This window comes from Kogia breviceps, chromosome 6, assembly GCF_026419965.1.
Source record: "Kogia breviceps isolate mKogBre1 chromosome 6, mKogBre1 haplotype 1, whole genome shotgun sequence".
In the NCBI taxonomy this organism is placed as follows: domain Eukaryota; kingdom Metazoa; phylum Chordata; class Mammalia; order Artiodactyla; family Physeteridae; genus Kogia; species Kogia breviceps.
The window spans coordinates 145,353,350-145,567,104 of record NC_081315.1 but is presented as its reverse complement, the minus strand read 5'-3'; the positions used below and the strand labels follow the sequence as shown (position 1 = coordinate 145,567,104).

Below are 213,755 nucleotides of genomic sequence, written 5' to 3'. Positions count from 1 at the left end.
GCCTAAATCCTCTCCAAGGTCACTGCCCACAAGTCCCTGGGACCACTTGTGCTCCTGCCAGACTGAGCTGCTTTTACTTTTAAGAGTATATACATAGACCTTTCTGGCCCTATGTCCTGCATTCTCCCTTGTGATGGTTCGTTTAGGTCAACATGACTGGGCCTCAGGGTATCCAGACATTTGGTCAAACATAATTCTGGATATGTCTGTTGAGAGTGTTTCTCGATGAGATTAACGTTTGCATTGGTAGACTGAGTAAAGCAGATTGCCCTTCTCAGTGTGGGTGGGGGACTTCCCTGGTGGTCCAGAGGTTAAGATGCCATGCTTCCAACGCAGGGGGCACAGGTTCAAACCCTGGTTGGGGAGCTAAGATCCCACATGCCAGGTGGCCAAAAACACCCACAAAAAACAGCAACAGAAAAAAACTGTGGGGACTTCCCTGGTGGTGCAGTGGTTAAGAATCTGCCTGCCAATGCAGGGGACACGGGTTCAAGCCCTAGTCCGGGAAGATCCCACATGCTGAGGAGCAACAAAGCCCGTGCGCTGCAACTACTGAGCCCACGTGCTGCAGCTACTGAAGGCTGCGCCTGGAGCCTGTGCTCCGCAACAAGAGAAGCCACCGCAAGGAAGAGTAGCCTCCACTCGCTGCAACTAGAGAAAGCCCACGCGCAGCAACGAAGACCCAATGCAGCCAAAAATAAATAAATTTAAAAAAACAAAAACAAACCTGTGGGTGGGACTCATACCATCGGTTGAAGGCCTGGATAGAACAAAAAGACGGCTCCTGTCGCCTGAGTGCCTCTGAGCTGGATCACTTTTTCCCCTACCTTTTGGATTCAAACTGAAACATCCGCTCTTCCTGGGTCTCAAACCCGCTGGGTTTTGGACTAGAACAACTCCATTGGCCCTCCTGGCTCTCAGGCTTTTGGGCTTGGACTACACCATTGGCCCTCCTGGGCTTCCAGCTTGCTGACTGAAGGTCTTGGGACTTGTCAGCCTCCATCACTGTGTGAGCCAATGCCTTATTTTATATATATATACATTTATATATATATGTGTGTGTATATATATATATATCTCCTATTGGTTATCAAGGGGGTGAAAATTGATTTTTTTAACACCTTTATTGGAGTATAACTGCTTTACAGTGGTGTGTTAGTTTCTGCTTTACAACAAAGTGAATCAGTTATACATATACATATGTTCCCATATCTCTTCCCTCTTGCGTCTCCCTCCCTCCCACCCTCCCTATCCCACCCCTCTAGGTGGTCACAGAGTACCGAGCTGGTCTCCCTGTGCCATGCGGCTGCTTCCCACTAGCCATCCACCCTACGTTTGGTAGCGTATATATGTCCCTGCCACTCTCTCACTTCGTCCCAGCTTACCCTTCCCCGTCCCCATGTCCTCAAGGCCATGCTCTAGTAGGTCTGTTTTATTCCCGTACTACCCCTAGGCTCTTCATGACATTTTTTTTCTTAGATTCCATATACATGTGTTAGCATACGGTATTTGTTTTTCTCCTTCTGACTTACTTCACTCTGTATGACAGACTCCAGGTCCATCCACCTCACTACAAATAACTCAGTTTTGTTTCTTTTTATGGCTGAGTAATATTCCATTGTATATGTGCCACATCTTCTTTATCCATTCATCTGTTGATGGACACTTAGGTTGCTTCCATGTCCTGGCTATTGTAAATAGAGCTGCAATGAACATTGTGGTACATGACTCTTTTTGAATTATGGTTTTCTCAGGGTATATGCTCAATAGTGGGATTGCTGGGTCATATGGTCATTCTATTTGTAGTATTTTAAGGAGCCTCCACACTGTTCTCCATAGTGGCTGTATCAGTTTACATTCCCACCAACAGTGCAAGAGGGTTCCTTTTCTCCACACCCTCTCCAGCATTTATTGTTTCTAGATTTTTTGATGATGGCCATTCTGATTGGTGTGAGATGATCTCTCATTGTAGTTTTGATTTGCATTTCTCTAATGATTAATGATGTTGAGCATCCTTTCATGTGTTTGTTGGCAATCTGTATATCTTCTTTGGAGAAATGTCTGTTTAGGTCTTCTGCCCATTTTTGGATTGGGTTGTTTGGGTTTTTGTTATTGAGCTGCATGAGTTGCTTATAAATTTTGGAGATTAATCCTTTGTCAGTTGCTTCATTTGCAAATTATTTCCAGCTTCCAGCTTGCTGACTGAAGGTCTTGGGACTTGTCAGCCTCCATCACTGTGTGAGCCAATTCCTTATTTTTAATATATATATAACACAATTATATATATATATATATAGTGTATATATATGTATGTATATATGTGTATATATATATATATATATCTCCTATTGGTTATCAAGGGGGTGAAAATTGATTCTTAAGAGGAGAAACAAATTGTAGATATTACAGTGGTTTGTGGCCCTCCCAAAGCTCAACTCTACCAGATGAAATCTTATTCCTTAGTATTTTCTCCTTAGTATCTTAATTTTTCCTTAGGGGGGAGATAATGAAAATCAAAGGTTGAGAACCACTGCTTTATGCCTTTGCTTCGTAACTTCTGTCCGCCAGGAGCACCCTCTCCGCCTGCTGCGCCAGCCTCCAATCTTGCTCCCCTGACATCCATTCTCAACATAACAGCCAGAGTTTTCTCAGAAACATACATCCTACCATGACAGTTCCTGCTCAGAACCCTGCATGGCTCTCAGCTGTATTTAGAGTAAAACCCGACCTTGCTTTTGTTGGTTTCTGGGATATGCTGAGCTTCCCCGTGCTTGAGTCTCTCGCTGCTCGAAGTCCTTTGCTCTGACGGGGATTGGCTCTGGTTCAGCTCACTTCCTCAGAGAGGCTGCTCCTGTCCCCAGGCGCCAGAAGGACTCTTCACTGTATCACCCTGTGTGTGCTCTGCTGGAACACAAAAGTCACGCCTGAACCACATCTGAATTGGAAGCTGGGCCCTGCCTCTGACTATCTGGGTGACTTTGGGCAAATCCTTCACCATCTTTGAACTTCAGTTTCTCATCCATAATATAGGGCTAATGGTGCCTATCTCGAGAATGGTTGCGTGCATTAGATGAGATGATATAGCAGGAGGCAGAGTGGCTGGTGCATAACTGCTTGACAGACAATCATTATTCTGCCATTCATTCATCCAGCAAGTACTGGATTGATGTGTGCCCAGCCCTTGCCTGGCAGGAGCTGGGGTTCAAGAGGTGCAGGACGCAGACACTCCCACGCTCCCCCCGGCCCAAGACCTGACTTCTCTGGGGACACCGGTGAGCGCCAAGAACCCCAGTCCAGCGCAACGCGCTCTGACAAGCGACGGCGCGGGGGCTGCGCGAGGGGGGAGTGTCTGACCCGGCCTGGATGGGGAAGGGGGCAGCCCCAAACATTGCCCACCCAGTGGGGTGCTAAGGCAGGCACCCCACCGACCTTCTCAAACTCGACCTTCAGCAGCAGGGTCATTCAAGACACTCCAGGAGGGGTGAGGGGTCTTATTCTACCTACATAACATGGAATCTCTGAAAGGCTTTAAACAGAGGGTTAATTTGATCACATTGGCTCATTCTGTTTGGTACAAAGAATGGGTCAGGGGATTAGAAGGCCGCCGCTGCAGCTGGGGCAAGGGTAACGGCCAGGCAGTGAAACCTGGCAGGCCCAGAGCTAACGGTGGGGGGCCCAGTGCAAATGGAGGCCCTCGTACTATATACATCCTAGCACCAAGCTCCTCTGCATCTCGGTCCTGTAACCAGCCATGGAACCAAAGAGGGGAACACACGTCTTTTGTGTCTCGGTGTTTGTGATGGGTGGGACCCAGACGAGGGACTCCTGTGGTCCAGGTCTAAGAGCAAAACTGTACCTGGGGCTTGCTGATGGTGGGCAAGGGGCCCGGGAAGGAGGAGGGTCCAGACGGAGCGGCCCCACTGGAAGGCCCGGGAGGGTCTGACGGGGTTCGTGGCCTGTGCGGTGGGGTAATTGCGAGGTCGTGAGACACGGCTGGACTGCCCTGGGACCGTGCAGGGTCACAAGGCACCGGGAGGCCGGGCGACGGCTGCACGGGACCTCAGGGAGAGGGCGAGCTCGGAAGGGCGCCTCCGGGCCAGGGCTTCTAAGCTAATGGAAAGATCCGCCGGTTAGCGGCAGCCCCAGCGCCCAGGGCGGTCCCCGACCCGACGGTGGCCCGGGTCAGCGCTTTCCAGGCGCCCTCCGGAACCGCCTAGCCCACGAGGAGGTTCATTCTCGTCCCAATGAATCACCTGGACACGGGCGAGGGGCCCGGCCCAAGGTCACAGAGCCAGCCAGTGGAGGAGGCGGATTCGAACCCGGAGCCAGGCCAAGGTCACCGGGCCTTTCCTGGCGGGCCAGAGCCGAAGCTGCTCGCCCGGAGCGTCCCAGGGACCGGACCGGCCTGCGGACCCGGTGGCGGGGGCGCGGGGCGCTGGGGCGTCCGGGAGCCTGTCAAAGAGGCGGAACTCCTCGCCGCCAGCCTTGTAGTTCCTCCACCGCGGACGACGCGGCCCTGAGCTGGCCGGACCACTCCGCCCAACTACAGGTCCCAGAAGACCGCGCGGCGCGGGTGGGGCCGCGCGGCGCGAGCGCAGGGTGACGTCACCGCCGCATCCAGCTCCCCTGCCGCAGCCCCTCGCGGCGTCCGGGCGCTCGGTCGCGCGCGGCCTGACGGGAGTCGTGGTCCCCGCGCCGGACACCCACAGCGGCAGAGTGGGCGCGCGGACTCCAGCTCCCGGCGTGCCCTGCGTGCCGGCGCAAATTAACGGCGGGCGGGGAGGGCGCGGCAGAGGGGGAGCGGCGCTCGGGAGGGCGGAGTAAGGCGGGGGGGGGGAGGGCGCCCACACCCCTCCCCCTCCCCGCCGCTCCTTCCCCCTCCCCCGACGTAAACTGGGATCCCTTTCCCCTTGTGTCCGCCATATTGGACTCTAACTCTGGTCAGCGGCGGCGCCGGGCCCGGTGGACTCGCCGTTGCTCCCGCCCAGCGGCCGCCCCGCAATTCCCGCCCGCCCGGCCCTCCCCGCCCGGAGGCGACCCCGCGCAGCGCCCCCCGCCCGCGGCCGGCCGGAGCGCCCCGCCGCTGCCTCAGCCTCCCCGCCTTCCCCGCCCTCCGCCGCCGCCCGCGGCCCCGCGCCCGCTCCGCGCCCTCCTCGCCCGCCCGCCCGCCCGCCCGCCATGAGCCCGGCCGACGCCAAGCGCGGGGCCAAGCGCCGGAAGAACAAGCGGGGCGGCGGCGGCGGCGGCTCGGGCGGTGGCAACGGCGGCGCGGGCGGCGGCAAGGCCGGCCCGGCGGCGGCGCTGCGCGGTTCCCAGGCCACGGGCCTGGCAGCTCCGGGCGGCGCGGCGGCGGCCAACGGGCCCCTCGGCGCGGGCGCGGGCGGCGCCGCCCCCGGAGGCTACTTCGAGGTAAGCGGCGGTGGGGCGGGGGCGGGCGCGGGGCGGGGGCCACCGGCGGCTGGCGCCCTGACAGCCTCCTGCGGGGCCGGCGGGGACCGCGGGCCGGGGTGGGAGGCGCCGCCGACCCGTGCCCGGAGCCTAGGGCCGGGCTGCAGCGCGCCAGGTGCCGCATCTCCCGGGAGCGCGGCGCCGCCTGCCCACCTGCACGGCGCTGTCACGGATCCGGACTAGTGCCGTGTCGCCCCGCGCGGAGGTCGTCCTTGAGGTTACTCGGGTGCAATTCCAGAATAATTGTGAGTCAGGTGACGAGCGGGTCTTCCCTCGCGGTGCCCACCTCCTCCACGCCTGGCGAATGATCATCGGGAAGTGCCTCCTAGAAGTTTTCTTGTTCTTCTCCAAAACGGTCATTTGAAAGATACCTGACAGTCTTCGGAGGTGGCGGCCCTGGCTCTTCACCCTTGCTTTTAAAAAGTTTTTAGAGGTAATTGGTGGTCTGGTTACTCAGGTATATATTTAGGGTTTGAACTTAAGGAATTTGAGTAGTAATTTTTTCTGTTTTGCTTTTGAAGGCAGCTAGCATACACTGCCTCTGTCAGTTGTGGATTGCTGCCACTTTTATTCCGCTCTTGGTCACAACACTTTACAAGACACAGTACTGGTACGTGGGTATGCAGTTGGCAGTCATTTCCACTCATTCATTTGTCTCCTGAAAGATAATGGGTTTTTTCAAAAGTTATGTTGTTAGGACTGTTAAATTAAGTTGTTTTAAAGACATTTGCAACAGTAACAACAAAAGCCTCATCAGGAGTATTTATTTGTGTGCCAAATTCCGAGACAGAAATTGTTTTATGCGGGATTCTAAATGTTGTGTTGGAAACGATATGTAGTGAGAGCAGGTAAAAGAAATCATTGCATATGGCATGGCTCTCTGATGCTTATACTATTATACGAATACGCAGTGTTCTCTGCAGTTGGAGCTTCCTTCAGATTATGTTGTCAGATTTGTTTTGGGTGCTGGGTTGTAGCCCTGGAGGTTGCCATTTTCCAGTACACTGGAGAGCGAAAGGGGTGTAGTTCTTGGGATCCAGGGTGAGGCTTATGCATTTGCATCGACGGAGTGTAAATTAAGGGCAGTGCTTGTTGCTGCTGGGGAGGGGAGGCTGGGAGGTCTGCCTAAACAAATGCTTTACAAAAGTGTTTCTAATATTGGCTGTAGTTGGGTATAAAATACACCCATTTTTATTGACTTAATAAAAATTCTTATACTATCCTTTCATACCATTATTTCAGGTTTAATAATTCTCCATCACTTTGCAATGTTTGGCTAAAATAACCGTTCAGTTATTCTTCTTTTTTCTAATTATTTTTTCATAATTCCTTTTATTTATTTAATTTTGGCTGTGTTGGGTCTTCGTTGCTGTGTGCAGGCTTTCTCTGGTTGCTGAGAGCGGGGGCTACTCTTCGTTGCAGTGCGTGGGCTTCTCACTGCGGTGGCTTCTCTCGTTGTGGAGCACGGGCTCTAGGTACGCGGGCTTGAGTAGTTGTGGCACACGGGCTCAGTAGTTGTGGCTCATGGGCTCTAGAGCACAGGTTCAGTAGTTGTGGCACGCAGGCTCTAGAGCGCAGGCTCAGTAGTTGTGGCGCACGGGCTGAGTTGCTCCGCGGCATGTGAGATCTTCCCGGACCAGGGCTCGAACCCGTGTCCCCTGTATTGGCAGGCGGATTCTCAACCACTGCGCCACCAGGGAAGCCCTCAGTTATTATTCTAATCACACTTTTGAACTAACATAACCATACGCCTAGTACTATTTTTGTTTGACAGGACTGTGTTCTGTTAAACTTAGGAATCCAGAGTTTTGACCATGACGCACTATCAGCAATAAAATTTACCACACACACACTCACACAGCAGGTTTTACAAAACAATACTCTGAGACTTTTTGATCTTTTCTCTTCCGTTCAATTTCATTAATAAAATGCTGGTTGTATTTTATTAATGAATTATTAATATTATTTTACTTATGTACTGTTGAGTTGTGACCTGAACTTTTAAAAACACTCTATTTTACTATATTTTAAAGTTTTAAAGCTGTCTTTAGTTTTAAAATTTTTTCACAAGTGTTTTAATAATAGTGCATCAAAGATACTCTTTATGGTAGCGGGGTCATGCCAATCACAAAAATTCTTCATGTAATTCTGAAACCTCTGAATTGTTTCCCTACAGATGGTGAGCTTTGGGGGACACCTCATCTAGGGCAGAACAGGCACCCAAGACAGCGTTTGTCAACAAGTAATGGTGAATGGGTACTGGCCCTGCATTTCCCAGAGAGGGTTATGATTCTTGGGGTGCATGTTTCTATTTCATATTGGGTCACTGGGGCAGAAGGTGTCTAAGGGAAGTAAGAGTGGAAGGACTGTCTTGATTCTCAGGAGGGGTCTTAGGCCCACTGCCCAGTGTGCTGGGCACAGCACTGAGCATTAGACCCAGGACCACCCTCATCAGAGGCGGCTTCTGAGGAAAGAGGGCATTTTTGCATGTAGGTGGCTTCTACAAAGAAATGAGGGCTGTAGGATAAGTAGGAAAACATAGCTTAGCTTATAGAGTCTTCGGCCCACAACAAAACTCTGGTGTACAAAGCTCAGGGGACACAAACTTGATAGGTTCTGTTCCCTCGGGCACAGGCTCACACGCCCCGGTTTTCTAGGTGGTATGGCTTCCGGCTCCTAGGGTTGTTGGAAGAATTAAACCCGTGTGGAGGCTGCACGGTGCTCACACAGTGCCTAGCGGCACACAGTGCTGTGCATGTGCTTGATGGTCGTTTTCAGGAGGCTGGCCTGGCTTGCTTTATAGGGCTCTGCTGCAGGATGTTATTGATGAAGCTTTCCCACTTGTGAAATGATGTAAAAATGATGACATGTGTCTTGGACAAGTCCCGCTCTAACAGCCTAGTGTGCTGGTCTGCTCTTATGTGACAGTAAAGGGTTAGCCCTGAGTAAAAACTTGGTAGGTGAAGGATATCATGAAAATACGTTACTTTTTTGCATTTCTATTTTAAAATGTAATTTTCATAGTGTTCATGATGTGTTAAGAAAGAGAGAAGCTTACAAAATAGAAAACAGTGTTTGTGGGAATTTCCTGGCAGTCCAGTGGTTAGGAATCCACGCTTTCACTGCTGGGGGCCCAGGTTCAATCTCTGGTCCAGGAACTAAATCCTGCAAGCCGCATGGCATGGCCAAAAAAGAAAAAGAAAACTAAATCCTGCAGACAGCATGGCATGGCCATTTTTGTAAAGTGTCTGTGTGTATATATATTTGCATAGGAAAGTCTGATAGGGTATACACATCAAAATATTTCGTGGTGGAAGTCCTGATGGCTTTCTTTTTTCCTTTTTGCACATGCCTCAAGCTTTAAGACTTTTCTACAATGAACATTACTTATGGACAGAAAGGTGAATGATACTTTTACAACCTGATATTACCAACGGTTTTTCTTTTTCAAGTAAAACTGATTTGGGCTTTTCCCACTCTTTAACAGTTAAACATTTAGGTATTTACACAAAATAAAAATATTTATACCATCAGAATTCTGTAGTTGAATCAGTGTACAAAATTAAGTCATACACATATTATTTACCAAAATTTTTGTATTGTGGAAATTGATCCATGTTATTAGCTGTTGGGATATCAAATTACATAAAATTTACACTTTTGGAGAGCTCAAATGGGAATTTAGGGCTATTTTTGTAACGCTGTTAGAGGTTTATAAAAGGAAGCTGTTTGGGGTAGGGATCAAAGTACATTTCAAACAGTGATATTACAGTTTTAAAGTCAGAGAAACATGTAGTGTAGGGAGCATTTGTAATAACGTAAATCCTCTTTCATTGCTGAAAAGGTGGCAAGAAGGAGATAATATTATTAATGTTTAAAGGCCACCACACAGTGTACCCTGTGGTCAGATGGTGTGATTATGTATCTTGGGGTATACTGGATGCTCCCTGTGTTGTAGAAATAGCTGCCGTGACGAAATGAGGTTTAGTCATTACTCTGTCTAGTGCACATTTGCCTTAGTGACCTGAGGAAGTAAAGATCTAGAACCTTACGTGATTTAGCTAAGTTTGACAGTGGGTAAAGCTGCAGAGAGCATCTCTGTGGTGCAGTATTCTATGTATGTGTACACCCATGGGACCGGTATTTCACCATACAGAATATAGATAAAGAATATTCCCAGTACCCTAGAATGTGCCTTGTTCCCTTCCTTGTCACCGCTACCACTGTTCTCATGTGTTTTGCCTGTTTTTGAATTTCACTTAGAAGTACTCTGAGCTGGTGCTGTTTGGCTCAGCCTTATATTTGAGATGCATCCGTGTTGTTGATGTAGCAAGTCATCATTCTTTTCCACGGCGTGCAGTTTTCCATCGCGTGAATATTCCACAATCTATCCATTCTAATGGTGATGGATATTTGGCTTATTTTATTTTATGGCTGATATGAATCAAACTGATATGCACATTCCTGTACATGTTTTTGGTGGATAAGAGTGTTCCTTTTTGTTGAGCATATGCCCTAAGTGGATTTGCTAGGTATACATGTGGTTTGACTCTAGTAGATACTGCCAGAGAGGTTTTCGAAGGGGTTTTCCTGTATGCTAATCAAAAAAATTAACGTGTAGTAAAATATATTTTGTATGTATATATATTGGGCTTGTGGCATGCAGGATCTCAGTTCCCTGACCAGGGATTGAACCTGGGCCACGGTAGTGAAAGCCCGGAATCCTAACCACTAGGCCACCAGGGAACTCCCCTGAATTTATGTTTTTTGATGTACAGTTGTTTGGACTTTAACACACGTGTAGATTCATGTACCACTGTCAGGATACAGAGCAATTTCATTACCCAGAAAGGCTCCCTCCTGCTGTTCCTGTGCAGTCACACTCTTCCCCCACCCCTAAACTCTGGACAGCCACTTACTGTGCTTTTGTCTTCTGGGGAAGTCATATAAATGGAATCATACAGTATGTAACTTTTTTTTTAAACTTTTTATTTTTGATGTGGACCGTTTTTAAAGTCTTTATTGAATTTGTTGCAGTATTGCTTCTGTTTTATATTTGGGTTTTTTGGCTGCAAGTCATGTGGGGTCTTAGCTCCCTGACCAGGGATCAATCCCCACCTGAACTCTTAACCACTGGACCACCAGGGAAGTCCCTAGTATGTAACTCCCTGAGGCTGGTTCCTTTCACTAAGCTTAGTCATTTTGAGATTCATCCAGGTTGATGCAGGTTCCTTTTTACTGCCCGGTAGTGTTCTGTTGTGTGGATGTACCACAGTTATATCCTTTCTCCCATTGGTAGACACTGGGGTTCCTTTAGTTTTTGATGATAATAAATAGAGCTGCTATAAAACATTTGTGTACAGGTTTTTGTGTGACAGTAAATTTTCATTTCTCTAGGGTAGATACCAAGGAGTGGGAGCAGGCTCATGTGGTAACATTATAAGAAACTGCCAGACTATTTTCCAGAGTGGCTGCACCATTTCGACTTCCCACCAGCAATGATGAGAGTTCAGTTGCTCTGCATCCATGCTAGCACTTGTTATTGTCAGTAGATATTATTTTAACCATTAATAAATAGGTGTGTAGTGGTGTTGTGGGTTTTTTTTTTTTTTTTTTTTTTTTTTTTTTTCGGTACGCGGGCCTCTCACTGTTGTGGCCTCTCCTGTTGCGGAGCACAGGCTCCGGTCGCGCAGGCCCAGCGGCCATGGCTCACGGGGGGCCCAGCCGCTCCGCGGCATGTGGGATCCTCCCGGACCAGGGAACGAACCCACATCCCCTGCAGTGGCAGGCGGGCTCTCAACCACTGCGCCACCAGGGAAGCCCGGTGTTGTGGTTTTAATTTATATTTCTCGAGTGCCAATTAAAAAAAAATAATAATTAATTAATTTTTGGCTGCGTTGGGTCTTCGTTGCTTTGCGCAGGCTTTCTCTAGTTGTGGCAAGCGGGGGCTGCTCTTTGTTGCAGTGAGTGAGCTTCTCATTGCAGTGGTTTCTCGTTGCAGAGCACAGGCTCTAGGTGCGCAGGCTCAGTAGTTGTGGCTCTCGTGCTCTAGAGCGCAGGCTCAGTAGTTGTGGCGCATGGGGTTAGTTGCTTCACGGCATGTGGGATTTTCCTGGACCAGGGATCACACTGTGTCCCCTGCATTGGCAGGTGGATTCTTAACCACTGCACCACCAGGGAAGTCCCTCCCTAGTGACTCCTGTTATTGAACACTTTTCATTTGTTTATTTGCCATTCTTGTATACTCTTGGGTGAAGTGTTTATTGAAGACTTTGCTTATTTTTATTTATTATTTATTTATTTATTTTAGGACTTTGCTTATTATTATTATTTTTTTTTGCGGTACGCGGGCCTCTCACTGTTGTGGCCTCTCCCGTTGCGGAGCACAGGCTCTGGACACGCAGGCTCAGCGGCCATGGCTCACGGGGGGCCTAGCCGCTCCGCGGCATGTGGGATCTTCCCGGACCGGGGCACGAACCCACGTCCCCTGCATCGGCAGGCAGACTCTCAACCACTGTGCGACCAGGGAAGCCCCGACTTTGCTTATTTTTAATTGAGTTGTTTTATTTTCTTAGTTTTGAGTTTTGAGAGTTCTTTATAATTCTGGTTATGAGTCCTATGTCAGATTTGTGATTTGCAAACATTTCCTTTCAGTCTGTAGCTAGTCTTTAAAAAAAAAAAAAAAATATATATATATATATATATTTATTTATTTATTTGTTTGTTTGCTTGGCTGCACCAGGTCTTAGTTGCAGCATGCATGTGAGATCTAGTTCCCCGACCAGGGATAGAACCCGGGCCCCCTGCATTGGGAGCACAGAGTCCCAACCACTGGGCCACTAGGGAAGTCTCTGTAGCTAGTTTTTATACTTTATTAACTGTTTTTTGTTTTTTTTTTTCAAAGAAAAAGAATTAAATTTTGATGAAGTTCGGCTTCCTAGTTATTTCATTTTGGGGTCATACTTTTTGGTATCACGTCTAAGAACTCTTTCTTTTATAAAACCTCATGTTATAAAGTTTTTTTCCCTATATTCTAAAAATGCCATAGTTGTACATTTAGGTCTGTGATTTATTTTGAGTTAATTTTGTATAAGGTATCAGATTTGGGTAGGGGCTCTTTCTTTTTCTCCACCCATATAGTTGTCAGGTTTGTTCCAAACCCATTTGTTGAAAGGATACTCTTTGTCCATAGAATTGACTTTTCACTTGTGTCAGAAATAACTTTATTTGTGTGGGTTATTTCTGGACTGTATTCTGTTCCATTGGTTTATCCCATTGCCTATGCCACATTGTCTTAATTACTGTGAGTCTTAAAAAATTAACAAGGTGATTCCTCCAACTTAAAAAAAATTGTTTTTGCTATTTAGTCATTTTGCTTTTCCATGCATTTTAGAATCAGCTTGTCTGGGTCTACAAATAATTCTGCTGGGCTTTGATAGGAGTAGCCTTAAATTTGTAGATCAATTTGATGGAGAATTGACATGTTAACTGTGTTGAATCTTCCAGTCTGTGAACATGGTGTGTGTTTCTATTTATTTGATTGTCTTTTATTTTTTAAAAAATTGAGATAGAATTTACATATAGCACATCTTTGATTTCTTTCATCAGTGTTTCGTAGTTTTCAGCATACATATCCTGTACGTTTTTTAGAGTCATAAATTATTTCATTTTTTTTCAACTTTTGTAAATGGTGTTTTTAAGAATTTCAGTTTCTTTTTATTCATTGCTGATATGTAAAGATGTGATTAATTTTTGTGTTCAACTTCTATCTGTTGATCTTGCTAAAATCACGTATCCTGAGAGTTTTTTTGTGGATTTATTGAGGTTTTCTGTGTAGGTAATCGTGTCTGTGAATAGTGCATTTTTTTGTTTCCTATTCTGTATGCCTTTTATTTCTTTTTCTTTCTTTATTGCACTGGGTAGGGCTTTTAGTACAATTTACTTGTTTCTGACTTTAGGGGGAAAGCATTCAGTCTTTCGCAATAAATTGTGATGTCTATTGTAGATTTTTTTGTAGATGCCCATTATTATGTTGAAGTTTCTATTTCTAGTTTGCTAAGAATTTTCTCAATAGGTGTTAAAATTTGCCAAGTGGTTTTTGAATCTATTGATATAACTGTGTGTTTTTTCTTCTTTAGTCTGTTAATGTGGTAGATCACATTTTTGATTATTGGATATTGAGCCAGCTTTGCATTCCTGGAAAAAACCCTGCTTGATCGTGGCATATTACTCGTTTTAAATTAATTGCTGGATTCACTTTACTAATATTTTGTTGAGCATTGTTGCATCTATTTTTTATAAGATATACATAAGTAGTTTCCTTATATTGTCCTTGTGCCTGGCTTTGGTGTTAGTATAATGCTGGCCTCATAAAGCATATTAAGAATCATTCCCTTCTATTTTAGTACTTTGTGCTTTTCAGAGAACTGGTCCATTTCAACTTAGTTGCTGAGTTTATATGTGCAGAATTGTTGGTAGTGTTCCTTTTATCCTTTTTTTTTTTTTTTTTTGTGGTATGCAGGCCTCTCACTGCTGTGGCCTCTCCCATTGCGGAGCGCAGGCTCCGGACGCACAGGCTCAGCGGCCAGGGCTCACGGGCCCAGCCGCTCTGCGGCATGTGGGATCTTCCCGGACCGGGGCACGAACCCGTGTCCCCTGCATTGGCAGGCGGATTCTCAACCACTGCGCCACCAGGGAAGCCCCCTTTTATCCTTTTAATGTCTGTGGAGGTCTGTGTCCTCTCTTTGATTCCTCATATTGGTAATTTGTCTTCTCTCTTTTCTGCCAGTCTTGTAGAAGTTCCTCAAGTTTTTAATCTTTTTAAAGAACCAGCTTTTAGTTTTGTTGATTTTTTTCTATTATCTTTCTTTTTTTGATTTTATTATTAAAAAAAAATTTATTTTTATTCTATTTTGTATTCTTTACCTTATTTCTTTCTTTGGGTTTATTTTGATTTTTATTTTTTAATTCCTTAAAGTAGAAGCTTAGATTATTGATTTGAGACTATTTTTCTTTCCTAATATACATATTCTCAATATACATATTTCTTTATATATATATGTGTATATATATGTATATATGCACATGCTATAAACTTCCCTCTTAGCCATAATTTAGCTTCATCACATAAATTTTGGTATGTTATACTTTCATTTTCATTCAGTTTAAAACATTTTCTAATTTCCCTTGAATCTTTCTGTTTGTTTCACGGGTTATTTAAAAGTATGTTCTTGAATTTCCTGTTATCATGTTACTGTGTTCTAGTCTAGTTCCAGTATGGTCAGAGAACATGCTTTTATGATTTTAATTATTTGAAGAATTTTAAGGTTTTATGGTCTATCTATTAAAACATGTATACATTAAAACATGTATATTCTGCTATTATTATTTTAAATTATTTATTTATTTATTTTTGGCTACATTGGGTCTTCATTGCTGCACGTGGGCTTTCCGTGGTTGCGGTGAGTGGGGGCTACTCTTCATTGCGGTGCACAGACATCTCATTGTGGTGGTTTCTCTTGTTGCGGAGCACGGGCTTCAGTAGTTGAAGCTTGCAGGCTTAGTAGTTGTGGCACACGGCCTTAGTTGCTCCACGGCATGTGAGATCTTCCTGGACCAGGGCTCAAACCCATGTACCCTGAATTGGAAGGCGAATTCTTAACCACTGCACAGTCAGGGAAGTCCCTATTCTGCTATTATCGAGTGGCGTGATCTCTCAAGTTTCAGCTAGATTTTTTTGTTTAATGCTATATTCCTTCCTTTTAAAAATTTGTATTGGTGTGTAGTTGATTTACAATGTTGTGTTAGTTTCAGGTGTACAGCAAAGTGAATCAGTTATACATTAATTCTATATTCTTGATGATTTTTTTGTTTACTAATTCTGTCAATTGCTGAGAGAGAAGTGTTGAATCTGGCTAAAATTGTGGATTTCTTCATTTCTCCTTACAGTTTGTTTAGTTTTTGCTTCATGTACTTTGAAGATCTGATGTTTGGTGCATATACATTTATGTTTGTTATGTCTTCTTGGTGACTTGACCCTATTTTTCATTTATGTTCCTCTTATCCCTGGTAGTTTTCTTGGCTCTGAAGACTGCTTTGTCTGATACTAGCATAGCCATTCCAGCTTTCTTTTAATTGGTATTTGCATGGTATATGTTCTTGTGTTCTTTTCCTTTTTACCTACCTATATACTTTTATTTGAAGTGGGTTTCTTATAGACAGCTGCTTGATTAATTTTCATTAATCATTCATATTCATGTTTTCACCTTTACTTGTATTTCGTTTACTTAGAATATGCTTATTAACTTGAGGCCTTTTTTCCTGACTTGATTACTAATTGAATATCTATTTGGTGCTAGTGTGGGGTGCTTCTCTGCATTGTATGACTCTCTCTGTTGGACTGTTTTTTGACCCTATAGGCTTTCTGAATACAGATGGAGACACAAGGTGACATTATTTTAGAGACTGTATAACCAGAATGAGCTGAAATTGAATAATTTGTATTTCATGAGCTTACAAGACTTTTTTTTTTTTTTTACAGTTCAAATCAATGTTAGTTTCTAGGTTATCTTAGAGTAATTCCAGTAATATTTGTGGCATTGAATTATTACACCTCCTGTGGAAATTAACTTTTTCTCATTCATAGAACACAAAGAACATTTTTCTCTTGATTTGAGTACATTATTAGTTACATCTTGAAACTGAATGAGAAGTTAAGGAATTTAACTTCCGACGACCCAGGATTTTTTTAACAACCTTTTTGTTTTGGAGTAATTTTAGACTTACAGAAAAGTTTCCAAGTTAGTATAGAGAGTTCTCATAGCCCCTTCAACCAACTTTCCCTAATGTTGACATCTCCCTTAACCTTTGTATGTTTGTCAAAACTAAGAAATTAAAATTGGTACAATATTGTTAACTACAGACTTTATTTGGGTTTCGCTGATTTTTCCACAAATAACCTATTTCTGTTCCTGGATTGAATTCAGGACACCACATTGCATTTAGTGATCTAGAATTTTAATTATTCTTAGCTGCCTTATCTATGAAATGGGAATATTGATTTTTATTTTCCTGAAGAATGTTCTACAAAAGCTAATTAGTACTTATGTTTCAAATATAGTAGTAATATTATATTAACTTTATTTATTTTTAAATTGTATTTATTGGGCTTCCCTGGTGGCACAGTGGTTGAGAGTCCGTCTGCCGATGCAGGGGACACGGGTTCGTGCCCCGGTCCGGGAGGATCCCACATGCCGCGGGGCGGCTGGGCCCATGAGCCATGGCCGCTGAGCCTGCGCGTCCAGAGCCTGTGCTCCGCAACGGGAGAGGCCACAACAGTGAGAGGCCCGCGTACCACAAAAAAAAAAAAAAAAAAAAATTGTATTTATTTTTGGCTCCATTGGGTCTTCGTTGCTGTGCATGGGCTTTCTCTATTTGTGGTGAGCGGGGGCTACTCCTTGTTGTGGCGCGCGGACTTCTCATTGCGGTGGCTTCTTTTTGTTGTGGAGCATGGGCTCTAGGTGCATGGGCTCAGTAGTTGTGGCTCGCGGGCTCTAGAACGCAGGCTCAGTGGTTGTGGTGCACGGGCTTAGTTGCTCCACGCATGTGGGATCTTCCCGGACTAGGGCTGGAACCCCTGTCCCCTGCATTGGCAGGCAGATTCTTAACCACTGCGCCACCAGGGAAGCCCCTGTATTTATTTTAAAATCAGTGAGATCGTTAACTATTTAATAGTTTGCTACAAGCTAATTTTTTCTTTCTCTAGAAGTGCTTGGCTGTTATTCCACTGTGGTGAAAGTAGTCCAGCAAGGGAAACACTCTCTACGAGTTCCTGCTGAGAGCTTAGCCTCCTCTTTAGAGATTACTGAAGGGGGTGACCTGTCAGTACAGGTACATCCCTAGTTGATGCTCAGGACAGCTTAGAGAAGGGAGTTACCAGCCCTATGCCAAAGTTGTTTGGTTGCCTTGGAGAAAGAAATTCCATAAGTGAATTCTTGACTTTCCTTATAATATTGTTGTTGGTTTCTGTTTTTAAAAACATAAAAAGCAGCATCACTCATTAAGTGGCTTAAGTTGTAGTTACTATCAATATTCTCTATTTTAATTTTTTTTCTTTTGGCTGCGCCGGGTGGCTTGCAGGATCTCAGTTCCCCAACCAGGGAATGATCCCAGGCCACAGCAGGGAAAGTGCCGAATCCTAACTGCTAGACCACCAGAGAACTCCCCAGTATACTCTTTTCCTTTAAAAGAACAGTTGTATCTCACTTTTAAAAAGAAAAATAGGAAGGTTATATCTGTCAACCAACCATTCCAGTTACATGCTTCTCTACAAACCATGATTTGATACTCCTTTGTGTGTTTGCACATTTACTGATGCCCGTACCAGTGTTCCAGTTGGAATGCTGGGATTGGCAAATCATAGACTCACAGAACTTTAGAACTGGGCGGGACAACAGCAGAACACACATTTATTGCTGAGACAGTATTTGCTAGCTGAGGACACTGAGGCCCAAAGAGTTGACTTTGAAAAATTCTTTTAATTGTCCTAGTGAGGGTCCTCTCGCACCTTTCAGCTCCTGGTGGCATTTATTACTTATCAGTAGTCACCCAAGATATAAAATCCTCCTGTTATTCTAGTCTTACTTATTCTCATCCCAGTCTGTACATCTTGTCTGTCTCTAAGTCAGGCTTTGCTACTACTTTCTTCACCTTTTCTACACATAAACCTGCCGCTGGCCTGAGTAGCTGGAAGCCTTCACGTTGCTCTGATGACACCTCCACTTGTTCTTCCTACTGCGCCCTGTCTGCCAGACTCCGGCCGACGAGCAGGCTCTCGTCCTTCTTGCTCTCAGCTAGCTTTGTCCTGCCTTGCTCCTCCGCTGCTGCCACCACCTTTGTCTGGCACCATGGTAGCCACGTTGCTCTGCCTGTACGGTGCGGCCTGCATAGCGTGAACAGGCCGTGTCCTCTGCGCCTTTGCTGGTGCTGCTTCTGCGCGATGTTTCTCTCTCTTCGTTGCCCAGTTAGCTGCTGTCTCTCCGGGAGGAGGTCATGCGCCGTCCGTCCGTGTGGGAAGTGTTGCCTTCAGCACCCTCGGCCAAGCTGTTGCCTCCCTCTGGGTTCCCTTGGTACCTGTCTTTAGCTTGGCCACAGCCCTGGGTTAGGCTGGCTTGCACTCCCTGGGTTATTGGAATGTTTTCTGTAAACTGTGCTCTGTGGCTTACTCGGTATATAGTGCATCCTCAGAAAACGCTGCTCTGGCATCCAGGCCAGCTGATGTGAGCTCCTGCAATTTCTTCCTCTCCCTTTTTTCTGAAATGTGTTGTCCTTGTCTTCTAATTTGGAAGAAAGCATTTGTCCTTTTTTTCAAAGTTAATCCTATACTCCAGAGGTTCTTAACTGATAGATTTGAGTGAGTCTGTTAACCCATGGGAACTCAGGGCAAAATTTGTGTGTGAATATATTACCTCAGGGTCTTTTCCAAAGCTCTCTGTCCTTTCTCTCCTGGGTCTTGAATCTTTCCTCCTCTATTGGGTTGTTTTCCATTCAGATTTTGAGTTTACCATTTTCCCTTTCCCCTCAGTCTGTCTCTTGACCGTGCTTAACCATTTTAGGCACACTTTTGTCTAATGCTGTCCTACGCATTGCTGCCAAATCACTTGAAATAATGGATAATAATACTGGTTAATGATACTAGTTGATACTGCTTCTACTTCCTTCATCCTCAACTCCTGTTTTCCTCGCTGATTGAGCTCTTTCATCTACCACTCTCATCAGCCTTCCCAGAGGTCATTAAGTGATCATACTTTAAAAATCCTGTAGTTGTTTTAAAATTCTGATATCCTTTGAGCTTGTTGCATCTGACCTTGATCATACATGCCTTTCTGGAACTCTCTTTTGCCTTTCTTTGTATGGCCATGTCCTGGTTCTTCTACCACCACACTTAACAGCACTCACCTTGTTACAGGTGAGTCTATGTCTAGTTCTTCCTCTCAAGTTCAGACTTAACACTTGATATTTTTACCATGTGTTGGTAGAGATTTCTGATCATAGTTAGAAACTCACAGGGTTGGTTAAGTCTACTATTATGGTTGTGCTTACTAGAATGATGGCGGAGGCCTGTGTTCCCATCATCTGTGTCAAATGAACTCAGCTCGTCCATGTTTAGACTAAACTCTTCTTTCCACATTACAAAGTAGTGCTTAGGTATTACTGGTTTCTTTGCTAGAAAATTTTTCAAGAGAAGCTTTTTTTCTAAAGATCTCAGGCCAGTTGTATGTGGTTGTACATTGGACACATCTCTCAGGTAAGAAGATTGTGCTAGATAATCTTGACGTTCTTTACAACTTTATGATTCTCTGGTTGTCACTCCTTTGGTCACACACTTTGAGAGACCACGCGTTGCCCACTGCAGGGGTCTCTAACGTGTGGTATACGTCATAGGCCTATGTGGAGTAAGTAAGATGCTCCTCGGTGCTGCAGGAAGAGCATATTAGTCCTTATGATTTTAAGTAAGACATTACACTTTACAGGTATTTAGTATGTGGATCGAGACTGACACCCTCGCTTGATCTGTATTTCAGAATCATGAGTCTTGCCGTGATTTCTGAGGTATCTTGAGTCAATAGAGGATGTTTGTTCACGTAAAGGAGTGACGCCTATGGCAGTTAATGAGTGCTCATTAAGTACATTCATGACTTCTGCTGTCTAGTTTTAATTAAACTGGTCCTCACAAAACAGGCAGTCTTAGAAGAAACCCTGGATTGGAGATACTGCCCATAATGGAAGCATATGAAACAACAAGGAAATTGATGGCAGAGCCACCTCCACTACTTCCTGCACAATTAACCATGTAATGAGGTTGAGAAAATGATCTCAGCAGAACTAGTAATTGACTGCCAAAGATTATTTGAACTGTGGAGTTATATCCACTTTTATTAATGACTAATCATGTCGAAAGTGGTTATCTTTTTAAAAATTTTATTTATTTCATTTATTTTATTTTTGGCTGCGTTGAGTCTTCATTGCTGCTGCGCACTGGCTTTCTCTAGTTGCAGTGAGTGGGGGCTACTCTGTCGTGGTGCGTGGCCTTCTCATTGCGGTGGCTTCTCTTGTTGCAGAGCATGGGCTCTAGGTGCACGGGCTTCAGTAGTTGTGGCACATGGGCCCAGCAGTTGTGGCTCGCGGGCTCTAGAGCGCAGGCTCAGTGGTTGTGGCTCACGGGCCCAGCCGCTCCGCCGCACGTGGCATCTTCCCGGACCGGGGCACGAACCCGTGTCCCCTGCATTGGCAGGTGGATTCTTAACCACTGCACCACCAGGGAAGCCCCAAAGTGGTTATCTTGTCTTGAGATTTAGAGAAGGAAAGTGTATATAGCCTTCACAGTCAGCAGAATATTTACAAACTAAGCATCCCGAAGAGAAAAAGCACCTATGCATTTTGCAGCAGTGTTTAAAGTCATATAATGTTCCATCTAGTACTTATAAAATTTCATTAAGCTTAAGGATGAACTTCTTTTGAGGCAACTTACATTTCTATAAGGTTCAGTTGCAGAAGCAACTGCAGCCAGTTTTGCACAGACAGGTATTTAATACAGAGAATCAGGAACATACAACGTTTTGGAAAGGGCTGGTGGAACAGCGTCTCTAGGCTGTGCTGCTGAGAATGATTTGCAGAACAAAAGTACCTTACTCAGCCAGGGAGCTGGTCAAGCTAATCCACAGCATCTTCTGTGCTTGTCTAATACTAACAGACAAAAGGGCCACATGCGGGCCCTGGGAAATCCCTCTCTTCCAGCTGGGAGTGAGGGAGTGGGCAGAAGGGCTAAATAATTCCCGGGAAGCAAAATGGCAACAAAATAAACACATTCCTTTGATAGCAAATACTTTTGGGGTATTCACAGAAGATATTGCAGAAGATTTGCAAGAAGTAAATTATTAGAATAAATGATGTGTGGAGGGTTTGTCCTGGGATGATGCAAACACCGTTGTTTCTTAACAGTTTTCAGCTTACGCTTTTTGGTAGATTCAAGTTGAGTACTTAAAGTGTGTGAGCTGCTGAATAGCTTAGAGCGTATATATTCTGAAACGACTTCTTTAATAAACAGGGTTTTGTGGGAAAACTAGATATAACCAATGATGGAGCAGCCCCTGTAATTAAAAAAAAAATTCTTGGATAGGGTAGGACTGCAGCAAGAACAGCACACGTGAAAGTTAGTTACCACATGATGCATAGAGAAGGTCTTAAAGCAACGGATTGAAGCCAGAAGCACAGAAGGGATCAGCCTGAGACCTTTACAAAGTAGTAAATCTTTACAAAGTTTATGATGAGATGGGGAGTAACTGAAAATACTTGGCAAGACACAGAGCTTTGCTGGTTATGTTGTGGCAAAATTGAAAGCATTGCCTATTCTGAGGTGAACTGAGTGTTTTTCTTTTACTTAAGGACAGGTGGTCTAAATTTGCGGAACTTTTCTGTAATGAGCGGCTGTCAGTAGAAAGCTACCTAGCAAATTTAGTATTTTTGAGAAAATAAAGACTTAATCTTCTTTCTCAAAGTGAAGGTGACATTGTAACACTGAGTAGAAAATTGCTTTTTGAAAGGAACTCTTGCTTTAGGAGCATTTTGAGAATGGATGTGTAGAGTTGTCTCCGTTATTTGTTTTGTTTTTGTTTTGCTAAGAATAACGTAAATAGTCATTTTACTGCACCCTTAAACTTGGAAATGAACTTTTAGCCTGTTTGAAAATTCCCTGTTAACGCTTAATTTTAGCCTTATTTTTTAAAAATACAAGAATGTCATGCTTCCTGATTCTGTGTAAGAACAAAGAACTCCAATGATTAAGATGGAAATTGACTAACATGATTAGTAAATACAGCTAGCAGTGTATTTCTTCCATCTAGATCTGTGGGTCTATAAAGGAGAAGCACCATTTTCAGTGAAGGCTGGCAGTAAAGCTAGCTTTCTAAATAATTGAATTTATAGTGCTCCAGAAATCTGGTTTTAACACAGACATACCAAGATTTAAAAAAATAATAAAGTACATTCAGTCACACTGATTTTCTTAAAATTTTTTCTCATGAGTTTTTGTGATATAAAATGTTTTCGGTATTAATAAGAAAGACAAGTTTGCAAAAATACAATTTTTTATATGTTATTGTATGTGTGTTTTGAGTGTATTTTTTATTGCATGTAAATTACATTCATCAACTGAGTCTGAGTGCCTTCTTTGTTTCTGGTAAGAGATGCAGGATGGGGCTTCCCTGGTGGTGCAGTGGTTGAGAGTCTGCCTGCCGATGCAGGGGACCACAGGTTCGTGTCCCGGTCCGGGAGGATCCCACATGCCGCAGAGAGGCTGGGCCCGTGAGCCATGGCCGCTGAGCCTGCGTGTCCGGAGCCTGTGCTCCGCAACCGGAGAGGCCACAACAGTGAGAGGCCCGCGTACCGCAAAAAAAAAAAAAAAAAAAAAAAGGAGAGAGAGAGATGTAGGATGACCTCAAAGCCATACTCTGAGCCCTTCCTGGACATACAGTCTGTTACGTGGCTGCTCAGGTCTTCCTGACTGGACTCCTTCCACAGGAGTGCCACATGCTGGTGACCAGGCAGGACCTTTCGCCAGCTGGGTCCCTTCTTCCTTTCTCTCGTCATCCTGTGCTTTCTCACACCTCATTTGGATCTTGGCTCCCCACTTTGGCTCTGCAGGAAAGCTTTTCTTTCACTTCCTCTCTTCTCCCACCCTCACCCTTCCTTCCCGTTATGCCTCCGAAGACTCCTACGGTCCTTCAGGGCGAACCTGATGCTTCCTTCTCCATTCTGCGTACCCTGATCCTCTCTCCGCTACAGCTGTTAGCCCTATGACATGTAACACGTTTGTATGTACCTGCACATTTATTGTCTTTTACTAGGTTGGAAGTTTATTAAATGCAGAAAAGTTTTAAGGGCATTGTAACCTTGTTCATAGCCCAATAAGTGTTTTTTTTTTTTTTTTAAACATCTTTATTGGGGGGCTTCCCTGGTGGCGCAGGGGTTGAGAGTCCGCCTGCCAGTGCAGGAGACACGGGTTCGTGCCCGGGTCCGGGAGGATCCCACATGCCGCAGAGCGGCTGGGCCCGTGAGCCATGGCCGCTGAGCCTGCACGTCGGGAGCCTGTGCTCCGCAACGGAAGAGGCCACAACAGTGAGAGGCCCGCGTACCGCAAAAAAACAAACAAACAAACAAAAAAAAGCAAAAAACATCTTTATTGGAGTATAATTGCTTTACAGTGATGGTTAGTTTCTGCTGTATAACAAAGTGAATCAGCTTTATGCATATGTGTATCCCCATATCCCCTCCCTCTTGCGTCTCCCTTCCACCCTCCCTATCCCACCCCCCCATCCCACCCCTCTAGGTGGTTGCAGAGCACCGAGCTGATTTCCCTGTGCTAAGTGGCTGCTTCCCACTAGCTATCTATTTTACATTTGGTAGTGTGTATACATCCATGCCACTCTGTCACTTCATCCCAGCTTATCCTTCCTCCTCCCCGTGTCCTCAAGTCCCTTCTCTACGTCTGCGTCTTATTCCTGTCCTGCCCCTAGGTTCTTCAGAACCTTTTTTTAATTTAAATTCCATATATATGTGTTAGCATACGGTCTTTGTTTTTCTCTTTCTGACTTACTTCACTCTGTATGACAGACTCTAGGTCCATCCACCTTACTACAAATAACTCAATTTCGTTTCTTTTTATGGCTGACTAATATTCCATTGTATATATGTGCCACATCTTCTTTATCCATTCATCTGTCGATGGACATTTAGGTTGCTTCCATGTCCTGGCTATTGTAAATAGTGCTGCAGTGAACACTGTGGTACATTACTCTTTTTGAAGTATTGCTTTCTCGGGGTATATGCCCAGTAGTGGGATTGCTGGGTCATACTAGTTTTTTAAGGAACCTCCATACTGTTCTCCATAGTGGTGGTATCAATTTACATTCTCACCAACAGTGCAAGAGGGTACCCTTTTCTCCACACCCTCTGCAGCATTTATTGTTTGTAGATGTTTTGATGATGGCCATTCTGACTGGTGTGAGATGATCTCTCATTGTAGTTTTGATTTGCATTTTTCTAACGATTAGTGATGTTGAGCATCCTTTCATGTGTTTGTTGGCAATATGTATATCTTCTTTGGAGAAATGTCTATTTAGGTCTTCTCCCCATTTTTGGATTGGGTTGTTTGTTTTTTTGATACTGAGCTGCATGAGCTGTTTATATATTTTGGAGATTAATCCTTTGTCCATTGATTCATTTGCAAATAGTTTCTCCCATTCTGAGGGTTGTCTTTTTGTCTTGTTTGTAGTTTCCTTTGCTTTGCACAAGCTTTTAAGTTTCATTAGGTCTCATTTGTTTATTTTTGTTTTTATTTCCCTTTCTCTAGGAGGTGGATCAAAAAGGATCTTGCTGTGATTTATGTCATAGAGTGTTCTGCCTATGTTTTCCTCTAAGAGTTTTATAGTGTCTGGCCTTACATTTAGGTCTTTAATCCATTTTGAGTTTATTTTTGTGTATGCTGTTAGGAACTGTTCTAATTTCATTCTTTTACATGTAGCTGTCCAGTTTTCCCAGCACCACTTACTGAAGAGACTGTCTTTTCTCCATTGTGTTTCCTTGCCTTCTTTATCAAAGATAAGGTGACTGTATGTGCGTGGGTTTATTTCTGGGCTTTCTATCCTGTTCCATTGATCTATATTTCTGTTTTTGTGCCAGTACTGTACTGTCTTGATTACTGTGGCTTTGTAGTATAGTCTGAAGTCCAGGAGCCTGATTCCTCCAGCTCCGTTTCTCTTTCTCAAGATTGCTTTGGCTCTTCAGGGTCTTTTGTGTTTCCATACAAATTGTGCAATTTTTTGTTCTAGTTCTGTGAAAAATGCCATTGGTAGTTTGATAGGGATTGCACTGAATTCTGTCGATTGCTTTGGTTAGTATAGTCATTTTTACAATGTTGATTCTTGCAATCCAAGAACATAGTGTATCTTTTCATCTGTTTGTATCATCTTTAATTTCTTTCATCAGCGTCTTATAGTTTTTTCTGTACAGGTCTTTTGTTTCCTTAGGTAGGTTTATTCTTAGGTATTTTATTCTTTTTTTTTTTTTTTTTTTTTTCCTGTATGCGGGCCTCTCACTGTTGTGGCCTCTCCCGTTGCGGAGCACAGGCTCCGGACGCGCAGGCTCAGCGGCCACGGCTCACGGGCCCAGCTGCTCTGCGGCATGTGGGATCCTCCCAGACTGGGGCACAAAGCCGCGTCCCCTGCATCGGCAGGTGGACTCTCAACCACCGTGCCACCAGGGAAGCCCAGTATTTTATTCTTTTTGTTACAGTGGTCATTGGGAATGTTTCCTTAATTTCTCTTTCAGATTTTTCATCATTAGTGTATAGGAATGCAAGATATTTCTGTGCATTAATTTTGTATCCTGCTACTTTACCAAATTCATTGATTAGTTCTAGTAGTTTTCTGGTAGCATCTTTAGGATTCTCTATGTATAGTGTCATGTCATCTGCAAACAGTGACAGTTTTACTTTTTCTCTGCTGATTTGGATTCCTTTTCTTTTTCTTCTCTGATTGCTGTGGCTAAAACTTCCAAAACTGTGGAATAATAGTGGTGAGAGTGTGTAGCCTTGTCTTATTCCTGATCTTAGAAGAAATGCTTTCAGTTTTTCACTATTGAGAATGATGTTGACTGTGGGTTTGTCATATATGACCTTTATTATGTTGAAGTAGGTTCCCTCTATGCCTACGTTCTGGAGAGTTTTTTATCATAAATGGGTGTTGAATTTTGTCAAAAGCTTTTTCTGCGTCTGTTGAGATTAACTTATGGTTTTTACCCTTCAATTTGTTAATGTGGTGTATCACATTGATTGTTTTGTGTATATTGAAGAATCCTTGCATTCCTGGGATGAATCCCACTTGATCATGGTGTATCATACTTTTAGCATGCTGTTGGATTCTGTTTGCTAATATTTTGTTGAGGATTTTTGCATCTATGTTCATCAGAAATTTTGGCCTGTGGTTTTGTGTGTCTGTGTGATCTCTTTGTCTGGTTTTGGTACCGGGGTGATGGTGGCCTTGTAGAACGAGTTTGGGAGTGTTCCTTCCTCTGCTATTTTTTGCAAGAGTTTGAGAAGGATGGGTGTTATTAGCTCTTCTCTAAATGTTTGATAGAATTCGCCTATGAATTCTTCTGGTCCTGGGCCTTTCTTTGTTGGAAGATTTTTATTCACAGTTTAAATTTCAGTGCTTGTGATTCGTCTGTTTATATTTTCTGTTTCTTCCTGGTTTGGTCTTGGAAGGTTGTGCTTTTCTAAGAATTTTTCCATTTCTTCCAGGTTGTTCATTTTATCGGCATATAGTTGCATGTAGTAATCTCTCATGATCCTTTGTATTTCTGCAGTGTCAGTTGTTCCTTCTCCTTTTTATTTCTAATTCTGTTGATTTGAGTCTTCTCTTTCTTTCTTGATGAGTCTGGCTAATGGTTTACCAATTTTGTTTATGTTCTGAAAGAACCAGCTTTTAATTTTATTGATCTTTGCTCGTTTCCTAAATTTCTTTTTCATTTATTTCTGATCTTATCTTTATGATTTCTGCTAACTTTGGGGTCTTTTTGTTCCTCTTTTATCTAATTGCTTTAGGTGAGAGGTTAGGTTGTTTATTTGAGAGTTTTCTTGTTTCTTAAGGTAGGATTGTATTGCTATAAATTTCCCTCTTAGAACTGCTTTTGCTGCATCCCATAGGTTTTGGGTCGTCGTGTTTTCATTGTCATTTGTTTCTAGGTATTTTTTGATTTTCTCTTTGATTTCGTCAGTGATCTCTTGGTTATTTAGTAGCGTCTTGTTTAGCCTCCATGTGTTTGTATTTATACAGTTTTTTTTCCTGTAACTGATGTCTAGTCTCAAAGCATTGTGGTCAGAAAAGTTAGTTGATACTATTTCAGTTTTCTTAAATTTACCAAGGCTTGATTTGTGACCCAAGGTATGGTCTATCATGGAGAACGTACCATGAGCACTTGAGAAGAAAGTGTATTCTTTTGTTTTTGGATGGAATGTCCTATGAATATCAATTAAGTCCATCTTGTTTACTGTGTCATTTAAAGCTTATGTTTCCTCATTTATTTTCATTTTGGATGATCTGTCCATTGGTGAAAGTGGGGTGTTAAAGTTCCCTACTATTACTGTGTTACTGTCGATTTCCCCTTTAATGGTTGTTAGCATTTGCCTTATGTATTGAGGTGCTCCTGTGTCGAGTGCATAAATATTTACAATTGTTAGGTCTTCTTCTTGGATTGATCCCTTGATTATTTTATAGTGTCCTTCTTTCTTTCTTTTAATAGTCTTTATTTTAAAGTCTGTTTTGTCTGATATGAGAAATGCTGTGCCAGCTTTGTTTTGATTTACATTTGCACGGAATATCTTTTTCCATTCCCTCACTTTCAGTCTGTATGTGTCCCTAGGTCTGAAGTGGGTCTCTTGTAGACAGCATATATATGGATCTTGTTTTTGTATCCATAAAGCCAGCCTGTGGCTTTTGGTTGGAGCATTTAATCCATTCACATTTAAGGTAATTATTGATATGTATGTTCCTATTACCATTTTCTTAATTGTTTCAGCTTTGTTTTTGTGGGTCTTTTCCTTCTCTTGCGTTTCCTGCCTAGAGAAGTTCCTTTAGCATTTGCTGTAAAGCTGGTTTGGTGGTGCTGAATTATTTTAATTTTTGCTTATCTGTAAAGGTTTTGGTTTCCATCAAATCCGAATGAGATCCTTGCTGGCTACAGTAATCTTGGTTGTAGGTTTTTCCCTTTCATCACTTTAAACATGTCCTGCCAGTGCCTTCTGGCTTGCAGTTTCTGCTGAAAAATAAGCTGTTAACGTTACGGTGATTCCTTTCTATGTTATTTGTTGCTTTCCTTTTCCTTTACAAATATTTTCCCTTTGTATTTAATTTGTTTTGAATTTTTGAAATTTATTTTATTTTTTATACAGCAGATTCTTATTAGTTATCCATTTTATACATATTGTATATATGTCAATCCCAATCTCCCAATTCATGACCCCACCCCACCGCTTTCCCCCCTTGGTGTCCATATGTTTGTTCTCTACATCAGTGTCTCAATTTCTGCCCTTCAAACCAGTTCATCTGCACCATTTTTCTAGGTTCCACATATATATGTTAACATACGATATGTTTTTCTCTTTTTGACTTACTTCACTCTGTATGACAGTCTCTGGATTCATTCACGTCTCTACACATGACCCAATTTCAATCCTATTTATGGTTGAGTAATATTCTATTGTATATATACACCACATCTTCCTTATCCATTCGTCTGTTGATGGGCATTTAGGTTGCTTCCATGACCTGGCTATTGTAAATAGTGCTGCAGTGAACATTGGGGTACATGTGTCTTTTTGAATTATGGCTTTCTCTGGCTGTATGCCCAGTAGCGGGATTGCTGGGTCACATGGTAATTCTATTTGTAGTTTTTTAAGGAACCTCCATACTGTTGTCCATAGTGGCTGTATCAATTTACATTCCCACCAACAGTACAAGAGGGTTCCCTTTTCTCCACACCCTCTTCAGCATTTGTTGTTTGTGATTTTCTGATGATACCCATTCTAACTGGTGTGAGGTGATACCTCACTGTAGTTTTGATTTGCGTTTCTGTAATAATTAGTGATGTTGAGCAGCTTTTCATGTGCTTGTTGGCCATCTGTATGTCTATTTTTTAAAATTTTATTTATTTATTTATTTATTTATTTATTTTGTGGTACGCGGGCGTCTCACTGCTGTGGCCTCTCCCATTGCGGAGCACAGGTTCCGGACGCACAGGCTCAGCGGCCATGGCTCATGGGCCCAGCCGCTCCGCGGCATGTGGGATCTTCCCGGGCCGGGGCACGAACCTGCATCCCCTGCATCGGCAGGCGGATTCTCAACCACTGCGCCACCAGGGAAGCCCCTGTATGTCTTTAGAGAAATGTCTGTTTAGGTCGTCTGCCCATTTTTTGATTGGGTTGTTTGTGTTTTCAATATTGAGCTGCATGAGCTGTTTATATATTTTGGAGATTAATCCTTTGTCCATTGATTCATTTGCAAATAGTTTCTCCCATTCTGAGGGTTGTCTTTTCGTCTTGTTTGTAGTTTCCTTTGCTTTGCACAAGCTTTTAAGTTTCATTAGGTCTCATTTGTTTATTTTTGTTTTTATTTCCCTTTCTCTAGGAGGTGGGTCAAAAAGGATCTTGCTGTGATTTATGTCATAGAGTGTTCTGCCTATGTTTTCCTCTAAGAGTTTTATAGTGTCTGGCCTTACATTTAGGTCTTTAATCCATTTTGAGTTTATTTTTGTGTATGCTGTTAGGAACTGTTCTAATTTCATTCTTTTACATGTAGCTGTCCAGTTTTCCCAGCACCACTTACTGAAGAGACTGTCTTTTCTCCATTGTATATCCTTGCTACCTTTGTCATAGATTAATTGACCATAGGTGCGTGGCTTTTTCCTCTGGGCTTTCTATCCTGTTCCATTGATCTATATTTCTGATTTTTGTTTTTGTGCCAATACCATATTGTCTTGATTACTGTGTCTTTGTGGTATAGTCTGAAATCAGGGAGTCTGATTCCTCCAGCTCCGTTCTTTTCCCTCATGACTGCTTTGGCTATTTGGCGTCTTTTGTGTCTCCATACGAATTTTAAGATTTTTTTGTTCTAGTTCTGTGAAAAAATGCCATTGGTAATTTGATAGGGATTGCATTGAATCTGTAGATTGCTTTGGGTGATATAGTCACTTTCACAATATTGATTCTTCCAATCCAAGAACGTGGTGTATCTCTCTTTGTATCATCTTTAATTTTTCTCATCTGTGTTTTATAGTTTTTTGCATACAGGTCTTCTGTCTCTCTAGGTAGGTTGATTCCTAGGTATTTTATTCTTTTTGTTGCAATGGTAAATGGGAGTGTTTCCTTAATTTCTCTTTCAGATTTTTCAACATTAGTGTTTAGGAATGCAAGAGGTTTCTGTGCATTAATTTTGTATCCTGCAACTTTACCAAATTCATTGATTAGTTCTAGTAGTTTTCTGGTGGCAACTTTAGGATTTTCTATGTATGTAGTATCATGTCATGTGCAAGCAGTGACAGTTTTACTTTTTCTTTTCCAATTTGGATTCCTTTTATTTTTTTTCTTCTCTGATTGCTGTGGCTAGGACTTCCAAAACTATGTTGAGTAATAGTGGCGAGAGTGAACATCCTTGTCTTGTTCCTGATCTTAGAGGAAGCGCTTTCATTTTTTCACCATTGAGAATGATGTTTGCTGTGGGTTTGTAGTATGTGGTCTTTATTATGTTGAGGTAGGTTCCCTCTACGCCCACTTTCTGGAGAGTTTTGTATCATAAATGGATGTTGAGATTTGTCAAAAGCGTTACCTGCATCTATTAAGATGATCATATGGTTTTTATTCTTAAGTTTCTTAGTATGGTGTATCTCATTGATTGATTTGTTTATATTGAAGAATTCTCTCATCCCTGGAATAAATCCCGCTTGACCATGGTGTATGATCCTTTTAATGTTTTGTTGGATTCTGTTCGCTAGTATTTTGTTGAGGGTTTCTGCATCTATATTCATCAGTGGTGTTGGTCTATGATTTTCTTTTCTTCTAGTATCTTTGTCTGGTTTTGGTATCAGGGTGATGGTGGCATCATAGAATGAGTTTGGGAGTGTTCCTCTGCAAGTTTTTGGAATAGTTTGAGAAGGATGGGTGTTAGCTCTTCTCTAAATGTTTGATAGAATTCAGCTGTGAAGCCATCTGGTCCTGGTCTTTTCTTTGTTGGAAGTTTTTAAATCACAGTTTCAATTTTATTACTTGTGATTGGTCTGTTCATATTTTCTGTTTCTTCGTGGTTCAGTCTTGGAAGGTTATACCTTTCTAAGAATTTGTCCATTTCTTCCAGGTTGTCCATTTTATTGGCGTAGAGTTGTTTGTAGGAGTCTCTTAGGATGCTTTGTATTTTTGCAGTGTCTGTTGTAAGGTCCTATTTTTCATTTCTAATTTTATTGATTTGAGTCCTCTTCCTCTTTTTCTTGATGAGTCTGGCTGATAGTTGATCAGTTTTGTTTATCTTCTCATAGAACCAGCTTTTAGTTTTATTGATCGTTGCTATTGTTTTCTTTGTTTCAATTTCATTTATTTTTGCTCTGATCCTTATGATTTCTTTCCTTCTGCTAACTTTGGGTTTTGTTTGTTCTTCTTTCTCTGGTTCCTTTAGGTTTAAGGTTAGATTGTTTATTGGAGATTTTGCTTGTTTCTTGAGGTAGGCTTGTATTGCTATAAACTTCCCTCTTAGAGCTGCTTTTGCAGCATCCCCTAGGTTTGGGATCATCGTGTTTTCATTGTCATTTGTCTCTAGGTATTTTTTGATTTCCCCTTTGATTTCTTCAGTGATCTTTTGTTTATTTAGGAACGTATTGTTTAGCCTCCATGTATGTGTGTTTTTAATGTTTTTTTCCCTGTAATTGATTTCTAATCTCATAGCATTGGGGTCAGAAAAGATGCTTGGTATGATTTCAATTTTCTTAAATTTACTGAGGCTTGATTTGTGACCCAAGATGTGATCTATCCTGGAGAATGTTGCGTGCGAACTTGAGGAGAAAGTGTAATCTGTTTTGGGATGGAATGTCTGGTAAACATCAGTTAAATCTGTCTGGTCTGTTGTGTCATTTAAAGCTTGTGTTTCCTTATTAATTTTCTGTTTGGATGATCTGTCCATTGGTTTAAGTGAGGTGTTAAAGTCCCCCACCGTTTTTGTGTTGCTGTTGATTTCCTGTTTTATAGCTGCCAGTTGCCTTATGTATTGAGGTGCTCCTGTGTTGTGTGAATATATATTTATAATTGTTATATCTTCTTCTTGGATTGATCCCGTGATCATTATGTAGTGTCTTATTTTGTTTCCTGTAATGTCTTTACTTTAAAGTCTATTTTATCTGATATGAGTTTTGTTACTCCAGCTTCATTTTGATTTACATTTGCATGGAATATCTTTTTCCATTCCCTCACTTTCAGTCTGTATTTGTCCCTAGGTCTGAAGTGGGTCTCTTGTAGACAGCATATAGATGGGTCTTGTTTTTGTATCCTTTCAGTGAGCCTTTGTCTTTTGGTTGGAGCATTTAATCCATTCACATTTAAGGTAATTATCGATATGTATATTCCTATAACCATTTTCTTAATTGTATTGCATTTCTTTTTGTAGGTCCTTTCTTTCTTTTGTGTTTCCCAGTTAGAGAAGTTCCTTTAGCATTTGTTGTAGAGCTGGTTTGGTGGTGCTGAAATCTGTTAGCTTTTGCTTGTCTGTAAAACTTTTGATTTCTCCATCAAATCTGAATGAGGTCCTTGCTGGGTAGAGTAATCTTGGTTGTAGGTTCTTCCCTTTCATCACTTTAAATATGTCATGCCCCTCCCTTCTGGCTTATAGAGTTTCTGCTGAGAGATCGGCTCTTAACCTTATGGGTGTTCTCTTGTATGTTATTTGTTGTTTTTCCCTTGCTGCTTTCAATAATTTTTCTTTGTCTTTAATTTTTGCCAATTTGATTATTATGTGTCTTGGCATGTTTCTCCTTGGGTTTATCCTGTATGGGACTCTCTGTGCTTCCTGGATTTGGGTGGCTACTTCCTTTCCCATGTTAGGGAATTTTGCATCTATAATCTCTTGAAGTATTTTCTCGGGTCCTTTCTCTCTCTCATCTCCTTCTGGACCCCTGTAATGCGCATGTTGTTGTGTTTAATGTTGTCCCAGAGGTCTCTTAGGCTGTCTTCATTTGTTTTCATTCTTTTTTCCTTATTCTGTTCCGCAGCAGTGAATTCCACATTCCGTCTTCCAGGTCACTTACCCATTTTTCTGCGTCATTTATTCTGCTGTTGATTCTTTCTAGTGTATTTTTCATTTCAGTTATTGTATTGTTCATCTCTCTGTTTGTTTTCTAAGTCTTCTACGTCTTTGTTAAACATTTCTTGCATCTTTTCGATCTTTGCCTCATTCTTTTTCCAAGGTTCTGGATCATCTTCACTATCATTATCCTGCATTGTTTTTCCAGAAGGTTGTCTATGTCCACTTCATTCAGTTGTTTTTCTGGGGTTTTATCTTGTTCCTTCATGTGGTACATAGTCCTCTGCCTTTTCGTCTGGACTGTCTTTCTTTGAATGTGGTTTTTGTTCCACAGGCTGCAGGGTTGTATTTCTTCTTGCATCTTCTGTCTGCCCTCTGGTGGTTGAGGTTATCTAAGAGGCTTGAGCAAGTTTCCTGATGGGAGGGACTGGTGCTGGGTAGAGCTGGCTATTCCTCTGGTGGGCAGAGCTCCATAAGGGAGGGACTGGTGCTGGGTAGAGCTGGCTGTTCTTCTGGTGGGCAGAGCTCCGTAAAGCTTTAATCCACTTGTTTCCTGATCTGGTGGGGCTGGGTTCCCTCCCTGTTGGTTGTTTGGCCTGTTGTGACCCAACACTGGAGCCTAGCCGGGCTGTTTGGTGGGGCTCTTGGCAGACTCTGGGAAAGCTCACGTCAAGGAGTACTTCCCAGAACTTTTGCTGCCAGTGTCCTTGTCCTCATGGTGAGACACAGCCATCCCCCGCCTCTGCAGGAAACACTCCAACACTAGCAGGTAGGTCTGGTTCAGTCTCCTATGGGGTCACTGCTCCTTCCCTTGGGTCCCGATATGCATACTACTTTGTGTGTGCCCTCCAAGAGTGGAGTCTCTGTTTCCCCCAGTCCTGTTGAAGTCCTGCAATCAAATCCCTCTAGCCTTCAAAGTCTGATTCTCTAGGAATTCCTCCTCCTGTTGCCGGAGACTGAAACCTGACGTGGGGCTCAGAACCTTCACTCCAGTGCGTGGACTTCTGTGTTATAAGTGTTCTCCAGTTTGTGAGTCACCCACCCAGCAGTTATGGGAGTTGATTTTATTGTGATCGTGCCCCTCCTACCGTTTTATTGTGGCTTCTCCTTTGTCTTTGGATGTGGGGTATCTCTTTTGGTGTGTTCCAGTGTCTTCCTGTCGATGATTGTTCAGCAGTGAGTTGTGATTCTGGTGCTGTCACAAGAGGGAGTGAGAGCATGTCCTTCTACTCTGCCATCTTCAGGCAAACTCAGGAAGTGTGTATTTTTTGAGTAAATGTTAATAATCACTCTTTGTATTTAATTTTTGATAGTTTGATTAATATGTGTTTGGGTGTGTTTCTCTTTGAGTTTATGCTATATGGTACTCTCTGTGCTTCCTGGACTTGATTGACTATTTCCTTTCCCTAGAATCTCTTCAGATATTTTCTCAGACCCTTTCTTTTTCTCTTTTTCCTTCGGGACCCCTAGGATTTGAATATTGGTGCATTTAATGTTGTCCCAGAGGTCTCTGAGTCTGTCCTCAATTCTTTTCATTCTTTTTTCTTTATTCTGTTCCTTGGCAGTTATTTCCACCATTTTATCTTCCAGCTCACTTATCTGGTTTTCTGCCTCAGTTATTCTGTTATTGATTTCTTCTGGAGTATTTTTAACTTCAGTTATTGTGTTGTTCTCACTGTTTGTTTGTTCCTTAGTTCTTCTAGATCCTTGTTAAATGTTTATTGTATTTTCTTCATTCTGTTTCTGAGATTTTGGATCATCTTTCTTATCATTACTCTGAATTCTTTTCAGTTAGGTTGCCTATTTCATCTTCGTTTATTTGGTCTTGTAGGTTTTTACCTTGCTCCTTTGTCTGTAACATTTTTTTGTTGTATCTTTTTTTTTTTTCTTTTGCAGTACGCAGGCCTCTCCCGTTGCGGAGCACAGGCTCCGGATGCACAGGCTCAGCGGCCAGGGCTCACGGGCCTAGCCGCTCCGCAGCATGTGGGATCCTCCCGGACCCGGGCACAAACCCGCGTCCCCTGCATCGGCAGGTGGACTCTCAACCACTATGTGCCACCAGGGAAGCCCCCCCCCCTTTTTTTGATGGGTGGTGCTGTATTCTTGTCTTAATGGTTGTTTGTCCTGAGACGTCCAGCACTGGCGTTTGCAGGCAGTTGGATAGAGCTGGGTCTTGGCGCTGAGATGAGGACCTCCGGGAGGTCTCACTCCAATTGATACTCCCTGGGGTCTGAGGTTCTCTGTTAGTCCAGTGGTTTGTACTTGGAGCTCCCACTCAGAGCTCAGGCTTGACCTCCAGCCTGGGAACCATGATCCCACAAGCCTGTCGCTGGGGGTTCCTCCCAGCCCCTTAAGTGTCTGTGGTCCCCCACCAGTGCCTCGTAGGTGCCCTAGTTGTGAGGAGATGCGAACTATGCATCCTCCTAGTACACCATCTTGACTCCACCCCCCCCCAATAAGTGTTTGTTGAAAGGATCAAATGAAATGTAGAATTAGGAATTTTTAAAAAGTTAATCTGAAAACTTTAGTGTCACATTTGAAGTGCAGAAATTTTCCATGATGTGAGTTTAGACAGTATAGCCCGTTTAGTCCAGATTTTCAAAAGTGCTAAACTGAAAGATACAGGAAAGCATTCTAGGCCAGCGTTTCCTGCAGTAAGGAGTGTGTGTTACTACCAGGTATATCAACTACAGGGTAAGGGGCAAAACAGGAGGGGGGGATAAAAATGGGGGAGTGGTTATTTGGAGAATTAGAACTTAGATCTTAGGAGAGAATGCCTTTAATATGTTTTCTTGTATGCAAAGTTGATTCCACATTTAGTTAATTCTGATTCTGGAATATAGGAGAATCTTAAGGTCATTTTCTTACCTTTCCTGTTGCATGGAAACTCATGATTGGGTAGGATTAAGTCTTGAGCTTGTTCAGGAAGTTAAACACAGTTTCTTTCATTACCATCCTAGTTATTTATTGGAACACTCATGGGCTTACTCATCCAGACTCTTGTAAAGAGTCAGGTTGATTAGAAATCCACGTGTGGGCTTGAGAAATTGTAATGGAAATTCTGTTGCTAAGAGTGGTGGAACATAACTTTCCAAAAACTAGGTTTTATTTAACGGTAGGTAAAACAAAAGCAGTCAAGAGGTAGTTTATTCCATCATATTTGAACATAATTGTGCAGGTGTGAGGTTAGTGCTCTTTGTCAGTGTTAATAGTGTGAATTCTGGTGATTACCATCCTGAAATACTCTTGGGAGCTTGAGAGGTACACCTGAGACCTAGCATCATTGAATCACTGGTTCATTCATCGTATATTTATAGCATTTAGTATGTGTCAGGAATTGTTCTTCACACTGAGAATACATTAGTGGATGAAGCATGCCCCTTTGCTTGGGACAGTAAATTAGGTAGGGTGGTGTGGGGTGGTGAGTGATGGGGTGGGGCATGTGCGCATGATGCCTGCAGTGTTAAGTGGTGGGGGGCGGGGTCAGTGAAGGCCTCCCTGAGAAGGTAACAATGAGCAGAGACCCAAAGACAGTGAGACAGCAAAGCTGTGCAGACATCTGGGTAAGAGTATTGTAGGCCAAGGGAACAGCAAATGTCAGTCAAGGCCCTGTGACTCCCAGTTTTTATTTTAGCTAACTCCATTAAAATTAAAATGAATATGTTTTCATAATCAGTTAGACTCAAATTATCTGCTCAGAAAATCACAAATTTTTTTTTTTTTTTTTTGGCTGCACCACATGGCATGTGGGATCTTAGTTCCCCAACCAGGGATCAAACCCAAGCCCACTGCAGTGGAAGTACAGTGTCTTAACCACTGGACCACCAGGGAAGTCCCACGAATTTTTTTTTTTAATTGAAGTGTAGTTGATTTAGAATGTTGTGTTAGTTTCACATGTACAGCAGATTGATTCAGTTACACATACATATATATCTATTTTTTTTTCAGATTTTTTTGCCTTATAGGTTATTACCAAATATTGAGTATTGTTCCCTGTGCTATACAGTAGGTCCTTGTTGGTTATCTGTTTTATATAAATAGTGTATATATGTTAATCCCAAACTTCTAATGTATCTCTCCCCTTCCCCTTTGATAACCATAAGTTTGTTTTCTATGTCTGTGGTTCTATTATGTATATAAAATCATTTGTATCCCTTTTTTTAAGATTCTATATATAAGTGATATCTTGTGATATTTGTGTCTTTCTATGTCTGACTTACTTCATTTAGTATGATAGTCTCTAGGTCCACTCATGTTGCTACAAATGGCATTATTTCATTCTTTTTTATGGCTGAGTAATATTCCATTGCATAAAGATACCACATCTTCTTCATCCATTCATCTGCTGATGGGCATTTAGGTTGCTTCCATATTTTGGCTATTGTAAATAGTGCTGCAGTGAACATAGAGGTGCATGTATTTTTTCAAATTATAGTTTTCTCTGGATAGATGCCCAGGAGTGAGATTGTAGGATCACATAATAGCTCTGTTTTCGTTTTTTAAGGAATCCCCCTACTGCTCTCCATAGTGGCTGTACTAATTCATAGTCCCACCAACAGCGTTTCTGTTTTCTCCAAACCCTCTTCAGCATTTATTATTTATAGATTTTTTGTTTTTATAAATGTATTTATTTATTTTTGGCTTCATTGGGTCTTCATTGCTGTGCACGGGCTTTCTCTAGTTGCGGCGAGCAGGGTTACTCTTCGTTGTGGTGCACAGGCTTCTCATTGCGGTGGCTTCTCATTGTGGGGCAGGGGCTCTAGGCACGTGGGCTTCAGTAGTTGCGGGATGCAGACTCAGTAGTTGTGGCCCACGGGCTCTAGAGTGCAGGCTCAGTAGTTGTGGCGCGTGTGCTTAGTTGCTCCACGGCATGTGGGATATTCCCGGACCAGGGCTTGAACCCATGTCCCCTGCATCGGCAGGCGGATTTTTAACCAGTGTGCCACCAGGGAGGTCCTTGTAGACTTTGGTGATGGCCATTGTGACTGGTGTGAGGTGATACCTCATTGTAGTTTTAATTTGCATTTCTCTATTAATTAGTGATCTTGAGCATCTTTTCATGTGTCTGTTGGCCATCTGTATGTCTTCTTTGGAGAAATGTCTATTTAGATCTTCTGCCCATTTTTTAAATGGGTTGTTTGCTTTTTTGATATTGATCTGTAAGAGCTGTTTGTATATTTTGTAGATCAGTCCCTTGTCGGTCACATCATTTGAAAATATTTTCTCCCATTCTGTAGGTTGCGTTTTCATTTTGTTTATGGTTTCCTTTGCTATGCAAAAGCTTTTCAGTATAATTAAGTCCCTTTTTTTTGTTGTTTTTTTTCCTATTACTGTAGGAGACAGATCCAAAAATATATTGCTGTGATTTATGTCAAAGAGTGTTCTGCCTGTGTTTTCCTCTAGGAGTTTTGTAGTATCTTACACTTAGGTCTTTAATCCATTTTGAATTTATTTTTATGTGTGGTGTTAGAGAATGTTCTAATTCCATTCTTTTACCTGTAGGTGCCCAGTGTTCACAGCACCACTTATTGAAGAGACTGTCTTTTCTCCTTTGTACGTTCTTGTCTCCTTTGTCATAGATTAGGTGACCTTAGGTGCGTGGGTTTATTTCCAGATTTTCTAACCTATTCCATTGATCTATATTTCTGTTCTTGTGCCAGTAGCATACTGTTTTGATTACTGTACCTTTGTAGTATAGTTTTAAGTCAGGGAACCTGATTCCTTCAGCTCCATTTTTCTTTCTCAAGATTGCTTTGGCTATTAGTGTCTTTTGTGTTTCCATAAAAATAGAAGTTTAAAAAATTTTTGTTCTAGTTCTGTGAAAAATGCCATTGGTAAGTTGATAGGGATCACATTGAATCTGTAGACTGCCTTGGGTCAATATTGACAATAATGATTTTTCCAATCCAAGAACATGGTATATCTTTCCATCTGTTTGTGTCATCTTTATTTTCTTTCATCAGCGTCTTATAGTTTTCGGAGTACAGGTCTTTTACATCCTTAGGTAGATTTATTTCTAGGTATCTTACCCATTTATGATAAAAAAAAAAAAATCTCCAGAAAGTGGGCATAGAGGGAATCTACCTCCACATAATAAAGGCCATGTATGACAAACCCACAGCTAACATCATATTCAAGGGTGAAAAGCTGAAAGCATTTTCTCTAAGGTCAGTAACAAGATAAGGATGTCTACTCTTGTCACTTTTATTCAACATAGCTTTGGAAATCCTGGCCACGGCAATCAGAGAAGAAAAAGAAATAAAAGGAATCCAAATCGGAAAAGAAGTAAAACTGTCACTGTTTGCAGATGACATGATGCTATACATAGAAAATCCTAAAGACACTACCAGAAAACTACTAGAGTTCATTAGTGAATTCGGTAAGGTGGCAGGATACAAAGTTTATACACAGGGACTTCCCTGGTGGCGCAGTGGTTAAGAATTCACCTGCCAGTGTAGGGGACATGGGTGTGATCCCTGGTCTGGGAAGATCCCACATGCTGCAGAGCAACTAAGCCCGTGCATCACAAATAACGAGCCTGTACTCTAGAGCCCGTGAGCCACAACTACTGAGCCCACACACTGCAACTACTGAAGCTCACGTGCTCTAGGGCCCACGTGCTGCAACTACTGAGCCCACGTGGGGCAACTGCTGAAGCCCGTGCACCTAGAGCCCATGCTCCGCAACAAGAGGAGCCACCGCAGTGAGAAGCCCATGCACCACAACGAAGAGTAGCCCCTGCTCACCTCAATGAGAGAAAGACGTTGCCCAGCAACAAAGACCCAATGTTGCCCCCCCAAAAAAAATTCCTATTAAAAAAAAAAAGTTAATACACAGAAATCTCTTGCATTTCTATACACTAATAACAAAAGATCAGAAAGAGAAATTAAAGAAACAGTTACATTTATCATCACATCAAAAAGGTATCCTAAAATACCTAGTAATAAACCTACCTAAGGAGGCAAAAGATCTGTACTCCAAAAACTATAAGACACTGATAAAAGAAGTTAAAGATGACAGAAATTTCTGGATGGTCTTGGGATTCATATGTTCATCCTTGAAATTTTAGGATTGGCGTATTGTCATAATTTGATTTCATCTCATTCTGATGCTCTTGAAAGTGGAGCCACACTCTTAAGAGTCAGATGCTGGATAATTCACATACACCTGGAGGTTTTCACAACTAATATTTAAGCAACAGAAACTTAAAGCATGACTTCTAATGTTCACTTTGGAATTTCTTCTGTATTTGTGACCCTCTTCCATGAAATAGCCCAAGAGTTCTTGAGAATTAGTTCTGGGCGTTTAGGCAGCACTGGGTGTTTGGAGTCTCTGGTTGCCATCTGCTCTGCCTGGGACCAGTCTGGGTCTGTGCTCCCTTGGATAAATCGCCTTAGCCTTATTTCTGCCTGCAGGGTTGGATTCAGTGTGTTCAGATCTTCCATTTGTAAGAAGGTAGTACATTCTGGGAGCCGTCGTGGATTCGGTCATCTGGATTTCTTAAGACATCTTATTAAGTTGAGAGGGTCATTCTGAGCAGAAGCAGCATCTCTGTAAATCTCTTTTAAACAGCTTTGATGACATGTTCAGGAGCTATCAGAATAAACGAAATCTCTATGTTTTCTTCTCAGTGTATTTTAAACTTTTCCTAAGTATTTCACGTACTGGGGAAGAACAGTAATACTCTTGCTCACCTCCTGTTATTCCTCCTTGCAGGGGTCACCACGCAGTCTTTTGGTATATCACACAGCACTAAAGGGCCTTCCAGCCTTCTCTCGCGACTGGAGTAATTGAAACTCTTTTCTCCCCTTCACTGCTGAAATACCATGGTGACACAGGAAATAAACCTTCCCACATCTAGATGTAAGGCTGTGTTGCATTTAGAAGAAGGTGTGCAAATTACCCCATGGGTGCAGCACTTGGAGAGCTCCTGCTTAGAGCAGGGCTTGGCTAGAGGAGCCCGGGCTACTTTTCAGCCCTCACTCTGAGGGCTGGGAGCTTTTGTGCTGCCGGTTTAGGAGAATAATTGTTTCTGTTAGGCTTCAGTCTCAGGTGGGCTGCCTTTGGTCGTATTTCCCAGGTGGACGTCGAGTGCTCTGAGTGGTGGGACTACATTAGTGCCTCTCCCTCACCTTGATCCTTCCCTCCTCCCCCCACTCTGTTGTATTTAGCGTTCTTCAGATTGCATGAGACAGAAAGTTGCTCCGCTCAGCTTAATTTAAGATAAGAATTGCCACGCATGGGCACCCCGCCGGGCCTGGAGGTCCTTCTTGCTGTGGGGCAGCTTCCCTGAGCCCCTCCCTCTTCTGGCTGGCCCACCCGACCCATAGAGTCTGCTCTTGGACCACTCTGCTTGCCGTGGCCCCAGCTCCTCCTCCTGGTAGGCTTTGGTGACTGCTGGCTGGTGGTGCTTTGTATTTGCTTCACGTTTCTCAGAAGTGGACCTAGTATTTTTATGCTGGGCTTCATTGTGGTCCCCGACCATGCTGTGATGGGCTGCCTGTTCCCCCGTGGGTTTATTAGCCATTCTGAGGCATGAAGGAGAGGGCAGGGCCTGAAGAACAAGGCAGGGAGACTGTGGGGGCACTTTCCCTGATGAGGGCCACCTTGCGGGCAAGCTTGGAGATGCACATCTATTAGGACAGTGCACTTGTGTTTAGTTATTTGTAAAAAATTCACATGTGCAATATGAGTTTGGAAGTTAGTGGTTTCGAGGCAGAAAACCTAATTTTATTTAAAGGTGTCTTGGCGGAAGAAAGTTTTGAGGTAAACTTTAGTAAAATTTACCTCTAGAAGTAAAAGTCTAGAGCAGAACTGTTTATTTACCACTTTCTAAAATCTTGGTCAGGACAGCAAAACAGAGTATGAAGACTGAGTTTCAGCTAAAAGTTAAACTGAAAGTAACATTTCAAGCTTTCTTTCTAATACGATTTCCCCCTGAATGAGGTCCTGTATGGCACCTACTGGAAACCAGATTGTCTGAGGATGTAGCCTACAAGCACTGGCTGGACCGGGCACCTGAGCATTTTTCTAGCCTTGCTAGGAATTCACGGTGTGATCCAGAGAGTCTCTTGTCCTCCTCTGGTATGTAAAATGAGAGATTTAGGGGGGATTAAAGGTTTCAGGTTGGGCCTCCGGCTGCCTGTGGGTTAAAACTATCACTAGGCCAGGTAGGAGGGAAGCCTTGGGTCATGGCCAACTTCACTCACCATGCCCACCGCCGCCCCCTGCCCCCAGGTGTGCTGGAGCAGGGGCCTGGAGTGGGGGAGACTGGAAAGCTCTGGGTGGGGCCTGCAGGGCTGGGCCAGAGGGTTTTGCTCTTTTGGTTAAGAGCACCTGGACACACTTGGTGGGCTTTGAAAAGCAGAGAAGACCTCTCTGGCTGCAGTGAGGATAATGGTTTGTTTGCTGGGTGACAGTGGCTACAGGGAGACGGGTGGAAGGCACTTCAGTCACCCAAGTGAGAGGTGGGGAATGAGGTGGATTGAATGTGGGAGGGCCAAAGCGAATTCTTAGGAGTCTGACTTCAGAAAGGATTTCTCCTGATAGGAGATACTGCAGAAGGGCTACGTCTCGGGGACAGGTCTTCATTCTCTTGTATGTATTTGTGTGTTTATTACCAAATGGTGTAGGGCGCGGGTCCTACTCTTACATTGACCCGCAGCTTCGTTGGGGGTTCTGATGTTGCCATATGTACATCACACTTGTCCCTCCGTCCCACCAGTGTTGCTGAGTGCCTGCTTGTCGGGCTTTGTTCTGGACAGAGGGTCTTGTCTGTCCCTCTGACAACATCGGCTTTTATCTTGTTCAGATGGGAGTGTGGGAGGGTTTTGAGCAGAAGAGTGAAGTGCTGTGACTTAGGTTCTGAAAGAGTGATTGCAGATGCATCACGGATGTCAGGGCAGAGGCTGAAGCAGGAAGACGAGTTAGTGGCCTGGTGTCAGGCGTGGGCGGGCATTTGACAGGGCATGTGGTGTGCCTGCTTGACTTTTGCTTATGGGATGTGGAAAATGGGGGGATGGATGTGGAGAACGGGCTGTGGGTGTCTCATCAGGGCACAGGACTTCCTTGCGTTGGGCGGGGCTGTCCCTTTGCTCTCTTGCCGTTTTCTTTGCTGTGGACACTGCCAGGGGCTCTGGCTCACCATTGCCACAGAGGCCGAGGCGTGTAAATTTGGGTTTGGACATGTTGAGCTCAAAGTGCCTTGAGACATCCAAGGCGGGGTGGTGCAGATTAGACAGTTGTACCATAAACATTTGAGCCCCCAAACCGACTTCTTTTTCTTTTTTCATAAATAAATTAATTTAGTTTTTGCCTGCATCAGGTCTTAGTTGTGGCACGCGGGATCTTTTGTTGCAGCACGTGGGCTCTTTGTTGTGGTGCGTGGGCTTCTCTCTAGTTGTGGCACTCGGGCTCCAGAGCGCGTGAGCTCTGTAGTTGTGTTACACAGGCTCTCTAGATGTGGTGCGCGGGCTTGGTAGTTGCACTGCCTGGGCTTAGTTGCCCCACGGCATGTGGATTTTAGTTCCTTGACCGGGGATCGAACTGACATCCCCTGCATTTAAGCTGGATTCTTTTTTCTTTTTTTTTTTTTTTTTGCGGTACGCGGGCCTCTCACTGTTGTGGCCTCTCCCGTTGCGGAGCACAGGCTCCAGACGCGCAGGCTCAGCGGCCATGGCTCATGGGCCCAGGTGCTACGTGGCATGTGGGATCCTCCCGGACCGGGGTACAAACCCGTGTCCCCTGCATCGGCAGGCGGATTCTCAACCACTGCGCCACCAGGGAAGCCCTAAGCTGGATTCTTAAACAGTGGACCACCAGGGAAGTCCCCCCCAAACCAACTTTTGGGAATTGTGTGTGTATTGATGGTAGTGGATGTGGCTGGCGGAGGGACAGCATAGAGTGAACAGAGGCCAAGACCAGGGCCTCAGGGTTATCTAACGTTCAGAAGCTGCAACCTCTTTCCTAGTATTAATGCTTACATCTAAGCTGCCATAATAAATTTGAACACAGGAGTTTTCAATATTACATGCACAGGGACTTCCCTGGTGGTGCAGTGGTTAAGACTCTGCCTGCCAATGCAGGGGACATGGGTTCGAGCCCTGGTCCGGGAAGATCCCACATGCTGCAGAGCAACTAAGCCCGTGCACCACAACTACTGAGCCTGTGCTCTAGAGGCTGCGAGCCACAACTACTGAGCCCACGAGCCACAACTACTGAAGCCCGTGTGCCTAGAGCCTGTGCTCCACAACAAGAGAAGCCACTGCAATGAGTAGCCCACGCACCACAAAGAAGAGTAACCCCCGTTCGCCACAACTAGAGAAAGCCCGCGCGCAGCAACGAAGACCCAACGGAGCCATAAATAAATGAATAAATAAAATTTATATTAAAAAAATACTACTTGCACGGCATCTTTTATTATATGAATTATTTTGCACTAATTTAGAAACAAACATTAAAATCAGAAGCAACATTAACTCATCATTTAAGTCTGGCTACTGAACAGTTAGTTATTTGGGTAGGAAGTAGGCCTTTTGCCCTATTGGAAGCATTGAGAAGCTGAACTAAATTTTTTTTTAAATATGGGGAATAAAAGCTTTCTAGCCTTTTGGGTTCATGACCCACCCCCTCCGTCTGCTGGTTCATGCTTCTCTAGCCCCACCCCCCAAACACTTGCATTGCCTCTTGCTGGGGCCCTGGGTTAGAGACGGCTGACCTAACGGGAGGGGAGGGAGCAAGGACAGCGCATCCGTGTGGGGGCAGAGAGCCACAGCAACCACCTGGGAGCCAGCTCTGGGGTGAGTGTACCGAGTGAGCAGAGTCAGCGTGGAGGCCCAGCAGACGAGTAGAATCTGGTCAGTGGCAACAAGGGCCAGACTCGCCGAGTCAGGAGCTTGGGCTGCAAGTTGGCGTGGTTTAAAGAATACACATTTACTCACTGAGCAAACATCTCTTGAGGCTTTTTGATGTGTTGGGTGCATGCTGGATACTGGGATTGTAACATGGAGGAACATAATATAAATCTTGGGTGTTGCTGGGCATGGTGAGGCTGCAAGCAAGCGTCATGTGGAGCGGTTTCTGCTCTCAGGACGATTTTTTTTTTTGGCTCTGCCGTGTGGCTTGCGGGATTTTAGTTCCTGACCGGGGATTGAACCCGGGCCCTCAGTAGTGAAATGGTGAGTCCTAACCACTGGACCGCCAGGGAACTCCCAGGAGGCTTATGTTTTAGCTGAGTTGGGACAGCAATGAGAGATAGAAGTAGCAGCTGTCCAGGATTATAATGGAAGACAGATCAGAAATTAGTTGATATGGTCTGTTGGCATTAATTTACAGTGTATCTAGTAATCGCTGAGTAGCTCTGCCACAGACCCAATTATTAGTATATATTAACATTAGCTGGCATTTAGGAACTCCCCTGGCAGTCCAGTGGTTAAGACTCTGAGCTTCCACTGCAGAGAGGGCATGGGTTTGATCCCTGGTCAAGTAGTTAAGGTCCGGCATGCTGTGTGGCGCAGCCAAAAACAAAACAACAACAAAAACATGAGCTGGCATTTATATAGCACCTACTCTGTGTTAGGCAAAGTTCTAACCATTTAGGTTGTGTGTTTTTTTGCCCTCAGTAATCTGAAGTGAAGGTGCTGTTATCCCCATTTTATGTGGACAAAACAGGCATGGAAAGCCTAAGGGTTTGTTCAAGGCCAGCTGCACAGCTAGGAGTGAGGGGCCAGAGCCAGGCGGTACCTGAGCTTTGGGAGCTGACTCTGTACCTGTACCTGTACAGTACCTGGGGGAGGCACTGTAATAGGGGTGGGCACCCTAGGATGGAGATGCACTGTTCTCTGACCAATCTTTGTAGTTTGGAGGGTAATTTCCGTACATGTACACACAGCTTTCTTGATGTGGTCGCTTGAGTTTTATTAGACTTCTTTGTGTAGGGATTGATCTCACTGTTACATTACCTAAGGTTTTTAGTTAATGTGAAGACTAACATACCTCAAAATACTGAGGATATAAGGAGTCCATGTAATATTTCCTAGAGATGTTCATTATTTTGGGTGTAACTAATTGGTACCATTCTGTTATTAATTTTACAAAGGCATGAATTTGAATGGAGAAGACCTTGAAGTTCCTAGGTTTTCCTGGAAGTCACTTATCTGGGGACTGCTCATCCCCCCACACCTATTTCATTTAAGCTTTTTTGTGATCTTTCCGCCCTGTGAACAGTGACCATCTTATGAGATTAATACAGTAAAGTCAAAAAGAACAGTGCGTGGTTTAATCTTGCATATTTCTTAAAGGTCTGATGAGGTCATTTAAATGTTTTAGTTATTTGTTATATCATGTGTTCTTGAAGGTCCTGATTGTGTCCAATGAGAATGTCAGGAGTCTGTTGTACAAGGTAAACTGACTTCAGAACATCCATAAATAGTGGAACAGTGGTAGAAATTTATTTAAAACCATGGCTTTGGTAGTTTGAGGTAGATGAGAGAGTGATAATCTTAGAAGGACTCAGTAAATGTTAATTATCTTGTGCCATTCATAACTTGAAGATGTTTTTAAGAGTATTTAATCTTTAACTCCATTAAGTAAGCATGTTGTTTGTGCTCAGGAATATTGTTTCATTTATTTATTTATTTGGCTGCATTGGGTCTTAGTTGCGGCACGCAGGATCTTTCGTTGGGCGTGCGGGCTTCTCTGTAGTTGTGGCGCAGAGTCTAGAGCGTACGGGCTCAGTAGTTGTGGCATTCTGGCTTAGTTGCTCTGCAGCATGTGGGATCTGAGTTCCCCAACCTGGAATTGAACCTGCGTCCCCTGCATTGGAAGGCAGATTCTTAACCACTGGACACCAGGGAAGTCCCCAGGAATATTCTGTTTCTTAAAGGATAATCACTTGTTAAACTTTCTAGGTCTGGAACTTTTAAAGGAGGTGATTCTCTGCAAATTTTTCAGTTTCTTCATGGTCATTGGTCTAGGTTTAATGTTTTCTGGCTGAGTCAATTTTGATCATTCATTTAATTAAAATTTAAAAATGTTTATTCCTTTCATTTTTCTTTTAAATATATTGACTTGATATACTGGGACTTATTTCTGGAGTTGGTGCTTAGTTAATGTTTGTGCTCTTTGCTTTTTAATATTATTTTATTTTCAATAACCTCCCCCTCGTACGCAGGCCTCTCACTGTTGTGGCCTCTCCCGTTGCGGAGCACAGGCTCCGGACGCACAGGCTCAGCGGCCATGGCTCACAAGCCCAGCCGCTCTGAGGCATGTGGGATCCTCCCGGACCGGGGCACGATCTCATGTCCCCTGCATCGGCAGATGGACTCTCAACCACTGTGCCACCAGGGAAGCCCAGATTTGCCCTTTTTTAAAAAATTATTTTTTTATTTTATTTATATTTTTTCATTTTATCATGAGATTTTTATTTTTATTTTTTCATTTTTTGGCCACACTGCACTTGCAGGATCTTGGTTCGCCCAACAGGGATTGAACCCATGCCCTTGGGAGTGAGAGCACAGAGTCCTAACCACTGGACAGCAAGGGAATTCCCTCTTTTTTAATTAAAAAAATTTTTTTTGGCTTTGCTACATGGCATGTGGGATCTTAGCTCCCCGACCAGGGATTGAACCCACACCCTTTGCATTGGAAGTGCAGAGTCCTAACCACTGGCCTGCCAGGGAAGTCCTTATTTTTAAATTTTATTGAAATATAGTTGATTTACAATGTTGTGTTAGTTTCAGGTATAAAAATTATTTTTTAAATTGTGGTAAAATATATATGTAACATAAACTTTGCCTTTTTAACCATTTTTAAGCATAGAATTCAGTGAGAACTGCCAAGTTTTAACTACCCTTTACGGTTTAACAGTTCTCTTTTATATGTCATTAACTTTTCATATTTTAAAGTAACTTGTTCTTGTTTTCTTTTGGGCCTTTCTGAATTGGTTCTAATCTTTAGCCTAAGTTTTTTTTTTTTCTTACCCTTCCTTCAAAATAATACTGGTGGTTAAAGCCGTGAACTTAATTTTAAATACAGCTTTGGCCAGACACCTAAAGTTTTGAGATACACTGTTCTCAGTTTTGTTGTCATTCTAAATCTGTTCACTCAGCAAATGTTCATTTAGTACATACTATTTGCTAGTTAATGCAGTTGTTACTGAGAATTCAGTGATGATCTCTGTCTTCTAGTATTAATTATTTGTGGGACTGTAATTACAGATTTTATTACTTTTTTGTTACAGTATTTATCTGAGAGAGCTTTGTATATTGAAGTGAATTGGATTTTAAAGTATATGATTTCAACTTTTATGAATTTTATATTTCATCTTTTTTTTGTTTTTAAGTGAATATGGCCTCTACAACTTGTGCCTTTTGAAATGTAGGTTTTTGTTTGTTTGTTTGTTTGGTAGAATATTGTTTGATTGGTTTGTATTTCTGGAGCTTAACAAAAGAAGTAGTGAGTGGAGTTTAAATCTTGACATAAATCCAACAGTTAAGCCTTATTTAAATTTGTCATTTATGTTTTTGTTTACTTGGTTTGTTACAGATTGATAGGTACCCTGTATGACTGTTGGTAAATTCTGTTAATTTTTATCTGGAGACTTTAATGGTTTTTGCATTATGTATTTCAACATGTTTATTTTCATACAGAAAATAAACATGTCTTCATTAAAACTTCACCTCCTATTAACAGAGTAATCTTCGTTACTTATATTTTTTCTGATTTTAATATTGCTACCCATGCATTTATTTTATTTGCAGTTACCTGCTTTATTTTGCCCATTTAAAATTTTGTCATTTTATGATAACACGTAGGCTGCTATTTGACTTAATGATTACTATGTGCTAGATTCTCTATTAAGTACTTTACTGGTAATATCTCATTTGATTCTATGGCAAGCCTCTGAGTGGATTTTTTTTTTTTAATCCTCCAGTTACAGATAAGGAGACTGAGGCTTGGAGGCCTTAATGACTTGGTTAAGGGTAAACAGTGAGCAGTCTTCAGCCACTGTTGTACTATATTTTATTCTGCGTGTATATTTTCTAAGCAGCTATAGGGTTCATTGTTGTTTTAAAAAATAAACTTAGGGCTTCCCTGGTGGCGCAGTGGTTGGGAATCCGCCTGCCAGTGCAGGGGACACGGGTTCGTGCCCCGGTCCGGGAAGATCCCACGTGCCATGGAGCAGCTGGGCCCGTGAGCCGTGGCCGCTGAGCCTGCGCGTCCGGAGCCTGTGCTCCACAACGGGAGAGGCCGCAGCAGTGAGAGGCCCGCGTATCGCAAAAAAAATAAAATAAAATAAAAATAAACTTAATATTTTTTAACACCTATGGGGTGTCATTTTCTCAGGAGAATAAAAATGAGTTCTACAGAGGTTGAGTGACTTCTCAAACTTATGTAGCTTGTTAGGAGATAGAGTTGGGATTCAAATCCAGGCATTCTGACTCCAGAGTCCCAGGCTCTTCACATCAAAATACTGTGTTTCTGCAATTTCTTGTCTAGTTACCACTGATGCTCCATCGTTTTGTGCTAGTCGGCCCTTGACAGTGAATGGTGCTGAGGGAGACATGGAAGGCATTCTGTTAGTCTGCCCCCATTGATTTATTCCATTACATTCTTCATAGGTTTTTAGGTATATTTTATTTAGAAGCATGTGTATGTAGAAAAACAAAACCATAGCTGACTGAATTTGGGGGGGGGAGGGAATATGGTTCTGGGGGTGATGATTTATTAATTTTTCTTCATTCTGTTTCATGACATGAATTCAGAGGGTTAGAAACAATTTATCAGCATTAATGTTGCTATTCTTGGAAGACATGTTAACATTTTAGAAGGAAGCTTAGTTTAGAAATACATATATCTTTTAAAGACATACTTTTGGGGATTCACTGCCTGTTTCATGTTCTCTTTATCCTTGACCATCACTTTATTTAGTCACTGTTTTTTGTTTGTTTCATTTTTTTTTTTTAGTCTGTTGGTTCAAAGGCATTAGGAGTCCAGCTGGTCAGGCAGGCTTCTGGTATCCTGAAACTGTGTCACACTGGGCAAGTATTCAGCTTCTGGGTACTAAGACTTCTAACCTTTCAGAACCGGAGTTGAGTGGGCGGGAAGGAAAACTTCCTGGATTGGTCATTACGTGTCAGTGAGATGCTACTCTCATTAGGACCCCTCTCTCCTGGACAGTAGGAGATGTGGCAGTGTCTGTTGGCCATCTGTGCAGAGTGTGTACAGCTGCAGCTTGTGGGGCAGCTCTTTAACCCCAAGGTCCCCTATTTGGTGCAGTGAGTTCCCAGGAGGCCATTCCACCGTACTCTAGACCCAGTTGCTTCTGAATGATGCGGTATGTGATAGATGACCAAATCCAGCGGTCGTGGGCTCATCGCCTCACCTTTACCCTGAAACAGACTCCTTGGTCATCGTGGTGTCCTAACAGTGAATACGGCAGTGAGTCCGTAGATGGTGACGCTGGGGAGCAGGCGCGGCGTGTCAGTCCGAGTCCGACGAGGAGACATTTAAACAAGGCAGAGTTAATCTATTAAGGAGTTACTAAGCTGTGATAGGAGAGTAACTGTAAATTTATTGATTTATTTACTTATGGCCGCGTGGGGTTTTCATTGCTGCGTGCAGGCTTTCTCTAGTTGCGGTGAGCGGGGGGCTACTCTTTGTTGCGGTGTGCGGGCTTTTCTTGTTGAGGAGCACAGGCTATAGGTGTGTGGGCTTCAGTAGTTGTGGCGCGTGGGCTTCAGTAGCTGTGGCTCATGGGCTCTAGAGCGCAGGCTCAGGATTTGTGGCGCACGGGCTTAGTTGCTCTGTGGCGTGTGGAATCTTCCCAGACCAGGGCTCGAACCCGTGTCCCCTGCATTGGCAGGCGGATTCTTAACCACTGCACCACCAGGGAAGTCCCAGAATAACTGTAAACTGGAAAGAGAACTCGATACTCTCGGGCTCAGGGATAGTACCTCAAGAAGGACACATTTGGAAGGGGACTACTTCCCAGGGTTGGAGTTCATACCTTGTTGGAGCAGGTATGGTTGCATCTGGATGGCCTGGGCCAGGGCTAGTTCACAGTTACTGGGCACACAGAAGCAATCTGGGGCTCAGGTGAGCTGAGGCTGGTGGGTGGGCCTACAGAGGCAGCTAGGGTACCCTTTTAATGAGTCCTCGGGTGTGTGTTTTCTGTGTTGGATGGGCCACAGGAAATGCACCTCTAGGGCTCACGTGAGCCAAGGTTGGTGGACAGGTGCACGGAAGGAGTCAGGGTACCACTGCTGGAGCTGCTTGCTGGTGCAGTCGTCCCCTTCTACAGGAACTCCTACACTTCCGTATGCCACTTGGGCCAGGGCAGCTGCAGGGCATTGTGTGGGAGCAAGGTTGGGTAGCGGGCTCACTAGACTGCCAGCCCCGGAGGACCCCTGGTGTGTGGAGGCATGGCACCGAGGAGAGGGTACAGAAAGCAGTAGCTGGGGCTGGGGCACAGGTCCCAGCTCTCCGGGGCTCCCAGCTGCGTTGCTGCTTCCCAGGTCCAGAGCTGGAGAAAGCACGTACTGCTAAATACCCGAGAAGCTGTGCCCTGCAGATAGGTACCTAACGTGGGGAAACCCAGAGCATCCTTGGCGCAGGTTCATGTTACTGACTGAGCAGGTTCATCCGTCCGGTCCCTACTGCCGTGTCCCTCTGTTCATGAGCTCACTGAGAGGTGCTGAAAGAGGGTGAGAGAGGCACACAGGGCAGGTCCTCTTGTCCACCTGCTTCTGCTGCGGCTGTCACTGTGGGCACTCGTGTAGGACACAGCCGTCCTTGCACTCCGTGCCCATTCTCAGACCCTTCTCTAGATCTCTTTGTCACCGATCATCCCTCCTTGTTCTTTCCAGATTCCTGACCCTCCAGCCAAACATTAACTGCTCTCAGTGAGTCGGTGTGGATTTGCCTCTCTGGCCATTTCTCCTTCCTGACCAGGGGTACAACCATGCATACTACTTGAATGTCTGCTCACTGGTTGGATTTCACCTCCTCTTCGGAGCCTTCAGGACCATCTCTGAGTGCAGTATCTTGCTGCAGCCATCCACTGCTGACTAGTGCCAAGATATCATTTACCACTATCTGTACACGGACTTAAAGTTTTCTTTCCTCGTTACTGGTCATAAGGAACTCACCAAAAGGCCATAGGTGTAGTTTGTTTGTTTGTTTTAATTAGTTTATTTATTTATTTATTTTTGGCTGCATTGGATCTTCATTGCTGCACACAGGCTTTTTCTGTAGTTGCGGCGGGCGGGGGCTACTCTTCATTGTGGTGTGCGGGCTTCTCATTGCACTGGCTTCTCTTGTTGCGGAGCTTGGGCTCTAGGTGCATGGGCTTCAGTAGTTGTGGCACGCGGGCTCAGTAGTTGTGGCTTGCGGCCTCTAGAGTGCAGGCTCAGTAGTTGTGGCACACGGGCTTAGTTGCTCTGCGGCATGTGGGATCTTCCTGGACCAGGGCTCAAGCCCATGTCTCCTGCACTGGCAGGCGGATTCTTAACCACTGCGCCACCAGGGAAGCCCTAGGTGTAGTTTTTTTTTCTTAAACATCTTTATTGGAGTATAACTGTTTTACAATAGTGTGTTAGTTTTTCCTTTACAACAAAGTGAATCAGTTATACATATGTTCCCATATCTCTTCCCTCTTGCATCACCCCTAGGTGTAGTTTTTAAAGAAGTGGCAGTGTAGCAACTTGATTGTGCAATATACATGTGATTTCAGGATCTTCTTGCATGAGTTATCGTGATGGGAAGCTCAGGTACCTCTCATGTCAGGCAGTCAGGCTTTTCCTATCTGCTGCCATCACTTTGAAAACCATTGGGTGTGATGGATCATAAGCCCAAGAAGACTGAAGGGTCTTCCTCTGCTTGTTCATTCCATGGACATTGCCTGCCCTATGAGTGATATTATGGAAGGTGTTAGTAGAAGGAACGTGATTGGGACAGAGTCTCTGGTCTCAAGGAGTGTGCCGTCAATTCACTGGGGGAGAGAGAGGCACACCTAGTCAGAAAGTTGTGTGAGCAGAAAGAGGATATTACTAATTGCTAAGACTGGGAGAGAATGGGAGTCAAATGAGTCAGGTTTTAAAGAGAAGATGATGCATGAATTATATTGAAAGATGAGAGCCATTTTCCAGGTGAGTCATGAGAGGAGGAAGCGCTTCCTGACCCTCCCAGGAAGTAGACCAGCAGAGGCAGTTAATCACAGTGTTGTGAATTCAGGTCCTGGATTCAGACTGCCTGGATTTTTTTTTTTTAAGCAGATATTCATTTTTAATTTAATTAATTATTTTTGGCTGTGTTGGGTCTTCATTTCTGTGCAAGGGCTTTCTCCAGTTGCAGCAAGTGGGGGCCACTCCTCATCGCGGTGCGCGAGCCTCTCACTATCGCGGGCTCTCTTGTTGCAGAGCGCAGGCTCAGCAGTTGTGGCTCACGGGCCCATCCGCTCCGAGGCATGTGGGATCCTCCTGGACCAGGGCCCGAACCCGTGTCCCCTGCATCGGCAGGCAGATTCTCAACCACTGCGCCACCAGGGAACCCCCTGGACTGCCTGGATTTGAATCCTAGCTCTGTGATGTTAGGTGCGGTTACTTAATGGTCCTGTTCCTAAGCTTTAAGGACTTGAGAGTGAGATAATAGTGCCTACCTTTGGAGTCCTTGTAACAGTTAGGGGAGGAAGTAGCTGAGTGCGTTTAGCACAGTGCCGGGCACTTAGCTGTGTGGCCTGACGAGTCACCTCTTCTTCTGGCTTTCATTTTCCTGGAACCGTTCATTCCCATGCCATTTTCCCAAGGGCCAGAGGATAGCTTGGTCTTTGGAGCCACATCTCCAGCACCTCGTGCGTCTTCAGGAAATCCTGCCTGTACTGCACAGAAGAAGTAGGAGTGTCGGAGAAAGGGATTGTTTTCTAACCGTGAGGTTTATTCCTGTCAGCATATTTCTGGTGATGTGTTCTGTTTGCATTTACCTTTCCTTACATTCACCATAGACCGTCAGGTGACAACAGACACCGGATGATTGCTTGGCAGCCCGTTTCGCACCATTACGATTGCTCTTCGGCGGGACGTGGCCCAGACCTTTCAGGCACGGGTGGGAGTGGGTAGTGCTCCATCCTAGGGCCCCAGCCCCTTACCACGTGCTTCCAGAAGAGCCGGCCTCTCTGAGGGGGTGCTTCCAGGGCTCTCAGCTTATGATCATCTAGTTTCTTTTCACTTAGAGAAATGTAAACGCAGTGAATATTTTTAAAAGTTAATTGTGTCTTAACTCCCCAAACAGAGTAATTAAAAATATATGTATCTTGAGAGAATATGAATACAGTGCCTACGTGGAATGTTTTTGAGCTCTCTGGTTCACAATGATGTTTTTTTTTTTTAAGTGGCCACACCGTGCGGCTTGTGGCATCTCAGTTCCCTGACCAGGTATTGAACCTAGGCCCTCAGCAGTGACAGCCGTCTCCATCCTGGAGCTGAAGTGACAGGGAGTTCCCTGGTTCACAGTGATATTTCAAAATTCAGTCTGACAGTCTTTGGTCAATGACAGTGACCTCCCCCTTGAGGATCAGACCTCTGTGCTCCCGTGTGACGCTAGCAAACGCGTGGTGTTCCTTCACTATGTGCCAGGCAGGGGCTCTGAGCACCTTACCTGTATTCACTCACTCACTCCTCACGGCAGGCCTGTGAGGCAGGTGTTTGAAGATGAGGAAGCTGAGACAAAAGGTTAAGTAACACCCATGTTGACGTGCTAGTAAGTGAAACTGGGCAGTCTGGCCTTAGAGCGGGAATTCTTTTTTTTTTTAATAAATTTATTTATTTATTTTTATTTTTGGCTGCGTTGGGTCTTCGTTGCTGTGCACAGGCTTTCTCTAGTTGCGGCGAGTGGGGGCTAGTCTTCGTTGTGGTGCGCAGACTTCTCATTGCAGTGGCTTTTCTTGTTGCGGAGCACGGGCTCTAGGCGCACAGGCTTCAGTAGTTGTGGCTCGCGGGCTCTAGAGCACAGGCTCAATAGTTGTGGCGCACGGGCTTAGTTGCTCCGCGGCATGTGGGATCTTCCCGGATCAGGGCTCAAACCCGTGTTCCTTGCGTTGGCAGGCAGATTCTTAACCACTGTATCACCAGGGAAGTCCCACTTGAAGCTTTCTGCAAGTTTTTTGTTTTTTGGGTTTTCTTGGCCATGCCTTGTGGCTCGTGGGATCTTAGTTCCCCGACCAGGGATTGAACCCGTGCCCTTGGCAGTGGAAGTGCAGAGTCCTAACCATTGGACCACCAGGGAACTCCCTACTTGAAGCTTTTGACTTGGACATGTGTGGTAGTGGTGTGGTGCTGGCTCCTTATTCTGAGTAATGCTGAGTCTTAGGTGTGTATGGGGACCCCGAGTCTTGGGGTACAGCCCTCTCAGCTCTCCTGCCCTTCCTTGGTGGTAGTTGTGGGCTCACTGTGTAATCTTGCCCATTCTCCAGTAGTTCTCCCAGTCCCCTTTACCTTTCCCAGCTTGCAGTGAGTGTTCACCAGCGCCTTTCCCTGTGTGATCTGTACAGGGAAGGGCTTTTCCCTTTGTGCATTTAGTGGATATGGAGAAGGGTCGGGGTGGGATTTCTAGCCCTTCACACATGTCTGCTGCTCCCCTCCCCAGTTCTGCAGCACCCTCAGTGCTTCTTAGGGCTCTTGCAGATCTTTCCAGCGACCACCCGGTGGGTTTCATAGGGAGGTTGCAGAAGGGTACAGACTCCCCCAACTTCTGTGACCCCAGACATTGTCCTGCCAGCCTACACTCAGCCTTCACCACCACTATGTCATCTGTTCTCAATGAACTCTTCTTACCAGTGTGGTTGCACCTACCTCGGGTGAGTGTGTGTTTTCTTTTCTTGCAGGCACTTAGATTTTGGGCAGTTTGCTCTGTGACATTAGTTTCCTGATAGGTTCCAAAAAAAGTCATGGATTTGAAGTTGGGCTGGTTGGTTTTTATTGTACAGGTGGGAGCAGTGGTCCTCCCGGCCATCTCCCTCCTGGAGCGGAAGCCAGAAGGAACCATGTCTTGAGAAACAGATGTCTTGAAGTTTGATGAAATCCAGTTTATCAAGTATGGTTAGTGCTTTAGGGGTCCCCCCAAATTTCTCTACCCCAAGGTTGAAATCTTGTCTAATTTAAGTAGGAAAAATTTTTGTCTACTCTGAGATTAGGAAGATTTTATTCTTTGTTTTCTTACTGAAGTTTTATAATTTTAGCTTTCATGTGTAAGTCTGTTATCCATTTCAAGTTAGTTGTTATGTATGGTGTGTGCGGTAAGGTTGGAGGTGTCCCCCCCAGATGAATATCCAGTTGTGTATCAGTTATTGGGAAGCCTCTCCTTTCCCCATGGGATTACCTTGTTTCTTTGTCAAATATTTATTTCTCTTTTTTCAAAACTTTTTTGTTAAATATCATAAAAGTGCATACAAAAATTTACAGCTCTGCAGATCATTTTAGTTTGATCCCTGGTATAAGCACCATTCAGATAAAGAAATAGAACATTTTGGGGACTCCAAAAGCCCATGAAGGCTACATTCTGATTACGGTTCCCTTTCTTTCCTTTCACGGGTAGCCACTAAACATACATTCCTAAGCACTATAGGAATTTTTTGTCTTTGTTTTTGAACTTTATATAAATGGAATCTTACTACATGTAGTCTTTGGTGTATAGCTCCTTTTACTCAGTATTTTTAAGATTTGTTTTGAACAGATCTTTGTTTTGAACAGATCTACAGTTTGTCCATTTTAATTGCTGAATAGTATTTCGTTGTATGAGTAGACCACAATTTATCTGGGTTATTTCCAGTTTGGAGCTCGTATGAATAATCTTGTACATGTATTTTGGCTCATATAAGACTTCATATCAGGAAGAATATATATTTAGAAGAGAAATTACTGGGTCGTAGTATATGCGTGTTTTCAGAGTCTTCATATAATGCTTATTTCCTACCATGGTTATACATATTTCCACTCCATGAGCAGTGTATAAGTTCCCATTGTTTCATAGTTTTGACTAAATATGGTTTTGTCACAGTTTCTCATTTTAGCCACTCTGCTTGGTTTATGGTGGTGTTTCACTGTAAATTTTACCTTTCCATATGTTTAAACAAGGTTTTTGGTTTTTTAAATAAATTTATTTTTGGCTGCGTTGGGTCTTTGTATTGAGCGCGGGCTTTCTCTAGTTGCGGCGAGTGGGGGCTCCTCTTTGCTGTGGTGGCTTCTCTTGTTGTGGAGCACAGTCTCTAGGAGTGCAGGCTTCAGTAGTTGTGGCTCTCAGGCTCAGTAGTTGTGGCTCATGGGCTCTAGAGCACAGGCTCAGTAGTTGTGGCACTCGGGCTTAGTTGTTTCATGGCATGTGGGATCTTCTTGGACAAGGGCTTGAACCCGTGTCCCCTGCACTGGCAGGCGGATTCTTAACCACTGCGCCACCAGGGAAGCCCTACCTTTTCATATGTTAATTGACTACGTGGGTTTCCTTTTTTGTGATGTTTGGGTCTTTTGCCTGCTTTTTTCTATTAGGTTGTATATATTTGTCTTGCTTTTTCACTTTTTAAAAAAATTTATTTTTTAAATTTATTTATTTTTGGCTACGTTGGGTCTTCATTGCTGCGCACAGGCTTTCTATAGTGGTGGCTAGCGGGGGCTACTCTTCGTTGCAGTGCGCGGGCTTCTCATTGTAGTGGCTTCTCTTGTTGTGGAGCACGGGCTCTAGGTGCGCGGGCTTCAGTAGTTGTGGCTCATGGGCTCTAGAGCGCAGGCTCAGTAGTTGTGACACACGGCCTTAGTTGCTCTGTGGCATGTGGGATCTTCCTGGACCAGGGATCGAACCTGTGTCCCCCGTGTTGGCAGGTGGATTCTTAACCACTGCGCCACCAGGGAAGTCTTTCACTTTCTTAATGTTGTCTTTTGAATAGAAGTTTTAATTTTAAGGAGTTGAATCTGTTGATCTTTTCCTTTATGTTTTAGTGTATTTGATATCTTGCTTAAAAATGTTTTTCTTCACCTGAGATCATGAGGATACCAGTATTATCTTTTACATTTAGATCTAGAAATTGAGTTTTATGTATGGTGTGAGATAGGGGTTCGATTTAATTTTTTCCCCCATTTAGATATTTAGTTGTCCCAGCATCATGATTTAAAAAGACTGTTTCCAGTGCTGTGGAATGCCATCTCTGTTATAGTTTTAGAGTCCATATGTACCTTGGTTCTGTATTGTTCCTTCCTCTGTCTGTCCTTGGGCCAGCACCACACTCTCTCAGTTACTGCAGCTTCTGGTGAGTCTCAGTAGCCCTCCTTACACTTCTAGAGTGCTGGCTTACTCTTGGCCCTTTGTATTTCCATATAAATTTTAGACTCTTTCTCAATTACCACATGAAAATTTGTTTGGATTTTGATTCAGATTGCATTGCATATATAGATCATTTTGAGGAATGTTGACTTTATCACCTTGAGTTTTTTTAATCTCTGTATTTTTCTCCATTTGTTTGGGACATTTTTTCTCAATAAAGGTTTATAGTCTTCTCTGTATGTATGGTTTCTCTCTTGCTTTAGATTTATCCTTTGGTGCTTGATAACTTTTTAAATGATTTAACTTAGAAATAATTTCAAATTTATAGAAAAGTACAAAAATAGTACAAAACTTTTATATACCCTTGACCCCAGTTCCCCAGTTTTCTGACACTTTATCACATTTGCTTTATTATTCTGTCTGTTTCTTTTTTTTAATTTTTTTAAAAAATTTTTTATTGACGTACAGTTGAATTACAGTGTTGTGTTAATTACTGTTGTACAGGAAAGTGACTTCGTTATACATTTATAGACATTCTTCTTCATATTCTTTTCCATTATGGTTTATCACAGGATATTGAATATAGTTCCTTGTGCTCTACAGTAGGACCTTTTTGGTTTTTTAAAAATACATCCACTTTAAAAAAAAATAAATGTATATATATATTTTTTATTTTTAGCTGCGTTGGGCCTTCGTTGCTGCACGCAGGCTTTCTCTAGTTGCGGTGTGCGGGCTTCTCATTGTGGTGGCTTCTCTTGTTGCAGAGCATGGGCTCTAGGTGCATGGACTTCAGTAGTTGTGGCATCGAGCTTAGTTGCTCTCTGGCATGTGGGATCTTCCCGGAACAGGGCTCAAACCCGTGTCCCCTGCATTGGCAGGCATATTCTTAACCACTGTGCCACCAGGGAAGTCCCTCTGTCTGTTTCTTTCTCTCCTCTCTCCCCCTTCTTTTCTTTCTCTCCTTCCTCCCCCACATATATCTTTTCATTTTTTTCTGAACCACTTGAAGAAAAATGGCAAACATAATGCCTATTACCCATCAGTATGTATTTCCTAAAAACAAGGACACTCTTTTCCATATATATTGTATACCTATCAAAATCAGAAAATTAGCTTTATTACATTATTAGCATCTCACCCAAAGTTTCTATTCAGATTTTGCCATTTGTCCAAAATATGTTCTTAAAAGCAAAAACAAACAAAAGACCTTTGCTTCTCCCCTTTCCTTTATAGTCCAGAATAAGTTCCAAGGTCACTCATTGCATTTAGTTGCCATATATTTTAGTCTCCTTTGAATCTGGAAGAGTTTTTCTGTCCTTTCTTGTCCTTTATGACCGTGACATTTTTTATGAGAACAGGCCACACACTTTGTAAATGACCCTCAATTTGGGTATATCTGACGTTTCCTCATGACTGGCCTGAAATTTTGCATTTTGATGGGAATTCCACACAAGTCATGCTGTATTCTTTGCAGCACGTCATCTTAGGAGTTTGTGACATTCATTTGTTCCGTTACAGGTTGTGGTAACTCTTATCATGTGGTTAAGGTGGTGTCTGACCAGCTTTTTCACTGTAAAGTTAATTAGTAATATTTTGTACTTACTAGTAATAAGTAATGAATATGTCTTTTGTAGAGAAATACTTTATCATATCATAAATATCCTGTTTCTCATCAAACTTCCTCCCTCTAATTTAGCATCCATTGATAATTCTTGGTTGAATCCATTAGTAAACTCAGCGGTAGCCAAATGGTGATCTTCTAATTCCATTATTCCTTCTACGTTTATTGACATTCTGTAGTGAGCTAGAACTTTCCTTTCTCCCTTGTTATTTGTATATCCCCTGTATAAGTATGGACTTAGGGCTTCCTGTTTGTTTGTTTGCTTTTTGGTGTGGTTTCCTGGTTGATGCAGAGTGTACATCAGGTTTAGTCAGTGGGAGCCCCTTCAGGCTGGCTGCCGAATCCTTTTGACATGTCTTCTTCGTTCTTTGAATATTTCCTTTCTTTATGGTACCAGATGTTCCATTCTCATCTTGAGTTTTCTCTTCCACAGTCCTGAAATCAGCCATCCAATCAAGGAGCCCCGGTTCCTTTTAACGGACAGTAGTATTTACAAGTAAAAATTTGGGTGCTAAATGTTCTCACAGGTATGAGAGCTAGGAAGTAGGGGTGTGTGTGTGTGTGTGTGTGTGTGTGTGTGTGTGTGTGTGTACACCCACACTCCTCATCAGGTTTTTTAATCTGTTGAAACCAGGCGTTCACACTGAATCTCTTCAATTCCAGCCCAACATTTGGAGTTTATTATTAGCCCCCCTCCTTTCTGTACCTGTACCTCTCCTCTCCTACCGTGAGCGCCTGGCTGCATTGTCTTCGGCATGTTTACTTATGTACTCAATCCCGTTGTGTGTGCCCGTCTCAGACGGCCAGCCCCAGCCCCAGCCCTGGCGCGCCGCAGACGGGTGCACCCTACCCAGGACTGTCTTTCCCCTCAGCAGCGCTCACTCACACCGGCTCCGATGGCCAGACTTTCCAGGGGGCGAGGGCAGTGCTTGAGTTTTCTCTCACTTAGGTGTTGTAATTAAGTGGTATCTGAAATTTTTAAAAAGTCAACCTTTGAAAACTATTAATTCTCCTTATTTATCTTTACATCCTTTTGGATTTTCTGTGTGTACAATAGTATCATCTACAAATAATGGCACTTCTTTTCCCCCTTTCTAATCATTAGTCCTTTTATTTTTTTTCTTACCTTACTATACTGGCTGGGATCTCTGTTAGAATGCTGAATAGAAATGACGGTCGTAGGTACCGTCATCCCGTCATCTCATTCCTGATCTCGAGGAAAATTTTCATTTTTTCATCTTTAACTGTGTTTAGTGTTAATAGGTGTTTTTTTTTTTTTTAAGACAGCCTTAATCAGTTTAAGAAAGTTACCTTATATTCCTGATTTCCTACGAATGCTTTTTATTAATGAACGGATGTTCGATATTATCAAAAGCCTTTTTTGCATCTGTTTTAATTACATGATACTTGTCTTTTATTCTGTAATATTACAGAGTAATTAGAAAATCAGCTCAGTGTTAAACTAACTTTGCATTCTTGGGTAAACCCATTTGGTAATAGTAATATCCTTTTCTGCATATTACTAGATTTGGTTTGCTCATAAATTCCTTTAGAATTTTTCATCTATTTTCATGAGTGAGAGTAAGCTGGGATTTTCCTTTCTCTTTGTCAGATTCTGGTATACAGATTATGGTTAATTTTTAGTGTGTACTCTTCTATCATCTGCAATAGTTTGTCTAAAATTAGATTTCTTTCTTACTCAATTTTTGGTGTAAGCCATCTAGGCTTGGAGTTACATATGTTTGAGTTTATTTAATAATTATAGTATCGCTCTAGTTTCTGTTTATCTATTTTAGAAAGTTATATTTTCTAGGAATTCTTTGAGCACTTCATCAAACTCTCACCTAAAGTTTGACCTAAAGATGCTGGAAATATCCTTATTATTATTTTAAGTGATCATTTGGTCTGTAATGATGTCTTTTTCATTTTTGATTTCCGTGTTTTGTACTTTCTCCCTTAATGATTCTTACCAGTATTTGTCCATTTTATTGGTCTTTTCAAAGAAGCAGCTTTTGGCTTTGTTGATCTTCTCTAATGTATGTGTGTTTGACTTTGGTGCCCGCTTAGGCTCAGCCTCCTTTACCTGGTTGGGGTGTCCGTGTCCCAGCTAAGGTGAGCCTTAGGGTTCACAGCTGCATTCTCTCTGGGAAGGTGACCTTCATCCAATAAGCTACCTTGCCCAGGAAGTGACCCCAGCACACTCCCCAGTGGTCTGGAGCCAGTTTGCCTGGGTTTGAATCCTTGCTCTGATACTTCCTAGCTTGAACAAGTCTCATAAACTCCATGCCTTAGTTTCCTTCTCAGTGAAATGAGGGTGCTAATTACACTAACAGTGTAGGGCTGTTGGGGTGATCGGAAGCTGCTGTACATATTTAGGAAATTGGCCCGTTGCCTCTTTGTTGCAGATATTTCGTCTAAGTTTGGTATTTACGAAAAAAACTTTGTTTTACAGAAGTTTTACGGTTCTGTGTTAAAAGAGTTTGGGGTTTAAAACAAATATGGTATATAGAGCTATTGTTGGGGTCCACGCGGGGGTCTTGCAGGCTGAGGTCAGGGCCTACCGGGTGCAGGTGCGATGCTGTCTGCGCAATGCTGTCCTCTGGAGACCTGCCCCTGGCCCCTGTCCACCGTCCCTTCCCGTGCCACGCCGCTCCTCCTCACAGGAGGTGGTGTCTTAATCCTGACTGAACGGGGGAGGAGGTGGCCGCCTCCTGGCAGGAGGGTGTCGAGCTCGAGGACTCCTCATGTCACCAGCTGGCTGGCCCTTTCAGCTTCTAGAACTCCCCCCCCCCTTTTTTTTAACATCTTTATTGGAGTATAACTGCTTTACAGTGGTGTGTTAGTTTCTGCTTTACAACACAGTGAATCAGTTATACATATACATATGTTCCCATATCTCTTCCCTCTTGCGTCTCCCTCCCTATCCCACCCCTCTAGGTGGTCGCAAAGCACCGAGCTGGTCTCCCTGTGCCATGCGGCTGCTTCGCACTAGCCATCCACCCTACGTTTGGTAGTGTATGTATGTCCCTGCCACTCTCTCACTTCGTCACAGCTTACCCTTCCCCCTCCCCATGTCCTCAAGTCCATGCTCTAGTAGGTCTGTGTTTTATTCCCGTCCTACCCCTCGGCTCTTCATGACATTTTTTTTCTTAGATTCCATATACATGTGTTAGCATATGGTATTTGTTTTTCTCCTTCTGACTTACTTCACTCTGTATGACAGACTCCAGGTCCATCCACCTCACTACAAATAACTCAGTTTTGTTTCTTTTTATGGCTGAGTCATATTCCATTGTATATAAGAGTCATGTACCACAGTGTTCATTGCAGCTCTATTTACAATAGCCAGGACATGGAAGCAACCTAAGTGTCCATCAACGGATGAATGGATAAAGAAGATGTGGCACATGTAGAACTCCCCTTTTGAGGAAAGTTTGCTTTTTGTCTGATGCTCATTGAGATGTAGCTGGGACTTGGGCGTTCTGTGGGCCCCCCTCCTGCACCTCCCGATCCAGGGCACCATTTGTAGATCCCCTAGGACTTGAGAGAAAGGCTTCTCTTCTCTCTTTTCCCTTGCAAGTTACCAGGGAGGGAAGGGAAACGAGGCGCAAACTTTGAAGAGAGAGCGAGGAGCTGGGCTGGGACTGACCCTGCGGGTAGGAATCCCATGCGGAGAAGAGCATCTGCCGTCTCTGCCTAGGGACACAGCCTCTGGGGTTGGATTGGGTTCTCAGAAAAACCAGGAGGGTGTGACAGCTGGGAGGCCAGTCGAAGAAAGAATATCACATAGGAGGAGGTGAGCTCGTGTGTCTTATGTTGATGGAGTCCAGTGTGATGCTGGAAGATTGGTGGGGAACGAGAGCCCTACTGGAAGGAGACGGCTGGAGAGAGAGCGTGGGCCCACACCTTTGTCAGCATGGGCGCGCCTGGCCACGTGGGGCCGTCGAGCACTTGACGTGTGCTTTAAGTGCGAATATACCCCACATACTGAAGACCTAGCATGAAGAAAGAATATAAAAGATCTCACTTTGTGTTGGTTACCTTCGATGGGGTAATGTTGTACGTATATTGAGTTAAATAAAATCTTACTAGAATTCACCTGTGGTTTTTTTCGGGGGGCTGTTTAATAGACTTTTTTTTTTTTAGAGAAGTTTCAGGTTCACAGAAAAATTGAGCAGGAAGTACAGAGAGTTCCCATATATCCTCACACATGCACAGCCTCTCAGTGTCAGTGTCCCCGCCATGGTTTGTCACAGTCAGTGAACCTACAGCGGCACATCGTCATCACCGGAAGTCCGGGTTTTCCACGCGTCCGTCTTTAGAGTGTCCCGCAGCGTTGCTGCAGCGCCCTCAGAAACCTCCGTGCTCTGCCTGCGCACCTTCTCTGCCCCGCAGTCCCTGCCGGCCGCTTCTCGTTTCACAGTCTCCGTAGTCTTGACTTTTCCAGCTGTCGTATCGTTGGAATCATACAGTCTGTAGCCTTTTCAGATTGACTTCTTTCACTTAGTGATATGCACTGAAGGTTCCTCCGTGTCTTTTCGTGGCTTGAGAGCTCATTTCTCTTCAGCACTGAGTACTGTTCCGTTATGTGGAGGCAGCACAGTTTATGTATCCATCACCTTCCGAAGGACACCTCGGTGGCTTCCAGGTTCCGGCAGCTGTGAGTAAAACTGTTATCAACATCTGTGTGTAGGTTTTTGTGTGGACGCAAGTTTTCGTTTCATTTGGGTAAATTCTGAGGAGCACGACTGCAGGGTTGTATGGTGAGAGTACGTTCAGTTTTGTGAGAAAGCACCAGCCTGTCCCCAGTGTGGCTGCAGCATGCGGCGTTCCCGCCGGCAGTGACGAGGGTTCCCGCTTCCCCACCTCCCCGCCGGCCAGCACCCGGTGTTGTCAGTGTCCTGGATCCTGGCCGTTCCGACCGGTGTGGAGTGTTGCTGTCTTGTTGTGTTTACCTGTGTGGTTGGTTTTAACTTCTTACATGGCTCATGTTTGTGACTTGCCTTATGTTTCTCTTAGACAGAGCTGGGGTGGAGAGCTCCGAAGGAGTTTTCCTGAAAAGGAAGCAAAAGATAGGCAGTTGTTAGCTGGAGGAGGAAGTGAGGTTAAGAGGAGGGTGTTTTGTTTATCCTAATGGAAACGATGCAGGAAAGAGGGGAAAATGGATGATGTAAAAAAGAGAGGGGACGTCGAGTGGAACAGAGTCCTCGGGCAGCTGGCAGGGTGTGGTGCGTGAGCGAAGGCTTCCCCTGGCTGAGGAGGCCCGTGTAGCCTGGGCCCGCCTGAGGGCACAGGTGCAGGCGGCGGCTGGGAACCTGTGGAGGCACACTGCCCAGTGGGCGTTTCCCGAAAGGTTGTTGCGCCTTCATGCCGCCACCGGCCGTACGGAGCGTACCCATCTTCCTTCTCGCTCTCTAGCGCCAGGAATCCTTGTACTCTTCAGTAAGTGTTTTCAGAGTTTCCCCTGGTTCTGAAACTGGAGGAGACCAAATGTTTTGGCAGGCGCCCACTCACCTGGCTAGGATCCCCTGTTGAAGCAGACACACCCGGTCTGTATGGGGGCCCAGCCCCAGCCCACCTACTCTTGCTGCCCACGTGTGCGCCCTGCCCGTGGTTCACGTGTAAGTCTCTGCTCCACCTTTCCCGAGCTGGGTGTCTGCACCTTTGCTGCCCATTCTCTCCAGCTCCTCCCTGTTCCCTTAACCCTCTTAACCCTCTGATGGCAGTTCCTGTGCCCCTCGCCCTAACTCATCTCCCAGCCTTGTGAATTTTTTGGACCATAGTGGTTTTTTGAATTTATTTATTTATTTGGCTGCCCTGGGTCTTAGTTGTGGCACTCGGGATCTTCGTTGTAGCATGTGGGATCTTTAGTTGCGGCATGTGGGGTCTAGTTCCCTGACCAGGGAGTGAACCCGGGCCCCCTGCCTTGGGGGTGCAGAGTCTGAACCACTGTGCCACCGGGGAAGTCCCTGGACCATAACAATTTTAGTAACAACCCTGGCGGCTGACTCAGCATTATCAATTCCGTATTACGGGAGTAGAGGGTCCTGCAAAAAGCAGGCAGCATCTGTGGCCATCAGTACTTAAGGTCCCTGGCCAGCCTCTGGTTTGCTTGTCCTTGAGCCCGCTGCCTCCCTGTGGCCAAGTGAGTGGTGGTGGGGAGGGGTGGGTGAAGGGGACCGGCCCTGCCTCTCTGCTCATGTCAGCAGGGCCGTGTTGATGGCTGGGCTTCACCAACGTGTGAGTGGCTGCCTTTGGAATTACTCCAGGTCCCTCCGTTTCCAGACATGGCTGACCCATTTAGGGACAGACCAGAAGCCTTCCCCAGTCTCTGTTCTATCTGTGTGTCTTTTTCCCCTCCTTTTCGACGTATTGTTGTCAAGACTGTTAACAGCCTACACAAAATGACTGGCTGCTGTGATTTTTCAGGTAGCTTCAGATTTATAAGGGGATGCAGAGTGCAGTCTGGGAAGTTAGTAGTACTCTGATGATCAATTTTTCATTTGACTGTGGTAGATTAGTCGTATTTTAAAGATTGGTGAAGAGAAATGTAAGAAATACATATTTCCAGAGCTGTAAGTCTTTTAACTGTCTGATTTGCTGCTATTAATAAATTCAAGTTATGTTTCTCTTCTGCCAAGTAGAACTTGAATGCAGCGACCTGAAGTATTTTGTACATATTTGAATGGGTGAATTGCTGAGCCGTCAGATGAAGGAGCAGTGAGTGTTGCTAAACTTGTCCTGGCGTCCTGAGGCTTACTTAGACATTTATTTTCTTCCAGATAAGTAGCATCAAAACATACAGTAGGGACTTCGCTGGTGGTCCAGTGGTTAAAGCTCCGTGCTTCCAATGCAGGGGATGCAGGTCAGGGAACTAAGATCCCACATGCCCCACAGCCAAAAAATAAAATAAAAACGATCCATTCTTTAAAAAAATAATAATAATAACAGTAATTATTCTTTACTAGACTTAAACATAACTACATTTGTAAAGGAAAGCCATGTTAATAACAGTTACATGCATAAAATCATTTTCTATAACCATGGTTCTGGCAGATAGCAAATACCACTTTTCCTCATTAGTTCACCGAACCACCCTATTTACTTCTGTAGACCCACTGGTGGTTAATAGCTGGGCCAATTCAGGAAGTTAACTTGCAGCAGTAAGAAAAAGTGGTTGCAGTTTTCTCCAGGCTTTCTGTATTTTTTTTTTTAACATAAAAACTGAAATGAAAAATCCTAAAGAAAACTCATTTTCACATTAACTATAAGAAGGATGCTATAATAATGTAATAATATGGAATCAATAATTAATGTTTATTGAATTTTATTGATTTAAAGGGAACAACTTTGACATCTATAAATTGCTAAATATTTACTCTGTAACATTGCATAAATTATAAATTACAAAGCATTAAATACTTCAGGGAATTTTGCACCTAACTCATGGTATGATTCTGTTAACAGTTTTTTTGTAACCAGTTAGAAGGGAACTTAAGTATTAATGTTAGTAATTATTTCCCAAGCAGTGCCACTTGCTCAGGGCATTTGCATGTGCTTTGGGGAAGCTGAGTTCAGGAAAGCAGCAGAAAGGATTGACCACACATGGAGTCGTCCCTGGACTTCAGCACAGGCAGCTAATAAAAGATTGTGTGTGAAATAAGGAAAGAAAAGTTGTAGTTGAAATAGGGAAGACAAAATGTGAATTACTGAGTTGGAGTAGTTTCAGTTCCTTCAGTGAGTATGTATTAGATGCCTTCTGTATTCTGGGTGCTTTATGGGACTTAATGTCTAATGAGAAGATGGACATGTGAAAGTATAAGAAAACCTGTGTAAGTATAAAGGTTTACAGGAGTTGGAGTGATTAGCTATGTGGTGGCTTGTATTGGCTGAGGAGGGAGCATGCTGGAGGAGTCTGGGATTCACAGAGAAAGAAGGATACCACAGTGGGGTTCAAAAGGATGCCTAACAGTTGCCTGGTTAAAGGAGGGGGCATTGGTGTTTTGGGGTGGGAAATGGCATGTACTAAAGCCCCGTAGTTGAATGGGGGCAGGGGTGTATTGGGTTGGCCAAAAAGTGACTTTGGTTTTTAAGTAAAAACAAGAGACACATTTTTCATTTTCACCAAGAACTTTATTGAACAACGTATTCACCCTCTTGTTCCACTACCTTCTGCCAGTTTTCAGGCAACTTCATAATTCCGTCTTCCCAAAACTTTTCATCATTTTGAGCAAAGAACTGTTCCAGGTACCTTTTACAGTCTTCCAGGGAATTGAAATTTTTTCCATTAAGAGAATTTTGTAGAGACCAAAATAAATGGAAATCTGAAGGTGCAATGTCTGGTGAATACGGCGGATGAATCCGAACTTCCCAGCCAAGCTGTAACAGTTTTTGCCTGGTCATCAAAGGAACATGCGGTCTTGCATTACCCTGATGAAAGATTATGCGTTTTCTGTTGACTAATTCTGGATGCTTTTCATCGAGTGCTGTTTTCAGCTGGTCTAAGTGGGAGCAGTACTCCTTGGAATTAATCGTTTGGTTTTCCAGAAGCAGCTCATAATAGAGGGCTCCCTTCCAATTCCACCATATACACAACATCACCGTCTTTGGATGCAGACCGGCCTTTGGTGTGGTTGGTGCTGATTCATTTCGCTTGCCCCACGATCTCTTCCATTCCACGTTATTGTACAGTATCCACTTTTCATCACCTGTCACAATTTGTTTTAAAAATGGAACATTTTCATTACGTTTAAGTAGAGAATCGCATGTGGAAATACTGTCAAGAAGGGTTTTTTTTTTGCTTAACTTACGTGGAACCCAAACATCACATCAAAGTGATGAACATAACCAAGCTGGTGCGGATGATTTTCAGCGCTGGATGTGGATATTTTGAGTACGTCGGCTCTCACGCACATGGTGTACTGTTGATTGTTCTCAGTTAATGTCTCGATTTGATCGCTGTCAACTTCAACTGGTCTACCCGACCGTGGAGCATCATCCAGCGAGAAATCTCTAGCACGGAACTTCGCAGACCACTTTTGACACGTTTGTTTGTTTGTTTGTTTTTGCGGTACGCGGGCCTCTCACTGCCGTGGCCTCTCCCGTTGCGGAGCTCAGGCTCAGGACGCGCAGGCTCAGCGGCCATGGCCCACGGGCCCAGCCGCTCCGCGGCACGTGGGATCTTCCCGGACCGGGGCACGAACCCGCGTCCCCTGCATCGGCAGGCGGACTCCCAACCACTGAGCCACCAGGGAAGCCCCTTTTGACACGTTTGGTCAGTCACAGCGCCTTCTCCATACACCGCACAAATCTCTTTTTTTTGCGTTTCAGTTGGCGTTTTTACCTTTCTTGAAATCATAAAGCATAATATGCCAAAAATGTTGCTTTTTTTCTTTCATCTTCAATATTAAAATAGCTACACAAAAATTCACCCGTTTTGATAAGTCTTTTAAAAAAAATGCATGCTGATATGACAGCTGTCACATAGAGTCTAACAACGTTTCGAATGAAGTTGAAGACAACTAAGTGCTACTCGAGCCATCTTATGGAAAAAACTGAAGTAACCTTTTGGCCCACCGGTGGAATTGGAAGAAATTTCATCTGGGTAATGAGGCAGAGACTCAGTGATCATACTTGATCCTTTTCAGCGGTAGGAGCTGCTGGAGGGTTCAAAGCAGAGGAATGTTCTGGTCACGTGTGCAGTGTGTGAGGTGACTCTGCAAGGGGCAAAGGATGTGTGGAAGGCAGACAGGCCTGCAGGCCGGGGACCAGTCAGGAGGAGATAATCATGTTGTGTTCTAGGCAGGAGGTGATAATGCAGTGAAAACAGGCACATTTGTGTGTTGTGTACGGGAGAGTCCTGGCTCCAGCCCTCCCTGGCTGTGTGAGCTGAGATGTGCCATTATCACCTGCGAAGCTGTGGCTTTTTAGTGTCTTTAAATGCCCTAAAATGCCATGTTTTCTTTTTGTCTATAAGAAGTTTACCTGTAAGGTCTTTAAAGAGTAAGTCTGAGTTTTTCATGTTGAATTTGGAATTTCTTTTGGAAATTACTTTCAGAGCTAGAGTATAAGGTTCGTAAGAAAGTGAATACTTGTGATTTGGTACACACAAATGCTGGCCACAAATGATAGCTTTTACCTGAGAGTAGAAAATCAATTTACTCAGAAAAGGTAAAATATTTTACATTGTAGGTGTAGGGACTCAGTTGTAGTGTATTTTCAAGTTTTTTTTAGCAGTATGACCGTTTGAGGAATATGTACATGCTCTTAGGGAAAAATTTCTTGGTTACCTTAGTCCCTTACTTTAATATGTATACATTTTATATATTTGTATAAATACATTTTCTCTGTGTCTGTAGGATTTGGGGGAAAGCACTTGTTTGGTTATGTGCATTCTGGTACATTTTTTAAAATTGATATTTTGATCAGTGTAATTGGATTGGATTTATCCTCCTACCTTAACTAAATGAAGGACATAAACATCCCAGTTTTCCAACATTGGACAATAGACAGTGCAGGACCATGATCCCTGAGTGAAGATAAGCTAGTTGAGCCCTAGGATTGGCCAAACTTACTACCTGGAAAGAGTTTTCAGGCCATGGTTCAAAGAAGAAGGAGGAGTAGCCCAAACAGAGTTGAGGGGGCCGAGTTGAGAATTTGGGGAGGCCAAAGTGAATCTGCAGAGCAGAATACCAGAGGAGAGAGAGAGCTGCAAAGAGAAAAATAGAGCTCTGGAGACACACGGGGTTCCCCTCAAATCTTCATGTGGGTACTGATGAGGACATGCGTATGTGGAAACTCAGCACAGGAAAAGAGCCCTGGGAGTGAGTAGTAGAACAATTCTTGGAGCTCATATAGGGTCCCAGATAGTTAGTGTTCCCAGCAGTCAGTGTGTGCTCCCAATGGTGTTGCCTCAATAGTGGGGAAGATTACAGGTGCTCTGATCCTGCCTCCCAGAGCTTACAGGTGAGCCTTCAAAGAACCAGACTCTTCCCAAATAACCTAACCATGGCCCACAACAAAGCTCAGAAATGTTTGAAGGAATAAAATAATACCTGACACCTCTAACAGGGTAAAAAAACTGTTATCTAGACAAAAACCACGAGGCAAAGAAAGAAGCAAGCAAATATAGCCTAGTCCACAATGAGGAGCAAAATCAATTAAGAGAAACAGACTCAGAAGTGACACATATGATAGAATTACCAGATAAGGACAGTTGTTATGGCTATATTGCTGTTGAATGTTCTCCACATTCAAGCAGATAGAGGAAAGCATGAGTGTGTTAAGAAGAAACATAGAATATAAGAAAACCCAGATGAATATCTTGAGTTGCAAACCACAGTCTGTGATTAAAAAACATTATGTGAAGATTAGCAACAGATTAGACACTATAGAAGAAAAGATTAGTGAATTTGAAGAACTAGCAATAGAAACTACCCAAAAAGAACCATGAGGGAGTTGAAGATTGAAATTTTTTAAAAATTAAAAAGAACAGAGCATCAGTGAGTTGTGAAACAACTTCGAATAACAACATACTGTATGTATGTTGAAAGAAAGAAAGAAAGAAAGAAAGAAAGAAAGAGAGTGGAGATGAGGAATAAAAATTTATATATTTAAAGGAATAATGGCTGAAAAATGTTCAAGTTTGATGAAAACTCTTAAGCCACAAATCCCAGAAGTTCAAAAAGCCTCAGTCAAGCACAAGAAACATGAAGAAAACTGCACCCAGTCACATCATAATTTTATAATGCTGAAAATAGTGATTAAAAGAAAACTTAAATGATAAGACTAATAGCAGACTTCTCATGGGAAATAGTACAAGCCAGAGGATAGAAGGAGGACTGCTTTAACATAGTAAAAGGAAGAAGAACACAACCTAGGATTCTAAACCAGAAAAAATGTTTCCAAAATGAAAATGAAAAAAAAAAAAAGAAAATGAGATCAAGACTTTTCATACATAAATAGCTGAAAGAATTCATGACCAGGTGATCTTCATCACAGGAAATGTTAAAGGAAGGCCTCAGGCAGAAGAAAAATGACACCAGATGGAAATCTGAATCTTTACAAACAAATGGAGAGCACTGGAAATTGTAAATATACGGGTAAATATTTTTTTTAATTACTTTAAAATATAATTTTGTCTGGAGCAAAAATAACAATGAGTTATGGGGCTTTTAGGTAGAGTTAAAGGTATGACAACAATAGCATAAAGAAGACTAGGAGATGGGAAACATAAGGTGATTATACATTTTGTGATAAAGTTTTATTTGATTGTTGATTGTGACAAGGTAAAATGTATACTGTACACACTAAAGCAGCCAATTCAAAAAGAAAAGAGGTATAGCTCACAAGCCAACAAAAGAGATAAAATAGGATCACAAAAAATTATTCAAATTTTTAAGGCTAAAAAAGAAGAAAAAGGAAACAAAAAAATGAATCAATAGGAAAATAAAGAATACGATGGTAGATGTAAAAAACCCAATCATATCAATAACTGTATTTAACATAAATGGTCTAAATATCCCAGTTTTAAAAGATTGTGAGATTGGAGCAAAAACAAGACACAACTGTATGCTTTCTGCAGGTAACTTGCTTTAAATATAAAGACTCAGGTAAGCTAAAAGTTAAGTCATAGATAGACTTCCCTGGCGGTCCAGTGGTTAAGACGCCGAGCTTCCGTTGCAGGGGGCACGGGTTTGATCCCTGGTGGGGGAACTAAGATCCCGCATGCCCTGTGGTGCAGCCAAAAAAAAGGTTATAAAGAAAGATGTGCATTGCTTATGTGAAAAGAAAGCTGGAGTGTCTATACTAGTGCCAGACAAATCAATACAGGAGCAAAGAATAAAGAATGTTACTGGGGTAAAAACAGTCGACGTCATACTGATACCAGGGGTCAGTTCATCAAGAGGACATAACAGTCCTGGACTTTTTTTTTTTTTTTTTTTGGTGGTACACGGGCCTCTCACTGTTGTGGCCTCTCCCGTTGTGGAGCACAGGCTCCAGACGCGCAGGCTCAGCGGCCACGGCTCACGGGCCCAGGTGCTCCGCAGCACGTGGGATCCTCCCAGACCGGGGCATGAACCCGTGTCCCCTGCATCGGCAGGTGGATTCTCAACCACTGCGCCACCAGGGAAGCCCAGTCCTGAACATTTTTGAACCTAATAACGAAGCTTCAAAATATATGGAGGAAAAATTGATAGAACTTCAAGGAAAAATAGACAAATCATAATTGTGTTTGGAGATTTAAATACCTCTTTCCATAATTGATAGGAAAGGTAAATAGAAAATCAGTGAAGTTATAGAAGACTTGAATGACACCATTGGCCAACATGACCAAACAGACATTTATAGTACACTCTACCCAACAACAGCAGCATACATACACATTCTTTTAAGTAAACATTGAACATTTACTAAAATAGACCATATTCTGGGCCATAAAATAGTATTGATAAATTTGGTATAATTAAAATAGTACAAAATATCCTCTCTGACTGCAATGGGATTATATTTGAAAAAATCAGTAACAGAAAGATATTTAGAAAACTACGAATATTTGGAAACTAAACCACTCTTTAAACAACCCATGAGTCAAAGAAGAAATCAAGAGGGAAATTAGAAAGTATTTTGAACTGAATGAGAATGAGAACACAACACATCAGAACTTGTAAAATGCTACCAAAGCAGTGCTTAACTAGGGAAATTTACAGCATTAACCACCTTTTTATACAAGAGAAAGGGCTTGATGACCTATGCTTCCACCTTAAGAAAATAGAAGATGAAGGAGCCACTTATACCCAAAGTAACTCAAAGAAATGAAGTAATAAACATAAAAGCAAAAGTCACTGAAAGAAAAACTTTTAATATGGAAAAATCCGTGAAACCAAAAGCTGATTATTTTAAGAATAATAAAATTGATAAACCTTGAGCCAGGCCAAAAGTTTGAATAGATATTGCATAAGCCTGTGAAAAGATATTTAACGTATTATTAGGGAAACCACATTGAGACAATACTATACACATTACAGTGGCTACAATTTAAAAACTTATTGATGAGGATGTAGGTTAACCGGAACTCTTTAACACTGCTCTTTGGGAGAAGTTTGGCAATTTCGTCTTCTTTTTTTTTTTTTTGGCTGTGCCACATGGCATGTGGGATCTCAGTTCCCCGACCAGGGATTGAACCCAGGCCCTTGGCAGTGAAAGCACGGAGTCCTAACCGCTGCACCGCCAGGAAAGTCCTGGCATTTTCTTAAAAGTTAGACAACCCAGTCATTCTATTCCTTGGTATTTATGCAAGAGAAACAAAAACACGTGTTCACAGCAAGATTTATACATGAACGTTCGTAGCCACTATTATGTGTAATAGCTGAAAACTGGAAATAACCTGAATGCTTCCAAACAGCAGAATGGGCAAGCAAAATAAATAAATAAATGAAAATTAAGCGGGGTGGCGGCGGAGAACGGATGAGCAAGTTGTGGCTCACCCACACAATGGACTAAAAAAGAACAGACTTGTGAATGGAATCATCTCCAGGTAATGATACTCAGTGAAAGAAGCCAGGCAGAAGAGAATGTGTTGTGTGACATCATTTATAAGCAATTCTAGAAGTTGCCCAGTAATCTGCAGAGACAGAACTCAGTCCAGTGGTGGCCTCTGAAGGGTGGGGGGAAGAGGCAGCGGGGAGAAGGAGGGAGCAGAGGGCCTCCTGGAACCTTGGGGGTTAGGACGATGTCTCTTAACTTGGTTGTTGCGTGGTTTCACGCGTGTGTTCACGTGTCCGAACTATTCACATCCCATACTTTAGATCTTTTCAGCTTATCGTTCCTCAGTTATACTTCAGTGCAGCTGTAAAATGTTTTTACGAGAACCAGTGGGACTTCTATCTTCTGTCTACCAGTGTCCCTCACGTTTAATCACGGGAGAGTGACCGCGTGGCAAGCGCTAGTATGTGGTTAGCTCGAGGTGCAGTCAGGCTTTGCTGTTGTGTGAGCGCGTCACTTGCTTCGTCTGAAAGGGGATCGCAGAGTAGAGCGTCTCCTCCCTGAGAGGCCTCGCTTCCTCCCTGAGCATGGTGGTCGAGCATCGAGAAGTTTGACCTCTGTTCAGGACACTGGCTGCTCGCCCTCCGTGGATCACCCCGTCTGGCTCTGGCTTTACAGACCCCAAATTGCATATCCAGCTGCACCCCTCCGGTGGCTACTCTAGCGGGTGTCGTGCTCCACGCTGTCTGGGTGGCTGGTGCACACTTCGACCGCACAGCAGCCAAAGCCAACCCTTGCTCCTTCCGCCGCTGCATCCTGTCCCGCGTTGCTGGTGGGTCCACTGCCCGGGCGGGCGAGCCCCCGAGTCTGACCGCTCTGCTCCTCCAGGGCCGCCTGCACCTGGAACTGCCTCACGTGTGGTCACCTCCCCAGGGTCCATTGTTCACACAACAGGTTTTCCCTGTAAGATGAAAATTGGGTCACGCCATCCCCTTCTGAGCATCTTCAGCCCCTCACAGGGCCCGAGCTTCAGCCTCCGGCCTTCGTCTTGCCCGGGGCAGGCCCGCGTCTGCAGCTGTTCTCCTGCACCAGCGCTCCTCTCCAGGATCTTCGTGCAGCTGTTTCCCGTTTGTTTTTCCCTAGCACTTGGGTCTCAGCTTAGCTTGGCTCTCATTGAAGCCATGCTTTCCTGCTGGGCCCACTCTGCACCCTTGGAGACTTCATTTCTTCATCTTGGTGGAGGAGCGCTTACTGCCATGGGATGTTGGCTGGTTCTGTCTGTGCTTGTCTGGTGTCCCTCTGGGACCAGCAGGACCCACGCATCTGACCTGTAAGGATGCCTGGCATGCGGTCTGTTTCCAATACCTGTGGCCGAGGTCCTCCTCACCTCGGAGCTGTTCCACACACGCAGTCCGCAACGTGTGGACTGTCTGGCCTCTCTCCTCTCCCCCGACGTCGGGCTCCTCGGCCGTCCTGTGGTCTCTGCCTTCACAGTGGCTTCACCCCGGTCTCCCGGGCCCCTTCCTTTCTGCCATCGCTTCTCTTCTCCACGCGCATCCTGTTTCCCCGTTAGGACACGAGCGAGGCCAGGCCATGCCTGGCTCCCTGCCCCCTTCCCCTCCTTCTCTGCCCCGGGGCCCTGTACTTGCTCTCAGGTGTCTGTGCGGCATCCACCAGCCCCACGCTTCAGACGTCTCCTCAAGGAGGCCCTTGATGGCCACGGTGAATGAAGGGTCTCGTCCCCGGCCCCAGACACTTTTTCTTGTACCTTCTCTCCTTCTCAGTTACCCTTGTCTAATGTTCTGAATTACCTCCCTCACGGCAGGGATTTCTGTTTTATTCACCACTGTGTCTCCAGTGCCTGGGCCAGTGCCTTGGCACACGGTGGGCTTCCGGTAAACACTGGATGGATGGACGGATGGACAGACAGACAGATGAGTGGATAATGAACTGGGTGCTCGCAAGACAGTTCTGGCTCTTAACATTATGATTTCTGCTCGGGGACCTTTCTAACCTTGGGGCCCATTATCTCCTGCTCTGGGGAAGCAAGGCAGCCTAGAGAGGTTTGAAGGCTGTGGCTGTTCTGTCAGTGACAGGCTTCTTGGATTTGTTGGGACAGAGAAAGACAGCTACTTCCATGGGACGTAGCACTCAGTTCTCTTCCCTCGCACCCCAGACATTCAGATGGCCGCTGAGCTGGGTTTGGTTAAATCCGGGGAACCCTGTGGATGTGACAGGTGTAAGCAGTTTTGATCACTGGTTTATGAAAGCAGTGCCTTAGTGGTGCTGTCACTCATTCTTTTTTTTTTTTTTTTAATTTATTTATTTTTGGCTGTGTTGGGTCTTTCTTGCTATGCGCGGGCTCTCTCTAGTTGCAGTGAGCGGGGGCCACTCCTCATGGCAGTGTGCGGGCTTCTCATTGCAGTGGCTTCTCTTGTTGCGGAGCACGGGCTCCAGGCTCGCAGGCCTCAGTAGTTGGCAGCACACGCGTTCAGTAGTTGCGGCACATGGGCTCTAGGGCACGCAGGCTCAGTAGTTGTGGCACGCACGGGCTCAGTTGCTCCGTGGCATGTGGGATCTTCCTGGACCAGGGATCGAACTTGTGTCCCCTGCATTGGCGGGTGGATTCCTAAGCACTGCGCCACCAGGGAAGTCCCGTTATTCATTCTTTTAATCACTCATTTATTCATTTATCCATTCAGCCCCCTCGTTTAAGCACCTGATACCTGGTCATTCCAGGCTTTGATAATGGAGCCTGGGGCCCATTTGAGAGCACTCTGTCAGCTGTGGCACCAGTCGTGTACATGCTTCTACGTAGTCCGGTAACAAGCATAGCCAATGGCCTGTGCGAGCCTGGGTACAGGCAGACAGGGAGAGAGCCATGGGCTGAGGGAAGAGCTGGGCTGCTGGCTGGGCAGGGCTGGGGGAGCATCTGGGCAGCGTTCCAGCCAGAACAGGCTTGGCCTGGGTCCTGGTGCACCTTCCCACCTGATGGGTTCACGGTAGGGGTACTCCCGATGGGAGAGAGGCCTGGGGGTCCTGACAGCCCCATCCCGTGGGTACTCTGGCTTCCCTGCTCACCTGTTGCCCAGGTGTCCCTCTCTCGAATCTATCTTCAGGATTTTCAGGATGATTTCTCTACGGTGCAGGCAACCCTTCTTGGGCTCATGTTTTGAAAATACAAATTTTTTTTTTCTGTTCCAGACGCCTTTTAATTTTGGCATGAATCATAGAACAGCACCCTACCCCGCTGGGGATTACTGTCTTCTGTGCAGAAGCGAGCGGAAAGACTCTTCGTTCTTAGAGAGTGGAGTCAAGAGCGCGAGCAAGCCGGCCCTGTCCGTGTCGCCCAAGGGCAGCAGCGTGCTGCGCCTGCCGCTGTGGGTGTGCCCGGACTGCCGGCGCACGGTGGAGAAGGAGGAGCGCCACAGCAGCCTCGACCAGCCGGCGGTGAGTGCCCGGCTCACAGGAGCTAACTGGGTGGTGAGATGACTCCCGTGGGTCTGCCTTCTGGAAGGAGCTCCCTCCCGCGCCATCTCCTCGGCCCTGGCTCCAGCGGCCGGGGTCCCCGCCACCTTGCCTGGTGACACCTGTAGTCAGGAGGAAGGGCCCTGCCCTCCTTGGTCAGACAGCTCCGTCAGCAAGCTTGGGGGGCCCGAAGGGTGGGTTTTGGCTTTTTAAGTCTGCTCTCAGGATGTCTTTGTCAGTGTAGTTTGGTGAAAAGCTAGAGGCGTTCGTGTGCTTATTAGTTCTAGGCAATTCCATGTGCTGCTAACTCGACTGCACTTCTTTCCCAGATGCAATTCTCGAGTTGGACTCCCCCCCCCCGCCCCCTCCCCCCTTTTTCCCTTGATTTCATGCCTCAGCTGAACGAGGCCTTCTTGAGAAACATCAGGATCTTTAGCCCAGATGGTGTCTTCATGGGCCCTGGTTCCGAAAGGGCTTTCAAACCAGCTCTTTGGGTTCTGGAAGGAGTTGGCTTTTGTAGCCATTTGAGGCCCCACATTCTAGGGCTCTTCTGTTCCTTTGATTTCTGCTTGATGATTGTTTCCGGAGCTGTTGTCTTTCTGCTAATGCCACTCTGCACGTGGCCGATGACAGCGGCCCTCAGCTCCACACCCTGTGTCCTGACCTGGGACTGCTTTGCACTCTGGTCTCCAGCAGTCGGCTGCCCCTTCACCTGAGCCTCCTGCTGCCCGCCACCGAGCCAGTGACTTCTGTTTTAGGGTTTCCTTGAAGGCAGCACCTCAGCTCATGTGCCAGTCTCTATAGTAGTGCTTTAGAAGCTAAAACTCAGAATCTGTTGTTTATCAACATAGAAATTTACTTCCCGCTCAGCCTCTTCCCACACACCCCTTTTCCTGCTCTGTTCTCCTCCTTAGCACTTCTTTCCAATATACTGTGTGTTTTACGTATTCATTTTGTTTGTCTTTTTCCTTCATTGGACTATACACTCCAAGAGGGCGGCTCTTCTTGTGTATTTTCTTACCAAGAACAGTGCTAGCCTGGCATATTTTAGGTACCCCAAATATTTGAATTGATGAATAAATAAACGAATGAACACAGAAATGGATAAATGTGGAATTAGGGATTAAAAAGATGGCATAGTCGATCTTAAGTTTTTTCACCCTCAGATCTTTGTGCTTTTATCATTTTATTTTACTTTTGTTTTCTTTCTGTGTCCACGTAAACTATTTGGTCTTTTTCCCCTTTTTTAATGGAAGGCTCTTTAGCTTACTGATGTTCATTTGTTCCCTGTTCACTTCCAGTCAGCATTCCTAAGTCTTCCCCCGGCTAACGCATTGCCTTTGCTTCCTAAATTTTACTGTCTTTTCTTCCTGTGTCCAGTCCTGCTCTTGCGTTTTGGCCTGACTGTGCCTTCGGGAGGAGGGTTGCTGTTGCTCATCCTGGTTTTGGAGGCAAGCGAAAATGCCTGTCATTTCCCATAACTAGTCTTGCCACAAGGGCAGTCTCGTTTCCTGACTCCCACTTTGTCCTGGATAATGGATCGACACACGAGGCTTCCTCTCCTCATCAAAAAAGTGACCCCAGGGACCCCAGAGGTGTAATGTTGACCTGTGTTTGTAGACTTAAACCTTCTGTTGCTTTTGTAGAGTTGGCCTCTTTGCTCAAGCTGCTTAAAATTGCTGAACTTGTTAAAATAATGAGATATAATGTACATCTAGTAAAATTCACTCATTTTAAAGTGTATGTAGTTCACTGGGTTTTGACAGATTTATACAGTTCTGTAAAAACCACTACCACGGTTAAGATACAGAACCCCCAAGTGTTCCCTTGTTTACCTTGGTAGGCAACCCTTCCCCTCCTCCCAAGCCCTCGTAATAACCACGGACGTGATTTTTGTCCCCGTGGATTTGCTTTTTCTGGAGTGTCACATAGACTTCTTTACCTTGGCGTCCTGCTTTGACAGTTGTGCGCCAGCAGTTTGTTCCTTTTTCTTGCCGAATAAACTGTAGAGGTATACATACCACAGTTTGTTTCCCTGTTCGCCGTTGATGGATGTTTCTGTTGTTTCCAGATTTGGACTGTTCTGCGTCAAGCTGTTGTGAACGTTCTTGTACATGTCTTTCCGTGGACGTGCTTTTTACACGTCGCTGGAGCGATTTGCTCACGTTTGGTTGAGAACTTTGCGTCTGTGCTTGTGAAGAGGGTCTGCTCATGGAGGCTCATTAAAGTCTTCTTGTCTTTTATGTCTTTCAGGGCCTCGTAAAGTGAGTTGAGATGTGTTCCTGCTCCTCCTCTTTTCTGGAAGAGTTTGTGTAGTGTTGCTGTTGCTTCTTCCTTCAGTGTTGTTGCTCCTTGCTCTTGCTGGGGGCAGTGCCAGGCAGCACGTGCAGAGGCAGGGGGCCTGCTCGGGCAGTCTGAGGGGCCCCGCGGCTGCTGTGGCTCTGCACTCGTGGCCCACAGACCCGTCCCTCTGGCGGCGGCTGCTCCTCTGCTTGTGCAGGCCGGGGGTGGGGCTCGGGCGGGCCGTCTCTCTGCACATTCTGCCCGCGCTGGGTGCCGGCGGCGAGAGCCTCCTGCCTGGTGCTTCCTCGGTTCCCCTGTCCGGCCCGAACCTCGGGCGGTCCTGTGCCTGGGCTTCGGGGTGCAGCTTTCCTGGTGATCCTGCCCCTGCCGCGTGGCAGCCAGACTCTGCCGGCATCTGAAGGGGCCTCGGGGTGTGGCCCGTGCTTGCGTCCGTGTGGGTCCGGGGCCTGTGTCTCCTGGAGGGCTCGGTCCCCTCTTCCCGGTGGGTCAGCCTGGGCCTCGGGTGGAGGCCGCCCGCCAGCCCGGCAGTGAAGGCTTCTGCTTGCTCCCGGAGAAGGGCCCGGCCAGGCACGTCCCACCGGCCACACCCAGCCTTTGAGAACTTGTCACACGCTGAGCTGTGTCCTCCGACCCACTCGTGGCCGCCTGCCTTCCTCGCCTTGTCCCCAGAGGGCCTGTGACGCTTGTCCAGTTCAGCTGGCCCTTCGTGCTGTCTGGAGGCCCAGAGTTGTAAGCCTGCGTGTTGTCCTGCTGTCTCTGATCGTCGGGGTCAGGGCTCTGCGCACGGACAGCGGAGCTGGAGCTGAGTGGCTCTCTGGCAGATGCGCGTTCTGTTACTGGAAGTCGTGGTGGGGCGCTGACGTTTCTCCCTGCTCTGTGCCTCCCGGCTCCACGTTGCCCGTTTCTCCAGAGGCCTCGTCTTCTGTGCCTAGACCTTGTCCTGCGCGTACACCTAAGAGGACTTTGGTTCGCACATCCGACTGGACCCTGTCTTTCTAGGTCACTTGCCTGAGTGTCCTCCGTTGCCGTAGTTCCTGGACCTCCTCTGTCCCTTTCCCACCGTCAGGTGCCTCTGACCTCACTGTCATTTCTCTCTTGGAAAGCCACCTAACTTGTTTGCCTGGGGCCTGGTTCAGTGCTGCCCCTGCCTGGCAGGACGGGACTGGAGAAAAGGCCCGCTGGGGTACTGCTTCCCCACTGCGAGGTGCCAGGTCACGGAAGGGCGTCCGGCGTGTCGCCCTGGCTTTGTCGCTGTGCCCCCAGATGCAGAGACGGAGCACACCCTTCCTTCTCCGCTCTTCCCAAGCACCCCCCACCCACTTGCCCTGCTTGGCTGGTCTCCCACCCCTGTGGCTGAGGGAAGTCGCCTCCCAGGTGCCCAGCTGTCTCCATCCTCTCCAGGGCCTTGTTGCTTTTGCTGTTCTTTCCCTCTCTTTGCTCCTGTCCGGCTCGTGCCCAGCAGAGTGCAGATGCTCTAGAGTCGTCTGCCTCTGGCCTCGCCCCCCTCCTGCTGTCACTGTCTCCTCCTGCTCCCTTCACAGGCAGGCATGTCTCTGGGTAACTTTTAAACTTCTGGTTCCGTTTCTTTAAGTGATAAGAGGTTTTCCATTTCTATTGGAGTGAGTCGTGGTAAATTATATTCTTAGAAATTGTCGATTTTGGGTGTGAAGTTGTGTGTGGATGGTCTGTTTTCAATTCCTACCATACCTGTAGGTACAGCTCTTTTCATTCCTCATATTTGTGCTTTTTCTTTCTTTTTTTACCCAGTCTTTCTAGAAGTGTGTTGATTTTGTCTTTTCAAAGAACTTTAAAAAAATTTTTTAAATCTCTCTTTCCCTTTGTCTATTTAATTAATTACTGCTGTGTGTGTGCGCGCGCGTGTGTGTGCATGTCTCTGTGTGTGTGTGCGCGTGCGCACGCACGCAGCAGTAGTTGATTGGTTAAGGCTGTGGTGCCTCTGATAGGTGGTGCGGGGTCCATCCCTCTACCTTGTCTCCTCACCGTCCTGTCTGTCTTCCCAGAGGCTCGCTTGCGGGCGGGTTCTTGTTTATCCCTCCGCAGATGTTCTGTTGTGTTCAGTGTGCTGACAGGTGGTGATGGCCGGCACCACAGGGTCCCGGATTACAGACAGACGCTGTCAGTACGTCGAGACACGTGGTTCTCCCAGTTTCTTGTTCTTGGGAGCAGGGTACAGATGCCGTGACAAGGCGGGGTGCGTGTCAGTGAGGGGGGGCTCTCCATTTCCTAGGCCTCTTCTCAGGGCTGCAGACAAGCGTCTGGGGAGCCTGAGCTTGGTGCCGGCTGCTCTGGGAGCTGCATTCCTGTGCTTGTCTCACCCCAGAGACCTGGCGGGAACCTGGCCTTGCTCAGCCCGCCTGCTGGGGGAGGGTGGGAGACCGCCTGGTGCCGCCCACCGATTGCCAGGCCCCCTTCACCGCGCAGCCCTGCCGAGGCCAGCACAAGTCTCGTTCCCTCTTCTTTCTCCGCGGCCACTCTTCGGTCTCCCTGCATGCAGTTCTTCTCGTCGGTTTTTCTGACTCTGCCCTGATGTGTGCTGGAAACCTCTAATTACTGCTCTGGATTTTGAATCGCTAGTTGTATTGGCTCAATTGTAAGTGTTACCCAATTTTGATTATTTCCGTTTTTAACCGTAAATTGTTTTGAAGTATCTGTAAATATCCAAACATATATCTCTCAGATCACCTTTAATCATATTGACTTTTAATTTAATGCTGTTACAGCTGGAGATCATGGCATGTATTACAGTGACTCCTTTTATCAGTCAGTTATACTAATATGTGGTTAGGTTTTTACAGGAAGTTCCATGTGTGCTTGAACATGTTTTCTCAGCGTTTAGGTGGAGGACTCCGTGTGCTCCCATTAGATCAGCCCCTTGTTAACTGTGTTCTTAGATCCTTTTGTGTTCTTAACTAATTTTGTTGCGCTTAATCTGTTGATTTCTGAGTAAGGTCAGTTAACACCTCTCACTGTGCCTGTGTATTTGTCCTTTTTTCTAGTAAATGTTTCCATTTTTGCTCTCTAGGTTTTAAGGCTCTGCTGGATGAATACAGGTTGAATGATTGAATCTCAGTACGTTGTTCCTTGGTTGTGGTGGCCCCTCCTCAGGGCTTTTTGTTTACTGTTTGTACAGGTAGATGCGCCCTCTCCCTCCCTTCCTTCCTCTCGTTTTGGTAGCCTCTTGTTCTCATTTGCTCTGTGTTGCATCTTGTAAGTATCCTTGTGCAGTCAGCATAGAAGTGTACTCAAATTGGTCTCCTTTGAGAAGCTACTCATTTATTTTTTTATGGAGGTAAAGTTGATGCACAGTAAGTTTCAGGTGTACAACATAGTGACTCACAATTCCTAAAGTTTATATACTCCACTTATAGTTAGTATAAAATATTGGCTATATTCCCTGTGCTGTATGGTATATCCTTATATCCTTGTTGCTTATCTGTTTTATACATAGTAGTTTGTATCTTTTAAATCCCTTCCCCTCCCTTGCCCCTCCCCCTTCCCTCTGCTCACGGACAGCTACTAGTTGGCTCTCTCTGTCCCTCTGCTCTGTTACACTCTCAGTAGCTCTGTTACTCTCAGTAGCTCTGTTACTCTCAGTAGCTCTGTTACACTCTGAGTAGTTCTGTTACACTCTCAGTAGCTCTGTTACACTCAGTAGCTCTGTTACACTCTCAGTAGTTCTGTTACTCTCAGTAGCTCTGTTACTCTCAGTAGCTCTGTTACACTCTCAGTAGTTCTGTTACACTCTCAGTAGCTCTGTTACACTATCAGTAGCTCTGTTACTCTCAGTAGCTCTGTTACACTCAGTAGCTCTGTTACACTCTCAGTAGCTCTGTTACACTCTCAGTAGTTCTGTTACACTCAGTAGTTCTGTTACACTCTCAGTAGTTCTGTTACACTCTCAGTAGCTCTGTTACACTCTCAGTAGTTCTGTTACTCTCAGTAGCTCTGTTACTCTCAGTAGCTCTGTTACACTCTCAGTAGTTCTGTTACTCTCAGTAGCTCTGTTACACTCAGTAGCTCTGTTACACTCTCAGTAGTTCTGTTACTCTCAGTAGCTCTGTTACTCTCAGTAGCTCTGTTACACTCTCAGTAGCTCTGTTACTCTCAGTAGCTCTGTTACTCTCAGTAGCTCTGTTACACTCAGTAGCTCTGTTACACTCTCAGTAGTTCTGTTACACTCTCAGTAGCTCTGTTACTCTCAGTAGCTCTGTTACTCTCAGTAGCTCTGTTACTCTCAGTAGCTCTGTTACACTCTCAGTAGCTCTGTTACTCTCAGTAGCTCTGTTACACTCAGTAGCTCTTTTACTCTCAGTAGCTCTGTTACACTCAGTAGCTCTGTTACACTCTCAGTAGCTCTGTTACACTCACTCAGTAGCTCTGTTACTCTCAGTAGCTCTGTTACTCTCAGTAGCTCTGTTACTCTCAGTAGCTCTGTTACACTCAGTAGCTCTTTTACTCTCAGTAGCTCTGTTACACTCAGTAGCTCTGTTACACTCTCAGTAGCTCTGTTACACTCAGTAGCTCTGTTACTCTCAGTAGCTCTGTTACTCTCAGTAGCTCTGTTACACTCTCAGTAGTTCTGTTACTTTCAGTAGCTCTGTTACACTCTCAGTAGTTCTGTTTTTCAGTTCCACGCATAGGTGATAGCAGGCAGTGTTTGTCATTTTCTGACTTATCTCACTCAGCATAGTGCCCTCCAGGTCCATCCATGCTGTTGCAAATGCAAACTTTCTTTTTCTTTAGTGGCTAAGTAGTATTCCATTGTATACACGTATATCTACATACTGCAGGCTCTTTATCCAGTGTCTGTCGATGGACACGGCTTGCTTCCTTGTCTTGGCTGTTGTCAATAGTGCTGCTATAAACATTGGGGTGCACGTGTCTTTCCAAATTAGTGTTTTCACTTTCTTCAGCTACTACCTACCCGGGAGTGGCATTGCTGGATTGTATGGTAGTTCTATTTTTTGTTTTTTGAGGAACCTCCACATTGTTTCCCACAGAGACTGCACCAATTTGCGTTCCCACCAAGTGCACAAGGATTCCCTTTTCTCCACATCCTCACCAGTGGTTGTTATTTGTGGCCTTTTTGAGAAGATCATTCTGACAGGTGTGACGTGATATCTCATTGTGGTTTTGATTTGCATTTGAGAAGCTACTTCTTCTGATTTTTTTTTTTTTTAATTATTTATTTATTTATTTGGCTGCGCTGGATCTTTGTTGCCATGTGTGGTATCTTTAGTTGCGCACGCGAGAAGCTACTTCTTTTTTTTTTTTTTTTTTTTTTTGTGGTACGCGGGCCTCTCACTGCTGTGGCCTCTCCTGTTGCGGAGCACAGGCTCCGGACGCGCAGGCTCAGCGGCCACGGCTCACGGGCCCAGCCGCTCTGCGGCACGTGGGATCCTCCCAGACCGGGGCACGAACCCGCGTCCCCTGCGTCGGCAGGCAGACCCTCAACCACTGCGCCACCAGGGAAGCCCGAGAAGCTACTTCTTAATGGTGAAATTAATCCTTGTTCACTTCCTGTGATTGCTGATCTGTTTGGGTTTATTTTTACTACAGTGCAGGTCACAAGTCAAGCACTGCCCTTCACCTAGATCCCCTCTGTGTCCCTCCCCCCCACACACACCTCTCCACAGTTTGCAGTCTTTCCAGCTCCTCTTTCTTAGTTACAGCAGCCACACCTCCATCCCTAAACAGTGTTGTCCTGTTCTTCTGGTGTTGTGAACTTTATACACGTATCATGCAGTATGCATTATTTTGTGTCTGATTTATTTTGTTCAGCATTATGTTTGAGATTCATAAATGTTGTAGTTTTTTCATTTTCATTACTATATACTATTCACCTTTGTGAACTTATACTACATTTTGGTTGTTTTCCAAATTTTGCTATTACGAATGATGCTCTTGGAGCACACGTTCACACATTCTGTTGTATATACATGTAGGAAAGGAATTGCTGAGTCATGGGGTTAAGATTAATAGCCTTTTTTTTTTTTTTTTTTTTTTTTGCGGTATGCGGGCCTCTGACTGTTGTGGCCTCTCCCGTTGCAGAGCACAGGCTCCGGACGCACAGGCTCAGCGGCCATGGCTCACGGGCCCAGCCGCTCCGCGGCATGTGGGATCTTCCCGGACCCGGGCACAAACCCATGTCCCCTGCATCGGCAGGCGAACTCTCAACCACTGTGCCACTAGGGAAGCCCCATAGCATATTTTTTAATGAAAACTATTTTCCAAAACAAAAATAGTAGGTAGAATAGCACTGTTTTGCAAATCTTCTTAATGTTTGGATAATAGAAGACAGCTGGATTCTCATACCTACTTCTGTGTTCATTGTGTGTGATAGGTTGTTTTGATTGAAGTTATATGAAGAAAATATTTTAATAGCTTTTTCAGATAACTGTGGATATTCTTTGATACCACACCAAACCATGACAGGTAATAGTTTCCTAATGGTTAGCTGTAATGTAGACTCTGAAATGATATCAAAGAATTTTTCCTACACCGTTAAATTGAAATCCGTTGTCTATCTTGCACTCTCAATGACCCTCTTACCCACACGTGATTTTGCAACACCACACGTCGATCATTTGTAAAATAGCAGTCTACTGAGTAAGGGAGGTCTTTGAGATAGTGACACTTTCATTATTCAGGTTGTTTTTTTTTAAAGTCACATTGGTCACTGTCACCACCGATCTCACCAGAAAGGTCTCTAAATGTGGATAAGCGTTCAAGTCCACACTGGTGGATACAAGTTTTCCAAACTTCGTTTTTGCTTGAAAGCTCAGGTTTTATGATTGGCCACAAGTAGCATCAGCTGTTTTCCTTGAAGGGACAGGCTTATCTCAGTCATTTTTGAGAAGATACCTGACAGTATCCAAGTGTGAATAAGCAGAGATTGGTCTGCCAGGCGTTCTTTCAAGTAAAATTGATGTTTCACGGACAGAGTGGCTCATTCAGCTCGCAGCGCACAGTGCTTTTCTCTGGAACGCTGCAGAAGGGCTTTCTGCAGACTTCCCGTTTCATCACATTGAATATTCGAAAGCCATGCGCTTAAAGGTTGAGATTTAATACAGTTAATGATTTTGCCGCATCTAGGACACTCTTAAGTGGCACTGGCCTTTTTTTAACTAAGCACGTGGTGGTGAAGAACACAGTGGCTACTAAGTCTACTTTGCTGTGTATCTTGTCGTAATTACTGTAGCTCTGTAACAGATGTATTCAGAGAGAAACCCCTCTTACCTTGTACTCATCAAAAATGTCTTGGTTATTCTTGGTTCCTTACATTTCTGTATAAATGATAATTATCTTATCAATCCCCCCCCCAACAAAACAAACAACAACCCTGTTGAGACTTGACCAGAATTGCACTGACTATAAGTCAGTAGGAGAAGAATTAACTTCTTTTGAATATTGAGTTTTCTAATCCCATAAGTATGGGGTCTTTCTCCATTTATAAGTGTTTCCTATTTTTCTGTATTATGTCATTGCACCTTTTATTTATTTGTTTATTTGGCTACACCAGGTCTTAGTTGCCACCTGCAGGAGCTTCTTTGTGGCATGTGGGACCTAGTTCCCTGACCAGGGATCGAACCCAGGCCCCCTGCATTGGGAGCGCGGATTCCTAGTTACTGGACCACCAGGGAGGTCCCCCATTGCACCTGTAAAGAAAAAGCATTTACCCATAGATACTTTTATTTATACTATTTATTTATTTATTTAAAATTTATTTATTATTTTATATTTATTATTGGTTGCATTGGGTCTTCATTGCTGTGCGCGGGCTTTCTCTAGCTGCGGTGAGTGGGGGCAACTCTTCGTTGCGGTGCGCAGGCTTCTCATTGCAGTGGCTTCTCGTTGCAGAGCACAAGCTCTAGGCAGGCTTTAGTAGTTGTGGCACGTGGGCTCAGTAGTTGTGGCACACGGGCTCTAGAGTGCAGGCTCAGTAGTTGTGGCACACTGGCTTAGTTGCTCCACGGCATGTGGGATCTTCCCGGACCAGGGCTCAAACCCATGTCTCCTTCATTAGCAGGCGGATTCTTAACCACCACGCCACCAGGGAAGTCCCTTATTTATACTATCTAAAGGATGGATATCTTTTAATTTTTCTTCCTCTAACTTTATTGGTGTAGATGTAATTGACTTCTCTCTCTCTCTCTTTTTTTTTTTTTTTTTTTTGCGGTACACAGGCCTCTCACTGTTGTGGCCTCTCCCATTGCGGAGCACAGGCTCCGGACGCGCAGGCTCAGCAGCCATGGCTCACGGGCCCAGCCGCTCCGTGGCACATGGGATCTTCCTGGACCGGGGCACGAACCCGCGTCCCCTGCATCGGCAGGCGGACTCCCAACCACTGCGCCACCAGGGAAGCCCTGACTTCTCTTTTTAAGTTGTTAATGGGACATTGCTAGATACTCCCCACCTGAATATACGTTAAACAGGTCTTTTGACTTTACTTCTGTCAAGTGGAATCCCAAATTTTTTTCAAGATCTGCAATTTTAGGTTACAGGCTGTCTGTCTCAGATGTGCTTTGCTGGTCATTCATGCGACAGTCATTAAAACAGGCGGCTTTTGGGACCTACTGCACAGGGAACTGTACTCAATATCTTGTTATAACCTATAATGGAAAAGAATCTGAAAAGGAATGTGTGTGTGTGTGTGTGTGTGTGTGTGTGTGTGTGTGTGTGTAACTGAATCACTGTGCTGTACACCTGAAACTAACATAACATTGTAAATCAACTCTATACTTCAATTTAAAAAGCAAACAAACAGATGGCTTTTACTCCTCTTCTCAACACTGGTCCCTGGCACGATACCGAAGTCCGCGGGTGGAGGCAGCAGTGGAGCCCTGAGGAGGAGTTCTCGAGAACGCCTGACGGTGGAGGCAGAGGGGCTGAGCGGCAGGCGGTGGCGGAGTGGGGCGCAAAGCAAGAGTGTGGCAAAGCAGAAGGTCGTCGTCCTTGGGTGGGGGCTTAGAGTTTTTGCACCCTACCTGAAGGTAACAAACTGGCTTGTTCCTGTTCCATGGGTGCTGGCAGAAGGCTCGAGAACCCCGAGTCAGAGACAAAGGACTTTTGTTACTCGGCACAGCAGAAACATCCCGCCCACACGCGAACGTTTGGGTTCTCCCCCCCTCCCCTCCCCAAGGCCCGCATCAGTGCAGGAGGTACAGTGGGTTTGTGTCACAGCCCAGGAGCACCGGCCTGCGGGGACCTGGCCCTTTTATTGTAAGCAGTAAGCAAGCCTGCCTTTTGCCTCACGGCTCTCAGCGGCATAAAACAACCCTGAGGAGTGGCCCACGGGGCGTGGGCGGGGGGGCCGGAGCCTTGTAGCGCGGGTACATCCAGCAGGACAAGGAGCAGCCGGGAGACCCCTGGAGGACACTCGCCCAGCAGTCCTGACAGGCGCTGAAAAGTTAGCTGAGAGAAGACACAAAGTGTTGCTGTGGCGACAGAGAAGTTGTACCTGACCTTTGATGGGCCTGTGCTCAGTTGGAGCACAAGCCCGGCTGAACCGTGTGGAGAATGACTCGGTGCAGAGGAAGCTGAGGACGTCCAGCTAAGGCGCTGACCTCTCAGAGGCTTGACTGTGGGCGGAGGGGAGGACAGACCCAGCTGGAGGAGGGACTTGGAAACGTTGAAATAATGAAGAGAAGAGCTGGTGGTGGGGAGAGGTGTTTTCCTCCCATTTAACTTTTATTTCTTTACTATGTGGTATTCGATATATGAATACGTCCATAGTATACATGTTACGAGGGATGATGAAATGAACACCAGTCAGCATTAAAAGTCAGGCCCCCCCTAACGCCTGTGCGCACTCCCCTTCCCAGGTAAGCGCTGGTCTTTTGCATTGATCATTCCTTTACTTTCTTAAACCCTTAACAAAGAAGTTATTGCCTACATGTGTATCTCTAAGTAATAAATTATTTATTTTTGTTTGTTTTTGACCTTTACGAACGTGATGTGTGCTGTCTTCTCTGTTTATAAGATTCCTCAGGCTGTCTGGGTAGCTGCAGTTTGTTCATTTTCACTAATGCAATTCATTCATTTTTTACACAATGCAATTCACATATAATCCAGTATGTTGCTATGCTGTCATTTATTCATCAGTAATTTTGTTGAATAGTGGAGACAAGACAGTCTTTTCAATAAATTGTTCTGAGATAATTGAATATTCACATGTGAAAGAATGAAACTTGACCCATATCTTAGACCACTCAAAAACATTAACTCAAAATGGATTACAGACTTATATGTAAGACCTGAAACCATGAAACTCGTAGGAATAAAACTCCCTGACGTGGGTCTTAGTAGTGATGTTTTGGACTTGACACCTAAAGCACAAGCAGCAAAATAAAAAAGAAACAACTGGGACTACGTCAGATTAAACAGCTTCTGACAGCAAAAGAAACCATCAACAAAGTGAGAAAGAAAATCTACGGAATGGGAAAAAATATTTGCAAACCATATATCTGATAAGGGGATAATATCCAAAATATTTCAAGAGCTCTATACAGCTCAACAGCAAAAAAACCAAATAAGCCAGGTAAAAAATGGGCAAAGGACGCATAGACATTTCTCTAAATCATCTATATAAAAGGCCAACAGTTACATGAAAAGATGCTCAGCATCACTTGTCATTAGGAAGATGCACATCAGAACCACAGTGAAATATCACCTCAGGCCTGTCAGAAGGGCCGTATCATCAGCAAGACAGGAGATGACAAATGCTGCCATGAATGTGGTGAAAAGCAACCCTTGTGCCCTGCTGGTGGCATCGTAAGATGGTGGAGCCACGGTGGAGAGCAGTATGGAGGATCGTCACAGCGTTAAAAACAGCGTCGTCATTTGCATCAGCACTTCCACTTCGGGGAGTACGTACAAAGGAAATGACATACGAACTGGGAAAGGTACCTGCGACACCGTGTTCATAGCAGCATTATGTACAATAGCCAAGACAGACGTGGAAACAATCGGAGTATTCATTGTTGGATGAATGGATAAAGAAGACGTGGGGGGTGTGTGTGTGTGTGTTTGTATACACACGCATATATAAAAACAATGGAATGTTATTTGGCCATAAAAAATGAAGAAGCCTTCCCATTAGGACAGCATGGGTAGACATGGACTTTGAAGGCATTATGCCTAGTGAAGTAAGTCAGACAGAGAAAGACAAATACTGTATGATCTCACATGTGAAATCTAAAAACACAAAAAGCAAACCCAGAGCCAGACTTGGAGAAAAAGAAATCGGACTTGTGGTTACCAAAGGCAGAGGGTGACAGAACGGAGAATTGAAGAAGGTGGCCACAACAGGCGCAGACTTCCAGTTACAAGGTGAACGTGTCCCCAGGATGTGCTGTACAACACGGTGACCAGCCGGCCGTGCTGTGTGACTCGTAGCAAGGCTGCTGAGAGGGTGAGTGCTCACCGCGCTCCTCACAAGGAACAACCCGTTGTCCTGCATCCGTAGAGAAGATGGCTGTTAGCTGAACCCCTGTGGTAATCATTTCACAATATAGGAAAATCACACCGTCATGCCTCAAACTTTACAGTGATGTGCATCAATTATTTTTTCATAAAACTCGGGGGGAAAATTAAAGCCCAGTATCGAAAACAAAATGCCCATTAAAAAATACTACTTGTACAAATTTTGTTGGAAGATAGAGTTGTTTACTGGTTTTTGCAGTTACTTTAAAAAAAAATGCTGTCGGGCATCGATATATCCGTCTCTTGGTACTCATTTGTAAGAGTTTTGTTAGGATGTGTTTCGGTCGGGATTCTCCAGAGAAACAGAACCAACAGGAGATGGACGGACGGACGGACGGACAGACAGACAGACAGATAGAGATAGATAGGGAAAAGAAAAGAAAAGAAAAGAAGAGGAGGTTTATTATAGGGACTGGCTCAAGTGGTTGTGGAGGCCAGAAGTCTCACTCTGCACATTCTGCAAGCCGGAGAACCGGAAGTGCTGGTGTCTGAGGGCAGAAGATGGACATCTCTCTGCCTTTCCATTCCGTTCAGACCCTCAGGGGAGTGGACGATGCCCATCTTCACCGGGGAGGCCGTCTTCTGTATTCAGTCTGTCCATTCCAGTGCCGATCTCTTCGGGGACACCTCACAAACACCCCCAGAAATGATGTTTTACCAGCTCTCTGGGCATCCCTGAGCCCAGTCAAGTTGACACACAAAATCGGTCATCACAGAGTGTTTATCTGTGGAGTGGAGTTGCTGGGTTACCGGTAATTCAGACACACTCGTACGGCGGTCCCAGCTTCTGCAGTGAGCTCCAGCAGCACCTGAGCCCCGGTCGCCTGTGTTCTCCCCTGGGCTTGGCATCGGGGGCAGAGCTGGAGGCTGGGGTGGGGGAGCGCTAAGGGAGATAGAGGGGGCCCTCGTGAGGTCCCACGAAGACAGGAGAGCCAGTGTCTGTTTCTGGAAGAGACAGATTGCAGGCAAGCCTGTAGAGGATGCCAGTGAGGTCGGGTGAGGAGTGCAGAAGTTGAGAAAACTGCTGCCAGAATTGTTTTATGAACTTGTTTTTGAGAGCAAGAGTGGATTGAGGGGACTGGGAAGGAGCCAGGGAGTGGGTAAGGTTTCAGTGAGAACAGTGAGCTGGCGGGGCGTCCGGGTTGCTGGACGGCCTGAGGTGCTTGTTGAAGGTGGAGACGTCACTGAGCAGTGGCCCCGGGCTGCCCATCGGCCAGGACCTTCCCCCTCAGCAGCGTCCGGTGTTGGAGAGAGCGCGCCAGGTAGGGCGGCTTGGCTGCGCAGGCTCAGCAGAGACCCGGCCCCGCGGTAACTGGGAGCAGAGTCGCTTACCCTTTACCGCCGGCATGCACCTCAGCCCTTCCGACCTGCCCGCACCCCCTAACCCCACCCCGAATTTCTACTGCAACTCCCTTGCCCTGGTGCCTGTCTCACCCATCTCAGGGTGTCTGCACAGGCCTGGCACAGAGCAGGTACCTGGGAATGATTTTTGAATGAAGGAACGAGCCTGCCTTTGATTTGTATCCGCAGATAATGTTTCAGGACTTAAGAATGTTTACAGTATACATCCTGCACAGTAGAGTTCACACCTTGTTGGGGCTGTGGCCGTGTGTTCCTGATATGTGAACTCTCTGATGCTTTGTGTTCTGATAACGGGGGAGGGCACGTTCAGATCGTGTGGAGGGCTTTGCCCCTGACTTCTGTGGGCCTGCGCGCACTGCTTTTCAGGGTTACTGAGGCGGCAGCAGCAGTTGTCTTGATTTTCACATTCTGTGCTGAAGCCAAGCAAAGACCCATCAAAGGCGTGACCCGCTCTGTGCAGGAGAAATTCAGACGGGCAAAGAGGTGGGATGGTTGAGACGTTGTGCAGAGACCCACGGGGTCCAGGCCGGACTCAGGAGAGCCTGCCTGCACTTAGTCGTCAGAAGCGGGCTGTGTTGAATTTAGCAATTTGGTTTCAACGAATCGTGTTTGGTTTTTGTTTGTTTGTTTGTTTTCTTTTTTGGCCCTGCTGCTGTGAGGCTTGTGGGATCTTAATTCCCTGACCAGGGATTGAACCAGCTCTCAGCAGTGAGAGTGCCGAGTCCTAACCATTGGACCACCGCCAGGGAATTCCCCCATCTATGTCTTTAAAATAATGTTAATTTGAATTTTAATGATTTTCAGGGGTTTTTGTATTTAAGTTGTAGACCAGCTTGGTTTTTTATAGTTGTGAAAAGGCCTTAAAAACATAAATTATGTTGCATTTTACATTTGTGTTTGTTTGAGTAACAAAAATAGTTTTAAGTCTGGTGTGGGGGAGTGGGGGATGGTACTCTGGAGAATTATTTTTTCTTTTCTTTATTTATTTGTTTATTTATTTATGGCTGCGTTGGGTCTTTGTTGCTGCGTGCTGGCTTTCTCTAGTTGAGGCAGGCGGGGGCTACTCTTCATTGCGGTGCACTGGCTTCCCATTGGGGTGGCTTCTCTTGTTGTGGAGTGTGGGCTCTAGGTGCACAGGCTTCAGCAGTTGTGGCACGCGGGCTTCAGTAATTGCGGCATGCGGGCTCAGTAGTTGTGGCTCGTGGGCTCTAGAGCGCAGGCTCAGTAGCCGTGATGCACGGGCTTAGCTGCTCCGTGGCATGTGGGATATTCCCAGACCAGGGCTCGAACCCCTGTCCCCTGCATTGGGAGGTGGATTCTTAACCACTGTGCCACCAGGGAAGCCCCTGTTTTTTCTTTAAAGGGGCCTGTGGAGTCCTCTGGCATCCTGCCGCACGGATGACGACTTAGCGAATTAGTGTTCTACTTTTCTGTTTTCAAGGTTGACTGATGTATAAAGGCTCTGTCTTGGCTGTGGACATTAGCATTTGTGTCTGTGTTCACCTGTATATTGTTAAAATGTAAGTCTTGCATTTTACACTAAGGAGCCAGGTTCTCTTAATAGTTACCATGACCACAGTTCTAATCAAAGGCAAATAGTTCCAATTTAAGCCAACCATTTAGGAGTTTGCTAATAGTCCTCCTTATCTCGAATGTTTGCTCTGTTGAGTCTTGGTTCATAATGCAAACATATAAAATTCCTTTGTAATGAACCTCGTGAAAGTGGTTGTGCTAATAAAATGTGTCACTGTTACCATGAATTGTCAGATCGAGGGGGCAGAACTTGAGTCAGCCTCACAGAAAGATAATCTGAATGGTAGTCTTTGGCTTTTTTAGCTTTATATAATGCTTTTAAGTCTTATCCATGTTCTTGCATGTATCAGTAGTTAATTATTTCTGAGTAGTATTCCGCTGTATGGAGGAACCACAGTTTCTCCATTCACCAATAGAGGGGCAGTGGTGTTTCCTCGTTTGGGCTATCATGAATAAAGCTGCTGGTAACATTTGAGTACAAGTCTTTGTTTGGACAGAGTTCATTTCTCTTTGATAAATACCTAGGGGTGGAATTGCTAGGTTGTGGGTAAGTGAATGACTAACATTATAAGGACCTCTCATGCTATTTTCCAAGATGCTTATACTGTTTCCCAGCCGCATATGAGAGTTCTCCTTTGTATCTCCATCCTCACCCAGGTTGGATATTGATAGTCTTTAATTATGGCCATTCTAATAATGGCTTATAGTGTTATCTCATTATGTTTTTAAATTGCATTTTCTTAATGACTTATGAGCATCTTTCCATGTGCTTATTTTCTGTCTCTTTGGTGAAGCGACTGTTCACACATTTTGCATATTTTTAATTGGGTGGTTTATCTTACTACTGAGTTGCCAGAAATCTTTGTATATTCTGAATACAGCAAGCCTTTGATCGGGTATGTTTCTCAGGTATTTTCTCCCAGTGTGGTTTTGCCTTTTCATTACATAACACTGTTGTTGTTGTTGTTTTTAATATTTATTTATTCATTTATTTTGGCTGCGCTGGGTCTTAGTTGTGGCACGCGGGATCTTTGTTGGCGGCACGCGGGCTTCTTAGTTGCTGCATGCATGCGGGATCTAGTTCCCTGACCAGGGATCAAACCCAGACCCTCTGCATTGGGAGCGCGCAGAGTCTTACCCACTGGACCACCAAGGAAGTCCCAATAACACTGTTTTTTTGAACATCAAAAAATTTAATTTTGGTCAAGTCCAGTCATCAGTTTTTAAATGATTTGGGCTTTTTGTGTTCTGTATAAGAAATCTTTGCTACCCAAAGTTTATAAAGATTTTTTTTTACCCTGTGTTTTTTTCTAGATGTCTTAGAGTTTGAGCTTCTACATTTGATTCTTGATCCATTTTGAGTGAAGTTTTGTATCTTTTGTGAAGTAAGGGTTGAGGTTCATCCTTGTATATGGACATCCAGTTGTTTAAGAACTGTTGTTGAAAATGCTATTTTTCCTCATTGAAATAACCTTGGCATCCTTGTCAAAAATCAGTTGATGCTGTATGTGTGGGTCTACTTCTGGACTTCCACTCTACATGTATACCCAAGCTTTTACCAGTACCATACTGTCCTGATTCCTGAAGCTTTTTACAGTAAGTTATGAAATTAGGTAGTAAAGATCCTCAAGCTTTGTTCTTCTTAAAAAGTGTTTGGCTGGGGCTTCCCTGGTGGCGTAGTGGTTGAGAGTCCGCCTGCTGATGCAGGGGATACGGGTTTGTGTTCTGGTCTGGGAAGATCCCACATGCCTGTGTGTCCGGAGCCTGTGCTCCGCAACGGGACAACAGTGAGAGGCCCGCGTACCGGGAAAAAAAAAAAACAAAAACAAAGTGTTTGGCTGTTCTAGGTCCTTTGCATTCCCGTATAAAATTTAGAATCATCTTGCCAGTTTCTACAGAAAAACCCCACTGAGATTTTAACTGGCACTGTGTTGAGTCTATAGACCAATTTAGGGAGAAATGACGTCAAAATAATATTGAGTCTCCCAGTCCATGAACATGATATGACTTTTCATTTATTTAGTTTTTAAGTTTATTCTTAGAATAGTTTTGTAGTCTTCAATATGTAGGCTTTGCACACAGTGTATTGAAACATTTCCAAAGCATTTCATCCTTTTCTTGCTATTTTAAATGGTACTTCTAAAAAAATTTCAGTGTCCAATCATTTATTGCTAGTATATAGAAGTGTAACTGTTTTTTGTATATTGACCTTATATCCTGTGAAGATGCATTTATTTTTAAAATTATTTATTTATTTTTTGACTGCATTGGGTCTTAGTTGCAGCATGTGAGATCTTTTATGTGGCATATGAGCTTCTCTCTAGTTGTGGCACATGGGCTCCAGAGTGCATGGGCTCTGTAGTCGTGGTGCACGGGCTTAGTTGCAGAGTTGTAGTTTGTGGCACGCGGGCTGTCTAGTTGTGGTGTGTGGGCTCAGTAGTTGGTGGTTCCTGGGCTTAGTTGCCCCGCGGCATGTGGGATCTTCGTTCTCCAACCAGGGATTGTGTCCCCTGCGTTGGAAGGCGGATTCTTAACCACTGGACCACCAGGGAAGTCCCAAGATTCACCTATTAATTCTAGTGGTCTTTTGGTAGAGACTCTGTAGGGTTTTCTCCGTAGTTGATCACATCATCTAAAAATAACGTGGCTTTTCATTTCCAATCTGTATGTCTTTTTGTTTCTTCTTCTTTATTCCGTTGGCTGGAGCCATCAGTATGATGTTGAGTGTAAGTGGTGTGAGGAGACATCCTTCCCTGTTACCGGTGTTAAGGGGGAAGCATTTAGTTTTTCACCAGTAAGTATAGGAGTAGAATCTTGTAGATCAGCTTGAAGAGGTTTACTTCTATTTGTAGTTTGCTGAGAGTTATCATGAATGGATATTTAATTTTGACAAATTCTCTTCCTACATCTATTAAGAGGATCATAGAGCTTTTCTTTTTTAGTTTGTTAACAAAATTAATTGTGATTTTTGAAATGTTGAATGAACCTCGCATTCCTGGGATAATCCAGGATAAAGCCTCTACTTTCAAAGAATATTATGTACTTAATATGTAGTGTAAGAACCTCTCAATATTGTACTCAGAGCACCACCATTTTTTGTGCTAGTGTAGTCATATATTTTTTGCGTATCTATTGTAAACTTTACCATAGATTTTTATTATTTTTGCTTTAAATAGTTAACTTTCTTTTTTCATATCTCTGTATACACTCTATACATATTTTAATGGCTCCAGAGTATTCCATCATTCTTATATCATAGTTTGCTTAGTCTCTTATTTTTGAAGTAGAGTTGATTTACAGTGTTGTGTTAGTTTCTGGTGTACAGCAAAGTGAGTCAGTTATACATACATATTCTTTTTTCATATTCTTTTCCATTATGGTTTATTATAGGATATTGAATATAGTTCCCTGTGCTATGTAGTAGGACCTTGTTTTTTATCTATTTTATATATAGTAGTTTGTATCCACTAATCCCAAACTCCTAATTTATCCCTCTCCCCGCCCCCCCCCCCCCCCAGGTTAGTTACCTTTTTAAAAGAGTTTACAAATGAGAGGGGTCTTTGGCCCACATCTTTATCATATGTGGTCCTCTTTGTTCCTTTGTGTAGCCCCACATCTCCACCTGGGGCCATTTAACCGGAACTGCCTTTAACATTTCTTGTCGTTCAGGGAAGCTTCCATTTGTCTGACTGAGAGCTTTTATTTTGCCCTTTTTTTTTTTTTGCGGTACGCGGGCCTCTCACCATTGTGGCCTCTCCCGTTGCGGAGCACAGGCTCCGGACATGCTGGCTCAGTGGCCACGGCTCACGGGTCCAGCCGCTCTGTGGCACGTGGGATCTTCCTGGACCGGGGCATGAACCCGTGTCCCCTGCATCGGCAGGCGGACTCTCAACCACTGCGCCACCCAGGGAAGCCCTTGCCCTCATTTTTGTTCACAATTCTAGGCTGTAGGTCAGGTCTTTGCTGCCCAACCCATTTCTGATGCGAAGTGGCGTTATTGTTCTTCTTTTTGCTCCTGTAGACGGAAGAGGTGGTTTCCTCTGCCTGCTTCTCGGCTGTGTACTTCTCACTGGTGTTTAGCAGTTTTGCTCTGTGTGCCTTGGTTGTTAGCTTTGGTTTATTGTGCTTGGGATTGCTGGAGCTTTTAAGATATGTCAGTTTATGGTTTCATCAAATTGGGGAAATCTTCAACTGTTTGTTCATGTAGCCCCCTTTTTCCTGCGACACAATTACCTGTGTGTTAGACATGTTGATTTTTGTCTTACAATTGCTTTGTTTGTTTTTCTCAATCCTGTTTCTTGCTGTGCTTCATTTTAGATATTTATTTTTATTACTTGTCTTCAGGTTTATTGACATTCTGCTGGGTCTAATCTGCTCTTATGTCTATCTCATGTATTTTTTTCTTTCAAGATGTTATTTTTCGTCTCCAGAAGTTCCATTTGCTTATTTTTACATCTTTGGTCTATCACCTCATCATGTTTGTTTTCCTCTGCCTTTGTGAACATGTGGCGTTTATTCTTAGTCTCCAGTTCCAGATTCTTGTCCGTTGGTTGCATCGTCTCTGTTATTTGGGGGTCTGTTTCTATAGATTGGTTTCCCTCCTGGTTATGTGTTGTATTTTCCTGCCTCTTGGCTTTGTTATTGGATGCTGGACATTGTACATTTCACATTGTTGAAGTGTTGCATTTTGTTTTATTCTTTTAAACTGTGTTGGACTTGGGCAGAACATAGTAACTGAAGTTAAATCTGTCTACGATGCGCACCGTAAGGTGACACGTTTAAGGATTTACCATATGGTCGCCATGCGCCCTATTTTGAAAGGTCTGAAACTTCCTCCCATGTCAGTAGGAAAGGGTACTTTTTCAGGCCCTCGGCTGCTGCTCTGAGTCTGCTGCTCTGAGTCCTGCCCCGGGTACCAGGCCGCATCGTTGGTGCTCGCGTGCAGTGACGGGCCGGTCAGAACGGGCCCTCCTGCTCTCACGGAACTGATCTTGTTGTGGTGAAGACCGGTCAAACCCAGGAAAACCCCAGGAATTCAGGTAGCAGTTTGTGATGTCAGAGATCAGCCAGGGTGACCGAGGTCAGGAGGCGGCAGCGCACCACTGATGTGAACAGGACCACTTGAATGTGGAGAGTGATGAGCTAGTGACAGGAGACCCATGCCCAGACCCGAGAAGGGAGCTGTGAGGACACAGTCGTGGTGCATCCAGGGAGCAGCCACTCTGGGTCAGGGGAGGGCTCAAGGACACACTGGAGCAGAGGGGCTGCTGGGAGGCTGAAGCAGCGGCTGGCGGGCTCGCCGGAGCGGGGCTGCTCCCAGTCCCTCGGCCTCCAAGTCGTAGGAGTGGACCAGGGCAGCCGGGGACCAGGAGGGAGGCCTCTGCTGAAGAGGCCAGATGCCGACCACAGCGGAGGAGCAGTGTCTGCAGGGCAGAAAGTGGTGGGTTTGGAACTGAGACGCGAGAATTGAGAACTGGTTCAACCAGCCCCCCTGAGTAGGTATCTTTTTGCTGAGGCGTGATTGATGGAGAGAATTTTTCTTTTGTCAGAGGCCATTCAAAGGCTTAGTAGATTAGGGCTCTGGGTGAAGGGAGCAAGTGCAGTGAAATAAAAGCAGACGTTGGTCCTGGCCAACCTTGAAGACAGTGGGAAGACATTGAGAGTCTATTCAAGTGGTGTGGGAAGGTCTTTGCAGGGACCTGTATGGTCTCATTCATACACTAAACACCACTCTGGCTGCTGCTTGGACAACGGACCCTCCGTGTGCAGGGTGGCTGTAGCACCGTGGCTTCCAGGCCCGGGGTGGGTGACAGTGGCCTCGGCTGGGCTGGATGCGTGGGTGGAGCGTGGGCGCGTGGGGGGTGGAGGTGGGGCGTGCGGCCTCGCTGCTCTCGGGGAGCAGCCTGCTTCCCCCACCACCGCCTCAGACCCGTCTCGTGTGACCGCCTGCTCCCGCCCCTCGCTGACTTGTCCTTCAGACCCGTGGCCTCTCCGGTCGTAGTTAGAAGCAGCACTGTCTCGTTTCAGGAGTGCGTGTCCCATCTGCAAAAAACGCAAGTGCCTCATCTGGTTCAGAGCTGCTCCCTCAGCTGCCGTGCGTGACATCGGCGTCACCCAGGGGCGTGTTGTGGGGCTGAGGGCCGCGGTGCCTGTCCTGCGCCTTCCCCTTGCCACCCCCGCCCCCGCTCTTCCGCTCCTGCCGGGTCTCCCTGTGGTCCCCTCTGGTGCCCAGGCCCTGCGGTCCTCACACGTGGTCCATGGCGGGTGGCTCTTGCCCATAGGAGGCCCTTGAGGTTTTCCTAGGCCTCAGTCGAGACCTTGCACCGGACTGCCTGCTGGGGACTGCGTGTCACCCCTGTCCCGGCTCCGCCTCTGCTCCCGGTGTAACTCCAGGGTCCGCTCACCCAGCAGGAACGTTTTCGGGCTCGGGGGTGTTCCTTGATGATGGCGCAAGCCCTGCGCTCGGCTTGCGAGTGGCTCCCCTGCTCCCGGCCCCTCCACTGGAGGATTTTCTTGTGCCTCATCCAGCAGTGGATGGGGTGGGGCCGCAGGTGGGGGAGTCGGCACCCGGCTGAGGGCTGAGCTGGGCTTGTCTCAGAGCCTTTACACTTGACCTGACGGTGACGGGAGGAGGAGCGATGCTGTCCTCCCTTCAGGAGCCTCTCCCGTGACTCGGCCCTTCTCTTCAGGCCCTTTGCTGGGGCGCCGGCTGGAGCTGGCTGCCCTGCTCACGAGCCCTGGGAGACGCGCAAGCACCTTCCTGCACTGTGTGGGGGTCCTCGGCCCTAAACCTGGAGCCCACGTCCCCGAGGGACCGTGTTCTGAGGCGGGGGGAGGTGAGGGGTCGTGAGCTCTGTGGCAGCCGCCGGGTGGCAAGGTCTGAGCCCACCTCCTCCTGGATGTTGTGGGGCAGAGGCTCAGGTTTCTGCTGAGCGGTGTCCCCTGGGATGCTGGTTGCAGGTACCAGTTAGGGCACTAGGAGTAGAATTGCTCTTTTTTAATGTATGAAGGCGATTCACGGACCGTCCTCGTGTGGTTATGATGTGGCTGTCAGAAGGGAGACAAAGAGTCGGTTCCAGACAGAATTCTTAGGTGTCAGAGAGAACGTCTCCTGTGTAGTGTCGGTTGAAGTATTTTCTTTTTGATGTGTAGGTTTTACGTTTTCTAAAAGGCACTGTCCTGAGCGGTTAGTGACGGATTGGGGCCGTGAGCATTCCTCATCGTGAGTCTGTTCTCTTTTCTCTAAAGCAGGGTCAAGACTTCCTTCTTCACTCCCCGCTCGGCGGCTCGCAGCCCGAGGCCGGTGGCGGGAGGCTCACCCTGGGCGCTCAGCCGTTGCCCACGGCCGCCCCCTCGGACACCGCGTGCGCCTGCGAGGCCTGCAGCGAGCGCAGGTACGGGCATGGGGGACCCTCCGCCTGCGGGGGGTGGGGCCCTCCTTCGCCGCTGCCCTTGACTACTGGTGGGAGGGGGCGCGTCCTCACGAAGGGCGGAGCCTCCCCGAAGTAGTCAGGGTCTCGGGTCCACGGATGCCTCCGACCTGGAGGCTGGGGGTGCCGTCACTGCCGCTGCCAGAGGACTGGGAAGAGGAGCCGGACGCGCGGGTCCCGACTGGCCTCTGGGCCCGGCTCGGCCGAGGCGGACTCGGGCCCACGGGAGCCTTGACGGCCAAGGGCCCTGGGGGCGGTGCCGGAGCTGATGGCGCCCGTCCTGTGGGCGTTTGTCCCCAGGGAGATTTCGGCAGAGGCGGAACGGGAACCTCAGCAGCTGCAGAACTACTGGTCGGAAGTGCGCTACACAGTCCGCTGCATCTACCGGCAGGCGGGCACCCCGCTGGCGGATGACCAGGACCAGTCTCTGGTGCCCGACAAGGAGGGGGTGAAGGAGCTCGTGGACAGGTGCGTGTTGCCCAGGCGCGGCCCTCCCCCCCCGTCCGCCCACCCGGGCCTCCCCTCTGCGCAGGGGCGCTCCCCTCTCGGGGTTGGGAGGGCTTGTCCCGCGAGCTCAGCCCCGGGCACGTGGCAGGCCTGCAGCAGACGGGCTGGGTGGACTCTCAGCTTCTCGTTCTGATGGAAGGCTTATTACCTGTGTACTGAAAGCCAGTGGACGCACTTCCCCCATTCCTCAGTGCTGAGGCGGCCAGTAGGGCTCCTTCGGGACACCTGCTGTGCCCGGGATGGCGCTGGGCCCTTGCTCAGGCGCTCCTGCTTTATTGCCCCGCGGAGGAGAGGCAGTGGCGCCGCTCAGGGGGCGAGAAGACCGAGGCCCCGTGAGGTCCAGTGGCGCGTGGAGAGCCAGTTGTCACAGGCCTGTTCACACAGGTGCTTCTCACTGGGCAGGGCTCACGGCAGGGCGTGCCTGCGCAGCCGGGGGCCTTGTGCTCGGTGACGGCACAGAGTTTGAAGTGGGTGTGATTTTTATTCTTCCTTAGAGTTTGTACCATTTTTTTCCTCTTTTCAGACACGTTCCAAATAAAAGCAGTAAATTTGAGCGAGACATTCCATGAACCGATTCTCATTTTGGTCTTTTTTTCACATTTTGAATGCAGCCCCTTTGGGGTTCTGTAACCTCTTGTTTGCTGTACTGTAGAGTTCATCCTGGAGATGGGTGTGGTAACTGGCTGTGGGCTGTATTAACTAGTTAGTGATTTGGCCGGTGTGTTTAGGGTTTGACTACGTGAAATGGCTCTAGGTGGTGTGTGCCTTTTTCAGAAGTTAGGTTTCCTAGTGAATATTAGGAAAGTATATATAACCTACATGTCACAGTTGGCAGCTTCACAGCTTGTAAATGCTTAGGAAGAGGCCAGAGTAAAATAAGAGACAATTGAAAGGAAATGCTCCGTAAATAATTGTTCAGATGGGATGTTATGGCAGAGAGGTTTGGGAAACAGCAGTGTTCTAGTAATGAAACATACCGTTAAGAATGGAAAAAGTCCACGCCCCCATTTGAGGTCTGGGGATATGTTTGTCGCATGTTTTTCACGTTTTTTCCTAGTCTCCATGTCGAAGGGCCCTTCTTTTGTTGTCTACATGCCAGCGCACACCAGGAAGGGCTGTCTGTGAAGCCTGTGTCTAGGACCTGTGCAGCTGGCGGCGATGCTCCTTTGCCCCTTTCCGTGGTCCTCGGCACCCTGCTGCTCCCCTCCCCTGCCACCCCCCATTTTCGCACATCATCACTGCGTTCAGCCACACCGGCTCTCATGCCGTCCTCCGCAGACCTGCTGGTTTCTGCTCTTCACTCGGTCTGGAATGTTCTTCCTTGCTCAGGGTTTTTTTCCCTCCCTTCCATCCTTCACTTTAGACTTGAGAGTCACCATCTCAAAGAGACCACCTGACCTAAACTCCAAGGGGCCTCCCCCATCATTCTTTATCAACCCTTCCCTTCTTTTTTATCATGTTACTGCCACTACTTGGAATTATGCTCTGTATGTGCATGTGCTCTGAGCATCCAGCGGCCTGAGAGTTTGTTTTCCTGGCATCTTCCTGCTGTGGCTTTGACACAGCCACCTGGGCCACTGCTTGTTGAACGCACGGCCGGGTGAGCTTCCACAGCATCTTCATCTTCCTGCCCCTTGGCCATAGCACTTTCTAAAAGTCTACTTGCAAAAGTGCCATGTGGTCATGTCGTTAAATTTATAAGATACAGAAAGGGACAAAGAAATAAAATGCAACGCATATCTAATTCCAGCAGGCAAAGAGAACCAAGAAGGACTCTGTCATTTTGAGTCTTCTGTGACTTTCCTTTAAGAGATGAAATACATTCTGTTTCAGAGAACAGTTGCTGTACTAGTAATTAAAATTATGATTGTCGTGCTAAGCTAAAAAATTAATGTATCTATCTGAAGTAGACTCACCACAGTGGGAGTCCCATCAGTTCTTACTGTTTCTCTGGCCACGTTTTTTGTGAGGCCACACAAGTTCCATTTTCACTCGGCTCTAGTCTTTTACAGCCTGGGTAGCGTGGTGACTTAAAAGTGGAATAGGTGACAACTTACAGTCTTCTCTTTTGACCCAGCGTGGTGCCCAGAGGTGAAAGGATCCATTATCCAAATCCAGGAACTACAGCTTAATGTATTTTACAGCTTGTGTGCTGAAGTCACAGTGGTTCCTCCTGGTGATGGGCTCTGACGGATATTGTAGCTGTCACTTCAGCGGTTGTAGGTTTCCATCTGGAGGCTCCTCAGAAGTGCACAGCTGAAACAAGTGGTCACTTTAAACTTACTCATGCCATTTACTATAGAACAAGTTTGTAAAAGTTGGTGATCTCCCAGTTAGGGAAGAAATTCATGAAAATGATCGTTGCTGGGGGGCCTGATTGGGGCATGTATTGATTTGTTGTCTCTGATCTTCAGCTTACACGTTTTATCTTACCACTTTTATTATTTTTTGGTGGGATGATTTAAAAGGAGATATACTGTCTGTAAGTTTCTTCTGATTGTGAAAATAGTAGAAGAAGCCCATTTGGATCAGATACTGAATTCCTAGGAAGAAGAAAGAGCAGCCCGCTCCCGTGCTGCAGCCCAGGTGTCACCTCTGGGGGCTGTGGCTTTTCACCTGTCCGCATATAAGCGTTCAGAGACGAGTGCTGGGGTCTCGCGGGCTTGGCCCCCGCGCGGCTCCGCTGTGCCTGCTCTGTCACCTGCTGGCTGCCTGAGTCCGGGGACTCGCCCAGCCACCTGGATTCGCGTCTGACCCGGCGTCACCTCGGGGGTTGACAGCGAACTCTCAGTGGACGCCGGTCACTGCCGTTTGGCCTGTGACTCTGGGGGCTCCCCCCCTGTCGAGCGGTCTGACTGAGAAGACGGCGGTCCTCGTTAGGTGGGCACCCCCGGGGTCCCAGGGTCCCCCTGTGGGCGAGTGGTGACTCTCCCTCCTGTGCAGGCTCTGCGAGCGGGACCCCTACCAGCTGTACCAGCGGCTGGAGCAGCAGGCCAGAGAGTACGTGCTAGAGATGAAGGTCCGGCTCCTGCGGCAGCTGTCGGCCGCGTCCAGGGTGAAGTCGCCGTCCGCCCTGCAGGGCCCCCCGCAAGCGCACCAGTTCATCTCCCTGCTCCTCGAGGAGTATGGTGCCCTGTGCCAGGCGGCGCGCACCATCAGCACCTTCCTCGGCACCCTGGTGAGTTGGCTACGTCCCCTGCCCGGGGGCGGGGGGTAGGGTGGGTCTGGAGGCCCGTCACGCCCCTTCCCTCCTCCGAGATATGCAGGCGGGGCTGGGGGCCTGATTCCTCTCCTCTTTCTCTCCCCTCTGGACTTGGCTGCTGGATGAAAGCGGAAATACTGCTTGGGGACCTTGGGGCCTGGGGGCGCGGTGTGGGGACCATGTGAGGTGAGGGCCAGTGTGGATGACAGTAGGAAGGAGACAGAGGAGTGGCTGTGCTGTGAATTCTGCAGATGGGGGCTGTGTTCTCAGGTGGAGTGCAGAGCATGGGGATGGCAGGGCACCTGTGTCCAGCCCCCCGGCTCGGGGTCGCTGATCTACTCGCCAGCCCAGCGCCCGACTGAGGATAGGGTTATAGAACCACGTAAGACGCCAACCCCCTGTGGGCGGCCTCTGACCGCCTCAGAAGGGAAGTGACCACAACAGGGTGGAAGGAGGCCTCTGGTAGAAGCTCAGTTCCTGGGCCTGGTCCTCGACAGCCTCAGGCACACCTGCCGGCTGGAAGGAGGGACAAACTGTCTTTGCTTTCTCGACTTACTAATAGTCTGTGGAGTTTCTCGTCATCACTCAAATTTTATTATTAAGTGAGACTTCATTGGGCTTGTTTTCTTAGTGGTAAAACTGCATTTTGAAACAAATGCAGTAACCCGTGGTTCCGACGGTTTTAAGCATAAGGTCTTTATGTGACTCTAAAGTTGATAGACCTCGATAGAAAAATTAACCAATTTTGCAGGTAGTTTCAGGGGTTTCACGGAGCTCCTCAAGCAGCATCATTTCATTAGAGCGTTGCCGTTCCTGCAAGTGAGTCCCGAAAACCTCGAGGGAAGCACCCACCGTGAGAACAGGAGCGGGTGAATGCGTGGGCGGGCAGTTAGCCCATGCAGCACCGAGCCTGAGGGGCTGACCCCCGGGTGTCCCAAGCAGCATCCGCCCTCAGCTCACTGAATGTCTCCCTGTCCTCCAGAAGTCCAGCTCCCCTGCCACTTCCTCTGTGCCAGCACTGGCCTGAGCCTGGTGCACAGAGCGGTACGGAGAGCTGCTGCTGCCCCCCGGCCAGCGGGGGCCGGCTCAGCCTCACCCTCCTCCGCCCGGTAGAGTGCACGCCATCTTACTCAGCTACCAGAAAATAATTTGAACCGTGTTTATTGAGCATAAGCTCTAAGCTCAGAATACAGCCATTTAGTCAGTGATCTATTTCACTTTCTTTGCACGTGGAGATACTCACTTTGGTTTCCAGTGAGACACCATACCAGTAACCTGGACTCTTCCTTCCTCCAGGGGAGACAGCTGAACTCTGGATAACACAGGCTAAAACAAGGTAGAATCTTTTAAAACTCATTGCTGAGTTGGCATGAAAGGCAGGAAGCCTTGGAGGGAAAAACAAATCGAAAGCTGGTAGAATCCTGAGAAAGTCATGTGCTCAGAAGCCAGCATTCCCTCCAAAGATTTCTTCTCGTCCTGGGAGGTAGGAGGTACAGCCTAGGTCCAGCACATAATGCTGGGACCACAGATGATCACAGCCTCTTTGAGGGGGCAGGAGAGACCCTGCCCACAGGAGGGACAGCAAGGGCCTGTGCCTAGGGTGACCTTGCAGGGGTGGGGGCTGATGTGAAATCCCCCAAGCCTAGACGTCAGTGAGGCGGGCAACGTGCAGATCCCCTCTGCGAGCTCACTTCATCCCGTGTAATCACCGTACCGTTGTCACGCCTGAGAAGACTGATGGTGATTTCTGTGCGCTCAGAAAAATGTCCCAGTTATCTCAAAAATCTCTTTTTGTGTTTGGGGTGTTCAAACTGGATTGAGAACAGTTCACAGATTTTTTTTTTTTATAACAGCGTCTTTCCAGGTCTACCCCATGATCTGAGCAGGGTAAGAGTTGACAGAGCCGAGGTGAGATTAACTTCCAAGTCTGTGTCTCAGAGTCTCAGTCAGCATTTTTGGACTTGGACTCCTTTCAGTTTAAAAACTGAGAGCCCCAAATAGCTTTTGTTTGTGCAGATTTTATCTATCAGTATTTACTGTGGTGAAATTAAAACGGAGAAATTTAAAGATATTCATTAAATCACTTTTAAAATAACAGCTCATTGCATAACATAAACAGCGTATCTCTAAATAAAAAAACTGTTTTCCAAAACAAAACATTTAGTAAGAAGAGGGGCACCGTTTACGTGTTTGCACATCTCTTTAGTGTCTGACTTCTCGGAGGACATCTGCTTCTGTGCTCCGTCTGTCTTCGTAGGTTGTTTTGGTTGAAGTTTTTGAAGAACATTGGGCCTCCCACAGATATGTGTTTGGAAGAATAGTCTAATAGACTTTTCAGTTTGTTGTGGATATTCTTCTTTGAGAGAATACACCGGAGTCCCAGTGCTTCGCAATGGTTAGCTGCAGCGTAGAGCCTGAAACCGTGTCACTGAGCTGAGCCGGCTCTGTTTCGTCACAGCCCACTGGTACAGCTCACACTGCAAGTGGTTTTCTAGCATCAGACGTCGGTCGTTTGGAAAACACTGGTTCACTGAGTGAGCTACACAGATCTTCCTGAAGATACTCAGTGTCATGTTAGGCAGCACGATATTCAATATAAAAAATGGCCTTTGTCACCATCCCTGTGATCCTCATCAGAAAGATCTTTAAATGTGGAGAAGCTTCAAGGCCACAGTGGCAGATGTAAGTTTTCCAAAGTTCTGATTTTTGCTTGAGAGCTCAGAGTTCGGGATAGGCCACAAGTGGGGTCACTTGTCCTTGAAGCAGCGAGCTCACTCGCCGCGCACACCTTGCCAGCTCGTGCTGCGCTCACTCCCTTCGCCTCTGCGGAGGACCTCCGACCGACCGCGTGGGGCGTAGAGAGGCGTCTTCAGACACAAGCCTTTCCTGGGAAATGTGCTCGTGCCCCCGGGCGTCAGACCGGCCACAGGTTTTCTAATGATTGCAAACGCTGAAATAAAACTGGGACCAAAGTTAGGCCTCCATTCACCTAGGAAATGCCTTCCCAGGCTGTAAGAATTTTGAAATCTGCATTTCCATTTACAAGACCAGAAGAATCCTGAATCTCCAGCTGTTTCCCAAGCTCTGCTGTAGGACTTGACTGTACACCCTTCCTCTTCCTTCTTCCAACCCCCAGACACCTCCCTGCAGGTGGAGTGAGAAGTGAGAGTGGCTTGGGTGGAGATGCCTAGGCTCAGGTCATCCGGGAGCTTTTTCCTTGGCCTCCGGCTGGGGCAGCACCAAGGCTTTGCCCGCCCCCCGGTCTCGTCTCTCGTAGCAGCTGTGACAGACAGCACCCCCCCCCTGCAGACCCCGTCCCCCCAGGCCCGGGGCACGGCAGCACCAAGTTCAGGGTTCCCGTGGGCTCTGATGAGTTTGCGCGTGGGAAGAAGCACCAGGACCCAGGCCTGACCCACGGGAAGCACTCCTTACCACTAGCGTGTGGTCTTGTCCCAAGTTGATCTGAGGTTGTGAAACGGGTTTGGGGTCTGCTGTTTCTCTTGCATGACTCACCTGGAGGAATAATTTCGGATTTCATAAAAAATGCCAAACATCTTCATAAATCGGTCTTTATCTTTATGACCTTTAGTTAACGTGAGCCCAGATCCAGAGCTGTGGCCCCACCCCTGCAAGTATTGTAACTCTCAGTGCCCAGGGCTGCTCACAGGCTGGCGGGCGGGGACTGTTGACTCTGTCAAAGAGATTGACAGGGGAGGCCGGGCAGGACCTCAGCTCTCCTGGATGCCTTCCCTGGACCCTCTCTCATCTGGCCGAGGCCCTAGTCTGGCTGCTGCCTTAGCTCCTTTGTCGTGGAGACGAATCATAAATCAGACCATGGCCAATCCTCTGTCCCCTGGGGAGTCCCCTGGGGAGTCCCCTGGGGAGTCCCAGCAGTCAGGGACCTGCTGCGCTAGTCTCTGTGTCCTCGCGCTGGCACGGCGCCCGTGCAGAGTCGTCTCTGCTGCAGGGTGTGGCACATGTCCTTTCCTCACTGCCTCGGTGGCTGTGTCATCATTACAAGCACGTTCTTAAAACTATGTGCTTGTAATCAGGCCTCGTTCCAGGCCTTGGGCCCAGGTTTTCGGTTCCCAGGCCCTGGTCTTCTGCCCCGCCCAGCTTTCCTGTATCATAATTGCTCCGAGAGATGCTGCATGCGGAACAAGAATGATAAAATTTAGACCCGGGGGGCACTGGTGTTTCGGTTAAACGTACGGTGAGGACAGGCCCTGGAAACGTTGACAGAGCTGAGGGTTTGAGGCTCCCTGCAGGTGTCATAGATGCCCTGCCGAGTCTCTGTGTGGGTCTCGAGTACAAGCAGAGGGCTGCGTGCGAGGTAGGGCGGGGCCCCGCGTGCTCTGCAGCGTCCTGCAGGTGTGTGCTCAGGCACAGGAGCCGCCCACCCTAAGTTGCTCTCTCAGCCCCTCCATCCACCAGTGATCCGGGCACAGGGCGATGGAATCTCCACGTGCAGATCGTGTCCTGACATCTCCAGGTGTCATGGTTTCAGCTCAGTTGGGCTACCCAGTGAATAGGACCAGACCAGTACCCGGGGTGCCATGAGTCAGCTGCTCAGAGGAGGCTGGAGTGTGATGCCCAGTGGGGCCTCTGCAGCCTGTCGGTCACTCGGGTGAGGAGTGTTTCCCCAGGTGCGAGGTGATGCACCACGAGGAGTGTACGTGTGACTGACAGACGGCCGTGTGGGTTCACACACGCGTGGTTGTGGCCAGACGCTGTCCAGTGTGAGCGCTGCACGTGGGGAGGTCGTGGTGCTGTCTGCCCCGGCCACCCTGTTCTCTCTGGAGGTCACGTGCTGTGACGGCCAGGATGCTTCCAAATGTTCGAGAATTGTTGTCGAAAGTAACTGATGAGGTTGCCCCTGTTTACCAGGGAAAGAAAGAGCCGACCTTCCACACGGTATCCCTAGCAGGGAAGTTACCGTCTCTCAGAACGGGAGACTTCCCAAGACAGGCTCAGAAATGATTGTCCTTCGGCATCAGAGGATTTGTATGCGTTTATTTAAGTTGTTTGAGAGGTAGGGCTTGCAATACACCGGGAGGCATGGTTGTGAGAAGTGGCTGCCGGACGTGTACGCTGCTTTCTCTTTCTTCTGTCCCCTCGTCTGTGTGCATCTCGCCACCCCTTTGTTTTGTGTTGAGTCATTTGGAAGGGAGGCTGCACGCACAGGGCGTAGCAACCCTTGTGAGCAGGATGTTCTGAGCCTGGACACAGGGATGTGGGTTTGGGGGCGGGGGGAGAAACCCTCCTGGGAGTTTTTCAGTCTTTGATTGGGTGTATCTTCTATGTATCTATCTAACTAGGAAAATGAACACTTGAAAAAGTTCCAGGTTACGTGGGAGCTGCACAATAAGCACCTCTTTGAAGATCTGGTCTTTTCGGAGCCGCTTCTCCAGAGCAGCCTGCCAGCACTGGTGTCGCAGATCAGGTACTCACTCGGTCTCCACCTGCGTGTGTCCTGCTGGCGTGACGGCGTGCTCCTGTCCCTGGGGTGCAGCAGGTGTGCACCTGAGTGCCACCGCAGGGGCAGTTCTTGCCAGAGAATGACCGGGCTCAGGGGAAAACACAGTTTGGGTAGAAAGCTCGAAACCCAAAGAGCAGTGCGATTGAGCTTCAACATGATAAAGCCAATACCACTGCTACTAAGGGTTAGCGTCACAGATTTCCCGAGTAAGGAAAAGCCGCGGTGAGCGTAGCAGTTCACTTGACAGGTCCTGGCTTCGCCAGGTGGCTGTGGTGTGGTCTGTGCTGGGGCACTTGGGGGGCTGGAGGAGGGCTGGTGGTGCTAAGGGGCTCCGGGGTGCTAGGGGAGGTATTAGACACGCTGTCAGGTCTCTCTATCATTCGCTCCACATCGCGGCTCACGGCTTGGGTTCTTCTCACTGCTGTAGAGCTTCCGTTGGGGCTCCGTCAGGTGTGCCAAGCCCGGAGTCCCAAGTATAGCCTCGGGTCACGTGCCCTGGTGAGGGGGAAGGGGAAAGTGCAGCCGGGGGTGTTTGCTCCGAGGTGGCTTCACAAGTTGGGCCCCTCCTTGGACCTGCTGTCCCTGTGCTAGGGAGCCAGGCGCGAACGACCTCCGCCCTGCAGCGGGTGATTTTGCTCCTCCTCTGCTTGCCACCTGTGCACGGATTCCCAGGCTGTAGACGCGTTACAGGACAGCACAGACTGTAGTCACCTTGGTTTGAAGGTCCACACCAAAATACGGTTGGGCCAGATTCCCAAAGCAGGGGGATTAGTTTTACGTCAGTGTATTATCGTTGCAGTTAACTTACACGGTAATCACCTTTTTTTTTTCTCTTGGAATCCACGTTTCAATCCAGTCTTTGTTTCCTGTATTCCTATAACTCCCGTTTGAGGGGTCCTAGCTTTTCCCACGACTCACCCTCACCTCCGGAGCCAGGATAACCTTAAAAGCAGCTAGGGAAGGAAGACTAGGCCCCAGGTGGTCAGGACAGAGCGTTGCTGGTGTGGCCCGCGCCCTGCCTCCAGCGTCTCCCGCATCACCGCCTGCTTCCCGCCCGCTCTGACAGCGCCGTGACGTTCCGTGGCGGGTGCACAGAGACATGAGTGTCCTAACCGCGACCCGCATGGAGATTGTGCCCAGTTACGACGCTCAGATCCAGCAAGAGCACTTTTTATACAAAGACACGCATCTTGTGTGTGTGTGGGGTGGGGTCCTTATAGCAGCATTCCAGGGTACTTAGCCTTTTTTTTTTTTTTTTTTCTGGTGAGCCAGGGAGTTTGATGGGCCTCTCATCAAACCGTGGGTGGGTGGCAGAAACCTGAAATGCGTTGTAAAACTCCACTTTTTCCTGTGCCCTGGCCCTGGATTTCTCATCCTGCTCTTTGCGAATGGTGGTCAGTCTCCAAAGATCAGCAGTGTTTTAGGGTCTTCAGTGTTAATCCTGGGGTCAAGCTGCAGAGTTGCTCTCAGGAGCGGGTGAGGGGCAGGGTGCATAGAGATGGGGCTGGAAGCTGGGGAGAAGGCAGGCAGGGTGCTCCCCGGGCGTCTGGGGCACCAGGAGGAGCCATTCCTTTGAGCTCCCTAGGAGACACCTTTGTTGGACCCAAGAACAATTCAGATTTGAGCTTCTAGTTTACAGATAGCTATTTAACAACTCCTAAACATTTTGTGACAACTTATATACAGACAGTACCCCCGAAAGTAATAACTATGTCTGTGGCACACAAAATCCATAGTTGTGAGTATTTTAACACTGACACTTTGTCTCTGGGCCTGCATTTTGTTTAAGTTTATTATAAAGTAAAATACAGATACAGAAAACTACACAAAATAAACGTAAGCTGAGTGGATCGGTAGCAGGTGAACATCCCTTAGCCCCAAGCCAGCGTGCTCACCTAGAAGCAAGTCCGGGGCACGGGAGCCTCGCCCAGAGCTGGCACTCAGTTGGCTTGCCCAGCGATCCCATGACTCCCTTTCTTCATTCTCTCTCTTTTTGTTTTTTTGGCCGCACCGTCCGGCATGCGGGATCTTAGCTTCCCGACCAGGGATCAAACGTGTGCTCCCTGCGGTGGAAGCGTGGAGTCTTAAACGACTGGGCCTCCAGGGAAGTCCCGCTTTCTTTAGTCTCTTATTACGCACGGGCATTTCCACAGTCTTGCCTGCCTTTTTATTTGCTGTAGTTTTCTTTTTTCTTTTTTTAAATACAAATGATCTACCCAAAGGTTGACTTCATGAAAGGAACTGACTTAATTTAGGAAAGTTATGTCTCTCTGTGTTTTAACAGCTTTATTGAGGTAGAATTCACACACCGTACAGTTCACTCGTTTAAAGCGTACGATGCAGTAGCATGAATTACATTTGTAATGTTGGGCACCTGTCACCACTATTTCCAAAGCTCGGATGTCACCCCACACAGAGAGACTCTTGTCACCCTCAAACACTGACCTCCACTCCCGGCCCCTTTTCTCCATGCCTTTTGAGACTCTCTAACGTGCAGGCCCCCGCCCCTATCCACTTTCCCTTACAATTCACCCGTTTGTCGGGTAGCGATGCCAGGGTCTGGGTCCTCCAGCAGGCCGCTGGCCGTGCTGCCTGAGAGTTCGTGTGAGACCAGAAGCTCTGGCGGACGCTGCTTCCATCCCTCTAGCAAGACCGGGAGCCCCACTGTGTCTCCTTATTTGTTGTGGTGGTTTTAGTAGCTATTGCCCTATTTGGTCTTTATTTTAAGTGTATTGATATATTCATTGTTAGGGGAATGTTTAATTAGGCTTGTAAGTAAACGTACCTAGACTGATTTTATCTCATTTTCCTTATCACTTATTGTTTCACATAGACAATATTCATAATAGATATCACCAGCTGTTAACTGTCATGTGTTTGCAGAGTTGAACACTTAGGTAGTGACCTGTCTGCTGACCCGTTGGCGCTGTTGACCCCGAGGACACTTTGTACAGTCCAGCAGCTCCCTGCTTCCTCTCTGGACCCCAGCCCTGCGCCTGCAGCTTGTGCTGAGTGCCCCACCACACGAGCCCCGGGGCCCCCGGCTGCTTTGCCCTCCACTGGCTCTAAGTAGAGTCTGCGGCGTAGGACAGGAGGAGAGCAGCTCTCACCTCGGGCAGGAGCGGGAGGGGAGCACGAGCTCTCTCAGCCTCCATCCCAGCCTTCTGGGTGGCCTTGCGGGGAAGGCGGGGTTTGCTTGAAGAGTGGAAATCAGTTTGTGACAAGCAGGGTCGCAGAGGCAGGGGTTGAGGAGAAGACCGCTGCCTCGTGGGCTGCCGTGCTCTCAGGCCTGGGGGCACCCACGTGCTGTGTGGAGCCGGGGGGGCCTCGGAGAGGCCCTGGGTTCTGGGGCTTGAGGACCGTTGTTTCCTGGGGACAGCCTCGGTGTTTGAGCCAGCCCCATCACCCCGCGGGTCGCGTCGCCCCCTTTCCTGGCTCTGGGCTTTCCCGCACAGCTTTTCAGTGACCCTGTTTTCTGCGTGCTCCCTCCTTGAAGTGACGGAGCCGGTGCAGACGGCGTCGGCAAGCACGAGTCCGTCTGCACGACGTGCGTCTTTACGCGGTGGTCACCGTGGTGGAAAGGGAGGTGTCTGCACCCATGGAAGAGTTCTTGTTTTTAAATTGCTATTGTTTATTTTCATTATAAAATTATTAGATTGTCATTGCAATACAATTCTGAAAGCAGAGGAAACCCTGAAGAGAGGTAGGTACCATAAACAGCTGGGCGCTGCTTCCAGACTTCTTCCCGTGTCCACGCCTCCCACACACGTGCATCTTTACACGTGATGACATAGTCCTTTCTTCACTTAACGTGGGAGCATCTCCGTTTCAGAACATACGTCTGTAAGTGCACATGTGTCTGAGTGTGAACAAGCAGGTGTAAGTTAGTCTGTAATTAGAAGCCTTGTCTGGTGCGGTGTCACTGATCCCAGTGGGTAACTTCCAGTTCGTCCGGGTGAACAGCGGTGACTGTTACGCCTGCACAGCCAGCATCCTTGTGCTCCTGAGCGGTTATAAATGCTGCCTCTGCTTTTGAAATTGTTTGTTATGAGGTCTTTATCGCCGTTGCCTTGGTTCAGATGTTGACACGTTCAGGTATTAGGGAAAGGACCGGTGTCTGAAGATAGCCTGCCTGTGCGCCGGCGCCCCTCCCCGCTCTCCCGCTTCTCCTCTCCCACGCCGCCCTCCTCTTGAGAAGCCCGGCTGTTTACCTCTACTTGGGTCTTTTGTTTTCTGTTTATTTTCTCATCTGCCGTCTTACCATCTTCCTTAACAAGATACACAGAATAAATGAAGCTATGATTATATTTTTTATTGAACTGAATTTCCTGTTTTACTTCATTTGAAAACCAGGTCCAAATTTTGTATTTCTCATTAAATGTTTTGTCCTCTCTGGGTCAGTGAATCTCAGTAGGGAGAAACAGTTTACGACCCCACATCTAGTGAACTGAATCTCTGGGCCTTAGTCTTTGTAGAGCAGCGTTACTCACCACTCCTTTTTTTCTTAGGAGCTGTTGCTTCCTGGAGCTTCTCCTCTAGGCCAGACTCTGTCGTGGGTGCCTGGGCTGTGTGCTTAACTCATCCCGCACAGCAGCCTCGTGGGGTGTGTGGTGGTGCCCCACTTGCCACCTCGGGAGGGGAGATGATGGCCAGAGTGCTGAAAGGCCTCTCTCCCCAGGCTGGGGACCACGACGCATGACACCTGCAACGAGGACACGTACAGCACCCTGCTGCAGCGGTACCAGCGCTCCGAGGAGGAGCTGCGTGGGGTGGCCGAGGAGTGGCTGGAGTGCCAGAAGAGGATCGACGCCTACGTGGGCGAGCAGGTGGGCGTGTGCCGCCGGGACGGCCGCGGGGGGCCGTGTGCCGAGGGCAGGGGTGCGAGCGGGGGCTCCCAGCTGCCGCTGCTGCTCCGGGGGGCGCCCAGACTCGGTGCGGCCGGTGGGGGCCTCTGAGGCCTTTGGAAACAGCTGAGCCTTGTCGTGTCGGGACCCCTTTACTGAACACTGGCCACACGTGAGCTTCAGAGCCCATTCTGCCCCCGTCCCTAAGCATGTGGAGCGGGAGCGCAGACACCAACACACGCGGCCGTGCTGGGCAGGTGGTCTGCGGGGGTGGAGGGCGGACGGCAGGCGCTGCCGTGGGGATGGGGCCCGCGGGCAGGGCTTCCAGCCGGCGTCCCGGCCGGCCGGCCAGCCCGCCCGCCCGCCTTTCTAAGCCCCCAGGAGGGTTGGGCAGGGGAGGCGCTCAGCGTGGATCTTTTCCAGGGTAGCGCAGGGTGTGAGGAGTAATAAGGAAACCATGACAGAGCTCTGTGTCGTGCTTTGGAGGCCGTAGGGAAACAGAACCTTGGTTCTGGCGTCAGGCGGGTGCTGGTGCAGCGTCTGCCTGGGGTCCTGGGTGCCGCCTGGCCGCCGGCTGTGACGCTTCGTCTCAGCGTGGCCGTCCGAGCGTGGCGAGGGACTGGGAAGGAGGAAGGCCCTGGTGCGCCCGTGTCCCTGTGCGTTGCAGCCTCGCTCCGTGCGCTGTGTGGCCGTTCTCCCTCTGCAGCCTCAGGGACCGTGGCTGTAAGTAGTCTCTCGTTCAGAACGTAGGAGACCGTCTCTGACCACATTCTCCCGCCTGATGCTGGCTTTCCCCTCTGTCAGGTGCGCCTCGGTAACGTGGCAGCACTCAGCGCTGTGGAGCTGAGCTTGTCTTGGGCAGGGGGCTCCGCCGGCGCCGTGCGCTTGGTCTCTTCCGCAGTTGCTGCGTGTGTAGCGCGTGGCCTTGGGAGCCACTCTGTGCCTGGCACACGCTCCCCGCTGTCCTGGGGTCCCCGGGGTGCTCGTCTTCTCCAGCTGTGGCTCGTCGCTGACCACTGACGCCTCAGCTTCGGCGGCTGTGGGGGCAGGGCGGGCCCCAGGTTGCTTGACTGGGCTGAGTTTGGCGGGTGTCGGCGCGGGCTCGGGTAGCCGTGATCCCGGCTGCCTTCCAGCTGCCGTCCCTGTGCGTCCTCCGCCTGGACCAGTAACAGCTCGTCCCCTGGGGCCGCGTGCGGCCAGGCAGCCGGCAGCTGGGTCACCCAGAGGCAGAGGAGCAGACAGCTGCCCGCCCGAGCACCAGCCTGTTTTCAGGAGTGTGCTGGCCGGGTAGTAGAGGGAACGGGAGCCCGGAGGGGAGACTGCCGCGTGGGGACAGGGGCTGTTGCCTGTCCCTTGGGGTGTTCTCGACTCAGGTCCTGCGGAGGACCCTGGGGGGCATTGGGCGCCAGGCCCGCCCCAGATGGGTTGTGAGCCTCATTCAAGCCTTTCCCCTCCCTGGGCCTTCGTCTCCCACCTGTGAGATGGCAGAGTCCGATTAGATGACATTTTGGTTTTGTTTGGGCCTTTGTATTACATAATTCTGAATCAGTTTTGTGTGTGTGTGGTTACTACAAAGCAGGACTGCAGTAAACAGTCCCTTGTGTTCTGAATTGAGCTGCACCGAGCCGGTTACTGGGTTACCCTTAGAGGAAACCCCACGTCAGTTAAGTGCGGTGGTTTATCCAGAGTACAGAGGAGGGGGGAGAATTGGGAGCCCTGGTTTCCCGGGGCGTTGGGGCATCAATTCTCTGTGAAGGAGGGACCTTCAGAAAAAAATCAAAGACTAGATGCCAGCCTCTCGCTGGCTAAACTCTTGTCGTCGGGGCCCAAGCTGATGATAGAAGAAATTTGATGAGGCATTCTTGCTTTAAAAGAACGAGTGATGTGTGAAGGCTTCTCAGGGAGAGAGACGTGTGAGAATCAGGAGCTGGTCTGGGCTGCTTTGTGGGAACCCACGAGGTTACGCCACCCGCTGAGTCTGTGTCCTGCCGGCTCGGCTTACAGGAAGGGTGGATTGCGTCAGGTCACGGAACCCCTGTCCCCAACATTAGGCTGAAGAAAATACCCCCGTCCAGCAGACTGAGGATGCGTCTGTCCTCACCAAGGGCTGCTGCTTACACTGCCCTCCGCTGGTCCTCAGCGTCCGTGGGCCAGGAGAGGAGGGAGGCACCGTTTGTATGGACACCCTAGAACCTTGCAAGCCACGTGCATGTGCCGCGTCCCCTGAGAACCCTCTGGGTCCATGTGGACGATAAACTGCTTCAAGGACAACAGCAGACAGTCCGTCCAGACGGCGCCCCCAGCAGTGTTTGCTGTGGGCCTGGACAGCAACATTGGCAGCTCTGCCTCGGGCCCCTCTGCCACCCCGTTAGTATCTACAGTAGTTACTGACATGTAGGGAGAAGCTGGGTCCTGGCGAATCAGCTGGAGGGCGGATCAGATGCTGGTGGACGGGCAGCAGTAAACAGACTGTCACTTGGAAGCCTGTGCTGGGGGGGGTCCTAGACCGAGTTCTGGAGTCCAGATGTGAGGGCTGTGCCGTCTGTCCTCAAGGCATCTCCGAACAGGCCAGAGCCCGACAGCAAATGGCAGTGCAGCCTCAGGAACTTGGGGCAGCCCCTGTCCTCAGTGCTGTGAGGAGGTCTGGAGAGAGAGACCTCCGGCCCAGCGATTGAAGTCTGACCCCAGGGAGAAGCACAGGAAGACAGAGCTGCCCCCTCCCTGTTAGAGGAGATGTGCAGAAGTGAATCGACAGCAGTCTTTTTTTTAAAAATATTTATTTATTTGGCTGTACTGGGTCTTAGTTGCGGCAGGCGGGCTCCTTAGTTGCGGCTCTCCGGCTCCTTCGCTGTGGTATGTGGGCTCCTTAGTTGTGGCATGTGAACTCTTAGTTGCGGCAGGCACGTGGGATCATCTAGTTCCCTGGCCAGGGGTCGAACCCAGGCCCCCTGCATTGGGAGTGTGGAGTCTTAACCACTGCACCACCAGGGGAGTCCCGACATCGGAACCTCAGACGTGGCTGGACTAGGTGACCTGTGAGGTCCCCTGCATCTCTGGCCCTGACAGTGGGACTTGTTGAACTTTGTGTTTGATGCTGAGCGCTACTCGGGGAGTTTGCAGAGTTCCGTAGTGGCAGTGGGGAGACGCTCATTCGTGAGTACAAGTGCAAACGAAGGCCTGCGGGCATGTGAGCAGTGCTAGTCCTCTTGTCGAGCAGGGGGCTCGCCGTCTGTCGCAGAGGAGCCTTCAGTCCGGAGTTGATCTGAAGGGGCTTCCACTGCAGCTGGCGGTTCCTTCTGCAGAGATTGGTGCCATCCACTAGAGTTGGGGGTCTAATTTATCCCTGACTTTTCCATCATGTTTTGTCAGTGTAAGCTTCTGCTGATATCAGTACCTTGTGGTCTTATTTAGATGATTTCAGAAAACCGGTGTAACTCAAATGATACTTCAGCTGAAGAGAAAGAAGATAAATGATGACTTACTGTGCAGTGTGCTAAGCACTAATCCCTTTGCTGCTCTAGGAATATAATATATTAGGGATATAATGCACAGTATTATCACGGCTATTCTGGTACAAATGGGGTGTGTGTAAAAATAACAATATACATGTTTTTTCTAAAAGGAAAACACGGTCTTAAGAAGTAAAACTGGGCTTCTCTGGTGGCGCAGTGGTTGAGAGTCCACCTGCCGATGCAGTGGAACATGGGTTTATGCCGCGGAGCGGCTGGGCCCGTGAGCCATGGCCGCTGAGCCTGCGCGTCCGGAGCCTGTGCTCCGCAACGGGAGAGGCCACGACAGTGAGAGGCCCGCATACCACACACACAAAAAAAGTAAAACTGAAAGTGAATTTATTTCTTTAAAAATACTTGTTCTTATAGCTATAAGTGTTTACATTAAAAAAGAAAGATCTTGAATCAACAACGTAACTTTGCAACTTGTAGAAAGAAAAAAAGATAAACTAAATCCAAAGCTAGCAGAAGGAAGGAAATAATAAAGATTAGAGCAGAGGTAAACAAAGACAGAGAATAGAAAAACAGTAGAGAGAATCAGTGAAACCAGAAGTTGGTTCTTCAAGAAGAACAGCAAAATTGACAGACCTTTTTAGCTTATGGACTAAGAGAAAAAGAAAAAAGACTGAAATTACTAAAATCGGAAATGAAGTAGGGACATTACTACCAGTCCTACAGATATGAAAAGAATTACCAGAGAGTACTGTGAACCATTGTACACCAACAAATTGGATAACCTAGTTGAAATGGACAAATTCCTAAAAACAAAGAACCAACCAAGACTAAATCATGAAGAAATAGAGAATCTGAATAGACTTATAACTAGTAAGGAGATTGAATCAGTAATCAAAAATCTCCCAACAAAGAAAAGTTCAGGACCCAATGGCTTCAAAGGTGAATTCTAGCAAACGTTTAAAGAAGAATTAATACCCATCCTTCTCAGACTTTTCCAGGAAACGGAAGGGGAGGGAACACTTCCTAACTCATTCTGTGAGGCCAGCATAAGTCTGATACCAAAGCCAGACAAAGAAAAGAAAAGAAAAGAAAAGAAAAGAAAAGAAAAGAAAAGAAAACTACGGACCCGTGTCCTTTATGAATATTGATGCAGAAATCCTTAACAAAATACTAGCAAACAGAATTCAGCATATTTAAAGGATTATACACCATGATCAAGTAGGATTTATTCCTGGAATGCAGAGATGTCTCAAGGTATGAAAATTGATTAATATAACATACCACATCAACAAGGAAAAGCCACACGATCATCTCAGTTGATGCAGCAAAAGCATTTAACAAAATTCACCATCGTTCATGATTAAAAACACTCAACAGAATGGGAATAGAAGGAAACTACCTCTGTATAATAAAAGCCACAAATATAAAAAACCTAAAGCAAACATCCTCCTCAATAATGAAGGATTAAAGTCCAAAAGGGAGGGGATATCTGTATATGTATGGCTGATGCATTTTGTTGTGCAGTGGAGGCTAACAACATTGTAAAGCAACCATACTCCAATAAAAATTAATTTTAAAAGAAATGAAAGATTAAAAGAAAGCCTTTAATCCTCTGAGATCAGGAACAAGTCAAGGATGCTTGCTTTCACCACTTCTGTTCAACATAGTACTAGAAAATCTAGCCACAGCAGTCAGGCAAGAAAAAGATATAAAAGCCATTTAAATTGGAAAGGAAGAGTAAAACGATCTCTGCAAATGATGTGATCTTATATATAGAAAATCCTAATGACTCTTCAAAGAAAAAACTGTTAGAATTTAAAAACTGTAAGTGAATTCAGCAAAGTCAGCAAAGGAGCAGGATACACAGTGCACACACAAAAATCAGTTGCATTTGTACATAACAAACAGTGAACAATCTGAAAAGGAAATTATGAAAGGAGTTTTGTTTACAATGGCATTGAAAAGAGTAAAATACTTAGGAATTAACTTAAGGAGGTGGAAGACTTGTACAATGAGAACTACATTGTACAATGTAGTTGTACATTTTTGCTGAAAGAAAATAAAGGGGGCATAAATAAATGGAAACACATTCCTGTGTTCCTGGATTGGACAGCTTAATATTGTGGAAATGTCAGTAGTACCCAAAGTGGTCCACACATTCAGTGCAATCTCTATCAAAATCCCAATGATGTTTTTTGAAGAATAGAAAAACCCATCCTAACATTCATACAGAATCTCGAGGAACTCAGAATAGCCAGAACAATCTTGGGGAAAAAAAGAACAAAACTGGAGGGCTCACACTTTTGATATGAAAACTTTCTACAAAGCCACAGTGATCAAAGTGGCGTGGTATTGGCATAAAGACAGACATATAGACCAGTGGATACAGTAGAAAGCCCAGAAACAAACCCTTGCGTATGTGGTCAGGTGATTTTTGACAAGAGTGCCAAGACCCTTCGATGGGGAGAAGAGAGTCTTTTCAACAAACGGTGCTGGGAAAATTGGGTATCCACCTGCAAAAGAATGAAGTTGTGCCCTTGTCTAATACCATATGGAAAAGGTAACTCAGAGTGAATCAAGGACCTATGTGGAAGACCTAACAGCACGGAAGAACCGTAACAGCACATTTACTCTGCGTGAGATGAGCCAGACACACACACAGACATCCTGTCTGACCCCACTCGCCTGAGGCCCCTGGAGTAGGCAAATCCATGGAGACAGAGAGTAGAAGGGCGGGTGCCGGGGGCCCGGGGAGGCGGGCGGTTATTGTTTAATGGGGACTGCGTTTCACTTTTGCAAGATGAAGAGAGATGGGGATACCACTGAAATGGTTCAGACGGTTTATTTTATGTTACACGTATTTTACAAGAAAAAAAAAAAGCATTCTCTGTCTTTTTACAGTGGAAAACCATCCTCTTTCACTAAAGCAACCCAAAGGTGCATTCTTATTTTCATTCACCTGTCGAGGAACTACAGTGCCATTAATACCAGTTAAGGGAAATCGAGCAATTTTAGTTGCATCCAGAGGGTACCTGTCATTCTAGAATCCTTGGAATGGATACCAGTCTCTTCTAATCAAGTAGCATTTTAGAAACTACCTAGTAATTCAAGATTGCAAAAATGTTGCACATCTGTAAAATAATTAGTATTCACAAATACGTATGGCCATGGGGAGACAGTTGACAGCTTTGAAATCCGTTGTTCTTGTTTGCTTTTGAAGATTTATCCTTTATTTGTTGTGTGACACATATATAAGCCTACAGGTACCCAAATGTTCCACAGAATTAATCCCAGAGGCTGCGAAGAGGTCAAAGAGGAGGTTTCTATTGATTATATTTATCAAACAACTCTGTACTGAGCTGTGTAATAAGATAAAGAAATGATTACTTTTTCTAATGTTTAGCTCATTTTAAATCATTTTTGAAATTTGCAACAGTAATAGTTACTCACTAAAGAAAAATGTTTCTCCTGAAAACTGCAGACCCACGTTACATAAAGGGAGAATTAGCACCAATATTGAATCTTCCCATCCAGAAATATGGCATATATCTCTTTTTTTAGGTTGTCTTTTATAGCCTGTATTATGGTTTTAGAGTTTGTACATTTCTTACTGAATTTATACGTAGGTGTTTTACAGTTTTAGGGACTTTCGTGAGTAGCATCTTAAATGGTGGAATAAATTTTCTAAGGAGTTACTGCTGGTCCTTGTAGGAAAGCTGAGTTCTGCTTTGTGTCCAGTCATCTCACCGTGTTATCATCTCTCAGATAGTTCTGGAATTGATTGCTTTGAGTTTTCTAGGAGACCATGATATCGTTTACAAATAATAATAGTTTTGTCTTATCCTCTTTATTAGCATTTGAACTTTGTGTTTTGTTTTTTCACTTCAGCTAGAATCTTCAAAGCGTCATGAGTAAGAGTTACTAGCAGCAGCATCCTTGTTCAGTTCCTGGTTTTGTGGAACGCTTTGGAGGTTTCACATTAAGTCTGATGCTTGCCATACAAATTTTTGATACTTTTTAGCAAATTAAAGAGCCCTTCCCTGGTGGAGGAGTGGTTAAGTATCCGCCTGCCGATGCATGGGACACAGGTTCGAGCCCCAGTCTGGGATGATCCCACATGCCGCGGAGTAACTAAGCCCGTGCGCCACAACTACTGAGCCTGCACTCTAGAGCCCACGTGCCACAACTGCTGAGCCCGTGTGCCACAACTACTGAAGCCCATGTGCCTAGAGCCCGTGCTCTGCAACAAGAGAAGCCGCCGCAATGAGAAGTCTGCGCACCGCAACGAAGAGTAGCCCCCGCTCTCTGTAACTAGGAAAGCTTGTGTGCAGCAATGAAGACCCAACGCAGCTAAAAATAAATTAATTAAATAAATAAATTTAAAAAAAAGTTTTTAAAGCAGGAATAGACATTAAATTTATATGTTTTTTTCTCTTTTTATGTGTTTTTGTATGAATTAGATTAGGCTTCCTAATTTTGAGACATCTTTGCATTTCTGGACTTAAACCCTACTAGATTATAATATATTATTCTTTAATCCATTATTAGGTATTTTATTTAGGGTTTTTATATCTATATTCTGAGGTATTACTGAGTTTTCATCTTTGAGGTCTTGTTTGTTTTGTATAAAGGATAATTATGCTAATCTCATAGAATGAATTGAGAACTTTCCATGTTTTTCCAGTTTTTAGGAATAGTTCAACTTTCCTGTTCTACAAAGGGTTTACGTAGCCCCCACCATGAAACTTTGGGGCCTGGTTCATTTTTGCAGGGGAAGGAGCAAGGACTCAGCATCTTTTACTGCCTTTTCGGTAAACATTGCGTTCATGAACCTACTTGGGGTTTTCTACTTCTTAAGTGAGTTTTACAAATTGATATTTGCCTGGGAAATTATCCACATCATTCATATAAAGGGGTGGGCTTAAGCTTGTGCTTACAGGGCAGCTGATGAAAATGGGTGCATGATGGCTACCGGAGAATTCCCCTTGCCTCTAACTTCACACTGTAAGGGGAGAGCACTTGTGCCCCTAAAAGGAGGCCGGCCAGCGCTCCTGGTGTCCCAGCGGTGCCCACAGCCTGCCCTCTGAGCTGTCCAGCTGTCGAGAGAGGCCGCAAGTCTAGATTGTTCGGTGAAATCTCGAAAGCTTTTTCATGTTGGCTCAGCTTGTAGAGCACATTGTGCAGGGCCAACAAGGTAGCCGTGAGCCACCTGTTTGCAGCTGTTGTTTAGCTATGAAAGGCGTACATTGTACAGATGTTTTCTCTTGTGGTTTTAGAAGATCTTTGTATGTGTCTGTGTCCTTTCTCACGCCCACTGTTTTTGTTGTTCCTTTTCTTCCCTTGTTCGGCCTGGGGGGGAGCTCAGAGCACCAGCTTTTGGATTTATTGATCACATTTACTTCCTGGTTTTCCAGATTTCAGCTTTTACCTTTAATTCCTTACTAGTTGATTGCTTGTTTCGTTTTGTTTGGGCTCCTTACATTGAACGCGTACTTTTCAGGCGTTTTTTTTTGTTCTATTCTCATAAATGCCACTAGACTATACATTTTCTTCTACATCTTGGGCTCGTCTTATAAAATTTGATTTCCTTGTCAATTATTTCTAAACAGACTGTAATTTCAACTTGAGTGTCTTCTCTAATACTTTTAATAAACTATTAAAAATTTTTAAGTGCATGAATTTGATTTTATTAAGTTACTCTTTTATTTTGGAGGGTTTAACGGGCAGGGGTTTTTTGTTTGTTTGTTTTAATTTGAAGATCTAATAGGCTATTTATTAGGTGGGTCATAAATCGAGCAGCTGGGGGGCGCTCCCGGTTGGCAGTGTTGCCTTCCCTGTAGGGCTGACTATGTGCCCTCTTGCGGGTTTTCTTTTTCTAATAATTTTGAAGATATGTATCCCATATCCTTTCAGTGGTTAATTTACAAGAATACATTTATATAAACACCAAGATTTAATCACTTCATAGCCTCCCCCTTCAAATAAGGCAGCGCCTTGAGCCCATTCTTACTTCCCTATTCCCCTCAATTTCTTCTTAGTTGTGGTAAAATCTACATTACTCAAAGTTTACTACCTTAACCGTTTCTAAGTCTACAGTTCATTCGTACTGAGTGCGTCACAGTGCTGTGACCGTCGCCGCTGTTCAGCTCCAGAACTCTCTCATCTTCACGAGCCGCAGCTCACGCTCCCCCCTCCCCCTCCCGCCGCAGCCCCTGGGGCCTGCTGCGGCACTCAGGGTGACGTCCCCAGGGCTCACACTTCACGTGCAGGGCCCCTCGTGGTTGTTCAGTGAACCGTGACTGTCCACTCACCGTATGGACAGATCCACCTCTGATAGGTTCATTTCTCTTTACAATCTGAACTCCTCGCGGTGTTTTCCACGCAAGAGAAGTATTTGCGATGATTTTGAGCGAGTCATGTGAGGCGCTGAGATCGAGTATCAGGTAGTGTTTCTGTAGTGCTGCAGCTTCTGTCTGCACACGCGGTCTCTCGTATGTACCACTTAAAAAATCTCCCCTTGAAAATGTCGGGGGTGGCTCTTGCTGGTACTAAGCCTGTTTGTGTTTTTACGTGTCCCCCCCCCACCCCCCGTGAATTAGGTGACAATGAAAAGCAAACAGCGCGTGCTAACAGAAGACTGGGAGCTTTTTAAACAGAGGCGGTTCATGGAAGAGCAGGTGAGGCTGTGGGCCCGAGGGGCCGCTCACAGGGGTGGGACTTGCTCCCTGCGGGTGGGCGGCTCCAAAAGGCCGGCGCTCCAGCACCACACTACGTGTTCTGCTCACTGTTCGTGGCAGTGGTGTAAACTGGTTTTCCTTCCCACTTCCTTCTCTCCTGTATCCCTCAGGGGACCACCCACATTTACAGAGCCACCTGCTCAGGCCACAGCCACCCCTGAGTCCCCACGGACTCCTCCTAGGCGGGTGGCATGTCCCCGGTTTACTCGCCAGGGTGCATACAGTGAAGTCCCAGGGCTGGGACTTGGTGCGCTCCCCGTGTGCCAGGGGCCGTGCCTTCGTCGTGGCTGCTGGCGGCCCCAGCGCACCCCTTCCTCCAGCGGCTCTTGCCCCCACCCCTCTGCCTGACCCCCTGGCAGAGCTCCCGGGGGCTGCGGTGTGGTGGTCTCCGGGCCTTGGACTTCGTTGGGAAACTTGCTTCCGGTGCATGTGCCGGCTTCTCTCCCAGTCAGTCTCCCTGGCCGGGCGTGCTCCCTTGGCCTTCCCTAGGTGTCAGTGGCCCCAGCCTCTCCCGCACCCGTGCTCCGCTCGCTTACCTGCGTGGCTTGTGTCCTGCCCCGTGGCTCTCCTGGCCGCCACCCATCCCATCACCCCAGCCGGTCCACAGGCTCCTTCTCTAAAATCCAGAGCCTCGCCTGCTCCCGTGGAAGTTTAGGTGCCGCTTCCCAGGTGGTTCCCGGGTCCACCCTTCTCCGTGCTCCGCCGGCGTCCTCTCCAGCCGGCCTTCCCCGCTGCTGTGTGCTTTCCCACCCGCCCGCTGCCGTCTTTGTGCTGAGTGTCCAGCTTCCGTCGTGCCTCGTAAAGTTTGTCTGTTTAACTCACGGGCTCTGTGTGCACAGGCCTGATGATCTCTACGTTTCTGGTACCTGGCAAGTACCAAGCCCGTGGCAGATTCAGGGTAAAGGCTGGGTGTCTGCTGTGAGGGGTGCCGCAGCAGCGTGTTTGCCGGGGAGGAAGCCTGTTCGGGGTTACTGGTCTCTGGCCTGGGTCAGGGCCTCTCCCAGCCCCACGGCTATGTGCACCACACATCTGCGGCCCCTCTTCCTGGCCTGCCCCACCTTAGGAAGCTGTGGTCATTGGTTCTGAGTGTGACACACGCTACCATAATTACTGGAAAATATAAGCTGTGTCATGGGGCGGTGCGTCTCGCAAAACTAACCCGTTGTCTCGTGGTTTCCTCCAGCTGACGAACAAGAAGGCCGTCACTGGCGAGAACAGCTTCACGGACACCATGAGGCACGTGCTGTCGTCGCGACTGAGCATGCCTGACTGCCCCAACTGCAACTACAGGAGGAGGTGAGCCTGCGTGTGCGCGCCGCGGGCCTGCGGGACCCTCGCTGACCCCGCAGAGGGCCGGCACCGACCTCTGAAGAGCACGGTCCGACCTTCTCTGTTGGCTGTCTCGGTAACTGTCCTTAATTCCCAATCAGATGTGCTTGCGATGACTGCAGCCTCTCACACATCCTCACTTGTGGTATCATGGACCCCCCCGTCACTGGCGACATCCACATTCACCAGCTGCCACTCCAGGTGGACTCTGCTCCCGACTATCTCTCTGAGATGCGCCCTCCTAGCGTGTCATCAGCAAGCTCAGGGTCAGGCTCCAGCTCTCCCATTACAGTTCAGCAGCATCCCAGACTCATCCTCACAGACAATGGCTCTGCACCAGCTTTGTAAGTCGTGACTTTGTCGTAAGGTTTCAGAAATTTAACTAATCCAGTGATGAGAGATAGAGGCAGTAATGTCTACAGAAGTATGGATGGCATCATAGTGCTTTTCAAGAAAAAGGACCCTTCATTCTTTTAAGCAGCTGTTAAAACACGGAATCAGTAAGCCCAGACTTTGACACTGTTTCACGACCTGGCCCGAAAGAGGGTGAATGAGTAAATGCAGTAAGGCAAACACACACACACATGCTGGCCCGCAGGGGGGTGTCTCCCTGCGCCCGCCCGGTCACGGGTGGCCAGCCCGCTGCTTGTTCCGCCTCGTCGTCGGCCCGGCGCCCCTGCTTGTTCCATGTCTTGCTAAGAACTCAGATGGCCACTCTAGCAAGCGACCGAAAGGTTCTGTTCTCCGTGTTCCCACATTACCTAGAAGGATGTCTTGTAAAAGCGGGGTGGCTGTGCAGCTGTCGCCAGTTCACAGGGAGGGGAGCGGGCCCGTGTTTCTTTGGACTTGTGGCCGTGTCTCGTGTTGAGGCCACCTGCTCTAGCTTCTGGACAGGCTGCACGTGGGTGTGTGTTTTTATTTAAGTAATAAAACATGCCTCTGCATGTCACGGTGTGTGTGGGTGCCGGGAGCCCTGCGGAAGTGACCGGCCCCCCCGCCATGGCTCCCAGTGGAGGGATGGTGCCCCGCATTTCTCAGACTTCTCTCTTCCCTCGTCTGGATTTCGCACGGTGACTCCGAGGCTTTCCTTCGGAGTCTTTCAATTCTCAATATGGATTTGGTCTCAAACACAAAATCACTGTAAAGGGATTGGCCTGAACCCCGTGGCTCCTTGCACTGAACTCAAGGTGCTTCGTAGCCGCAGGAACCCTGTGCTCTTGGAGCCGGTGCAGAGTGCTCGGGGCTTCACAGCCAGCCGCCAGCTGGCTCATCACGGGGGCGCCCCGCAGCTCAGCGTGTGTGGTCGCGTAAGAACGTACATGGGAAGAGTTCGCCCTGCTCCTGTGTTTTGGCGGCTGGCACCAGCCGGGGCCACACGCGGCTGCTCTGGGCATCTGGCCGCCAGCACCTTGTGACCCGTGTCTTCCTGGTAGACACTCTATGATCCGAGGACCTCCATGTGGCCGCCGGTTCGTGTTGTCTCTCGTGGTGCCGCTTCTAAGCTGGTGAAATAGAAGTGTGGCGGTTTAGTCGCTGGGCTGCAGTGCTGTCTGGACTTCACGGGTTCTGGGGTCGCCTCCATCGCATGGAGCACGTGGTTTAGTTCCTTCATCTCTGCACCTTGGCTTCCTCCTCTGGATCGTGGCGCTGCTAAGACCTCGGGAGCAGGTGTGGGTGCAGCCCAGGGCAAAGCCTGCCGTTACCTCAGGTGCAGCGGGCCCCCAGGAGGCCTGCCGGGCACTGTCCGTGCTTTTGCTCTGATGAGCTCCGGATGATAGCACGTTGTAGTCCATTGACTCTTGTTTTCCTCAGAGTGGAAAAGAACCTGAGTTTGGGAATTCTGGACACTCTTCCCTAAAGCCAAAAGGTCTCCAGTTCTTAGGATTGTTCCTTCTGGAGGCCATTGAGTGTTGAGGCTCAAGGCGGACGTGGCGGCATGTTTACGTGGACCCCCGGGGTATCCATTTACGGTCATGCCTTGAACCATGCACACTGAGCCAGGAACCGTGCGCCAGCTCTTTTTGTGAACCAGAAAGTCATACGTTTTAAGTGGTCTTCATAGGCTCTAGCCTTGAAGTCTTCGTACCTTTTTTTGGTAGATACTCCATTTGCCCGTTATGACTGGACTTGGCCACAGCTGGCCTTGTAGTGAAAATTCTTGTAGTATTTTGTCACATAAGTGCCTTCAGTGTTTTGTTCAGCCGGCTGTGTCTGAAATTTTGGCGGTTATAAAAAACAAACGCTAAAGACCTACAGTTGTTCTCCGTACCCCTTTAATTAGAATCAAAAATTGTGTCTGCCTGGAAATGGCGGAGAGAACAGTTGTACAGCAGGGCACCTCAGCTTGACTAGATGTGTAACATCAATTAATCTGCGTAACTTTGGTGGTTTCCTTAACGTTTCTCCTTTTGGAGGCTTGGTTTCCGTTCTTCCCGGTAGCACAAACGGTAATCTTCCAGGCGTTTCCTCGTGCGTTCAGGTTGCTGGGAGATGCTGAGGAGCATGCGTGGTACTCGGTGTAACACTCCCGCGAGCGAGAACAGTGTCTGCTTGGCGGGTGGCGCACTCGCGTGTGTCTGCCGCGAGCGGCCTCGTGGTGACGTCTGTGCTTTCTCAGTTGTAGTGACGATGAAGACGTCGCGCCATTGTCAGCCAAATTTGCCGATATTTATCCGCTGAGTAACTACGATGATGCCGAGGTGGTGGCCAGCATGAACGGCATCCACGGCGAACTGAACGGTGGCGGGGAGAACATGGCCCTGAAGGATGAGGTATGGGCGTGCGTCCTCGTAGTGACAGGAAGCGACGTCAGACGGCGTCTGGTGTGTCAGATTCCTCCCGTCCTCTGTTTCGAAGAGTGTGAATTACAAAGGGTTGTTTTTAAAGTCCCCTCAGGTAAGCAGTACCAGCAGTAGTTCTTCCGAGGCTGATGACGAGGAGGCAGACGGCGAAAGTAGTGGGGAGCCCCCGGGAGCCCCGAAGGAAGACACAGCTCTAGGAAACGGGAACCCTGGGAAGGAGGAAAGCAAAGTGGACAGTCCACCCCCATCTTACTCAACTCAGCAGGTATGATTTTATTTTTTTCGAACTTTGTTTCGCCAGAGGTCTCTTTTCTGCCTCTGGTTTCTCTAAACATGAGCGTTATTGAATACAGAATTATTTTATTTCGAAAAACTTGTGAAGATTAGACCTGGAGAGAGTTGAGGTATACTTGCAAAGTAAGCAAACGTGACTCGTACCCTCACTTTAGTCTTGTTCCTCTTTCCTGAATCTGTAATCAACATAATCTTGATTTTGCGGCACCGCCGCAGAGTAGCTCTAGATATTTAAGTGTTGTGGAGGTTTTTTGTCTGGGAAGAAAGGGAAAGGCTTTTTTTTAAAATAAAATGAAAGAGTGGAATGTTAAAATTTCAGAAAAGTTTGGTTTTGTAAGGGAGGTTTTTTTTTCCTGATTGGTATCCGTTTTTCTGTTAACCAAAGGTGCCGGGTACCTTACCAGACTGTTATTTTTTCTTAGAGACTCAGAGTTTTATAATAGACGCTCAAGCGGTTTTTAAATGAAAGGAAGAACAAATGAAGGTCCAGGCTGATTAAAACCATTTTAATAGGTGGTGTAAATCTGTAGGAAAGGACACTAGAAGGTCTTACCCCGAGAAGTCTTGCTCCCACCTCCTTGCCTGCTCACCCCCAGCCCCTAGTCCCAATACACAACCAGTGTTACCTATTTGAAAATAGGTCCTTCCAGTGTTTATTTATGCCAGTACAAATGTCCTTCGCCTTTTCATGAAAAAGGCTTATAGCAATGCACACTCTGTTCTCTTCCCTGCCTAGCAGTGTGTCCTGACCACAGCTGCATCTGTACGGAGCGCACTTCCTCTTGCTCCACTGCTGCTCTCTTCGGATTCCATCGTGTGCACGTGTCATAGTTCTGTTTTGTTTTTCTTTTTAGTCCCTGCTGACGGACACTTGTGTTTGCTTCCGTTTGTTTTCCCATCATAAACTATTCAGTGAGTAACCTTACATATCTGACATTTTATACGTAGGCAGTTCTGTCCCTAGGAGCGGTCACCAGGAGTGGCTTTACCAGGTCAGAGCATGATGCCCTCCCCTACCGCTGGAAGAGTTTTGAACTCTTGCCAGTCTGATAGATGAGAAGTGGTAACCCCGTGAGGTTTCAGTTTTCATTCCATTTTTTATGGGCAAACTTGAGCGTTCTGTCATATATTTAAGGGCCGTTTGGGTTGCATTTCCTTCTCTATCTTGTTTCTGAGTTTAATAATTCTTTGTGGGGACTTCCCTGGTGGTCCGTTGTCTAAGACTCCACACTCCCAATGCAGGGGGCCCAGGTTCGATCCCTGGTCGGGGAACTAGATCCCGCATGCCTCAACTAAGTGTCCACACGCTGCAACTAAAGATCCCGCGTACCGAAACGAAGATCCTGCATGCCACAGCTAAGACCCAGCACCTCTAAATAAATAAAAATTAAAAAAAAAAAAAAAAAAAGAGTTCTTTATATATTGGTATAAGTCCTTTATCAAGTATGTGATCTACAAGTATTTTCTTTTGATCTGTGGTGTGTCATAGTTTCTTTATGGTGTTTTTTGAAAAGCAAAAGTTACTAATTTTGATGCATTCCAGTTTATAAATTTTTTCTTTTATGAATCATGCTTTTGAAGTCATATCCAAGAAAATTTTACCTAATACAAAACTCTCTTTTCCTCTATAATATTTATAATTTTAGCTCTTACTTAGGTCTGTGGTCCATTTGACTCAGTTTTGCTTATGGTCTGAGGTTAGGGTCCAAATTCATCATTTTGCATATTTGGGTATCCAGTTGTCCCAGTACCATTTGTTGAAAGGGCCGTCCTTTCCCCTGTTGAATTGCATTGGCTATTTGTTGCAAATCAATTGACTATAAATGTATGGGTTAATGTCTGTACTCAGTATCTTGTTCATTTGACCTCTGCGTCCTTAAACCCATACTCTACCTGACTACTGCTTTCATTGTAAGTTTGGAAATTGGGTAGGATCTGCCCTGCAGCTTGGTGGGCCTTTTTCAAAATTGTTTAGGCTTTTCAAAGTCCTTTGCATTTCCATATACATTTTATTTTTTATTTTATTTATTATTATTATTATTTTATTATGATTATTTTTTTCTTTTTTGCCATACTGCATGGCTTGTGGGATCTTAGTTCCCCGACCAGGGATTGAACCTGGGCCACCACAGTGAAAGCGCCGAGTCCTAACCACTGAACCACCAGGGAATTCCCCATATACATTTTAGGAACAATTCGTTGCCTTCTACAAAAAGACCTGCTTGGATTTTGATAGAGGTTGCATTGAATTCTTGAATATTTGATAGAATTCATCAGCAAAATCCTCTGGGCCTAATCTTTTATTTGTGGGATGGTAAGGATCAATTTTGGGAAAATACAGTCTTAACAAAACTGAATCTGTCAGTCAGTGACCATGCTGTTTCCATTTATTTAGATCATCTTTAATTTCTCTCAGCAGTTTTTGAAAATTTCTAGTCTGTGGTTCTAGAACATGTCTCTTAAATTTATTCTTAAGTATTAGATGTCTTTTGATTCTATAATAAAGATGTTTTCTGATTTCGATTTTCAGTTGATTGTTGGTAATATATAGAAATACAATAGATTCTTATATATTGATCTTGAATTCTGCAGCTTTGCTAATACACTTGTTTTAGAAGGGTCGCAGTTTTGTGGTTTTGTTTTTGGGTTTGTTTTTGGGTTTTCTTTGGTAGATTACTTTGGACTTTATACATGCAAGGTCATGTTGTCTGTGAATAAACAGTTTTATTTCTTCCTTTCCAATCTGGATTCTTTTAATTCCCTACTCTTGCCTTATTGAGCTAGCTGGACTCTCCAGTGCAGTGTTGAATAGCAGTGGGGCAAGCAGGTGTCTTTGCTTATTCCCAGCCTTAGGGGGAAAGCATTCAGTCTTCGACCAGTAAAGTATGATGCTAGCTGTAGGTTTTTCATAGATGTCCTTTGTCCAGTTGAGGAAATTCTGTTTTACTCCTAGTTTCTTGAGAGTTTTATCATGAACATGTATTGGGGTTTTCAGATGCCTTCTCTGCATCTGTTGAGATGTCTGTGTGGTTTTCATCCTTTGTTCTGTTACCGTGGCGTATCTCATCAAGTGATTTTCATATATTAAACCAACCTTGTGTTCCTGGGATAAATTCCACTTGCTCATGGCATATAGTCCCTTTTTCATATGTTGCTTGATTGGTTATTTTGTTAGGGGTTTTGCATCTGTGCTGATAAAAGATACTGGTCTATAGTTGTCCATCCGTATGATGTCTTTGTCTGGCCTTGGTATCAGGGTGATACCTGCCTCATAAAATGAATTGGGAATTGTTTGTTCTGCCTGTATTTTCTGAAGGAATTTTGTCTAAGATTGAGATTTCTTAAATATTTGATAGAATTCACAAGTGAAATCCCATGAGCCTGGTCTCTTTTTGTGGGAAATTTTGTAATTACTAATTCAGATTTTGTTTACTTACTATAGGTCTGTTCAGATTTTCTGTTTCTTCTTGGGTTGAGCTTGATAACTTGTGTCTTTTTAGGAATTTATCCACTTCATCTGAGTTGTCTAATTTGATATCATATGGTTGTTTATTATACTCTCTTTTAATTCTGTAGAGTCTGTAGTGATGTTAATTCCTGATTTGGGTAATTTTGTTTACTCCTTTTTAACCCCCTCAGTCAGTCTGGCTATAGGTTTGTCCAGTTTTGTAAATAACCAATTTTGGGTTTTGTTGCTTTTCTCCGTTTTTCTCTTTCACTGATTTCTGTTCTGATCTCCATGATTTCTTTCCATATTCTTTGGCTTTGGTTTGTTCTGTTTCTAGCTTGTTGAATCTAAAGCTTAGATTACTGATTTTAGAGCTTCCAAATTTATTGAGACTTGTTTTATGGCCTAACATGTGGTCTATCCTAGAGGTGCACTTGAAAATAATTTGTATTCTGCCCCGATTAGGTGGAGGTCCTGTAAATGAAAGTTGGGTCAAGTTGATTGATAGCTTTAGTCAAGTCTTCTATATCCTTAATGATTTTCTATCTAGTTCTGAAAATTTTTGAGAGAGACATATTGAAGTCTTCAAGTATACCTTTGGGGTTGTCTATTCCTTTTTCAAATCTGCCAGTTTTTGATTCATGCATTTTGGGGCAGTGTTGTTGAATGTGTATCCGTGTAATTATTGTTCTGTCTCCCTAATATATTGGCCCTTTTGTCATTATGAACTGTTCCCCTGCTAATACTTCTTATCTTAGACAACTTTGTCTAATATTAATATTCCACCTGTCTTCGGAGTACTGTTATGTTATATATTTTTTCAGCTCTTAATTTCAGCTTCTTTGTGTCTCTGAGTCTAAAATTTGCCTTCCAGTCTTTTAGTTTGGTCTCGTAGTTTTATCCTGTCCATCAGTCCTTGCCTTTTGTTTGAAATGAGTCATTTACATTTAATGTGATTATTGATAATATTTACATTTACCATCTATATGTCTCATGTTCTTAGTACCTCTGTCCCTCCTTTACTTCCTTTTTTTCATATCGAAGAAAATTTTAGCGTACCATTTTAATTCTGCCCTTGGTCCTTGAGTTACGTTTGTCTGTGTGTGTGTTCGTTTTATAGTTTAGTGTTTTAAGGAGTGCGGGGAGTTGGGAATGGGAAGAGCCCTGGGCAAGAAGGCCGGGCTCCTTCTCTTCTTACCTAGAAGTTCTAGCAGATTTGCATGAATAAACGCTGCTCAATTTGCCTTCTTCCTTTGGTTGATTTCCAGAGCCTCAAAACGATTGCCTTTGACAATGGTGTTCAGTTTTACGCTTGTTTTGAGGGAGAAGAGTCACCGACTGCTTCCTTCCACCTTAGCCGGAAGTCCCATCTCTGGTGCATTTTGAGGAATCTCTGTGTAACCGTCCGTTAGGCGGTGTGAGCCCAGCGGAGCCTGGCACCGGTGGCCTTGCTGTCCTTGGTCCCGGCGCCCTCTCTCCACTCTGCCGTCTTGCCAGCCCCCTCGCCCCTGCTCAGACAGGCGCGGGGTGCAGATGGGTGTGGCTGCTGCCTCGGCAGACGCCCAGCTGGGGGGAGGTGCGCACCCCTTCTCTTTCCAGGTCTCTTCAGTCCCAGTCCTGGGGGCTCTTGTTCACCTCACAAGGAGGGACCCGTCAACCCGGGGTGTCAGGACAGGCCCTGCTTGCTGCCTTTGTATCTGCTGTGTGACTGGCTCTAATTCAGTCCATACAATTCTGTGTTTCCCTAAATACTAAACACTCGTTTACTAAATACTTCTTTTTTCTCTCCCTTTAGGCAGAGCAAGCTCCAAACACTTGTGAATGTCATGTCTGTAAACAAGAGGCGTCGGGATTGACGCCATCGGCAGTGACCGCTGGAGCCCTTCCTCCTGGCCACCAGTTCCTGAGCCCCGAGAAGCCCACACACCCCGCTCTGCATCTTTACCCCCACATCCATGGACACGTGCCCTTGCACGCCGTCCCACACCTGCCTCGCCCTCTCATCCACCCCACCTTGTACACAGCGCCCCCCTTCACACACAGCAAGGTACGTCAGGGCAGAAAGGGCTGGAAAGCTCACCCGTCACTCAGACCTTGAGGGGTACACGTTTAAACAAACGGAAATCCATAAATCGGCAGCTTGTGTAGGACGGCACCCACGCTTGATGGGAGGGTCTGTAAATGTTTCCTTTTACCGTAATCCTTGAAACTCTTAGAATTTTGAACCTTTACACTTGTAAAAACAGTCATGAAAGACCTGGTTTATTCCTCCAGAATTAACTAGTACGTGAAGAGTCTTTCAGATGGTGCCGGCGTGACGGGCTGTGCTTGGGGACCTTCCACGCAGGGCTTCTCCCCACCCGGAGAGCAGGTCGGTCCTCTCCCCGCAGCGTTTCGAGGCCTGGCTCTTTTTCTCAGCATTTGAATGTGACATGAGTCCTCTAACACTGGCTGGGCTCTTCAGAGTCTAAAATGACTGTCCTCTAAGCATGAGACCGAGGGCTTTTATGTAGAAAGGAGCAAGCTTGAAGGAGGGACCCCGGGTGCCATGGGGTGCGGGCCCACGTGCCGGCAGGTGAGTGGGAGGGGCTGGGGGCCGACCGGGGGGCCCGGCCAGGAGAGTAGTGAGGGGCTGGGCAAGTGTGGTTTGCGTGCGTTTCTTCCCCGAGAACCTCAGGTTTACGTTTAGTACCTTAGACTTTGCAGTGAGATTTTTCAGGTTAGTTTCGTTCTCTGTGCCTCTCTAGCTATCTTGAACTTACCTTTATTGGCTCTTATCATGAATTTTTATTTTTTGGTCACTTATTCCGCCTCGTGTGGATTAGTTCTAGTCAGTCAAAAGTAGACTTTTCCCCAGACTCTACGGATAACGTGACTTAAAGCAGTGGTTCTCCACTGGGAGAGAAAGGGAGGACGTGGCCCGGAAGGGGCTTTCTCAAGAAGGCCACACATTGCCATAGCTGGGGAGGGGCACAGGCGAGAGACTGCAATCACCGGTTTATAACAGAGGGTAATCAGCGTGTCATGTTCTCTTACGATACGTGCTTGGTGACCACTCACACTTAGGCTTGCATTTTATTAGATTGAGTTGCTCAGTTTGAACACTTGACGATACCTTTGTTAGTCGGGTGATTTTCAATAGCATCATTCAGGCGTGTCTTCAAGGCCAGGCTGTTTTCATGGTCTGCCCGATCCCCAGCCCTTGCCCTCTGGGTGAACGTGTTGGCTCCCTGTTCTTACCTGAATAAAGCTCCAGTTTCTAGTCCCTAGGGAACCACCCGGAGAAAGGGGTATAGAATGGTCTCTCATACTTTCTTGCTGGTGGAAGCTGTTCAAGAATTAGTTCCTGGGCTTCCCTGGTGGCACAGCGGTTGAGAGTCCGCCTGCCGATGCAGGGGACACGGGTTCGTGCCCCAGTCCGGGAGGATCCCACGTGCCGCGAAGCGGCTGGGCCCGTGAGCCATGGCCGCTGCGCCTGCGCGTCCGGAGCCTGTGCTCCACAATGGGAGACGCCACAGCAGTGAGAGGCCTGCGTACCGAAAAAAAAAAAAAAAAAAAAAGAATTGGTTCCTAAAAATCTTCAAGTAAAGTAGTGAAATTGATTATTCCCAAAGGCTATTGGGACCTCTAGTTAAAACTGATTTTTTCCCCCTGAATTTTGGCCTTTTCTCAGGACGTTATAAGTAGTCTATAGAAGGGTAAAGGGGAAGGAGAACATTTCGGGGGTAGCATCATCTGTATCGAAATCTATTTATTTGATACCCATTAAACTGTAATCCAGTAGATAGATGTGAAAGATTCGTGGCTGGAAAGGCAAATATGGAGGACGAGCTGTTAAGCTGTACTTCGGCCACTTTAGTATTAACGTCAAGATTATTTCAAATACATTTAGAATACACTAGTTGGATGCCATTTTTATTTGGAAAAATAAGATGCATTTGACAGAATACTTCATTTGTACCTGGTATAAAAATGTTTGCTTTTCTGAACAGTCTTATGTTGTCACTTAACCAGGTTTTGCAAAGTTGGTTTGTGTTACTGGAGGTAGTTTGACTTGTGGCTGCGTCTGTACCTAAGTGCATCGTGTGTTCCCAGCCCCGTAGGAGATGGTAGAGAAGAAATGCGCTGTATTAGAAGGACACAGCCTCATCCTGAGCTCCGTCAGAGCGGGTTTCTCAGAGAGGCCAGCACTGTTCAGCGAGATGGTCCGCACACGGTTGGGAGGAGGGGGGGGTGCTGAGTGTGGCGGGCGGCCGTCCCCACTGAGGCTCTTCTGACTGGCCGGTGTTTCTGTGTTGTCAGGGCCTTTAGAACTTTCTGCTCTGGTTAAATGACAGTTGTTGCCTTGAAGACTTTATGTCACTGTAGTTGTAATTCTTTTAATTCATACTTTTGCCATCGTGGGTAAATACACTGAGGCCCTAAAATGCTTTGGAATGAGCGCTGTTAAAATTTTGTTTTCTTGAAATTAGAAAAACTTGAAGACTATTTCTGTTTTCAGATGTCTTCATACCAATGATACATTTCATTTGTGTGTTCAGATGTGTTATTTGAAAGTTAAAAGTACTTGCAGGAGGTAAATATAGTGATGAAATACTAGAGAAAAAATTAAAACTGTGAGTGATAGGGAATTTAATTTCCAAATATTTGGGAATTCTCTAGCTATCTTTCTGTTACTGTTTTCTACTTTAATTACATCCTGGTCTGAGAGCATACACTGTATTTCTGTTCTTTCGAATTTGTTAAAGTGTGCTTTGTGGCCCAGAATGCCGTCTCTCTCGGTGAATGCGCCATGTTCCTTAAGAGGAATGCGTAGTCTGCTGTTTTTGGATGAAGTAACAGTTGATTGATGGCACTGTTGAGTTCAGGTGTGTCCTCACTGATCCCTCCCTGCTGAATTCTCCCCGTTTCTGATGGGGGAAGGTTGAGGTCTGCAGCTATAACAGTGGATACACCTGTTTCTCCTGGCAGCTCTGTCAGGCTTTGCCTCATGCAGTTTGATGCTCTTTCGATAGCTGCTTACATGTTTGGGATTGTCATGTGTTCTTGGAGAGTCGGCCCTTTATCATTAAGTAATGGCCCTCTTTATCCCTGGTAACTTTCCTTGCTCTGCAGTCGGCTCCGCCTGCAGTTAGCGTAGCTCCACCAGCTTTCGATTAGTGTTCCATGGTGTATCCTCTCCCCACCCACCACTTACAGTAGGTTTCTTGTAGACAGGTATCCGTGGATCTTGGGTTTTTTGGGAGGCGGGAAGGTTCTTGTTGTTTAATATATTCTGATAATCTCTGTATTTTCATTGGTGTACTTGGACCATTCACTTTTAAAGTGATTCTTTTATGTGTTTGGATTAACAACAACCATGTCTGTAACTGTTTTCTATCTGTTATCAGAGGCTTCTTTTTCTGGCTTCTCCACTTTTAATTGAGCATTTTCTGATTCCATTTTATCTCTTCTCTTAGCATATTGATTATGCCTTTTTTTCAATTTTAGCAGTTGTATCAGAACATACATTTTAACTAATCTAAATCCCTGTTCAGATACCACTGTTCTGCTTTATATGTAGCATAGGTACTTTTTAACAGATTATTCCCAATTCCTCCCTCCCATCCCTTGTGACATTGCTGTCATTATTTTCATTTATCCATATATTAATCACCTAGTACACTGTTATTATTACTTCAAAGTTATTTTCTAGATCAATTAATAATAAGAAAAATAAGAGATTTTATTTTACTTGTATTTATTCCTTCTCCATTGCTCTCCCTTTCTTTATGTAGATCCAGATTTCTGACTTATATTATTTTCCTTCTGCCTGAAGAGAATCTTCTAACATTTCTTGCAGGGCAGGTCTGCTGGAGATGAGTTCCCTCAGTTTTTCTTTGTCTGAGGAAGTCATTATTTCTCCTTCACTTTTGAAGGACAGTTTCGCTGGAGACAGAATTTTAGGTTGGTGGTTTTTTTTTTGTTTCTTGGAACACTTAAAACACAGTTAACTCCACTCTTCTTGCCGGCATGGTTTTAAATGAGATGTCCCTTGTGACTGCACTCCTCGTTCCGTAGGTGCAGGGGTCTCTCCCCGCTGCCCAACCCCACCCCCTTAGGCTGCTTTCAAGATTTTCTTGTTGTCTTTGGTTTTCTGCAGTTTGAATATGATATGCCCAGGTGTGGAGTTTGCAGGTACCTGTTCTGTTTGGTGTCCTCCGAGCTTCCTGGGTCTGTGGTTTGGTGTCTGTTGTGAGTTTGGGACGTTCTCGGCTGTGACTCCTTCAGACGGTTCTCCTGTTCTGCCTCTCCTTCCAGACTCCAGGCACCATATTGAAATGTCTTCTGAAATCGCTCCACAGCTCTTGGACATTTTGTTGTATTTTTTTTGGTCGTTGTTGGTGGTGGTGTTTTGGGGGTTTTGTTTGTTTAAATTCTCGTTTCTCTTTGCATTTCAGTTTGAAAAGTTTCTCCTGACCTATCTTGAAGCTCATTGATTCTCTTTTTGGCTGTGTCCAGTCTACTGATTCTTAGTTTCTCTTACAGGGTGTTTTATTTCTAGCATTTCTTTTTGGTTCTTTCTTAGAATCTCTCTGCCCATATTACCCATTTGTTCGTGCACGTTGTGTGCCTTTCCCATCAGCGCCCTCAGCGTATGAGCAAGTTTAAATTCCCTGCCTGACGGTTCTCAGCCATTTTATCTTGTTTGTATTCCCTCCTAACCGCTCTGCTCTCTCTCCCTGGACCTCCGGTTAGACCTTCTCATCCTGCACATCATGGCTCATGGTCTCTCCGTACCTGAGATGCATCTCCTTGTCTCTCAGTCTGTTCTGACAACTGTTTTTGGATCAGTCTTCCAGTTAAGTGGTTCTCTATAATTGGCTCTAGCCAGCCCCTTAAGTTTGAGTTTTTAATCCCACCTGTAATTCTTATTTCTAAGCTTTAATTTATTTATTTTTCAAATATGTTAGAAACCTTTTCTTTTTTTTTTTTTTTGCGGTACGCGGGCCTCTCACCGCTGTGGCCCCTCCCGTTGCGGAGCACAGGCTCCGGACGCGCAGGCTCAGCGGCCACGGCTCACGGGCCCAGCCGCTCCGCGGCACGTGGGATCTTCCCGGACCGGGCACGAACCTGTGTCCCCTGCATCGGCGGCAGGCGGACTCTCAACCACTGCGCCACCAGGGAAGCCCTAGAAACCTCTTATGTTCTCTTGTTCCTTGATCACTTTTTTCTTTTCATCTTTCCTCTCTTTAAGCACTTTGCACATAGTTATTCTGTGTTTGAATGAAACCTTGAGGATCTAAATCTGTTTTTATCATGAGATCATGTTTTGTTCAGCAGATGCTGAATGGGGCATGCTTCCTCAAGAGAGGGTTTGCCTTTGCTGGTGCAAAGGTGCCAGCAGGGAGCTGACCCCCTGGGACCCTCTAGCTCCCCTTGTCTCCAGCTCTCCTTCCTCCCATGGGACCACAGACCCATCCCCTCCTCACGGTGACGATGGCGCACACGTCCCCAGGACAGCCATCCCTTCCCGTACCTCCACTGGGTCCTGTTTTTCTTGCCCCGTTCTTGTCGGTTCTTTGTGGACCGTTTCCCTTGCTTTCTCCATAGCTCAGCCCTTTGTTACAAAAGTGTGTGGTGCCGTTTACCTGGGACGTAGAGTGAAGTGTCTCCCCTCACTGGACCAAACCCAAGGAGGGAGAACTTACAGCCTTAGAGATGAGCACGTGGGCCACACCTCCTGCTCCCCCACAGGGCAGGCTCCCCTGCTGCGCGGGGCCTGGGAGCAGTGCTCGAGGCCTCCAGCTTTAAGTCCTGTGTCTTTTCCATCTGGAGAATGTGTTATGAAGCAATTGCCCCATTAGGGAGGGTCTGGAACTGAAGGTGGACACATGTCTTGAAGTCTCCACGGGCGCATAAGGGTTATTTGGAAATGGTCAGTGAGTTCAGTGCATCGAGCGGAGCCTGGTGACGTGACTCCCGCGTGGCTGTGGGCCTGTGAACCTGTCGCCCCCTCGCCGGGTTACTTGTGTACAACCACTGCAGAAGTGTCTCATACAGTTAAACGTGGTACAGGTGTAAGTTCAGTTGGAATTCGAGGGAGAAAAAATGCTGTGTGGAAAATATGGACATAAATAGATGGCCATTTGGGGGGCATGTTGTGACCTGTGATCTGCGTTTTATTTCAGAGGCAGAGTTCAGTTCTTCTGACCCTAAGAAACAGCGAAGCCGAGGTGGGGCTCTTGCCTCTTCTCCTCTGGCAGGAGTATTGAAGAACCTCTGAGAAGAAGTGCAGAGTAGAGGGGTCGCCACTCTCTTGTTCGCTGGGATATAAGTGGACCCTTTTGTCTGCATGCTGGGCGTCAGCGGCCTCTCCCGCCCGTGCTCAGCGGCTCGGCCTGTGCTCTCTCGCCTCCGTGCTCATGGCGTCTGGGATGACATCTGGGTGTGAGACAGGCTGGGTCTGAGGTTCCTGCATAAACGCAGCAGCGTGCGTGGTGAGGGCATCAGTTGGTGTGTGTGTCAGAGCTTCCACTGAAAGCAAAAGTTTGCTTTCCTGTGAGTCAGTTTTGTCTCAAAGAGGAGAACAGTTGAGAACTTCTGTTCGTTGAAGCCATGTGGATTTGTATAAAGATTGAAAGCAGTGTTCCAATTTAATAGCATTATCCGCATGTCGAGAGGCTTATTTTGTGCTTAAATCATTAGTGTTTTTCTGGAGGCGTGGCCCCAAAATGGTCTGGGTGACAGGTGCCTATTTTTTCCGTGAAGGAAACCCACGGCTATAGGAGTTAGTAGGCGTCTTGTGCAGAGGCACGTTCAAACAAATTCGGCCTGCCGGTTACGGACCTGCTCCCTTTGTTCTCTACAGCGGGGCCTCCTCCTGTTTGGAGTAGCCGGGCTTCTGAGGAAGTGTGTGAATCAGATGTGTAGAATCGCTAACTTAGGTCTCCAGTGTAACGGTTCCGTGACTACCTCCCCTCATTCCGCCAAGTTAAATTCTGCCCAGCATTTATTGAACATCCAGTATGTGCCAGGCCCTGTGCTACCTGCTAGAAAGATCAAAACCGGTTGGTCCTAGTCCTTGTTTTCAGAGACCTTGCAGTCCAAAGAGAAGACGAAAGCAGAGTCAAATTTGAAAACTCAAACTACTACGACGTCCCTTAATAGGAGCTGTAGGTGCGGAGTAGGAGAGTGACACCGAAGAAGGAGGACTCCCTGAGCCTGTGGCGTGGCTTTGCAGAGAGGTGATGCTCGGGTATCAAGCGTCCCGCAGGATGAGCGGAAGCTCTCTGGGCAGACGCGGGCGGCGGCTCCCGGTGACCAGCCGGGCTTCCTCCAGCAGGAAGGAGCCAGCACGCTCGGCTGCGCCCGGCGGGTCTCCGGAGTCCTCGGGCAGCTTCCGAGCCCTCAGCGTCTGCTGCCCCGAGCTGCTTCTCAGAGCTGACGTGGCGAGCAGCGGCCGCTTCCCACCCGTCAGCTGTGTCTGCCCTCAGCACAAGGTCTTTAAGACTAAGAAACCTTCTCCCGTTGGATGGCTGGGTTTCGTCCGGCCCTCCTCAGCAGAGCAGCTCTCACTGTGTCACTCCCTTGTGGAAGCTGACGTCCGTCCTCGCCCTCTGCCCCCGGGGCTACTCCGCCTGAACAGCTGGTCCCGGCTTCTGCTTGGGCCCTGGGCGCCCAGTCTAGCCCTGCTTCTTCCCACTTTCAACTCCTGAGTCCGCTCCAGCCTCACCCTCCGCCTTCGTCTCTCTGAGCCCGTTCAGGGTCGGCAGGTGCGCTAAGCTGCTCAGCGGCCCGAGCCGAGGGAGGGAAGCGGGGGCGGGGGTGGGGGGGCGCTGGCTCGTGTCTGGGGAGACGCACCGTAGCACTCGGAAGATGCCTCCTTTGGGCCCGGCCATACGCTGAACCCTTGACACGCACTGTCTGGTGTAATTCTTACCGCGTCCCCTGGCGGTAGGTACTTCTAGGTTACAGATGAGAAAACTAGAGCACAAAAAGATTGAGTGATTTGCCTGAGGTCACACAGCTAGTAAAGGGCGAGCTGGCCCTGGACCCCTCGGACCGGGCAGCCTGCAACGTCCGGCTCCGTCACCGGCCACGCCTCCCAGTGGTGGAGCCCGAGGCAGCAGCTCCGACCTGAGCGCAGCCTCAGCTCAGACGTGGCCGGCCTGGAGCTCCCGAACCCTCCCCTTCCTCCCCACCTGCCCCGCCAGCGCTCCAGCCCTCCCCGGCCCCTTACTAACTGCTCTCCGCCTCATCCTTGCCCCTCTGGCTCCTTCACCGGTTGCCACAGATCCATTTTTCTAATCAGTCGACCAGACCGTCTCACCCTGCTGCGTAGAAACCTCTGTGGCTCCCCAGCCCCTTCAGGACGGAAGTCACACGGAGTTGTCTCTGCTGTGCCCCCTGCAGCCCGTCAGGTTGTGGCACACTTGTCCATGGACATTGGCCATCCCCGTGCTCCGACCCTCCCCTCCGACCCTCTGCCCAGCCAGGCAGGCCCTCAGGGTTCCGCCAGACCATCACCGCCCCTGGGAATCATCCCCAGACCCTCCCACTCGAGCTCCCAGCACTCACTGCTCATTCCTGTGTCCTCAGGGACGTGCCCAGCACAGACCCGTAGTTCCTCTGGGTGGGCCTGGGCACACAGCTGCAGAGGGAAGGCCGTGTGCTCCATCCGCGGGATGCTGGGGGCGGCAGGGCCGGGGTCCGGGCTGCCCCGTCCCCTTGCAGCATACTTAATTTGAGGCGAGGCGGACATTAAACCAATAGGTTAAAGATAAGTCTTGAATTATGACTGTGGTAAGTGCTGAGAGGGAAAATTATGGACTTTAGTGTGTTCGATGGGAAGGCCCCCCCTGGTCTGGGTGCTGGGTGGTGAGAGCAAAGGCAGTGCTGGCTTCTCCGAGGACGTGACATCTAGGCTGTGGCCAGTAGGATAAATGTAAGTCAGCAAGGTCTGAGCTGAGATTAGGACCTCCTAGAAAGTGGACACAGTGTGAGCCAAGTTGTGGGTCGAGAAGTAGCTTGGAGTTTGAGGACCAAGGAAAGACCCGTGTGTCCAGGGGCTTCGTGAGCAGGAAGGACGGGGGAGGCCGGCCACGTTCAGGACTCTGGGTTTTGCGTCAGAGCAGTGGGAGACCCGTGGCACAGCCGAAGTGCAGGAGTGGCGCCCTCCTGCTCATGTGCCATGAGCCCACTCTGGCTGCGGTGGGGAAGGCTGCTGGGGGTATGGGGGGCGGGGGCCAAGGGGAGGGAGGCCCAGGACGTGTGCAGGGAGCAGCGGACGGCCAGTCACCCCATAAATGTGGGGACCCGGCGCCCTCCCTTGGCACCTCAAGACAAAGGTCTTCCCCTCCCCGCCCCAGGGAGGGTGGGTTTAGAGCTCAACGTAGAATCCACCTTTTCTTCACACTTACACTGCACTTTGTCCAAGTGTGAGGGAACAGTGTAAGAGCTGACCGTTTTTACGAGTGATTCCAAAGCTGACTTTGCGGCGAGCGGGGGCTACTCTTCGTTGTGGTGCACAGTGATTTTTAAAATGTCAGATGAGAATAAGCCACAGGAACAGATCTCATGCAAATGGGCCTCATTTAAAATAAGACTAGGGGGCTTCCCTGGTGGCACAGTGGTTAAGTATCCGCCTGCCGATGCAGGGGACACGGGTTCCATCCCTGGCCCGGGAAGATCCCTCGCGCTGCGGAGCAACTGAGCCCGTGCGCCACAACTACTGAGCCTGCGCTCTAGAGCCCGCGCACCACAACTACTGAGCCCGTGCGCCTAGAGCCCGTGCTCCGCAACAAGAGAAGCTACCGCAAATGAGAAGCCCGTGCACCGCAACGAAGAGTAGCCCCTGCTCGCCGCAACTAGAGAAAGCCCGCGCGCAGCAAGGAAGACCCAAGACAGCCAAAAGTAAAAACAAATATATATATAAATTTATTTTAAAAAATAAAATAAAATGTGACTAGGGAGGAATGTTAGAAGTCACTGAGTTGTCTAAAGTTTCCTGATATATTCCTTGAGCATCAGTTGCTTTTAAAATCTACATCTGGTTCAGATTTGCCCTGTCACGTACAGCCTCATAAATAATCGAGTAAGCTTCTGCGAGATGTGCTCCCGGGACACCTGTTCACGGCAGGCGTGTCCCACACGGTTTCAATAATGACTTGTCTGTTTGTAGTTTAACTCCTTAGGTAAATAGAATATTAATTTTGATATTTGATTAGAACATTTTTTTTTGTAGGCTTTACCGCCAGCACCTGTTCAGAATCACACAAATAAGCATCAGGTATTCAATGCATCTCTTCAAGACCATATTTATCCGAGCTGTTTTGGGAATACTCCAGAGTGGAATAGTTCTAAATTTATAAGTCTTTGGGGATCAGAAGTGATGAATGATAAGAACTGGAATCCTGGCACTTTCTTGCCAGATACAATTTCTGGTAAGGAACTCATTAAAACTTTCTTAAAGTTTAAAGTGATCTGTGCTCAGTGGATTGCCCTCCCTGTTGCTGCAGTTCCCCAGTGGGGGCCGGGGCTGCTGCCTCCCCTCGCCTCTACCTCTGGCAGGAGGCCCCTTGGCCCCTTCAGGCTGCTCCACCCACCCGTGTCTCCCGCCAGGAGCGGAGCAGGGCTCTGGGCTTGGCGGCCCGTTGCCGGCACAGGAGCCGGACGGGCCTCGGACACTGGGTCTCTCCCGCCCCAGGGCTGCCTAGCGTCTTGGCTCCAGGGTGCGGTGTTGGGCCTTTGGTTCTCGAGCATTGGTGACCAGCAGACCTCGACCCAGTGCCGCAGGGTGGTGTGGCTTGAATGCTATGACTTAACGTTCCTTGTCTCTCTTTCTGCACTGGCCCTACCTGGGACCTGTCCCCTCTAACAAGCACCTTCCTCCTTGCGGCCTCAACTGCTGAGGTGCAGCTCTTTCTTCAGTGGCAGGGCAGGGCGTGCCTGAAGAGGGGTTGGTACCTCTGCCTCATCTCTGTCTTCACATGGTCAGAGCCCCTGGTGGTCCCACACCCCCGCCCCCGCATGTGCTCAGAACAGCAAGCTAGACTTGACATCTGGTCTGTGCTTAGAAAGGGTTTCTAACTGTGTGACCTTGGGCAAGTTGCTTAGCCTCTCTGAGCCTCAGTTTCTTCATCTTCAGGATAGGCATGGTAGTACTAAGCTCAGAAAGAAGTTTTAAGACATTAAATAACTTTTGGAAAGCACCTAGCACAGGAATTGGCACATAGTAGGTGCTCAATAAATTTTTTTTCAAAGATGAAAACTAGTTGACTAGTGTCACCCCCTTGGGATCCTAACTTCGGTAGCAGCCCCAGTGTTAATAGTTCAGTCAGCAGGTGACCTTTGGGTTTCAGCTAAATGCTTTCTTTTAGAAGCCTTAATTTTCCCATTCTTCTCTGAAGGGAATGACATATTAGGGCCAACACTCTCAGAAACAAGACCTGAAGCTCTTCCACCTCCATCTAGCAATGAAACGCCTGCAGTTCCGGATAGTAAAGAGAAAAAAAATGCTGCGAAAAAGAAATGTTTGTACAATTTCCAAGATGCTTTTATGGAAGCAAACAAAGTTGTGATGGCCACGTCGTCAGCCACCTCCTCCGTGTCCTGCACGGCCACCACGGTGCAGTCAAGCAACAGCCAGTTCAGAGTGTCGTCCAAGAGACCGCCCTCCCTCGGTAAGGCCCACCAGCTCGCAGGGACCCTCGGGGTTGGCGCTGCGTATTCTGTCCTTCTTCCTCGGCGTCTCTGTAATTCCCTTTCATTCGGCCCGGCCAGAGATGTCAGTGTAATTAACAGCTAAGAATGCTCTTGCACAAAGAGCACGTCCTCTAGGACTCTGATGAGAATGTTAACCGTCACACTGACACCCTCCAGGGCTTTGCCACACTGTGTGCTGCCTTTCCTCTCTGCGCTTCTTGTTCTGCGGTGGGAAGAGGTCGTTGCTTCCTGATCGCGTGGAGGAATTTGGGGGCATCTGAAAGTAGGCGCCTCATGGAGAGTCAGTCAGCTGACGGGGCTGCTGCCCAGCCCGAGATGCGGCCCCTGCTGCCACGCACGTCAGTGGTGTGTGCGGGTGGCGTCGCTGTCGCACTCTGATCTGAGCACAGCGAAGAGGGGGCTTGAAAGCGAGGGGGCGGCCAGAGACCAGTGGCAAATGTCAGAGGGACACGGGGGCCGGATCAGAGAGGCCTCACTAGCCAAAGTTAGGACTGTTTGAGCGTCGGAAAGAATAAAGGGACGGGTCGTAGCGCGCAGCTAAAGTCGAGAGTCCTTCGGGGTGCTCGAAAGAGGGAGTCGGGTGGGGAGCTGCCCGGGTAGAAGCTCGCTGCTGACTACGTGTGCAGGACCGATAGCAGACAGAAGGCCTCCCTGCAGCCAGCCGGTGGCAGGGGCCCCAGGCAAGCGGCCTCATGGGTGTTGGCACGTGGGAGCTCAGTTCGGGGAAAGCGGCCGTGCCGGTGTCTGGGAGCAGCACCCACAGGTGCCTGGCAGATTGCAGAGGGAGGGTAAGGTGCCGGCCGCCCCGCCGCGCACACCTCATCAGGTGTAGCCTCACCGACAGGAGCAGACACGCTAGGTGCTTCCTGTGCCGTCAGATGGGAAGCTCCAACAGAACCTTTGCAGGATCCGTGCGTAGAATATTTCAGCTAAATCGGACGTGAGACTGTAAATCCAGGATTGTGGACAGCTGGCCTCAACTCAAAAAATGTCAGTATTGTGGAAGGAAAAAGAAAGTTTAAAAGATGCTGGGTTGGGGGAAAAGCTGCAAAGGACTGTGGGAGAGGCCGGAAGTCTGGTTGGGGTTGTACGTGAGATGGGAATGTCACCTCGAGGTTAAATGTCTGTAGTTGGCGCTGGTGTCGAGGTTTTACGGCAGAGCGTGCATGTTCTCAGGAGTCCGGGCTGGAGTGTTGAGGAGTGAGTGCAGCTTGCTTCCACATGTTAAGCCACCAATAAAGTGTGTGTGTGTGTGTGTGTGTGTGTGTGTGTGTGTGTGTGTGTGTGAGAGAGAGAGAGAGAGAGAGAGAGAGTGTGTAAATAAAATAGTAAATAGTCTTGAATCTAGGTGAAGGGTGTATGGGTATTCTTTGTACTGTTCCTTCAAGTTTTCTATAGATTTGAACATTTTCTGGCCAAAAGGTGGTTTAAAAAAAAAAAAAAAAAAGTTTTACCTTAGAGAAGCCTGAACGTCTGCCTGACTTTGGCCACTGGCAGTGACTCTGGTCTCTCTGAATGCAGGCGATGTCTTTCATGGCATCAACAAAGAGGATCACAGGCACGGGGTGCCGGCGGCCCCGAGGAACAGCCCCACAGGCCTGGTGCCGCTTCCTGCCCTCCCTCCCGCCGCCCTCTCCCCAGCCTCCGCGCCTCACCTTGCCAGTCTCGCAGCCCCGTCCTTCCCCAAAACGGCCGCCACCTCTCCCGGGTTTGTGGATTCACGCAAGAGCTTCTGTCCTGCTCCTGTGGCCCCCGCCACAGACGGCTCCGTCAGCGCTCCTCCCAGCGTCTGCAGGTGAGCCCGGGCCGGTGGGGGAGGCCGGCAAGCTTCAGAATGGGTGCCGTGCGACCTAACCCTGCAGGACCTCCGGAGACACTGCGCGCCTGGGGCCTCGCAGCTCTCCAGCCGGGGACGTCAGCGGGGAGGGGCGGGGGCGGGCTCGGCCTGTTCCGCGGAGCACAGGGCCACTCTGGGTCTGTGCGCAGACGGGCAGCAGCGGCGGGATCCCCCAGGATGAAATGGTGGTGGGAGGGACAGTGGAGGGGCCATGTGTGTGCACCTGAGAAGCCCCTCTGGGCGTGCCCGCCGGCCTGCGCCTGTCCTGCCTGCCGGGCCCCTGGGTCATGCAGGCCCCGCGCCTCGTTGGCGAGGGCAGGCTGGTCGGAAAGAACAGCCTCGGCCACCGCTTGGCATGCTTGCACCCCTTGGGGGGCAGGCTGCTCGCTGACGGGCCCTGTGCGGTTTTGCAGCGACCCCGACTGTGAAGGGCATCGCTGCGAGAACGGCGTCTATGACCCGCAGCAGGACGACGGGGACGAGACCGCGGACGAGGACAGCTGCTCCGAGCACAGCTCCAGCACCTCCACCTCCACCAACCAGAAGGAGGGCAAGTACTGTGACTGCTGCTACTGTGAGTTCTTCGGGCACGGCGGGGTAAGTGCCTTGGCCTCCCCTCGGCCTGGGGGCCTCCTCGGGGGAGGGGGAGGTGTCGGAGAGCCCGCTTAAGTGCGTAAAATTAGTGTTTCGCGATGGACGTTTGTAAATTGCGTGTTTAAATTAGAATTGTAAAATGTGCAAACTCCTTTGCAAGGATAACGTACCAGGTTGAATTCAGGGTATGGTTACACTGTGTGTAAAGCATTATTTGCGAGCATAATTAAAACCAAGATACGTCTGAAACAATGGTTCCACTTCTAGGTTGTAGTTGTCGTAAAGAAATAATGACACGTATTTGCCCAAAGTTAGTTTTGAGTATGTCATCTCTGCATTTTTGCATTCGATTAGATAGGACCTACTAACCACCCAGGCGTGGGAATTGTCGAGTCCACATAATGGACAGCCTGTACAGGAGGCTTCCTCTGGCTCGACTGCACAGTACATTGACACACATCCATACCGTGTGGTGTCCCGGGACAGTCATTTCATCCGTGCAAACAAGTGGCAGCCGTGTGTGTGGGGGCAGGTGGGGGGGGGGGCAGGGGCTGAGTGAGGGCTGCTCTGGTTCTGCTGGCGTCCTCGCCTCCATGTCTCCTCAACTCAGGCAGGTGCTTTAGTAGCCAGAGAGGGGCCTTTGGGGCCCTGGAAAGGAGACCTGCGAGGGGATGAAGAAATACTGTAAACACATCTGTTGACGTGAGAAGATAGTCACACCCTATTATATAAAAAGGAGATCAATTACAGCATGTATAATAGTTTCTTTTTTAGTTTAAAAATAACCATTTTTGTACATAGTTGTGCATCCTCTGCCAGATTTTTTTGTGAACGTGTAAAGCTTGACAGGTCAGTGCCAAAATACTACCTTTGGGTAATTGGTGACGAAAGGTTTTTCTTTTTCTCACCATTTGCTTATTTTATTTAGTTACTTTTCCTGATGAACATGTGTTACTTGAGCAATAAAAATTTCACTTTTAATTCTGTGGTCTGAAATTTGGTATATTCAGAATCATTAAAACTTGCATTTCGTCACGGTTTCGTTTGTCTTAGCCTCCAGCTGCACCAACGAGTAGAAATTATGCAGAAATGAGGGAGAAGCTTCGTTTACGGCTGACCAAGAGGAAAGAAGAGCAGCCTAAGAAAGCAGAGCAGCTCTCGGAAAGGGAGAGCGTGGTGGACCATCGAAGGGTGGAGGACCTGCTGCAGTTCATAAACAGCTCGGAGACCAAACCCGTGAGCAGCACCCGGGCCGCCAAGCGCGCGCGGCATAAGCAGAGAAAGGTAAACAGAAGGTCTCCAGCAGGCGGGCTTCCGAGGTCGGGGCTGGGCGACAGGCTCCCGGTGTTGCTTCAAGAGCCCCTGACCCGCCCCCCCCCCCCCCCCCCGCCAGCCTGAACTGGACGCTGCTTCAAGACCCGTGTTGTATTTTCAGGCTGTGGAGCCCCCTGCTGTGCCAGGGGGTTGTAAACGGCTCGAAAACGGGCCTCCGGTTCTTGTGCTGGCCAGCATCGGGGCGGCAGCAGCCCCTCCACCTCCTGTCTGGCGAAGGAACTTCTTTCCCAGGGAAGCGGAGGCAGCAGCCCTGGCTGTCGAGGGCGGGGCGCTGTGGGCTTCTGGACACGGGGGCTGAAGAAGCGCCTTTGACCCGAGGCTGGCACAGGGCCGCGAGCAGCCCCACCGGCAGAGGAGGATCAGGCGGTACTGCTCCAAGGAGGGCCCGCACGTGGCAGTGACATCGAGAGCGAGGCGGCCACCTCACCGTTAGGGCAGGGGCCGCCGCAAAAGCCAGCAGCTGCCAGGACTGGCCAGGTTGGCCCAGTGGTGAGCTGCGGCCGGGCCTGGGCGCGGTCTCGACGCGTGAGCGAGCCGCGCAGACTGTGCTGCTAGGCTAGAGATTGTGTCCGTCACTTCCTGCGGCGTTAAAAGTGATGGGGACAGCATCTCCCCTAGGCTCTCCTCTCCCCCGCCGCCGCCAGGTCTTCTGGAGCCTCTTCCCGGTTTCAGCCCCCTGAAGGTGTCAGGCTCCACGAGCCCCCTCAGCAGCCAGGTGTGGGCTGTGCCCAGAGGGGACTCGTCAGGACCACAGGGCTCTGACCGCAGGATGGCTTGCTTTGGGAGGGCGTGAGGCCCCTGTGAAGGAGGAGACATGCCCACAGTGGACCCAGGGTCGGGCCACTTGTCGTGTGGTGTTGCTTCCAACTTGGTTGCCGTGATTCTTAAGGAAGCTGTCATTGAACTGAGTGGATTCACTGCCGCTGCTGTACCCACCCCCGGTCCCGAGATAGGTCTGGATTGGCCACAGGTCTAATTTGGGGGCTTGGAGGGAGTGGCCTGCTTCTGCCCCAGACCTAGCGTGGGGAGAAGGTGTGTTCTCCACCCAGGGGCGTTTCAGCGCCCGGGGTCCCAGGTGGTCCGAGGCCCTGGGGACTCGCCACTGGGCTTCGTCGGAAGCCTCTGGACTGGCTCAGGTGCTTTCAGGGCTGCCCCTACCCGGACCCCTATCCTCTGTCCTTGCAGGCGACCTGGGCCCAGAGCCCGCCGCAGGCGCACCCCAGGTCGGCCTCGGCTCCCGCTCACGCCCTTCGCGCTCTCTGCCGAGCACCCTCTTTGCAGAGGGGCCCACAAAGCTGCCTTGTCTCTTGTCGGCCGGCCGGTTGTTGAAATGAAGGCAGCGCACACCGGGGGTGGATTCACTGTAGATTCTGTCCTGTGGCAGGTCGGGCCTGCAGACCGGAGGCCCTGGAGTGCCTGCCTGCGGGGGCCACTGTGGGACACACTGCGGGAGTTTGTCTGTCAGGTGCTGCCTCCAGCAAAGCTTTCCTTTAACAGATGGGGCGAGAATTTTAAATCATCTTTACTTGAGTTGCCAAGTTACATTTTTTTGAAACCTGTCATTGAATTTTTAACCTAATGTGATGTTTAAGTTATTTAGAAAAAGAAGCAAGTTGTCTCTTAAAAATATTACCTTCTGAAACATCATGAAAAATATTTAAATTCGGAAGGACCTTTACAGTTTCCCACGCAAAATGTTTTTTTCAGAGATTCTTACAAGCGTGAGCCTTACCTGGAGCCCAGTGATGGAGGAGCCGTTCTCCTTACTCTTACTGGGTTTTTGTTTGTTTTCTTTTTAAAAAATATTTATTTATTTATTTGGCTGCCCCAGCACGCGGGATCTTCGTTGCTGCGTGCGGGATCTTTCTGTTAGTTGCGGCACGCAGGATCTAGTTCCCTGACCAGGGATCGAACTCCGGCCCCCTGCATGGGGAGCGCGGAGTCTTAACCACTGGACCATCACGGAAGTCCCTCGTTTGTTTTCTCATTGGAAGGAGTCTTTTCCATTTATGCTCCTGGAATGTGTGTCACTAAAAAAATACAATCTTCGCTTGAGTTCAAAACTCATTTCCTACCAGTTGGACAGCAGAAGTAACCATTGTCTATTTGCCACGTCATGTTGAATATTTTAGGAAGTCATTTGCTCTATCACACTAGTGAAAATATATTGGGAATTTTACCTGCTAAGGTGGGAAAAAGAAATTTCGAGCTTTTCAGTACACATTTTCTTGAATGTTGCTTTGACCCACACGAACGTGTCAGCAGCGTCCCCCACCTGGACAGGTTCTGGCGGCACCTGTGTGGCTGTGTAACTGCTGCCGTGTGATCAGTCGTGTTCTTGTCCGGTTTATCCTCCGCCTGCCGCGCACAGACGGGAGAGCCCACGCAGGGCAGGAGCACGGCAGCCGCTCTGACCTTGTCCTCTGTGCCCAGGGCTAGGTCAAAGGCTATAAGGAATTTTTTGTTGACTACCACCCCCTGCTTTGATGGAGGTGTGTTTTAAGCTTTTGACCTATTACAGCCCCTTTCAGGGTTTCTATTCTTATCACACGATTCCGTTTTTACCTCATTTGTGTGTGTGTGTGTGTGTGTGTGTGTGTGTGTGTCTCTTACTTTTTAGAGCACTTAACTGTTCTCCTAAGTTACCTTTTCCTTTCATGTCGGCAGCTGGAGGAGAAAGCGCGCCTTGAAGCAGAGGCCCGGGCCCGGGAGCACCTGCACCTCCGAGAGGAGGAGCGGCGGCGGGAGGAGGAGGAGGAAGAGCGGCTCAAAGAGGAGTTTCAGCGGCTCCAGGCGCTTCAGAAGCTGAGAGCCGTGAAGAAGAAGAAGAAGGAGAGGCCAAGTAAAGACTGTCCCAAGTTGGACATGCTTGCTAGGAGTTTGCAGGCAGCCGCAGAGCCTGTGCCCAGCTCTGACAACATCCACAACGGCTCGCTGGAGCTGACCGAAGACCCAGAAGCCTCATCTCGCTCCCCCTCCAGACACATGGGCCACAGGGTGCCGGGGCCGGGGCCAGGGGCCGGCGGGGACACCCCCGACCGCCTGGCCACCAGAGACTCCAAGCTGCTGCTGCCCAAAGGGGTCAACGGGAAGCAGCAGGAGCCACTGTCCTTCCTCCTGGACATGATGCATCACCACAAAGAGGGGAACAGCAAACAGAAGCTGAAGCAGACCAGTAGAGCGGGCAGTGAGCCGGCGAGGAAGCCCTTGGAACCCCCCAGAGCCTCGGAGGCCCGGCCCCGGCCCCAGGCTGAGTCAAAGGCCAGGGTGCTTGACCTCACGCCCCTGGCGGAGCACAGAAGGGAGGAGAGGAAAGCCAGCAGCAGCAGCAGCAACAACAGAAAGCAGCTGAACCACGTCCGGGAGGAGAAGCCGAGCCCGGGCCCCGCAGAGCCCGCCGCGCCCAGCGAGCACCCGCAGAGCAGCAAGCCGGTGCCAGCGGACTCTCCGCAGCCCAAGGGCAAGAGCAAGAAAAGCAAGAAGAAGAAGGGAGACAGAGGCAGCAGTTCGATCGGTAAATACAGAGCAGAAAGGGGCGTGTGTCTAGCTGGGGCGTCTTGGGACGGGGAGGGCGCTGGGTCGGGTGCCTCCCAGGGTCCGTCCCTCCTGGAGGTGTGTGCTGCCGGCCGTGTCGTGGCTTCGCGCTGTGGGGCCTCTTCACCAACCATGAGGGACACGTAGGCATTGTTGTTACATTTGGTCGCCTTGAAATAATTTTAGACTTCCCGCAAACTGCAGGAAAGAGTACGAAGGATTCCCACGTAACTCCCATCAGCTGAGCATGTCACCACACTTGCTTTGTCCTGTCCCTCCCTCTTGGTTACTTTTCTGAACCAAATGAGAGTGCCTTCAGACATGGTGCCCTTTTACCCTGAAACGCTGCTGTGCATATTTCCTCAAAACAAGAGATTAGATAACAGCAAGATACAGAGGGGGGGGTGCATGATGTAGTCGTTGATTTTAACAACTGAACAAAACAAAATGGGTACAGTCGGAAACAGAGGACGCCGGCTGCATTTCCCAGGAGTCGCCGTGGCTGCACTAAATGTGCTGCACTAGGTCCTCTGTGGGGAAGAGACCCACCGACCCTCAGGCGAGGAAGGAGCCCCGAACGCACACTGAGGGCAGGTGCGCCGGCCGGCCTCCCACCGCGGTGGGAGCAGGCGGCTCTGAAACCGCGCGTGTGCCCGCCAGGGCCGCAAGGAAGGGGGCACACCGCGGGCGGCGGGGAGGGGGCTGCAGGGAGCGCAGGGTCGCGTTAAAATCAAGAAATTAACACTGGCACAGGGCGGTTATGCAGCCGTAGGCTTATTCACCTTTCTCCGCTCGTCCCTTTAATGTCCTAGGAAACACGGTGGTTTTCTCCTGACACGGGATCCAACCCAGGGTCACATGTCACCTCTCTTTAATTTCCTTCAGTGGGGCAGTTCCTCACTTTCTCACAACCTGACATCTCTAGAGAGTGTGACCCGTCCGTGTTCTAGAGTCAGTGACTATCTAGCGTGATTTCAGTTGGTGCCGTTGCTTCACAGCCGGGTTCAGATGACGCAGCGTTGGCGGCAGCGCCGTGGGGGAGGCGGGTGTGTGTTGGCGGGTGCCCTGCAGTCAGGAGGCGCACCGCCCGGTGGTGGTGAGTCTCCTTCTGGGCCGTGGTGCGTGCTCGGCCCGTCTCTCCTCTGCCGGGCTGGCGCCTGACCTGTGCTCACCTGGAGCGTCTCACGGGGAGGCGAGTCCCTTATGCCGTATCACACATTCATCCGCTACTTCCGGCGTCCGCCAACAGCAGTTACTGCCCGGGGGGACTTTTACTGTGCTCTTTGCCCACATCGTGGTGACTCTTCTGATGTTACTCCCGCTCCGTTTCTTACTCAGCGTTCTATACGAAGAGCTCTCCTTCCCATGTATGTTTTTCATTTACTTCATTCTTTATATCAGGGCGGGTTAATGGATTCTTTCTTTATGCTGTAGGTTACAATCCTTTACTAACACTTTATTTCGATGCCCCCAGATTCAGTCGGTGGGAGCCCCCTCTGCGTGGCCCCTGCACCCCGTTGTGCTTTGAGCACTTCTTTGCACAGTTAGATGTCCCGGCTCTGAGAGCCACACCTGGGTGCTGCTGGCGTGTGGTTGACAGGGCCTCGGAAGGGGAGCGTGTGTGTGTATGCGGGCGTGTGTGCACTTCTCGTGCCTCCTCCCCACATCTGTGTCTTTCGGTGTCTAATCTCTGCAGTAAAAACCACCCGTTTGGGCTTCCCTGGTGGCGCAGGGGTTGAGAGTCCGCCTGCCGATGCAGGGGACGCGGGTTCGTGCCCCGGTCCGGGAGGATCCCACGTGCCGCGGAGCGGCTGGGCCCGTGAGCCGTGGCCGCTGCGCCTGCGCGTCCGGAGCCTGTGCTCCGCAACGGGAGGGGCCGCGACAGTGAGAGGCCCGCGTACCGCAAAAAAAAAAAAGAAAACACCCGTTCACCCTGACAACTGCAGTCTGGCTCCGGTGCCACTGCGCTCCCTGCAGCCCCCTCCCCGCGGTCCACAGTGTGTCTCCTTCCTTGTGGTCCTGGGGGGACACACGGGTGGTTTCAGAATTGCCTGCTCCCACCAAGGTGGGAGACTGGCCGGCGCACCTGCCCTCGGTGTGCGTTCAGGGTTCCTTTCTCTCGCCTGAGGGTTGGTAGGTCTCTTCTCCCCCAGAGGACCTAGTGAGGCACGTTTAGTACAGCCACGGGGACTCCTAGGAAATGCATCCGGCTTCCTTTGTTTCTGATTGTATTTATTTTGTTTTGTTTCCCCTCCTTAATCCTGATTTCTTTTTCCCTGTCCCATTCCTACTTAGTTTCTTATTTGCTTTTCTGTTTTTTACACAGAAGGTTGGCATATCAGAGATGCCTTTCCCCGTGGCTTTTCCCCGCACCCTGTGTTCCGAAGGCCTCCAATTGCACCCGCAGCTCTTCCTTGTGGCTTCAGGCACTGAGCGCGCTCCGCTGGACACTGGCCCCGCTCTCGGGGTTTGTAATGAGGCACAGCGGGGCAGAGAGCACGTGCTCTGCGCGGGTGTTTCTGCGGGAGTGCTGGGTCAGAGGTCAGTGCAGGCAGGGCTTGTTGATGTGGCCTGGTCCTCTGACCCTGCATTGCACTCCCAACTCGTCGAGCCCCTGTTTGGCCACAGCCTCACCAAGAGAGTATGTCGTCAGGCTTTGTGACTTGAGCCCCTCTGTTAGGCGCACTTATTCCTGTAGTTTTCACGTGCATTTTTCTCTCATTACAGTGCGGTCATATTTTTAAGGGCTGTTTCTGGATCTCTTTTGTGAATTTTCTATTCCTATCTCTTTCTCATTTTTTAATTGGGCTTTTGGTCTTTTCCTTCCATTTTTTAGGAGCTCTTTATGAATTGGGGATATTGGCATTTTAATCGCATTACATGCGGCAGATGTTCCCGCAGGTCGTTAAGTTGCCTTTGACGATGGTTACAGTGCTTCTTAGCCGCGCACAGGTTTTCTTTTTTACTTTACCGAGTCAGCTCACTTATTTTTTATTGCCTCTGGATTTTAAATAATTGTTAGATATAATTGTTTATACTAACACAAAGGTTAAGGAGGAACGTGCCCAAGTTTTTTTCTAGTATTAGTGTGGTTTCACTTAGCTCCCTGATACGTTTATTTGGAGTTTATTCTTTTGTATCGTGTGATGCATGAATCCAGCTTTATCTTTTACAAATAGTTAACCAGCTGTCCCAACACCAGTTATTAAAAAGCTCATCTTGCCCCAGTGACTCAGGATGCCACCGTGTGGCCTCAGGTCTGTTCTGGAATTTCTCTTCTTTTCCTCTGTGTTCATTCACATGCCATTATTGCATTGAGTTGGCTGCTTTAGAGGTTCTGTACATTTTAGTGACCTACAGGGCTCTTCTCTCCTCATAGCCTTTTTCAGTGTTTTCCTGGCTATTCTTTCATGTTTGTATTCCCGTAAGAACTTTGATATCAGTGTGCGTAGCTCCCTTAAAAAAAAGAAAAAGAAAACCCACCTTGTTGGTTTCTTTATTGGTATCGCATTAAATTTATACGATAATTTAGGGAGGATTGGTGTCTGTGATGTTGTTCGCCCTTCCCAGGAGCGAGGGGATTGTCTCCATTGGTTCACGTCAACTTTATGCCTTTTAGGAGTGTTTTAAATTTTCTCTAATAGGTGTTTCACATTTCTTATTGAGCTTATTCCCAAGTATTTAATCTTCCTTGCTTTTAATTTTGATGGAGTGTCTTCTACAATCATACCTTCTAACTCTGTCCGTCCGGTGCAGTAGCCAGTCACATGTCACCCCTGAGCACCAAAGTGTGGAATGTCCCAATTGAGGGGGTTGTGAGGGTAAAAACATAACCAGATGTTGAAAACCTAGTATGAAGGGAAAAAAAAGGAATGTAAAATGACTCAGTACATATATATATTTTGGGTGGGGGGCGGGGTGGCGCTGCACTGGGTCTTCATTGCTGCACGGGCTTTCTCTAGTTCAGGCGAGCGGGGGCTACTCTTCATTGTAGCGCGTGGGCTTCTCATTGAGGTGGCTCCTCTTGTTGCGGAGCATGGGCTCTAGGCATGCGGGCTTCAGTAGTTACAGCGCATGGGCTCAGTAGTTGTGGCACACAGGCTTAGTTGCTCCGCGGCATGTGGGATCTTCCTGGACCAGGGATTGAACCCGTGTCCCCTGCATTGGATTCCTTTTTTTTTTTTTTATTATTTTATTTTAATATCTGTATTGGAGTATAATTGCTTTACAATGCTGTGTTAGTGTCTGCTGTACAACAAAGTGAATCAGCTCTACATATCCATATATCCCCGTATCCCCTCCCTCTTGAGCCACCCTCCCTATCCCACCCCTCTAGGTGGTCACCCAGCACTGAGCTGATCTCCCTGTGCTGTGCAGCAGCTTCCCATTAGCTCTCTGTTTTACATTTGGTAATGTGTATATATGTCAGTGCTACTCTCTCACTTCGGCCCAGCTTTCCCCCGCCCCCCACCCCGTGTCCTCAAGTCCCTTCTCTACATCTGCGTCTTTATTGTTGTCCTGCCCCTAGGTTCATCAGGACCGTTTCTTTTTTAGATTCCATATATGTGTTAGCATACGGTATTTGTTTTTCTCTTTCTGACCTACTTCACTCTGTGGGACAGACTCTAGGTCCATCCACCTCATTACAAATAATTCAGTTTCGTTCCTTTTTATGGCTGATACTCCACTGTATGTATGTGCCACATCCTCTCTATCCGTCTGTCTGTCGATGGACACTTAGGTTGCTTCCGTGTCCTGGTTATTGTAAATGGTGCTGCAGTGAACATTGTGGTACATGTGTCTTTGTGAATTATGGTTTTCTCTGGGTATATGCCCAGGAGTGGGACTGGACTGCTGGGTCGTATGGTACTTCTATTTTTAGTTTTTTTAAGGAACCTGCATACTGTTCTCCGTAGTGGCTCTATCAATTGACATTCCCACCAACCGTGCGGGAGGGTTCCCTTTTTCCCCACACCCTCTCCAGCGTTTACTGTTTGTAGATTTTCTGAGGATGGCCATTCTGACCGGTGTGGGGTGGTACCTCATCGTGGTCGTGATTTGCATTTTTCTGATGATTAGTGACGTTGAGCATCTCTGCATGTGTTTGTTGGCTGTCTGTATGTCTACTTTGGAGAAATGTCTGTTTAGGTCTTCCGTGGCAGGTGGATTCTTAACCATTGCGCCACCCGGGAAGTCCCAGTATAATTTTTTACATTGATAACATATTGAAATGATAATCTTCTGGACATAGTTAATTAAGTAAAGTATATATTACTAAAATTAATTTCACTTGTTCCTTTTTAATTTTTTCATTGTGGCTACTACAGAGTCTTAAATTATGTATGTGGCTCATGTTGTATTTCTGTTGGATAGCGCTCCTGTCACTGGTCATTTGTGTATATGACAGCTGTTGCTTTCTGTATGTTAACTTTATATCTCCCACCTTAGCAGATTATCTCCTTGTTTGAGTCTTATCGTTGATTCTCTGGGTTTTCCCAGGTACTCTATCATCTATTTGCAAATAGAGAAAGCTTGACTTCTCCTTTTCCAATTCCTGTGCTTCTTGTTTTCTCTTGTTTAATTGCATCATTCTTGAACTTAATGGAAACGCCTGGTGTTTATACATTAAGATTCTGGCTTTAGGGTGAGGTTTATATATTTTATCATGTCAAGAAAATATCCAACAATTCCTATTTTTCTTGAGTATTTTATCAGGAATGAGTGTTGAATTTTGTCAAAGGTTTTCTAGTATCTACGGAGATTAAACAATTTTTCTTCTTAGACCTATTATACTTCATAAAGAATTAGGAAGCTTTTTCTGTTTGTTTTTCATTTTCAGTATTCTAGAGCAGTTCACCTTCCACTGGGACTATTTAGCCTTTAATGATTTGATAGGAATCTCCTGTGCAGCCCCCAGGCCCAGTGCTTTTTTGTGGGGTAGTTTCCTGATGGTATTCTCTCATCCTCTATGGTAATTGGTCTATTTAAGTATTTCTTTCTTCACTGAGGTTAATTTTGCTAAACTGTATTTCCGTAGTAAATTATCTTTTCAGCCAGTTTTCCAGCTTATTTACATAGATGTCTGCAAAGTACAAACTTTTTAATTAATTAATTTATTTATTTAATTTTGGCTGTTTTGGGGTCTTCGTTTCTGTGCGAGAACTTTCTCCAGTTGCTGCGAGCGGGGGCCACTCTTCATCACGGTGCGCGGGCCTCTCACTGCTGTGGCCTCACCCGTTGCAGAGCACAGGCTCCAGACGCGCAGTAGTTGCAGCTCACGGGCTCAGTTGCTCTGCGGCACGTGGGATCTTCCCGGACCGGGGCTCGAACCTGTGTCGCCTGCATTGGCAGGCGGATTCTTAACCACTGCGCCACCAGGGAAGCCTGAGTACATACTTTTAAAAAAATTTCTTTCAGTGGTTATTTTCCCTCTTGTCATTTCTTATTTTGTATGTTTGTGCTTTCTTTTCCCCTATTCTATTTGACTCAGTTAGTTAAAGTTAATAGTTTATCTATATAATATTTTCAAAAGCCAGGCTCTTGATTTATCAATTAGGTATATACTGTTGTTTTTTTTTCTCTGCCTCATTAATTTCTATTTTTATCTTTTTTTCCTGTGCTTCCTTTTGTTTTACTTCATTGTTCTTTCCAACTTTTTGATTTGGGAATTGAGTTCATTTCTTTTCATTCCTTCATTTTTACTGGTCAAAGTATTTAGCACCTTGAATTTTCTCTGATCATTCCTTTAAATATATCCCACAGTGTATGATAACGTTTCCGTTTGGTTTCTTTTTTAGAAATATAGTAATTTCCATGTGGTTTTCTTTTCCCCTTTCACGCAATAGTTTAATAGGTGGCTTTTAGGTTTCCAGGTGGGAGAGCCTTATGTTAATAATTTCTAGGTTCTGTACACTGTGATCCGAGAGTATTGTTTGTAATATTTCTGCTTCATGCAACCTCCTGGTATTTTCTTTGTGACTAGTTTTTGTGACTGCTCTGTGTTCACTTGAAATACAGGTGTTTTTTCTCTTTTATCATGGTATTAAACTAAATATATATTTATATCCATGATATATCTTTGAGTTAGGTTTAGGTCTTCTGTAGCCTTTCTTGTTTTTTGTCCTCTTGACATATATTCTGTTATTTATTATTGAGTTTCTGTGTTTTCTTGCATTTCCTGTAGTTTTGCTTTATAAAGGTGGTTTCTTTGGTACATACTCCTAACTAATTCCTTATATTGAATTGTGGTTTTTATTGTTTAGAAATGTCCTTTTTGTTGTGTTTCCCACTTTTGGCTCGAATTCTCCTTTGCCTAAGATGGTGACTGCTGCCCCTTCTCTCTGTTTCTGTTTGCCTGAGGGGGGGGCACCTTTGTCCTCATCCCTTCATTTCTGGCCTATCTGAGTCACTTGGTTTTAGATCATTCCCTTGCATACAGCCGAGACACCTCAGTCCTGCTGTGTGAGCCACGTTGACAGTCTTATCTACAGGTGAGGTGAGCCCATTTCCATGTATTGATAGGACAACCCTGACATTATTTTGTAATTATTAGATCAATTTTTTAATACATACATATGTTATGTGTGTGTGTGTGTGTGTGTGTGTGTGTGTGTGTATATATTTTTTTTTGGCCGTGCTGGGTCTTAGTTGTGGCCTGTGGGTTCTTTAGTTGTGGCATGAGCACTCTTAGTTGTGGCATGCGTGCGGGATCTAGTTCCCTGACCGGGGATCAAACCTGGGCCCCCTGCATTGGGAGCGTGGAATCTTAGCCACTGTGCCACCAGGGAAGTCCTCTGTTTTATATTTTATATTCACTGATTCTCTCTCTGTGTGAGATGTTTGCCTTTCTTTCTGTATATCCGTGGTGTTGAGGAACGTTTGTGACTTTGTACCGTTGCTGCCCCTGCACTTACAGCTCTAGTGGCCCGTCCCTGCCCCAGATGGGGGCCTACGGCACCACTTACCGCCTGGGGGACAGCGGTGCGCTGGCCCCGTTTTCTCTACTCTGCCCTCTTCTGCGCTCCTTTCTCTTCCCGTTTTTCAGCTGCGTTGGTTTCTGCTTTGTCAGAGTGCATCGTGTTTGTGGGTTTGCAGGTGAAGACGTTAGGTGCCCGCGTTGGTCCTCGTGTAGAGGCCACACGTCCTCAAGTAGGGGTCAGGGGCACAGCGTCCTCCAAGCTCTGGCGAAGCAAACTGTTTCCTGTGGTCTGAACAGTGAACAGACAGCCTGACGGGTATGACATTCTTCAGGTCGCTCTTTCTTTCCACCTGGTTAATAACAGTTTTGTTGTGAAAAATGTCTGTCTGATGCTGAACCTGGTTATAGTTCCGGCCCATTTTTTTCTTGTGCCGAGATTTTTAATACCGGTTATCGGTTCTAATTAGAGGAGTATTAGAAATCACTGTATAATGAGAGCCCTCCCAGCAGACGTGTCTGCTCTGTGTCTGCTTCTGTGGTTGAACCAACTCCTCTTCTAGAACGTTTTTATGGAAGAACTGCAGTTCGGCATTTCTCAGACTTCACCTCCTTTGCATCTGTGAACACTCCTGGCCCACCTCACCTGTCCTCGCGCCTCGCTGCCTCCTTGACCGGGGTCAGCCGGTGGGCCCCAGGAGACGCCTGTGGGAGGTGTGCGGCGGAGGCCTGATGGACGGTCCCCGTGGCTGGGGAGGAGCGCGTTGTGAGGGTGACTCGTTCGGGCTGGCGGCCTGGACCAGGGAGCCCGGGCGGGGCCGGGGGGGCGGCCCAGAAGCCGAAGCAGTGGGATGGAGACAGGCGTCTGCAGCTGTCGACGAGGAACGAGCCCAACCTGGCGACGGGGGGACAGGAGGGACCTGGGCGTGAGGAAGGGGGTGGGGGGAGGCTCACTTCTAGGTCACCGTCAGAAAGGGAGCGGCTGCAGCGGATCACAGCAGCTGCGCTGGGGGTCCGCTGCATGAAGGGCGGAGGTACAGAGGCGGTGGCGCTATGGACGAGCCACCCGTGAAGGAGGTCTGGGGCCGGGGTGGTTTGGTGGTGTTGGTATCCAGGTGTGGCTGAAACCACAGGGACACAGCGGGGGTGGGGGGGAGTCGAGGAAGACCCAGGCGGGAGGGGCCGTGGTCACGCAGGGGGGCACGCGGGGGCTCCTCGGTGGCCGCGGCGTTGCCGTGAGCTGGCGGATGTGAAGGCGCTCTGCGTGGTGCTGGGCGTCGTCAGCAGTGTTAGCTGCCGGCATGCAGGTAAACCGCAGCTTCCTTACGCTGCTGTGCAGGTGCCCGGTGATGGGAGGAGAGGGAGGGGGTCCTTTACTGAAGGTTCCGAAAAATTGTCCCACGCTAAGGTGGGGACAGGGAGTGGAGACTGGCTTTAACAGAGCACTGTCGGTGGTCTGCACTCGTCCGCGGGTGGAGCCGGGTGCTGTGCGTACACCGCCAGCGCCCCCCAGCACCCAGCTGTGCACGGATGGAGCCTCTGAGCGCCTGGCAGGTACCGAACAGGGGGGGCCGAGCAGAAGAGGGAATTAAAGCCCTCAGAGGGGCCGAGGCTCCCCCATCAGTCGTCTCCCTGCTGTAGCCTATTTTCAGAGAGGGTTGCTCAACTGCAAAATGAAATATAGCCTTGCGTTTGGTAGGCACAACCGGAAAAGCTTTTTTTGTGTGGTACGCGGGCCTCTCACTGCTGTGGCCTCTCCCGTTGCGGAGCACAGGCTCCGGACGCGCAGGCTCAGCAGCCACGGCTCACGGGCCCAGCCGCTCCGCGGCACGTGGGATCCTCCCGGACCGGGGCACGAACCCGCGTCCCCCGCATCGGCAGGCGGACTCTCAACCACGGCGCCACCGGGAAAGCCCCGGAAAAGCTTTTTGATGAAGTCTCTGGATGTTGCTTGGATAAACTGAATGCCTAAAAGAGCCGTCTTCCTCCAGAGGCTGACATCTGGGTCCTGGGTACAGACACGTCCGCGGCGTCTGTTGACAGCCGTGCCCCTGCTCCCCCTCCCAACCACCCCCCCTCCAGCCCTCCCTCCAGCGGGGCCTTGGGGCAGACAGCCTCTGTCTTCTCAAGGGCTCTCCCGGTGGCGGCAGCAGGTATGTCTCTTCTCCCGGGCCTGAAGCAGTGGTTCCTTCACTCAGCACAGGAGTTCGCTAATTCCAGGTGACCTGTATGTTCCCAAGTGCATGAGAGAGGTCTGCCCACCTGTGGCCATTTGCAAAATCTCAATTTTTATTTTTTAATTTAAAAAAAATTTTATTAGACAAGTTCTCACTTTCTTTCTTTTTTTTTTTGGCCGCACCCCACGGCATGTGGGATCTTAGTTCTCCGAGCAGGGATGGAACCCACGTCCCCTGCATTGGAAGCACGGAGTCTTAACCACTGGACCGCCTGGGAAGTCCCATGCAAAATCTCATTTTAGAAAAGATGTTTAGTTTGTGAACTTGTTGAAATTAAGTAAAACCAAATGCTTTGCTCTGTCCCGCTAAGATGGCCTGCCGTTGAGTTGACTTGCCTCTTTTCTTTCATCTTACAGATGATGTCTTTCTGCCTAAAGATATCGACCTAGACAGTGTGGACATGGACGAGACAGAGAGGGAAGTGGAATATTTCAAAAGGTAATTGTTAGGAGTGTGGTCCGGAAAAGGGATGGTTTCGTGGTTACCGTGCATGACCCTCCCATGTAGCACAGCCGCTTGTCCTGGACAGACGTTGTGTCAGCTAGCTAAGCAGCCCGGCTCTTTTGTAGCATTCTAGCACGTGAAGGCCTGCCGTGCACATCCCACCCACACCCCGAGCACACACGAACTAGCCTTCTCGCCCACACTCTCACACTTCATTCGCTCCTCCCTTCCCATGTGTGTAAAGACTGGTTTATGGCAGCATATCTCAGAGTGGTCCTGGACCCGCAGCATCACCTAGGAACTTGGGACCCAACATCTGTGTCCTCACAAGCCTCCCAGCTGATCTTTATATGTGCTGGCATTGGAACACTGTGAGATGGCCTGCTTTTAAGGAGAAAAGTAACATTTTGGGTAATTTATTCAGGTTTCCTTAGTACATGTTTAATAATATTTTTCGTAATATGTTCAATAATATCTACAATGTGAGTCATGGCAAGAAAATTTTTCTTTCAAGTGCCTTGTTCTCTCTTTGGAAGTACTTTAATCTCTTTGTTTCAGAAAGCACGCACACATATACTCACACACTCACAAAAGCAGTTTGCAGTACAAAAAGTCATTAATTCATATCTGAAGTATTGTAAAATTCTAAATGTTTCTTAAAATTATATATATTTATAATGTGTCTGTGTGTGTGTATTTTTAAATCTTAGCAGATGGTACAGCATTTGCTAAAGTTAAGCCTTCATAGTAAAAACCCTTAACTAAGATGAGAAGGGCCTCTCCTAAACATGGTGAAGGGTGTCCATAAGATCAGTAGATGTTACATACATCATGGTGAAACATCACAAGGCCATTCCTTGAGATTAAAAAAATAATGACAGTGATGCCCCTTATCATAACTTGCATTTCTAAAGAAACAAAAAGAAACAAAGGGATACGGATTCGAATGAAGAAGTGGAATCGTCATTCTCAGATGATATGAATGTGTTTGTACAAAGTCCGAAAGAATCTGTAGCTAAATTACTTGAATTATTTTTTTTAATTGATTGATTGATTGATTGATTTGGCTGCATTGGGTCTTAGTCGCGGCCTGCGGGATCTTTGCTGTGGTGAGTGGGCTCTTCATTGTGGAGCGCGGGCTTCTCTCTAGTGGTATGTGCGGGCTCAGTAGTTGTGGCATGTGGGCTTAGTTGCCCTGAGGCATGTAGGATCTTAGTTCCCCAGCCAGGGATTGAACCCGCGTCTCCTGAATTGGAAGGTGGATTCTTAACCACTGGACCACCAAGGAAGTCCCCAATTTTTAAAAAAATATTTATTTATTGACCTATTTATTTATTTGGCTGTGTTGGGTCTTAGTTGTGGCACGCAGGATCTTCGTTTTGGCATGCAGGATCTATCGTTGCAGCGCGCAGGCTCTCTAGTTGTGGCACACAGGCTCAGTAGTTGTCTCATGCGGTCTCTAGTTGTGGTGCATAGGCTCTAGAGTGCGTGGGCTTAGTTGCCCCGTGGCATGTGGGATCTAGCTCCCCAACCAGGGATCAAACCCACATCCCCTGCATTGGAAGGAGGATTCTTAACCCCTGGACCACCAAGGAGATCCCAAAATTACTTGAATTATTAACACAGTTTGCCCTGAAGCTGGATTCTGGGGAGCAGGGGATAGAATAGGGGCATTTCTTGGATGTAGGCAAAGCTTTGGAGGAATATTTTCCCAAGGTAGATGTACAGGATTCACACACCTTAAAATCATGCGTGACCTTATAAACAAAGATTATCGAACACCCAAGACCTAGGAACAACAATAAAAATCTAGAAATGAAAAAAAAGAATTATTAAAGTCAAGACCTCAGTAGATAGATACCTGATAAAGAGATTAGACACTGCTGAAGAGGGAATTAATGAACTGGAAGATATATCTGGAAGATGTACCCAGAATGTACCAAAATATAAGGAAAACAGAAAATGTGAAAGAGGGCTTCAGAGACACGGAGGAGTGGCTAAGTCTGACATACACGTGACGGAAGCCCCTCTGAGAGAGAATGGAGGCCACAGAAAAGCAGGGTTTAAAGAGATAAGCTGCCTGAGGATTTTGCAGAACTAATGGGAAATTTGAATCTATAAATTCAAAAGCACAATGTATACCGGTAGGATAAACAAACAAAAATCCATTTCTAGACATAGCATATGAAACCAGGGGCCATGGAGTGATATTTACAGTGTTGAAAGAAGATTGTCAGTCTATAATTATGTATCCCACAAAACTATTCTTTCCCATAATAAAGAAAAACTGTAGGAGCTTGCTACAAAGAGACCTGTTTTAAAAGGAAACATCTAAAATTATACTTTAAGAAAAAGGACATTGGGAATTCCCTGGTGGTCCAGTGGTTAGGATTCCATGCTTCCACTGCAGGAGACGTGGGTTCGATCTTGCAAGCTGCGCAGCGTGCCCCCCCCCCCAAAAAAAAAAGAAGAAAGAAAAGAAAAAGGAAATTGATCTCAGAAGATCACTCTAACATACACAGGAAGGAATGAAAAACAGCCTGGTAAATCTAGGTAAATGTCTAACTGACATTATGTTTGAAGGAACCTCAGCACTGAACAGCAGTTGTATGTCAGTCAAGTGTGAAATAATCAGAGCTGAGTATCCTGAAGTCCTCTGTTGCTCAGGTAGTTAACATTCAGACTTTAAGCTAAACGGGCAGGACACAGTTTCAAGAGCAAGCATTAAAAGAACAGAAATAGGGTGTATAAAGTGCTAATCAGTAGAAGGAAAAAAAATCAAATCAAAAAGAGAAAAAATAATGTAGAAGAAGTACAATATTTTAAAAGATGACAGACACAAGTCCAGTTGTGTCAGTAACCATGATAGACAGTAAACAGACAAAATTAAAAGTAGTTTGTCAGCTTGTATTAAATTTAAAAATATATATATATATATGTGTATATATGTATATATACTGTTTACAAGAACATACCTAAACTATAATGAAAAGAAAGGTGGAAATAAAGAGAAAGGAAAAAGGAAACTGTTACAGTTGTTATTCTCAGAGGAAGTATATTTTAACACAAGGGATAGATGAAGTTTGCTACATAATGATAAAATGTTTAATTTGTCAGGAAGAAATAGGAATTTTAAACACAAGTACTTCATGAAATAGCCTCAAGATACAAAAAGCAATTTGGGCTTCACAGAGAATCAAACAAATCCACCATCCTGGTGGGAGATCTCAGACCATTTCTCTGCGTCCTGATTGACTTGAGCAGCCCCAGCCCCCCTGTGAAGATGTGGAAGGTCAGCACAGCTTGGCTGCCAAGCTTAGTCTAATGGGTGTAGGTGAAACCCTGCACCCAGGAACAGAGAGCTGAGTTCTTACACGCGTGGGGCCACCCACAGAAACGGGATATGTGCTGGGCCACAGAAAGCAAGGCTCAAACATGTCAAAGGAGGATGTATAACTTGTGTTCTCTGACCACAACATGTTGAAGTTGCATATTTACAATAGGTGCCTTTTAAGTCCCTAAATATTTGGAAATCTGGAATTGTGTAAGTTTAAATGACTCATGGGTCAAGTAAGAAACCACAGTGGACATTTTAAAATATATAGAACTAAAAGATAAGGAAAATATTGCATGTGAAAACCTGTGGAATGCAGAAAAGGTTTTTGCTCATGGGTGTGGAGAAAAGGGACCCCTCCTGCACTGTTGGTGGGAATGTAAATTGGTACAGCAACTGGAGAGCAGTATGGAGGTGTTCCTCAAAAAACTAAAAATAGAGCTACCGTATGACCCAGCAATCCCACTGCTGGGCATCTATCCGGAAAAAACTGTAATTCAAAAAGATACATGCACCCTTATGTTCGTAATGGCACTGTTTACAGTAGCCAAGACAGGGAAACAAACTAAATGTCCATCGACAGATGAATGGATAAAGAAGATGTGGTACATATGTATATTCAATGTAATATGACTCAGCCATAAAAAAAGGAACGAAATTATGCCATTTGCAGCAACATGGATGCAACTAGAGATGATCATACTAAGTCAAGTAAGTCAGACAGAGAAAGACAAATACCATGTGATATCACTTATATGTGGAATCTACAATATGACACAGATGAACTTACCTACGAAACAGAAACAGACTCCCAGACATAGAGAACAGACTTGTGGTTGCCAAGCGGGAGGGGGGTTGGGGGAGGGATGGAGGGGGAGTTTGGGGTTAGCAGATGTGAGCTATTATATAGAGAATGGATAAACAACAAGGTCCTACTGTAGAGCACAGGGAACTATATTCAATACCCTATGATAAACCACAATGGAAAAGAATACATACATATATATATATATATACACACACACGTACATATGTATATAAAACTGAGTCACTTCGCTGTACAGCAGAAATTAACACCACATTATAAATCAACTGTACTTCAAGAAAATTTTTAAAAAAAGAAAAGGTTTGCCCTTGGGAGCACTTCCACTGAAGCCTTAAATGCTGGAGTTAAGTATTAAAAACCTGAACGTTAATGAGTTTAGGATTTATTTGAGAAATTAGGAAAACAGCAATAGAATAAACTCAAAGAAGGTGAAACAAAGGAGATAATACATAAGAGCAATAAGGAAATAGGAAACAAAGAGAAGATCATCAAAGCCAAAATTTGATTCTTTGAAAACATTAAATAAATAAACCTTTGAGAGACTGACAGTCAAGAAAAGTAGAAAAAAGACACCCCAAATACCATAATTAGATGGAAGAAGAAACAGAATGTCGATAATTATCAAAGTTGGATGGTGGCTCTGTTCATGTTACCATTCTCTGCTTTTGGGTGTGTTTGAAATTCTCTGTGATATGAAGGGTTTCTTTGATTTTGTGAGTACGTAAGTGAAAAGGAGGACATAACTCCAGAGACTGGGAGCAACTTTACAACAATTAACTTTAAAACTTAAATATACACAAACCCAATAGAAGAATAGCGTGAATGGTCCGGTAACTGTTAGGTTAAAGCAGCAGTTCTGAGTCTTCCCAGTGAGAAAACTACATTCTGACAGCTTCACAGAGAATTAATTGTCCAAGACTTTCAAAGAACGATTACTCGGTCTTGTAGATTCTACCAGAGAATTGATATGAGAGCGCAGGAGCACGCTCCCCATTTTGTTTTATGAGAGAAGTAAAATGTTGATACCAAAATCTGCCAAAAACAATACCAGAAAAAAATGGGAAATTACACATTTGTTTCTCTCATGAATATTAGGTGCAAAAATCATCACGAAAATATTCCCATGCTAAATCCAACAGTGCACAGTATTTTCAGAGAGCAGCTTGTTACCCAACCACCTTACCCCAGGATTGAATGCAGGGAGTTTCTGATGTTAGGAAATCCGCAGTGTTATCTGGCACATTAACATCGGGGGGGCGGGGGAACCTTTGCTAAAATCTTAGCGCCCATTTATAACTAATTTTTTTTAAATAGTAAGCAATAGAAGAAGATATCTTTAAGCTTAAAAAAAGGAATTTACCAAAAGGGGAAGGAGAAAGAAGAGAAAAGAAAGCTACATGAAACGTTTTCCAAAACGGGAAAGATGTGGAAGCACGGGCACAACAAAGCCGCCCTCTTACTTCCTCTTCCGGTCAAGCCCAAGCCGTGGTTCCCGCCAGCGCTGTCAGACAGACAAGAAGTTAAAGGCATAAGGCGTGGAAAGGAGGAAGCGAAATCTCATTTTACAGATGATCGAATTGTCTTCGTCGGAAATTACGGAAGAAAACGTAGGACAGTTCGGCAAGAGCCTGGCTGTAGGATAAGGGTACAGAAGTTATTTTTCTCTACGCCATCAATAATTCAAAAATGTAGTTTACGTGAAGACAGCACTTATCACGGCAGCAAGGTCTGTGCAGTTTCCATGAATAAATCTAGTAGGCGTTGCGCAAGCCTCGTGCCCAGGAGGCAGTGAGACTTCACGGAAGAGCACTGAAGGACCCGGGTCACACAGGTCCTTCCTGTTCATTCGTAGGATTAGTGCCTTTGAGCTCAGTGAATTTTAACGAAGTGAGCACATCCAGGTAACCACCACCCGGCCATGGTGTGCATTATCAGCACCCAGAAGACTACTTCACACGTCCCCAGTCATTAACCTGCACCCCCAGAGTAAAGAGGATCTTTCACCATACGTTAGTTTTGCTTTTTTTTTTTTTTGTGGTACGCAGACCTCTCACTGTCGCGGCCCCTCCCGTTGCGGCACGTGGGATCCTCCCGGACCGGGGCGCGAACCCGCGTCCCCTGCATCGGCAGGCGGACTCTCCACCACTGCGCCACCAGGGAAGCCGTGTGTTGGGTTTCTTGACCTGGGAGGGTGGGTACCCAGGCTTTTGCCTTAGAGTTTACCTGTCCTTGCGTGTTCTGTACACGGGTATGTAAGTATGCGTGACCCAGTCCACAGTCGGCAGTACGGAGGCCTGATGGGAGGGGGTGTCCAGAGTGGAGCCAGGGTCCAGGGAGGACGCAGACCGGGTCTCCTGGGCCCCGTGGAGGAGACCTTGCTTTGGTTCGGGCTGCAGCTCTTCTCTGAGCGGCTTGGAGCAGGGACGTGGTTGGTGCTTCCGAGCGTTCTGGCTGTGGCGTGAAGGGTGGGGACACACACGTGCTGATGCAGAGACAGTGGAGGAGGAGGTGGAAGCTTCCAGAAGGTTTAAACGGTAACAAACACCACTAGGACTTGGGGTTGACCAGCTGTGTCCAGGGAAAGAGAGTTTGGATCCTGGGAGACGGCGCAGCCCTTCGCCGAGGGGCAGGGTGGCCGGGGGCTTCACCTACCTGGACACAGTCCTCCAGGCACACAGCACCGACGCCTGGTTCGGGTTCGGCGATTTAACTATAGCTGAAGCAAAAACACTCCATTTCACCTGCTGCACGAGTGACCACAATACCGTCTTCTAGTCTGACCCCAATTCCTGCCACCCACGCTAGTGCTGGAAGGGTGAGAATTTCAGAAATTAGGCAAAAGTAAAGGCTTTTGAAAGAAAGTGTTCTTCCCTTCATTTAATACGGAACTCGGCCGTCACTGCCTGGGGAGCAGCGGGCAGCACGCACTTGGTGCTCCAGAGCCAGAGGGCGAGGCTGCACTGGCCTTGGAGGCCTGTGGGCATTCCTGTGCACCCAACCTGCCCCTGGGGGCGGGGGCGGGGGCTGGGGGGGGGCAGGCAGTGTTGTAACTGTGTCTCATCCAAATTCCTGTTTCACATCACACTCACTGTGACCTCGTGGATAAATGAGGGCAGGCTGGTGGCCGTGGGCAGAGCCTGGCTGGGACGGGCAGCTTCCCGAAGAACGAGAGAAAAGGACACAAAGCCCCAGAGATGTCCAGGGTGCTGGCCAGTGTCCTGAAGGTGGGACCCTGTTCCTCCGGCAGCAAGGCGTGGGGAGACGGTGGACACCAGCGGGGTCCCGCACACCGAGCCCCGTTGGGTGCTGGGCTTCACCGGCCGCATCCTGGCTGTGGGCCTCTTCCTGCCGTGACCGTTGGGCTTCTTCTCTCCGCAGGTTCTGTTTGGATTCCGCTAGGCAGACCCGACAGAGACTGTCCATCAACTGGTCCAATTTCAGCTTGAAAAAAGCCACCTTTGCTGCCCACTGAACGAGGGCCGCCTGGAGAGGGACACGTGGGCAGTGGGCCGGGCCGGAGCTGCCGTGCCTGCCCCGGGCTGTGCGGGAGGGCCGCCGCACCCGAGCCCCTCCCGACCGAGAACTTGCTGCTCGACCCGCGTTGTTAGCTCGTGTGCGTGTAGTCTGTGAGTGAGCCGCCTTGACCGTAGCTCTGCCGTCGGATCGGAACAGTAGCTCTGCCACCTTTTCCACCGGCGCGGCCTCGGAGGCCTGGGCCGCGGCCGGACGGGTTCGCATCCCCACGTGGCCCGTTGCCTCTGTGTCTCGCCCTGTCCCGCCACCTGTCCTGCCGGGGTGTCGCTGCGCTCAGCTCTGTGTGCCCTGCGTCCCACCCGAGGCGGCCGGGCGGGGCAGGGCGGGGCAGGGCTCTCCGTTCTCCTCCACAATCTACTGTTTAAGAGTGTACACGTCGCGCTGTCCGTGTCTGATCCCCCTGACTTGTAGCCAGCTTGTGTAAGATCCCCTGCAGAATGAGAAAGTTCAGAAACAAAACACCCACCCAGTACTCACACCATCAAGTCTGTTAGAGTGTTCGGCTGTATTAACACGGAGGCCTGCCTGGCTACTTTTTTAACATATTGTTAAGTAATATTAAAATCATGTCTTTCTTTTTGAAAGATGGAATACATTAGTACAGCAGGAGGCCTCGTCTGGTTGCTTTGTGATGGGCTGTGGCGGGGAGGGGGCGGGCAAGCTGATGGCTGGGCCCCCGAGGGGACCCTGGGCCCCGGCCCTGGAGCACCTGGAGGGTCGCCGGCGGCGGCAGCTCGCGACTCCCGGTGCCCTCACCGTCCTCCGTCCAGCAGGTCACCCAGGCCTTCGCGTGCCCAGGACAGAGCCCAGCCAGGGACTCAGCACTGTCGGTGGGCCACGGTGGTAAGTGCCAGGAGGACAGCAGGGGTGTGGAGAAGGGGCTGGGGGGGCCAGCAGAGGGGAGTGGGGAGTGGGCTGGGCTTCCACACGGCCTTGTAGGCAGGTGCCCCCACCCAGTCTCGGGGGGTGGGGGGAGGGTGATCTCTGATAGAGCAGTGGGGAACTACAGATATTTAATCGGGCATAAGCTGGCAGCCCTGTGCTAATGGTGTTTAAAGTGAACGTAAGGAGTCCCGGCGTGGTCCCTTTCTTCCGAGCCGCCGTCAGTCTGCAGAGAGCTGGCGCGGAGCTGCCGCCTGGTTGCGGCCTAGCTTCCACTCGCCCCCTAGAACACTCCACGGCTCCCAGCCCCTGGGTGAAGCTGCCTCTGTGCACGGACAAGGATGTGGCTTGTCCCTGAGGGAAGGGGAGCGGCGAGGGGGTGCTTCTGTGCGGAGACGTGCCGGCCTGGCTCCTAGCCTGAGGGGGTGAGCAGGACTGGCCGGCGGCGTTACTCTGACGGCTGGACCCACAGGGCCTCCTGGCAGACGGGACGCAGGTAGGAGGAGGAGGGGCAAGGAGGACCCCAGGGCTGTGGCCTGAGCGCTGGGAAGGGTGGGCTGCGGTCCCCGGAGGGGACCCGTCTGCAGTGCCCGTCAGGAGCCCGTGAAACGCTCATGAGCCTGTGTATACGGGAGCAGGGTTCGAGCCCCGGAACCAGACGTCAAGAGCAGGTGAGGACGAGGGCAGCCTGGAGGCCGTGGGGAGGGAGAGACTGGCCACGTGGCTCTGCTGCTGAGGTGACCTTGGCCGGCGCCCGGGGGAGGCTGGTTTTCAGGAGGGCGGGGGAGGGGCAGCAGACAGCGGGGCCGTGGGGTCAAGAGGCCGGCTCGTTTTTCTGTTTTTCCGGGTGACGGGGTGATCCAGCAAAGGAAGAGACTTTGAGGCCGGGCCGGGACCCCAAGCCCGGGGCTCGGGGCTGGGCTCATTCCCGCCGGCTGAGGCTGGGCGCTTGGTGGGAGCACAGGCAGGGCCAGGGAGCAGACCCTGGGACGAGCCCAGGCTGGACCCGCTAAGGGGAGCTGCCCACCCGCTCGGGCCCCGAGAGCCGCCTCTGCCCATCCCCGTTCTCCCGGGAATGGTCTTGGGGCCTCCGCTTCCCCGCCTGCCCCGTGGGCCGCGTTGGCTGCCGAGAGCTACGGGTTCCCCGCTGTGAGGCGAGCCGTGGTGACGGGAGCCTCGTGTGCCCCGGCACCGAGCACCGCCCGCCCCGCCCCGCGCGGCTCCTGAGGGGCCCCTGCCGCCTCCGCCTGGTTCCGAGCCGGCACGCTTGGCCCCTCAGACCTCCCGGCCTCTCTCCTTGCCGGGAACGCGCTTCCCGAGTCCCCCGGAAACTCCCCCCAACCTGCAGGACCCAACCCTGATGTTCCTTTGGATCACTCCTCAGGGGGCACCTCAGGAGCCAGAGAGGATGGATTCAGGCCCCAGTCAAGGGTTCTGGTGACTTGTTACCTGTGGCCGAGGTGTGAGCCGGGTCCTCACCCCGGTCCGTACATTGACGGACGGGGACACCAAAGCCCCAGGCGAGCCCCTCAGATTCCCGATGGGGTCACTCCTCGACCTGGGGCTCAGCCTCTGGGGGAGCCTCTTCAGATCACGTTGATAAGTAATCTTACGATGAAATAACCGTAGCTAAAAAAACAGCAAAATGTTCTTTTATTGAAGTTTGCCTACATACTCAGGCCATTAAAAAATGAAAATGTTACGGTACCAGCAAGGATTGATACTTATCAATTTCATTACTATATTTTTTAAAAGGAGAAGAAAAAAACCCACAGTTCATACTGTTTCACTGTTTTAAACACAAAACCTCCAAGTCGTCACAGAGAATGATGGGACGGAAGTGACCTTCTGCTGCTTCATCTTGACAGTCACAGGCGATCACTGTCCGGTTTGGATCCACTACGAAACGTTAAGAGTAAACAGCACTGCGGGGGGGGAGACACGAAGCACGGAGGAGATTTCAGACAGCTCCGGGCCGTGAAGAACTTACTGTCAAGACGGGTCACGTCGCTGAGCGCGTGGAGCCAGCTGGGTCCTGGGAGCCCCGGCTGGTCTTCGGTGGAGGATGTGGTGTCGTCTGGAGAGCGAGAGCCACGTGCCTGGACTATTAAGCTCAGCAGCAGCGTCTGTGGAGGAGGAGTTGCTACAGACCCCGTCCTCCTGCTGTTAACAACTGCGAAACCGAGAAGTTTTCTTAACGGTGTTCTTGGGCGTTGGAACAGAGGCAGCACGTGGCAGTGTTTCCTGAGTGAAGGGCAGGAAACAAGGTGAGCCTCCGAGGGCCCCAGCTTCCGGCCTGGAGGCAGCTCCCAGCAGGGCTGCCGAGCAGAGGAAGCAGAGGCCAGCACGTGGGGTGGCTGGAGTGTGGGAGGCAGAGGTGCAGACAGGAGGGCGCTGCACTTGGAGCGCTCCGCGGGTCTGCAGAGAATCCCCTGGGATCTACTCATCTGTGCACGTGGCGTAGCGTTCCAAAAATCCCGGGGAAAGTTTCCACCAACCAGGGTGGAGAGACCTGGTGATACACGGGTGTTGGCGCGGAGTCCTCAGAAGGGTCTCAGCTCGGCAGTGGGGTTCTGTTACCCCAGTATGGGATCTAAAGCTAAATGCAAGCCTCAGAAGGATCAAACTGATCCTAAGTAACTTAACTGCCCGCTAGAACAAAGTCCAACATACTTCTAAAAGAAATACAAAACCATCCCACACTAAACAAAGTAAAATTCAAAATGTTGGAATCCAGGCAAAAAATCAGCAGGCCATCCGAAGAAGAAGGAAAATATAAACCATAAATTGGAAGAAATATCAAACAAGCAATAATAGAAATAGAACCAAAGACGGTGAATTTGCAGGCAAGAACTTTAAAATGACCATTACAAATCTTATGACTGTGCTGAACGATATAAAGGAAAACATGAACAAGATGGAGAACTGGAAGATGTAAAAAAGATCCAAATCCAAAGGACAAAAGATACAATATCTAAAATGAAAAATACTACAACAGCAGATTAGAAACTCTGGAAGAAAATACCTGTGACCTTGATGGCATATAAATAGAAACTACCAGAAATGAAGTACTGAGAGAAAAGAGACTGGGGGAAAAAATGACCTGTGGGGAGGGAACTCCCTGGCAGTCCAGTGCTTAGGACTCTAAGTTTCCACTGCAGGGGTACGGGTTCGATCCCTGGTCGGGGAACTAAGATCTCGTGTGCCGTGCGGTGCAGCCAAAAAATCGAAAAGACCGGTGGGACCGTATCAGGCATTCTAACACACGTAACTGGAGTCCCAAGAAATGGGTGGGGGGGGGGAGTACTCATTTTAAAATCAGTTTGTCATAGAGGCCTCCTGGGATTGTGACGGAGATTGTACTGAGCCTATGGATCAACTTGGGAAGAACTGACTTCTTAAAGACTACTGAGTTCCCAGTCTATGAACATGGTATCTTTTCATTTATTTGTGTGCTCTTGAATTTCTCTCAACAGTATTTTGCAGCTCTTATTGTAAAGGTTTTGTACACTTCTGATAATTTTTTTCTAAGCACTTTACGTTTTTGACATCACCTAAGTAGAGTTATGCGTTGGTTTCCTGGGGCTCCCATAAACAAAGTGCCACAACCCAGGTGGCTTAGCAATCTATCCTCTCAGTTCTGGAGGACATAAATCCACGATCCAGGTGTCAGCAGAACTGGTTCCTTCTAGAGGTTGTGGGGGAAAATTTCTCTGTGCCTCACTCCTGGCTTCTGGTGGTCACGGGCAGTCCTTGCTTTTTATACGTTCACCACTGCAATCTCTGCCTCTGTCTTCACACGGTGTTCTCACCTGTGTCTGTCTCTTGTCCTTTTCTTATAAGAACACCAGTCACTGGGTGTGGGGCCCACTCTTATCCAGCAGGACATCACCTGAGATTATACCTGCAAAGACCCTATTTCCAGATGAGGTCACATTCACATATTCTGGGTATTAGGACTTCAGCCTTTTTTTTTTTTTTTTTTTTTTTTTTTTTTTTGTGGTATGCGGGCCTCACTGTTGTGGCCTCTCCCGTTGCGGAGCACAGGCTCCAGACGTGCAGGCTCAGCGGCCACGGCTCACGGGCCCAGCCACTCCGCGGCATGTGGGATCTTCCCGGACCGGGGCACGAACCCGTGTCCCCTGCATCGGCAGGCGGACTCTCAACCACTGCGCCACCAGGGAAGCCCTCAGCATCTTTTTGGTTAACATGTCTTTTGGGGGAGACACAATTCAACCCACAACAGGTTTACAAATTTGCTTTTCCAATTGTTGCAGATATACAGGAATACAGTAGATGTTTCGTACATTGTCTTTGTACCTTGAGATGGTCAACTTGACTTACTGGTTCTAAGCTTTTTTCTTAAGATCCCCTAGGGATCTTCCATATCCACAGTCTGTCATCTGTGAATAGCGATAGTTTGATGTTTTTCTCTTCCAATTTTTCTGTCCCTTTTTCCCTTTTATTGCCTTACCACACTGGCTATCTCCTGTACAATGTGGAATTGCAGCAACAAGAGTGAACACCTTGGGGCGTCCCTGGTGGCGCAATGGTTAAGAATCCGCCTGCCAATGCAGGGCACACGGGTTCGAGCCCTGGTCCGGGAAGATCCCACATGCCGCGGAGCAACGAAGCCCATGAGCCACGGCCGCTGAGCCTGCGCTCTAGAGCCCACGAGCCACAACTACTGAGCCCGTGTGCCACAACTACTGAGCCTGCGCTCTAGAGCCGGCGAGCCACAACTACTGAAGCCCACACGCCTAGAGCCTGAGCACCGCAGCGAAAAGTAGCCCCCGCTCGCCGCAACTGGACAAAAGCCCACACGCAGCAACGAAGACTCGACGCAGCCAAAAATAAATAAAAATTTTAAAAAGTGAACACCTTGCCTTGATGGGATTCAGCAGGGGCAGCACTCAGTATTTCATCATCATGTAGAAAGTTGGCCATAGGTCTTTTGGACACATACCTTGATCAGGTTGAGGAGATCCCTTCTATTCCTAGTTCGCTCAGTGTTACCACGAGTGGGTATTAAATCGTGTCATATGCTTTTTCTGCTTCTGTTGAGATGATCCTATGGTTTCTCCTCCGGTGAATTAGTTTTGTGGGTTTTGTTTGTTTTTGTTGTATGTCAACCAATCCTGTATTCCTGTAATAAAAATTCCACTTGGTTATACTGTATTATCCATTTTATATTGCTGGATTCAATTTGTTAGTATTTTATTTAGGATTTTCGCCTCTATGTTCATGAGAGAGAGAGTGGTCTGTCATTTTCTTTCTTGCCTTGTCCTTCTCGGGTTTTGGTGTCATAAAATGAGATGGGGAGACATTCCCACTTTGTTTCCTGAGTGTAAGATTGGTATATCTTTCTTAGATGTTTGGAAGAATTCACCAGTGAAGTCATCTGAGACTCATTTTCTTTGTGAAAAGATTTTTAATGACAGATTCTGTTTAATGGGCATAGAGCTATTCGGGTTTTCTATTATGTCAGTTTTAGTAAGTGGTGTGTTTCAAGGATTTTATCCATTTCATCTAAGTCGTCAAATTTATCAGCTTTATAAATATCTTTTCAATATCTTGGAGATCTACAGTGATGCCCACCTTTCATTCCTAATAATTAGCAATTTGTTTTCTATTCTTCATCAGTCATGCTGTGGGTTTATCAGTTTTATTACTATTTAAAAGAACTAACTCTTGGCATTGTTGATTTTTCTCTGCTTTCCATTTCATTGATTCTGCTCTTTTATCTCCTTCCATTTTCTTTGGGTTTAATTTGCAGTTCTTTTTATTTTTAAAATTTTGTTATTTGGCTGTGTTGGGTCTTTGTTGTGGCGCACGGGCTTAGTTGCCCCACAGCATGTGGCTGGCATCTTGGCTCCCTGACCAGGGATCGAACCTGCGTCCCCTGCATTAGAAGGTGAATTCTTAACCATTGGACCACCAAGGAAGCCCCTAACTTGCAGTTCTTTTCCTAGCCTCTTGTGATGAGCACTTGGATCACTGAAGTCCAGCCTCTCTTCATTTCTACCATACGCCTTTGGAGCTAATACATTCCCCCTAATCACTGCTTTGGCTGCATTCCATAATTTGTAGCAAGTTGTATTTTCGTTTTCCACTCAGTTCAAAATACTTTCTAATCTCCTTTGTGTTTATTTTTCCCATGGATCATTTAGAACTCTGTCGGGAATTTAGTAGTTATCTTTCTGTTATTGAGTTTTTTTTTAATTTCACTGTGGTCAGTGATCATGAATTCAGTGATTAGGTTCTTTGGAGTATGTTGTGACTTGATTTATGGTCCACAGATTTGTCTCTTTGGGAAGCATTCCATGTACACCTGAAAAGAATTATAGTTAACTTCCATTGGGTGTAATTTAGGTTCTACATATGAAATTAGGCCAAGTAGATAGGTTAAATCTTCTGTATCCTTACTGACTTTTTTCCCTGCTTCTATCAGTTACTGAGAAAGGTATGTTAAAATCTCTCAACGATGATTATGCATTTGTCTAGTTCTTTTGCTTTATATTATTAGCTCTACACAAATTTAGGTATATTGTATATTCCTGATAAATTCACCCTTTTATCATTATGCAGTTGCTCTTTATTTCTGGTAATATTTTTTGTCTTAAAAGTCCACTGTGTCTGATAATCACTCTCATTTTCTTGGTTAATGTTGGCATGGTGTGTCTTATATTTAAAGTGTATCTTTTCTAATGAGCACACCGGTGAGACTTTCATTTTCATCCAGTATGAAAATCACTGTCTTTCAGTCAGAGTGTTTGGTCCGTTTATTTTTATTAACATCTTTATTGGAATATAATTCTTCTACAATGCTGTGTTAGTTTCTGCCATATAACAAGGTGAATCAGCTATACGTGTATCCCCATATCTCCTCCCTCTTGCGTCTCCCACCCTCCCTATCCCACCATCCATTTATTTTTTTTTTTTTTTTTTTTTTTTTTTTTTTTTTTTTTTTTTTTTTTTTTTTTGCGGTACGCGGGCCTTTCACTGCTGTGGCCTCTCCCGCTGCAGAGCACAGGCTCCGGACGCGCAGGCTCAGCGGCCATGGCTCACGGGCCCCGCCGCTCCGCGGCATGTGGGATCTTCCCGGACCGGGGCACGAACCCGCGTCCCCTGCATCGGCAGGCGGACTCTCAACCACTGCGCCACCAGGGAAGCCCCATCCATTTATTTTTAATGTAGTTACGGATACAGTTGGTTAAGTCTACCATCTTCCAGCTGCTTTCTCTTTGCCTCGTCTCTCCTTTATCCTTTTGGTTCTCCTAACTTGTCTTGCTTTGGATTAATAAAAACATTATTTTTCTGTCCTATTAACTTTCTAATTAGATATTTTCATTACTTTAGTGGTTACCCTAGAGATTGTTTCCTTAGTTCATTAGTCCACCACTGTTCAACACAAAAACCTTACACTTGTGTAAGTTCATTAAACACTCCCATCCCTCACCTAGAAAGTTCTTGTGGTCACATTTGCATGTTTTAAAACCCTCAAGACATTGTTTTTTGTTTTTTGGGGTTTTTTGCTGCCTTGGGGTCTTTGTTGATGCGCGCAGGCTTTCCCTAGTTGAGGCGAGCAGGGGCCACTCGTGGTTGCGGTGCGCGGGCTTCTCATCGCAGTGTCTTCTCGTTGCGGAGCACAGGCTCTAGGCGCACAGGCTTCAGTAGTTGTGGCACGCAGACTCAGTAACTGTGGTTCATGGGCTCTAGAGCGCAGGCTCAGTAGTTGTGGCGCACAGGCTTAGTTGCTCCGCGGCATGTGGGATCTTCCCAGACCAGGGCTCAAACCCGTGTCCCCTGCATCGGCAGGCAGATTCTTAACCACTGCGCCACCAGGGAAGCCCAACATTATTGTTTTAAACAGTCAATAGTCATTGAAATCTACCCATTCCCATGCTCTTTTTTTAAAAAAAAAATTTATTTGGTTGCGCCAAGTCTAAGTCACGGGCTCCTTAGTTGCGGCACGTGGGCTCCTTAGTTGTGGCATGCGAACTCTTAGTTTCAGCATGCATGTGGGATCTAGTTCCCTGACCCAGGCCCCCTACGTTGGAAGCGCGGGGTCTTCGCCACTGCGTGAGCAGGGACGTCCCCATTCCCGTGTTCTTCATTCCCTTCTATGTTTGTTTTTATCCAGAATCATTTCCCTCTAGCCTGAGTAATTTCCATAGTATACTTTTTTCTTGTCGTACAATCTGCTGGATATAAATTTTTGTTAGCTTGTATTTGTGTGAATATATCTTTGTGTGTGTGTGTGAATATATCTTCATTATGCCTTTTTTTCCATATGTCTAGTATTTTTTACTGTATATTGGACTGTGGTTAATATGGTACAAGGTCCTGGCTCTGAAGAAAGCCGGATTTTGTTCCAACAGGCCAGTGAATTACTGGTTGGCTGCCTGGAAGAGCAGGGCTGTTTTGTTTTGGCCCTAAGATGTCAACTTTACTCCTAAAATGTGGCCCTTCGAGGGTTTCAAAGGAAAACCAAGGTTTTCCAGCCCCTCTAACCCCAAGGGACTCAACTTCAGAAGTGCCGCCCTACAGTGGACAGCCGCTGGGAGCTCTGCTCAGCACACGCTGCCTTCCAGCCGCTGTTCCTGCCTCGGGACTCTTGGAGCCCTACGCCAAGCTTGCACAGCTCAGGGGTCAGCCAAGGATTTGAGGGCTCCCCCTCTTCTGCAGCTCCCTTCTCTCCGGAGGTCCCCATCTATTTCCAAACTCCTCCAACTCCTCAGGACAGTGAGACAGAGGCTTCCTGTGACGTTCTAGCACCCACGCCGCACGGACTGACAACTGGAGGAGGACTGACTTCGCCAGCGGAGAGGGGGACAGCACACGCACCCCATGCTGGCCCTTCACCGTGCCAGCAGCTCCTCCACATGCTGGGAAGTAGGACGTGGGCTCAGGAGCCAGATGGCCTGGGTTTACACGCTAGCTGTGTCCCCTGCTACCGTGACCTTGGGCAAGTGACCTTACCCCTCTGTGCCTCACCTTCCACGCCTGTGTTCAGGACGATGGGCAGAAGTACTTACCTCCTGCGACTGTCCTGAGGGTTCACTTGGGTCACACCGCCCTGACCCCGCCGGGACTAGGCATGCAGTCCTTGCCCTTCAAGCCTCTCACTCGCCTTCACCAGGCAAGTTCCTGCTGCCTCACTCCCAGCCCTTCACATCCTGGCTGGAGCTGACACAGGCCGACGGCCGAGTGCTGGGCGGGCTGGACTCCCGCTGACCCCCCCACCTTGGGATGCCCTAACAAACAAACAAACAGGTGACAGACAAGCAGTGAGAAAGTGTGTTTCTCCCCGCCGGCTGGTGCAGCTGGGGCCCAGGTGGTCCCTGCACCCCAGCCCCCAGCGCGCACTCAGTCGCCGCAGCAAGTGCATTTATTACAAAAATAGGTAATGTGACCGTGAACACGTTTAAGTTCCAGATATGCAGCACACACTCTTGCAGTGCAGCCTTATTTCAGCGCAGGCACGGTGCTCGGCTGTGCACGCCTCCTGGTGGGCAGGGGCACACCTCCCACGGGCAGCCACCTCGTCCCAGTGAGCTGCAGCGTCCCCAGGTGCGGCTGGGGCAGGGCTGTCCCGCGGGCCCGGGAGAACCCCACGCCGCGTCTCGCACGGCCTCGGCCTGACAGCTTCGGACGTCAAACCCCACACCAGAGGCGAGGCTGAGGCCTCCTGGGCACGACTGCTCCCAACCCCACCTCAACCTCCAGCCCCTCCAGAAGTGCCCCCTGACCCAAGGGGGACCAAGGGGAAGGCTCAGGAGCACCCCAGCCTGTTCTGGGGGCCCCGCATCTGGATGCTGAGCGCTGAGAGCGCCCGCCGCGCCCCCGGGCCGGGCGGCCCCCGCGGGCTTACTGGCAGCACTCGGCCACGTGCCGGAAGAGCTCCTCCCCCTGTTCGTCGCTGAAGCACTGCAGGCAGTGAGGGCACTGAAGGTCCCCCTGGCCTCTCTGGGTTGCTCCGGGGCTCCCGCCCTCCGCGGGGAGTTCTGGCCGCTGGGATCCCCTCCCAGGCCTCCAGCCACCGGGTGCCACAAGCTCCGAAGCGTCAGTCTCTGAGTACCCGGCAGCTTTGTCCCCAGTGTGAATCCGGCAAGAGCCTGGCTCTCGAGGATCCTGGAAAAAAGGCAGAGGGTCAGCTTACAAGGCTGGCCTCGGGCTCCAGCAACCAGAGATACACCTGTCGCGCAGCGGGACTTGCAACTTCGCTCTGCCTGGTGCTGGGGCCCAAATGAAGACGTGCTCCGTGAACAACCTCCTGCCTGTGCTCAGAGGAACAGGCCCGAGCAGGGGGGCCGCTCCCCTCCCCCGACCCCCGCCGCGGCCCCAGCAGACTCGCCCCACACGCCGCCGTGCAGAGAGGGAGCCTGGCAAACTGCGTCCCTCCTGGGGCGGGGGGGGGGTCTCTGGAGGAGTGCCCGTGGCACGGCGGACACGCTCGCCCCCGACGTCAGCCCCGAAGCGCCGTGACCCCCGGTGCTCATGCCGCCCAGGCGGCGGGACCCTGGCTCCTGGCCCACAGGCCACAGCTGAAGGGGCTCAGAGGCCACTCCGTGCACAGGCCCCGGGCCTCGGCAGGCCGGGCCACCCTTCTGTCCACCGGTGGGGTCCACAGCCACGCAGGGTGGGGCACTGACGGTGGCTCCCACCGCCCCGAGGCCAACCACGAAGGGCGGTTCCAGGGTCAGCTCGGCATCCCCGCCCCACCAGGGCGCTAGCCCCCCAGGAGGATGTGTATCTGCGGCTCTGGGCGGACCCAGGGAGGAGCAGGGAAGAGGCGTGTGGGCGCCCCGGGTCCTGCAGTGAGAAACCATCAGTTCCCACCCGGGCCAGGCCTCCCAAGAAGCACCTGCTGTGGCGGGGCAGCACGGAGCCCAGAGCGAGCTGCGGGGCCTGCCCGCCTGCATGGCCCGTCTCCGTGCACGGGGGCTGTGAGCTGGGGGGCGCCAGCAGACACCTGGAGCCTCAGCGGCTGCGTGTGTGTGACAGGGCGACCAGGGTACCTGACGCACGGCAAGGAGGGGACACGTGCGCACGAAGCTCCCAGTAGGGAGCCCGAGGCCCAGAACGTGCCCTCTGGGTGCAAGACAGGCCCGACAGCCACCCCTGAAGTCACACGCCACCACACCAACGTCCTCTACAGACACACACGGTACCACCGGGAGGTTTTCTGCCACCAGGCCCCAGGCACCAGACATGGTGGCTCTGCCCGGAGCACAGAATCAGGGTCTCGGCAGACGCAGAAGGGCTTGAGACCGATGAAAGAAACACGAGGAAAACGCCCAGCCTGGACCGGAGGAGATGGGCCTCCGTTCTACCTGTTTTCAGGGTACCTGGTGCTGCATCAAGGCCACCCGTTCCTCCAACTCCTGGATCCGACTCTGAGCCCGCTCCCGGTTGACCCTCTCCGACGTGAAGTCGTCCTTGTACACGAGGATCTGTGAGGAGACAGACACTCGGCCGTCAGACAGCAGCGCCGCTTCTGCTCAGACAGAGAAAGCCCCCCAGCACCTCCCAGCACCCGGTCCCGGGGCGGGGGGCACCTGCTGCTCCAGCATCTGCACCCGCTCCAGCGCAGCGTCCCGGGCCCTCCTCGCGGCCGCCAGCTCCCGCCTCACTTCTGCACAGTCGTTGATTTTCTCCTCCAACTGTGCATTGAGCCGGGAGATCTCCTTCCTCATCAGCTCGGGCGGGGAGGGCCTCTCAGGCTCGAGGGGGGCCTGCAGCTCCCTCAGCTGTGCGTGGAGCCCCCTCACGTACTCGTCCCTGCTGGCGTCGTAGCGCTGCCACTTGGCATTGAGGTCTTCCACCTGAGGAGGCCGGAATGCTCACGGTGATGGCGGCTGAGAACCTGCTCTCAAGCCAACCTGAACTGTGAAGCTATTCACGAGCGACAAGGAGCAGAGTGAGTTTCCCCTTAAATGAAAGTTGCCTCAGGGGGCTTCCCTGGTGGCGCAGTGGTTAAGGATCCACCTGCCAACGCAGGGGACAAGGGTTCGAGCCCCGGTCCGGGAAGATCCCACATGCTGCGGAGCAACTAAGCCCGTGCGCCACAACTACTGAGCCTGCGCTCCAGAGCCCGCGAGCCACTATTGAGCCCGCGTGCCACAACTACTGAACCTGTGTGCCACGACTACTGAAGCCCGCGTGCCTAGAGCCCGTGCTCCACAAGAGAAGCCACAGCAATGAGAAGCCCGCGCACTGCAACAAAGACCCAACGCAGCCAAAAATACGTTAATTAATTAATTTTTAAAAAATAAATAAATAAAAGGAATGAAGCCCCCCCCCCGCAAAAAAAAAGTTGTCTCCGTTTGCCCTGTGCAGAGGGGACGCTAGGACGTCGCAACGATGGCCACAAACAACGGCCGTAGACAGAAGCAGGCTTGCTACCATTTCCCACCGTAAAAGCTGTACTTGATAGTAATTCTTGTACCTTGTTTATTCACATGTGAATTAACTTGGGGGACGGAGAATGGCAAGCGTGTTCTACACATCCTTTTAGGCAAATATGTCGGGCCTATAGGGACTGTGTGTATCAGCCGAAGTGGCCTGAGGGCAGGGGCAACCCCTGGGCACAGCCAAGGAGAGGACCTTCATCTGCAGGCCATGAGGAGAAAGTTCTTCCCGAGTGACATCTAACAGACACTCACGTGAGTCACCTTCTGCTTCAACAGTCGATTCTCCTCCCGTAACTTCTCAACAACCGCGTGGACAGAGCCGTCCCCATCTGCACACGCTGGCTGCATAAAAAAGGGACCGAGAGCAGACACCGTGTCACCGAACGTGACTGTCGTGTGCAGCAAGAGGGTAGAAGCCACACCTGGAGACTGAGGCCGCAGATGGTCACTGCAGCCCACACTGCGGCAGGAGGGACGGAGATAGGAAAGGACGTGCCCCTTCCCGAAGGTGGGGGAGGGGTGGTCCTCACGCCGCCCAAGCCCACCCCACGCTGGGGACAAGCCTCGCACAATCTTCTCATGCCTGAGACTTTCCATCATGACGGGAGTCGGGAGGGCAGGAAGCTTAATCTCACCGTCCACCAGAGAACCTTCCAGACCAGGGCCACAGGGCCGCCAGGAGCAGGCCCGGCCAGGGACCTGGCTTCCTCCCTCTGAGCGTGCCACGCTGTCATGTCACGTCACGCAAGCAGGGTTAACCTCGGTGACTCTGTACACGGCAGTCCACCCGTGCCTCACTCGGGGTCTCGGGAGTCACGCCTGGAAACCCACGTGCCAAACCCACCCTAACAGCGGGGGGCAGAGCTAGCCGGAAAGCCCATCTGGATCCTAGAAATTCAGTGCATCTGACAGTACAGTGCGCTGTATGCTGGTGCAGTTGTTTTTGAGAATCCCCCTCGAATGACAAAGGAACTACATGTCCTAACCCAGCGGGCACCGGGAAACCCCGGTGACTCAGCCAAGTCCAGGGCTGAGAAGTGACACCCGATGTAGAGCCTGTTAAGAGCCCCGGCCCCACCCCAGCCCCACCCCAGCCCAGGCCAAACACGACTTGCGGCTGTGTTCAAATCCCCAGAGGGAAATGACACAGTGACTCAAAATCAGACGAGAACACAGCCTGCCCCCAGAGAGCACTGTGGTCTCTGAAATATGCCTGTGTGCCTCCTGAGGTTCCCTTTTCGTGGAATCCACCCGCGGAGACGGGCCGTTCTCAGACCGAGTTTCTCCCCAGCGGGCTTCCCAGTGGAGCTGCTGCTAAGGGGCTGGAGGGCCTGTCCCCGCCTCCCCCGCGTTTCTGAGTCAGCCTGGTTGCAGCCTCAGAGGTTCAGAGAACTGCCTGGAAAAGACCCCACGAGAGTAACGTGGGCTGGGCGGGGCAGGGTGTGCACTGCGTGCTGGGAGCGGGTGCAATCAGACAGGCAGGGAAGGCGGCCTCGGCCCCGTGCTCCCAACACCCCGGCCGGGAGCCCCCTGATCTCCCAGGCAGGGAATTCCTAATGCTGAAACCCACTCTGTCCCCTCCCCGATCAGACCACACACACAGCCACAGCCCAGCTCCACGCAGTCCTGGAGGCCCCCGGTCCCCAGCCCCCCGGCCCCCAGCCCCCGACCCCTGGCCGGCTCCCTCCCTGGCCAGGGGTCACAGCGCCAGGTACACAGAAGGGCTCACTGTCCTCCCTTCACTGACGCGGGAGGGCCCCTGCTCAGACACGTGGAGCCCTCCCCCACCCCAGCCCGCACACCCGACCCCTCGTGGTGTTTGGGGCCTGGCCCTGCACCTGCAGCCCCTGGAGGCTCTGCCCCTCGGCCGCCTGCACGTGTGCCAGCACCTGCTCAGGACACCCCTCCCGCCCCTGCTCTGCCTGCTTCGTCCTCAGCGAAGGCTGACGAGACCACAGTGCCATCTCCCCACGGGGACCAGGGTCAGCTGCAGGCCTGGGGGTGGCAGCTGGTGACGCAGGCCACCTGCTTCCCTGCCACGTTCTGCACCTTCCACCGTGCTAGAAGAAATCCCCGGATGGGCGGGCTTTGCTGCAACCTCACTGTGGAGAGCAGGGGGACCCTGGGCGCCCGACCTCCGTGACGGCCGAGGGATCCTGAGGCGCGAGACGTGGCCTCCTGCCGCACCTTGGTCCTCATCGTCGTGTGCTGACACCACGGCCTACCTCAGGGCTCCTCTCCCCCGCGTCGCCCTGTGCGCGCTGGCGTTCATCCAGACACTTGGCCAGATGCTGGCACATGTGGGCGGTGGCGGCCAGAGTCCTCCGCAGCTGATGGGTCTCGTCGGCCAAGGAGCGGCACAGAACGTCGCTGGCGGCCCGGGCCCGCCCCTTCTGTGGCGCGCTTCTCCTCAGCAGGGCCACTTCCTTCTCCTGTTCCCGCTCCGGCCGGCTCATCAGCTTCTGCGTCTCCCTCTCTTTTTCTTCTAGCTGCCTGGAAAGTCTCTCGATTTCCTAAGGCGAAGATTTAAAAGCACAGTTGATCTGACTAAGAGAAGCAATATCAGGAACAAACATTCATAGAGCAGAAGAAAGTCCAGCACGGACACCTGTCAGCGGGTAACAAACGCGCTCATTTGGAGGTTGGCTTCTGAACGAATAATTAACCTTGGAGTTATCAGCCCATAAAGTTCTATCTGAAACTTCATCTAAAATTCTATTTTCATGAGCAAATTTATAATGTTAGATTTTTTTTTTTTTTTTTTTTTTTTTTGCCATACGCGGGCCTCTCACTGTTGTGGCCTCTCCCTTTGCAGAGCACAGGCTCCGGACGCGCAGGCTCAGCGGCCACGGCTCACGGGCCCAGCCGCTCCGCGGCACGTGGGATCTTCCCGGACCGGGGCACGAACCCGTGTCCCCTGCATCGGCAGGCGGACTCTCAACCACTGCGCCACCAGGGAAGCCCTATAATGTTAGATTTTACATCATCAAATTACTAAGTGAGGCAATTCCAAATACTTCTTGATGGGAAGGGTAGAAACTCCACTGCAGTGGGTAGCCCCCCAAAAGATATGCCCATGCCCTAACCCCTGATACTTGGGAATGTGACTTTACTTAGACATAGGCTCTGTGAAGATGCAATTAGCTAAGATGAAGTCATACTGGATTAGAATGGACCCTAATCCAATGACTAGTGTCCTTACAAGAAGGAAACATGGACACAGATACAGAAGGCCACATGTCGACAGAGGCAGAGACTGGAGTGATGTGTCCACAAGCCAAAGAACACCAGGGATGCCGACAGCCACCAGAAGCTGAAAGAGAAAAAGAACGGCCCTCCCCCAGAGCTGCGGAGGGAGCACATCTGCCAGCGACACCCTGATTCGGGGCTTCTGGCCTCTAGAACAGCGAAAGATGAAGCATCTGTTGTTGTAAACCTCCCAGTTTATGGTACTTTGTTACAGGAGTTCTAGGAAACTAATATACCCTACCCCAATTAATTTTTTTTAAGTCCTTAAAATTACAATTTACTATAAACCCAGCCTTTTGCGTTTTGTGCTTTCCCGTTTTCAAAGTAAGCTCCAGCATAAACAGTACATAAGGGAGGTGAAGCAGGATGAACCAGTCCATCCTACAAATGAAAAAACAGCTTCAGAAAAGTCAGGGTTGAGCCTGAGCTCCACGCGAGGAAGTCGCAGGAGAAGGACCTGGGCTCCACTTGGGGAAGTGCCCAAGCTCACCGCCTGTGTGCTCACGAGGAGGGATGGACACCAGGAACCGAGAACCTCTTACCACACTGGAACAGGATACAGGGCCAATATTACTAACGGAACCCCTGAATTACTACTCTCTTAACTGCTTTAAAACAAAAACGTGTGCATGGCTATAAAAAATTCAAACATACAGAAGGAAATCAAATGAAAACTTAAATTCCTTTCTCCCACCAGCTCCTCTGCCCCCAGCTTCACTGTCCAGAGGCAACTACTCACTATTTGGTCACAGACCTTTCCAGAGTGTTTATAAGCATCTATAACACATGTATTTTTACACAAACGGATGCTACAACACTGTTCGGCACCTTGCTTTCTTTCCTCCTTAGCAAATATACCTTATTCCACAGCAGCACAGAACCTGCCTTGTTCTTGTCAACCACAGCCTGAAGCTTCACGACCGATTCCAGATTTACTGAACCCACACCTCCAGCTGGCAGACATGTGGCTGCTTCCTTGTGCCCTTATGCAAATACAGCCATGGGATAAACGCCCAGAAGTCACATGGCTGGGATTGGTTTTTGGTTTTTTTTTTTAAATTTATTTAATTTATTATTTTTATTTTTGGCTGTGTTGGGTCTTCGTTGCTGCACACGGGCTTTCTCTAGTGGCGAGCGGGGGCTACTCTTCGTTGCGTTGCGTGGGTTTCTCACTGCGGTGGCTTCTCTTGTTGTGGAGCACAGGGTCTAGGCACGTGGGCTTCAGTAGTTGTGGCTCACGGGCTTAGTTGCTCCGCGACATGTGGGATCTTCCCAGACCAGGGATCGAACCCATATCCCCTGCCTTGGCAGACGGATTCTCAACCACTGCGCCACCAGGGAAGCCCAACTGGGATTGTTTTTAAGGCTGGGGTTAAGAAGTAATTGGTGGCATGGACCTAGAGATGATCATACTAAATAAAGTCAGAAAGAGAAAGACAAATACCGTATCATATCACTTTATATGTGGAATCTAAAATATGGCACAAATGAACTTATCTACGAAACAGAAACAGACCCACAGACGTAGAGAGCAGACTTGTGGTGGCCAAGGGGGAGGAATGGATTGGGAGTTTGGGATTAGCAGGTGCATATTATTAAATAGAGAATGGGTAAACAACCAGGTCCTACTGTATAGCACAGGGAACTATATTCAATATCCTGTGATAAACCATAATGAAACAGAATACAAAGAAGAATGTATATATGTAGGTGTGTGTGTCACTGAATCACTTTGCTGTATAGTAGAAATTAATGCAACACTGTAAATCAACTATACCTCAACAAAATAAATTAATAAAACAAAAATATAACCGGTGGAACTCAGGAACACGACCAGTCTCTGGACCCCAGCCTGGCTCCCCGGGCCCACAGCCACATCCGCGAGGCAGGGGCCGCCCTCCACGCCCCTGCACCCAAACACCCCGTGCATCTGTGATAACCAATCCATGGGTAAGCCCAGCATGTGACCAAACCACTCCAACCAGGTGACCCAGAAAACATTCTGGAAACCTCGCCCTCTCTCAGGAAATTTTTTTTTTTTTTTTTGGCCGCACTGCGTGGCTTGCGGGATCTTAGTTTCCCGACCAGGGATCGAACCCAGGCCCTTGGCAGTGAAAGCGCCGGGTCCTAACCACTGGATGCCCACCAGGGAATTCCCTCAGGGAAGTTTTAAGAGTCCTCTCCTTCCCATTTTCCTTGGACTTTGCTCTAGAAATGAACAGAAAGAGAGGAAAGAAGAAAATTGCAGTTAGAATGACCGGTTTGGCTCTCTTAGCAAAGGCCGAGAGGAAGAGGCTGTTCTAGGTCTGCACTTCACAAGGACTCAAAACAGGAAAGAGCAGAGGCCTGGCGGATGGCGAGGCAGACCGTGAGGGCGGCGGGGGACATGAGGAGGTCAGGCCCTGGCAAGTGGGAAACGCCCACCACCGGGTGAGGAAGCAGCAGCAGGACTGGGACGACGGGTGTGACACATCACTGGGAATGAGCCCGTCAACTGGGACTTCCGCCCCGGGGCGTGTAGCACTGGCACCCCGCACGTCGTCACACCTCCCTGCCCTCGACCCACAGATGTCACAGTCTCGGGGGCGCCGCTCAAGCCAGCTGAGATCCATGCTTGGAAGGTCATTACTTTCATTTTTCCACCTTTTGGCCCCAGCGACCTCACCCCTGTACCAAAGGAGGAGAAGAGGCCTCTCTCTGCAAGCTGTCCGGTCGGCACCCTTACCTCCCTCCAGCAGACGGCCCTTCAGCACCAGGCTGCACCTGCAGGACTGGGAAGGGGGCGCTGGGGGCCACCACGCATGGCCTTCTGAGCCTGTCCACATAGCTGGGGCTGCCGGCTGGTGCCAAGTCACTTGGTCTGGGTGAAGCCACGTCCAGACAGTGCGATGGGGCATTTACACAGCTGAGAACCAACTATAGCCTTCTTGGCATAAAATACTATAAACAGGAAAAAGAACACCAACCCCCAACGAAAGCTCAGGCTCTCACTGCTGATAGTTTCCTGCCCTTGGATTTATTTGCTCTCTTTAAAAACTGGCCGCTTTTGAAGGCAGTTGCAGCTGGTCAAAGCCCCTGTCCCACGTCCTTACCGTGGAAAACACAGCAGGACCCCCTCCCTCCACCGTGTCACAAATGCCAGGCCCGCCGCGGCCCACCCATCGCCTGGACTCGTCTTCCCCTGCCAACATCACAGCTCTGGGGTGGCCTTGTCACTACTGGTGGGATAAACATGCCCCACTCCCCCGAGCTGGACCTAGTCGCCCTCCACAGTGGCTCAGAAGTGTACCTGGAGTAGACACGGATGGTAAAGAGAGACCTGCCCTGAGAGTAGACTTTCATTACATTTTAGAGTTATTCAAATCAAAAGCTGTGATTTCAGCAGCGCAACAGAGAAACGTCTCTATCCTTGTCTTTATCTGATACTGAAGTGTATTCAGAGTAAATACATGTTACGCATATAAAAGAGGTATCAATATAGATACAAATACGTACAATAGAAACACAGAGTGTCTGTAGTACCCGTGAAGGCTGGTCTCCCATGGAATCATACAGTTCACAGACTTCTAAGTCCCTACAATAACCGCATGGACAGCAGCAGCAGCAAATGCATCAACCATGCAGTCTCCACACGTCCTACGAGACAGCTGCTATCATGTCTCCCATTCCACAGATGGGCAAACTGAGGCTCACGGGATCCAGGTGGCTGCTGGAGTGCCCAGGTAAGGAGGCAGTGGCACCCCAGCCTCGACACCTCCGCCTACCACAGCTCCCTCGCACCCTCTGAGGCTGGGGGACTTCAAGCAACACCTGATTTCCGAGCATCTTTCCTTGCTGGTCAAACAGAGACAGTAAGAGAAACAAGGGGGCAGAAGGTCCCCAGGCTTCGGGGGCTCATGGAGCTTCCCAAGGACACACTCTCTCTCATCGCCAAACCGCAGCCCTATGAGGATCCCCAGTAAATATCTGAGAAGACTGGGGGTACAATGGCCAGGACCTGGGCCCTGTTCTCAACCTGTTTACAACACGGAGACTGACAACCACAAACACGCAGCTGACTCTGGTGGTGAGATCAGTTGAATCGAAGGACTCACAGGCCCTTTTACTGTCTGTCTGAAAAATCTTCTTTCAAACACCAGTTTAGAAATGATCTGGCTCTTGTGGAGACTTGCTGGGTGACAACATATACCATACTTGGGGCTGGCTTTTTACCTCACTGCTGGGAAGCTGCCAGAGCTAGAGAAACAAAGGCAAGACCACCGGGAGGTGGTGCACTGCACTGTAGGGCGACCCACCCCCGAAAAGGGCTGCCTGACCTGCCCTCCCCACCGCAGCGTGAGAGGCCCCAGGACCCCTGGAGCCCCCAGGTTTGGGGCACTCGTTGCTTGCTCTGAAGTTGGAGAGACACGTAATGGCTCATCTGGCGAAGTGCCCTGTCCAATCAGTAACAGTTCTTGGGACACAGAACATAGACCACTGTCGTCAAAGAGCAAGGCCTGTCCTAGAATGCCGGCATTACACACACAGACGTAACGCACAGAAGTCAGCAAATGGCCAGTGACCCCTGGGAGTCCCTGTCACTGGGACCTAAAATCCCACGGCTCCATTCTCAGGACACAAAAGCGTGAGCAATTCTATTGATAGTCTTGTGGATCAGCCTTAACAATAAGAGGCGTAGCCTCTTGGCCTTCGTCCCTGTATTAGTCTGCCGGGCTGCCGTAACAACGTCCACAAACGAGGTGACTTAAAACAACAGAAATGTATCCTCTCACAGGCTAGAGGTCCAAAATCCAGGCTCAGTCGGCCATGTGCCTGCCGGGGACTCTAGGGAAGAATGCTTCTTCATCTCTTCCAGCTTCTGCGGGTTGCTGGTAACCCTCGGCTTGCAGATGCCTCGCTCCAATCTCTGCCCCCATCTGCACATGGCTGTCTTATAAGGACACCAGTCACTGGATCAGGGTCCACCCTAGGCCAGTATGACTTCACTCCAATTTATTACCCCTGCAAAGACCCTCCTTCCAAATAAGGTCATAATCACAGGTTCCAGGTGGAAAGGAATTTGGGGGAGACACTATCCAGCCCAGCACAGTCCCCTTCTCTCTCCTTCCTGGGCAGCCCTCAGTGGCTGGCCATGTGCAGACTGCAGCCCAGCCCATGGTTACCTAGTAACCAGCAGCTGAAGGGGGCGTGAGATGACAGGAGCAAGCAGGGAATTTAAGAAAAGTCCGTTCACTGGGCCTTCACCACAAGTGCCAAGCACTGAAGATGTACCAGGGGAGGCACTGATGAGGACGCAGCACACCTCCTCCCCACTGGAAGAGTGCAGGGGGGAGCAGGCAAACAGGTACAGACAAAAACGAGCACGGCCTGGAAGGTTCTGGGAATATGGCAGAGGAGGGAGCACCGGGAATCTTCTCCTCACCTGAAAAACAGTGCACTGTCAGAAATCTGTCTGCTGTGACTATTTTGGATCTCAAGTCCTAAAGACTTGCAACTTCCATATGAGCACTTAGACAGTAAATTGAGGTTAATTTTAGTCAATTTTAGCTCTTCCTACAGTCGCAGCTACCCATCCCACCCCTAGCCATGCCACTGGAGGCCATACACCTGTTTCTGGAACAGCCTGCACACAGCTTGCAGGAGCCAAGGTGGGCAAAAAAGACCCTGTCCTCCAAATACTGGGGATCTGTCCTCTGACCGCTGCCTCCTGCCTCTGATCACAGAGGTGCAGCCGAACAGGTAGGTGGCCATTGTTGCACCTCCCCCATTGCTACAGGACCATCCCCCTCCAGCTGAAGTGCTACGGGATTTAAAGGGCCAGTGCCCTTTCCTTTCCCTTTTAATTTTTCTTTTTCTGCTTTAGGGAGCCAGACATTAAAGACTAGGATATTCAAAAGCAACTACATAAAAGGGGAAAACTTGAAAGTGACCACACATTCCCAGTTACAGGCTGAGAAAACCTTAATTTATGCCTCAGGCTGATCCTTGGTACAGAGACAATCTACAACAACCAAAGAAAAACAAAAACAGCAAATCCTAGGCAAGGAGAGTAATCTGATTTCCAGAGATACAACATTATTAGATCCAAATGTCCAGTTTTAAACCAACAACAACAAAAAAAGCACAAGGCACTCAAAGACACAGGAAAATATGGCCCATTCAAAGGAAAAAATAAATCAACAGAAGCTGTCCCTGAAAAAGACCTGATGGTGGATCTTCTAGACAAGAACTCTAAAACAACCATGTTAAAGATGCTCAAAAAACTAAAAGAAGATATGGAGAAAGTCAAGAAAGCAATGTAGGAATAAAATGGAAATATGAATAAAGAAATAGAAAACCTAAAAAGAAACCCAAACAATTGTGGAGCTAAAAAGTACATTAACTGAAATTTTAAAATTCACTGGAGGTACTCAAAGGCAGATTTGATCAGTAGAAGAATCAGCAAACTTGAAAACAGGACAATGAAAATTATCAAGATTCAAGGAAAGTAAACACAGCCTAAGGGTCCTGTGGGACACCGTTAAACAGACCAACGTACACATTGTGGGAGTCCCAGAGGAGAAGCAAGAGAGAACGGGGCAGAAAGAATACTTGAAGAAATAATGGCTGGGGCTTCCCTAGTGGCGCAGTGGTTAAGAATCCGCCTGACAATGCACGGGACATGGGTTTGAGCCCTGGTCCGGGAAGAGCCCACATGCCACAGAGCAACTAAGCCCATGCGCCACAACTACTGAGCCTGCGCTCTAGAGCCTGTGAGCCACAACTACTGAGCCCATGCGCCTAGAGCCTGTGCTCCACAACAAGAGAAGCCACAGCAATGAGAAGCCCGTGCACCACAACAAAGACACAACACAGAAATAAATAAATAAATAAATAAACAAGTAAGTAAGAAATAATGGTTGAAAACCTCCCAAATGTGATGAAAGACATGAATCTAAACATCTAAGAAGCTCAATAAACTCCAAGTACGATGAAGTCAAAAAGACCAAGACACGTTATAATCAAACTTTAGAAAGTAAAAGATAAAAAGAGGAATCTTGAAAGAAGCAAGAGAGAAGCAACGTGTCACATAGAAGACATCCTTAATACGATTATTAGCAGATTTCTCATCAGACACTTTGGAAGCCAGAGGCAGTGGGCCTATATATTCAAGTGCTAAAAGAAAAAAAAACAGCTGGGGACTTCCCTAGTGGTCCAGTGGTTAAGAATCTGCCTTCTGGGCTTCCCTGGTGGGGCAGTGGTTGAGAGTACGCCTGCTGATGCAGGGGATACAGGTTCGTGCCCCGGTCTGGGAGGATCCCATGTGCCATGGAGCGGCTGGGCCCATGAGCCATGGCTGCTGAGCCTGTGCGTCTGGAGCCTGTGCTCCACAACAGGAGAGGCCACAACAGTGAGAGGCCCATGTACCGCAAAAAAAAAAAAAAAAAAAAAAAAAAAAATCTGCCTTCCAATGCAGGGGACACAGGTTCAATCCCTGGTCAGAGGACTAAGATCCCACATGCCGTGGGGCAACTAAGCCCATGCGCAGCAACTACTGAGCCCACGCACTCTAGAGCCTGCATGCCACAACTGGAGAGCCCATGTGCTACAAGTACTGAGCTCACACACTCTGGAGCCTGTGCACCACAACTAGGGAGAAGTCCACATGCTGCAACTAGAGAAGCCTGCACGTCACAACTAGAGAAGCCCCTGCAGCGCAACAAAAGATCCCGCATGCTGCAACAAAGATCCCACGTGCTCCAACTAAGACCTGATGCAGCCCAATAAAATAAATAAATAAATAAATATTTTTTAAAAGAAAAAAAACTGTCAACCAAGAATCCTATATCCAGCAAAACTGTCTTTCAAAAGCAAGGGAGAAATTAAGACATTCCCACATAAACCAAAGCTGAGTGAGTTTGTTACCACTAGACCTGCCCTGCAAGAAATGCTCAAGGGAGTCCTGTAGAGTGAAATGAAATGACACTAACTCAAAGGACAGTAACTCAAAGCTATGTGAAGAAATAAAGATGTCAATAAAGGTAAAGACATGGGCAATTATAAAAGCTAGTATTATTGTAACAACAGTTTATAACTTTTTTTTGTTTTCCACATGATTTAAGAGACTAATATAAATATATATTTTTTTTAAATTATTAGTCTACAAGTTAGTACTACTGTAATTTTGATTTGTAACTCCACAGGTTATTTCCTACATAATTTAGGAGACTAATGCATTTAAAAGATTAATTTATGTTTGAGGGCACACAATGTATGAAGATTTAATTCTGTGACATCAACAACCAAAAGGGGTGGGGTTTAGCTATAAGGGAGCAGGGGTTTTGTATGTTATTGAAGTTAAGCTGGTATAAATTCAAATTAGAGTGTTACAACTTTCAGATGTTAAATGTAATTCCCATGGTAAACACAAAGAAAATAGTTACAGAATATACCCACAAAAAAATGAGAAAGGGGGCTTCCCTGGTGGCACAGTGGTTGAAAGTCTGCCTGCTGATGCAGGGGACACGGGTTCATGCCCCGGTCCGGGAAGATTCTACATGCTGCGGAGCGGCTAGGCCCGTGAGTCATGGCTGCTGAGCCTGTGCATCCAGAGCCTGTGCTCCTCAACGGGAGAGGCCACAACAGTGAGAGGCCTGCGTACCGCAAAAAAAAAAAAAAAAAAAAAAAAAAAAGGAAGGAATTTAAATATTTCACAATTTAAAAAATCAAACATAAAAGATAGTAATGCAGAAAATGAGAAACAAAAAAAGCTGTAAGGTATACAGAAAACAAATAGCAAAATAACAAGTATTTCATCCATATCAGTAATTACTTTAAATGTAAATGGATTAAAATCTCCAATTAAAAGTCAGATTGGCAGTATGGATAAAAGCATATGATCCAACTACATGCTATATACAAGAGACTCACTTTAGATCCAAAGACATATATAGATTGAAAGTAAAAGGATGGGGACTTCCCTGGTGGCGCAGTGGTTAAGAATCCTCCTGCCAAGGCAGGGGACGTGGGTTTGATCCCTGGTCCGGGAAGATCCCACATGCTGCGGAGCAACTAAGCCCATGCGCCACGACTACTGAGCCTGAGCTCTAAAGCCTGCAAGCTACAACTACTGAAGCTCGTGCACCTAGAGCCCGTGCTCCACAACAAGAGAAGCCACCGCAATGAGAAGGCCACGCATTGCAACGAAGAGTATCCCCTGCTCACCACAACTAGAGAAAAGCCCACATGCAGCAATGAAGACCCAATGCAGCCAAAAATAAAATTTTAAAAATTAAAAAAAGAAAGTAAAAGGATGGAAAAATATTTACATTCCATGCAATTAGTAACTAAAAGAGAACAGGAGTAGCTATACTAATATCAGAGAAAATAGACTTTCAAAAAAGGCTACAAGAGACAAAAAAGTATGTTATACATTAATAAAAGTTTTAATACAGCAAGAAAATATAACAATTATATACACTGATGTACCTAATAACAGACAAGCAAAATATATGAAGCAAAAACTGACAGAACTGAAGGGAGAAATAGACAATCCTACAATAATAGCTGGACACCTCAAAACCCTACTCTCAATGATAGAACAACCAAACAGAATATATTTAAGGAAATAGAGAACTTAACACAATAAATCAACTAAATCTAACAGACATCTAAAGAACACTCTACCCAACATGCACATTCTTCTCAAATGCACATGGGACATTTTCCAGGATAGACCATGTGTTAGGTTACATATTAAGTCTCAACAGATTTTTAAAGACTGACATCATACAAAGTATCTCCTCCCCAACCACAACAGGATGAAGTCAGAAATCAAAAACAGAAGTAAAACTGGAACATTCACAAAACTGTGGAAATTACAAAACACACTCTTAAACCAATGGATCAAATTAGAAATCACAAGGAAATTAGAAAATACTTAAAGGCAAATTAAAGTGAAAATACAGCATACCATAACTTGCAGGATCCAGTGAAAGCAGTGTTAAGGGGGGAATCTAAAGATATAAAACTTACATTTAAAAACAAGAAAAATCTCCAATCAACAACCTAACTTTACAACTTAAGGAACTAGAAAAAGAAGAAAAAACTAAACTCAAAGCTAGCAAAAGGGAGGAAGAATAAAAGATTTGAGCAGAGACAAATGAAATAGAGAACAGAAAAACTATTAGGGAAATCAATGAAACCAAAAGTTGGTTCTTCAAAAAGTTCAGCAAAATGGATAAACCTTTAGCTAGACAGACTAGGAAAAGAAAGAAGATTCAAATTACTAAAGTCAGAAATGCAAGTAGAGGGAATTCCCTGGCGGTCCAGTGGTTAGGACTCCACGCTTTCACTGCCCAGGGCCAAGGTTCAGTCCCTGGTCAGGGAACTAAGATCCCACAAGCCACGTGGCATGGCCAAAAAAAAAAAGGAAAGAAAAAGAAATGCAAGTAGAGACATTACTGACAATTCTACAAAAATAAATATGATTATAAAATGCACAGTGGTTGAGAGTCCACCTGCCGATGCAGGGGGCACGGGTTCGTGCCCCGGTCTGGGAGGATCCTGCGTGCCGCGGAGTGGCTGGGCCCATGAGCCGTGGCCGCTGGGCCTGTGCGTCCAGAGCCTGTGCTCCGCAACAGGAGAGGCCACAGCGGTGAGAGGCCTGCGTACCACAAAAAAAAAAAAAAAAAAAAAATGAGTACTATGAACAACTGTACACCAGCAAATTGCATAACCTGGATGAAACAAATTCGTAGAAACGTAACACCTACCAAGACCAAATCACAGAGAAATAGAAAAACTGAAAAGACCTCTAACTAGTAAGAAAATTGAATCAGTAACTAAAAATCTCCCAACAACAAGTCCTGGAACTGATGGCTTCACCGGTGAATTCTATCAAACATTTAAAGAAGAATTAATACCAATTCTTCCTAAGCTGTTCCAAAAAAACTGAAGAGGAAGGAACACTTCCTAACTCATTCTATGAGGCCAGCATTACCCTGATACCAAAGCCAGACAAAGACACTACAACAAAATTACAGACCAATATCCCTTATGAATGTTGATGCAAAAATTCTCAATGAAATACTAGCAGGCAAATTCAATGGCATATTAAAAAGATTATACACCATGAACAAGTGGGATTTTTTCCACAGACTGCAAGGGTGGTTAAACATACAAAACACGATCAATGGATGTTAACTAGACTTATTGTGGTAGTCATTTCACAATATATACAAATATTGAATCATTGTGCTATATACTTAAAACTAATATAATGCTATATGTCAATTATATCTAAAGGAAACAAATAGCAGTTGACACTATGATACCGGTGTTCTGATTCGGAGACTTAAGTTGGCTTAGTTCCATACTTATACTATGTTCAGTATTTCCCCACTACACATCCCTCCATCACTTTTATAACTTGCTTCAAGCAGTGATCATGTATGTCCATGTATGATTCCACAAGTTGAGGGCAAGAATTGGATATTGATCATCTTTGCATTCCCCTAGCCTAGTGGTTAATAGAATATGCAATTAACAACTTTATAAGGTAGTAAAGGCCATCATAGTTTGCCCCCAATCTAATTTTATAGCCACTTCCTGTGTTATTCTCTACGCACTCTTCACTCTAATTACACTGAATTAACACTGCTATAGATTAACACTGCTACTGGTGCACCCCTAATAATGTACACATCATTGTGAAATGAATGTACTATACTTATTGGGAGAAATGGAAAAATATAACCCATGATGCCTGCTTATACATATTCCCCTTACATACAGAACACACCCAATAAATGCAAGCTCAGTAAATAAACACCTGAGTGGCTACGGTAGATGACATTCACATCTTCTGAGTCCCAATTATGTGCATGAGATTATTATATCTATACATATATACATGTTAAATCATGTGTTCCTCACAATAGAAAACTCACAATATCCCATATATCTGTTCTATGTTGTATTTTCCACAAAGGCAATTGATTATTTCTCCAATGTCTATTTTCTCAACTAAGATACAAGCTTCATAAAGATAGGAATCTGCCTTTCTCAATCCTTTCTGCATTTCCAGGGCCTACCAAAACATCTGGCATACAACAGGCGTTCAACAAATAACTATTGGCTGAATGAATGAATAAATAGCCCTATGAGCTAGGTATTATTACTTCAGTTTTACTGATGACAAAACTAGAATACTAAATGACTTGCCCAAATTAACATGGCTAAGAAAGTGGCAGAACCAGATTTAAGTGCACAGCTTTTCAACATTCAATGTAATATTTGCTATTCACTGGTGCCTAATAAAGAGCCAGTTTTGTTGCCCAAAGTAGTTCTACAAATCCCTGTGAACTTCTCACAAGAAAATTTTAGCAAGTTTCATCACGGTTTCTTCTTAAAGACAGTGAAAAGGTAATACTAAATACGTGACTAAGGTTATCCTTGGCTTTTTAAAAGAATAAGAGGTGCAGCATATTTATCTTCTGGGCAGCTGTGTAGAAGGTTCAGAGACCAATTTTATTAGCAAAGTGACTAGGCAATTCTTGAGCATCAGTTTCATTACGTATTTTGGTTCTACTTTCTATATTTTGCAAATTGATCATGTTCTTGACATTCCTAACTTTATCATTAGAGACTCACTTATAATACCTGAAGACAATTAGATAATTGTTGATAAATATCTAGTAAACAATAATGATATGAGAATGAGGCCTTTTGAGGGACATGAAGCACAATTATGTGTTTGATGTTTGTTTTCTATGACTCAGCATCAATCCCTTGGAATGAAATGAAAATGATATTATTAAACTTTTCTAATCAGATAATTTTTCACCAGATTTGTTCCACATAGATTTAGGTAATATACTACTCTGCTGTGGTTAAGTTCACAAACATATTTCATCAAAAAAAAAAAAAAAAAAAAAGGAAGGGAGGGATTGTTTGGTATAATACATTAACAGAAATGAAGGGAGAAAAACACAAAACACATGATCATATCAATTGATGCAGAAAGGCATTTGACACAATTCAACACTTTTTCATAATAAAAACATACAACAAACTAGGAACAGAAGTAAACTACCTCCACATAACAAAAGCCATAAGAAAAACCCACAGCAAATATCATACCCCATGGTAAAAGACTTAAAGCTTTTCCTCTAAGATCAAGAACAAGACAAGGAGGACTTCCACTGGAGGGGGCATGGGTTCAATCCCTGGTCAGGGAACTAAGATCCTGCATGGCACGGCTGGGGAAAAAAAAGAACAAGAAAAGGATATTGGCTTTCATCACTTCTATTCAACATAGCCCTGGAAGTTCTAGCCAGAGCAATTAGGCAAGAAAAAGAAATAAAACATATCAAAATATAAAAAAGGAAGTAAAATGGTATCTGTTTTCATATGATATGCTCTTACATGTAGAAAACTCTTAAGATCACACACACACACACACAAAAAAAAAAACCTGCTGGAAAGAATAAATGAATTCAGCAATTGAGCAGAATACAAATCAACACATGAAAAACAGTTGTATTTCTATACACTAACAATGAAGAATCTGCAAAAGAAATTACAAAAACAATTCTACTTACAATTGCATCAAAAAGAATGAAATACTTAGGAATTAATTTAATCAAGGAGGTGAAAGACCCGTACAATGAAAACTATGAAATACTACTAAAAGAAATTAAAGAAAACATAAATAAATAGAAACATATCCCATGTTCACAGACTGGAAAACTTAATATTGTTAAGATGTCAATATTATTCAAAGTGATCTACAAAGTCAATGCAATTCCTATCAAAATCCCAGGGAATTCTCTGGTGGTCCAGTGGTTAGGACTTGGCGTTTTCACTGCCGTGGCCCAGGTTCAATCCCTGGTTGGGGAACTAAGATCCCACAGGCTGTGCAGTGCAGCCCAAAAAAACCCCCCAAAAACAAAAACAAAACAAAATCTCAATTTTTTTTTCAGAAATAGAAGAATTCATCCTAAAATTCATATGGAATCTCAAGGGACCCCAAATAGCCAAAACAATCTTAGAAGAAAAAAAAAGAACAAAGCTAAAGGACTCACATTTCCTAATTTCACAACTTCTACAAAGCCACAGTAATCAAAACACTGTGGCACTGACATAAAGACAAACATACAGACCAAAGAGATAGAATAGTGAGCCCAGAAATAAACCCTTGCATAGATAGTCAAATGGTTTTGACAAGGGTACTAAGACGATTCAGTGGGGAAAGGACAGTCTTTTTAAAAAATGGTGCTGGGAAAACTGGATATCCACATGCAAAAGAATGAAGTTGGATGCTTACCTAAACCATACATGAAAATTACCTCAAAATGGATCAAAGACTTAAATGTAAGACCTAAAACTATAAAACTCCTAGAAGAAACACAGGGCAAAAGCTTCATAACACAGGATTTGGCAGTGATTTCTTGGATATGGCACCCAAGGCATAGGTAACAAAAGAAAAAATAGACAAATTGGAAATTTTTTTAATGAAAATAAAAATGAAAATTTTGTACATCAAAAGACAAGTAAAAGTAAAAAGGCAACCTACAGAATGAGGTAAACTATTTATAAATCATATATCTGATAAGAATTAGTATCCAGAATGTAGAGTACTCATAAAATTCAACAACAAAATAACCCAATTCAAAAATGGGCAAAGGACTTGACATTTCTTCAAAGAAGATATACAAATGGCCAGTAAGCACATGAACTGATGCTCAACATCACTAATCATAATAGGGAAGTGCAAATCAAAACTACAATCATTTTGTACTAAATTAGCATACACCTATTAGGATGCCTACTATCAAAAACACAGAAAATAACAATATTGGTGAGGATGTGGAGAAATTTGAACCCTTGTGCACTGTTGGTGGGAATGTAAAGTGGTACAGCCATTGTGGAAAAACAGAATGGAAGTCCCTCAAAAAATTAAAAATAGACTTATTATATAATCCAGCAATTCCACTTCTGGGTATATACCCAAAAGAATTGAAAGCAGGATCTCGAAGAGATATTTGCACACCTATGTTCATAGCAGCAGTGATATTCATAAGAGCTAAAACATGGAAGCAACCCAAGTGTCCATCAACAGATGAGTAGATAAGCAAAATGTGGTATATACCTATAATGGAGTTTTATTCAGCCTTAAAAAGGAAGGAAATTCTGACACATGTTACAATATGGATGAACCTTGAGGACATCATGCTAAGTGAAATAAACTAGTCACAAAAAGACAAATACTGCATTATTCTACTTAGAGGAGGTATCTACAGTAGTCAAAATCATAGAGACAGAAAGTAGAATGGTGGTTGCCAGTGGGGGTTGGGGAGGGGAGGGGTCGGTAGGGGACAAAGTAGGGAGGTGGGAAATTATGTTTAATGGTATAGTTTCAGTTGTACAAGATCAAAAGAGGTATGACGATAGACGGTAAAAACACACACACAATAAACACACAATACACACACACACACACAAAACCTAATATAACCTAGTGTAAAGAGTGTATGCTGTTCCACTTACAGGGAGCATGGCAGAATGGGAAAGAAAAGCCACAAGGTGCTCTATCAGGACCACGCAGGGTCCATGAGGCCCCCAAGGCAGTGATGAGATGGGGTTGAGCAGTTACAGCCTGCACAGCGAATCAGTGCCATTATTCCAGAAAATCTGAACTGAAGAGCTCTGCAGGCATCCATCCAGGCCTCATGCTACAAATAAGGCAAGGTCTTGAGTCCCACTGTGGTGGCAAAAAAGACCAGAATTCTCGAGACTGCTCTGGTCCCATCACACACAGGCTACAGCTTGGCCACAGATGCACTGGCCACCTGGCAGTCCATCCATACCTGTGAGCCTCAGCATCCTCTTGGGAGTCCTCAGTCCTCACCAATCCAGGGTCCCTGCTCCTAACCAGCTGGCTGACATGGCCACTGAGGAGACCAACCTGTTGGCCAATTCCTCTCATTGTTTTCACTCTGCACAGCTACTTCAGTGAATCCAGGGCCTCTGGGCGGTCATAAACCTCTCCATTCTTCCCCAGGTTCTCTGAACAACCCCAGAAAGATGCAGGGGTAAGCAACAAATATTTAATTGCATAGGATACCAGATCATTAAATTGCTCCTGAAATAATTTAAAATCCTAAAACAAAACCTACATTGAGGGACTTCCCTGGTGGTGCAGTGGTTAGGAATCTGCCTGCCAATGCAGGGGACACTGGTTCAAGCCCTGGTCCCGGAAGATCCCACATGCCGCAGAGCAACTAAGCCCGTGTGCCACAACTACTGAGCCAGTGCTCTGGAGCCCATGAGCCACAACTACTGAAGCCTGCACGCTCTAGGGCCCGCATGCCGCAACTACTAAACCCGCATGCTGCAACCACTAAGGCCCGCACTCCTAGACCCTGTGCTCCGCAACAAGAGAGGCCACTGCAATGAGAAGCCCACGCACCGCAACAAAGAGTAGCCCCCGCTCGCCTCAACCAGAAAAAGCCTGCACACAGCAACGAAGACCCAACGCAGACAAAAAAAAAAACCTACACTGAAAGGACCAGTAGTACTAGGATTACAGACCTGACTCTGTCTGGCTTTTGGTTAGAGGCTCTGGGGCCACAGGATGCTGGGGACACATGTCAACTGAGTACCAATGGCCACCAGGCTGCAAGCAGAGTCCCATTGTGGGTAGGATGTGCTCTGGTCCCCAATCTACACTCATCTGTGACTCCTGGTGTCCGAGACACTAAGATCAGTGGTGCAGACCAGGTGACTTCCTTCTGCCTTGAGGAGTAATAAGCCACCTTGCCCAGGAAAAGGGAGAGAGCTGGAGCGAGGAAGACATCTGGCTTCTAAAGGCATCTAAAATGATGCAGATAAGAAAATATTGACATGATATTAAGTAAAACTGTATAGACAGCTTGAACTCAAACATGCCAAGTATATACATACCCTACAGTTAAAGGAAAGACAGGGAAGAGGCATGCCGAGAGGTTATGTATGCCCTGTGGCCATCCCTCTGTGGTGGGATAGAGGTGGTTATTCTATTCTTTATTCTTTCCTCTATTTTTCAGATATTCAAAATTACTTTTATTAAAAGAAAAAAAGGCGTGTCTCTCTTTCACTCTAAAATCCGGCTGCAGGGTCAAGCCTGGAAGTGAAAATTGCCTTTTGCAGGCCTAATTTCTTTCTTGGGAAAACCCAGATAACAGCTATGTACCGAATGGGATAATAGACCAGAGTTCACCAAAATGTTTGGGGCACTTCCAAACTGTTGTAGAAAAATACTATTACTCTCGCTCCTGATCTGGGTGTTTAATATTTCACATAGATAGACATAATATCGCTGACAAGGATATGAAGGAGGAAAAGTAAGGATTTATGTCTATTATCAGATACTCTGGCAGGCTCCCACTCTGTCATCACTCCCAGCAGAGCAGAAGTGTTACTACTGAAACATACCTTCACAGCTGGGGCTAAAAGAGATCCAGAACATAACTATGGTTCATATGACCCTGAATCCAACACAACACAAACACACCCAATAACCCAACTCAGACACACACACCAGGAGCCTATACGCATGTCCTACACACACACCCAGGCCCAATGTCTGCGCACACAATGCAGAACTCAACATGAACACACACAAACACAGAACCCTCCAGGTGCACACAGGCTCCAAATACAAATAACGTGCACACTCATCCCTAAGACCCAACACAGATGCACACGCCTCAGAAAGGTACACACACCTTTCAGACCCAGCATGGACACACACACACCCGAGAGCCCAATGTAGGCTCTCACACTCTTCAAAACCCAGCACAGCAACAGACCCCTCAGAACTGATCATGCACACACATCCTTCAGAACCCCAAATGGGCACAAACTGAAGACCCAACACAGGTGAACACACCCCTCAGAACCCAATTCAAGTGCTCACACACCTCATATACCACACAGGTGCCACAACCCAACACAGACACACAACCCTCAGACCCAGCACAGGAGCACACACCCCTCCAACCCAAGACGGGCACACACTCCCCTCCTAGCCAACATGGGAGCAGACCCCGCTGAACTCAACTGGTACACAACCATCAGTTTTAACACTAGCACACACACAACCCTCAAAACCATCAGAGACAGACAACCTTCAGAACCCAACACACATACACACCTCTCAGAGTCCAAACAGGAACACATACCCTCAGAACTCAAAACAGGCCTGCACACACACACACACACACACACACACACACACACACACTACTCAGAACCCAACACATGCAGACACCCTTCAGAACAAACACAGACACACACCCCTCAGCACCCAACACAGACACACTACTGAGAACCACTCAGACACATAACCCACAGACACACATGAACACACATACCCCTGAGAACCAACAAGGACGCCACTCCTCAGAACCAACACGGCACACGTTCCTCAACCGAACACGGATGCAAAAACTTGAGATCCAGTATGTGCAACACACACTCAGACGTGACATAAGCACACACTCATCAACCCAACACAGAGACACACACCCCTCAGATCTAACACAGGCACACACACACGTCTCAGAACCAATACAAAGGGCACACACCACTCAGAACCCAACTAGGAAACACAATCCTCAATGCCAACAAGCACACATATCCCTCAGACCCACCATGAACACACACCCGTCAGAACCAACAAAGACACACAACCCACAGACCCTAGTCAAACACACACACCCCTCAGACTCCAACACACAAAAACATACCTCAAAACCAACACAAACACATACCCCTTAGAATTAACACGGACACACATGACCCTCAAACACAACACAGGCACACGGCCCTCAGGACCAAAATGAGCACATAACCCTCAGAATCAACACACACACACACACACCCCTCAACACAACTGGGGAAACACACCCTTCAGAACCCACTATGGGAGCAGACACAGCCCCAGACTCTACACAGGGGCACACACACAAGTCAGACCCAACAGGGATAAACACATCTGGAATCAACACAGACACACGCCACTCAGACCCAATACAGACACACACCCTTTAGAATCCATACAAGCACAAACACCTCTCAGAACTGAACACGGGAGGACACAGCCCTCAGACCTAACATGGGAGCAGATCACTCAGAAACCAATATGACACACACCCAAGAACCAATGCGGACACAACAACCCTTAGATCTAGGTGCACAACCCCCTAGAACAGAAACAGGCATTCACGCCCTCCAGAACCCAGCTCAGAAACACACACTGCTCAGAACCAACACAGAAATACACAGCCTTCAGAACAAAAACAGACAGGTTCACCCCTGAGAACCAACAATGACAAAACAAGCCTCACACCCACACAGGCACACACATCCCTCAGAACCAAACATGAGTCCACACGACACTCAGGACTCAACACAAACACACATCCTTCAGACCCAACACAAACACACGTCCCTCAGAAGCCAACGAGGGAGCAGACCCCTCTGCATAACCCAAACACACAAGCCTCCGAACCAGCGCGACACACAGCCCTTAACTAACACCAGTGCACAGAGCCCTCAGGACCCAAGACAGGCGCAAGCATACCCTAGAGCCCAACACGGGCACACACACTCGCCAGAACCCTCACGGACACACAACCAGCAGACCCGACATAGGCGCACGTACCCCTCAGAAGCCAACACACAAATACACACCTCAGAAATAACACAGACACGTGCAACACTAAGAACCCAACAGGGCTGCACCCACCCCTCAGACCCAACACGGTAACACCGCACACCCCCCTCAGATTCAACTCGACACACCTCCCTTATAACCGGAAAGGACAAGCACCCCTCAGACCCAACACGGTAACACCGCACACCCCTCAGATTCAACTCCACACACCTCCCTTATAACCGGAAAGGACAAGCACCCCTCAGACCCAACACGGTAACACCGCGCACACACCCCTCAGATTCAACTCGACACACCTCCCTTATAACCGGAAAGGACAAACACCCCTCAGTACCAACACGGTAACACCGCACACCCCCCTCAGATTCAACTCGACACACCTCCCTTATAACCGGAAAGGACAAACACCCCTCAGTACCAACACGGTAACACCGCACACCCCCCTCAGATTCAACTCGACACACCTCCCTTATAACCGGAAAGGACAAGCACCCCTCAGACCCAACACGGTAACACCGCACACACACCCCTCAGATTCAACTCCACACACCTCCCTTATAACCGGAAAGGACAAACACCCCTCAGTACCAACAGGATCACACACAACCCTCAGACTGAACACTGGCACACACACCTCTCAGAATCCGAGTCAGCAACACAAACCCCTTCAAACGCACCAAGGGTCAGACCCCTCAAAACCCAACAGGCACACACTCCTCAAACCCAACACAAGCGCACTCCCCCTCAGAATTCAAACAGGCAGACACAGCCCTCAGACCCAACGCGGGAGCAGCCCCTCGGAACACAAGCCAGACACACACCCTCAGAACCCGACACGACACACAGCGCTTACGCCTACCGCGGCGCGCACCCGCCCAGAACCCCCCAGTCACAAACCGCTCAGACCCACCCAGACCACACAGCCCTCACGCCCGACGGGCGCACACACCCCGGGGACACGGCGGGCACGCGCCCGCGCGCCGAGGAAGCGTGGCTCGCGCGGCCCCCTTGCGGCCCCTCCGCCGCCTGCGGCCCCTCCGCCCCGCACCTGGCGCAGCGCGGCCTCCGCGGCGCCGCCGTCCCGCTGCCGCAGCTGCTCCCGGAAGCGCGCCACCTGCTCCAGCAGCGCGTCCACGAGCGACGGCGCTGTGTCCCCCTCGAGCGCGGCCAGACGGGCGCGGAGGCGCGCTATGAGGACGTCCCGGGCGGCCAGCTGGTCCTGCAGGCGCCTCAGCCGCTGTCCCGCCTCGTGGTACAGGCCGCAGAGCGCGGCAGCAGCGCGCGGGGCGCCCTCCCGCTCGCCGGACCCCGCGCTCCCAGAAGACATGGCTGCGGGCCTGGCCGGCAGGGCACAAGTCACCAGCAACTTCCGCGCCGGGTGTGGGCCAGAGGCCCACCTTCCCGGAACTTTTCCCGGCGCGCCCCGCCCCCCGTGGAGATCCCGGGCCCGGGCCCGCCCCCACCCCCGGCCGAAAGGCCAGGTCCCGCCCCCCGGTGAGCTTGGCCCCGCCCCCCGCCGAGATGCCTGGCCCTGCCCGCCGCCGGGAACGTGGCCCCGCCTCAGTCCTATCCCGCCCTGGGCCCGCGGCCTCCCCACCCGCGGGTGACTGGCTTGTCCTACCCGCCCCGTCTCCTCCCGTCGGGGAGCTTTCGGAGACTCGGGCCCGGGCGAGGAGAGGGGTCAAACGGCCTGCGATGTAGTTACTGACGGAAGGGAAAGAAGGGGCAAAGACGACCCCAAGTGTTAGCCCCGAGCGTGGGTCCGAATCCCCGGGCTGCCACACCAAGCACCAGGAAAACGGCGACCTTCCGCGAGCTGAGCCCAGCGAGGTGCTGAGCATGCTCAGACCCCTCACCCCCTCTCTAAGGTCGCAAGAACTATTCTTAGGGCAGAAGGCAGGAGGGAGCTGGCCCTTTCCCGTCCTCGTTTCTCCATCCCTTTCCTTCCCCCTAGCTCCCCAGACCAACTCCGAGGGTTTTTCCGTGGCTCCATGGCTATTTTCTTTTTCAAAGTCTGAGTGTCCTCGGCAATGATACCCAAGCACACCTGTGATCTTTCAAAGATTCTCTCCCACAGACTCCTCTGCCGGCCCCTGCCCAGAGGTGCCCTCCTCACCAGATTCCCCTGAGAGCAGCATGGCGTTTTTTCCCCTTTTTGTAACCCATACCCAAGCTTGGGCTGAGCCAAGGAGACACCCGCAGGCTGGTAGAATCAGACAAGTATAAGCGAAGACAGCTCACACTTCCTCCGCTGCAGAGGGAAAGTCAAAGACACCTTACCCCATAGGTGTGCTGTGGGGATTAGAGGATGGAGTGCAGAGTGCCTGCCCCTGCGAGCCCACAGTCCCCGTGACTGAGGTTAAGAACGACACACTCTTGTTGGCTGGAGCAGTGATGGAGAAAACCAAGTAACACTGGCCCCAGAGCTGTTAGCGATGGGTGACTCGTCATTGCTATTGATGTAAGTGTAACCTCCCACATGTCACTCAACTGCCCTTGAACCTGGTTCTCACCTGTAAAATGGGCATCCCAGTCTCTCAGCTAACATTCTGGGGGTCACAGTTACTTCAAAATTCAGAATCTTTGGATTTGAGATAGGTACGTATAATGGGGGTAGCCAACATCCAGAAGGGATCCCACTCCTGGGATTCATGCTCTTGTGATTTCACCCTCTGACACACTGAATAGGGCTGACCTGTGTAAGCAAGAGGATACTGCAGAAACGATGGAGTGATTTCTGCAGCTGGATCACAAAAGACATTGCCTCGCCCTCTCTTAGATCATTCCCTCTGGGGGGAAGCCACCCATCGTATCGTGAAGACACTCAAGTAGCCCTGTGAAGAGGTCCATGTGATGAGGACATGAGACTTCATGCCGGTAAGCCAGCATCAACTTGCCCGCCATAGTAATTGAGCTACCTTGGGACCACATCCTCCAACCCCAGCACACATCTTAACCGCGACCTCCTGGGAAACCCTGGACCAGAAGCACCCAGCTAAGCTACTTCCACGTTCCTGACCCACAGAAGCTGTCTGACATAATAGATGTTAATTGTTTTAAGCTGCTAACATTTAGAGTCGTTTTTCACACAGCAATAGACAACCAGCAAATAGTATATTGCTCAGTGCTCCCACTGGGGCATTAGACAGCACCCCAAAACCAGATACATTAACATTGCTGCAAAGACAGGATGACCATTCAAACGAAGTGAGATAAAGACCACGAAAAGCCTTACAGCTGTTCAAGTCAGATGTCGCACCCAGTTTAAGAAAAACATTTCGGTTTCTGAGCTTTTTGGATTTCAGAATTATGGATGAGGGATGGGAGAATTCCAACAACATCTGCCTTACAGGACACTGTGAGGATTCAATAAGTTAACATAGGAAGTATCCAACATGCTTGTGCCTGCAACTAATATCCAGGGACTGACTCAGGCACGGGGTTCACGGGCAAACATTCTAGTGGCGGAGGCAGACCTCCTTTAAAAAAAAAAAAATTACAAGATAAGGAAACTTTGTATAGGAAAGAAAGGGGGTAAAAATTCTTTAAGAAAACAAATAAAGGGGACTTCCCTGGTGGTCCAGTAGTTAAGAATCCGCCTTCCAATTCAGGGGACGCGGGTTCAATCCCTGGTCGGGGAACTAAGATCCCACATGCCTTGGAGCAACTAAGCCTGCGTGTTGCAGCTACTGAGCCCCCGTGCTCTGGAGCCTGTGCACCACAACTAGAGAGAAGCCTGCGCTCCGCAACAAAGAGC

At 47.6% G+C, this 213,755-nt stretch overlaps 2 protein-coding genes across 4 annotated transcripts; one reads left to right on the top strand and one right to left on the bottom strand.

Moving 5' to 3' along the window:
* Window positions 1-5,346: 5,346 nt before the first annotated feature.
* FAM193A (family with sequence similarity 193 member A) lies at window positions 5,347-174,358 on the top strand. 3 transcript variants are annotated; one of them, XM_059065987.2, is made up of 21 exons: window positions 5,347-5,409; window positions 77,950-78,195; window positions 102,169-102,311; window positions 102,648-102,815; window positions 105,798-106,032; window positions 111,375-111,499; window positions 116,214-116,361; window positions 126,443-126,520; window positions 127,764-127,876; window positions 128,011-128,253; window positions 130,527-130,680; window positions 130,796-130,975; window positions 136,248-136,499; window positions 146,679-146,877; window positions 147,844-148,116; window positions 149,681-149,954; window positions 150,410-150,593; window positions 151,644-151,874; window positions 154,593-155,439; window positions 165,968-166,049; window positions 173,594-174,358. In XM_059065987.2, exons 2-21 carry the CDS (start codon window positions 77,968-77,970, stop codon window positions 173,685-173,687), a joined length of 4,251 nt encoding a protein of 1,416 aa, XP_058921970.1. In that variant the 5' UTR covers window positions 5,347-5,409; window positions 77,950-77,967; the 3' UTR covers window positions 173,688-174,358. The 3 variants fall into 3 exon arrangements, with proteins under 3 accessions (XP_058921970.1, XP_058921971.1, XP_066892917.1); XM_059065988.2 differs by having other exon boundaries at window positions 102,166-102,311; XM_067036816.1 differs by lacking the exon at window positions 126,443-126,520 and having other exon boundaries at window positions 102,166-102,311.
* Window positions 174,359-183,932: 9,574 nt separating this feature from the next.
* On the bottom strand, window positions 183,933-211,410 carry TNIP2 (TNFAIP3 interacting protein 2). The gene is made up of 6 exons (XM_067036815.1): window positions 211,047-211,410; window positions 189,273-189,560; window positions 187,300-187,389; window positions 186,193-186,459; window positions 185,983-186,087; window positions 183,933-184,765 (listed from the first exon to the last, which is right to left on the bottom strand). The coding sequence occupies exons 1-6, from the start codon at window positions 211,323-211,325 to the stop codon at window positions 184,502-184,504; spliced, it is 1,293 nt and encodes a 430-aa protein (XP_066892916.1). The 5' UTR covers window positions 211,326-211,410; the 3' UTR covers window positions 183,933-184,501.
* Between the last annotated feature and the right edge of the window lie 2,345 nt (window positions 211,411-213,755).

Excerpts from the sequence above, each read along its gene's own strand:
- FAM193A (XM_059065988.2), top strand. The coding sequence starts at position 77,968 with ATGAATCATAGAACAGCACCCTACCCCGCTGGGGATTACTGTCTTCTG. Across the intron at positions 78,196-102,165 it reads GCAGCCTCGACCAGCCGGCG|CAGGGTCAAGACTTCCTTCT; the intron begins GTGAGTGCCCGG and ends TTTTCTCTAAAG. Across the intron at positions 148,117-149,680 it reads CAAGAGACCGCCCTCCCTCG|GCGATGTCTTTCATGGCATC; the intron begins GTAAGGCCCACC and ends CTCTGAATGCAG.
- TNIP2 (XM_067036815.1), bottom strand. The coding sequence starts at position 211,325 with ATGTCTTCTGGGAGCGCGGGGTCCGGCGAGCGGGAGGGCGCCCCGCGC. Across the intron at positions 186,460-187,299 it reads TGAAGCAGAAGGTGACTCAC|GTGGAAGACCTCAATGCCAA; the intron begins GTGAGTGTCTGT and ends CGGCCTCCTCAG. Across the intron at positions 184,766-185,982 it reads TGGCCTTGATGCAGCACCAG|GATCCTCGAGAGCCAGGCTC; the intron begins GTACCCTGAAAA and ends CCTTTTTTCCAG.